This window comes from Sorex araneus, chromosome 4, assembly GCF_027595985.1.
Source record: "Sorex araneus isolate mSorAra2 chromosome 4, mSorAra2.pri, whole genome shotgun sequence".
NCBI classification, from domain to species: Eukaryota; Metazoa; Chordata; class Mammalia; order Eulipotyphla; family Soricidae; genus Sorex; species Sorex araneus.
The window spans coordinates 113225432-113513789 of record NC_073305.1 but is presented as its reverse complement, the minus strand read 5'-3'; the positions used below and the strand labels follow the sequence as shown (position 1 = coordinate 113513789).

Here is a 288358-nt window from a genome sequence, read left to right as displayed (position 1 = left end):
TCTTTGTCTCTTACTGTGTTTATCCAAACAAACTGCAAGTCTTGATAACTTATACAAGGAAAAGATAAAAGCAAATGCAGATGTCCCTGGGAAACAAGAGTGTATCCTGGAGTTAATCTCCTCAAGAGAATTTCCTCAGACAAATGTTTATCTATGTAAATGATCAATCACACCTATGTCTTTACCTCAAGCCCCCCTTCAGATGTTCTATAAGTATACTAGCAATTCTTCATCAAACAGGTCATTTTCTCCATCAGGCTGTGGTTCCCCCATCTCCCTGTCTCTCTGTTTCTCTATCTGCTGGGGAGAATTGGGGAAGTGGGGAGTCAGCTCTGGGCCACCAAATGCATGCAGTGTTCCCCTCCTCTCCCCCCCCCAGAGCGGCACATTATTTTGTGAATTCACATTTTCTACCTGGTCCCTTCTTTATCCTCACTGCCCTTCTTCCCCTGCACACTTGTGGCAAGCTTCCAACAGTAAAATGATTGAGAAGAACACTAAACAAATTAGAGAAGGAACTAAAATATAAATTATCTAGGGTCAAGATGAGCTATGATTTAAAATGTCATAGTATTATCTTCATATTTTGAAGTAGCACTGTAGTACTGTCGTCTCATCGTTCATCGATTTGCTTGAGCAGGCACCAGTGACGTCTCCATTGTGAGACTTGTTACTGTTTTTGGCATATCAAATATGCCATGGGTAGCTTGCCAGGCTCTGCCATGCAGGCGAGATACTCTCTGTAGCTTGCAGGGCTCTCCGAGAGGGATGGAGGAATCGAACTCTGGTCAACCACGTGCAAGGCAGATGTCCTACCCACTGTGCTAAATTACTCTTTACTAGAATTATTCCTAATTTTAATGAATTTTTAATATTTTATTTTACTATGGTAAAATAGAACAGAAAATTTATCATTTCAATGAGTTAGTTCATTGACAATATTTACACTCTTAATATAATGCAACCCTCAGTACTGTCTTAATTCCTAAATTTTTCATCACCCTAAAAGATAACCTCATACCTCTTTTCTCCTCCTAATATCCTAACCTCCCACAACTACTAATTGGTTATCTATAGATTTGCCCAATCTAGAAATGTCACCGCAGTAGAATCAGTATGGGGGTTGGGAGGCAGAAGGAGTTTGGATCCTATCTGGCAGAACTTATTCCTGGCTCTGTGCTCAGAGATCACTCCTTAGTTCTCGGGAATTGACCCAGATCAGATATGTGAAAGGAAAGCACCTTATCTCCTGTTCTACCTTTCCTGCCTCAAGAAGTGCTGGTTTAAATCTGGCTGTTTATACTGAATGTGTTTCAAAGTTTAGATATTTTTGTGGTGTGTGTTAGTACTCCATTCCTTTCTTGATTGAACAACATTCCATTTTATTATTTTGTATGGAGGCTTCCACAAAATGAATAAAGATGATGGGTATTATGGGTGTTTAGTGTGTTTTCCTTAAGTGTGAAACTTAAGGAATATACCTATACATGACAAGTGGTACAAGTGGTATTTCTTTTTAAAATTTCTAGACATTTGGAGCTGGAGCGATAGCACAGTGGGTAGGGTGTTTGCCTTGCATTTGGGTGACCCATGTTTAATTCCCAGCATCCCACATATGGTCTCCTGAGTACTGCCAGGTGTAAATCCTGAGTGCATAAGCCAGGAGTAACCACTGAGCATCGCTGGGTGTGAACCAAAAAGCAAAAAAAAAAAAAAAATTTTCTAGACATTTGATAAAATAGACTACAAAGACAATTCATGTGTACTCAACCATATTGTTCATAACTGAATAAATTTTCTGTACCTAAATAAATTTTATCTTTTAAGATTGACAAATTATTTGGAAAGATTTAAAGACTGAAAAAATTATAATGTTGAAGAGTCTAGCTTATCAAAGGAATTTATTTCACATGGAAAAATATACAAATAATATACAAATGAATTAGATTATTTCTTTTAAAAACACAAACTATACAATAAATTTTGTATTTTATTATACTGTTTTAGCCACTTGCACAGAAACATGTCAACATATTTGTCGAACTGAATTACCACTTAATCATCAAGTCTTTCACATATTTTATAAACAAGAAACTAGTTATAATAATATATTCAAATTTTAATCAAAATATGCCCGAATTTCAGTGAGTCTTCCCTTGTGGTCTTATATGTGTAAGATCTGTTATTTTGATTAGACTTTGAAACAATATGAGCACAGTGAAAAGCCATTTCTTTTTTGACTGTTTAGATAAATTCTTCCAACTGAACCAATTATCAATAGCCAGTTTGAAGATGTTCACTAGTTCACTAAGGCACCTGAAGGTGCTTGGGAATCCTTACAGTACTGGGGACAAAACTGGATTGGTTGCATGTAAGGCAAGCACCTGAACCTTTGTACTATCTTTGCAACTCTGTTTCTTCAACTTTTTGAAATAAAGATGCACTTTTTCAAATCCTGTATTAAGTGTGTATTGCAGATTATGCAATTACTTTTAATCACTGGTGTTTGCAAGACAGATTGCAAGGTCATAGAAGAAGTCAGGTTCTACTTGAAAGAGAATACTAAATTAATCATATTCAAAGTCACTGAACGGTGCTTAGCCTGACTAGCACGTCGATCACTAAGGCCTACAATCTAGTACACAGTAAGGTCATTTGTAGATTCAGTGGGTACATAAAGACTTATTAGAATGTATATCTCGTATCATTCTCTTGCCTTATTAGTGTCTGAGATTCACTTTTGCGTGTGTGTGTGTTTATATGTGTGTGATTTAGTTTCCTCTTGCTTTTGTTCTCCTGTAGCAAGGAGAAAGTAGTGTTTCTCTCAGAGCAAGCATAAGGATTAGACATAACATGTAATTGGAATTCATACTATATAGTAAGTGCTTAATGATTGTTTGCTAAAAGATGCTACAAATAGACTTGCATTGATTCAACTATATTTTGCATACTTATTTGTTATAGAAAAACTCTTTGAGTTGCATAACCATATCATTTCTAATATTAAGCAACCAACTGTCTCTAGTATTCAATTTCTTCAACAAAATGAGGAAACTGGGTATTGTGATCTCTGGCTTTTTCAGTTTTTGGAATCCTGTTAACATGTAATTAAGCTATAGGATAGTTTTTGGTCTCTTTGTTTTTTTGGACACACCCAGGGGTAATTCCTGGCTCTGTGCTCAGGGTTAATTTCTGGCACTGCACTCAGGGATCATTCCTGTCAAGTTTGATAGTGCATAGTAGGTGCTAGGGAATCAAAGTGGTCTCCCTCATGCAAGGCAAATGCCCTTCTTGCTGTACTATCTCTTTGGCTCCTATAGGATAGTTTTTATTCCAGAGCTATGACTTGTAATAAAGGCAGTCATCCTAACATACTTAAAACTGCAGTATTAATTTTCTTTCTTTGCTTGCTTACTTTGTAAGAATTGGATGATAATGAGACTATCTAGAAACTTTTTTCAGTTACAGACCCTTCCCCTTCTTCTTTGTCACTGTTGTGGCACATGTTGGAAATGGTTATTGAAATTAAAGAATTTCCCCAGCTAAATCCAATCTCCTGGTTTTCCTCACTGTGTAACTGTATAACTGATCTTCTGTATAACTTGTCCTAGTTGGAACAGTTGGCTTAACAGGTATTAGGAAATATAAAAGCATCACTGCATGTATAAGAACTGAAAATATAAGCCTACTTATATTGTTCAATACCCTTTGGACAATGTAGTAGCTACAACCACATATTAGTTATTCTCCCAGTCAAATTTATTATGAGTGTTACTGTTCTGAAAATGCTCATAAATCTGTGCAATTACATCTATCCAGTCCTTAGAATCAGTGTATAAAGTAGCATTTTATCATTGGAAATCTCTAAGAATAATGCTATAAGACAGAAGTGAAAGGATTTTAGTCCCACAAACTTCCTTTTATTTCATTTCAGCGAAATTTTATGTAATTTTTAAAAGACATTGTGTCTTTGAAATATGTTGCGTTTAAGTCTCAGTGAGGAATGTCAACACATGTAAGTTTCAAGCATAAAGTTTTTTAAAAATTTTTTATTCTGCCTCTTGTCTAGTTCCCTTCAATTCTTTCCATTTAGTTCCATGCCAAATGGATGAAAGAGGAGGCAGGAGTGCAATCAACATGTGGCACAGAAGGAGGGTTAAGTGTGACACCAAGTTGTGGGTCTTACAAATACAAGATAGGTATTGGCTCTCCTGAAAATGGGGATGGATTAGCTGGGTCAGTGGTGACAATCTTCTGGGTCATTTCCTGGCACTTGTTAGAATTTCTCTGAGGTCCTTGTGTGCTGCTCTTATAGTCAGAAGGTTTTCTCTAGCTGGAGCAATTTACCCTAGACAATCCAACCTAAAGATAAACATACAGTAGAAAACACTGTAGCCTAGTAAGCTTGTGTATTGTTGATCTTCTTCACCTTAGATTTCTCATATATAATCAATTTTCTAGTGTAAAATTTTCATTTCAGCAGCATCCTTACAACAAAACTTTTCAAATGGCTTCTAATCTATAGCTGTTACAGTTGGCTCCAATTTGCAATGTATTGGAATGGGAACACTTTCAAATTGAGGACTTGCTATTTTTATTTTATTTTACAGTTTATATTTAATTTTGCACATGTAACTAAAAATCTAATCACATAATTATCTCAACAAAGTTTCTGCTTGACTGATTCTGATATTAAGCATTTGAAAATTTAAAAAAATCACTGAACATTTGTAATAGTGAAAAATCAGTGTCTGTAAAACTGTGAATGAAAAACCAGACTATTTGCCCATTTCTTATTGTTAAAAAAAAACTCAGGAAATTTGCTCTTCTTAATTTTGTTTCTGAGACACACCTTGCAGTGTTCAGGGCTTGCTCCTGGATCTGTTCCCAGGCTCCTTGCTGTTCTCAGGGAATTGTACTGGGTATAGGGGATCAAACCCAGGTTGACGCATGGAAGGCAAGAACTGTACTATCTCTCAGGCCTTCAGGTAACTGACTTTTTTGTGAACTTAATAAAAGCACTTCAGAAAAGAACTAATTTAACTGTGTATTCATTAGAAAATTCTGAGACTGAGAAAGGTTTGTGTTTTGATTCAGGTTTAGAAGAATGAAATCTGAACAATTTTTAGCTACAAATACGACAATCTCAATTCCAAAAGGTTTTTTTCTGTGTGTGTGTGTGCGCACGTGTGTGTGTGTGTGTGTGTGTGTGTGTATTTGGCGGGAGGGGTGTTGGTGATGGGTAATGAGAGGGGATTGGGCAGAGGTACTCAAGGCAAAATCATGACTCCATGCTTCTAGGTCCATCCCAGAGGTTGTGGTGTACTGGAGATTCTTATGTGCCAAGAACCCAAGAGCCGTCCCCCCAAGAATGACAACTTGGTGATGCTAAGTGGTGCCAGGGGATCCAAGATGGGCACAACACCACTGAGCCAGATCCTTCCTCTCTGTTTCAGGTAATTTATCCCCTAAGAATTTTGAAAACTCTGGTCCATTTTTCTCATCATCTGATGTCTGTTTAAAGGGAACACTCATTACACAATGACTAGGGCTATATATTAACTTCTATTTGAATGTTTCATAAATTCCTGGCCTTATTTGTCTACTACCTAGTGGAGGCAGCAGCATTACAAGGTTTTATTTTCTGCTATGTGACATTGCTCCAGAAAAAGAGGACAAGAAGAAGAAATTCAAATTGATCAAAAACACTTTCTTCCCCCGGAAGTAAATCAGTCTTCCAGCATCTTTCCCGGCTGCCCTGAGAACAAAGGTCTGCTCTTCTCTCACTGTGCTTCCCTCCAGGTAGGGATTTTTCCCATGGGATTCCAGTCAGGCTGTTCGCGGAGTGAATCCATCCTGAAGTTGCTGGCTATTGTTTAGATGACATTTACCTCTCCAGGTTGAGGATCTGTGAGCACTACAGAATCTCCCAAATTCTGGGAACATCTTGGTTGGACTTGTCCACAGTATGAAATCATCATCTTCTTTCTGGTCTTACCATTCCTGGACCCAGAGGGTTCTATGACTTCTATACTATGCGTGCCATATGTCACTTTACCAAAAACCACATGCCTGTCATTTAACCACTCAGGTTTGGCTATGCAAATAAAAAACTAGAACCCATTTGTGTTGGAGCTAGCATTTGCCTTGCACAAGATGCCAGAACCCCGTGATTCAGGATGAAATTCTCAGTATCCAATTTCTCCCCATAGATAAATTTGGCATTATTACCCCTATGTAAAGTAAAGTTTCCATCCTGACATACACATCCTGGAATTATTCTGTGAAAGCATGAACTTTAATAACCCACTCTTTTCTTCCCAGTGCTCAAAGCATGGACATTTTTTGCTTTCTTTGAAACTTTGTCTGCAAAAATCTCAAAGGAGATATAGCCCAAAGGTGGAAGAATATTGCTGCAGACACAAGACATCAAGTGGTGTTGGCATCTGCAAGGCCAACAGAACAATTTTAAAGTAGCATCTCTGCACAATACCCTTAGACTGGTGGAAGAGCCTGACAGCATGTCCTGGAGAGAAACTTGTCTCAGTGATATTTATCCTAGGTTCAGCTATTTGGTTTGTCAAGTGTTAATCCATGCTGAACAAACCTTAGCAAGGGGAGTTTTGTTGCACCTCTTTTCATTTCTCTACCTTACTTGTGATAATTTGTTTTGAAGAATTTATTGCACCTGGATCAGAGAGTGCAGCCACCAACATACATTTATGCTAGTTTATTTGCTGTATGTCTACAGCTATGTGTCTACAAACATGTACATAGGCTTATATTTAAACTTGGTTTGGAAAAGGGTACATTGGTGATGCGCCATCTGACACACTGTCCCGAGATATAGGAGAGTGACATGACATCATGCAGTGACAGGGGAGCAAAGGCTTCCAGGACCATCTCTCTTTGGAAGTTTCAGGAAGGAGATGTGGGATGTGGCTGCTGGTCGATGATAAGTTTTGGGGTATAGGACTGCATGTAGGTGTGATGGACCACTTACAGAGGTAAATAATTTTGTTTAGAGACAATTCTCTCGGGGGGATTAACTCAAGGAGATGATCTGTCTCCCAGGGACATCACAAAGCTGTGCAGAGAAGTGATAAAGGAAGACCTCAAAGAGAGAAGAGCACCAGTTTTGTCTGATGTGGGAGAGGCCGGGAAAAGTCTTCGCAATGTTTGCCTGTCCTTTGCCAACTACAAGACCAAGATGACTGCTCTCCGACGTCCTGATGGATCTATCACATCTTCCAGAAAGGCAATGAAAAGGTTATCTATGACTTCTACTTGGATCTCTTTGATAGCCATGTCCACCTGCTCACATACCAAATTCTGCAGGATGGATATGTCGTTCCCAGCATTCTCCCTTCCGAAATTTGGCATGCCATTTCCTCAGTAAAGATGCACACAGCACCCGGTCCAGACAAGGTCAGACCCGAACACCTGAAGAATCTGCCGTCAGTACTCGTCAATACACTGGCTCGGCTCTTCACACACTACCTATCCGAATGCAAGGTTTTGTCGCAATGGAAAACCAGCAGGACCAGTCGTTGTACAAGAAGGGAGACATCCACGACATCAGCAACTATCGCCCAATCTGCCTGTTGCTCATCGTCTACAAGTTGTTCACTCGAGTCATCCTGAATAGAATAGGCAGAACACTAGATAAAGGACAACCATGCGAGAAAGCTGGATTCCAAAAAAGATTCAGCACGATCGACCATATCCACACAGTGACAAGGCCCATTGAAGTTTCATGAGAGTTCAAGATGCCACTCTGTCTAACATTCATCAACTTAAAGAAGGCCTTTGATTCTGTTAAAACTGAAGCGGTCATCAAAGCCCTTGCTAAATAGGATGTTCAAAGTCAGTACAAAGTCAAGATCCTCCGGGGGCTGTATTACAGAATGACCACCAGGCTCTCACCATTCTTCAAGGTAGTGATGATCGACGTAAAGAGAGGGGTTAGGTAGGATGATACCATTTCACCAATACTCTTCAGTGCCACCCTCAATAACATCATGAATGACTGGAATGGGAAGGAATGGAAGTGAAGATAGACAGTTGGCAATTCCACCTCCACTTCACTGATGATTGTTCTTTTTTTATTGAATTACCGAGAGAACAGTTACAAAGCTTTAATGTTTAAGTCTCAGTTATACAATAATAAAACACCCATCCCTTCAGCAGTGAATATGTTCCACCACCAAGAACCCCAGTATACCCCTCTCCCACCCCCGACCCTGACTGTGTGGCAGATGATTTTCACTTTACTCTCACTTTACTTTGTTCACACTCAATTTTTGACAGAAAACCCACTATTATTATTTGGAATATTCCCCCAACAATCAGACCTGCCAAAAATGCATCATTAAATCATTTGTCTCCTATTGCTGATAATGAAGAACATATGATGTTGGACGGCCACAACAGCAGCCACATGGTTTTGGAATTCTGGTATTTTGGTAATTAAGTCCAGAGGTATTTCTTCCAGTAGCCTCTGCATTCCGAGATTGGTTTGTGTGCGTGGGGGATCATGGCTGTTCAGGAGTGGAGGAGCCATTCGTGGGCAGCTATGCTGTTCAGGGTCCCGTTTGGGTGAGGAGCAGGACCAGTTCCACCCCTCCCCCTCCGCATTGCGAGATTCCCCGCATGCCCCATCACTGCAAGCTCCTATCTCTCTGTCCAATTGGCTCTGAAAGGTCATCATGCTTCTGCAAAGGGGAAAAGGCAAAGGAATAAAAATCCTTCCCTTCCCAGGGCTGCATGGGGCCATAGCTTAGTTCACAGTCCAGGAGCATTTCTGCCAGTAGCTGCATTCTGAGATTGGTTTGTGTGCCTCTGGGATCATGGTCATTCAGGGGAGAAGGAGCCACTCCTGAACATTTTTTGTATATCAGGAAAGGTCTTACGTGGCGGCGTGGTTTGGAGAAATAGTCCTGGCCCCCACATACTGGAGTCATGTTAATAGAAGCTCAGTGACTCCAGGATTCCATCTGGAGAAAGAGGGGAGACTGCACCTTCTCCATCTGGGGCACCCCAGTGTTATTGGCTGGTCTGGGGTCTGGAGCATTGTCCAGTGTGTGGTGTCCACTGGCCAGGATTCTTCAGTGCTGAGTGCAGCAAGATGGCGCCAGGGACGGGTTGAGGGTGTGACTTCTGGAGTCAGGAACAGGCTGGAAGCTGGAATGGAACTATCCAGTTCCAGTGCCCCCATGAGGTTTGGAGAAATAGTCCTGCTCCCCACATATTGATGACAATCGTTCTAATAACACCAAACATTAGCCAAGCAGCACAAATGCTGGCCGACTTTGACTGTGAGTGTGGAAAGGTCGGACTGCAGCTGAATCTCACCACGACAATATTCATGAAAATCGAACTAGTACCTGATGTTCCATTTGCTCTCAATGGAATGAACATCTTTGAATGCAACAGCTATGTGTACCTGGGTCAAGAACTCAATGTGAGAAATGACTTGGCACCAGAACTGCATAAGAGGAAGAGAGCAGTGATGAACTCCTTCAAGAGTGTTGAAGAAGTTGTTAAGAGGATGAATAACCTTTGGCTTCGGGCACATCTTTTCGACTCCACTGTTCTTTCTGCTCTAACATGTGCCTCAGACACCTCGGTCCTGCGAAAACCTGTTGAGAACATTATTCTGGTATCCCAAAGAGGAATCGCAAGAGCTATGCTTGGAATATCATGTTTCACTCAAGTCAGAGAAGGAATCTGGAGTTCCAAACTCCATCGACGATCAAGAATCAGGGACGCTGTCTCGTTTGCCAAGGCATTGAAAATCAGATGGGAGGGACATGTAACGCAATTTAGAGACGACCACTGGAGTAGAGCTGTTACCGATCAGATTCCACGGATGTCAAAACACTGCGTGGCTGCCCACTTACGAGATGGCCATACTTCTTCATCAAAATGCTGAATGAATGGTTTGAGGTTCTTTGTGTTCCCAGAGCGAGCAGATATCATTGGGCTACACAAGCACGCAACAGGGACAAATAAAGACGTTACTGGTGCCCACCTGAACAAATCGAAGATCAATAAGATGACAAGTAATACAAATGATACACAGAAGTAGATATATTTTAGAGTCAATCAACTCCCAAATATTAGGAGCATGGCATTACCAGTCTTTCTGTGTTTAAGCAAAGAATATTGGTCTGTAGTAAAATATGAAAAGGGCATAGGGAAATTAGAAAAGCAAATAAGTCACTTCAAATACAAAGTTGAGAATTACCAGAAGTTTTGGCTTATACAAAACCAACTGACTTTGGGAATATAACAATGAGAGGTAAGGCATAAAGGAAAGGTTTAAGATAAAGTTGGGATTAGGGGTGCTCACAAGAACACTGTAAGCTTTGGGATGAATCACTGATGAAGCCTAAAACACTAAGGGTTAATATCCAGCAAAAACCTAAGGAAATTCTGTTATTTTTCACACCAATTAAATACTGTGATTTTTCCTTACAGATAGTAAGCACAAGTGGAAATTGTTTAGTTGTTAATTGGTAATTGCTTTTTGGGTCCTAGTGATAATGTAGGGCTGGAGTGATAGCACAGAGTTTAGGGTGTTTGCCTTGTATGCGGCCAACCTGGGTTCGTTTCCTCCATCCCTCTCGGAGAGCCTCGCAAGCTACCAAGAGTATCCTGCCCACATGGCAGAGCCTGGCAAGCTACCTGTAGCGCATTCGATATGCCAAAAATAGTAACAGCAAGTCTCACAATGGACACATTACTGGTGCCCGCTTGAGAAAATCAGTGAACAATAGATGACAGTGCTATAGTGCTACATGAGTATTATTTAATGCTTACTCAGTTGGTAAGAGTTGGATTTCAGTGTAAAAGTGCAATTCTAGGTAGCAAAGAAAATATTGCTATTTTTAATGCCTGTCTTTTTATTTTTTTAATATTAAATCATCATGAGATAGACCATCACAAAGCTATTCATGATTGAATTTCAGTCATACAATGTTACAATACCCATTCCTCCACCAGTGTGCATTTCCCACTATCAATGTCCCCAATTTTCTTCCCACTACCCCTCATCTCCTGTCTAACTCTGTGGCAGGCACCATTCTTCTTGCACTCTCTCTCTCTCTCTCTCTCTCTCTCTCTGCATTATGGTTTGCGGCTGGCTGGCAGCTTTGGGTTGTGGACATGACTGCCAGGGCTTCTGAGAGTACTGGGAGGTGGGGGAAGGAGGTAACCTACCCCGAATCTTAGAAAGCCTGGAGATTTCAGTCACAAAACCCATATACTTGAATTTTCAGCAGATTACTATCTTGTTGAGGTCCATAAAGACGTGGTGGAGTGTGTAATTATCAAACGACTAAGAGTTTCGTGGCTTTCTCTCACTGCCTGCGTTCAGTGGTCTCGTGCTGCTTCCCCACCCGGGGCGGTCATGCCATAGGTGGATGAAGGAGGAAATGAGGGCCAGGCTGGTTGGTGATCAGTTGCCATTTATTCCATTCTCCCCATGCTCCTGTTCCAGTCTCACTAAGCTCCCCATTCCCCTCTCCTTCTGTCCCCCTTGCTAATTCTCTCGGGCTCTGACTTGACACCCCTTGTCTCTCCCTAGTTTCCCTCAAATTCCCTGCATTTGGGGTAGCAATCACTCACCCTTAGATATGGTCCCACAATCAAAATATCAAAGCCTTTCCTGATCACCTGCAGCTAGGAGATCAAGCTCAAGGGTGGAAATATCACCTAGAGGTTTTTCCTCCCTTCCTTACTCCAGTAACAATTAACCTTAATTCTATTTCTTAATATTAGTTATTTTGTATGGACACAGTAAGAAATACCTTAAGCTTCTAGGGTGGCCCTCCTGGGGACATCTCGCTATAGATCTCAGACTACAGTGCTCAGGCCAGATTAATCTTTCCTAACCCTAGCAGGGTTCTATCTAGTTTTTGCTTTTTGGATTATGACAGAATTTGTCCATAACCATGCTCTTAACTTATAGCTAAGTATATGGCGCTTTTGCCCATTTCAATGCTAGGGTAGCTCACAGCCTGCCCCGGGTCCATCCAGTCCCTTGTCTGGACCCTGCTTCTGGGATGCTAGGAAATAAGGCCAACTGAGGCTTAAGTTGAGAAAACAGATGCCCAAAAGTGAATATTATTTGGAGTCAATTAACTCCCAAGTTACAAAAGCATGGCATTACCTGTCTTCTTGCGCCCATACAAAAAGGACATTGTTCTTAATTAACTATGCAAAGAACTTAAGAAGAAGAGAAAAGCAATATTTGCAAGTTAACAGAGTCTGATTAGGAGATAAAGGATAAAGATGATTGACCAGTTGGGGAAGCAGACCACAAAGAAAGAGGTTACAAATAAACACAGAGGAATGGGAGCACTGTGATGGGAGTAACGCAATAAGCCTAAGCTTCGCATGGCAAGGCAGAAAGGACCAACCAATGTTAACCTACAATGTAGTTTGGCCGGGACATAGCAGTGATTTTAGATTGTGGGAGAAAGCAGCTGCCAGGGGCTCTGCTTGGGTGGGCACTGACATACCAGTCCCCCGCCAGTTCCCGTCTGTACAGCCTTGTGCAGATCTGAGAGTAACTGCAGCGACTGATATTTCGAGATTTATTTATGGGCCTCCTGAAGCCAGGCCAATAAATGAGCTTGTATGGTTGAGCTGGAGGTAGTTTGTGGGCATGGCTCCCACATACCTAACTTTTGGAGGAGGAATTTCTCAGGAAACTTGGTCCTGAATTACTGGAGTTGGGCTAGACCTACAGTGGCAATTTGGGTTTATTAGGAAGCCTGAGGGTACCTTCAGGCTGCTGATTCACCTAGGGGGCCCAGGTTGACTTGCCAGCAGCTTGGGGACTCTAGCTGGGCTGCAGCCACCAATCCAGCAGAATCTGACCGGGGGCACACGCCCCCAGCTTCAGCCTCCAGATAGTTGGTGCTCAGAGGATTTCCTCTAAGACAGGCTGTGGGTGGTGAGGGCTGATCTGGGAAGGAAACGGCTATGAGGCTGCTCTGCCAGTGGCTAATCGCAGCGGTCCCATGGTGAGGACCCGGAGCCTGCTCAGTTGGGCCTGTTAAAACTTTGCTGCTGCCAGCTGTGCTGAGCAGTGCGGGACCTCTGCCACCTGCCACCTTATGCTTTCCACTCCAGGCCAGTGCTCTGCAGCCGGTGACCAGCTGGTTTTGTTTAATGACGCTTTTCCTGAGCTAGAATATCCAAGGGGCATCCAGGTTCACTCACACAAAAATTTGTAGGTTGTTCAGAGTGCTGAGAGCTGCCTTCCCTCCAGCGCTTGCTGCTGCGCCAGTGCCATATTGACCGGAACCCTCTCATGTCTATTTCTACAGACTTTTTTCCCTTTATCTTTTAGGTAGGAAAAACTTGCATGCAACATATGAATTTCTTGACAGCTCTCAATTTGGAAGTTCAATAATCCAATCAATTTCAGAAGTGTTTTCCAAGGAATAGTCTAATTTTGCATTTTGATTCTCTCTCTTTTAAATTTTTTTTGTTTATTTGTTTGCTTGGGGCCACACACAAGTGTTGCTCAAGGCTTACTGTTGACTACGCTCAGGGATCATCCCGGCAATGCTTGGAGGACTGTACAGGGTGGTGGAGATTCAGCGTCAGCTGTGTGCAATTCTGATTCACAGTTCTTTGTCTTGGTCTAACCCTGGAAGAGTCTTCATATTCTAGTCCCTCACTTGATAAGTGAGTGATTTTGTTCAGTTTACTGTATTTTCAACAGAGGTAGAATATTGGAACCTAATTGCAAACACTTTGGGTTTTCTGCTCTCTTTGTGATACTTTGAACTGGACCCAAGTAAGAAGATTGGAAAGACTAATCTCTGGTAACTCTGTAGTTATTTGCATGTGCTAGAGTCACCACTAACTCTATGATCTCAGGTTAACTCTGGGATATTTTTTGCAGAGGGAACACCTGACTGGACTCAGAGGCTACTCCTGACCGTACTCAGGGGACCGTGCTAGGGTAGAATCTAGGCCTCCCACATGCAAAGAACATACTCAGTCTTTAGAGCTATAACACTGGATCCAGATTATAAAGTTCTATAGCTCATTAAATATTGAGATTTTTAGTTCTTCTGTTTGAAATGTCTCAGATTTAGCATATTCGTTGAAAGTAACAATAAGTGTGGCTCAATCTAAAGTAAAAAATTCTGCAGTCATTTTATCTATAATTTCCTTGCTTCTGATTATCAAGATAAAATATTAGGAATATGATAAAGAAAGTAAATGGGGAAAAATTGCATAACATGATAAAAAGAAAAAGCTTTAGTATTCCTGAATAGAAATGATTCCACAGTAGAAAAATGATATTTCTTTAGGTGATGTTGGTAGAATAAGCATCTCATTTCATGCAGCAAGGTGTAATAGCCTAACAGTATAAATTTGGCTCTCCAGATTGCTTTGGCAGAAGCACTTGATTTTGTGCCATTCATTTCTTACAGCCAATTGCTACAGGCGAAAGATCTTAAAACTATAATCTTATTGTTATTGGTCAGTCATTCTTGGCTACTTCTTGATACAATGAGATGTGATAATCCAAACTGAAGGATTAAAATCAATTTTCATGGTATTTACTACCAAAGGACAAGTAGCATCAGTTTAAATCACATTCATTTAGAAATGCATTTATTCCTCATATTATGCAATTATTTGAAAGTAACTGTCAAAGATTCCTTAACTGATATATTAAAAACACTGTACATATTTTTTCACTACCTAAACTACATTGAAAAATCAATTTTGATACTGCTTGCTGTGCTAAAAATACAAGATAACAATACAATTCTAAAGGTCTCGGCAGTATGTTTGTCTTGACAACAAAATACAATAAAGGTGAAGCCTATCTGGGGTTGCTTCCTGCCCTAATTAGGGGGCTTCCCTGAAAGCACATTCAGAAGAACCCTCTGGATTTTATTAGCAGAAGGCAAAGTGCACTACAACCTAAGAAATTGTATTTATGTAATCATGTATAAGGCAATGATTCAAGCTCTGAGCGAGTGTTCTGGATCTTTTATTATATAGTATTTTTAATACTGAGCAGGTGTGCACCTGTGTGCCTTGCCTAATTCTTGGATGACAATCAGAACCAAGTTGTCTACCCTTACTAAACCTATACTCCTACAACATCATTATCTCTTCGAGCAGCACACGTGTAACTGTTATACTGAATGAGCTAGTTGCAGGAGAGTGAAATTCTAAGCAATGTTTTTCTCTTGCCATTACTTTTAAAGTTGGTCTCTGGGAGAATCTCATCCATCCTCTTTAGAGAAAGATCAGTCATCTCCTCTTTGTCATGTAAATAACCTCTCTCCTCAGTCCTCTTCCAACTTGGGTTTGGTTTTTGTTGTTGTTTTTACCTTTCCTCTCTTCTGCAGAACTGGGATTTACATAATCATAGTCTCTCCCCTGTGGATACTGCTAGGTCGGTCTTTCCTTTGCTGGAATATTTTATACTATTTTGACTACTTATTAAGCCTAGAAAGAACCTGGATAAGTGGTGGGTTTCCCCCTTCTATGTATAATTTGGCAAGCCAGGTAAGAAAACCTTAATAGGTTTATATAACTTATTTCTAAAAGCTGAAGAAGATCGTGGATGTCTATGACCTGTTAAAGGCCGTTTACCCACAGGTAAGAGGTGTGACATTCAACAACTGACAAGAGGACTGACAAGGGGACTGGATATATACCCAGGACGTAAGAATAATATCCACTATCATCGCAATTGGAAGGAGTGAATGAGGATGCAATTGACCACCCACACTGACTTCAGACACCCTGTTGGATTCATGCAAGCTATGCCCACAAGACCTATATCATCATTCTCAAGACAACTAGCAGGTCATCTCCACAGGTAGCCATAATTGAGGACTTCTGGACCTAATTTCCAGGCCCCTGACTTTAAAGTTGGTCTCTGGATGACCATAAATTGAGGACTTAGAAACAGATGAACTATCTGAGCTGGTTTTAATTCCTATTTATGGAAGTATCTATTGGATCAACACTGGGAGGTGACTGGGTAAGTTCACTGTTGAGCTTCTAGTATGTGGGGCTCCTAAATATTTCCTCCTGAATCCCAAAACTGGACATAATAGATTCCAGGGTCAGTGAACAAATACAGGGTTACATACTATAAGCTAAGGAGTGGGATAGGGGTCTTACGGTTGAAGGAGAAAAGAGGGCACTTCTTGATGATGTCTCATATGATGACCAGATGCTCATCATATTAACTATTTGCCCTGCCTGACAGGTAGTTATCTCAGAGAGTGAGATTATTTCTGATAATAATCCTAATTTGAAGTAAACCCCCAAATTTCATTCTAGGATGTTCAGAAAATAGACTCTGGAAACTTGATTGGCTTCAGCTGGAAATAATTTCACACCCTGAAGTGACATATCTGGGAAGCATGTTCTGATCATCTCGAGTAAAGCTGACCTTCTAAAGCAAAAACTTTAACCTCCAAATATCTTTCCTGAGCATACGGATTCTTTTCTTAAAGGACATCTGAAGTCTGGGTAAAAAGTTGCCGTTTTGTAAGATACATTTAAATACACAATAAAAATTCCATTTTAATTGTAAGGATGTCTAATTTCTTTGCTAGGAAGACCTACCTCATCTCTTTAATTTTTTAATCTATAAAGAAGACAGCAGTTGAAATCATACCACTGTTTACTTCGTTTTTCCTGCTAACCTTCAGTTACTGACCTCCTCCCCACTCTATATTTTTTGCCTGCAGCTAATGTTATTTAAGAAGGTTACATAAGCCCATTTCTAATGTTACTAAGTTTTAATGTGTTTCTTCCACGTGGATAGACTGTATATGCATTACTGTTAAGCTTTCTTCCCACTCACCCTTGTCAGTCAGTTTTTATATTTATTTATTTATTTGATTATTTGTCAGCAAGAAGGACCAAGAGGGGAGGGCACCTTCATTCCTCCATGCATGTCTTTTCTTTTATAGGATAATAAAAATCTACCGAAGCATACATTACACCTTTTGCAAAAGGATTGAATGGAAAGTGTTCTGAAGGCTGGAGAGTTTGTGTGACCTCCTAAACCCAGTAAATGTAAGGCCTCCTGCTGTTTGTCTCTACTCTGTAGTGGCGTCCTTCTTCTTCTCTTCCCACTGTGCACTTCTCCAGAGTGAAGTTCTCTGGAGAGAACTTCACAAGTCACAGTGGAAGAGAAGCCCAACTTTCTAGACCTTCCTTATTACCTGCAATCCCTACACCCTGGGATTCCTTTTCTAAATGATCTTGGGCATGATTTGTAGTTCTTGCTCAGTTAACTTCCCCAGTTCTATCTTCTAGAGCAGTTTACACCAAGGAGTATCACTCCTAAGTAAACTCAACGGGTGATCAAAGGTAACATTTTGTTTGGGATGGTAGGTGGCAAAGCTTAGATTTAGATGTTAGAACGTGAACATAGACCCCCCCCTTCAACTGGAGAGAGAAGTCTGAGAAGAAACCTAGGTTAGAGATTTGGGTCTTGCACACCATCTCTCTCCCACACTGACCATGCTATTCTGTTTTGATAAGGAACTCAGAGGAAAATAAAAATTGCAAATTAGTGCTGACCAAGATGTGACTCAAGTCATACGGCATATGACTTTCCTCTATTGGGTGTGTGTCTCCAAAAATATTAATAAATAAAATAAAAATTGCCAGTCTAGAAATGAAGTGACAGTACAGTGGGTAAAGTGATTGCTCCACATACAACATACCTGGTTCAATCCCTGGAACCCCATATGGTCTCCTGGGTACTGCCAGGAGTAATCCCTGAGCACAGAACTAGGAATAAGCCATGAGAACTGACAGCTGTGGCCTCAATCAAAAAGTAAACAAAAAATTTCAGATCCACACTTAGTTTTCCATGTTGTTATGGAGTTTTATTTTATGTGTATGTTTATGTAATGTATATAATATAATAGATTTACTATGGAGTTTTATTACATGTATAATATTATATAAGTTAAGCTTTGGGTGTGGCCCCAAATAAACATATATCATTGTTTTTTAGGCCATGCCTGGCAGTGCTTGGTGCTTCCTCCTGACTATATGCTCAGAGATTATGCTTGGGGTGCAGAAGGATAATATGTGCTGCTGGAGATCAAACTCTGGTCAGCTAGGTGCGATGAAGGAGATCACTGTACTATCTTTCTGTTCCATGAAGGTGTATATTTAGGCAAAAAGATGCTATACATTTTTATTCAACATTTTTTTTTTGCTTCATGTACATTTTAAATGTTTAAATAATGGCAGGGAAGACCTCCATTGTATTCTTACTTGTTTGGGGCAGTGAATGACAGAATTTCTGTTGGGATTTATTCTCAACCTTCATTGAGAGACAAGCCTGAAGAGAACAAAAGTGGTCGACTTCTTTTAAGAAGAGGAGAATGCCAAAGGGCATTGTTTTGCAGTGGAAGGGCTATAGGGAAGGGATTTAGCCACCCTGAAATGCTGGTTTCTAGTATTTATAACACTTCAGAGCAAGAGGCACTGGCAATTGCCATGTAAGTTCAGGAAAAATATGTTTCTAGATCTTGCTGTAGATGAGAGCATGCTGAGATGGGAGCAGGAGGCAAGTCTGCGAGCACAGACTGACTACTGTAGTGCTAATACTAAAGTCCGGATTCCTAGAGGGAGCCCACGCTTGGCACAGCACTTGTACACGGAAGAAAAGATCCTAAAGGGAAATGGAAATGAAGATGAGATGGGGGAATAAGACAGGTTTCAGCAAGAATTTGTTCCCGGGGCTACCCCCACAGAACAATTTTCTCAATTTTGCAAGGTTACCAGATGGCTTAGTGTAAGTGCCATTCTCTGGAAGAGAAGGCACTTATGGGATTCCACCACACTTTTCTCCAGCATGGACAACACTCACAGGGTTGTTTCGCTCAATATCCTTACATAAGCATAGCCGACATATTCTTATGGAACAGAATATTCAGTAAGAGCAAGTCTATAGGGACCTGGCAACGTGGCCAAGCTACACAGCCTTCAGTATCAATTCGATTTATGATACACAGAAGTTTATAATATTTGTGCCTTTAATTAATTATTTTAAAATGTTACATAACTCACTGAAAGTTTGATAGTTACTGAGAAGCAGTGGGCTAGACATACAGTTCTTTTATATTTGGGGGTACAGATCACTGTATCACTGTCATCCTGTTGTTCGTCGATTGCTTGAGCAGGCGCCAGTAACATCTCCATTCATCCATGTCATGTGCTAGTGTAGCCCAATGGCATCTTCTCGATCCAGGAACATGAAGAGCACATTGTTGTTACTGTTTTTGGCATATTGAATACATCACGGGTAGCTTGCCAGGCTCTGCCGTATGGGTGGGATTCCTCAGTAGCTTGTCAGGCTCTTCAAGAAGGGTGGAGGCTTTGAGCTTATATAGCTGAGCTGAAGGTGGTTTGTGGGTGTGTCTCCCACATACCTAACTTTTGGCCATTTAATTTCTTGGCAAATTGGCTCCAAGTTGTTGGGATCTAGCCAAGGCACAGAAGCAATTTTGGGATATCTGGAAGTCTGAAGGCACCATCAGGCTACTGATGCACTCGCCCCACAGGTACAGGTTGACCTGCTGGTGGCACCATACCCCCGGGGAGTACAGATAATACATATTATTAATTAAATTCATAATATTATTCTTCAACATTCAGGAGAACGGAAAAGTTGGACTAAGATCCTTTTTGCAGGTTAGGAGATTATAAGAAGGATCTAATAGATCAATTACTAATAGAAGTGATGCCAGATAATTCACATATATACAATAGTACTTATGCTTTGCTAAAGCACAACAGCTATAATTTTTCAAAAATTTCATGATGAAGCAACAAAATTATTTTCCCTAGAACATAACTACAATAATTTTAGCGTTTTCTGAAAAGTCTACTCAGCTATAATTAAAAAAATCAGTAAACAGCTATGAAATACTAATCCCTAAATATCTAATTTCTTAGTCTTAATGATTTGACTTTCTCTTACATGGCTATAAGATAGAAATCTGTCAAGCTATGGATAACATCCACTATAAAATGAAGAAGCTAGCATTTGAATAGTTAATATATCACCAGTATTCTGAGCAGTAATGACATTGAGACATACTTTTCTACCATATTTTAATTTTTTAATAATGTAGGCATACTGCTATTTATTCAGCAATTGATTAAGCTGATTGAATTGGGTATGAACTCCACATTACTTTTTTTATTCTATTCCGAATGTTAATTTTATTTTATTATTTTATTATCATTCCCCCCCCTTTTTTGATTCACAGTGAGATACAGTTACAAAGCTTTCATGTTTGAGCTTCGGTCATATAATCATCAAACACCCATCCCTTCATCAGTGCACACCTTCTACCACCAAAATCCCCAGTATCCCCCTCCCCCCACACCCTGTTCCAACCCTTACCCTGCCTGTGTGGTAGACAATTTCCCCCATACTCTCTCTCTCTACTTTGGTTACATTTGACACCAGGCTCACCACCATTCAAACATGCTAAAAAGACAATGCTAGACAATTTGTTTTGTATTGCTTGTTATGGATAGAATATAATGTCCAGGAAATTCTGTGTTATTCTCTTCCAGGATCTTTAGTTTATAGTCTCTGGGTCTTGGCCATTGATGAGATTACATGGCCCAGGGGCAGTTTGTGGACGTGACTGCCATGCTACTGAGAAACTAGGAACCTGGGGGAAGGAGGCTCAGTCCCCATCCAAGCGGGCCTGGAGCTCTCAGTCACAGGTTCCTGCATATCTGGGTTTTGTGCTGGTCCGCTCTCTGGGAGGTGCATCCCATCTTGGGTGAGGCTAGTCTGAGCATGTGGAGAGAGGCCTTGTGCATGGCAGCAGTTGGGTTCTGGAGGTTTTCGGCTGCTGGGGTTCTGCTTGGGGCAGGGAGGGAAACTCAACTTGCTCCCCTCCAAGGTGCCCTGGTGAAGGTAGCCTGGTACGGGGTCAGAGCATTCTGTGGCACTATCTTCTGGGAGCGTTAGTTTGTAGTCTCTGGATTTTGGCCATTGATGAGATTGCATGGTGCCAGGGAAGTTTGTGGGTGTGACTGCCAAGCTACTGGAAAACTGGGGACCTGGGCAGGGGAGGAGGCCCAATCCTGATCCAAGCAAGCCTGGGGCTCTCAGTCATGGGTTCCTGCCTACCTCTGCACTACAGGTCCTAATTTCATCTTTTGATCTCTTTTGAGATTTATGGGTCTCTAAAATAAGCCAATAAATGAGCTTCTGTAGCTGAGCCGGAGGTGGTTTGTGGGTATGTCTTCCACATACTTAACTTTTGGCAGTTTAATTTCTTGATAAACTTGGCCCCAAGTTGTTGGGTTCTGGCCAAAGGCACAGCAGCAATTTTGGGGTATTTGGAAGTCTGAAGGCACCATCAGGCTGCTGATGCACTTTCTCCACAGGTACAGGTTGACCTGCTGGTGGCACTATACCTCAGTCAGTCACAGTCACAGTTATGCCATTGCTCATCAATTTGCTTGAGTGGGCACCAGTAACATTTCATTGTGAGACTTATTGTTACTGTTTTTGGCATATTGAATACACCACAGGTAGCTTGCCAGGCTCTACCATATGGGCGTGATACTCTTGGTACCTTGCTGAGCTCTCCGAGAGGGGCGGAGGAATTGAACACAGGTCGGCTGCATGCAAGGTGAACACCCTACCATCCTACCGCTGTGCTATCATTCCAGCCCACCATACCCCACCATATTTAAATTTCAACAGCTAATTGATAGCATTAATTCTGTCTTTCTCTAGTTTTTCTCATCAAATTTGTCTCTACTCAACAGCATTAACAAAATATAACAAAGCATTAACCATATAACAAAATATTAGGCATATTCTGATTCTCTATTTCTTCACCATTTTCATATGAGTTATTCACTTCAAAACATGTGGTAAATCCTTTAAATCAAGAAGGCTAAAGTCCTAAGGCTCCTTGAAAGTATTTTGTTTATGTTACATTAGTCAGAACTGTGGCAGCTACAGTGGTGGTTGAAAAAGTGAGGATCACTCTTTCTTTGTCTCTAGAGTGGAGGCACATGAGGAAAACTGAGAATAGATGTTCAAGCACAACTGAAAGTGTTGTTTACACAGAAGTCTATTCCATAATATGAAAGGCGGTATGAGAAGCAGATTTAATATTCTCTCGGGCCTAAATTTAGGTATTTGCATTTAGATAATTACCTAGCAGGTGGATGACTAATGGAGGTGAGGGAGATATGCAAGTTATACAAAATACAGGTTCTCCTGTATTTGGCAGAACAGGAGGGGTCAGGGAGATACTAGAGCTAGGAGTGATTCCTGAGTGCAAAGTCAGGAGTAAACTCTGAGCATCTCTTTGGTGTGGTTCCAACGCCCACCCCACCCTACTCCCCTTACAAAGGGCAAAGACAGGAGAAAATTTATGCCAAGAATTGTAACTTAGAAAGTTCTAACTTCTGTCTTTTAATAGCAAATAGCTATCACTTTTTGATATCAGACCAATCCCTATTTTTGAATAATTTATCTGGAAGCATATCTATGACCTATTTTTCTCTAAAAATTGAGAGAAAATGGTTCACTATGCTACCCTGCCTCTGAATGAGTCAGTCATTAGAAAGCATTTTGGGAAACAGAGAAATGGGTTAAGGAACTTGCCTTTCACCTAGCAGACCCAATTCAATCTCAGCACTGCATATGATCCCCCAAACACTGCCAAGAGTGATTCTTGAGCACAGAGCCAGGCATAAGTTCTGAAAACTGCTGGGTGTCCCATACCATTCCCACCATAAAAAGAAAATATTTTGGAAAGTAAAAACTCAAACCATTTCACACTAGTGAGAATGGCACATATAAAAAATAAGGAGAATAATCTGTGTCAGAGGGGAGGTGATGAAAAAGGAACTTTCATCCATGACTTGTGGGAATGTTGTTTGGTTTAACTCCTATGGAAAACAGTATGGAAGGTTCTGAGTAAACTTAAAATGGATCTACCATATAACCTAGCAATCTCGCTTTTGGGTATCTAACTCCAGGACAGAAGAAATACAAATACACACACAAAAAAAACATTCCAAAGGATGTATCACACCATTATTCATTGCAGCACTCAGTACAATAGCTATGATTTGGAATTAATCCAAGTGTCCAAGAACAGATAGTAGACCACAAAGATGTGGTATATATATATATATATATATATATATATATATATATATATATATATATATGCAATGGAATACCCTGAAACTGTAAGAAATGATGAAATCATGCAATTTTCTGCAACATGGATGGAACTGGAATATATCACATTAAATAAAATGAACAAGAAGAAGAAGGATAAACACAGGATGATATCACTTACATGTGGTATTTAGAGTAACTGAATACTGGATGAGGAAATACAATGTTTTAAATGAGGGATTTCAAAATCACCCTTGGTCCCAGAGTAGAGGGAGGAGAAGGAAAGAAATAGAGTGAAGGAGAAGGGGAGAAGAGATAGATGAGAAGTAAAGGGGGAGAGGGATTTGATAAAGAGAATGATAGAGCTAAATATGCAAACCACAGGGTTAACAACAATGAAACACAAGACCCAAACTTTAATAACCAAACTTAAAAAGTGACAGCTAAGATGGCAGACTGAGGCTGGGATCAGTGGTGGGTAGGAAGAAACCTGAAAGCACGAGTGGAAGGAATCTGACACCAGTGGTGGGATAAGTGATGGAACATTGCATGTCAAAAAAAAATCATTATTAATGACTTTGCAACTCACAATGCTTTAATGAAATAAAATTTGGGAAAAGAAAACACAATGAGATTATTGTGTAGTAGAATAGTTTGTGAGCTCGGACATTAGCTTGTGGTTGCCGGAGGCTCGTGCCTAACCACGTTGACAAATGAGCTCTAGAGTTTCCGAAGACAGGCATCTGTTTGTGGCTTTCTCACTCTCGGATGCTCATGGCCAAGTTCGTGTTAACAAGTCGCACAGTCATGGAGGTGCTGAACCAGTCGATCGTATTCCTCATTGATGTTGTCAAGGACGGCATCTTCCCACGTTACTGCAATAGTGCCAAAGAGCTCCCAGTTGGTGGTAATTCTGGGAGTTGCCTTCTTAGACTTAAATTTTGCAGACTTTTCTCTGGCTCTGTGAAGTAGAATTTCGCACGAAGAAGACGGTGGTCTGATCCCGTTTGGAATTTTGGGACAACAGCGACATCGGTCAGGCAAAACCTTCGATTGAATATGATGTGGTCAATTTCATTGTGGAACTGTCCACCCGGAGACTCCCATGTCCAGCGTTTAGATTCAGCCTTCTGGAACTGTGAGTTACCATGGATAGTCTTGGTCGACATGATGAATTCAGACAGTCTCTCACCCTGATTGTCCCATTCTAGGCCATGTGTCCCAATGTGGAGTTCTTCGGGTGACCTTCTCAGACCTATCCTGGAATTAAAATCACCAACAATGATTTTATAGAAGGTGTGGTCTTCTTTATAGAATGTCTCCAGTTCCATGTAGAACCTCTCAATTTCTTCTTCATCGTAGTGAGAAGTTGGTGCATAGACGACAAAGATAGAAACTGCAGGCAGTGAGCCACATCTATTCAAGCATAATCGTCCAATTTGGGTTGTTAGGCATTCGAATGAATTGATGCTCATGGCCAAGTTCGTGTTGACAAGGACACCAACGCCACCAATGCTTCTGTTGTCGCATGTTCTGAGGAACAATTCTTCTCCAGTGTCAAAAATGGCATGATGTGATTGATGTCTCCTTGTTTCGGTCAGACCAATGATGTTGTACTTGATCTTCTGCGCTTGCACCATCAGGTCCTCAATGGATGCTTCCAATGGCAGTGTCCGTGCATTGAAAGTACAGACAATCATTTTAGTCTTTCTTCATTTTGGCAGTCTAGTTCGTCCCTGAGATTTTTTCAGCCTCTCCTTGCTCATCTTTCTTAATGCTGCCATATTGGGGGCTCTTTCAGTGACAGGTGAATGAGGCCAATTGTTGTTACTGTTGTTGGCATATCGAATACACGACGGGTAGCTTGCTAGGCTCTGCCGTGTGGGCAGGATACTCTTCGTAGCTTGCTAGACTCTCCGAGAGGAATGAATACTTTTAGGGTGGCTTCCAATCACTCTTAGAGTTGTCACCACTGACCAAATTTAAACCTATCAAGTATGGTGCGGGAATAATGGGTATTAAGTGTCTTTTTTTTTTAATAGTTTATTTTTAATTAGTGAGTCAATGTGAGGGTACAGTTACAGATTTATACATTTTTGTGCTCGTTTCCCCCATACAAAGTTAGATAACCCATCCCTTCACCAGTGCCCATTCTCCACCACCAGTAAACCCAACATCCCTCCCACGCTCCCCAGTCCCGTCTCCCCCCACCCCACACTGCCACTATGGCAGGGTATTCCCTTTTGTTCTCTCTCTCTGATTAGGTGTTGTGGTTTGCAATAAAGGTGTAGAGTGGCCATTGTGTTCAGTCTCTAGTCTATATTTGGCCCCCATCACCCTTCCCCCACATGACCTCCGACCACATTTTACTTGGTGTTCACTTCTCTGAGTTGCCCAGAATGAGAGACCAGCCTCCAAGCCATGGAGACAGCCTCCTGGTACGTATTTCTACTGTTCTTGGGTGTTAGTCTTATAGTCTATTATTCTATATTCCACAGATGAGTGCAATCTTTCTATGTCTGTCTCTCTCATTTCACTCTCTCATTTCACTTAGCATGATTTCACTTAGCATGATACTTTCCATGCTGATCCACTTATATGCAAACGTCATGACCTCATTTTTTCTAGCAGCTGCATAGTTTTCCATTGTATAGATGTACCAGAGTTTCTTCAACCAGTCATCTGTTCTAAGGCACTCGGGTTTTCTCCAGATTCTGGCTATTGTAAACAGTGCTGCGATGAACATATAAGTGCAGATGTCATTTCGACTATACTTTTTGGCTTCTCTGGGATATATTCCCAACAGTGGTATTGCTGGGTTAAGTGTCTTATAATGTGTCGCAAGGCTGTAAAGTGGCCTCGCGGACCAGAGAGCGGCCTGGAGCATGGCGGTGGCTGGGTAGTGGATATAGTGGGGGTCGGCCAGTGAGGTATTTATCTGGCTTGGGTAGAGTGGGGCATCTGGGTTTGACGCCTCCCTCAGATGCAAGATCTTGTTTCCAGGTCTTGTTGAACCTAGAGTTCAAGGTCGCAAAGTTTTGATTACCTGATTTTTCGGGGCTTCACTCATTACTGTTGATGAGATGCAATAAAGGAAGACCTCAAAGAGAGAAGAGCAGCAGTGTTGGCCAGTGCAGCAGAAGCCGGGAAAAGTATTCGCAATGCTTGCCTGTCCTTCGCCAACTACAAGACCAAAATGACTGCCCTCCGACGTCTCGATGGATCTATCACATCTTCCAGAAAGGCAATGGAGAGGATTATTCACAACTTCTACTTGGATCTCTTTGACAGCCATGTCCACCTGCCCACATACCAAATTCCGCAGGATGAATATGTCGTTCCCAACGTTCTCCCTTCTGAAATCCGACACACCATTTCGTTGGTAAAGACGTGTACAGCACCTGGTCTGGACAAGGTCAGACCCGAACACCTGAAGAATCTGCCGCAAGTACTCATCAATACACTGGCTGGACTCTTCACACGCTACCTGTCTGAATGCAAGTTTCCGTCTCAGTGGAAAACCAGTAGGACCCTTCTGTTGTACAAGAAGGGAGACATCCACGACATCAGCAACTACCGCCCAATCTGCCTGCTGCCTATTGTCTACAAGTTGTTCACTTGTGTCATCCTGAATAGAATAGGCAGAACACTAGACAAAGGACAACCATGCGAGCAAACTGGGTTTGGAACGGGATTCAGCACGATAGACCATATCCACACAGTGACCAAAGTTATTGAAGTTTCACAAGAGTTCAGGATGCTGCTCTGTCTAATGTTCATTGACTTAAAGAAGGCCTTCAATTCTGTTGAGTCTGAGGTGGTCATCGAAGCCCTGGCCAAGCAGGGCGTTCAAACTCAGTATATCAAAATCCTCCATGAGCTGTATTGTGGATTCACCACCATGATCTCACCATTCTACAAGGAAGTGATCATTGATGTAAAGAGAGGGGTGTGGCAGGGTGATACCATTTCACCAAAACTCTTCAGTGCCACCCTTGACTGGAATGGGAAGGAATGGGAGTGAAGATAGACGGTTAGCAATTACACCACCTCTGCTTTGCTGATGACATCATTCTCATAACACCAAACATTAGCCAAGTGGCACAAATGCTGGCCAACTTCGACCACGAGTGTGGAAAGGTCGGACTGCAGCTGAATCTCAACAAAACGATGTTCATGAAAAATTAACTGGTCCCTGAAGCTCCATTTGCTCTCAATGGAATGAACATCTCCGAATGCAGCAGCTATGTGTACCTGGGTCAAGAAATCAACATGAGGAACAACTTGGTGCCAGAACTGTGCAGGAGGAAGAGAGCAGCGTGGAATGCCTTCAAGAGCATTGAAGAAGTGGTTAAGAGAACGAAGAACCTCTGACTCCAGGCACATCTTTTCAATCCCACCATTCTTTCTGTACTAACATATGCCTCAGAGACCTAGGCCCTACGCAAACAGGATAAGAATGCTTTTAGGGTATTCCAAAGAGGAATTGAGAGAGCTATGCTAAGAGTATCACATCTCACTCAAGGAGAGAAGGAATCCAGAGTTCTGACCTCCATCGATGGTCAAGAATCAGGGACACTGTCTCATTTGCCAAGGCATCAAAAATTAGATGGGCCGGACATGTAATGCGATTCAGAGACAACCTCTGGACTAGAACTGTTACTGACTGGATTCCACGGGAAGTCAGAAGACCTTGTGGCCACCCACCAACTAGCTGGTTTGATTTCTTTGTCAAATCTCTGAATGAACGATTTGAGGTTCTTCCTGTTCCTGGAGCAAGCAGATATCATTGGGCTGCTCTAGCACATGACAGGGTCAAATGGAGACGTTACTGGCGCCTGCTTGAGCAAACCGAAGATCAACGGGACAACAAGTGATACAAGTGATACATGAATATTTTATTTATTTTCAGTGATGCATATCTGAAACTTTATTGACATGGCAGTGCTACTTAAAAAGAAAATCCCAAAGAGTAAAATAAAATAACAAATTCCAGTTAACTGGTATCTGAGATCAGACGAGATCGGGCACATTCAGGGTGGTATGGCCAGCATCCCCCCCTTTTTTTTTGGAGCGATAGCACAGAGGGTAGGGTGTTTATCTTGCATTTGGCTGACCAAGGTTCAATTCCTCAGTCCCTTTCAGTGCCTGCCAAGTCTTATTAGATATGCCAAAAATAGTAACAACAAGTCTCACAATGGAGACATTACTGGTGCCCGCTCTAGCAAATTGATTAACAACAGGACGACAGTGCAGTGACTTAACTGATATATATATATATATATATATATATATATATATATATATATATCTCGATAAGTCAGGCTGCAGGAATTACTTCAAGTTATCTCTGACCCCTGGGTAAAGCTCTTAACTCTACCATTTTATGCACTAGTGCCTTATGTAAGCTGGCAGCAATATTATAACAGTTCCAATATCACTTACAAATTTTTATCATAGAAGAGCATATTTTCAAGACCTATGAGCATTCAAAATGTGATTGCCACCTGATTCCAGTGTAATCACCTGTAAACTTATTCCAAGTGAAATGAACAGCTCTGTGGGGCTCTGTGGTTTAATATACCGGCTGTGATTCTTACTGACCACTAGTGAGAATTACTGGCTCAGAGCAGTAATTCTAATCTTAGCATACATACATATTAGATGCTAGGCTTTACCCCAGAAATGCCCCCAAATCAGCAGAAAATGTGCATGAAAGAGATAAGTAAAAAAAAAATTAGGGAAGAGTTGGGCATTGGTATAAGAATTTCCTGTGCGAAGAACCCTTGGCTTTACCCTATTGTTTTCCCTGGGGTTGGAAAGTCCTGGTGAGACAGACTTACCTTGTGGAAAATCTAGATATCTGTATGATGTCTAGAACCATGATCTTGTTGTGGAGAAAGGTGGTACTTTGGGAAAGCCATCAAGAGCATCATTCTCATATGTTCCACAGCTATAATCCAGCAGAGATTTGAATTCATATTATTTCACAGTAAATGTTATAAAGTATTTTATATTGTTACATAGATTTATTTCATAATTATTGCCTTAGTGTCAACATAATGAATTGAATCATCTCAAAGCTGAAGCGTATGTAATTTTCAAAAACTTAAAAAATGTTCTTAAAGACTATGAAAAGCTAGCATTACATAAGCTTACTATTTCCATAGAAACAGACTCTGTGAAGCTGTGTTATCAGATGTGTGTGATGATATGTCAAACATGAGGAAAACACAGCTTTTGGGAGCTGTGCTCAAGTGTTTTTCAACCTTCCCCAATGACAGAACTGTGTGAAAATTATTCCAAGGGAAAAATTATGTCAAAAATTTTATCAGTCATGCTCTATAATTAGTAGAATACTCATTTTTTTCAGGTATGAGATGGAAATACTATGATTCATCCTGGATAGCTAAATATTTGGGAGCTTCAATGCCAGATATTTCTTAACTCTCCTAACTAGGATAATTTGAAATGGGAAGAAGACCAATTGACAAGATTAGAAAATGGCTACTTTAAGGTGTCTACGTAATAGTACACTAGGGACTGTCATCATCATCATCATCATCATCATCATCATCATCATCATCATCATCATCACCCCATTGATCATTGAATTTCTCGAGCGGTCTCAGTAATGTCTCCATTCATCCTAACCCTGAGATTTTAGAAGCCTCTCTTTACTCATCCTTTCCAATGGTGCCACATTGGAGGCTCTTTCAGGGTCAGGGGAATGAGACTCATCATTGTTACTGGTTTTGGCATATGAATACGCCATGGGGAGTTAGTGAGTCTCTCCCATGTGGGCAGGAAACTCTTGGTAGCTTTCCAGGCTCTCCCAGAGGAAAAAATAGGCTATAAAATGTTGGGAGCTTGGTTTTATAGTCTCTGGATGTCTTCTGTTGGTGGGATTACATGGCACCGGAGGCAGTCTCTGGGTGTGACCGCCTAACTACTGGAAAATGGGGAATCTGGGAGGAAGAGGCCCAGTCCCAATCCAAGCAGGCTTGGAGGTCTGAGCCATGTATATATATATGTATATACAAATATATATAAATATATATGTATATTTATTTATATAGGGACTATATAAATGGTGAAAGAAGTATAATATGTAACTTATGCTCTCACTGCATTGTTATTGCTGAGAATGACCCAGTGCACTTGAAAAGGTTTTAAGGAGCTGAACAAATAATGTATGAGATTGCATGTATCAAGTTGCTACTATCAACAATGAGATAAATAGATACATAGTGGAAGATTTAGGTCTGGAGCAATAGCACAGCAGATAGGGCATTTACCTTGCACACAGCCAACCCAGGTTTGATTCCTCCATCCCTCTCAGAGCAAAGCTACCGAGAGTATCCTGCCCGCAAGGCAGAGCCTGGCAAGCTACCCATGGCATATTCAATATGCCAAAAACAGTAACAAGTCTCACAATGAGGACGTTACTGGTGCCTGCTTGAGCAAATTGATGAACAATGGGAGGACAGTGTACAGTGCTACAGTGAAAGATTTTAGATTAGAGTGAGCCAGGGCATAACTATAGAGAGTAATTGCAGCAGGGTTCCAAAAGTTAGATACATTGAAATCTATACAGGGAGTACAATGGGGTTAGCACAGTACTTCTGGAATGGGATGTAGAGGAAGAGATGCTTTTTGAGGTGAAGATCACAGCCCAGCCTAGTTTGAAAAGTGAGATAAATTCCATCACTATCTCTGGATATACATAACATTAATTGTATCCTGCATAAATAAATGGTGGTTTTGCTTGCTCAATATGAGCTGGAGACTTATAAAATGGTGTTGGAGCTATATGGAGATTTATGGTTAGACTGTGGAGGTATTTGTGAGCCTTGTTATGATGTTAAGCTTGCCTGTGCCTCAGTTTTCTTTATCTATGAACCAGGGCTATTTAATATATACCTCAAAGTTTTTATGAGGACTGAATGAGTTCACCCAAGTGCATGATACAAAGTAATGGCTTAGTAACTTTTTTCCATTAAAGTACTATTTGTATTATTTTTTATTTGCAATTGGAAGCATTTAGAGAATAATAAAGAGAAGATTCAAAATAACCCATCTATGCAATAAAATAGTTTCATTGTCAACAGTGTTCAAAGTGGACTGATTATACAGGCAAAGACAGATGGGGTAGTGAAATTAGGAAGTTGTTCCAACAATTTGCATAAAACAGAAGTCCTGGATTAGCTGTAGAATTGCTTTGGATTGGTATCTGTAGCATTAGATTGGATATTTCTTTCATCTAGGAAAAGCTAGTAATCACTGAGCTCTTGTCATACATTAGGTATTATTTTCAGTCCAAAATTATAATGGTTTGTAGGAGAAGTAAGGTTCTTTTCTATTTGTAGATTCCTATACAGAAGATAAATAAAAGACTAGCCAACTAACAACTGAAAGACCTATGGATTGTTCAGAGAAGTGAACAAACAGCAAAAGAGTAAAACTTAGTTTCCCAGATGCATAAGGAGAGAGACACTATCAGATTAAGCTTCTTCTCTTAAAGCCCCGTACTGAAAAGAAGGGGGTTTTCATCTGTGGTCTAGGCCATGATTTTCCTACCAGACAAACCCATGGACAGGAAATACTAATTATTCTTCTTTAAATGCAATCTTGTATTGATATGACACCTGCTTTCTTTGATTAAAAATACAATGTAGATTGAATTTCCTTTTGCTTTCAAAAATCCTTGATTATTGAAGTTCAAGCATTTTTCATTTCAAGTTGTTTTAAATAGAAAAAAATTGTCAGATTATATCATCAACCTGACCACACTCTAATGGTTCATTGATTTATAAAATTTAACAAAAATATTTTAAAGTTACTAAATCTACACTATGGACTAAATTTGCACTATGGTTCTTGTAAAATTATGAGTAAAAAATCTCTAAATTTTATTTGGATTAAGGTCATTTGTTTTAGCTTGCATTTATGACTTGAAATTTTTTGAAGAAAATGAAGGGTTTTAAAACTACTGAGTTTAAATTTTGTGCTTGTATTTCTAGATAACATCCAAGTATTTTGGAAAAAAATTTATATATTTATTAGGCAATACATTATGTTAAGTACAGTATTAGTTTTTTAGAAGAAATTTAGCCACAATTATCATGCTATTTGTGTTTTTATCCAGTCACTAGAGAAAAGTTAGAAAGTCATTGAAAAGAAATATTCTTTACAGTTTAGGACACGTAGCTTTAAGACACTCTTCTGAATTTTTAGTAGTTTACAACAATCTATTAATTTATGTTCAAATTATAACTAATTGCTTGTCAAGTACAAGAAACTTCAATAAATATGTTGTGTAGATTAATATACTGCAACAATATTAAAGATTGCTTGTTAAAGAGTTATTGAGCTAAGATTTTTATCTGAGATAGAATTCGTGCACTTAACTATTTTTATCTTTAAGCATTTTGCCATTAATAAACCATAAATATGTAAGAAGTCAAAATGAGTCTTTTATCCTTCAGTTTGAATGAGACAAGCTTTCCCTGAAGGAAAAAGATAAAATACTCTTATACTTTATCTAAGTCCTAGTCGCAATTATGATTGGGCATGAAGTAAATCCCACTCTGCTTAGAGTATAAATTGAAGTTAAAGAATGAAGCAAAGTAAAAAACTTTGTAATATTTCACGAATAATTTAGTTAAAGTCTCTCAGCACAAATGAGGAGATTTTATCTCTTTTTCTCTATTTTTCTTTTTTAGTCTTTAAAATTGTAAACTTCATCTTTTAAATAAGTTTTAAGTTTTCAGCAAAATCAAGTGGAAAATATCAAGAGTTTTTGTTCACCTTCTGCCCCCTAATATAACCCATGATCATCATAATCACCTAAAGTTCATGGTTTTTTTTTTGTTGTTGTTGTTGTTTTGTTTTTTTAAATTGAATCACCATGAGATACCAGTTACAAACCTGTTCATCATCAGGTTTCAGTCTTACAATGATCCAACATCCATCCCTCGATCATTGTCCCTTTCCCACCACCAATGACCCCAGTTTGCCTCAAAGCAGCATGTCTCAAGGGGAGGTGCTTTCTTTCTTTCTCTCTTCTCTCTCTCTCTTTCTTTCTCTCTCAAAGTTCATAGTTTGTATCAGGGTTTTCTCATGCTGGTCACATTCTGTGAGTTTGAACAAATGAATACATCACTATCATATAGACTATTTTTGTTTCCTCAGTGTTATAGTTTCAAAGTTCTTTGGCTGTTAGCAAAATAGAAATGCACCAAGGAGAGAAGCTGTGTTTATTGCTTGTTAGCTTGTGCATAGGGAGGCAGTGAAGACTGGATTCTTGCCTGAATCTCTGTAGGAATAAAAGGCTGTAGCAACAGGCTCAGTGGACATAGCATGTTTTTTTATGGGTCCCAAGACTCATTAGCATGCTGAATCTCTACTCTTGGTCTGGTTACTTACATTCAGTTAAACAACCTCGCCCTGCATACCTGTGAGATATTCTGCTCAAGGACATGTAACATAGCATTTTATTTTTGACGTAAGAAGTAAAGCAATGGATTTCATGGTTGCAGGAGGGATAGGGTCTTAAACATAGTTTATATTTCTATCTTGCTATAAAACTATTTTCTTTTAGCAGGGAGGTTCACACCTGGAGATGCTCAGGGGTTACTACTGGCTCTGCACTCAGGAATTATTCCTGAAGGTGCTTGGGCGACTGTACGTGATGCCAAGGATCGAATTAGGATTGGCCATGTGCAAGACAAATACCCTACCCGCTGTACCATGGTTCTGCCCGCTAAAAAGCCTCTTTTCTTCCTTTATTCATTACTCCCTCCCCATTAATATCTAACAACTACTGCAGTTTGCTATTGTCTCATTTTGCCTTTTCAAAAATACATTATGGTTGAAATCATATAGTCTGTAGCTATTTCAGATTGTCTTCTTTCACTTACTAATATGAACTTAAGGTCCCTCTCTGCTTTTTTATTGCTTGATAACTTATTTATTTACAGCACTGAAAAACATTCCACTGTCTGCCTATAACATGACTGTCCTGTTCACTTACTAAAGGACATTTTGGTTGCCTCCATGTTTTTGCAATTAAGAATAAAGCAGACATAAATACTTCTGTGCAGTGTTTTTGTGTTGTTGTTTGTTTGTTTTGGTCTGGATATGTCTTTAATTCATTTTAGTAAGTACAAAGGAACACAATCAGAACAAGTGTAAAGATTATACAGTATAAATATGTTCAATTTTGTAATTTAGGAACTCATCCTAAGTACAACAGAGAAATGAAAGCTTTGACTTAAACAAAAAGCTAGCAGTAGTCCAGCTCCACTTTTTTTGTATGTGTTGGGGGAGGGCGGGGCACATCTAGCACCATTCAGGGTTTACTCCTGGCTCTGTGCTCAGGAATCATTTCTGGTGAGATATGGGGGTCTATATGGAGTACCAGGAACAAAGATAATCAGCCACATGCAAGGCAAATATCTTGTCTGCCGTATTATTGTCTCAGTTCTCATTTATGCTTTATAAGTTTTATTTCCTTTCTAAGTTTGACATATTCTCCTCCTCTGCTGCTCTCTGATAATTTTACCTGGTTTGTGGTACTAATGGATTGGAATGTTAGCACAGTGGGTAGGGCATTTGTATTGCACGATGCCGATCGGGGTTCGATTCCTCCATCCCTCTTGAAGAGCCTGGCAAGCTACCGAGAGTATCCCGCCCCCATGGCAGTGCCTGGCAAGCTACTTGTGGCGTATTGGATGTGCCCAAAACAGTAACAAGTCTCACAATGGAGACATTACTGGTGCCCGCTTGAGCAAATAGATGAATGACAGTGCTATAGTGCAGTGCTTATGGTTACTAATGCGTGGTACCAAATCAACACTAAACTATTCTGTCCAGTGTAGAGGATCCTCTGTGGAATTGTTCAAATTCAGGAATAGAAGAGTTTGACAAATTCAATCTTTGATGTTGATTAGTTTTCTCTGTCTTGGTGTCTGATGAGCTGGGGCCAAAGGGGAAGAATTAAGCCTTTAGTCCTGAGCTTCAAGAGAAACCGTGCAGATAATTGTGTGTGTGTAGTTAATTTCAAATCAGGAGATTTAAGTGAAAAGGCTAAGGGAGCTAGATTTGTACCATTACAGATAATTCATCTCATTTGCCTGCTTCTCTAGTCTGATTATTAATAATGATATTTCCTTTTAAATTAAAAATATGAAACTACTCTCATTTGGATAATAAATCATATTCTAAGCAAAAATCACTTAAAAGTTCTTATAAATTATGTTTATCAAATTCATGATAGGAGGTATTTAAACTTCTTCTATTTAAGGAGCTCCTGAAACTTCTCTGGAGGTGAATGAGAGTAAACTTCATAGAATCAGAAAAAAGCAATATTCTATTCATACAGAGCAGTAGAGGCCTTTTATTTGGAATGTTTTGTTTCATACTAAATAAATACAAGTTGTTTGGGAAAAAAACTTTAGAATTTTTTTGAAGTTGACTTTCTTTCATAGGTTCTTTACTCATTGCAAATAAATATAAAAGTAATATCCTATTAATTCAATTTAAGAAACTCCTTCATTTTCCCAATATTCGAGGAATAATTCATTAGTTACTTTATGACAGTAGATTATTTATTATATACATTTTATAATTTTCCCTAAAAGTTAATTAACATGCAAACAATTGGCTTTGTATCCATTTTACCAGAGCGCTAACTTTATTTTTTAAACTTTTTCCTTCTAGATTCTTCTATTTTAGCATCCTTTGGTGGATCCCAGATCTACCATTAACATATTTTGAGGATTCCTTCAAAATTACTTTAGTCTAAGTTTAGAAATCCTGAACAGAAGGGGAAGAGGGGCTTATTTTACAAACTATACTGGTTCTTGTCACAGAAAACCTGTCAAGAAATAACTAAAGAAATATGCCTAAGATGATAACTCTGCTATTTTCAAGGATAAATATTCTAATAGCATGAATCCTTTCTTGATATTCTTCTATGTTTCTTTTATTATGATCTTTAGATAAGTCATGGAGGATTATATGTAAAAAATGAAAAGAGCAAACCAGACCTTGATTATTAGACGTTTGAAAGAATGGTTGTTCAGTTTTAACTCTGCCAACTAGTATAATTTCAAAATACTCTTAGGAAAAAAATCTATAAAGACATCTCTGAGGATACAAGAATTGTAAACAGTAATTTTGACAATCTTCTTGACACCAGTCAAGTGATGAAAAGGATGAGAGTGTTCCAAAATGGAAGGATAAAGAAGTCAGGGAAAAGTGCTAGTTTCCAAGTGTGATGAACTCTACAGATAGAATCACTAATTTATCAAATACCATTATAACATCCAATTCAATATAATGGGGCTTTTTCCACAGTCTGGCCTATATAGCCTATGCCAGCATTGCTTTTCTATGTCAATACAAAGAAATCTGTTACACTAAATACTTGTATAATAGAAATAGATGTTGATTACAAATTTTTACTGCCCAGTCAGCAGACAACTATTGAATGGAAACATTGTTCTTTTGAAAAGGAATTTGGTACAGTAACTCCTGGAATATAATAGGAGACAATTTAGTCGCATTTTGACATTTTTGATAGATCATTCACATGCATTCTTCTGCCAGTGCTGTAAAGGCTGACATCCAAGACAGAGCTCGGTTTACAGACTCAGTTTCATGAAGGTTGATTGCACATATGTGTCTCAACATAGATCATACGTTGAAAATGGAAGAAAACGTACGTTTTAAATATATAAGACTAAAAGCTAGTAGTAGAGAAATACTTCCAAGTATCATAATTAATATATGAATACACATACACACAACCAAACCAGTATCAATAATACAAAATCTAATGGATGAGTTCCTAAATATGACAATGTTTCTAACACATTTATATGAATTTTCTGGTTATGAGCTGTGAAATGTAATGCATTTTAATATGAAATGCTATAGTTAATTATTTTTGGCTTTGGGTCATACCTGGTGGTGCTCAGAGGTTCCTTCTGACTTGGGGCTTGGGGGATGCTCCTGAGTTTCTAGGGAGACCATGCTGTGTTTGGGATCAAACCGTGTTTGGGACCAGGCCTCCTGCATGCAATGAATGTACTCCAGTCCATTGAGCTATCTCTTTGACATGGTATAATATTTTTTGAAGTACTAATAACTAAGGCATCTGAAGTCACAAATTGTAAAAATCATACTAGGTATGGGGGAAACAAATTAGGCTTATCAGAGTGCTACCTTTGAAATGGAACAAAATAAACCGTCAAGTGATATAGTATTCACATGGATTAAATGTACATGATTCATATCAAAGTTAAAATTTCAGAATATTATGGGTGAAATTCTTTCTTTCATTATCTTAGAATAAAATTTTATTAACTTTTAAATAAAGTTTTGTGCTCTGAAAACCACTTTGCTATAATAAAATTTTATTAACTTTTAAATAAAGTTTTGTGCTCTGAAAACCACTTTGCTATTCTACTATTGAACTTAATCTGTCACTGTGAGTCAATTGTCCCTTCACTCTGGCCAGCCAACTTTTTTCTCATTCCCCAAGATTGATATTGATCTCCCTGAAATGTACTTGTTCAAGTTAGTCTCAGTTTTCAATATGTCTGACTTTAATTTATTTCCATTTAGTCAAATTCTACCCTCTCCAAGTATACAGGTCAAGTCTTACTCTATAACCTCCCTAAATCTTTTATGACCTTCTAGTGAAGAGAGCAATAACCCTTAAATATGATTGCTTCAGCTTCTCAAAAGCATTTTGTGGCATTTTTTGTATTCTTGATTCAGATGGTATTTTGATTTTTTAAGTCTTCAGATGTCTTATTACTCCTATTGCATTCAAGTATTCATAGGGATCCTTATTACTTTTACTGTAATTGCTTGAGGATTTAGACCTATAAAAATTCAATTCAACAACTGCCTCATAAATGGCTAGTTTGAAATTGAAAATAAGAGTAGAAGCAAGTGAGATCAGTTTGTCAATGTACATGTGTATGTGTCTGGGACTTGGGGATGGGTCTATGCTAAATTTAGGCCAAAATATTTGTTTCATTTTGTTTTGATGAAAATGGGAGCAACTTAATATTCTTAATATTTATAAGTTTAAATTTAATTTTCTTGTTTCTTTATAGGTAGTTAAATTCACATTTCAGACCCATTTGCCATTGGTTTTCAACCTTTTCTTGTCAATTTCTTCTCCTTTTTCTTGGGAAAAAATGTTAAAATAACAAGTTTAGTGGATAGTGATGCACACAGCCTTTCATAAAATACACTCTACAATATTCTAGAAAATAGTTCTTCCATAGAGTTCTCTCCAATTCTAATTCATTTCTTTGCTCCTCAGTTAAAGTTTCTTATGAAGGACGTACTTTTCTATTCCTCCTTCCTGTTTTCTCCTTTTTGTACTCTAACTGAACTTTCATTACACATCTCTTATCAAAGTCACAGTTATTTCCATGCTGCCATTGTTAAGGGCATGTGTCATTTCTGGTCACACCTCATTTCACTTTTACAGATTGCATTTCAAATAGAACCTATTGTCAATGTATGTGGACACAGCCAAAATGACAATGAAGGCCATCATGTCATAATGCATTGACAACAGTCATGCATTATGCAAAAATATAAATGATGAACAAACAAGGATTTACAAGCAATTAAATACTCCAATGACTATCATGAGCTTTATCTGATACATGAGGCAGTGGTATGCTCAGAGGACGAATGTGGCTGAAATACTTTGTAGTACTACATATAAAAGTCTATTTTTTTCTCTCCATATAGGGGTTTATTTGTTTAAATCTATGTTCTTCTAATTGCATTGAAAAAATTGCCAAGAAATGGCAGTCTACTTTATGAATGTGGAAAAATTCATACTCCTTCAGCTTTATATGACTAAATTCAGAGATAATCATGGCCACTGCTACACTAGAGGTGGGGGTAGGAGGGCCTAATCTAGTTAATTTAAGCTTATCTTAAGGTTATTTTAAATCTTGCTAACATTAGAGGTAGCCACTCAGATAATGATAATGACTAAGGGGCAGGGTTAGTAGGACTTAAAGGAGGAGCACAGGACAGGCTCCTTGGCACTATGCTTACAGTGTCTCTTTGATTCCTCAGCTGTGCAGGGAGGCACAGTTCTCACCCATGTGGTTCAAGAACAAAAGACAAGAGACAAAGAAAATTTTATACTTATCTGAAGAAAATAGCATCTTTGCCTGAATTTTAATAAAACACTGATAAGTTGAGTGGTAAAAGAAGTCTAAGCAAAATCCTGTTTTTTAAATATTTTTTATTTTATAAAGTAGTTTACAATATTATATTAAATTTAATATTCAAACTCCAATACCACCACCATTACACCTTCCCACCATCGTATTTCAGGTATTTCTGTCCTGAATCCCAATCCCTGCACCCAAAGCAGAACTGAAATCAGTAAAACCTTGTTTCAGCAAAATCTAAGCAAATCTCGGCTTTGCTCAGACACATCTTCCCAAACACATCACAGGCTTTGGGTGAACCCAGCCCCAACTGAGTCTGGCTGTTAACACTTCATGGAGACCAACAGGGACAAACAGAAGGAGAGGTCTCAAGAGAGGAAAGAAGACTTTGGAGACTAAAGTGGAGAAAAACTGAGTCTGGAATAGTGAGGAGCTGAATATAATGATGGGAGCTGGAGCATATAATGAATATCAGAAAGTGGCCAATTTGGAGAGTTGAGAAGAGAGGGTGTGAATGGTTTTATCAGAGCTACTTCTACTTATGATCCACAATTCTGGATAGAGCAATTATGTAGAATTCCTGGGTCAAAGCTTTAGAAATATTCAGGTGGCTATAGTTTGAAAAATAGGACAACGAGAAAGAGGAGGCTAACATACCTGTCTTGCTAGCTATTAATTGAATTTCACCTGGGTGAAATTGCTTTACTGATGCTCAATGGTGAGGTCTGAGAAACAGATAAATGATTCATATAGAATTAAACAAAGGCATTAGTGTTGGGGCTTAATGACTGACTGAAGGACCATAATGTGCAACAGTGAAGAGGGATATAAACCTCTGTGGCACAATTTGTTAACTTTTGCTTCATGGTCCTTCCTTTTTCCATTGCTTTGATTTCATGGGAGACTATGAGAACAATTTTCAAGCAAGCATGAAATGATTCCATTTTATGTCAAAAATAAGAGAAATGCTACCCACGAGTGGGCAATACAAATACAATAAAATCCAAATTTCCTTTTGTGTGTCATTCTTGGCAGAAATTTGAAGTACATCTATTCATCTTCCTTCTTATATAAAGTAGGCCTCTTAAAAACAAATTCTAAAGGCTATGTTTTTCCATTGGACAATAAATTAGAAGCAGAGACATATTACAAGAACATTTTTATTTTGAACAAGGTAGCAATCAATTTTAAATTATTCTGCTCTTAGAATGACTTGTGTAAGAAATAAGGGATTTAAAACTAAAATCAAGTGAATGATTTTACTTTGTCTTCTTAATTTCTAGCCCAGAAGACATGTAATAGAACTTATCTCTAGAGGATCAAATATATGTTTGTGTGAATGTATGTATGTATTTTGTTGTTTTATTTGTATGATTGTATGACTATTTTTATTATATTATTTGACAAGAAATATAGTTTCTATTGTCCAAGGGGAAATGGCTTTCCCTGCTGAATTTTTATTATTTTCAAATGGTCTTTAGCCTGAGTCTCCGTTCAGTCAGTGCCCAATATAGTAACCTTAAAATATCAAGCCTTCTTATTAGCTATCTGTTTTTTTAAATTTAATTTTTATAAAGTAGTTTATAATATTTGATTACATTTAATATTAGAACACCAATCCTACCACCATTACACCTTTTCACTACCATATTTCAGATGTTTCTATCCCGAACCCCAACCCCTGCCCCAAAGCAGAGCCGAAATAATGTGTTTTTTTTAATTGAATCACTGTGAGATACAGTTACAAAGATTTCATGTTTGAGTTTCAGTCATACAATGATCAAACGCCCATTCCTCCACCAGTGCAGAACCGAAATAATTTATTTTATATTTTGAATAAACCGCTGAAAATGATTCAAGAAAGTTCCCTTAGAAAAAAGTGTGTGAAAATTGTTGTATTTCACCATGACAATTAAGTCCTTCTATAAGAGATTAATAACATGTCGTTAAAGGTTGAGCCTTGATTATATATATATATACACATATATATACATATATATAAAAATAGGGCTGGAACAATAGCACAGCAGGTAGGGCATTCTCCTTACACGCAGCCGACCCGGGTTCAATTCCTTCGTCCCTCTTGGAGAGCCCAGCAAGCTACCCATGGCATATTCGATATGCCAAAAACAGTAACAATGAGTCTCACAATGGAGCCATTACTGGTGCCCACTCGAGCAAAATGATGAGCAATGGGATGATAGTGACAGTGATGTAAAAACATATTTCCCTTTAATATTGGTTGCTTTCTACTTTAAATCCCATCAAATGTAGTACACTGCTCTTGGAATATTAATGGTGTGAGGCATGAGATGTCATGTGGCCTTGAATGCAACTGCATGGTCCAGGAATAGGTTCATTCATGGCTGAGACTCAGCCCAAGAATGTGGAGAGCGGCCATGAGCATGGTGGTGGTTGAGTTCTGGAGGTTTTCAGCGGCCAGGGATGGCTCCTTGGGATGGAAGGGGAACTCACCCACCCACCTCCTGTTGACCTGAATAAAAGAGCCTAGAGTGGGGTTCAGTGGCATGGCTATGGCATGTCTACTATCTGGTTATTCTTTATCATTCCCCCTGTGACATGATAAATTGTGACATCTTTTCTCTCCAAATCTTTGACTTTTAAAAAAAGGAAACTCAGGAAATCTTACTGATTGACAAAATCTATTGTAGCTGTTGGTTTGTTTTTTAAGTAATTGGATATTTCAGATACTATATTTGCTTCCACTGATGGTGGAAGGTACAAAGCTTTTGATGGTGGTTGTTCCATTCAAAGGAAAAGAAAGCTTTGCTGAATCTTGGATTCCATGGAGAGTAACTGCAGAAACTTTGGAGTCAGGTCTGACTGATAAAAATCAGTTTGTTAATAATTCAATCTCTTTTATGCTCCCCTTGGGAATTCATTCACAACTGAGATATAAGTGTTCTTCCATTTTGAGATTGGTCTTATCAATCAACAATCAATCTGATTTATACTCACCTATTTTTATAAATATGCCAAAACCAGTAACAATGATGGGTCTCATTCCCCTGACCCTGAAAGAGCCTCCAATGCAGCACTGTTGGAAGGGCGAGTAAAGAGAGGCTTCTAAAATCTCAGAGCTAGGACGAATGGAGACTTACTGAGACTGCATGAGAAAATCGATGATCAACGGGATGATGATGATGATGATGATGATGATGATGATGATGATGATGATGATGATGATTTTTATAGGTACCATGTGCTAACCGATTGCACAACTGGAGCTCCAGTACTCACCTGTTTTTGAAGGCTTATTTTTCCCAGTCAATACCTTTATCTGATTAAGGACTTAGTGCCTCAGGGCCCACTTGGCATTTCATCTTCTTGTTCATGATCCTGGAGAACCTTCCCTTGGCTGTCTCAGGGTGACTATCACATTGCTGCATGAATCCTTTGCACCTGCCTATCACCAGCAGCCTGTGTCAAGCTGCTTATAGCTAATATGGCAGGAAATGTTTTCTTTTGTTATAGTCTAGTTGCAGAGTGAGCTTTTCATTTTCTTTGCAAAGACATGTGGAGACTTTGGATGCAAAGATTTGTTTCTTATGATTTTTAAGAAACGTTATTCTCCATATCCCATGGTAGAATTAATCAGTGATAGAGACCCATCTGGAGCTATTGAGCTATAGAAAGATTATATTCCCAGAGGACATACATTGAAAGATGGCTGCATTAATTTAAATGGGAAAACTCTCAGCAAAATTATAAGCAGAACTAGGTGAAATTGAGTGGTAGCTTTTAATTATGAAGATGGAGCATTTCAATGAATAATTCCTACTGAATTCATTATAGATGTTCATGCTTTGGTTTTCTCCAGGTTTTTAAACATGCTATAAATGCACAATCAAAACGAAATGCCACAATGATCGAAAATTGTTATATAGTGAATTTCTTTATATAATAAAGAAGAGAGTAGCACACATAATTTTGTGGATAGATGAATTTCATAACAAGCTATACAAAGAAAGCATGGACACATGCTATTATAAAATTTAAGTTGTCTTATTTAAAGCTGTCATTATTTACGAGAATACTAGCTGATGCAGAATTTGGCTAACAGCCTTTCCACCACACCAAGACACAGCTAGAAGATAACTGGTTAAATAACACTGTAGCACTGTCATCCATAGTTCATCAATTTGCTCGAGCGGGCACCAGTAAGATAGTATTTACTCAAGCTCAAATGTCCCTAAAGACTGAAGGGCCTGGGAGTTCAAGAATATTAGAGGTTATACTTCTCTGATTCAACTGTATTTATGATAAATTAGCATACAGGGACAAAATATTTTTATGGGCTAGATAAAAAGTGGAAATAATATTAATAATTATTACCAAGTTATCATATTTAATTTTTATCATGACTCACTTCAATCTTGATGGTTAACTTGTCTCATAATTACTTCTCTCTATTGGGTCGAGGTGTTTGGGCTACATTGGGTGGCATTCAGGGCTTTCTCCTGACTCTTTGCTCAGGAATCATTCCTGGAGGTGCATCAGAACCGTGAATGGTACTTGGAATTGAGCTAGGGTCAACCTCATGCAAGGCAAATGCTTTAACCACTGTACTATCGCTCTGCCCTCTTACTTCTTGTATAGAAAAGTATCATTTTCTAAGCATAGGGGAATGAATATATGAACTTCTTTTTTAAAAATTTTATTTTATTGAATCACCGTGACAAAAGTTACAAAGCTTTAAGGTTTAAGTCTCAGTCATATAATGATCAAACCCTCATCCCTTCACCAGTGCCCCTGTTCCCCCACCAAGAACCCCAATGTACCCCCCTCCCACCCTCACCTCCTGCAACTGAGTGGCCAACGATCTTCACTTTATTCTCTCTATACTTTGGATATATTCAATATTTCAACAGAGAACTGACTATTATCATTCAGAATTTTCCCTCAACAATCAAACCTGCTAAAAAGGCATCATTTGATAGTTTGTTTTCCATGGCTGAGAATGAAGATTATAGGAGCTGTCGCAGACACTCAGTTTGGGATTTCTGTTGTTTTAGCTCAGTTTACAGTCTAGATGCATTTCTGTAAATCTCTGGGTGCCAAAATGGGTTAGTAGAACCTCCCGGATCAGAGTCGTTAAGGAGCAGAGGGGCTATGTCGTGCGCGGCTGCTCTGGATCTCATCTGGAAATATATGAACTTCTACAGCAAGAAAAACATCTTGCTGGACACTTGGTCAAGCACATAGTTTTAATAGTTATTTACACAAAATAGGAACTGAATATTTAAAAAAAATAAAATGAAATATTATGAAATGATAAATGAAAAAATTCATAAATGATTATTTATGAAAATAAAATTAACAGAAACACCTGCACTAAGTCATTATTTATGTCAGATTAGTACCATAGCTTTATCAGGTTGTATTTCCTAGTGTTTAGCACAGAGGGTAGGGTGTTCGCCTTGTATGTGGCCGATCCAGGTTTGATTCCTCTGTCCCTCTCAGAGAGCCTGGCAAGCTACCGAGAGTATCTCCCCGGCATGGAACAGCCTGGCAAGCTACGAATGGCGTATTCGATATGCCAAAACCAGTAACAATAGGTCTCATTCCCCTGACCCTGAAAGAGCCTCCAATCATTGGGAAAGATGAGTAAGGAGAGGCTTCTAAAATCTCAGGGCTGAGAGGAATAGAGACATTACTGTGCCCAGTCGAGTAAATTGATGAAAAACGGGATAACAGTGATACAGTGAAACTCATTGACTTATGGCCTTGATGATGTTAATTAGTTTCCTGAGCCTCAGCTCTATTTTCTATAAGTGAGAATTCCACTACTGTTCCTAATAGCTTCTGTAAGTCATAGTTGTGAGAATTAAATGAGATCATGTATGCCAAGTGCCTGGCACAACTCTTAGCATATGTCAGACACTCAATAAATGCTAATTTTATGTTCTACCTCCCTTCATATTTTCCTATTCATTTTGTTTTTTTTTTGCTTCCTGATCTAGCAGAAAATTATGAGCATATCTAGCTAATTGTGGAATTGTAAAATGTCATCTACTCTATTGAAATTGCTTTTGAGATTGAATTGCTAAGTCTAATGGACATATGTCAATTCTTATCTCATTTAACGTTAAGAATAAAAATTCCCATATGCCTAGGAAAAGTCTAATTCTTCTCTAGTCATGACAGCAACACCATTAGGTTTTAAACATTTTAGTGAATCAATGACTGTCCTATAACTCTGTAGGCAAGCAGACTGCAGAACTAATTTTAAGTATCTCTAATTGGTCAATGACAGCTCACTGCATTGACAATGCCTCTGAAAGCTAACCAGTCAATGGGAAAAGAACTCTTAGAAGTCATCCAATTGGCCTTGGACTTGTTCCAGGAACATTCTTCTAAGGGTGATGCTAATCCATTCTTAACTCTAGGACCTGTTGGGGGTCTTCCCCCGGACTCTGTTCAGCATGCTCCCTCGTCCAGCAAGGGACTGCCGCTCAGGGTCCTGAGGACAGACAGGGCCTTGCTTCCCTCCAGCTAAGGAGAGAGGTCCGAGGAAAAGAGCAAACCTTGCCACCGCCTTCTCCTAGACATAAGAAATAAGCACAGGAGCAGGGTGGGGATCGTGTAAAGAGATCCACTTTATTGAGAGACATCAAGTCTTTATATAGGTTGAGGAGGGTGTTGGGAGTGTGCAACTGGCCACATACACAGGGTGATCAGAACAAACATTTTCTACAGATAAGGTCACACCTTCACTGTGCATTTGCCAGAAACATCCTGTCCCCAGGTAACATTGAACTGCGATATGCATTGCAACAGGCTGCACTTCAAAGCAGACGAAAAGATGTTTCTCTCCCAACACATCTGCCCGCTGAGTCCAGGGATTAGTGCTATACTTCAAATAAAAGGGGCTTTTCCCCCAACAAGGACCAGCTTAAAAATCAAACTCATGTGGATAATGTTAGCACTCTGCTTTCCTCAATGGGACTACCTGACCAGTATAGGTCTCTTATTTAAGTGAGCAATAATTCAGGTTTTTTTTTTTCAGATTTAGCTCATATTTCTCTGTGTCTTATTTGTTTTATTATTTTGCACATAGCCCTAAGACTCAGCCAAGACTGATTCAGACATTCTACCTGCTTAGACCTACTGTTTCTCCGTCTTTACTTATTTCTTCCTTTACTCTGCCTTCATGCATCATATTTTCTTTATGCTTTTGTACTTGATCCCTTGAAGTCCTCACACTTTCTAAGTGACATATTCTACTTCTATAGTTTTAGCTGTTGTCTCACTGAATCCCTATTCTATATCATTAGACTGGAAGGGCTTCTTTCTAACTGTGTATGCCCACTGGATATTGCCACGCAATGTTGTATAGATAACTCAGATTTAGCCTTTCTCAAATTGAAATTCATTTTCACATTTGAATCTCTTCCTTTATATACTAAGGCAAAGTTTCCGAAGTCAAAATCTAAATTGCTTATGCCATATCTTTCTTATGACAAAGCTAAAGTTATTTTGCCTTCCACCTACTATGCTCCTGTGAAGCGAAACATGAATTAGTGTAACAGAAAACTGAACCTGGGCACTACAGCTTTTACAAGAGAAAACAGTTTTGCTGCATTTAAGATAGCAAGGCTATCTACCTGTTCTTTTGTTTCATAAAATATTTATGCAGCTATAAGGTGGGGCTTGAATCTTCTGTCTGGTTGATTTATTAAAGAACAGGAGGTGAAGTTCAAGGAAAATAGGATGGGACATTTTGAGGTAATACAGGAGATACGCTTGGAGAACTAAAGAACTAGAATATTGTGGTTATCAGGTCATCTGGCTTCCTGGAAGAAAGTGATGTGTTTTCTGTAATTTTTTTCCACAAAATGTAATTAGTACTAAGTCCTTGGTTCTTCTGACTATTTTGAAGTCAAATGGCAACTCAGACAGAGGACATGGTGTCTGAGTGAATTATTGCTTACATTAATTATTATTATTTTAATAATAATAATAATTTTATTAATAATAATTATTACAATTATTATTACATCTGTGAAAACAGATGTAACTCATTTACTGCTTCTACAGACCAGTTTCTTCAAAACTAAATGTGAATTAGTTACTATTTTTTGTCTAATTTTATCAATGTCCCATAGTTTCTTGTCTTTGGATTCTGTCAGCTAACCCTGCTCCTTTAAAGGCTATGGTGTCACCTGTTCTCTTTTCTGGTATCTTTGCATTATTCCATATTCAATACATAGTTCTCTCTGATTTCAGTCTTGCCTCTTTTAATTCCCTATTCTGGTTTAACTGAGTACATAACACTATACCTATTTTGAATGTTTTGCCTAACTAAAATTTAAAAAATCAATTCAGTGTAAATTTAAATAATACAGAATAAGTTTTATCTTATGAAGTTTGTCTGAAGGCATATCTCTAGGACTGATTTAGAAATTCTATGATACCATCCATGACCATGATTCAGTTCTTTATTCTGCTTAAATGTTATTCCCTGTTAGGTTCTTTTTCTCATGTTTGATGCCTCGTGGTTGTAAGACAGTTGTTACAATTTTATTCGGTACTTCAAAGCCTTCATATTTCAAAGAGTTATGAACCTCTGTTATTGTTTAAAGGATGACAAAGCTTTCACAGAATGTCCGTGACAGATTTCACCTTATGATGCATTGGTGAGAATTTGGTCACATAACTCTGTTAGTTTTCATAAAGGTTAGCAAGTGAGTGTCTCATTTTTTCCCAACATTGTGAGAGGTGGATAAGAAGGAGAGAAGTGGGAATAGGTGTTACATTGAGTAATATTAGTAGTAATGCCCACTTCTGACTTATAAACCAATCTTCTAATTAAAATTTCTGAATTACATTCCCATTGCTTATAGAACAATACCCACATTTCATTCCATGGCATGTATATGACCCCACTAATATTTTGGTTGGTATTTTTGTTTTGTTTTTATTTTTTTTGAGATCACCCCTGAATGTGATCAGGAGATATTCCTTGCTTTGTGCTCAGGAGTGATCCATGGCAGTGATCAAGGGACCATATGTGGTATTGAGGATTGAAATCAGCATCAGTGGTGTGAAAAGCAAGCTCCTTCATCTCTGTACTATCGTTCCAGTGCCAATATTTTATTTCCTGATAATTAACAAATTTCATTTATTTCTCTTTCAATTCTCTTCCACTTTTGTGGAACTGGGGGTGTAGGAGAATTTGATGCCTATTATTCTAGCTTAAGGAGTTGTATTTAAATTATTGCAACAAGGAGATTATAATATTCTTTTTATATTATATTTTTAGGCTTTTAACAATGTGCAAAGAAGATTAATATAGATGTACATTAAAAATGCATTACATCTTCTTTACATATCAAAATATATTGTGGCAATTTGCTATTCCATGGAAATAGCATAAGAAGACATTGGAAAACTTCAGATAATTATGAAACTTGTTTAACATAACTACTGTATCTTTGAAAATTTAACATCTCTAAGAAGAAATGTATTCCAAAGACAGAATTAGGAATTTAACACATTTGTTCATTTTAAGATCATACTTTATGTTTTAAGAACACTTAGCATAAGATAAAATCACTCAAATAAAAAATTAAACATAGAACTATTATATCTAGATGTAGTTGTATAGTTAATCTCTGGAGCATATTCATCTTGCTTAATTAAATCTTTGACTAGCAACTCAAAATTTACCTCTTTCCTCCAGTGCCTTAAACAGAAGGGGATCTGCTGCTTTCTCCTGATTCACCTCTGCCACCCAGGGATGACTGCAAAATATGACAGTGATAAAGTCTGCAATAAGACCCTACATGGCAGAAACTTGATGTCATACCAGCCCCACTAGGCAGCTATCAAGCTGCACAGGATTTCCACTTATTCTTGGTGGTACAGAAGTTAATCCCCATCGCTGGATTTTTCACGGCTCCCTGGACTCAGTCTGAAGTGAGAAATTGATCTTTGCAGGAAAAGTCAGTTCTAACTTTGAAAGAGGAAGCCTCAGTTTCCCCTTGCCAGTAAGAAAGTCACAGTTTCTTCTCTTCAGATGTTCTATCTCTCCTCCATCAATCTGACACACATTTCACCCCTAAGGTTCTGTCTCAGCTTCCCAGGAACATAAAACTCTGCCCTGGAGTCTAGGCTGACAGGGAAACTAAGGTAATGGGCAATCCTGAAGTCTAGGCTGATGGGGAAACTGAGATAATTGGCAAGTAGGCTTGGAAGATTTCTTTCCCTTTACCAGTAAAGAAGAAAGTCACCTTTTTTAAGGTAGCTTCCTCTTACCACCTTTTCCCCACTGACCTGACACATTTCACTCCCAAAGTCCTGCCCCATGGTCATAGAGATTTTCAAGACTATACAACTCTGTCCTAGAGTCCAGGTCAATAGGGAATCTAAGATATGGGGCAAAAATGCTCAGATAGACATCATTGTAATTTTCTGGCACCTTTTGTAAACATTTCTCAACCAACAAGGGACATCAGGAGTCCTTAAAACAGTCTTCACAAAACTCAAACTTTAGCTTAGTCCTATACTATGTTTCACACCACTTGGGGAGCTCCTTTTCTTTTCTCTTCTACTTTTCAATAAACTTTTCTACTTTCCATCTCTGGGCTGGAGCGATAGCACTGCAGTAGGGCTTTTGCCTTGCATGCGGCCGACCTGGGTTCAATTCCTCCATCCCTCTCGGAGTGCCCAGCAAGTTACCAAGAGTATCCAGCCTGCAAAGCAGAGCCTGGCAAGCTACCCGTGGTATATTTGATTTGTCAAAAACAGTAACAACAAGTCTCACAATGGAGACGTTACTGGTGCCCGCTCTAGCAAATTGATGAACAACAGGACGACAGTGCTATGACAGTGCTACTTTCCAGCTCTGAGTCTGAGCATCTTTATTGGGAATCATGAGCATATGCAGAGACCTGCCACCACTGCTTCTGCCTCACTGGCATCAACCAGGCCTTTTGGATCCTTCACCTTCCTCTGAGAAAAGAATTTCAGGCGGATGCAGCAGTGAAGTGAAAACAAAACTAATTTTATTTGGAAGTTTTGAGGTAAGGGAGGGAAATAGTTACATGCTCAAGAGAGAAAACAGACTTCTTCAAAGGTGGAAAGAGCCTTGAATGACCATTAAGACTGGTTTTTATATGGATATTCTTCAGGTTGTCTAGGACTGGAATTTTCCTCTGACATGGAAGTCGACCAGGCAAGTATTGTCAGAAAGTGCAAGCTTTGAAGTTTTCAGTGAATCTCCTTCTTGTCTTCATTGGAGTCTTTTGTCTCTACTGTAGTTTGTCCCTCCTTCGGGGGTTCTTGCCTTCCCAGGGTCTGTAGTTGTGCCAGGTGAAGGTCTTGTCAGGCCTTAATTCCTGTGCTCACAAGGTGGCTTGTGGCTACTGGTTTAATTATTTTCCAGGAATCCGTTGCTGTGGGGGTTAGGGAGGACGGAGGCCCTATCCAGCTGCCTGCCTCAGCAGAAACTTAAAAAAAAAAAAAAAGACTTCCTTTTCAAGCCCTTGCTCCCCCTTGAACACATTGCCTTGTCTCTATGTTTTCTTTATTTGCTTTCTGCCACTCTGGAGAAGCCCAGATTCTCTCTTGAGCACGTACATCCTCTTGCTCTTCCCTCACATCTTTCTAAGTAAGTTTCAATTCAATTAAATAAAATGGGGCTGGAGTGATAGCACAGAGGGCAGGGCATTTGCCTTGCATGCAGCCAACCCAGGTTTGATTCCCAGCATCCCATATGGTCCCCTGAGCATGGCCAGGAATAATTCCTGAGTGCATGAGCCAGGAATAACCCCTGTGCGTTGCCAGGTGTGACCCAAAAACCAAAAAAACCCGAAAACAAACAAACAAAAAAACTTGACAAAAGAAAGAAGTACTGATAAAAAGAATACCTTGTGGGTTGGTTCCAAGGTACATTCTATCTTATCAAGAAATCTAAAAGTAAAGGGTAAACTTAGAATAAGCTGTTCTTATGTTTAGACATTGGGTAAGGGTCAGTTCATCTTTGGCCTGGTTTCAATACCAGTTATATTGAAGTAGGGCACCCCCTAAGGACTGTATTAAATTTAATTAATTATTTATTGGGGGGCCACATCGGGTGGTGTTTGGGTTGGGTGGGGGAAGGATATGATGTAGGGATAGAACTAAAATAATTATTTAATTATAGGTCAAAAATCTAATCTACAAATACAATCATATTCTGATTTACTGAGAATTTGACTTTAAAAACTGTATATTTCTTTGTGGGGAGGAGAAGAGAATAAGGTCATAACAGACCACAAGTCAGGCTTAGCTTTTGCAACTCAGATTCTGTGAATGTTCCTTCCTACTACTTTTGATAACTGACAATAGTGGTGTATGACAACTCTGGGATACTAATGAGCATATTAGCTGGGGTGATTAGCAGAGCTAAAGTCTAACCCATCGTCATCACCCAGAGGAAAGAAACAAGAATGGTAATTGTGATATAAATTTCTCAAAAGTCCTATAATGAGCCTGGAGCAGGGGATGACAGTTTTAGTCATTTGTTTTCTGCTTTGTTTGTGAGCAGCTACTTACTTCGTTTTATAACATCAGTCAAAACCTTGACCGGGGACATCATCTATTATGTAAATTCCTGCAAATGTGCAAAGGACAACATCCCACATATTTCAAAATAGAAGACAGAATTACATTAATGATGGAGATTTTTTTCTTCTCCAGGAAACACATCTGATGACTGGGGCTGCCTCAGTCTGCTGCACTTCTTGGGAATGGTTAATGAGAAATCTGTGTCTGGGTTTGCTTTCACACTGGCATTCACAATGTGAGCAAAAAATCTCTGATTGAAAAACAACAGGCAATGTATATGGGAGAAAATGGATTAGCTCTGCGTTTTCTACTCTATCACTTTGTTATTCAAACCCAATTAAACATTAGGTTATTTTTAGATTCTGACATCAGCATATTAAGTGACAATAGAAATAATAACACAAAAATGAAACTAATAAGTATATTGTCTATTTTTGTGCCATTTATTATGTGCTTTTTATCTATTTGCTAAGTAGAGAATATAGTAAAATTGAAGTCTATCCCTCAGACTTAGCATGTGCATTTTATTGAGGATATAAGAAATTTAAATTTAAATTACAGTAATAATGATAAAATTTGATTTTTAAATTATAACAATCAAAACCATAGCAGATAATAAATTAATTTTTGCTAATGAGTGGAATGATGACTAAGTGGAGGAAATTTTGTAGATGAATGGTCTTCTGTTGAGTAGATGAAAGGGGATTTAGGAAAGAGAAAATTTTTTAGTTCAATTATGTTATTTTTTTAAAAAAAGAAAAAAAAAGAAAAATTTTTTTTAAAAAAGAAAAATTGATTTAAAGTTTGTTTTTCTTTTAAATTGGACCTGGGATAAGATCAGTGGTAGAGGACATGTCTTGTATGTATGTGGCCCTGAGTTTGATCCCAGGACTTAGATTTTAAAAAAGATTTTACTGATGTGTCAAATTTATTTTTCAGTTTGTATCTGTTGCAGGTAACTTATGTGAAATATAGAGAAGAGCAAAATGGCAGCCTCAAGATGTGAATCTACTGCTTCCTTTTCTGTCCACCTTGGTCACCTGGGAAGTAGCTGGGGAAATCTAAGACTAAGCTGATGAAAGTATGCAGCGAGCCACTGCATGGTACATACCTTATTTCTCACCAGCCTTATGAGGTAGCTGTCAAGTTGCACCTGACATCTTGTATTCTTTGTGGCATGGGAAATGATCCCTGTCACCTGATCATAGGGAGCTGTGGAATCAAGCTGGAATGAGGAATTGCTCTTTGCAGGAAAGAAAAGTTAATCATAGACCTTATCCAGGCTTTTTGGGTCTTCAGTTTTTCCTCACAGCAAAGAATTTTAGGAGACAAACAGTGAAGTGAAATAGCTTCATTTAGAGATTCTTAGGAGAGAAAGCAAGGGAGAGTCAAGCAAAGACAGAGACAGACAGTGATGTATTAAAGGGAGAATACAAACTTCCCCACTGGTAAAGAGAGATTTGAGTAGCTTTTAGAACTGGTTTATGTTTGGACATTCTTCGATTGCTTTGGCCTGAAGTTTTCTGTGGCTATAAGGGTTGATCAGGGTATTGTCATAACAGAAGAGCTTTGAACTTTTGTTGATCCTTCTTCATGTCCATATTAAAAGAATTCTGCTGTTAAGCATAGCTAAAAATCACTAATGGTCATGATTCAGAGACTCACAAATAGATCTCAGAAGAGAGTAGCAAGCTGCAGAGATGCCTCTGGACCCCAAAGTCACCATCCAGTGAAAAATTCAACTCTAGTTGTATCCCCCTACTAAAAATTTTAGAATTTCTGGAGTGTCATCTCATACTATATGCCACTAATGTATCAAGAGTAGCACACCACATTTGATGGCCTGTAAAGTAGAAGGCAACTTATCTTGATAAGAAAGAAAGGAAGGAAGAAAGACAGGAAGGAAGGAAGAAAGAAAGAAAGAAAGAAAGAAAGAAAGAAAGAAAGAAAGAAAGAAAGAAAGAAAGAAAGAAAGAAAGAAAGAAAGAAAGAAAGAAAAGAAAAGAAAAAAGAAAAAAATAGCACACGAGCCTCAAACTGTAACAAAAAGTTAGTAATCTAGCTTAATGGCTCCAGGGTGAGATACAACAATCTTCACGCACTTTTCTCCAAAGAAACTTTTTTGGATTATTTTTAGAGGGTTACTCATAGCAAACAATACAAAATAAATTATTTAAGACCTGCTTTGAGGGCAGGCTTCGGTGATGGTGGGAAAATTCAAAATAATGGTGGTGGGAAGGTGTAATGGTAGTGGGTTTGGTGTTGGAATATTGAATGTAATAAGTATTGTGAGCAACAAAAGAATAAAAAAAAGAAAAAGTTTGTGGTAGTTAATAGTCATAATCCTTAAGAAATAATTGGCTTCCACGTCAAAGCAATCTGATGAATTGATCATGACTAAAATAGGATTCAGGATATTTGAATAATAACTGAACCTCATTATTTTCTGTTTTCTTCTTTAATGGCTCTTGGTGATTACAAAATGGTTGCCAACATATCCAAACTTGTTGGATAAATATCTAATATAAATATCTAATTATCTTTTTAGTATAATCACAGAAAGAGAATTTCTTCTTTCCACTACTACCCTGGATATTGATCAAAACAGAGTCACATACCTATTTCTAAATAAGTCTATTTTACCAAATTTGTGTATTAATTGTCTCCCCCTGAACTAGGATTCATTCCAATCAAATCAGATAAAGTAGTAAAAGGGGGATGGTTTCACAGTTTCATAAATATTTGGATAAATTCTGGAGTGGAAAAGGTCCCAGGCATGCAAAAGTAATGGACACATACCTAAAAGATTATAATGGAAAAATAAATAAGTCCTTCATTTTGTTTTTACTTCTTCCACCATGCACAAATGAAGCATTGTTTCAATGATGGCTACAACAAAATCATTTGAAAAAATAAAATCAAAAATAAAGTTAGTTTATTGTACAGAAAAAAAAAGAATAACTATAAGAAGACTGGCTTATGGTTTGAAGGGTGTTGCAACCTTTATCTGGGTGTAGCTGCCTTCGTGCATTTTATTCATTTTAATTGGACCAAAGCAGAACCTTAAGAACACTTTTCCCCTGATAATGATAAAGAAGTTGATGAAATGAATGGAATACCAGGAGAAGCTGGGCCTGATGGCACAAGCTCCACACAAGATTAGACATTTGCACATTCTGCTCACCTTTGCTTTGACAGCAAGATTGGAGGAACAATGAGGAAAAAAGATACTACATGTAGGCTTAATATGATGATAAGTAATTACTCCTCAATTCCTAAGTGGGCATAAAAAGAATAAGGCAGCCCTTCTTACCAGATTTTTCCACTTTTGGATGCTTTTCCAAGACCAGATCTCTCTAATCCACAAAAATATAAAAAAATAAAATAACACATAAAGGTTTTGGCCACGCAATACACCATGAGACATTTAGTACCTATTTTCCATAATTTCTGCACCATATTTGATGGGGTTCTCCTGTAAAGGCAATTAGAGGCTGCCCTAAAAGCCTTCATCCCTCTGGAGAGCCTGGAAAGCTACTGAGAGTATCCCGCCCGCAGGGCAGAGCCTGGCAAGCTACCTATGGTGTGTTTGATATGACAAAAACAGTAACAACAATGGACCTCAACTGCCTGACACTGAAAAAGTCCCCAATATGGCAGTATTAAGAAAGATGAGCAAGGAGAGCCTGATAAAATCTGAGGGACAAACTAGAATGCCAAAACAAAGAAAAACTAAAATGACTGTCTGTACTTTCAACACACGTACGCTGCCATTGGAAGCATTCATCGAGGACCTGGTGGTGCAAGCCCAGAAGATAAGTACGACATCACTGGTCTGACCGAAACGAGGAGACATCGATCACATCATGCCATTATCGACACTGGAGAAGAACTGTTCCTTGGAACATGCGAAAACAGAGGCATCAGTGGCGTCGGTGTCCTTATCAACACAAAGTTGGCCATGATCATTGATTCATTCGAATGCCTAACAACCTGAATTGGATGATTATGCTTGAATAGATGTGGATCATTGCTGGCAGATTCTATCTTCATTGTCTACACACCAATTCCAAACTATAATGAAGAAGAAATTGAGAAGTTATACATGGAGCTGGAGAAGTTCTATAAAGAAGACCAGACCTTCTACAAGATCATTGTTGGTGATTTTAATGCCAAGATAGGACTGAGAAGGTCGCCCAAAGACCTCCACATCAGGATCCATATCCTAGAATGGAACAAACAGGGTAAGAGACTGTCTGAGTTCATCATGTCAACCAAGACCATCCATGGTAACACACAGTTCCAGAAGGCCGAATCTAAACATTGGACATGGGAGTCTCCCGGTGGACAGTTGCACAATAAAATTGACCACATCATAATTGAAGGTTTTGCCTGACCGATGTCACTGTTGTCCCAAAATTCCAAACAGGATCGGACCACTGTCTCCTTTGCAAAATTCTACTTCACAGATCAAGGAGAAAGATCTGCAAAGTTTAAGTTTAAGAAGAGAACTCCCAGAATGACCACCAACTGGGAGCTCTTTGGCACTATTGCAGCAACATGGGAAGATGCTGTCATTGACAACATCTAAGAGGAATACGATCGACTGGTTCAGCACCTCCACGACTGCGCGAAGAATGCCGAGAGTGGGAAAGCCACAAACAGACGCCTGCCTTCAGAAACTCGAGCTCATTTGAGCATTGTGAATACTTTTTTCACTTTTGCCACATTGGCCAACACTGCTGCTCTTCTCTCATTAAGGTCTTCCTTTATCACTTCTCTGCACAGCTTTATGAAGTAGGAAGTTAGCTTGTCATTGTCTGAGGCTAGTGCCAAACCACATTGGCAGTTCTGGCGCCAAGTTGTTCCTCATGTTGAGTTATCGACCCAGGTACACATAGCTGCTGCATTTGGAAATGTTGATTCCATTGAGAGCAAATGGAATGTCAGGGACTAGTTTGTTTTTCATGAACATTGTTTTGGTGAGATTCAGTTGCAGTCTGACCTTTCCACACTCTTGGTAGAAGTCGGCCAGCATTTGTACCACTTGGCTAATGTTTGGTGTTATTAGAACAATGTCATCAGTGAAGCGGAGGTGGTGTAGTTGCCAACCATCTGTCTTCACTCCCATTCCTTCCCATTCCAGTCGTTGCATGATGTTCTTGAGGTTGGCACCGAAGAGTTTTGGTGAAATGGTATCGCCCTGCTGAGCCCCTCTCTTTCCGTTGATGATCACTTCCTTGTAGAATGGTGAGATCCTGGTGCTGAATCCATGCTGCAGCTTGCAGAGGATCCTGATGTACTGAGTTTGAATGCCCTGTTTGGTGAGGGCTTCGATGACTGCCTCAGTCTCAACAGAATTAAAGGCCTTCTTTAAGTTGATGAACGTTAGACAGAGCGGTATCTTGAACTCTTGTGAAACTTCACTGAGGTTGGCCACCATGTGGATATGGTTGATCATGCTGAATCCTTTTCGGAACCCAGCTTTCTTGCATGGTTGTCCTTCATCTAGTGTTCTGCCTATTCTATTCAGGATGACTCGAGTAAACAACTTGTAGATGACAGAGAGCAGGCAGATTGGGCGATAGTTGTCGATGTCGTGGATGTCTTTCTTCTTATACAACAGAACTATCCTGTTGGTTTTCCACTGGGATGGAACCTTGCATTCTGACAGGTAACATGCGAAGAGGTGAGCCAGTGTATTTATGAGTACTGGTGGCAGATTCTTCAGGTGTTTGGGTCTGACCTTGTCTGGACCGGTGCTGTATGCCTCTTTACCGAGGAAATGGTATGCTGTATTTCAGAAGGGAGAACATTGGGGATGACATATCCATCCTGTGGAATTTGGTATGTGGGCAGGTTTACATGGCTGTCAAAGAGATCCGAGTAGAAGTTGTGAATTATCCTCTGCATTGTCCTTCTGGAAGATGTGATATGTCCATCAGAACATCAGAGGGCAGTCATCTTGGTCTTGTAGTTGGCGAAGGACAGGCAAGAATTGCAAATACTTTTCCCAGTTTCTGCTGCACTGGCCAACACTGCTGCTCTTCTCTCTTTGAGGTATTCCTTTGTCACTTCTCTGCACAGCTTTGTGAGTCGGACGTCAGCTTGTGGTTGCCTGAGGCTAGTGCCAAACCACATTGGTGAATGAGCTCAAGAGTTTCCGAAGGCAGGCGTCTGTGGCTTTCCCACTCTCGGCATTCCTTGAGTAGTCATGGATGTGCTGAACCAGTGTATCATATTCCTCATCAATGTTGTCGAGAATGGCATCTTCCCATGTTGCCTCAATAGTACCAAAGAGCTCCCCATTGGTGGTCATTCCATGACTTCTCTTCTTAAACTTAAACTTTGCGTCCTTTCTCCCTGCTCTGTGAAGTAGAATTTTCCATGAATGAGACGGTGTTCTGATCCTGTTTGGAATTTTGGGACAACAGCAACATCGATTAGGCAAAACCTTCAATTGAATATGATTTGGTCTATTTTGTTGTGTAACTGTCCACCGGGAGACTACCATGTCCATTGTTTAGATTCGGCCTTCTGGAACTGTGTGTTACCATGGATGGTCTTGGTCGATATGACAAACTCATGACACAACCAGATGTGTGCCAACATTGCAACCAAAGGGAGTGCATGTCGGTAAGCCCTGTAACCAAAAGCTGTGTGAGCACTGAGTCCTGAAGTATAAATATGGGAGATCATGTATGTGACCACTTCAGTGAGCACTAAAACTAGAATGTGCATGCACACCACAACTACGTACGTGTGATATTTAGAGAAAACATATGCAAGCATCTCAATTAAAATTACATGAGCCTTGGTAAGCACAGTAGGTGAATATGCAAGCACCACCACTTGATGTGTGTGCCCAGGACACACACAACCAAATGTGTAAGCACCACACTCCTGGCTTGGTATTTGGTGATTGGGGTCACTCTGGGTCTATGAGGTCCTGGGAATGGAACCTGGGTCTTCTGCGTGTGAAACATGTGCAACTATACTTTGGGCTGTCTCCCTGACCCCTGGGGAAATGCTTCTTGATTAGAAAGAACAAGTTTCAAATTAGACCTTTTTTCCCAATATTTTTACATTTTTCTGAATCAGGACTCTTTTAGAAATTGTAATTTACTTTGCTGCCATCACTCACTATGTTTATTCTTATTATCAGTGGCAACTCATTTTCTGTCTCAATGTCATTTCAGTGCCTAAAATTAGTGCATTTCCATCTAAGCTACTGGTACCCCTAGAATCTCCGCCAGTGGCTCTTTCTCTGACTCATTTTCCCCTAGACCTTTGTTCACGGCTTCCCCCTATCATTCAGTGGCACTTTGTCCCAAAGAACTTGTATTTTCTCAGGACAATCTCCTTTTCCATCAACTTGGATGACTTCCTTGTGCCTGCATTCTCTTTCTCAGTCTGATCCCAGGAGGGACTTTTGCTTTGAGGATTCAAAATGTGCTGTAGACTCTAGCACAGGATGCATATGATAATATAAGGCCTAAGAAGGTAAGCTGAATTTAGGGCCAAAGGGGAATATAACAGATCTCAATGAGAACACTGAAGTTGAAAAGAAGGGTCAACTCAGTGGTTACATAGACACAATTCTCTTAATTTGACTTATAATATCAATTTGAATGTAAACTATATGTGCTTACCAGACAACATAGTCTGTCTGGTTTGGGATTCAAAAAATTTGGGGCGTTGGATACAGGAAAGTCAGTGGTGTTCTGTATAACTTTTTCACTGTTCCTGTCCTTATATTCTGAGAACTTTTGTAACATCACAAAGCATTTACTAAATACACTGACATTGAAAGAGACATTGAAAGATCTTATGAATTGATTAATTTTTAAAAATAAATATTTAAAAATTGATTTATTTTTAAAATAACAATTTTAATTTCATAATAATAAAATTTACTCAAATTATTTAAAAATACTTACAATATTTTCTTTATAAAGTTTTAGTTTAATTCTCAAAAATTTAGTAACGGGACCCTCTGCTCCTAAAGACTATGATCTGAGAGGTCTTCTAGCCGATTTTGGCACCCAGAGCAGCTTCTTACAGAAATGCATCTAGACTGAGAGCTGTGCTACAACCCCAAGCCGCCAGGGGAGAGATTTTCCCTCTCCACCCTGTATTTCTACTCGGAAAATGGCGGCAGCAACAACATCCACGTGGCTAGAGCCACCTCCTAAGATTCCCACCTTCTAAGATGTTGCTTCTAGGCGATCATGGAAGGGGAGGCTTTACCGGCACGCCCTTTGCCTAGATAAGATCCAGAGCTGCCATGTGCCGAAACGGACCCTCTGCTCCTTAAAGACTATGATCCGAGAGGTCTTCTGACCCATTTTGGCACCCAGAGTGGCTTCGTACAGAAATGTATCTAGACTGTGAACTGAACTAAAATATCAGAAATTCAAAACCGAGCTCATAAAGTCTTCATTCTCAACAATGGAAAACAAATTATTAAGTGATGCCTTTTCAGCAGGCTTGATTGTTGGGGGAAAATTCCAAATAATAATAGTGAGTTCTCTATTGAAATATTGAATGTATTCAAAGTATAGAGAGAATAAAGTGAAGATCATTAGCCACTCACGTGGGCGGCGAGTGGGGGAGTATATTGGGGTTCTTGGTGGTGGAACATGTGCACTGGTGAAGGGATGGAGATTTAATCACTATATGACTGAAACTTAAACCTGAAAGCTTTGTATCTTTTTCACATTGATTCAATAAAATAAAAAAAAAATTTAAATAGGGGAAAGGGAGAGGCAGAGGAAGGACTAGAAATGATTCCATGAATCAAGGTTGGTTTCTGGGTCACACCCTGTGATGTTCAGGGCTTATTGCTGGGACCACTCAGCAACCACTCCTGTAGGCTCAGGGGATACAGGATACCTGAAATCAAACCCAGTTGGCCACATGCAAGGCAATGTCCTACCCACAGTCACTCCAACGAGAATAGTCAGTGTTTTTGTTAAGGAAAAAAGTGTATCAGTTCCATTTATAATAAATTATAACAAAATATCGTCAGTTATCACTTGGATTTGGAATAGCTTGGCAAGCTCCCTGTGGTGTATTCGATATGCCAAAAACAGTAACATTAACATGTCTCATTCCCTTGACCCTGAAAGAGTCATTGGGAAAGAGGAGTAAGGAGAAGCTGCTAAGATCTCAGGGCTGGGATGAATGGAGATGTCACTGGCACCCGCTTTAGTAAATCAATAAACAATGGGATGACAGTGATAGAGTGGCAGTGATATGAATTATGCTAAAATGTGGCAGCCATAAATTCTTCCCACATGGGAGGTTAACAATTGCAATACCATTCACCAAGCATGACTCTGGACCTCAGAAAGTGCTAATTGTCTAAAGAAAATACACTAATTTTTGATGGCCTGGAGAGGTAGTACAGAGGGTAGAGTGTTTTCCTTGCATGCAACTGAAACGGGTTTGTTCTCTGTACCCCATATGGACACCCAAGCACTGCTAGGAGTAGTTCTTGAGTGTAGAGCCAGGAACAATCCCTGAGCATTGCTGGGTGTGGCTCAAGAACAAAAATAAAGAGAAAGAAAAAACACTGAGTTTTGAATTCTTGGATGTAGACAAATACCACAGTTAAGAGTATGAACAAGGTGAACAATGGATAATGTTGATTTAAGATAAAAGAACAGAGTCCTAGGGAATAGTAAATTCTGAAGGTTTTGTTGGCAGGCAGTGAAATTAGAAGACTGAAAACAGCAAAGGAGAAGCAAAGGCTAGAGTTTGTACTTTACAAGTCAAGAGAGTTCTTGAAAAAAAATTTTGTAGCTTTTGGTTTCTGATGATCTTAGAAAAACTGCAGGGTTTTCCTTTGCCTTTTCCATTTTCTGGGTCCTCTTTGATCCTGACAGACACATGACAGGAATATTTACAAATTTTGTTTTTCTTCTATGCTTTTTTCTCTGGAATTTTTAAGCATTCAAGACTCAGCATAAATTCCTTAAAGTCTCTAAGCTTCACATTAACTAATTTTCTTCACTTTGGTTACCTTAGAAGTGTTAGAGCAGATCCAGACTAGCTCTGGTTTATTGTGGAAGGTACACGAGACTAACATGCAGGCCACCAGAGGTCTTCTGTGTTACAGAACACTGAACAACTCTTTATTTAACAACTCATCTGGGTAAATCTCTGCCAGCTGCAGTACTCATAGAAACAGAAATGTCTGCATCTGAAACAGCAACTCTGATTACTGTTCCTTTTCTTCTCCCTGTCACTCTGCTCACGGCTTGTGGTTTGCTGCATGCTGCTTATCTCTTCTGCTTCATTCACACACACTCATTATACAGTGGTCTGGGTTTAAATACACTTTGTGTGCTAACTCCATAGTTGTTTCTTCTGAGTGAGTACGCCCTGTGAGATTATCTGGTTGGATAGAGCAATTGGATTGTGTATACAAATGAGGGTTTCAAGTGATTGTGGATGATGACCAATCAGAATGTATATGGCATTATTAGAATTTGTAAGATGATCTCATATGTCCTTATGCAAATAAAGCTTGTAGGATAATCAGCTGGATCATACATGTCTTAAAAGGGTTGTGGAGTGATCTATTGGTGGTTTGACCCCTCCATCCTCACTCTTGACCCTCCCTCCTCATCTTCTCCATAACAGAAGTATTATGATATGAACATAGAACAAATATAGAATAAAAGCATAGTATGTGTTTTTATTTTCTTCATTATAAGAACATTATCTTAAGCATTTAATAAATCATGTAAATACATGCAAACACAAGTAGAATACAATTAAAAGCCAGGTGTGAAAGTTGGCATAATCTGGTTTCATAAAAAGAAACTTTCATTTATTAAACAGGAGAGCAATAAAAGTTTAGGACCAACATCAAAACCTAGTGGCAGAGTTGCTGAACCTCAAAAAAAGAATTTTCTTTTCCCAAGATTAGAGCTTTATTTGGGAAAACCAGGGACTCTGACAAGGAGAAAAAAGACAATGAGAAGATACTTGCAATACTTTGAATACCTTAGTTTTTCAGAAGTTTTGACCTGCCTGAGCCTATAGATGTGGATCATAGTTGGCCATTTAAGGAAGACACAATGCCAAGTAGGAACACAGTGAAAACAATGTTGTTGCCTCTCTCTTAAGAGACAGGTGTTATATCATGGCAAAATTCTGTGATTCCTATACTTTCTCTACAAGGAAAGCTCTAAGATATAGCAAAAAATTTCTGACAGGAGCCAGGAACAAATGTATGAGAAATAAGATGATATAAAGAAATTTGTCATTTTTTGCAAAGATGTTCTGAAGTTGATATAAATTAATTCTTTTTTATTTTTGGGTCACACCTGGTGGTTCTCATGGCATGTTCCTTGTTCTGAGCTAAGGGATCAATCCTGGCAGGGCTTAGCGGACCATATGTAGTACCAGGGATCAAATTTTTCCTAAGCTGAATGCAAGGTAAGTGCACTATTTGCTTTATTATCTCTCTGGCACCCATATAAACTAGTTCTTAGTATAGTTCAGTGGATAGGGCATTTGCCTTGCACGTGGATGACCTGGGTTTGATTCCTCTGCCTCTCTCAGAGACCCTGGCAAGCTACTGAGAGTATCTCGCCTGCATGGCAGAGCCTGGCAAGCTAACTGTGAAGTATTTGATATGCCAAAAATAGTAACAAGAAGTCTCACAATGGAGACGTTACTGGTGCCTGCTAAAGCAAATTGATGAACAATGGGATGACAGTGATGCAGTGATACAGTGATGAAACCTAAAAACATGAAAAAAATTTAAAAACAAAAACAAAACTACAGTTTTCCACTAAACAAAGTTGAAATGCTGACTTGCAGTAGAAGCTAACAAAGAAAGAGATTAAATGATGTCAGAATTTGGATGTGCTAGATGCAAAGTATGTGTTTAGAAGACCCACAAGATGTATTATTCATCCACAGGAGTGTCAGAGGCCAAGGACACTGCATCAGTGAAAGGTAAAAGTTTCAGTGCTAGCTTTTCTCTACTAGCCAAAGCTGACTTTAGGAGAAACTGTGCCTGAAAATGACATGATGCTAAAAATGGAGATGACAGAATCCTGAAATGATAAAGGCCAGGTGGTGACATACCTGCCAGAAACAGGGAGTTAAAATAATTTGAGTGCCTGGGAAGAATGAAACAAGCATGGAGATATAACCTGCGGAGAATTGTGATGTTCCAAAAGGATAGCTTTGTAGTAGTATGTAGTTGTGTGTTGTGTAGCTGTGTGTTGTGCAATTGTGTGTTGCGTGGTAGGGTAGTTTTGTGTTGTGCTGTTGTATATTGTGTAGTGTAATTGTGTTATGTTGTGTGTGGTTCTGTGTTGTATAGTTGTGTGATTGTGTGGTTGTGTTGCTATGGCACCCTCACTAGGGCAGCATTTCCCCTCTGGACGCCAGCATTCTGGGTTTAAAGGTCCCATAAACTGCCCATCATGTCTGTCTTCTTTATCTACTTTATCTATCTTTGTCCCCAATAGTTCTGTGTTGTGTTGTTGTGTACTGTATTACATTGTTGTGTTATATGTTGTTGTATGATGTATTTAGTGTTGTGTGTTGTACTGTGCCAATGTGCTATTGTATATTGTGCTTTAGTGTTGTGTATTGCAGATGAGTGTTATGTGTGTGTTGTGTGTTGAAGATTTTGTGTGTTGTCTTTTATAAAACGAGAGTATGCCAGATTTCACACCTGACTTTTAGCTATCCTATTTATTTGTGTATTTATATGATGTATTAATATTTGTCACTTGTATCACTTGTCATCCCATTGATCTTTGATTTGCTTGAGTGGGTGCCAGTAACGTCTCCATTTGTCTCTGTAGGGTGCTAGTGCAGCCCAATGATATCTGCTTGCTCCAGCCACATGAAGAGCCTAAAATCATTCATTCAGGGATTTGACAAAGAAATCTGACCATCTAGTTGGTGGGCAGCCACGAGGACTTCTGATGTCCGTGGAATCCAGTCGGTAACAGCTCTAGTCCAGTGGACGTCTCTGAATCACATTACATGACCGGCCCATCTGATATTTGATGCCTTCGCAAACGAGACAGCATCCCTGATTCTTGACTGTCGACAGAGGTCATAACTCCGGATTCCTTCTCTCACTTGCGAGAGACGTGATACTCCTAGCATAGCTCTTTCGATTCCTCTTTGGGATACCCTAAAAGCATTCTCATCTTGTTTGCATAGGGCCCAGGTCACTGAGGCATATGTTAGTACAGGAAGAATGGTGAAATCGAGAAGATGTGCCTGAAGTCGGAGGTTCTTCATTCTCTTAACCACTTCTTCGACACTTTTGAAGGCATTCAACGCTGCTCTTATCCTCCTGCATAGTTCTGGCACCAAGTCTTTCCTCATGTTGATTTCTCAACCCAGGTACACATAGCTGCTGCATTTGGAGATGTTCATTCCATTGAGAGAAAAGGGAGCTTCAGGGACCAGTTCATTTTTCATGAACATGGTCTTGTTGAGATTCAGCTGCAATCCGACCTTTCCACACTAGTGGTCAAAGTTGGCCAGCATTTGTGCTGCTTGGCTAATGTTTGGTGTTAATAGAACAATGTCATCAGCGAAGCGGAGGTGGTGTAATTGCCGACCTTCTATCTTCACTCCCATTCCTTCCCATTCTAGTAGTCTCATGATGTTCTCGAGGGCGACACTAAAGAGTTTCGGTGAAATGGTATCACCCTGCCGCACCCCTCTCTTTACAACAATGATCACTTCCTTGTAGAATGGTGAGATCCTGGTGGTGAATCCACAATACAGCTAGCGGAGGATTTTGATATACTGAGTTTAAATGCCCTGCTTGGCCAGGGCTTCAATGACTGCCTCAGACTCAACAGAATTGAAGGCCTTTTTTAAGTCGATGAACATTAGACAGGCATCTTGGACTCTCGCAAAACTTCCATGAATTTGGTCACTGTGTGGATATGGTCTATTGTGCTGAATCCCCTTCAGAACCCAGCTTGCTCAAAAGGTTGTCCTTCATCTAGAGTTCTGCCTATTCTATTCAAGATGACACGAGTGAACAACTTGTAGATGACAGAGAGCAGGCAGATTGGGCTATAGTTGCCGATGTCGTGGATGTTTCCCTTCTTGTACAACAGAATGGTCCTACTGGTTTTCCACTGAGATGGAACCTTGCATTCAGAGAGGTAGCGTGTGAAAAGTCGAACCAGTGTATTGATGAGTACTGGTGGCAGATTCTTCAGGTGTTTGTGTCTGACCTTGTCCAGACCAGGTGCTGTACCAACAAAATGGCATGTCGGATTTCAGAAGGGAGAACGTTGGGAACGACTTATCCATCCTGCGGAATTTCGTATGTGGGCTGGTGGACATGGCTGTCAAAGAGATCTGAGTAGAAGTCATGAATAATTTTCTCCTTCGCCTTTCTCGAGGATGTGATAGATCCATCAAGACATCGGAGGGCAGTCATCTTGGTCTTGTAGTTGGTGAAGGACAGGCGAGCCTTGCGAATACTTTTCCCGGCTTCTGCTGCACTGGCCAACACTGCTGCTCTTCTCTCTTTGAGGTCTTCCTTTATCACATCTCTGCACAGCTTTGTGAGCTCACACGTTAGCTTGTGGTTGCCTGAGGCTCGAGCCAAACCATGTTGACGAATCAGCTCGAGAGTTTCCAAAGACAGGCGTCTGTTTGTGGCTTTCTCACTCTCGGCATTCTTCGCACAGTCATGGAGGTGCTGAACCAGTTGATTGTATTTGTCGTGGATGGCATCTTCCCATGTTGCTGCAATAGTGCCAAAAAGCTCCAAGTTGGTAGTCATCCTGGGAGTTGCCTTCTTAGATTTTGCAGACTTTTCTCCTGCTCTGTGAAGTAGAATTTTGCACAAAGGAGACGATGGTCTCATCCCGTTTGGAATTTTGGGACAACAGCGACATCGGTCAGGCAAAACCTTTGATTGAATATGATGTAGTCAATTTCATTGTGGAACTGTCCACTGGGAAACTCCCATGTTCAGTGTTTAGATTTGACCTTCTGGAGCTGTGAGTTACCATGGATGGTCTTGGTCGAAATGATGAATTCAGACAGTCTCTCACCCTGATCGTTTCATTCTAGGCCATGTGTCCCAATGTGGAGTTCTTCAGGCTACCTTCTCAAACCTATCTTGGCATTAAAATCACCAATAATGATCTTGTAGATGTGGTCTTCTTTATAGAATGTCTCCAGTTCCATGTAGAACCTCTCAATTTCTTCTTCATCATAGTTGGAAGTTGGTGTGTAGATGATGAAGATAGAAACTGCACGCAGTGAGCCACATCTATTCAAGCATACTTGTGCAATTCGGGCATTCAATATGCCAACAACAGTAACAACAATTGGCCTCATTCACCTGCCACCAAAATAGCCCCCAATACTGCAGCGTTAAGAAAAATGAGCAAGGAGAGGCTGAAAAAAATCTCGGGGACGAACTAGACTTTCAAAATGAAGAAAGACTAAAATGATTGTCTGTACTTTCAATGCACGTACGCTGGCATTAGAAGCATCCATGGAGGACCTGATGGTGCAATCGCAGAAGATCAAGTATGATATCATTGGTCTGACCAAAACGAGTAGACATCAATCACATCACTCCATTTTTGACACTGGAGAAGAATTGTTCCTCAGAACATGTGACAACTGAGGCGTTGGTGGCGTTGGTGTCCTTGTCAACACGAACTTGGCCATGAACATCGATTCATTTGAATGCCTAACAGCCTGAATTGGACGATTATGCTTGAATAGTGTTAATATTTAAAGAATAAATATTTATTCTTTTGAAGAAAATAAAGCACATACTGTGTTTTATTCTATATTTGTTCCATATTAATATTGCCATACTTCTTTAATGGAGGTAATGAAAAGGGAGGGAACAAAATGAGGAAGGAGGGACCAGACTTCCAAAACATCACCTTACAACCCTTTTCAGGATGCATATAACCAACTGGTCATCTACAAGCCTTATTTTCATAAGAACATATGAGATTATCTTACAAATCCTAATAAGGGCATATGCAATCTGATTGGTACTTAGTTTGGCTAACCTATTCTTTGTGAAAAAAGAAATTGACATAATTTGAAAGAATGTGGACTCCTGGACAGTGGTAAATAGCTGACTGGGAATTAAAAGATTTGACGATTAAAAGAATTAAAAATTAAAATTAAAAGAAAATTAAATTAAAATTAAAAGAAATCTGGGTTAAAGAAATGAGAATGTCCTTTAGTTTTATCCATGTTGTTATAAATGGCATGATTTTGGTTTTTCTTAGTGCTTCATTGTATTCCATTTTGTGTATATACCACAACTTCCTGATCCATTTGTCTGTTGTTGCACATTTGGGTTGTTTTCATATCTATATTGAGTTTATGTATTCTCAAGTAGTTGGCAATTTTGTTAGAGCCCTATGACAGTCTTATTAACCATGGATTTTATTTATCATAATTCTTTGGTTGCTAACACTGATGTTATGGAATAAAATATTGGCGAGACAAATTTTTTCTTTGACTTTCATATATTCGATCTTTGCCATTACTCCTCATTTTAAAGAATTTGTATGAGATTGTCTTACTTGGTTCTGACTTATTCATGCTTGAAATCGCAAGAAGGAGTACTTTAATGATCTTGAAGGTTTGGTGTTCAGTGTGCAGACATTTGTGATGAGGTAATTGCAAAGTTGGGTTTCAGAGTCAACAAAAGTCATTCTGAAGTGAGGCCTCTTTTAACATTCTTCACAGTACTATTTTCATTTCAAAAAGTTCTATTGTTGGTGTGATAATTTTTGCTACATCTCACAGCTTCAAGATGACACCGAACAAATGCTATTTGAAAAAACTTTTATTTGGAAATGGTTTCACAGTCATAGAAACATTGAAATAACAAGAAGGTCACAAAGAACACCTATAAGCCTTTCGTTTAAGCTCATGTACTGACATTTTATTCCATTTGCTTCATGGCTATATTATATATCTGATCCCTTCCCCAAAGGTGTATTTACACATACCTACATATATATATGTACGTATATATATATATATATATATATATATTTGTCTTTCCAGCAACTTTAGGAAATTGAATATGCAAGGTATCTGCCTTACTACTAAGCCACAACCTTGGCCCCTTGGTCTCACTGTTATAATAAATATATACATATATGTATATATATACATATATATACCCAATAAAAATAGTTTAGGATTTGTTTTTGGTTATTCCCTTCTCCAGCACATTCCTCTTAGGATCATGAGAATATGGCACAATACAATATTCTTAAACTGCAGGAGGCCCTGACCAATTTTTTCCATTACCATTTTAGGTATGTGAGTCTCCTTAAGATATTGATAATTTTGTTGTTATTTTTGGGGTCACACCTGGCGGTGCTCAAGGCTTAGTCTTGGATGTGTACTCTGGGATCACTCCTGGTTGTGCTTGGGTACCATACGTAGTACCATGGATTGAACCCATGTCAGTTGATGCAAGGCAAATGTCATACCCACTGTACTCTCTCTCTCTGATCTCAGATATTTAGCAGTTAAGTTTATTTTCAACCTCAAGTATATTTTCCCTTTTCAATTTCTATTGATCTTATTTTTAAATGCAAGTAGAATTTTGTGCCCTGGGGAGTCGAAACTATACATGGCATTCTTCAAGATGTATTTTTCCCTCCTGTGTTTATTCTAACTCATTTCTTTTCTATTTCTATGTCACCAAGTTCATTATTGTAGGAAAGTGGTCTCCCAAGAAATAGCTATGTCCTAATCCTGCAAACAAACTGTGACCGTGTATATGGCCAAAAAAAGGGAGGAGAGGACTTCTCAGGTTTAAGAAAATTAAGGTTTTAAAGATGGCAAGATTTATTTTTGTGCTGGTTTAGGGTTCTTTATAACTAAAGTTTGAGTGGGCTGTTCCTTGGTTCTTTCTCACGATTCCAAGAAACCCTCAGCAATAACCATGAGGAAACCATCAAGAAACTTTGAGAATGAACAGGTTTCTTACTCATGGGTCCTGCAGGAATCTTTTACCTTTATGACTTAAAACAATTAGGTTGTTTTCAGAAAACATGGTGAGGGTTTTCATTATTTTAAAGAATTCCCCCATTTTTTCCCGCCCCCTGAATTCTCCCATTTTTAACCCTCTGCATATCTTGCTGTATAGAAGGAATGTATTAACTTTTGTGTTTATTTGTGTGTATGTCAGTATACCCGAGACCTTTCCTAGTGATTCATAGCCAAGTATTCTGAAAATTTTATTTGAGGACCCAAGAATGTGGTGTTGCTCGTGGCTCTGGTGTGGGAATTACTTGGGCCACTTCTGCAGTGTTTGGGAGCCTCCAGGGTCACACCCAGAAGCATCAGTGGCTCATGTGGTGCTCGAGATCAAAGCTGGGTCAACTGTCTTAACCTCTAAGCCATCGGTCTGGTCCCTGAGAACAATTTAAACTGTTTTGTGTGACTACAGAAACAATTTTTTGCTATTGAATCATCATTTGTGATCTAGTGAACCGAATGCAGTCACTGTGAACTCACTCCCCTCACTGGCGGCGGAGAGGAGAGAATGACTCTCAGAGGCACAGCTAGGATGAAGCAGAGCCTGTTACAGAGATAGAGAAAAACAAGTGAGATGAGCACATGCTGGGAATAAAGATTGAAAAGCAATGCCCATAGTGACGAAAAGCACTGAGTCTATTTATTTCCAAGAAAAATAGCAGTGTGGTGATGGCTGATTGATGAGACGGTTTAGTATTTATGATCTTTGAAAATATGATTTACCTCTCTGACTCTCAGTTTAGGGGAGTGGGAATCATCCTGAAATTCTAATTTTTGACTTCAGGGTGATGGCCAATTCCCTTTGAGAACTTGTGCCCACAGAAATAAGGAGTGAAAACACAGGAAAAGGGGGGAACCCCATGGTCACTGGGACAAATTGCTACCCTATAGCAACACCAATTTTTCTCAAGAAATGCAAACCTAGAATTATTTAAGAGAAAATACTTAAAGTAAAGCAGATTACAAAGGTGGGGGGAGAAAATGGAAGAATTTGTGTTTGTATTAATTTGATATTAATAAATGAGACCACAAATGCTTTTTGTTTGTTTATTTTTGATTGCCCCGACTCAGTGGTTGTCAGTGCTTAGTTCTGGCTCTGTGCTCAGGAATCATTCCTCTGTTGTTGTGTGCTGACAAGGGTTGCACAATTAGTTGCAGTGCTCACACACAGTTGGTTGCTGTGTACAAGAGAGCTCTTCACTTGGTTGAGGTGCCAGGGATCCCAGTAATAGTGTCAAGTACCTCACTCAGCATGGGTAGTGTGGTGTCAAGGATGGAATCCACGATCTCATGCCTACAAGATGACAGGTGTTCTGCACTATTTTTCCAGGACCTTCACTAAGTTTTGACACAGAAATGAGTTTTACTTCAACCAAGTCAATTGATTTCAAAATCAAAAGCCAGCACTTACCAAACAACTTTAATAGAAGTGAATACTTTAAATAACAATTGTTATTTAAATTGATGTCAGATTGCAATTTAAAAATTTTTGTCAAAAAAAACAAGAACACAGAATTACTGTAAAGACAATGATCCTCCTTTTTTTGAATGTCAATATCATCTTTGATTTAAAAAAATTGTTTTTATTGAATCACTATGAGATAGACCCTTACAAAGCTATTCATGATTAAGTTTCAGTCATGCAGAGGACACTGAGCTTTTTTTATATATAGTTCATTAAAAATTATTTTTTGATAATATGTTTTTGAAAGGTATACACATATACAATAAAATAAATGACTAAAATGTGGATAATTCTGTGTAATGGACATAGATAAAATATATATCTCTACCAAAGACCCTTTTATGATCACCTTAATTACTCATACTTTCTTATTTCCCAAAGTATCACAACTGTAACTTTTTAGGCCATGAATTAGTATTTTTAGTCTTACATTAATTGAAATACTATTTTTTTGGCCTCTGGTTGAGTCATGTATTTATTTATTTATTTATTTATTTATTTTAATGAATCATTGTGAGATACAGTTACAGAAGTATAAATTTTTGTGATTAAGTTCCAATCAAACTATGTTCAAGTACCCATCACTCCAACACCAATGCTCCCAGTGTCCCTCCGCCACACCCATCTCTTCTCACCCCCTGCCTCTGTGGCAGACACATTCCCTCTTATTCTGTCCCTCCTTTTAAGTGCTATGGTTTACAACACAGGCACTAAGCAGCCATCATGTTTGGCCCACAGCCTACTTTCAGCATGCATGTACCATCCCCAGTGATCCCTCCAACCATCATTTGCTTAGTGATCTCTTCTCCATCCCACCTGCCTTTTGCCCCAGCATATGATACCGGCTTCCAAGCTGTGGGGCCACCCTCCTGGCCTTTATCTCTACTATACTTAGGTGTTACTCTCCTATTATGTTACTTTATATTCCACAAATGGGTGCAGTCATTCTGTGTCTGGAGAAGACACTGATCTTGTGGTGGATAAGAAGAAATAATATACCTCAAGTGTATGACTAAACTATTAACCAGTCATACCTAAAAAGCAATGTAAATTTTAGGGAGCGGGCACTTGCCCTATATGCCATCAACATGGGCTTGATCCTTGGCACCCCGTGTGGTCCCTGAGTGCAAAGCCAGGAGTAAGCCTCAGAACTGCTGGTTGTATCCCTCCCCGCATGCCCCTCCAAAACAGTGAGAATTTTCAGTAACAAATGAATATGGGATAACAGCTTATAAAACATTTTATTAGAAGACTGTTCCAAGACATATTTGATTCAAATTTGTTATTTAAAGAAAAAAACATTGGTATGAAAAGAGACAATAGTGAAAGCTTTAGTAATCAACCTAAAGAGCAATGAATATACTGGCCAATTAAGATCAATACCAGTCTTTTCAGGATTTTCCTCATATCAACCTGGATGTACATACCTGGATAAAAGAGTGAACATCTGAGGTATAATGGGTTTTTCATTTCAAAAACTAAAGAAAATTAAAAGAGAAATAACTTCCAAAGGAAACAAATATTAAGTCTAATTTTGACATTAGACATTCAAAAAATGAATACCCTGAAATAAAATAGCCTGTCAACATGTCCCTTGGATGCACTTAATAATAAAGACATGTAACATGTACACATTCTGTTTTTTACATACACAAGTTGATGGTGGCCATTTAATACTAAAGAGTTGATGTATCAGATAATTCCAATGGAGGTATTTTATGTAATTAATTGCTCATAGTAGATGCAATTAATTATGCAATTAATTGCTCATAATAGATTTAGCATGTATCTTCATTTCTAAAAACAACATTTCCTCAATATTATTTAGTGATCATTCATTTGTGTAAAGACTGGAACTGGGGAAGTTAAAAAATGAATGCATTAGAAAGCATTCCAAAAACCTTGTTTTAGAGGCTGATTTCCCAAGATGCTACAGCTAGTATACAATGGAAGATATAACAACTTAGGTTTAATGAGTCTTTAAAAACAATAGCTTTGATATTCTTTATCAGTACCTCAGGGGTCCCTACTGTGAAGATAGCAGAACTATATTGGAATTCAAAATTCTAAATACTATCTGGAAAGAAAGGAACTCAACAGCCGGTAAAGGTTTTTATACAGTAGAGGAGAGCCATGCATTCTTTTAGCAACTGAAGCAGAATGGGAAATAGAGAACTTTATTTGCTGGCAGTCACTGAGTAACAGGTTGTACATTTCCAGTCACTCCAAGAAAGATGAGCCTTGCCAACATCATTAGGAGGACCACCAGATGCTAAGTAGCTCCCCAGGGAGGAATAAAATGTAGCAGAATAACCAATACTTCATTAATTGAAAGACACCTTTTAGCCACTCAATTCCAGTGGCAATGCTTAGAGTAGAAATAATGTCAGAAACCACTACTGATGCTTGTTTCAGTACCACTGACATTCTGACACAGAGAAAAAGGAGGAAAGAGTAGCCAGATTTTTTTTCAAGAATAATTTTCACAAATGTGCATTTGTCATTAATTTCTAACTTTATGAAGGAAATTCAGCTAATTTCCTATCTTAAAAAATCCTTAGCTTTTATAGACAAAAGAACATCCATGAAAGCTCACTCAATTGCAGTGCTTTTTTCTCTTGGTTGATGTCTGTACACAGATTGAAGTGGAAATATATTAAATGTAAGAGAGGAGAAAACATGATAAGAAATATGTTCAGTAGCATTCACAATTAGTATTGAAAATCCAAATTATTTTTGATGTACCATTAGATAAATTAGTGCTAAGTAATTAGTAATTAGTGCTAAGTAATTAGTACATTGCATGGGAATATTTATATAGGAGAGGATTTTATTAGACTTAGTCCTATTTTTTTCTCTTCTGTTTTCCAGTAAACATTTCTATTTTCTAAAAAAAGAAAAGAAAAAGAAGGAAAAGATGATTTAATTAAGAACAGTGATTATCTATACCATAAGTAAAAACAAAGGGAAAATTAAAAAAATCATTTTTTTCAATGAAGCTTTACCCCCAATTATTCAGAGAAGTGGAAATATGTTAAATGTAAGAGAGGAGAAACCATAGTAAGAAATATGTTCAGTAGCTTAGGAGTGCCTTCATCTAGTCTCCTATTGACCTTAGGGTTGTATTTATACTCTATCTTTGAAGCTGTTTCAAAAATATTTCAGCCATATTCAGTTATGCTTCATGTTCTTATCCTAATGTGATATTACATGTATTATTTCTCCTTTGTCTTGAGGAATTTGTTTCCAAACCTGCTAAACATTTCCACATCCTTCATTTCTTTTACTGTTGTTGTCTCTCCATTTGCCAAGAGGCATGAAAGACTGTTTATTAGCGTCTCCAGTATCAGGTCTGTGGACCTCAATATCAGCTAAGAAATATAAAACACTTTTGGGCAGTTCTAGTACCTCTCATCCATGACAAAGTCTACTAGACCTAGGAGGATCTCTTCCACCAACCTGGCAGGACACACACCTGTCATATACTAATACAAAACACTGATTTTCAAAGTACTTGTATTTACAGCCAATATAGAAGCTTCTAAATATGTAAAACAATAATATAGTAACTGAAGGGTGAAATAAAAAACAATGAAGTTATAGTAGCAGACCTCAACACCCTACTTTAAATATGTGTAGATTGTCAGGTATAAAAAAAGTAAATTTAACAGGATGAAGCAAACCAGTTTAATACTATAAAACAAATGAACTGAAGACATGCAACATTCTATCCACAGCACTAGAATACATATACTCCTCAATTGAATATAGTATATTTTCCAAGATAGATCAGAGCATCATAAAGCATGCTTTAAAAATAAAGGCAATTGAAATAATATGAACTATCTTTTTAGATTGCAGTTATTCAAGCTAGACATCAGTAACAAAAGGAAAACTGAAAAATTTACAAACATATGGTATTCATTCAACATAGTTCTAAACAAACAACTGATCAAAGAATAAATCAAATATGAATTTAGAAAGAAAGAAAACAATATATGAAAAATATGGGATGCAGAAAAATAAGTTCTAAGATGATCATTTATATCAATAAAGGCCCAAACTAAAAAGTTAGAAGAGGGCTTGGCATTAGTGGCTCAATGGGCGGCTCAATTGCCTTGTATCTGTGAGGTCCTCGGTTTCATTCCCAGCACTGTGTGTTCCCCTTAGCACCTCCAGAAGTAATTTCCAAGCAAAAAGATGGGAGTGATCCCTGAGCACTGCCTGGTTTATTCTCATAAAAACAAACAAAAATAAAAGTTAGAAAAACCTCAATGTTATTTCATCCCAACTTTACACTTCAAGGAATTAAAAAAGAAGGTACTATAGGATTAAACTTAGCACAAGGAAGGAAATGACAAAAATTAAAGTAGAGATTAATGAAATATACTGGGGAGACAATAGAAAAAAATAAGCAAAACTAAGATTTGGCCTTCTGATAATACTATTAACATACCTTTAGTTAGACTAAGAAAAAAAAGAGAGGAGTTAAAATTACAAATGAAAGAAAAGTTGTGACATCAGTATTGCACAAACATAAAGAATTATAATATTTATCATGAGTAGTTATATGCTAACACTGTAGCACTGTTGCACTGTTGTCCCATTGTTCATCGATTTGCTCTGGTGGGCACCAGTAACATCTCATTGTGAGACTTCTTGTTATTGTTTTTGGCATATCGAATTCGCCACTGATAACTTGCCAGGCTCTGCTGTGTGGGCGGGATTCTCTCAGTAGCTTACCAGGCCCTCCTAGAGGGAAGGAGGAATTAAACCTGGAGGCTCTCTGAGAGAGATGGAGGAATCAAACCCGAGTTGGCAGCGTGCAAGGCAAACACCCTACCTGCTGTGCTATCACTCCAGTCCATTATATGCTAACAAACTGAAAATATAGAAGTAATTTATACATTTCTGGAAATATGCAAGTTACCAAGACTGAATCAGCAATCAATAACTAATGATATTGGAGCAGTAATAATAATAATAATAATAATAATAATAATAATAATAAAAACAACCCTTTACAACAAAGAAAAATGCAAGATTATCAATACAAATTACTCAGTATACTGGTGAATTTTATTAAAAATTTTGTAGAAGAATTGGTTATTCTCAAATTCTTCAAAACACAAGAGAACATTTCTAAACTCATACTATGAGGCCAGCAGTATCTTGATAACAAAGCCTTGTAAAAACATTAAAGGAAAAGAAAATCCCAGACCAATATCTGTGGTAAATACAAGATGTAAAACTTTTCAATAAAAGACTACAAAATCAAATTTAAAAGTACACTAAAGGAGGAATTGTATACCATGACCAAGTGGAATTGATCCCTCAGGTGCAAAGACAGTTCAATATAGGCAAATCAATACATGTGATACACTACATCAACAGAATGAAGTATTGAAATCATTTCCCTTCCAATAGCTACGGAAAAAGCATTAAACAAAATTCAACACCATTTTATGTAAAAAATTTCAAATAATTTATCTATAAGAGCAACACATTTCCACATAATAAAGATGATTGAGGCAAGTTTAGAGCTAACACACATCTCAGTGATTAGAATTTGAAATATCACCCTTTATTTCTATTTTTCTTCTCAGTAACTTAAAGAGCTTTATTATTTCTCCAAATAAGTTAGAAATTAAGATTTAATCTACAGGGCTGGAGAGATAGCACAGCGGGTAGGGCGTTTGCCTTGCACTCGGCCGACCCGGGTTCAAATCCCAGCATCCCATATGGTCCCCTGAGCACGGCCAGGGGTAATTCCTGAGTGCAGAGCCAGGAGTAACCCCTGTGCATCGCCAGGTGTGACCCAAAAAGCAAAAAAAAAAAAAAAAAAGATTTAATCTACAAAATTGACCCAGGCTTAATTTAACTCTGAACATGAATTTCTTTTAAAATCAAAAAACAAGTCAGGGTTCCACTATCACTATTCTTGTTTAGCATAGTAATGACAACCTGTCACTGTCACTATCAACCTGTTGTTCATCGATTTGCTCGAGCGGGCACCAGTAATGTCTCCATCGTGAGACCTGTTGTTACTATTTTTGGCATATTGAATAGGCCACGGGTAGCTTGCCAGGCTCTGCTGTACAGGTGAGATTCTCTCTGTAGCTTGCCAGGCTCCCCAAGAGGGCCAGAGGAATCAAACCCGGGTCGGCCTCATGCAAGACGAACTCCCTATCCACTATGCTATTGCTCCAGCCCAGTGACAACCTAACTAAAGCAATAGGCAAGAAAATTAAAAACATCTAAACTGGAAAGGAAAAGTTAAATGGTCTCGGCAAGTGACATGGTCTTATGTACAGAAAACCATAGAATGCACAAAAAATTTGCTAGAACTAACAAACCAATTTAGCAAAGTTTTGGGATAAAAAACATCAGCATACATAAATCAGTTGTTTCTATATACTAGTAATAACATGCCTAAATGGGAAATAGGAAAATAATTTCATTTATAATAGCATCAAAATATAATACGAAATTTAGGAATAAATTTTACTAATGAGACAAAAGATTTATAAGCCAAAAGCTAGAAGAATCTGCTGAAATAGGGCGAGAGAGGTAGTAGAGGAGTTTAGGAACTTACCTTGCATGCAGCTGGCCCCACTTCAGGCCCTAGCATCACATATAGTCCTCTGAACACCACCAGGAGTTATCCCTGTCTCCAGAGCCAGAAGTAATCTTGAGACCTGCTAGGTAATGTCCCCAAACAGAACAAAACAAAATATTAAAAAAACAATTTTATAAGGAAATTGAGGAACATATACACAAATAGAAAAGAATTTGTGAATGAGAGTATTGTTAATACTGTTGCTGAATACCTGTACCACTAAAAAAACCTATTAATTTTTATTCCCATTTACCTGCTTGAGGAACCATTTGTTTACACATTATTATAAAATATATTATTTTTAAGTGTCTATATGAGTTTAAATTTATATTTCCAGTTAAACCTCACTATAATCAAATATGAAACACTTTCTCATCCTTTCTTTTGTTAAAATTCCCAGATCTGAGCCCCTGAGCAGATAGAACCACTGATCTGCTCTCTCTCTATAGAGTAAATTTATCTTTTATAAAATTTCATATAATGGAATTATGAGGTAGTGTTCTTTTGTGACTGATATCCTTTGCACCATATAATGCTCTGGGGATTCATCCTTTTTTGTGGCCTATATAAATGGTTCTTTCTTTTTGTTGCTGGTTGATAGGCCATTGTATAAACATAGTAGTTAGTTTTCCTGATAGGCCATTGTATAAACATAGTAGTTAGTTTTCCTGTTGATACTCATTTGCAATTTTTGAGGTCTTGTGAACAAGAGCTGGAAGGACTTATGATTTCCAAAGAAAAACCAATCACTTTTCTTTTTCTTTTTTTTTTTTTGCTTTTTGGGTCACACCCAGCGATGCTCAGGGGTTACTCCTGGCTTTGCACTCAGGAATTACTCCTGGCGGTGCTTGGGGGACCATATGGGATGCCGGGGATCGAACCCGGGTCGGCCGCGTGCAAGGCAAACACCCTACCCGCTGTGCTATCGATCCGGCCCCAAACCAATCACTTTTCTATACATAAACTATAAATAATACAAAAAAATTCTTATGCATTCTTATTTTTCCTTTTTTTGTTTTGTTTGATAGGGAGATTTTTGGGCTACACCTTGAGGTTTTCAGGGGCTATTGCTGATTGTGTGTTTAGAAGTGAACACTGGTGGGAATTGGAGCTGGGAATTGAACCGTGGTCAATTGTATGCATCTTTTTTTTTCTTTTTGGGTCACATTCAGCTATGCACAGGGGTTACTCCTGGCTCATACACTCAGGAATTACTCCTGGCAGTGCTTGGGTGACCATATGGGATGCTGGGAATCGAACCCGGGTCAGCTGCGTGCAAGGCAAACACCCTATCCACTGTGCTATCTCTCCAGCTCCAGCTGTATGCATCTTAACTGTATTTGGAGCTGGAAATTGAACCATGGTCAATTGTATGCAACACAAGCACTTTACTCCCTATATTATGTATTTTTGGTTAAAATTGGGGTAATTTAGTATGATTGTTAAGAGAATAAACATTTGACCTTGATAGGGATTGTAGTTTCTTCTGGTACACTGGTATACTTTAAGTCCTATAACCTAATAGGTGCTCATTATATATTAAATGACTTTGCAAGGTTACTTTAAGGAGTTTGGAATTGATTTTCCTATCTCAAGTTTACATTCTGTTTCTAAGTTAAATTAGTGAACGTTATAGTTTTTTTTTTTGGGGGAGGGGAGAGGATCCTCCCAAGTAGTGATACTCAGCCATTGTGGATGTTGGGCCAATGCTAGTAGTGCCCAGCAATACCTGTTGGGGTGGGGTGCACCCGGACAACCATGGCAGTTTGGATGGGTGTGGGCTGGGACAGCCTCCAAGGTAACATCCTGTAAGCAAAGTATGTGCCACTGAACCTTGAGAGCTATCTTCCTGTTTCATTTTAGTTTTTAAAGTAAAACATAAATGGGCAAAGGTTTAAAATTAAAATGTAATGAGAATAAGTACTCTACCTTAAGTGTATTTTTTTATAAGAGGGCCAACATGACAGTTTTTAAGTTCAATATTCTTAGGTTAAAACTTTTATGACTCATTAAATTTATAAATATAATTATATTAAAATCAATTTGTACACTAATTATTGTCAATGTGATCTCTTTCTGGGCCAGAATAATTTTTAAGTTCACATATATTTACCTTCTTAACACTCCATCTTTCTTTTGCTATTAAACATATTGTCAAACTAGGTAAATGTCAAAGATCTCAGCTATGGCAAACAGAGTTTCCAAAGGTATAATGATAAAAAACAGCAACAGAAAGAAAAGAAAGAAAAGGTAAGATTCATTGATTCATTAAATCTATCTTTATTTTTTGTTTTAATTTTTTAGGCTTTGCTTATTTTCTTGAAATGTGACTATGAAAAATGTATGCTTTCAGAAATGAATCTTTAAAAATTATTTATTTTTCATTGAATCAAAGTGAGATACAATTACAAAGTTGTTCATGATTGGGTTTCAGTCATATAATTTTCTAGCATCTGTCCATTCACAGGTGTAAATTTCCTTTCACAAAAAAAAAAATTTTCCTTTCACCAATATCCCCAGTTTCCCTCTTACCGGGCCGCCCCCACACCCATAAACACAGCGTGCCTCTATGGAGGCACTTTTCTTCTCTGTCTCTCTGTCTTTGTCTCTGTCTCTGTCTCTCTGTCTCTGTCTCACTCTAGTTCTCTCTCTCTTTACTTTTGGGCATTATGTTTTGTAATATAGATACTAAAAGGTTACCATGTATATCCCTTTATCTACTTTCAACACTCAGTTCTTATCCAGTAATCTATCTTTAAGCCATTGTTGGTTTTCTTCATATATTCTAAGCTTTGGATCTAGAGTTAGGTTTTAAATGCATACTCATATGAGATATAATTTTCACAATTAATATATATTGATTAGAAATGGAGTGCAATTCTTTTTTCTTCTTACTATGTGCTTGGGCTGGAGCGATAGCATAGCGGTTGGGCTTTTGCCTTTCACTCAGCCAACCCGTGTTTGATTCCTCCGCCCCTCTCGGAGAGCCCTGCAAGCTACTGAGAGTATGGAGCCCGCATGGCAGAGCCTGGCAAGCTACCCGTGCATACTGGATATGCCAAAAACAGTAACAATGAGTCTCTCAATGAGAGATGTTACTGGTGCCCGCTCGAACAAATCAATGAGCAACGGGATGACAGTGACAGTGAATATGTGCATGAATGGTGTGTGTGTGTGTGTGTGTGTGTGTGTGTGTGTGTGTGTGTGTGTGTGTGTGATAGTCTTAGAAAATGGAGAGGTTTTTCAATGAGATACTGGATAGGAGCAGTGAGAATGATAGCATTCCGTTTTAATGTTCTCAGGGAGAAAGAGTCCAATTTTGGCGCCATCTAGTAAGATGGATGCAAGGTTTTGTAGATTTTTCTTTATTAAGTTAAGGGATACCATGCATTCACTCAGTCTTAGTGTTCTAAAAGTCTTTGTGAAATCCTGAATGAGTAATGGATTTTACCATATGATTTTCTAAATCTAATGATGTGATTATACAATTTTGCTTCTTTAGATTCTTGTTGTAGGTGATTACATTAATGAATTAATTTTTTGAATATTGAAGCCAATTTTCTATATTTTGAATAAATAACACTTGATTTTGCTATGTAATTATTTTTTTTTGTTTTGGGTCCACAGCTGGTGGTGCTCAGGGGTTATTCCTGGCTCTACACACCAGAATCACTTCCAGTGAACATATGGGATGCTCGGGACCAAACCTGGGTCAGGCACATACAAGGCAATTGCCCTACACATTGCCCACCAAACTACTTCTTTGTTTCTGTAATACTAGATGTTTTAAACGTCATTAGATTTTATTAGGCACAATTCTCATAAGAATTTTCAATCTCTGTTCATGAGAGATATTGACCTATAGTTTTATTTGGAACACTTTACTATTAGTGCCAACTAGGTAATAATTAACATTAATATATAAAATAAATATATAATGATAATATATTTTGTTAAGGTTTAATATTAGTAAAATACTTCATGAACTGAGTTAGGACATATTTACACTACTATTTTCTAGAAGAGAATATGGGTAATTTGTATTTATTCTTTAATTATTTTGTAGAATTTACTATTATTAAGACTAATGTTATAGTTTTAAAAAGTGAGTGGTACATGTAAGGCAGTTTGCTTGCCTTCATAAGGAATCAACATTAAGAGATTTCAGAAGCATAATTTTTTTGTCAGTGGGCAGCTGGTGATCAATGGTCCTGGCATCCCACGGGAAAAATAAAGTGATTGTTAATTTAATTTTTATTAGATATTAGCCTACTTGAACTATTTCCCATTGCATAAATTTTTATACTTTGTATCTTTCAAGCAATTGGTTCATTTGATGTGAGTTATTGGGTCTCTGGTATAGAGATGTTTGTAGCTTTCTTTTATTGCCTTTTAACGTATTTTTAATAAATTTAGTAGTAATAAACTCTTTCCTATTTATGACATTGTAATTTTTTCCCTTTCTCTGTCATTTCTAAACATTGTAATAAGGTAAGCATACAGATTAAAAAGGAGAGGAAGTCCAGGACCAAAGACATGCTACAGGGATTATGTGGCTGATCCCAGGTAGATTGTGAGCACTGCATATGATCCATTAGCATATGATTCCTGAGCACCTCCAGGACTGACCTCTGAGCACAGAGCTAGGAGTAAGCTCTGAAAAGCAATGATGGTTAATAGTACATATTTATTTTATATATTAACTGTTAGCTAGTTTTCCACTAGCTAAAAACTATCTAAAAACTCAAAAGAAAATAGAGAAAAAAATGAACAAAGAGAAAGAGATGGAGAGAAAATACTTTCTATTTGCAGATGACATGAATGTTTGTATACAATACCCTAAGGACTACGTGATGTTTTTACAAGTAGTAATGAAGTCATTCATCAACATCATAATACTTTGGGGGCCAAAGATGTGGCTCAAACAGTAGGTCATATTCCTTGCACATGCAAGACCCTGTGTTGGATCCCTGACACCTCTTGGTGTCATCAACACCATTTAGTAAAGCCCATAAACCCCCAAGCACTACCAAGCCTAAGCATGATAGGGTGATGGGGCCATATGGCTCCTAGTCCAGAATCCAGACTTCCTGCCAGACAACACTGTGGTCAGCTCAGGACTAGAGGGGACTCCTCTTGTTCAGAAGAGGGAACAAAAGAGCAGGAATCCCCTGAGGTGTTTCCCTGTGTCCAGGAGCATCAAAGATCTCAGATTTGTACCTCACGCCTCACCCACTCTGGATGTTTGGACTAAATATCTATCTCATAATCTATATGGTAAGTGGTCTGTCCTATAATCCTGAATCTCTATTACTTCATAAATTTATGGTGAAGAAGATGAAATAAACTTTAAGTAAATGTCTAGACATGCACATTTTTAAAAAAGAAATATAACAAAATAATTTTAAAAGCCCAAGGTTTCTCAGCATTTAATGATTACATAAAGTCTCACTTTCAACTAGTCATTTCAGTCTATGTGGAAGTGAGAACAGGGTTGTCCTGACACTACAAGAAGATCCAGAAACCAGAGGCGGTGAGTCCTTCACTCCACCGATAAGGTGGAAGACCAGACCTTGAAGTTGGCACATCTACCTATGTGATGAATTTTAAGCACAAGTCAAAAGAGAAAGACCCATTTTACTTTAAATTTGCCTAAAGTATATTGCAAAGTCCTAAGGTTCAAAATTCCTTAAAAAGAAAATAAGATTTAAGTCTGTGGGACTGTACAGTGGGTAGGTTGCTTACCTTGTGCATGGCCGACCTGCGTTTAGCCTTTGGCGTCCCATGTGGTCCCCTGAGTACCACTAGGAGTGATTCCTGAGAGCCAAACCAGATTAAGCCCTGAGAGTTGCTGCGCATGGCCTAAAAACAAAAACAAAAGACAAACAAAAAGAAAGAAAAAAGAATTAAGTCTAATTTCCACAGGCAAATTCATCTCTACTACAAAATGGATAATTTGGATTTCCTCAGAACATTGCTTTGAGTTCACCTTGTGTTCTTTGGACTTGGAGTCCACAAACAACTTTCTGAGTAGATATAACTTCCTTTGTAGACTTTCCTTCAGGGAAGATCCCATGATAGTATGTTTCTCCCTGCAATTTAACAAATCGACTTTTTACTTCTATGCTTTGGTCTTAGAGAAATTGGATAGCGTTTAGTAGTCCCGGGAAGACTGTATTATAGAAAAGTTGACAGCTTCAGCTTACAATGCTGTAAGAGTGAAGCCCTAGGCCTGAAACAAACTAAATCTGTCAAGGTTGCAAATGCCAACCAGTAGAGCCTTCAGGGTCAGCATTTTGACTTTCTCAGCAAAAAAAAGGTACCAGCTCTGCATTGTCAAAGAGTTCAACTGTTCCATTCTGGCACTCATCTCTACACTGACCAGCTAGATTTGATGATGTTAACCTTGGTTCCTAACTACACGACCTGCAGTTGAATGTTTCCATGATATATGTGAAATGATAAAATGTATTGCCTGGAATGCTTCAGACACAGGGGGAGAAAATTGCTCCTGAGAATTTACCTGAAAATTTGCCAAAAAAATTTGCCTTTTCTTGGGCAGAAAGTGTTATCCATGAATAAAGGTCTGTGAATTTTGATCTTTATATCTGCTATTAACTAGTGGCATTATCTTGAAAAAATTACCCCATACATCATTACATTTTCCTCACTTCAGGAATTAAAGAGGTGAGGGTTTCAGGAATTATTCCTGGCAGTGCTCGGGGAACCAAATGGAATGCCAGGGATCAAACTCAGGTTGGCTGCATGAAAGGCAGATGCCTAACACTGAACTATCTCTCTGGCCCAAGGCTTTTCTAACTGTTGACTATCTCAATAGCTATTAAAACTAGCAATAAGAGAAAACATGAGGAACCATATACATGTTTATATAATAATCTAGGGGATTATTTATGATTTTGGCACAGTTCTGAGTTGAAGGGTAAGATCTGTTATACCTTATATTTAAAATTAATTGTTCTATACTATTCTATGGATCCTCTCCATCCTTACTATTGTTTACATGGATATGTATGGGGTGTAAGTCCTTTGATTTTGTTTTCAAAACTTAGAGTGTAAATGTACATTTTTCTCTCAAAATGCTAGCAGTTTGTAACCGTTGTATATGCAAACCTATTAAAGGTGTTATAGGAACTAGTTTCCTAAACTGAATACTATCAGTTTGACATTCCCATCAATTTCTTATCTTTAGGCACAAATGATTTCAATTAGGAGAAAGCAATTATATGCTTAAGTGAAACATCTCTCCAAGGAGAATAAAAAACCCAGTTGTCATAATTGTATTACAAGTATATAATTGATAATTAATGATTTATTATTAATTGAATATTGAGAATCTAAAGTTCTCATTGGAAAAAATATTACATTTCAATAAAATTACTTCTAAGCACATGGATTTGAATTAACATATTTAAAAAACAGGAATAAAAAAATAAATAGAAAGCAAAGGAACATAAGATGAAAGAAAGGAATTTTTTCAGTTGAGAAAATTGATTAGAAAGATAATTCTGTACCAATATATATCACAATTTTAATATTTACAAATTTCAGAGAAGCATGATCCTTATGAGCAAATTAAAGAAGTGCTAGAAATAAAACAATTACTTTATTCATAACTAAGTATATTTGGGAAGCAAGTATAAGATATTATTGCTAAGTTTATGTATTAGTGAATTTACTCTTCAAATCGTGTTCAGATAAGGCATAAAAATTTATAATAATAATTTTCGCAAAGGCAACATATTGCTAACATACTACTTTTATTAATAAAACAATTTCTAGTACCTGTAGTGTTAATTAAAATAACCTGAATTATAAAGGAGATTTAGAATACATCAAATAATTGTAGTAGCTACTTCTGATGTGGAACCTTTCATTAAATATTTGTTATCCATTCCTGGAAATCATATTCCTATCTAGCATAAATAAACGCAGCTCTGGGGCTGGAGCGATAGCACAGAGGGGAGGGCGTTTGCCTCGTATTCAGCTGACCCGGGTTCGATTCCCAGCACCCCATATGGTCCCCTGAGCACTGCCAGGAGTAATTCCTGAGTGCAGAGCCAGGAGTAACCCCTGTGCATGGCCAGGTGTGACCCAAAAAAAGGCAAAAAAAAAAAAACCTGCAGCTCTGATATAGATTAAAACCAATAGGAACATACAAGCCACACCCTCTAAACTGAAGATATTTTTTTAATACAGGCTACAATGTAAGCTTTATATTTTTACAAACTTCTCTGAAAATATTTTTCATCATATATGACCAAAATAATGTCAGTGCATTTAATAGAACTGGCAATAAGTTCTTTTTTTTTAAATTTTATTGAGTCATCATGAGATAGTTACAAGCTTTCATGTTTGGGTTACAATCACACAATGACCAAACACCCATCCTTCCACCAGTGCACATTCCCCACCACCAATATCCCGCCTTTTTCACCCTCCTCCTGCCTCCATGGCAGACAATATTCCCCATACTCTCTCTCTACTTTTGGGCATTATGGCTTTCAACACAGACACTGAATGGTCATCATATTTGGTCCATTATCTACTTTTGGCACATATCTCCCATTCTGGCTGAATCTTGGCAATAAGTTCTTAATACCATCAGTATCTATTCTATAATATTAGTCTTTCAGTTGTTCTTCCCAACATTTCCTTGAAGCTAGTTTTAAAAATAGTATTTAATCTTGGACCATATTTTATATTCGTTCTTTGTGTGTCTTAAATGCCTCCATTATTTTGCAGTATTTTTGTGTGATTTCTCTGGCTGTTGAAGGTTTATGTCTTTCATCTTATAGAATATCCTAACTTCCGGACTTATGTGATTACTTTTTTGTGACACTTTTTAGTTCATTTCTGCTTCCATTGTCATAAGTCAAATACAAAGATTTGTTTATGAATAAAAAAATTTAAGTGCATATATATAATTTGAATTTTTTTCACATTTTGGAATTATAAAGATTCTAGTCTTTATAGTTTTGTTTGTTTTTTTTTTTGGTTTTTGGGTCACACCTGGCGATGCACAGGGGTTACTCCTGGCTTTGCACTCAGGAATCACTCCTGGAGGTGCTCAGGGGACCATATGGGATGCTGGGATTTGAACCCGGGTCGGCCGCATGCAAGGCAAACGCCCTACCCGCTGTGCTATCACTCCAGCCCCTCTAGTCTTTATAGTTTAGATTCATTATATTTTATTCTTCCAAATAGGAGTCCCAAATTGTTTTGTTCAGTAGGAACTTGTCTCTTTTGACATATTCTCTTGATTTTTTTCCTTATTTAAAGACTGTGATTTACAAAGGTGTTCATAATATAGTTGTTACAGGCTTTTGATGTTTCGACACCAATCCCACTACCACCTGAGTCACTCTCCCTCCACTTTATCTTCATTTTCCCAACCACCCCCAAGCCTACCCCCTTAGCAGTCACACAATAATTTGTTTTATATTACTTGTTACACAGAGCCTGGCAAACTACCCATGGCATATTCAATATGCCAAAAACAGTAATAACAAGTCTCATAATGGAGATGTTACTGGTGCCTGCTCAAGCAAATCGATGAATAACTGGACGACAGTGCTACAGTGCTACTTGTTACAACCAAATTGCTAAAGGAATTATCAAAAAATTGTTATATCTTCGTGGAAATCATCTGGCACACAGGTAGGGGTAGGGTGTAGGGTGGTGGGGGGTTACTGGGAATTTTGGTGGTAGAAAATGTGCATTGGTGAAGAGTCAGGTGTTTAATCATTGTACGACCAAGACTTAAACTGAAAACTTTGTAACTGCTCTCCTGGTGTTTCAATAAATATGCTTTAAATTTTAAAAAAATGTTATATCTTAACCATTGGACAGTTTGAGAAAATAGAGGCCTTCCCAGAAGTGTTTGGAGAGCCCCAGGGCCCACTCTCTGTGAGGCTTGGGCATGTGGTAAAAACCTTAAAGACTAATCCTCTGGTTCATGACAAATTGCTTCTTGAGCTTGGCGGCATTGGGAACTATACTTGGCAGTTCCCTAGAGGCCATGCAGTGTCTGGGATAGAACTTGTAAGGCCTGTACTTCATCCCTTTGGGCTATCTTATTACTGATTACTTATTACTGATTTTTTTAAAAGGATTTATGTTTTCTAGAACAAAATTTATTTTAGACTTACCTTGTGCTTTCTTTGTATGGGGTGTCATTTATTTCTCTAGAGAGTCTTAATTTCTTTTCATGGAATATAGTATTAAATACAAAATTTATTTTGTATTTAGTATTGCTCCTATATCCCTTAATGAGAATAGCTTGTCTTAGTTTGGACTGTTGGAACAAAAATCCCATAGATTTATTATTTAAACAACAAATACTTTCACAGGTTTGGAAGGGGAAAAGTTCAACATCAAGACTTTGATAGATCGAGTGTCTGGTGAGAGCCTACTTCTTGATCTGGAAATAGCTACCTTCTCTTGCTGGTATCACAGAACTTAGAGAGGGGAATCAATGTTTCTCAGGTCTCTTGTAGGGGCTCCAGAATCATGGTCTAATTACCTCCCAAAAGATTCACTTCCAAATAAGAGTTCATTGTACATTTAGGCTTCAGCCTATGAATTTGAAAACTATACAAACATTCAGCTCAGTGCATAGGTATCTAAATATATTACATTTTTTAAAAACTTTGGATTATATGAAATATCTAATTAAGTATTAGCATTTTATTATTTTGACTTAATTTCTCTATACCTATTAGCTATTAGACTTCATTTTTCATATTCCAAACTCTTGCATCTAATAACATTAATCACTGTATCACTGTTATCCCATTGTTCATCGATTTACTCGAGCGGGCACCAGTAATATCTCTATTACAGTCAGCCCCGAGATTTTAGCAGTCTCTCCTTACTCGTCTTTCCCTCTGATTGGAGGCTCTTTCAGGGTCAGGGGAATGAGATCTATCGTTACTGGTTTTGACATATGAAATATGTCACGGGTAGCTTGCCAGGCTCTCCGAGAGGTATGTATATATCTTTTACTGTATTTGGGGTATGAATGCGCCATGGGGAGCTTGCAAGGCTCTCCCATGGGGGCAAGAAACTTTTGGTAGCTTCTCAGGTTCTCCAAGAAGGAGAACAAGACTTGATACATTTACCATTATATTATATAAATAATTATTTCCAAATAATTCACATTCAACTAAGTAATTTTTAAAAAGGCAAATCAATATTTCTAGTAACACTTGAAATAATTAACTCAGTTTAGAAATTTATTTTTATTATTAGAATGTATTATTTTTACTATAAGCAAAATAACACATTCTTTACTTCTTAAAATAATTGGTTAATAAGTGAAGTTGTATAAACATTGAATTTTTATTTAATAACTTTTATTTGTTTGATTGAAATCTTCCATTTTGCTTTAAATTCAAGGGTGTGACATGACAGTTCAATGTTCAAGAAGGGAGCAGAACTCAATGACCATGAAACTTTCCTTAGCAAAGATATTCAATATGGAAAGATTTTGGTTCAGTGTCAGTCTTGCCAGTCTACTTTGAGGAAGTCAAAACGTAATATTCAAAAGCTTTTCATAAAAGTTTTCCTTCACTATAATTTGGCTCTCCAAAGTTTATTTAATGCTTCGTTGTAAATGAAGATTTTATATGTACAAATTTTGCTAAGCAAAACTACTCTTTTAGTTTCACCATTTGTCATATCAGATATTGAACATTTTAATGAGTTAATCTTTATCTTATTTACTTATTTGGCAGGGGTATTGGGCCACATGTGGTCTTGCTCAGGGTTTTTTCCTGACTCTGTGCTTAGGGATCACTCCTGGCAGGGTTGGGGTACCATACAGAGTGCTGGAAGTTGCAAGGCAAATGACCTGCCCTCTGTACTATCACTATACCCTGAATGAACTAATCTTTAAGCATAATTACTAATGAGAACATTATAAATTCACTTACAGTAGTAATAAATAATTGAGATAGATGAAACAGTACAGAAAGATTTCCTTACAGTTTACTCTCTTTACTCCAATTGCAACATCTAAAAAGTTATATCAAAATTTTACAATCAAGATGTTAGCATTGAAGCAGTTAAGACACAGAACATTTTTGTCAACACAAAAATCCTTCAGTTATTTTCAAGTTCTACTTACTTCCCACCCCTACAACTACCTTCTTTAACCCATTACAGCTACTTATCTATTCAACATCTCTGCAATTTTGTTAATTAATGTTATGTAAGTGGAATGACAGCATGTCATCTTTTGGGGTTATTTTTTCACTCTGTATGTTGAGGAAAGCCAGGGAAAAACCATACACTCTTCAAGTTATGGAAACTCAGGTTGAATTATGCCAGCGACCCAATAGAATTTGTCCTTCAAAGACTGAGTCCCAAACAAAGACAAGAGTTCTGTTTTGTCTTTGAACATCTTTGAACATCAGTTCTGAACATCTGATGAGGGGATGGGATATTTGCAGGAAGCTGGGGGGAGATTACAGAAACAGAAATTCTCAAGCTGATGTAAAGCAAGGGTGAGACCATCTCAAGAGCATGAGTGCATGTGGAATACATTCCTTAGTTCCCAATGTTACAAAGTAAGACTATGACCATCTCAATGACATCCTGGTTGCATCCATGGTTATGTCATGTGGCCCAGACTCAGCTTCCCCTTGACAACTCCTGTTTTGTGTTGTTAATCTGTTTAAAATGTGGGCAGGGGTCTATTTTTCTCATCAAGCATAATTCTCCAGTTTGTGCTTATCAATTCGCTGGATTTTTTTTTTTTATATGGTAACATGGCCTTAGAAATCTCAGTTCAGGGGCTGGAGCAATAGCACAGTGGGTAGGGCATTTGCCTTGCACTCGGCCGACCCGGATTCGATTCCCAGCATCCCATATGGTCCCCTTAACACTGCTAGGGGTAATTCCTGAGTGGAGAGCCAGGAGTAACCCCTGTGCATTGCCAGGTGTGATACAAAAAGCAAATAAATAAATAAAAAAAAATAAATCTCAATTCAGCATTGTATAGTAAATGTAATCACCATCACAAGAGAAAACACTTACTGTCCTTCATAATTAATGTTAAATGGGTTTCTTCTTTTATATACTGTTAAAAAATCACATTTTCAACTTTTTTCTTAAAAGGGAGGCGTGGTGTCAGCAAAATGGCAATACATAAGGCTACTGGTTTCACTTCCAAGAGAAACAACTTAAATGTTGCCAGAAGGAAAGCTTATTATAAGAATCTGACAGCTTACTATAAGACTGAAATAGCTTCTGTCGTCAGAAACGAACAAATAGTGTGATGGGAAAGACCTGAGAAGATTTTATCATTGTTCAACAGTGGTAGAAAGAAACGTAAGAAGGCAGGGGTCTGCAGCTGGGTACGTGACTGGCTGCCAAATCAGTCGGGCTCAGGGGAGAAAGAATGGAGATGAGGTAGAAGAACATGCTGTTGGGACAGGTGAATCCTAGCAAAGAACCTGTGGGCCTGGCAAAGAAGGCAGTCTAGCTATATGACCACTCTCCTGCCCTCTGGACCTTTCACTGAGTGAAGTTTACTGACAGTAGACACACCCAGGCAAGCTCCCCGTGGCTTATTCGATATGCTAAATACAGTAACAAATTGAGGGTCTCATTCTCCTGACCCTCAAAGAGCCTCTAGTACGACATGTTTTGGAAGGACGTGTAAGGAGAGGTAGCTAAAATCTCAGGGCTGGGACAAATAGATACATTACTGGTGCCCACTCGAGCAAATCGATGAACAATGGGATGACAGTGATGACAATGATACAGTGACAGACACATCCAGAGACTCAGAATTAGGACCCCCTCAGAAAGAGGGTTATCAAGTGTTTTGTGAACACAAACCAGGCCCCTAATCTACCTCCCACCTCAGCTACTTTCTTAAAAAAAAAAAAAAAAAAAAAAAAAAAAAAGCCTCTCTCCACTATCTACCCCTTAATTTGCCTTTAAGGCAACTGATAATACTGGTCTAAGTACTTATCTGTGGAGGCTAGCAAGAAAGAAAAATATCAAATCAAATCAAACACAGCACCACTTTATGAAAAGAGTTAAAGATAAGCACTTCAAATATTTAAGTGACTGATCCAGAGATTAGACAAATAGAAAGAAATTTAAAGTAGTAGAATGGGAAGGCATCTGTGGCCACTTGAGACCAAAAGAAAACATGAGCGAACAAAGAGAGAATAATTCTTCAATATTCAGTCTTAAAGACATCTCCCTACCAGAGGGAGCATAAAATTAAAATGATAAAGAAATTTAAAGAGGTATTTAAAAAAGAATCAAAAAAGATGTAAGACAGTCATAAATAAAATCAGTGAGCAAAAAGTATAAATTCAAGCTGTACACAAAAAAATAGTAGAGGGTTGAATAGAGAGATAGTAGAGTGAGTTGCTTGCCTTGCATGTGACAAATCTGAATTGCTCCCTGGACTCTGAGCATTGCCAGGAGTGATTCCTTACCATAAAGCATAAAGTAGTAAATCCTGAACGTCACTGGATATGGCCATCCCCCAATTCCCAAAAGAAGAAAATAATAGAGATTCAGGATATTGAGGTATGAGATTAAAAGTGCTAGAGAAAGCTATGCACAAAGAATATACCAAACGGAGGATGAATTGTGAGCTTGATGATGATAATGTACAAAAGAATTTTCTACAAGTTTAAATCATATTTCACCTACATTCAAAGTCCTTATCTAATAATAATAAATTAAACCTTCCTGAATCCGAATCACAGCAACTTTATTTTCATCAGAACCTTCACTGCTGTTCTTTAGTGAGGTTAGAAATAGTCATTTCTGCACTGTATCTTTGTAATTAATTACTAACTTGTCCCAACCAGTTTTCTGGGTGCAGATATAACAAGTTTTAGCAAAATTGGGGCACTTCAAAATCACTTCAGAGAGTTCTCCTTTTCTCCTTCCTCAATGAGGCCATTTAATCAAGTCAAATGAAACTTCCTGATGAAACTCCTGTCCCAGTCATAGCAACATTTTTCTCTGATTTACTTCCTAGAATATATAGGCAAAGTCAAATACTAAAGAGAAACAAAAAAAAAAAAAAAAGAAGAAAAATCCCCTTTCAATTCAGGACATCTTGTTGCTCCTGCTGTTCTGGCTTTCACCATTGCAGCCACATACTCTGTTTTGAAATAGTCTCTGGAGTTCCTTTTCTCTACTTTCATACAACATATGCATTCAAATGAACAGAATGGCAAAACCATACGGTTTTATTATACCCAGGTTTTGTTTCCCTGAAAAAAAATCTATGATTTACATAAAAGTCTATGTAAGTTTCATGTTGCTTTCTGGACCAAATTTTATTTTGGAACTGAGTAAGTTTAGTTATTTATAATTATTTGGAATTTTTTTGAATAGTCACAAAGAGGACTCTTCCTTAAAACTTCCCTCTACCCTGGCTATGGACAATGGAATCAGATAAACAAAATCAAACAGAATTTCACAATGGATGAAGCAATCCTTATCATCTAAACTACAAAACCTGTCATTACACCACTGTAAGCTCCCTTTTAGGTGACTGAACCACAATTTGCAACAAAGGTTAATTTTTTAGAAAATCTTAGATTTTTCTATTTTTGTCAACAGTTTCAAGCATTGAAATTCATTGAATAGAATGGAATTAAGCTTCAAATGAAATCAAGCCTCAAATGAAATCAAACTTCAAATGCTATTCTGAGGAATAAGGAATTTCCTGTTTTATTCCTCTTTTACACCTTTGTTTACATAAAATTGAGCAATGCTGCCAAAATAACTAGCTAATTAATATGTTTTTTTCTAACAAAATTCTACTATGGAACATCTCGGAAAGTTTCTAAGAAGCTCATGGTAGACATTTAATAAATGTGTGTCATTGCTTAAAAATTTTAAACAACTAAATTTTCTACTTTTCATTTTTAAATTTAGAAGAGTCTCTTGATGTTGACATATCCATTTAAATAACAATGGATACCAAAACTGTTTCTGAAAAGCTATTTTGCTAGCAAAGAATATCACTTAAAATCTGAGACAGCAAATTTTTCTTCACTGAAAAAGTCATAATCTCTAGTCTAGTCTGTGTTGAATATTTTCCAATTTGGAGTTAGTAAAGTATGATTTTTTAAAAATTCATTTTATTCTCCCCTTTAATGAAGTTAAATGTTTTAACTTTTAAAACCCAGTGTGATTTAAAATGTCCCTTAGTGGGGGGCAGGGCCAGAGAAGTGTAACACAAGTCCAAATTTCTTATTTAAAGATTAAGCAGATTTTCATGACTACAGAACCTTTGAGAAAGCATAGAGGAGATATAACAGGGACAGGGTTTGAAATTCCCACCCTCCGTCTTACCCACAAAGCATCCCTCGTGCTTTTCAAATCAACAGGAACGGGGAAGCTGAGTGCACTTAAGCAGTGTATCTCACAGTACAGCAGAGGGAGGATGTTCAGTTGTCCAAAGAAACCAAACAAAACCAGTTTTGCCAAGATGGACCCCAGTGCCTACCATTCATTGACTTTCCCTCACTTTTAACATAGAAAAATGAAATCCAGGGAATTTAGCATGCTAATAAGACATACACCACATGTAGAAGCATGTTCAGTGCACTATGTTGCATGTCCAACTCCTTGTGCTTATATCTCCGCACTCCTGCAAGCTCCTGTTGCAGATAATATGTGAGAAGGGGAGAAGAGAGGCAGTAGCCTTGACAGGGGATTCTACCCTGGTCACTGTGGAGGTACCTGGGTGAGTCAGGCTGAGAAAGTCTGCCAGAGTCTCACTTGATCTACACAGCACAGAAATGTTCATTGCCACCGATTTCTCAGGGACCTGACAGACTGGAGTGTGGAATTGTTCTTTGGAGAAAAAGCAAAATAAGTCCTAATTTCTACCCAGATACTTTTCAGGTCTGTCACTTTCTCTCACTAGAAAGAATTTCAGGAGGAGACAAATAGTGACGTAAAACAGTGAAGTACAAATAGTGAAGTACAGGTTTTATTCAGGAAGGGAAAAGAGAAAGTAACACATACAAGAGGAAATGCAGACTTCTCCAGGAGAATAGAGAAGAGAAATCCCATAACCTAAATAAAAAACAATTTTTCCTCCCAGTTGAGATGTATATGATCTGCCCAGAATTAGGAAATGCCCTGCTTACCTTTGCAAAGTTTGTTCTATAGGTTTTCTGCACAACCTCCCTACAAATGGGGCTTTCTGTGTAGATTAGAGTCTGTTGCTATGGCATTTTGGTGGTCCACCTTCGTGTTCTTTTGTTTTATTTTGTTTTTGAATCACAGCTGGTGGTTTTTGGGTTTTATTCCTGGCTCTGTGCTCAGGAATCACTCCTGGTGGGGTTCTGAGGACCATATGGGGTGCTGGGGATTGGAATTAGGGTCATTGCATGCAAGGCAAGAGCCCTACCTCTGTCCTATCTAATTTGCCCTCCATCTTCATGTCCTTATTTTATAGATTTTTGTCCTGCTAGAGTTTCTCCTCCTCAGGGGGAATCTAGTTTCTCTGATTTGGTGCTAGTGCTAGTTAAAGTCACATAGCCTTAGTCCTTGCTTGGAGCTACTTTAGGACTAGTGACAAAATAATTTCTCCCCTGACCCTGAAAGAGCCTCCAGTGGGGCACGGTTGGGAAGGACGAGTAAAAGAGGCTTCTAAAATCTTAGGGCTAGGACGAATGGAGACGTTACTGAGACCGCTCAAGACATTGGATGATCAACGGGATGATGATGATGATATCTTTATTTTATTGCTTCCTAAAACTCGTTTTCAGTCAACCCCTCCCCCCATCTGCCTTAATCTGTTCACCTCTTCACTTATATGTCACTTCCCCACCTTAAAAGTTTTCTCAGCCTTAGGCCAGAGTGATTGAGAGTACAGCAGGTGGGGCATTTGTCCTGCACGAGGCTAATTAGGATTCTATCCTTGGCATCCGAAATGGCCCCCTAGCCACTGTCAGGAGTAATTCCTGAGTGCAGAATCAGAAGTAACCCCTGAGCATCACCAGGTGTGACATTCAAATCAATCAATCAATCAATAAAACGTTTCCACTCTTTGTTCAGAAAGTCAGCCAGGATACAAAATCCTGTTTGGTCTCCTTGTTTCTCAGGCCAAAGCTTTAATAAATGCAACCAGAATTCTTCATTGCCTGCTATCATTCTTTATGTCATGAATTTAAGAACCATGGAGTCTATAACATTAAAGTATGTTGTAAATCTCTGAAAGAAGGTTACGAGACTTTTATGTAATGTATTGGCCTGCAAACCTTTGTGTGGAGAACATTTACGGAAAGCTGTCCACTGTGTGCATGTTGATGATAGTTCCCTCCCTTTGGCTTAATTCTGAGATTGTATCCATTCAGAAACATATTTATTCTAAACTCATACTTGTTCATTGTTTTATTAGGTTTACTGTTTTATTAGCTAGAGTCTGACTGGATAGAGGAGGTGGAGTTTATTTTGAGGAGTACAAAGACCATCATAAGTGCAAATATGGGTGATTGAGAGAAGTACAGGGTGCCAGCAAGAGGCATGCAATTAAGTCAGCTCTCTCGGTGGGATATTAGTGTTATTTCCTCAGGGATGCTCCAGTAATCTAGGGATAGTTCAGAATTATCCCAGGGGAAGAGCAATGGAGCAGACCCATTTATATTCTCACACCAAGAGATTTGGTTAAGAATCCTGTAGGTGATGATTATTTGTTAGTTTGGGGTCAGCAAGCAGGAAATATGCATTGTGACAGCCCATGAAGAGTTTCCAACAAAATTACAAGATTTTATTTTTGGAATTTAGACTGACATGGGAAGAAATACAAAGGAGACTCAAGGGGATAAAAGCAACAACAGCAACCCCTTTTTTTGAAATTTGAATATTGTTTCAACACTATTGGATTTTCCATATTTATTGACAGACAACGTGAAAACAATCTCGTCTGTTCTTAGACCACATTGTCATTTTTAGTATTATTTCACTCCAGTTAACAGAATATTAGTAAAATAAATATTTATCTCTAGACATGTAATAAAATTTTTTGTTTGTTACTTTAGAATAAAAACTAGAGCTACTATGTGAAAACCATCCAGCATCTACTTAAAAGACAGAATGTGTCTATGTGACAGTTTTTAGTATGGTGGGGAGAAATCTCTTAACTACACCATACAATCTTCTTGGTAGGGATTAATTCTCAGAGGCCTGCAGATGTTTTCCAGGCTGTGCGTCTCACATTGTCTTCTGTACCCACAGCTGCCCAGATGTCTTAGAGATCCAGTGAGTCCTCAGATTCCTATCAGTTCTGAATGCTCAGTTTTAGCGAGAGCAATTGCAATGTTTACTTTTTCCCTCTTTTTCTCAACTGCTCTGTTCTACCAGTACAGTGAAAGTTTAATTCTTAACTTTTCAGGAGTGACATCGATTCACCCTGCTTTATAATAGTAGGTAGGCTACCCTGGGTTTCATTCCGAGCATTGTTGTCTGTTCATGGTACTGTGTGACTTGTTCCAGAATCTTCTCACTCTCTCTACCCTAGACTCTTATTTGTAAACTCCTGATAATAACACAATTAATTTCCTTGTTCAGCTTCATATCATAGAATTGAAATGTAACTAAATAATGTGTAAGCGCAAGGCACACTATCTATTATATAATATCAGGTTTAATGTTTAGAATTGCACTTTGGTGACATAAAATTGGGGTGAGGATCCCAAGTACTGTCCTTTGGAGCCAAACAAATCATATTTTAATGTTATTTGAAAAGAGAAAACTCTAGCACAGAAGCATTAAGTGGCTCAGGAGTACATTAACATGTTCAAAGTGCTTGAGAATCCTAAATTCAAAGTGCTTCATGAAAGACTGTCACTTCTTAGTGGCTTCTGTGTTTCATAAGCTGCCTGATATAGGAGAATAAAGACAGGCTCTGGGTTCCAGTGTCTAAACCTCATTGAATCTAGGCTGTCATTCTTAGACTCTATTACTTCAGATAATCCAGTTAACCTCCCTGAACTTTATTTCACTCTTCTGGAAAAAGGATATTATAATGACTTTATCAATCTTTATTTTGGAAATTAAATAAAATATATGTAAAGTATATGTCTAGCTCAATAACTAGCATAAATAAGAGTTCTATATTAATATGAACTCATGTGGCTTTGCTTTCATTTTTGTTTTGGGCTGGAGAAATGAATAGGAAAGAGGACATTTTCTCCCTCAGAAGGCAATTTCAAGTCAGACTTCTTCGCACATTTCACTGCCAACATTATTCCTACTACTTGGAACCCATCTCTAACTCTAACATGGTTACTTATACATTCTTTTGTAAAACCCCTGTAAATCATTTTTTTCTTTCAGGAAGCCTTCCTCAACCCCTCTGAAGAGATTTACACATCTTTTCTCTATGCCTATAATCACTGGACTCTCTATTTAGAAAAGCATATTTTCTATATGCCTTTCATATTTAGTTGAAACTGTCCTCCCATATTTCAGCTGACAACCTATAACAGACACATCATTATAGGTACTGTCAAGGCAACCATTAAAATTCTAATGTGAAAAGGGATTCTTCTCTCCAGGTTAGCCCCAAACTTAATTAATGTCAGACTGAAAAGAAATGTGCTATAATGAGTTAGATTATCTTACCTCATGAAACTGTAGTATAATTTGCTAATTAAATAATAAGAGTTTGAGAACTGAGGAAACTGTGAGAACTTGTTTGGAACAAGAAAGATTAAACCAGATGCAAAGGAAATACAAACAAATACAATTAGAAAGAAACTTCAATCTGTTAGAAATGATTAGACGGTGGAGATTTAGATTTATCAACTAAGAGATCTGGCATTAAGGTAAATTTGAGTTGAATCTTAGAATCTGCTTGTTCTCTACTTTCTCTTGTCCAAACTTGGATTCAAATTTCTTTTCAAAGCTCAGAAATTTGCCTGTTTTTTTTCTTTCAATTTTCTTATTTACAGAATTAGTTGTCAATAGATACTTCCATCATTTATCAATAAGAAGTAAAACCTTCCAACTAGAAAACAAATTTTCCATCTTTTATATAGACATCTATGTAATTTAAGATCTTGTGGCACGTTGGTATATCTGAACAATTTGAGACATAAAACATTAGTGGGTAGGACGTTTGCCTTGCATGTGGCTGACCCAGGTTTGATTATTCCGTCCCTCTCGGAGAGGCTGGCAAGCTACCAAGAGTATCCCGCCTGCAGGGCAGAGCCTGACAAGCTACCTGTGGTGTATTTGATATGCCAAAAACAGTAACAACAAGTCTCACAATGGAGAAGTTACTGATGCCTGCTAAGTAAATCAATGCAAAACAGGACAGTGCTATGACAGTGCTATAACCTAAATTAGTTGGTATAAAAAAGAAGTAAGGTAAGATTCTTAAAACAACAAATATAAACATAATCTTTGATGCTTTTTTTGTTAAAATGTCTGATTGTAGTTGCTTTGAATTAGAAAGTCTAAACTATGTATCTAGAGCAGTTTGTTGTAAAAACTGTTTCTCTTTAGAGTACTATAAAAGATAGCCTTTGGAAACATGTCTGCAGCTTATTTAATTTTTCATTTACTGAAGATTCAAAATGTCTAGTGCTATTAGAAATTTGAATACAAAACATAAAGTGTTCTATCATCTAAGAACATATGACTTCTCAAAGAGACAAACAAATGAAGGAACTGTTGGGTCAGTCCAGAAAAGGATTCTCTGAAACCTGCATGTGCAGTTCTGTCAATGCCCCAAGGACTTCTCAGCTCCAGAATCCCTGGAATCCATAACAAAAGACACCTACCTGCCCTGGTGCTAGCAAATCAACCCCTGCCCCAAGGCATCCTTTACTTCAATATAATCCCATTCTAAAACACAGGCTGGCAGGATCTTCACTAATCTCTCTAGGGACTTGTGAGATCCACCTGGGAGCACTATCTTTCCAATAAACCACTGTGAGCCTGATACTCCTCTTCAATTCTGTTTCTTCCCTTCCACACCCCATGCCCAGACCTTTCAGAAATCTCCTGGTGTGTGATGTGGTCTTTGCTCCAGCAGAGAGCAAAGCAGGGAAGACCACTGAGGTGGGAAACCTGTGTTTCTGCGGGATCTGATAAAAAACCAAGGAGATGATCATTAAAATGTTTTTAACTTCAATTTTAAGAGCATTTGACTAGTCAATCATTTGTTTATTTACTAATTTCACAGTCAGAGGGTGCCTACTATGATTTGGGCTAGTGTCTGTAGGCTGAAATGATCAAGGTATGTCCTACATGTCAGTAGGGTTTTTTTAGTTAAGGTTAGAAGACAAATAAATAATGGTCTCTAGGTTCTTAAATGGTGGGCCACGGCCCCATATGGCTCTAGTTGAATGCACGAGGAACAAAAAATAAAAAATTAAAAAACAACAGCAAAAGATTTCTGAATGTACAATAACCAAAAATTAACTCAGTACAAACCTGTGGGGAAAGGGAGACTTTTCAGGTGGGATCTCTAAGCTCAAGTGGCTCAGTCTAAAAGGAAGCTCTGGCATGAACCTGGTCAAGATGAATAAAAAGGGCTTTTCAGGCAAAAGAACTACTGTAATTTCAACGTCCCACAAGCAATGCAGAGAAGACTATATTTGGGGTGAGGGATATGCAGAGTGCACAGTAAAAAAACAGAATGATAGATGAGATTGGAAGAAAGGCCCTCCTTTATTCCAAAGGCAAGGACTGGCCAATTCAATCATGGCACACTCTTGCTGAAATCCTTCTATTGTTTCCAGGTTTCCAGTTGCTTTTGTCCATGTGTGTGTACGCCCGCGCGCACACACACACACACGTGCTCATGCACGCCGGCACGTGTGCATGCGGACACACACATGTAAGCATAAAGATGTATGTAGTAATCATAGTTTTATTTTTCTATTTGTTATCATGTGTTCACATTTTGACATTCTAGAGGACTGTATAAGAGGGATTGTCATGGTGAAGTAACTCTTACAGTTAGAAAACAAAAAGTATGCCCATGAAGTATAAATCCCTAAATTTGAAACCGGTACTTCACCTCTTTTATCTAACTCACATACCACACCAATTCTCTGTGCTGTTACTGAACCTAACACCATTAAAAGTACCAATCATGATCTTACATAGTGTATCCTGCCTCACTCATTATTTCCCATGGAATCCCCAACGGAGATTATATGCCATGTTTCCCCCTTACTCTATTTTGTCTTCAACCAAACCTTGATGCTTTCCAATAGGCCTTGCATGATATATCTTTGACCATTTTCTTGGTAACTAATAACACTTCTTTCTTTTTTTCTTTCAAAATTTGGGGCTGGAGCGAAAGCACAGCAGGTAGGGCATTTGCCTTGCACGCGGCCGACCTGGGTTCGATTCCCAGCATCCCATATGGTCCCCTGAGCACTGCCAGGGATAATTCCTGAGTGTAGAGCCAGGAGTGACCCCTGTGCATTATCGGGTGTGACCCAAAAGGCAAAAATTTAAAAAAAAGAAAAAAGAAATCAAAATTCTATGAAAATTGGAGTACCACACTCCATAAAGCATATGCTTTATCACATAAGCCATTTCTCTGGACCAACAAACTTTCTTTTCATTAGCAGTCATCTCCTCATCTGTTGACCTTTTGCATTTGCTTAAAATTAAGCCTAGGAAATCTTTCATATAGGTGGAAGACACAGAATGCTTGCATAAAAGTCACAATCAAAAGAATGAAACTTTATTGATTTATAACTATATCTACAAAATTCAAGAGAGTACAGCAAGTATGGAACTTGCCTTGCATGTGCCAGACCTGGGTTCAGTCCCCAGCACCCCTTATGGTCCTCTGAGCCCTGTCAGTAGTGATCCCAGAGCACAGAACCATGAGTAAGCTCGGAGCACAGCTGAGTGTGACCCTACAAAAAAATCTGAATTTAAGACCTGAAACAATAAAATGCATTGAAGAGAACAGTTAATATAGGTAAAATGTACCATTACATTAGTGTTATATAGGTAGTGTCCATAACTTCAATATTAACAAAATCCTTGGAGATTGGACCCCAATGGCAAGGAAAAGAAAGTAAAACTAAACAACTGAGACTAGATCTGTCACTGTCACTGTCATCCTGTTGTTCATCGATTTGCTCCAGCGGGCACCAGTAATGTCTCCATTGTGAGACTTGTTGCTACTGTTTTTGGCATATCGAATACGCCATGGGTAGTTTGCCAGGCTCTGCCATGCGGGCAGGATACTCTCAGTAGCTTGCCGGGCTCTCTGAGAGGGGCAGAGGAATTGAACCCAGGTAGGCCTCGTGCAAGGCGAACACCCTACTGCTGTGCTATCGCTCCAAATTAAAAAAAATTTATACACAAGAAGGAATCATTAAAAGAATAAAAAAACAGCATATTGAATAAGGGAAGCTGTCACATTTCATACATCTGATAAGAGTTTAGCACTCTGGCATATAAAGAATTTATTCAAATGTTTTATAGAAAAAATCCAATTTAAAATATAGAAGAGTTGAACAAACATTTCATCAAAGAGAACATATAGATTGCTAATAGTTAATGGAAATATGTCTATCATAACATTAGAAAAATAAAATCAACCATGAATCAAAGCTTCACACCTGTGAGAATATTAAAATGGATAATAGCAAGTGCTATTGAGTATGTAGGAAAATATCTCTGCTTGTTATTGGTGGAAATGTAAATCAGTGAAACTATTTTGGAAGTGTGGAATTTTCTCAGGAAGCTAAATACAGATCTACCATATGATTCATCAATCTCAGTTCTAGGTACCTATCCAAAGACTGAAAAAATAAATAAATTCAAAAAGTTATATTTGTCTTAATGTTTATTGCAGTATTATTTACAATTGTTAAAACACAAATAACTGAAGTGCAGATAAATAGATGAATGAATAAATAAAATATATTATCTATTCACAATAGAGTGCTATTCAGCTATAAAAAAAGAAAAAAGAAAGAAAAACACTGTTGTCCTGTTTTTCATCGATTTGCTCGAACAGGCACCAGTAATGTCTCCATTGTGAGACTTGTTGTTACTGTTTTTGGCATATCGAATATGCCAGGGTAGCTTGCCAGACTCTGCCATGTGGGCATGATACTCTCGGTAGCTTGCCGGGCTCTCTGAGAGGGATGAAGGAATTGAACCTGGGTTGGCTGATTGCAAGGCAAATACCTACTCACTGTGCTATTGCTCCAGTCCATAACAAAAAGACAATTTAATAAATCATGTAAGCAAGTGGAAGATACATGAGGGAATTTTGCAAAACAAAATAAGAAGAAAGATTAACACTGAATAATGTCACATGTTTGCAAAGAAAAGAAATAAAATTGATAAATAATCTATACAAGATGAAAAAAAAAGCTACTTTACAGACAAAAATTAAAATCACCAGAGGAAGGGCTGGGAAAGGCTGGTAGAGACTTAAGGAGGATGAGTAAGTGTTATTACTTAATATTTTTAAACTTAAATGGAAGAAGCTGAAGTGATTACTTACAATTGTACTAGCAATAGATTACTCTGTTATCTCTGTGCAGATAATGCTATGGTGATGTGTAAATGCAGAAGGAAAAAGAGCCTTCCCTTCCCCTACACTGAGTAAGGAGTAACCCCCAAACACTGGCCTGTGTGTCCCTCTCTCTGACAATGAGAGAGAGAGAGAGAGCAGGGTAGAGGCTGTGATCCCTGAACAGAAATAGTAGATGGAGGAGGAAAGAAATTCCTGAGAACAGCTTCTTCATAGAAAGTTAAGGAAAGAGACACAGTGATTGCTTAGGCATGACAGCAAGGGACTGGGAAGACGTGTAGGGCATTTCTTGCCTAGATAGATGTGGAACAAGCATCTTGTTCAATTAAAAACTCCAGAAAGATCGGGTTTTGGAGCAAGAAGTTGAAAGATGAGACCCTCCCCACTTTTAGAAATTCTAAGTTTAATTAAGCCATGGACCTGACCAAATGGGGAATAGAGTATGTTAAGTTGAAAGAAATTATATTGAGTTAAAATGGTTGGCAGCCCACTCCTGACTTTTGTAACCTCGCTTTGTTCTGCTTCTGTAACCATGATTATGCCCCCAAACTGTATATTACAATGTACTATGCCTGGATCCTGTCACTTACATCCTGACATCTGCCTGTCAGTTGGGTTGGAATTCACGTATGTGCCTAACAGATAGGGACCCGCTCACAGAAGGAGTTGCTGAAAACAAGGAGCCCAGATAGTGACTCTATTCCCCCGGCCCAGCAGATAGTGACTCCGGCCCAGCAGATGGTGTCTCCGGCCCAGCAGATAGTAACTCCGGACAAACCCCAGGTAGCAACTCCGCCCCTGACGCAGAGCCCAGATAGTGACTCTGGTCCCAGGCGTTACAGATAGTAACGCCTGACGCAGGGCAAGGAGATTGAAAGAATGTCTTTGGACACACGAATTCTAAGAAAGTGGCTCTGGACGAGGTTACGTGACAAACTTGACTGACCCAGAGGACTCAAGCCCTATAAAAAGGCTGCCCTAGCTAGCACAAATCGCTGCATCTACTAGGGGTGCAGCCCCAGCATGTTGGTCTGAATAAACTTTTGTCTTGCAAGACTGGCCCGTCTCTGCTTCTTGCGGCTCCGGACCCAACAAGTAAATGCGTCTGGAGTTCAGAGGAAAAGTGAGGTTGAATTAGAGCTTGATTATCATCAGTTTACAGAATTAAACTAAAGCTGTTAAATAAATGAGATCTTATAAAAAGATAAGAGGAAGAAAATAGCTGCACTTAAAGGAAGAAGCAGCCTCTGTTAGCAACTGGAAAGAAACAATGGAGGATGTGGGAGGCTACCCAGAAATGAATGGTACTGAGAAGGTAGGGCCAAAAGATATCTAAGGGCAAGGTAAGGGTCAGGTGATGATTAGAGAAGCCACTTGTGATCTGCTTTTATGGCACATTCATTATTTGCTGATCCCCAAATTCAGTATGGAGAGAGGAGCTGAGACAAGCACAAAGAAGATGGTCAAGTTTTCATAATGACACATTTATAACACCAATATAATACCAAATAAAAGGGAACAGTGTTTTAAGTCTTAAATTGTATTGATTTTATCTGTAAAATACATCAACTGCTGCTGCCATTAAGCAGGGAAACTGCTGATTTTCTTCCCCAGACTGCTTTTCCTGAAAAACTACGGAAATGCAGTGAGCCCAGAGAGGCAATAAAAACCAGGTCATAAATAGTGCAGTCACTGTCTAACCGATCTTAAATTGCTAAGCTAAGTGTAAACATCACCACTTCCCAACATAGGATCACAGCCTAATCCCTTCTCTTCTTAGTAACCAGCCTGGCAGAAGACAACGTGCAGTCCCTCCCCCTCTCCCTCCTTCCCTCCCACCTTCTTTTCCTTTCCTCTTTCCTTCCTCCTTCTTCCTCTCTCCTTCCCTTACTCCTTTCTTCCTCCCTTCTTTTCTTTTTTTGTTTCTATCTTTTTTCTTACAAGTAGACTGGACTTCTTAAGTTTGTTAAAATGCCTTAGATCAGAGTGCACTGTAAAACCGGGTTGTATAATTAGGATGGAATCATATTGCTTGGAATGTAAGTAAGACATGCATATGGAATGATTAAGTGAATGGACTAATAAATGCAACTTACTTGGCAAATTGAATGCATGCAGAAGGTGGCAACCTCATTATTGAATTTGCTACTTATTGATCCTCTTCCCTTTTCTTCTCTAATGCTCACTTTCTTGAAAATTTTAATAATGTTTTTCTACAACAGAAGTTTTGAAAGAGAGGTAGGTTCCAAAATTCAGTATTTCAAATGTCAGAAGTTTATCATTCTCCTTTAGAAAAAGAATGATAAATGATTCTTCATGGATAACTGGTTTTCTTTCTTCTTTTTTACTAAATCATTGTGAGATCAAAAAACAAAATTATATCAAATGATAGTAGTAGTGAAGTTGCCATAACAAGGCCCAAAAATATAAAGAATAAAGAGAAAGGAGTAAAAGAGACAGTTGAAGATCTTGGCAGAATACATTAGCACGACTGTAAAAACATAGAATAAATTTATCAGCCTAAATCTTTTAACAATAAACTAGAAGACAAGAATCCAGTGAAAGATAATTTCTCCATGTTATAAGTGGACAAGGTTGCATAGCATGGGGTTAAAGAGAATCTCAGCATACTATCTAAGGTTAATACGCCCACCAAAGAGAGAGAGAAGGAAGTAATAAAGACCCAGGACTAATAAATAATGTGTCCCTCAAATCTTGACTGGCCTCTAACTCTCCTAGATGTTCCATCCATCCTGAAACCCATGTATAGGTACTCCTTGGTCTGTTGTGTTAGACAACATCTAGTGACATGTATCACCATCATACAGTGATTTCAATTAGTTTATCTCACTAGTTAGACCAGATTCTTGGAGACCATCACCATCTTAGAACCAAACCAAGCTCACCACTGCAAGCTTACCTCTGGTGTAAACCAGAGAGATAGCACATCAGATAAGACTTGTCCATGTGCTTTGCAAACAGCCAACTTGAGTTCTATTCATGATCACCTAAACACCATCAGGAAAACAGAGCCAGGTTTAAGCCCTGAACACCACTGGATGTGGCTAGCCCCCAAGCCCTCAAAATGAATGCTGGTGAGCTCAAACCTAATAGGTCAATCTCTGATTCTAAAACCCTGTATTCCTGAGGCTGGAGCGATAGCACAGCGGGTAGGGTGTTTGCCTTGCACGTGGCCAACCTGGGTTCAATTCCCGGCATCCCACATGGTCCCCTGAGTACTGACAGGGGTAATTCCTGAGTGCAGAGCCAGGAGTGATCCCTGTGCATCGCCAGGTGTGACCCCCCAAAATAAAAATAAAATAAATAAAATAAAATAATAAAACCCTGTATTCTTAGCTCCCTCCTGGGTAAACACATAATAATTGTGGTGGCTTATTAGCACCCTTGCTGAGCTTCTGTAATACAGAAGCTGTGTTAGTAGTGTTATAAGATTTCAGAAACTCTGGTGCTTTGAGAAAAATACATAAATCCATTATATAACAATAACTTTTTTTGTTTTTTGTGAGTGTGATTTTATAAAAGACTGCCTACAAATAAACTATGAAGAAATCTGCTGAAAAGTTAAAAAATAAACCATTGTGAGTTATAAAAAACACCTGATATGAAGTTATGGGCTGATTTTTCAGTTTTGTAAAATGGATATTACAGTTCTTTGGGAGAAGCAAGAAGGCTGAATGTGTATTAAGTAGAATTTCAACAATGGAACTTTAATCAGTACAATTTTGCCTTGCTTATTTTTTGTAACACCAAGACTGGTTCTTAGAACCAGAAAGGAGAAATAAATATCACTTTATAAATAAACTCTTATGCAAAAAGAATAATAAGTGAAAAGTAACTCACTTCCACAGACACTTTACCATGCCTAAAAATAGACTAATATAAAGACAAAAAAATAGTCATTGACGTGTGCAAGCCTACAGTTGAGAATATAAAATATAAATAAAATAATTTTGCTTATTTCTACCAAAACACAAACAAAAGAACAATTTTACCCAATAGGCATGAAAAGAAAGTAAAATAAGATGTAGGTGACACTAAGTTTTTCTTGCAAAATAAGCTGTAGTTAATTTTATGACATTTTACATAAAAATAGCTACTCTATTTTACTTACCTTTGCAGGTCCAAACAGTATGCAAACATAAGAAACACATTCTTTAATAGAGCAAGAAAAGCAAGTTTGTCAATATATGTTTGTTGAGGTAATACTAGCTGTCACTACAATAAAGCCCAAAGATTTTGTGATTTCTCACTATGAATGTATTTCCTATTTGTATAAATGCCCAACACAAATACTCTTGGTTGATGGTCATTTTTTTCCATGTGACAATTCAGGGACCCATTTACATACCAGGCACTGATATTTATCTTTTTTGACCATAAATGAATCACAGCACTGTTGTCATATCCTAGGAAACAGAATTAGTCATGTTTATCTACCTAGAAATAAAGGTCATGGGAGTATGGAGGGAATTGGTGACTAGTAAATATAATCTTTGGTTGGCAGCCACTTCCAGGAAACCACACTAATGTGAAAATGTTCAACAAATTGTTGGCACACTGTTAAGTAACTCTGCCACAGAAATAATGAGAAATTCATGAGGCAAAGAGGTAGAAGGTAAGAATGGGAAAGTAGCTTGGGCTATGATGTTCTTATCTATATGAGCCTCCACAGAAGGATATAAAAAAATGCCAAAGTGATGTGAAATAATTTTTGGAAGGAATATTAGCTATAGCAAGTGTAAGGTATGGACAAGAAACTAAAAACAAGAGGCTTCTCAGATACCTTTTCTTCCCTCTGAGACAGTGCTCTTACGCCTTTAATGTTTATATAATCACACAACACATTTTTCCTTTCTCTCAAGTACCTTTTCTAAGTCATGAGGAGCTGAGGTATGATTCTAATATTGAGGCATGTTCCCTTCTCTGCTTCAGTAGGAATGCAACCTTATTGAAATCTACCTTGTTATATTCTAAAATTCTCCCTTTAAGTATAACAGAGTTAGAATTCGCATTATTGTTGCCAAGGATGCCAGTCAAAATCCCCCTCAACTTTCTTTCAAGGTATATACATTATTCAGGACTAAAACATATTATCTGACAAATGAAATGTTCACCTGCTATGCATTAGTATTCGAGAAAGAATTATAACTATTAGGTAGTGGGATCCAGGACTTATATTTAATATCATTTGATTAAAAACTGCATTATAAATTCAACTTTTTAAAAAATTCTCACTCACTTGGTAATATCTCCTTTATAATTCAGGATTTTTAAAAGTAAATATCTCAAGTTTGGGACTGGAGAGATAATACAGTGGAAAAGATGCTTGCCTTGACCCTAGGCTTAATGCCCAGGTTCAAATACCAAAAACAACAACAACAAAAAATATTTGATATTTCACATACTTTCATAGGCAGGGTCTGTGTCCTTTGTCATCATGAAAAAATTACAGATGAATATTCACTTATGTACCCACTGAAGATTTAAGGGGTAAAACCTCTAGGTGGGGGGAACTGTTGCAGGCAGACAGGGGGACTAGTAATAAGCTTTCAGGAAATAATTACATTTAAAAGAAAATAACTTAGCCCTGATGCAGTCAAAAGGTAAGAGGAATGCATAACTTTAAGATGTAAATATTGAACTCTTTGGAAATGGAGAAGCTGAGACATCCAGTTCTTTACCAAAATGACATATTTCCTGTCTCTTTCACAACTTTTTGGTTGTTGTCTTCTGCTTTTTAATGCAAAGTTTTCCTTTCTGTTTATCTTGTATCAATCCATATATTCCAAATACCATATATTCCAAAATTTTATTTTAGAACTACTCCCAGTCTTTTGGTAATCAATTTTATTTCTATGATCATTTGTTTGCAATATAAATTATGTTTATGGTACTTTCAGCCACATTTTAACAAGACAAATTTAATAAATTATCATTTAAGAAGCTATAATTCAGAATAGACCACAGGTGACATAATACAATATGGTAAATGCTTGTTTACCATAGAGAAAGGAGTAGTGTTTTGACTCTTTCTGAGTCTTAATGTTATTTTATTTTTTTTATTTAACTTTTTATTAAATCACCATGTGGAAAGTTACAAAGTTCTCAGGTTTATGTCTCAGTTATACAATATTCAAACACCCATCCCTTCACCAGTGCCCATATTCCACCACCAAAAACCCCACTATACCCCCCGCTCCCACCCCTACCCCCTACTGTTTTACTAATGAATTTCACTTCATTTTCTCTTTACCTTGATTACATTCCATATTTCACTATAAAACTCACTATAGTTGTTGGAGTTTCCACCCAAGAGAGACAGACCTACTACCAAGGAAGCATTTGATAATTAGTTTTACATTGCTGGAAATGAAGAAATATGTAGCCCCACTGCTACAAGTACATCACTCTTCTCTTTTTTTTTTCCCCTTTTCCCTTTCTTTTTTTTTTCATCATCCCCCTTCCAGCGCCTCATAGTATGGTGTACCCCACGCCGCGCCAGCCAGCGTGGGGCTTTTGCTTAGTTCACAGTCCAGAGAGGTGGCTGCTACATTAATAACCTTCAATATTTCAACAAAAACTTACTGTTATTATTTGGAGTTTCCCCCCCCCAAGCCAGACATGTTCAAAAGGAACCATTTCACATTGCTGACAATTATAAATGTTCAGTTGCGTGGGCGTGGTTTTGGATTTCTGTATAAAGTCCAGGGAAAATTCTGCCAGAAATCGCATAGCACAGCTCACAGTCCCAGTGCATTGCTGTTCTGGGGACATGGCTGGGAGCACTTGCTGGGTTCAGAAGTCATCCATCTGGCTCCGGATGTTGGGTATACAGCAGCAGAGCGGCCGTGCAAACGCATGGCCACCCGGTTCGAATCCCGGCAGAGCGCTGGCCGGAGCCAGTGCCAGCCCCAGCCCGCGACTTCCCAAGTGTCCCGCTGTTCAAGTTCAAAACACATTTTTTTTTTCCTTTCCGGGCCAAAAGTTCATACCTGATTAAACATCCATAAGATGGCGTACGCCGAGCCGCTTCTCCCAGAAGGGAGAGAACCAAGGGGAAGGATACTTCCCCCCTTAGCCGACGCGGGGCAAAAGCTTAGTTCACGGTCCGGGGACATGGCTGGGAGCACTTGCTGGGTTCAGAAGTCATCCATCTGGCTCCGGATGTTGGGTATACAGCAGCAGAGCGGCCGTGCAAACGCATGGCCACCCGGTTCGAATCCTGGCGGAGCGCGCCAGAATCGAAAGCTTTAAACTTTGAGCCATGGATGTAGCTGAGCATTACAGCACTTGCTTTGTATGCATCTCTTAATCTTATTTTTATGAAAATTTTTACAAGTTTTTTTTTAGACAATATTTATATCACCTTACAAAACCAATGATTTGTGTACTGCATTGTTTTAAAAGTTTTTATTTCCCCACTGTCTCAGCTTCTATTGTTTTTTTAAATTTTTTTATTAGTGAATCACCATGAGGTTCAGCTACAGACTTACAAACTTTTGCGCTTGCATTTCAGTAATACAATGGTCAAGTGCCCATCTCTCCACCAGTGTCCATTTTCCACCACCAATGGTCCCAGCATCCCTCCCACCACTTCGTCCTCCCCCCATCCCACCCCGCGTTGTGGTTTGCAGTAGAGATATTAAGTGGCCATCATGTTTGGTCTATAGTCTACTTTAAGCCCGAATCTCCCATCCTGGACGGGCCCTCCTAGCACCCTTTACTTGGTGATCCCTTCTTTATCTGAGCTGCTTTTCACCGCATCATGTGAGGCTGGCTTCTAAGCTATGGTACTTATTTCTACTGTTCTTGGGTGTTAGTCTCTCATTCTGTTACTTTATATTCCAAAAATGAATGCAATCTTTTATGTCTATCCCTCTCTTTTGACTCATTTCACTTAACATGATACTTCTCAGCTTCTATTTTTAAGAAAATAGGTATTTATCTGGAAAAATAATAATTTTAAGGTTATTTTGTTTTGTTTAAATTTTAAGGTTTTGTTATAAAATAATTCTTCATATTCATAAATGATATTAAAATAAGTATGTTTTATTGTATTTATTATAATTAATTTGAGAGAGGTCCTAAGGAGACTTAATGTAATTTATATTTGGAGAGAACTGACTCACAGCTAGAGCTTGTACTTAAGAGTTTAGAATACCGTAGTAAGATTCATTATTTCAAAGTGTTAGTTCTGGGCTGGAGCAATAGCACAGTGGGTAGGCGTTTGCCTTGCATCCGGCTGACCAGGGTTCGATTCCCAGCATCCCATATGGTCCCCCGAGTACCACCAGGAGTAATTCCTGAGTGCAGAGCCAGGAGTATCTCCTGAGCATCGCTGGGTGTGACCCAAAAGGCAAAAAACAAAAAAATAGTTAGTTCTTACATAGATGCATAGATGTAAAAAACCCTCTTGACCCTGGTATAAATTGACTTCTTCAGGGAGGAAATTGTAACATTTCATGTGTTAGAGGCCATATGCTAAAATTTAAAGAGCTACAAAATCTGACCACACATGCAAGTTTTAAAAATAAATTCTTCCCTTTTTTAATAGAGTGTCTTGGTAGAATTTTTTAAAGCGTGACTGACCCAAGATATGCCACCTCAATTCTGTTCCATAAGCAGAATAGTTAGCAAGAAGTCAGAACTGTTAACACTTCATCTTTCTTTAAATTAACTGCCCTGACCGGTGATAAATAAAGAAATAGGGAAATATTTGCCAAACAAAGGAGCAATGCAAAATTCCCTATTAACTGACCATTTCAAAGGGCCCACATTCACAGTTCCTGAACCTCTGGTTGCTACCACACCCTACCAGTCCTCTCTCTATCCAGCTAGATTATCATTTAGACTTGAAGAACACTACAGAGCTTCAGGGACAGGCAATTCATCCTTGCAAGAAGCATTAAAGGGAGCTTCTTTAATAGGGAAAACAAACTCTTCAGCACTTAACACTGAATATGGCATTCTCTCATTCTCTCATGCTGCTTATGATTGCCCTCTACTAGAATAAGAAAGGGGTGTTTATTCCTAGCTTGCTAAAAGATTTTATACATTTTCAATAACAAGTTATTGTGTTTTTTATATCGAAGATTCTATATCTAAACAATTTTTACACCCTCTTTGTATTATAATCTTTTACTTACTAATGATATCTGTATCTGTAACACATTTTCTAATATAAAGCCAATATTACCTTTTTAAGATAAAACACTTGGTAATCTTATAGGCCTTTTCAGATTCTTCTCTCTAAATTTTCTTTGGTTTTCTTTTTGTTTTGTTTTGGACACATTTGGTAGTGCTCAAGTGTTGCCTAGCAGTGTGCTCAGGGATCAGTCCTGGAGGGCAATCCATGTAGGGTCCTGGAGATCAAACCTTGGTCAGCTGTGTGCAAGGCAAGAGCCTTAACCACTGTTCTATCTTTCTGCCCCTTCCCTTTAAATTTTCTTAATTCTTTTCAATCTTACTAAATTTTACAATTGTAGGTTTTACCTATTTAATATAAACTTTAAAATACATTAGCACAGGACTTTAATTAATTAATGACAGGGGAGACATAATAGTTACCATAATGAGATCTAAGTACAAAAATTTAATGCAACATATTTTAGCTTCCAGAGTTGAAATCTTATTTATGTAAATCAGATTAGGAACTATAGTATATCGTTTAAATAGTTTCTATATGTGGTGTGTAGAATGTTAGATGTATAAAATGTTCCTTTTTCTGGGGCCGGAGAAATAGTACAGCGGGTAAGGCTCTTGCCTTGCACGCAGCTGACCTGGGTTTGATCCCCGGGGTCCCCTATGGTCCCCTGAGCCTGCCAAGAGTGATTCTTGAGTGCAGAGCCAGGAGTATGTCCTGAGCATCACCGGGTGTGACCGCAAAACAAAAATGTTACTTTTTCTTTTAAATACAGTCTCTTATTTAGCCTCCTTATCTTAAAGTCTCCTGTTTCTTTTGCTTTTGATAGTATTCTGTGATTTCTTTGCTAGTTCATTATTTGACCATAGTATTTTTAACCTCCATTCCTCACTGATTCCTTTTTTGTCATTTTGTGGCTCCATCTTTTTGAGTTTGAATTAGAATGAAGATATTAATTCTGCTTAATTATGCATTTGGAAAGTTCTTTTATTTATTTATTTTTTAAATTTTAAAATTTTAAGCAACCTGTTAGACAATACTTTTACTAGTAGGATTTTGTGGGCAGAAAATTCTTCCACTGTGCTCTAAAATCTTATCCATGACAAAACCTTTTTTTTTTTTTCAGTTTTTATTGTCCTGGCGCCATGTAATCCCATCAACGGCCATGGCACAAGGGCAGTTTTCTGGGTGTGACAGCCTAGCTACTGGATACTGGAAAATGGGGGATCTGGACAGAAGAGGCTCCATCCCGATCTGAGCAAGCTTAGAGATCTCAGCCCTGGGTCCCGCACACCTGGGTTCCTGTGCCAACATCTTATAGCCTAGTTTTCCCTTTTGGAGAACCTGGCAAGCTACTGAGAGTTTTCCTGCCTGCACAGGAGAGCCTGGCAAGTTCCCTGTGGCGTATTCATGTGCCAAATACAGTAACAATGATGGGTCTCATTCTCCTGACCATGAAAGAGCCTCTAATTCAGCACCATTGGGAAGGATGAGTAAAGAGAGGCTGCTAAAATCTCAGGGCTAGGATGAATGGAGACGTTACTGGGCCCTCTTGAGCAAATTGATGATCTATGGGATGATAGTGATAGTGATTTAATGGTTTACATTTCTTTATTTACATAGGTTAAAATCATATAAGAATCAATCATCACGAATTTTCTTTTCTTCTTTTGGGTGAGTCATGTGTGGTGGTATTCAGGGCTTGCTCCTGGCTTAGCACTCGGGATCACTGCTGGTGATGCTCAGGGGACCATATATGGTACTGGGGATTGAACTCAGGTAGACCACATGTAAACTCAACCTCCCTACCCAATGAATTATTGCTTCAGCCCCAACACAAATTGACTTTTATTTACTTATTTTCTAAAAATTCTATTTGCCGATCATTTGAGTTTTGTTAGGGCATGCAATATAAAAATAAATTTTTGTGCTTATCAAGGGGTCAAGTCGGAGCATGGGAGGGGACCTGGGGTCACTGTGGAGGAAAGGTCACACTAGTGGTGGGATTGTGTTGGAATATTGTATGCCTGAAACAACTCTATTATGAAAAATTTGCTAATCATGATGGCATAAAAAATAAAAATTTTAAAAGCTATATGCATTAACTCTAAATTGGGATTGTTATATGTCTTTCATAAAAACAATTCACACCTGATTAGATTCAAACACAAGAATGAAATTGTAAAGCTTAAAGAAGGAAAAAAATAGATATTGTTAATACTGGTCTTAGAAATGACTTTTCAAATTTCACACCAAATTCAAAACCAATAAAAACAAAAATAAACAAATGCAACTAAATCAATCTGAAAATCTCTCTGAGAATGCTGGCTCAAGGAGCAAGAGGGGGACCTTTTTTCACTAAGATGATCAACTAATATTAACCAGAATGACCTGGAACTTAAGAGAATCCCAGGCTTTAGGTGAAACTGAGGCACTTTCCCTCCACCTCAGAGACCAGTAGAGACTGCAAAAGAGTTCCACTCCACTGGACAGAAGGTATGCGGAGAGAACGAAGTGGAATTTACAGTTCACAGCAGGCTAGTGGGGAGCAGGGCATCAGGCAGGTGAGGATCCAGGGGAAGGGAAGCATAGATTATATGGAGCTATCTGCCCTTTCTAAGTGAAGCTCATATAGATGAGCTGTGTATGCCATATATTCTGACCCCAGCAAAGAAAGCAAAAGAAAAAGCATTCTAGATAACTTCTTTTCCCCACTTGAGATAGGTAGCAATCTTTGAAGTGTATCAACAAGCAGACAGACTGCTGCAATTCAGATCTGGCTTCTCAGAAGAGTGGAATCTATGGTGATACAAACATCAGATTCTTTCACAACCTGGCACTAGACTCAAAAAAAAAGGAGAAAAAAAAGAAATCTAAGCACCTTCATAAGTTTTCTCACAAAATAAAATAAAATTTAAGGACTCATTTGCTGGAAAACTAGAAAGTAGTTTAATTCTTTAAATCACAGATACAGAGAGATTTTTAAAAATTCATTAAGAATAAAAACAATAAGGGAATTTAAAGTAGCAAAATGAATAGACCCCCAAAAGAACACAAGGCTCATAGACCTCAAAGGAATATGACATCACATGGAGAGAGCAACTCCTAATTCCAAGCCAAAAAGCTCAAAATTCTTATAACAATGAAATTCAAAAAGGAAGGAGGAAAAGATTTGGATGGTACAAAAGAACTAAGAAAATCCAATCAAAAAGATAAAACATAACAATTATATGTAGAATAATTGACTAAAAACAAGAAAGAAAATTTGGAAATTAAGGTTTAAAAATAATAAATATTTAAGATATAGAGTTGAATAAATGAGAACAGATGAATGGATAAAGAAATTGTGTTCTATAATGGAATACTACTAGGCTATTAGAAAAGATGAAATATTAGATTTTGCTACAACTTGGATAGAATTAGTGACAGTCATGTTGAGTGAAATAAATTAGAGAGAGGTCAAATTTTAGATCTCACTTATATCACTGTATCACTGTCATCATTGATTCATTGATTTGCTTGAGCAGGCACCAGTAATGTCTCCATTGTGAGACTTGTTACTGTTTTTGGCATATCGAATATGCCATGGGTAGCTTGCCAGGCTCTGCCGTGCAGGCAAGATGCTCTTGGTAGGTTGCTGGGCTCTCCAAGAGGGATGGAGAAATCGAACCTGGGTCAGCCGTGTGCAAGGCAAATGCCCTACCCTCTATCGCTCCAGTCCATCTCTAATATATGTAACAATAACAAAAAAGAAAAAATAGGGGGCCAGAAAGATAATATAGCAGGTAAGGTGCTTGCCTTGCACATGCTCAAACCATGTTCAATACCCAGCACCCCATATGGTCCCTGAGCACTGTCAGGAGTAATTTACTAAGTGCAGAACTAGGAATAACTCCTGAGCACTACTGGGTGTGCCCCTCCCCCTAAAATTTGGGGCCACATCCAGTAGTGCTCAGGAATATTTCCTGGTGGTGCTCTGGGGGCCATGTGGTGCTAAGGATCAAAAGGTCTGATCACAGCCAGGTGTGACACAAAAAAATAAAAAAAGAAAAGAAAAGAAAAGAAAAGAAAAGAAAAGAAAAGAAAAGAAAAGAAAAGAAAAGAAAAGAAAAGAAAAGAGACTGTGTCAAATGACGACAACCCCCTGGACTTTGACAGCAAAAGTGAACTTATTAAGTGTGAGGGGAAGCATTGGGTGAAAGGAAATGAAGTGGTAGATTTTAAGTGACATAATCAGTGGTGGAGGATCTTTGGCACTTTGGTAGTATAGAGTAGCTTTATGCAGCAATGCACACCAGATGCGCTAACATTAACTACTATAACCATGTTACCTAAATGATGATATGTTATTTTTTTTAAAGCTTAAGATAAATCTAATGAGTTTTTAGTCCTTAGGTCTAGATATATGCAGACAGGAATATAATCAGCTTTCTACAATTGACATGAAGTTGTGGAGCTCTCTCATTCAATATCTGGTCCCGCTGCTGACTGAAAAGCTTACCAAATGCCCATGTCAGCCATAAAACAAAAAAAAAAGGTGGTACACAGGCAATAAAGTGTTATGCAAGGGTTTATAAATGATTTATGAAGTACTCAGTGACCACCTCTCTAGCCACCTTCCACCCAAGATAGTGTGGAATAATGTACAAACCATCAACAGGAACTACATAGCTATCAAACTCAGAAAACAATTCCTATAAACTTCCAACTACAGAATCCATCCCAGGCAAAAATTACTTCAAACACTATATTTCATGAGAGAGAACACTATAATTACTGACAAAAGACCCGTTTAATCAAGAAGTTGTTGAACATCATTGCTGCTATTACTATAATAAAAAGTTTAAACATTAAGCACTGTAGCACTGTCGTCTCGTTGTTCATCAATTTGCTCGAGCGGGCTCCAGTAACATCTCCATTGTGAGACTTGTTATTGTTTTTGGCATATTTAATACGCCACAGATAGCTTGCCAGGCCCTGCTGTGCAGGTGGGTTACTCTCTACTCTTGGTAACTTGTCGGGCTCTCTGAGAGGGGCAGAGGAATCCAACCTGGGTCGGCTGCATGCAAGGCAAATGCCCTACCCGCTGTGCTATGGCTCCAGCCCTGTACACATTAAGAAAAAAAGAAAAAGGAAGTCTAGCTGGGTGGCAGGGAGATATTTCTTTTTCTCTTTTTTTACTCTATGTGAGGCAGGTTTCCCAGCCTGTTTTCTGTGGAAGAGCAGCATTCCTCCTCAATTGTAATAATGGCTGACTACAGTTGGAGAGTAGGTATGATAATTCTTAGGATTCAGCTTGTGAAAGTGAGAAGTGATAAAAGTGACCTTATCAGTATACTATTTGTTAGTTTTTTGTTTGTTTGTTTGTTTGCCTTTTGGGTCACACCTGGCGATGCACAGGGGTCACTCCTGGCTCTGCACTCAGGAATTACCCCTGGCAGTGCTCAGGGGACCATATGGGATGCTGGGAATCAAATCCGGGTCAGCCGCGTGCAAGACAAACGCCCTACCTGCTGTGCTATCGCTCCAGCCCCAGTATTCTATTTGTTGATAGAATAGGAACATATGTTTTGTGTTCCTCCTATTGTAATATGTACAACATAATATAACTGCCATAACAGTGCTTTTATTTTTTGTCTTTAATTGCTTTTAATTTTTAACATTCTTGTTTGTTCTCTCTTAGTTAAAAGTTGTTTGTGAGCCTACGTCACTCTTTAAAACCATGATGTACAGCATAATGAACCATTTGTCAACATCTGAGATTTATTTTTAAAATGTCAAAGAAAAGGGCAATTTTGAATAAGCGTGAGGTTTGCTATTTAAATCTCACTGATAATCCGCTTCATTCAGTGTTTTACTGAATTATTATGCTTGTTAAGTTCTAGGTGATTTAATTAAAAAGATTTAAAACTGCTATAATAAAGGACAAGGTATCATTCTCAAGAATTGCTGTGGATACTAATGTGACTTCTGTGAACAGAACCATTCCTCACAAAATAGTAAAGGTGCAGAGTAAGGGACTGAAGGTCCCTGATAAGTTATTCCTTCTTCTGAAAAGTTCAAGGATATCCCCAACAGAATATGCTTCCAATGAGCTAGCAAGGCAGAGATCAGGATGCCTTTTAACCCTAATTAACTACTTAATTCTGTCTTTGAGAATCAGTTTATTTTTCTCTCTAGAAATTTATCATCAATCTGCACTCTATAGAATTTCAGGTTTTTAGCTTAACAACTCTATTTGGTGTGATTGCTACCATTTGTACTACCAAAAATTCAGTGCCACTTTACCACAAAAAATACCTCTATACCCTTCCTCCCAAATAGTATCTCATTTCTCTTTAATTATCACAAAATTTCTCATCATCCTAAACATTTGATTCTGTTGTTTGCCAGTTCATTTACTTGAGTTATTTACAATTCCCATAAGAGAGAAACCATCTACCAATTGCTTTTCACTTCCTTAGTTATTTCATATAGCATAATCATCTTAAATCTCATCCATTTGGTTCCAGAAGGCTCTATCTCATATTTTACCAGAAAGAGTTGTACTTCACTGGTTATATATACCACAACTTCTCTATCTAGTTACCTGTCAATGGGTATTTAAGTTGACTACATATTTCAGGTGTGGTGAATAGAGATGCTATAAATTTCAAATTAAGCGACTTCAAATTAAGTGATTTAATATTCTTCAGATAAATGCCTAAGACTAGTACTTTGTGTCATAGTTTTCCCCAAAATTTTATTTTCATTTTTGAGCCACACCCAACTGTGCTCAGGACTTTTCCTTAGCTCTGCACTCAGGGCTCATGAAACCATATGTGGTGCCAGAGATCAGTCCAGGTAATCATCTGCAAGGCAAGTTATAGAACCCACTGTACTATAACTCCAGTGCAGAGTTTAAAAGGAATCTCAATATTCTCTTGTAAAGTCTGCACTAATTTACGTTCTCAGAGTGTTCCCTTTCTTTCTAATCCCTTCGAATATTTGTTGTTTGCAATTGTTTTGACATAGCCTGTTATCGCAAGTGTGAAGTTAAATCTGTTATGATTTTGATTTGCATTTCCCTAATATTGGTGGTGTTGAACACTTTCCATGTATCTCTGAGACATCTGTATGTCTTCTTTAGAGATGTGTCCATTCAGTTATTTTGTACATTATTTTATTAAGTTGTTTGCTTTTAAGTTGTTGAGCAATTCGTTATGTAATTGGAAGATAAGCACCTTAAAGTAAGAGGTACAAATATCTCCTTCAAATTGCTAGCTTAGTTTGCATGTATAGTTAATTTTTATGTATAAGCAATTTTCAACTTGACATAGTTTCAGTGGTTTATTCTTGTTTTTGTTTTTTGCCAATGGAATTGATTTTCCAACAACTCTGATATTAATGTCTTAGAGTGTGTCACCTATATTTTATCATATGAATTTTATGAATTTTAACCTAACATCCAAGACTTTAATAAATTTTGAGTTAATATTTGTGTACACTTAAATAGTAGCATTTAACGCCTTGGTCCTGTAACATGCGTTCATAAGTTGTAATGGGAAAAAAAGACTCATTGAATGTGTTATATATATTTTGCATCAACTATCACATTTGATTCTCGGAAGAAAACTAAGGATAGGGTACAACCATGATTCCTATGCAAATATCATGAAATTGAAGTGTATAAAAAATTAAAAAATTTGTAACCTGCCCAAGATCATGCAGAGAGAAAACTATGGAAGATCTTATTCACTCTATTCACTGTTTTTTTTTTCTTTTCTTGCTTTTTGGGTCACACCTGGCAATGCACAGGGATTACTCCTGGCTCTGCACTCAAAAATTACTCCTGGAAGTGCTCAGGGGACCATATGGAATCCTGAGAATTGAACCCAGGTTGACCGCATGCAAGGCAAACGCCCTACCTACTGTACTATCGCTCCAGTGCCTCACTATTGTTTCTTGAGGCGCACTGGAGGTGTTCCAGGTTTCGTGAAGTGCTGTCTGAGGAAGCCTATTTCTCTCAGCTGAGTAATGGAAAAGAGATACTAAAGTTAATATAGCTCACATTTTCCTTCGATTTAGTTCGAGTTTTAAGATTCATGTGACTTTTGTTCATTAAGAAGCATATCACCCTAGTTTAATTAGACATGAAAATTTATTATTCAAAATTGTGTCTGTGAGGTATGGCCACAGAACCTGAATTCAGGGGGATCATTTTCATCGGTGTATCTCTCTTTCTTCAGGCCAGCTCCTTTCTAGGTGTTGATGACCCCTTCTTTATTACTATAAATACCTTCCAAGTGAGTTGGAAATACAGTGACAACATCTGTGTCATTTATTTATTTATATATTTTTGTTTATTTTTATATCCTAGAGATACATGGCTTTCTCTCCTAGCAGCAGTAGGAATATCTGAAGAAAAGTCTGAACTCTTTTGCGTGTCTGTAAGAAGTTGTATGGATGCTCTGATTAGATGCAGTTTCTCTGTCAGAAAGCACAGATATGATATAATGACATAATGATAATAGCAACCCAGGAAATCTCATTCCGCAATGAAAAAGAGTGAGACTGTTGTCAAACAACGGGGAAAATAATGCTAGGCAGATACAAGGAGAAAATGTCAATCAAGATATGTTAATAACATAGCTTATCCTCCAATTTATTATGTAGCATTTGGCTCAATAAAATAAGATGGTTTGTGGTTAATCCTAACATAAGAAGTTTTGTAAGTTGTACTATAACAAGATTGTTTACCTGAATTCACCTGAAAGTCAGTTTCTGGGAACTTGGAACAAATTACTCTAGAGAGATAATATACTTGTCTGTCAGTGTGTCATGCTGGCCCTCAAACAAATGTATATATATATATATATGTATGTATTTATACTATTATTAAAAACACACCTAATAAAGTATCCCATAATATCACTTAAAATAATGAACATGAGGAACTGGAGAGATAGTACAATGGGTAAAGCATGCATGAAGCTGACCTGGAATCTATTATGTACTTGCAGAAAAAACAATTGTGCAAAATAGGGTCCTGTGAAAAAATAAGCACAAGTTCCTGAAAGCTTAACCAAAGGTGTGGAGTGGTTGGATAGAGAAGGCTTGACAAGATTTCTACTCAGCACTAGTGGCAATGATTATCTGGGAAAAAGTTGCAAGTCAAGTTAAACATAGCATGGATTTTATAAAGTGTCGAGATCCAAAAGGAAATTTCCTCTCTCTAGTTGGGAGTCATTGCCTGGAAACCAAACTACACCTGAGATAGTAACTATTAGAGGCAAAAAGACCAATCCAAATAGAAAAGATAAAGTAGTGAGTCAAAGAAGAAGCCAGATTGGGCAACATATGCAAAGGAATATAGGAGTGGGAAAGAGTAGGAGGTCAGTTGTTTCTGGATAATATTTTTGGGTTGTAAAGATTTAAGTTATACTAACAGAGCTGCCACTGCATTCCAGAAAATCTGCTTCCCCTGACTGAATCTTGGGTTGATTCTGGAAGAGAAGGATCTGGGAAGAGGCAGATAGCCTCTTCCCAGATCCTTCTGGTAAGAGAGAAGATAGCAGTAGGGAAAATTGGCAGCTGCTTCTAAAGCAAACCACATTTCACTTCTTGACACCCTTTTGATGATCTTTTCTTGCCAAGGATAGATCATCTCAACTGAAAGCCTGTATTTCATTTTCATTTTATTGTTGAGTAGTTTTCCTACTCTTTCATCTGTTTACAATTTCTTTTATTAAAGTATACGATACTCAGAGTCTGAACACAATGGCCAATCAATACCTCTATTGCAAACCACAACACCCAATTGGAGAGAGAGAACAAAAGGGAATGCCCTGCCACACAGGCAGGGTGGAGGGGTGGGGAGATGGGATTGGGGGATGGGAGGGATAGAATGGGCACTGGTGGAGGGATGTGTTTTTGAACATTGTATGAGGGAAAAACAAGCTCGAAAATGTGTGAATCTGTATCTGTACCCTCGTGGTGATTCACTAATTAAAGAACAAAATAAATTAAAAAAAAAAAAGAATACCATACTCAAATGTTCATTCCCGTCTTCTGTGTTAGAAACATAATTCTTTTGAAATTTCTAAAATTTTGTTATTTGTATAGGTAGAGTAATAATGTATAGTATAGAATATTACTCTTAATGATATTCTTAATGATACTAACCCCTGCGTGGCCCTGGAATAATCAGGGCTTTCATAGGTAGAAACCAAGATGTAACTGGAGGCATGTTTTGCTTTGCCCCAAAGAACTTTTTTTTTATGAAAAAGAGGGAGATAGTTCAAATAAGTTTGGAAGCCTATCTCCTAAGCTTTATTTTTATATTCACCATCTTTCCCTATACTTTTCATAAATAAACCAAAAACTTCATTCATATGTCAGTGGTCTTCATATATAAATAACTAAAAGGAGATTTTTCTTCAATTTGTTTTAGAGACAATCCAGGAGACATACATAAGCATTTTCTCCCAAGTCAAGGCAGTCTTGATGGTTCAGGAGAGATAAACAGGCTAGGTGAAGGCATCAAATTCTACTAAAGAAAATGAGAATTAAGGCAAGAAAATTCTATAACATTGTTAACAAAACCAACGCCTTTGGTGCAGGCATAAGATAATATAATGTATATTCTTTGTACAAATGATTTTTCTCACTCAGTCTGCTCACATTTATAACAAAGCAGGCAGTATTACAAAAAAAAAGCACATTTCAAAGAACATCTATCTAAAATTGAAGTCACACTCTGGAGAAAAGTAGAAGACATAGGCCTGACAAGATGCTCTGTGAATATACACTAGGTTTCAGTGGAACATAAATTAGTTGTGTCTCATGGGAAGAAATCAGCCATTATTAAAGCACAATTATTTTGAAGAACCAACTGGCCCATTAATATGAATCGAGTTTAATTTTAAGCCATCTGATGAGAGACGACTTATCTTTTCCCCAGGTGTATTTGAATTCCTTAGAATATTTAAATAATTGGATATAACATTAAGCAGAAGAAAGTTTCATTTTAATAACTAAAATTTAATACTATCATTACTCTTTGGTACTTTAAAATTAAATACCCTCTAGAAAATATTATTCTCAATGTGACTGACCAAGCATATTCTTATAAATCCCTCCATTGTGATTTCTTTAAGCAGCAACCAGCTTACAATATTGTAAAAACACTCTTATTTTTCCTGGGCCCTAAACTCCTATGTTTCACAAGAGTTTACCAAATTTCTAATACTATTTTATATTCTTGTTCAATTTAGTCATTTCCTTTTTGTATCTGCCTATCATCTAATAGCTTAGATGATAATGTCATAAAATTTTTTCATGACCCAGCAATACCACTGCTGGGAATATATCCCAGAGAGGCAAAAAAGTACAATCGAAACAACATCTGCACATGTATGTTCATCGCAGCACTGTTTACAATAGCTAGAATCTGGAAAAAACCCGAATGCCCCAGAACGGATGACTGGTTGAGGAAACTTTGGTACATCTATACAATGGAATACTATGCAGCTGTTAGAAAAAAGGAGGTCAAGAATTTTGTAGTTAAGTGGATGGGCATGAAAAGTTTCATGCTGAGTGAAATGAGTCAGAAAGAGAGAGACAGACATAGAAAGATTGCACTCATCTATGGTATATAGAATAACAGAGTGGGAGACTAACACCCAAGAACTGTAGAAATAAGTACCAGGAGGTTGACTCCATGGCTTCGAGGCTGGCCTCACGTTCCGGGGAAAGGTCAACTCAGAGAAGCGATCACCAACTACATTGTAGTCGAAGGCCATGTGGGGGAAGAGAGTTGCGGGCTGAATGAGGGCTAGAGACTGAGCACAGCGGCCACTCAACACCTTTATTGCAAACCACAACAGCTAATTAGAGAGAGAACACAGAAGGGAATGCCTTGCCACAGTGGCAGGGTGGCTGGGGGGAGATGGGATTGGGGAGGGTGGGAGGGACACTGGGTTTACGGGTGGTGGAGAATGGGCACTGGTGAAGGGATGGGTTCCTGAACTTTGTATGAGGGAAGTATAAGCACAAAAGTGTATAAATCTGTAACTGTACCCTCACGGTGATTCTCTAATTAAAAATAAATAAATTAAAAAAAAAAAGTAAAAAAAAAAAAATTTTTTTCATGAGGTAGTATATTCTTTAAGGCCAGACTCAAAATTTTGTTATGACAAAGAATATAACATCATCATCAGTGCGCTTTAAGCAATATTTTACTTGACAGTGTGGTTCAAAGACTTATTTAAAAGTGATGCTTTGATTTAAGACAGCCAAGACCATTCCGGCAGCACCGCAGGCTGGAGAACGCTCCGGACCCCAGACCAGGCCAACAACACCGGGGTGCCAGACGGAGAAGGTACAGCCAGCACGCCTTCTCCAGATGGAGCCCCGGCGACACTGAGCTTCTACTAACATGGCTCCGGTCTGCGGGACTGGGACATCTCCAAACTCCATCGTTCCTGATATATAAAATATATGCTCTGAAATGGCTCCGTCACTCCTGAGCATCCATTATCCCAGAGGCACAGAAACCAATCTCAGAATGCAGCGACTGCTGGCAGATATACTCCTAGGCTCTGAACTAAGCTATGGCCACATGCAGCCCTGGGAGGGGAAGGGTTTCTGTCCCTTGGCCTTTTCCCCACTGCGACAGCATGGCGACCGCCACCGTTCAGAATAAGTTGGACAGAAAGGTAGGAGTTTGCAGTGATGGGACGGGATGCATGGGGAATCTTGCAATGAGGGAGGCAGAACCGGCTCTGCCTCCTGCCCAAATGAGACCCCGAGCAGTCGCCCATGGACAGCTCCTCCGCTCCTGAACAGCCATGATCCCAGCGCCACAGAAATCAATCTTGGAATGCAGCGGCTGCTGGCAGAAATACCTCTGGACTTAATACCAGAATTCCAAGTCTGGGCGTCCGCTTCTCGACCGTGCAACATCATATGCTCTTTGTTACCAACAATAGAAAACATACAATCTAATGAGGTCATTCCGACAGGTCTGACTGTTGGGGGTAAAACACCAAATAGTGATAGTGAGTTTCCTGTTGAAAATTGAATGTAATCAAAGTAAGGAAAGAGTAAAGTGCTAATCATCTGCCACACAGGCAGAGGGGGAGTAGGAGGGGAGGTATTCTGGGGTTATTGGTGATGGAACATGTGCACTGGTGAAGGGATGGATGTTTGAGCATAGTATGACTGAGACTTGATCCTAAAAGCCCTGTAACTGTTCTCATGGTAACTCAATTAAAAAGTAAATTAAAAATAAAAAAAAATGCAAACTCAAAAAAAAGACAGCCAAGAAAATTGATTCCGTCATTCTGAACACAGTAAAGATTATTTTGATCTTAACAATCAGAGTATTTATTTTCATAGACTACTGAAGGTGGTTATTTCAACATTTTAGCAAAATACTAAGAAATATTTCCTTCAAACTTTATATTATCACATGAAAATTATGATTTTACTCTTCAATTATATTTATTGTAAGAAGAATTTTTTAATTTAAAAATTCTAGTAAAATTCAGGTGGACAAAGAAGCCACATCTCTGTGATTGCTGTGAGAGGAGAAAGATTCTAGCTATTCCACCCAACACAGGAACATAACCTAGTCACAAAAGAAAATCATTTAAAAGAGAATTGCAGACTTATTTTCACCTCATCCATCTTTTTCAGGAGAATCTCAAGACAGAATGACACTTAAATCGTGTATCTTTCTTTCTCTTTCAGAAAACTATATAGAGAAACAAAGATCATAAACCAATGTACACATCTAAGAAAGCACAAATCCAGTGAAAGAAAAACCACAAATCAACAAGGCATGTCTATGTAAACCAAATTACCTGAGACCAGCAGAACTAAATGGATGGCAATAGGTATATCAGTTGCCTTTCATTTTTCTCTTTTATACCTTGCTTTATGGAAGAAATTTGTTATGTATAGTCCACACTTAAGACACAGGGAGAGATGCTTCATTTCCTTCAATGTAAGCAATGACATAAATTATTTATGATTCTGGGGCTGGAGCGATAGCATAGCGGGGAGGGCGTTTGCCTTGCACGTGGCCGACCCGGGTTCAAATCCCAGCATCCCATATGGTCCCCTGAGCACCGCCAGGAGTAATTCCTGAGTGCATGAGCCAGGAGTAACCCCTGTGCATTGCCAGGTGTGACCCAAAAACCAAAAAAAAAAATTATTTATGATTCTTCTGCTTGGAATATTTATCTACTGTGCCCACTTATTTACAGATGAATTAAGTAAGTTATTGATTGATATGCATATGAACTCAAAAATAGTTATTTTAGTGCTGGGGAGATAGTTCAAAGGCTCTATATTCAGGAGGTTCAATCCCTGTCACTGTCAAGAGCAGTTTCCAAGCACAGAACTGGGAGTAGCCTCTGAGTATTCTGGTGTAGCTTGAATTATAATTCAAAATTGTCACTGTGTTTCAGATTTGGCCATTGAAAGCTCTTTCACTTTCAAGTCCCTGTTGGTTGATCCTTCTCCTAGAAACCCATAACTTCAGACTAACTAGGAGAATTTGATTATTCTAAACTGGGGGACAAGCTACTGAGTACCATGACAGCACTCCTCATAAATGTCGCGATCATTAAAGACAAGAAAATTCCAGGAAATTACTAAGGTCCAGAAAAGCCTAAGGCTATATCTTAACTGAAAGCAGTGTGGTGTTCTGGCTGGAACAGAAAAGTGGTTTGAGGTGAAAATAAAGCAAAATTTAATGAAATGTAGACTGTAGGAAGTAGTGATATATTTATATTTTCTTATGGGGTGATAAATCTATCACACTAAAGTAAGATGCTACTAGTAATGAAGACTTGGAAACTATATTGTATTTACAACTTTTTTATAAATCTAAAAGTATTTTAAAATAATGTTATTGCATAAGAAAAAATATTATAACTAAGACAAATTTGTAAAAAAAAGAAAGAATAGAGCTGAGGTCATAGTACAGGGCTCAGGAGAATGCCCTCAAAGCTTTGAACCCTGGTTAAATCCCAGTGAGTTTGAGTACTGCCTGGAAGCTCCACAGAACTGACAATAATATCATATTCTCAGCACCTAGCATTGAATTATGTGGCCATGCAGACAGAATATTGCTGGAAATACCCCTACCTTCCACTGAGAGTATATTAGAGGGCCCTCCTTCCATATAAACAAATAAAGAAATTAGGAATGAAGAGAAATTTTGAATTTACTTAGAATAAAAAAATAAGAGAAAATAGGATGCTAATAATTCAGTCTAAGAAATTTGAAAAAACAAGAAAATTTAAGAAAATAAAAGGTACATACTTATTTTAAGCCAAAGGACACATCTTACAAAGACAAAATATGTTTTCATAAACATTTCCATAAAATAGAACTGAAATTTTGGAAAATTACGTCAATAAAGAATAGACACAACCCAAATATTAAATAATAGACATGAGAAAAGGAACATAACACACAAATACAGAGTAGATTAGAAACTACAAGAATATTTAGTATTCTTAAATAAGCTGAATAATTATGAAATAAAAATAATCAGTGAGGACATAACGATTAAGATCAAAGGAAAACAAAATTATCTCTTCAAAGTCTTGAGATAAAATAATTTCCAATTTAGAACATTATACTTAATTAAATTAGAATTCTAGAATGAGGGTAGGGGCTTGCCTTACTCATAGCAAGATCATATGAGAGTAAAGTGCTGGCTTTGTACATGTCTAACCCCAGGTCAATCCATAACATTGAGTATGTGGTACTACAAATATACTACCAGAAGTGATTCCTGAGCATAGAGGCAGGAGTATATCTTGCACACCTCTGTGAGATGCTCAACACTCCCATCTCCCCCCCAAAAAAAGAATGAGGGTGACATCAAATTTCAGGAAACAAAAAGAAAATTAAAATAAAAATGTGTATTATATAATATTATAATTTAACATATACATTGGGCTGGAGTGATAGCACAGAGGGTAGGAAGTTTGCCTTGCACGCGACTGACCTGGGTTTGATTCTTCTGTCCCTCTCAGAGAGCCCGGCAAGCTACCGAGAGTATCCTGCCTGCACGGCAGAGCCTGGCAAGCTCCCCATGGCATATTCGATATGCCAAAAACAGTAACAACAGGTCTCACAATGGAGACGTTACTGGTGCCACTCGAGCAGATTGAAGAGCAACGAGATGACAGTGATACAGTGATACAAGAAACATATGCATTTGCTACATTAATCTAATAAAAAGCCTAGCCACCTGAGAAGATAGCTGATATTATTTTTATCTTTTATATTTTATGAAGACAAATTGTGTGTTCTGGCATGTGGTCTATCTAAAAACATGCCCAATGTGCACTCGAGAAGATTGTGTATCCAGATTTTGGAGGGATAAAGAGCCCAATATATACCTGTTAGGCTCATCTCTGCCCATATCTTCTAATTCTTCCTTTTTTGGGGGGATAGCACCCAAGAATTGCTCAGAAGATCTATAGGCCATACCAGACATTCTCATCCAACCTTGACCATTGCTTCATGGCAAGGACCTGAAGATATGATGATGCTAAGGCCCTGCAGATTCTAAGGATATTCTGGCCACCCTGGCAGTGCTGGGGGCCTCTTGGGCCACATCTGGCAGTGCTCAAGGGCCTCAGGACTACACCTGGCAGTATTCGGTAGATCAGGTGGTAATAAGAATAGAACCTAGGTCATGCATAAGCTATACATGCATCCAATCCCCCAACTTGACCCCATTTCCTCCTTTAAGGTCAATGGCCCCTAACTGAGTATCTAGTTGGCCTATTCAGCAATGACTGTGAAAATCTCCTATTATGGATTGATCTGGAGAGCAAATTGCTGAGTGTAACTATATGAGGTAAAAACACAAAATGATCTCTGTTTTGTGGTATCTAAGAAAACATAGTAGGGGAATCACAAATGGCCCCAGGCAACAAAATCTGAGAAGTGGACCACAAAACAGCCTATCCTGGTAGGGAGATGGGGCGGGGGAAGACAGAAAGGGCAATGGAAAAGGTGTGGGTTGAGGAGACTGGAGGGTGTGATATTGGAACATGGTATGCATGAAATCCTAGCATCAATAGTATTGTAAATCATAGTGCCTAAGATTTGAAATAAAGCTCCCTAAAGAGAGCAACATAGAACATCCTAGCCCCATGCCAGGCTGTCTTCAGAGGGCAAGTGGAAGGGGGGTGGTTTGAGTTTATCTTCCTGCCCCAGCAGAACCCCAGCAGCCAAAAACCTTCAGAACCCAACCATGTATCTATGCTCAAAACCATTCTCCACAGGCTTGTATAAGCCTCACCAATGAGGGAACCTGCAAAAAAACCCAGGTATGTAGGACCTGTGACTAAGATCTCCAAGTTCCCTTGGAATGGGACTGGGCTTCCTCCCCCCAGCTCCCCAGTTTTCCAGTAGCTTGGCAGTCACACCCACAAACTTCCTCCAGCACCATATAATCTCATCAGCAGCCAAGATCCAGAGACTATGAAATAAAGCTCCTGGAAAAGAGTGACATAGAATGTCCCAGAGCATGCGACCTCTTATACTCTAGACCACTGATATACCCAAAGTAGCACATATTTGTTTGAGTTTAACATACATGCTTGTAGTCTCTTATACAAGGGCTTAAATGGCTCTAGGATGAAATACAACAATCTTCACACTTTCCTCTTATGGTGTTGGAAAGGTGCACAGTGGTGGGATTGGTGTTTGAATCACTGTATTACTGTCATCCATTGTTCATTGATTTGCTCGAGTGAGCACCAGTAACATCTCCATTTGTCCTATCCCTGAGATTTGCAAAGCCTCTTTTTTACTCATCCTTCTCAACGGTGCCACATTGGAGGTCCTTTCAGGGTTAGGGGAATGAGACCCATCATTGTTACTGTGTTTGGCATATCAAATACGCCACGGAGAGCATGCCAGGCTCTGCCGTGAGTGCAGGATACTCCCGGTAGCTTGCCGGGTTCTCCAAGAGGGAGAATTACACAATAAGAGGTCGCAGCCCCGAATGCATCCTCGAGCATCCAGGAGCTTTGTTTTATAGTCTCTGGATCTTGGCCATTGATGGGGTTACAGAGTGCCGGGGGCAGTTTGTGGGTATGACTGCCCAGCTACTGGAAAATGAGGGATCTGGGTGGAGGAGGCCCAGTCTTGAAGCAAGCAAGCTTGGAGATCTCAGCCCCGGGTCCCTCACACCTGGGTTCCTCTGCCGGTCCCTTCATGCGTGAGGTTCGTCCGAGTGTGTGGAGAGTGGCCTTGAGCATGGCTGTGGGATTCTGGAGGTCTTCAGCTGTTGGGGCTCTGCTTGGGGCGGGGAGGGAAATTCAATCCGCCCCCTCCTAAGGGGTCCCAGTGAAGACAGCCAGGCACAGGGGCAGGAGACTCTGTAGTTCTTTTCCAGGAGCTTTGTTTTATAGTCTCTGGATCTTGGCCATTGATGGGATTACACAGCATCAGGGGGAATTTGTGGGTGTGATTCCCTAGCTACTGGGAAAAATAGCTGGAAAAAGTACTGGAAAAAAGTAGGTTTTTTTCCAGGAGTTGGTGTTTGAATATTAACTGTAATGAGCCATTGTTAGCAACTTTCTAAAAATAAAACAAAATGTAAAAATAATAATTGAAATATTAAAAATTCATATTAAAAATTAAAATTTTCTTTTTCTATGAATTTAGTTATTCTTTTAAAATTCAGTGATCAATAGAAACTTTTTGGTAAAATATTGGATGGAAATTTAGGTATGTGTTAGTAGCTCTGATTCTACTAGTGGTCTCCAGTGTCCTTTCTGACATCAAGATTTATTGGAGTCTACAGAATAGCAGAAGGTGCTTGGGAATAGAGGTGAGGAGATGCTTCTGAGAAATTCTGTCAGTCTGTGTCAGCCAACCTGGAATCATGATCTATGTATCATTCCTATGAATACTGCAAACCTGCCAAATGAGCCTGAGAACCTTGGTCATGGGTCAGTGATCCAATGTACAATTTGGTAACATCTTCCTCTAAAATGAAAGTAAACGCCCAATTGACAGTAATTTAAGTTATTGAGCTATTGTACCAAGCTCTTCTTAGTTAAGTAATGATTAATTATGCTAATAAGAAAAAATTAGAGGTCATGGGAATTGCGGAAAATAAAAGAATCTTGTATTTATTTGATACAATGTAGTTAAGTTTTTCAGTATGATTGAATCATGAGTGTTTTTGCTGATCTCTTAATTTATAATAAGTGGTTAAAAGAATTACCTGGATGTGTTATCTTTGTACATAACACAAAGACGTTCACATCACACTGCAGTTATGCATAGGCTAGTCCCTTCTTATTTATAGCTACACTTTACATTATCTATTAATGAAGTGGTTTAGTGAAAAATCCTCAATCAAACAAGATCTGAGTTCTAGACCTTGGTCTTTCATTGATATACTATATGACTTTTAACTAATCACTTACTATTTTTTGGTCTTATCTTGCTTATCCAACAGTCACAATGAAGTGGATAAAAGGGTCAGGGCCTTGGGTATACTGGTAATGTGGGGGTGGGGTATAGATATATATCCAAAGCACATACTAGACTGTAGGATAACATAGCCTCAGGTAGTTTAGATTTATTGGGTTACTCCCATTCTGATGCTCCCATTCCTCTGTGTTTATTTGTAACTTCTTTCTTAGTGTTCTGTTGACTTGTAAATATTGTTTTTCTCTTCTCCTTGAGTCCTTTGCATAGTTTATTCAGAGCAATGTCCTTTTTGTATGGACATAGCAAGAGATACATTGAGGCTTTCAAGGCAGCTCTCCTGGGAACATCTTGAAAGACTCAACTACAGCACTCAGGCCAGATTAATCATTTCTCACCATAGCAGGATTCAAATCTAGTTATCACTGTTTGGATCATGACAACATTTGTCCATGATCAAACTCTTAACTTATAGTTAAGCATTAGGCACTTTGGCCAGGCCCATCTTGATGCCAGGGTAGCACACAACTCACCGCTTGCCCTGGGTTCGTCTCATCCCTCATCAGAACCCTGATTTTGGAGGTGCTGGGAAGTAAGGGCAGCTGAGGCTTAGGTCGAGAGAACAGATGTCCAGGAGGGAAATATCATGTAGAGTCAAATGACTCCCAGGTAGCATTTGCTAAGTCTTCCTGTGTCCATACAAAAAGGACATTGCTCTGAATAAACTATGCAAAGGATTCAAGGAGAAGAGAAGAACAATATTTACAAGTCAACAGAACACTAAGAAAGAAGTTACAAATAAACACAGAGGAATGGGAGCACCATAATGGGAGTAACCCAATAAATCTAAACTACCTGAGGCTATGTTATCCTATACTAGACAACAGTTAAAACATGAGATTCAAACCACAACTACCAAACTTTAAAACGTGTTTATCAAAAATGTGCCTGTCGAAGTGGCAGGCTGAGGGGGGCAGGGATGGGAGGGAACATGAGGACACTGGAGGAGGGAAGTTGACACTGGTGATGGGACTGAAACATAACTGAAAAAATTATATGCCTAATACTTCACTTTCGTTAACTTTGTAGATCATGGTTTGTTAATTACATTTTTAAAAATGTTTTAAAGAGAAAAAAACCCAAACAAATAAATGAGTAAAACATGTAGTGGCTATAAATAAAACAAAACTGAAAATGAGTAAAATAAAGAATTAATATTAATGCATAGCATAGTTATTAATAGTATAGTTGATATTCAGAACTGACAAAAAAGTGCACAATGCAAAATGACCCATATACTGTTGTAAGAAAAAAAGTCAGTCTTCCAAAGGATAGTGACAATAAAAGATCACACAGTTCAAATGATAAAGTCATGCTTGAAGGGACTAAGACTCAGATGGGATTAAGGTCCTTGCCATGCCTACAAGAAGAAAAAAAGAGAGAAAGAGAGAGAGAAAGAAAGAGAGAGAGAGAGAAAGAAAGAGAGAAAGAAAGAAAGAGAGAGAAAGGAAGAAAGAAAGAGAGAGATAAAGGAAGGAAGGAAGGAAGGAAGGAAGGAAGGAAGAAAGAAAGAAAGAAAGAAAGAAAGAAAGAAAGAAAGAAAGAAAGAAAGAAAGAAAGAAAGAAAGAAAGAAAGAAAGAATGGAGAGAAGAAAGAAAAACGGAGGGAAGAAAGAAAAACGGAGGGAAGGAAGGAAGGAAGGAAGAAAGGAAGGAAGGAAGGAAGGAAGGAAGGAAGGAAGGAAGGAAGGGAGGAGGGAAGGAAGGGAGGAGGGAAGAAGGAAGGAAGGAAGGGAAGAAGGAAGGAAGGGAAGAAGAAGGGAGGGAAGGAAGGGGGACGGAAGGAGGAGGGAGGGAGGATAGGAAAGAAAGAGGAAAAGAGAGGGAGAGAAAGAAAAAAGAAGGGAAAATAAAAACAGCCCGAAGGTAGATAGGAGTTGAATGGTGATATGACTATTTTAATAGGAAAAAAAGACTTCAATATAAATTTGGGCTCCATTCCAAGTAAAACAGAGACAAAGGAAGATTAATAGCCCAAAAGAAAGGGAATTTGGTAAATGGAAATGTACTGAGAGGAGATAACAACCTGAGAAAAATTGTCACTGAATAAACCTGAGGATTCCTGCAGAAAGAATGTCAGAGTGAACAGAAATGGAAAAGAGAGAATGAGTAACTGGGAACAGACATCAAGGGTGATCAGGTATCAAAGACTGGAAAGTCCTGCTTGCTAGACTGCATTAGCAGGTCTTGCCAAAATCCTGAATTTTACACGAAAGGACTTGTGTAGGTTAATTAAGAGAAGGTTTCAGGAACTTGACTAAAGTTTGGAGAATGAGGAATTCTTTACCAGAACACAGGGTGACTATAATAAATCTTAGACCAGGACCTGTATCCTGACATTTAGTACTCTGCTATTTAGTCCTCTGATGGAGGAAGGACATTACAAGGCGAATAAGAAGTAGAGTATGAACAGAGGGAGAATGTAGAGATATATGTAAAATAATGCCTTTTGCATGGCTTAAGGATTTTTGTCTATTAACAACAGTATAAGACAACAGGAACATTATGAAATTTCTATTTGAGAAGACGACTTTGGGTAGAAATCTAAGAATTGAAGTTTTCAAGTTAAATTTCCTGTTTAGCACTGTAGCACTGTGCTCCCATTGTTCATCGATTTGCTAGAGCAGGCACCAGTCTCCATTGTGAGACTTGTTGTTAACTATTTTTGGCATATTGACAGGCTCTGCCGTGTGGGCGAGATACTCTTGGTAGCTTGCGTGGCTCTCCGAGAGAGATGGAGGAATTGAACCTGGGTTGGCTGTGTGCAAGGTAAACACCCTACCCTCTGTGCTATTGTTCCTATCCAAATTTCATGTTTATCTCCAAAATTGACAAATATAATTTTTCAAATATGATAAACATTTGAAAAAGCATTAAGAAAAACTTTCTTCTGCCCAATGAATAGAAAATACTTTCCTTTATATGTGTTTTGCTCTTCTATACTAAGAATGTTTTCTCATTCCCTTTTCTGTTCTATACACAAAATGTAGGTATTATTTTGGCTTCCTAATTTCATCATCTTTATCTAAAAAAAGAAAAAACAAGTGTCTCTCTATAATTACTTCTATTTTAAACATCTCAATTTTATTTTTTGATCAGAATAAAGTAAAAACAGACTAACTTAATTTTGACCAATAGAAAAGCTAAGAAAATTTAGTGAGTAGGGAACATGACATCTTTATATTTCCTGAAGGCATCTTTTCTTTCAGCCTTTCCTACTTCCTAATCTGAATGTGACTCATTTGCTGAAGTCCTGGTTCCTTCTCATTTGTAGCAACTTTTTTTTGTGGTGGGGGCGGGTGGGTGCTGGAGAGGGACATTGTGGAGATTGGGAAGGGGAAGTATTGGGCCACATCTGACTGTGTCTAGGGCTGACTCTTGGCTCTGTACCCAGGGATCACTACTGGTGTTGCTTACCCAGGTTCCATCCCTGGCACACTGGCACATGTGATAGCAGGGATTGAACCTGGGTTGGCTGCACATAAGACAAAATCCTTACCCACTGCGCTGTCTTTCCAGCCTGTGTGTAGCATCTTAATTGCATAATCCTGTCTTGTTGGCTTATCTAATTGCCTTCTGAAGAGTGTTTACCCAAAGAATTACTTAAATTAAGAAGTGAATTCACCTGTAATGTCAGGGCTACTAGTGAAAACATAGAGTCAGGGTGAAGGTATTTGAAAAAAATCATACTAAACCAAGTCAGATAATGTCTATTTTGTATTCAAGCAAGAGAGACAGTAGAGTATTATGTGTAAAGTCATTGCTCAGTGTCTAGTTGATGGTAGTTTAAACTCAGCTGTTCTATTATCCTCTGGGAATCACATGTGGTAAGCTTTTATTTTTACCATGTCTTATCTTTACAGATATATTTTTATTCTTTGGCTTCAGTGGTGCCCTTCATGAAGATGTGTGAAGACACAAATACTCCCATTTGGGAACACACAGTGCTACATCCTTCTTGGTAGTGTTTTTAGTAAAAATAGTCTCTCTTGATAAACATTATGGATAAAAATGTAAAAGCCTAACAGCCGGTGGCCCCCTTAACAAATAAACATAACAAGTTTTCCATGCTGAAAGACAAATGTGAATCATAAAAGTGGAGAAGCTGTGAGCAGGTGAGTTTGAAGATCAGTCTCTATTGAAGGTCAAGGGCTGGCAGAAGGCAAATGTTAATTGGAGGTCTTTCACTGTCACTGTCCTGTCATCCTGTCATCCTGTTGTTCATAATTTGCTCAAGTGAGCACCAGTAGCATCTCCATTGTGAGACTTATTATGACTGCTTTTGGTGTATCAAATACGCCACGGGTAGCTTGCCAGGCTCCATGCAGCCAAGATACTCTTGGTAGCTTGCCGGGCTTTCCAAGAGGGGTGGAGGAATCGAACACAAGCCAGCAGCGTGTAAGGCAAACACGCTACCCTACCTAACGTTCCAGCCCAAAGGAGGTTTTTCACTAGAAAAAAACTATATATAGCTAATTAGGTTTGCTAAATCAGCTGTTTTTCTTACAAAATATAGAGGAAATTCTTTCAATTTACCTCAAGCAATGAGAACATTTAATGGTTGGAGAGAGAGCAGAGGTTAAAAGAGATTTACCAGAACTAATATTAGTCCTTAGCAGAACTAGAATTCTAAGTCCCAGATACTCCTGGGACCCCAGGAACAGAAGTTAGACTAGACTCCATAATTAATGTTTACTTCTGCATCTCTCATCACTCTAAGAAACCTTAACTTTTTTCTTTTTTCATAATAAATGCTTATAGTTTCTCTTAAACATGCACCATCAAGACTTTTCTAAACTCTCTTTTATTTTGTTTCAAATGACAGATTCCTCATCAGCAACCCAACTTTTCTACTAAAATTTCCCAAAGGAAGAATCAAATTGGTCTGGCTTATCATATCTGGGGATCCATACGAAAGTTTGTGGGCCATTTATAAGTTGGCAGACCTTAGGCAACAACTAAACTCAGTTAAAAGGGCTATGATCACAGAAAGAATCATACCCATCACAAAATGCAAAAATCACAATGGCCTGAGGAGTTTGAGGCAGAGAATAATACCCTTAGAAAGATAGTATTATCTACACTATCACGAGAGCCATGTCTAGCACAGAGATATTTGGGAGACTAAACTGGGCTCTGCTTATCTGCCTCTTGAAATTAAGAAGGGAAAAAGATCTCTACTAGTACTTAAGTCCTTGAACAATATTATTTGGACTGTACAGATCCACTTATCTGTGAATTCTCTTGTAAGTAGATAATGAAAACTTAATGTTATCCATATATGCTGTACTTGTATTTTCTCTTATGATTTTCTTAACATTCTCATTTCTTCATCATGCTTTTTTTTATAAGAATACAGTATACGATACATAAACATTAACTGTTGACAGGTAGTTCTGTTTTAGAGTTAACTGATCCTAGCCTCCACTTTGTCCAAGGGTGAACTGTGAAATAAATAGTAACTGCTGAAAAGAGATAAATTGAAACAAAGGAGTAAACAGAAAAACAAGTTTCAACTGACTAGAAGTTTCTAGAAATTGAGCTTCCATACTCTCTCTCTACTTTGGTTACATTCGATATTTTGACACCAGTCCCACCACCACTCAAACCTGCTGAAAAGGCAATGCTAGATGATTTGCTTTGTTATGGATAGAATATAATGTCCAGGAAATTCTGTGCCATTCTCTTCCAGTAACTTTTGTTTATAGTCTCTGGGTCTTGGCCATTGATGAGATTACATGGCAGGGGCAGTTTGTGGGTGTGACTGTCAAGCTTCTGGAAAACTGGGTACCTGGAGGGAGGAGGCCCAGTTCCTAAGCAAGCAGGCTTGGAGATCACCATTTACTTGGGCTTTCCTGCCAGTCAGCTTTTGGGTGAGGTTCACCCCGTCTTGGGTAAGGCTCGTCCTCTCTTGGGTGAGGCTTGTCCATTCGTGTGGAAAGTGGCCTTGCGCATGGTGGCGGTTGGGTTCTGGAGGTTTTCAGCTGCTGGAGTTCTGTTTGAGGTGGGAAGAGAGACTCAACCTGCCCCCCTCCAACGTGCCCTGGTGAAGACAGCCTGGTGCGGTGTCAAGACATTATGTGGCACTATCTTCCAGGAGATTTAGTTTATAATCTCTGGATCTTGACCACTGATAAGATTACATGGTGCTGGGGGGCAGTTTGTGTGTGTGACTGCCAAGCTACTGGAAAACTGGGGACCTGGGGGGAGACATCCCAGTCCCGATCCAAGTGAGCCTGGAGCTCTCAGTCCTACCTACCTCCTTGCTATAGGCCCTAACTGCATCTTTTGATCTCTTTTGAGATTTATGGGTCTCTAAAATAAGGCTACAAGATGAGTTTATATAAGCTGAGCCAAAGGTGGTTTGTGGGTGTGTCTCCCACATACTTAACTTTTGATTTCTTGGTAAAGTTGGCCCCAAGTTGTTGGGGTCTGGCCAAAGGCACAGCAGCAATTTTGGGGTATCTGAAGTCTGAAGTCACCATCAGGCTGCTGATGCACTCACTCCGTAGGTACAGGTTGACCTGCTGGTGGCACCATACCCCCGAGAGTAAAATAGTTTTTTTTATTTATTCTTTTATTGAATCACCATGTGGAAGGTTACAAAGCTTTCAGGTTTAAGTCTCAGTTATACAATGCTTGAACACCCATCCCTTCACCAGTGCACATATTCCACCACCAAGAATCACAGTATACTTCCCCCCCCCACCTCCCCAGCCCCCCACCCTGCATGTGTAACTGGTAAATTTCACTTTACTGTCACTCCGAAAGTAAAATAGTTTTAAAGTGAGTATTGACTTTTTATGACCATTAATTACTAGGATGTTTTAAAAAATAGATGCTTAAAAATTATAACTTGATGCTATTTTTAAAATTAGACATAACATTGCATTGTAATAGTAGTAAATTTCGTGGGTGGGGGGCCTGAAAAAGAGTACATCTGTCAGGTCAGTTACTTTACACCCTGCAGACCCAGGTTCAATTCTCAGCACTGCATATACTCCCCTGAGTCCCACCAGGAGTGATCTCTGACAACAGAGTGAGGTGTAAACCCTTAACACATCTGTGTGTGGCCCAAAAACCAAAGTAAAAAGGGCCAAGAAGAAAAAGTAAATAAACCTGTATCCCTTTTTTGACCCAATTTACACCCATAACCAATTTTCCTTTCAATTCTGGTAACAACTAATAGACATTCACTTGTCATTCTGTTGATTTTTGAATTGCTCAAGTGGAAGTAATGTCTCCGTTTGTCCTTGACATGTGCTAGTGTAGCACAATAGTATCTGCTCACTCTAGGAACACGAAGAGACACAAACCATTCGTTCAGGGATTTGACAAATCTCATAGTCTGACCATCTCATAGGAGAGTGGCCACGTGGTCTTTTGACACCCCGTGGAATCTTGTTGGTAACAGCGGTAGTCCAGTGGTCGTTTCTAAATCTTATTACGTGTCCAGCCCATCTGATTTTGGCAAATGAGACAATTTCCCTGTTTCTTGATCGTCAATGGAGTTCAGAACTCCAGATTCCTTCTCTCACTTGAGTGAAATGTGATATTCCAAGCATGGCTCTTCTGATTCCTCTTTGGGATACCCAAATAGCGTTCTTGTCCTGTTTTCGCAGGGCCCAGGTCTCTGAGGCGTATTTTAGTGCAGGAAGAATGGTGGAGTCGAAAAGATGTGCCCGGAACCAGAGGTTTTTTATTTTCTTAACAACTTTTCGATGCTCTTGAAGGCATTCTACGCTGCTCTCTTCCTTCTGCGCAGTTCTTATTCTTCATGTTGAGTTCTCGACCCAGGTACACATAGCTGCTGCATTCGGAGATGTTCATTCCGTTGAGAGCAAATGGAATGTCAGGGACGAGTAATTTGTTTTTCATGAACACTGTCTTCGTGAGATTCAGCTGGAGTCCGACCTTTCCACACTTGTGGTCAAAGTCAGCCAGCATTTGTGCTGCTTGGCTAAAGTTTGGTGTTATTAGAATGATATCATCAGTGAAGCAAGGTGGTATAGCTGCCGACTGTCTATCTCCACTCCCGTTCCTTCCGATTCCAGTCATCGCATGACATTCTCGAGGGTGGCACTGAAGAGTTTTGGTGAAATGGTATCACCCTGCCATATCCCCTCTGTTTACGTCGATGATTACATCCTTGTAGGATGGTGAGATCCTGGTGGTGAATCCATGAATCAATGCTCATGGCCAAGTTTGTGTTTACATATAGTTTAAACAATAGACATATAGTTTAAAAAATTGTTTTAGTTTATTTTATTGGTTGGTTTATTGGTTTTACTCTGTATTCCATATATGAGTGAAATTTTATACCATTAGTCTTTCTTAATCTGATATATTCCAGTTAGATAATACCACTAAGAACTTTTTATGTTGTTGCAAATTGCCAGTGTTTGTCTTTATAGCTAAATAGTATCTGTGTGCGTGCGTTCATGTGTGTGTTTGTGTGTGAGAGAGAGATATCTTTATTTACTATATTTGATGAATCACTTAGCTATTGTAAATGATACAATTAATATGGAATGCATTTAACTCTTCAAATTGGTGCATTTGTATTTTTTTTCAAGTAAATACTCAGAAATGGAATACATGGATCAGGTAGAAATTTTTGTTGAAATTTCTGAGGACCAATCATGCTGCCTCTACACATAGAGCCTGCATTCCCACCAACACTGTGTAGAAAAGATTCCCTCTATCCATCACTGTATCACTGTATCACTGTCATTCTGTTGTTCATCGATTTGCTCAAGTGGGCACCAGTAACATCTCCATTTGTACCTGCCACGTGCTAGTGTAGCCCGATGGTGTACTGGGGACTCTTTCAAGGTCAGGGGAATGAGGACCATCGTTGTCACTGTTTTTGGCATATCGAGTACGCCACAGGTAGCTTGCCAGGCTCTGCCGTGAGGGTGGGATACTCTTGGTAGCTTGCCGGACTCTCTGAGAGGAACGGAGGTTTTTTGGGGTGGCCTCTAATCACCTTTACAGGTGTTCCTATTCTACCGAATATAAGTTTTTGGTTGACTGGCGTGTTGCAATGATCTGCACACTGACAAACACTCATCTGCCTGTGTTTCTGGGCAGCACCGGGACAGCTGAGGCCTCAGGTTGCTCTCCTTGAGGTTGATGGAGTGCTCCCAGAGGTTGTTGAGCAGCTGGCAGAGCAGAACCCTATGGCAGAGGGTCTATGCCAGGTCAAACACCTGCGCTGAGTCCCACGTCACCTACTGGTTGGCTGACAGCACCCCACAGTGGATGAGCCTCTGCGCACACTGCCACAGCGGCCCCATGTCTGACAGTGCTGCAACCAGGTGCGGCAGGGGTATGTGGCGACGCTGTAGCTGCTGCCGCAGTTTCTTTGTGCCCCACAGACACCATTCTGTCTGAATCTTGCAAAACAGCCGGTGATGTCCATCAGGAATTATACGTAGAGTTCCAGCAGGGATCACATGTAGAGTTCCATGCCTAGCATGCTAAGCCTCATGTTGTCTAAGGAGAGATGGCATTCTAATACCTGTTTCTTATCTTTCAGACAATGATAACATTCACAAATGTGAGGTAACATCTCCTTGTTTTGACTTGCATTTTCTTAACAATAAGAAATCATTAACATCTCTTGGTGTGCCTATTGGCCATCTGTGGATCTTCTTTGTAGAAGTGTCTATTCATATCTCCCTCTCATGCAAATTTTAATCAGATTTTTTTATTGTTGACTTTTATGCGTCATTTGAATATTTTAGATATTAACTCCTTATTGAACATCCTCAATTTGATCTACCCTTATCTGCTTTATTGAGATGGCAACAACCTGAAGAATCTGCTATATTTTTATTTAAAATTTTAATTTCTACTGTCTGCTCACTGATTTTATTTCTAAGCTCTTTAATTTGTTGTTGTTGGTTTTTAATTTTTGGTTCTGCTATAGATCTTTTATTGGCTTCTCTTGAGTTCCCTTACATATCTTTGAACTCCATTCCTGGGGTTTAGACTACCTCTTTAACTTTCTTTATTATAACAATTTTAAATTCATTATCTAACAGAAAGACAAAATAGCCCACATCTCTGAGGTGGGATTCTAGAGAGCATTTTCTCCTCACAATGCCAGATTCCATGAGATCTCAGATTTCTATGTATTCTATTTTCAGTCTATTTTGTAAAATTTAAGTTTTGCTTTTATTTTTTTCTCTCTGGATAAATGACTTAGACATTTAAATTGATTTTCCTTTCCAGCACATAGTACTGTGCTTGATTTGACGTTGATTTTGCTCTCGGTCTTTGCTAACTTCTGTAGGCATTGTGTCATATATCTGTTAGCCAGAGGAGTAGTCATAGCTCTTTTCTGAGGAATTAGTATAATATTCCAAATAAGTAAGTTGTTGCAGATGCTGAAGGCACAATAAAACCTCAGTATTGTATAGATTTTTTTTTTCAAACTAGATATACATTGGATGCCCCATACACCCTGACATGGCTGCCCATACATGGCTGCCCAGTTTTGCCCCAGCCTCTCCTAAGACAATGCTTATTTTAACCATATGAATGGGGGAGGGACATAAAGGAACCAAAAATATTTAACTTTCTGGGGCAGGAAAGTATTTTGAGGGTCATCATGTAAGAAGTTCTATAGATGCTGAAAAATCTTAGAGAAGGAAGCCCCCACTTTCTGACTTTCCCACACCTGATTTCTTTATGTCTACAACTCCCTTTGGATTGTTTTGGATTATCTTCTCTGAGTCTCACTGTGCCCTCGGGCAACATGCTCACTTCTCAACCTCAAGGGACTCTCCCAAATCATACTTTCCTTTTTTCAGAGTTGTAGTCATTTTCTTCCCCTGACATTTGCTATGTCAGGAAAGATAGCAAGATGTTAACTGCTAGTGATTATTTCACAACATATACAAATATTGAATCAATGTCATACATCTTAAAGGTTAAACATCAATTATATTTTCATTAAAAAATTAAAATGGAGGGGCCTGGGTAATAGCTCACCTGCTGGGCTAAGCAGTGCCCTCAGTTCACTTCCAGAACCACAATACGTTTGGGAATTGAGAAGATATTGCTGTGAAGATATTGCTGTCAACTGTGCTGGTAATAAAGTTCTTTGTCTCCAACCATGAGTCTTCTGACTTCTACCAGCATCCATAAAAATGTGTTAGATTAATTTACTCACATGAAAGATGAAGTTAAAGAACTTTTATGGCTCTTGAAAATTCATTAAATTGTACATTTGTGTATCACAATTTCCTCTACATATTGTCTTTTATAATATAAAGGTTTAAAATTCTAATAAATGGCAAATATAGCTAGTACAATTGTACAACTTTAACTGTATTTTTATTGTATATAATCCATGCTCAGATTTCTTTTAGAAGATAAATTTGGGTTTGAGTAGTTACCTTTAAAATCTTTAAGACAGGCCCTTCCGGACCCAGCCTGCTCCGCGGCCCTGAGCACCCCGGGCTTCCCTCCCCTCCGGACTGCCGGCTGAGTGGCCGGCACGCCGACCCCAAGCGCCGCCGCCGTCCTGTCTTCCCGCAAAGGTCTGTGGAAAAGGGACGTGGCCTAACCACCAGGGGGCGTGGCCTAAGAAAAGTGGGCGTGGCCTCATTGCCAGCAGCCAAAGCTCACGCGGCGGCAAGTAGTTTTCTCAACATCTTATCCAAGACTAACATCCTAGCTATTCGCAAGCAGTAGGACAATAAAACACAAGACTTCACATAAGAACATCTCAGTAGGAGACCAGGTTCTACAACCAACAAGTAAAAAGCCAACCACTATTAACTGAGCCTATCCACAATTCTTTTTCGCAACAAAAGGAAACAGGGACACTCAGCATCAAGAGCCCTCTTTCATATCACCACAAACAACATGAAGAAACAGCGAAAATCCCCATTGCAACCAGAGGACGATCAAAGGAGTCCGGAAACCTCAATGGGCGCATCCTACAAACTTGACCTCTCTGAGAAAGAATTCAGACTTGAAATCCTCAACATGTTCAATCAACTCAATGCAAAGATGGACAACTTCAAGGAAGACCTGGCAGAAACAATACAACAGACAGCCGACAAAATACGGGAAGAAATGAGAGCAGAAATAAAAAACTTTCAAAAAGAAATGAAGGATTCCGTACATGAAATCAAAAACTCTCTGACTGCCCTCAACAATAGGATGACTGCAGCCGAAGACAGAATCAGTATGCTTGAAGATGAGCTGCAAGAGGCCTATAGGCAACATCAAACCATGGCAAGAGACCTTAAAATAGCTCTAGCCAGAATCAGAGTCCTAGGGGATGAATTCAAGAGGAACAACATTAGAATCATTGGACTACCAGAACCACAGGGAACCAACCCCAACGAAAAAGACACAGTCAAACAAATCTTTGCCGAAAACTTCCCACAGCTGGACAATGCAGGCATCCAGATTCAAGGCGCCCGAAGAGTGCCAGCTAAAAGAGATCCTAACAGAAAAACCCCAAGACATATCATAGTTACAATGATGGACATCTTCTAGAGAGACACAATACTCCAAGCAGCAAGGCCCAAGAAGGAAATCACATACAAAGGAACACCCCTTAGGCTCACAGCAGATCTACCAGAGGAAACCCTCCAAGCTCGAAGGCAATGGTGGGATATAGTGAAAAAACTCAATGAAATCAACGCTTCACCAAGAATACTTTATCCGGCTAAACTCTCATTCAAACTAGAAGGAATCATACACTACTTTGGGGATAAACAACAGCTCAGGAACTTCATAGACTCAAAACCAAACCTAAAAGAAGCACTAAAGGGGCTATTGTAAGACAAGAACAACCTCTACAAGCACAACAAACCCTTGCACAAAGACGGCACAAAATCCCATAACAATAATCTCCCTTAATGTCAATGGTCTGAATTCACCAATTAAGAGACACAGACTGGCAAAATGGATTCAGAGAATCAACCCAACATTCTGTTGCGTGCATGAAACACATCTGAATAGCCAGAACAAACACAGACTCAAAGTCAAAGGATGGAAAACAATCCTGCAAGCAAACAACTCCCTCAAGAAAGCCGGGGTGGCTTTACTAGTATTGGACAACATAGACTTCAGGTTGAAAAAGATTAGAAGGGATAGTGAAGGCCACTTTTTATTAATCAAGGGATGTGTACATCAGGAAGAAATCACACTCCTAAATGTCTACGCACCCAATGAGGGACCAGCTAAATACCTACAACAGCTGCTAAGAGACCTCGAGAAGGACATCTCGAGCAACACAATAGTAGTTGGAGACTTCAACACCGCACTGTCTCCTCTGGACAGATCTAGAAGATTAAAACTCACCAATGAAATACTGGCTTTGAAGGAAGAAATAGAAGAGAGAGGGCTAATAGATCTATACAGGGCTTTATATCCCCAAAAAAAGGAATACACATTCTTTTCCAGTGCACATGGAACATTCTCCAGAATAGACCATGCTCTGGGCCACACAACATACCTCAACAGAATCAACAAGATAGACATTGTACCAGCTATCTTTTCAGACCATGATGCACTGAAGATAAAACTTAACTGTGGACAGATGCAGAAAACCAAATCAAACACCTGGAAATTAAATAGCTCGATATTGAACAATGAGTGGGTCAGGAAGGAAATCAAAGAAGAAATCAAAAGGTACCTAGAAACAAATGAGAATGAAGACACGAGCTACCAGAACCTGTGGGACGCAGCTAAAGCCGTTTTAAGGGGAAAATTTATAGCTCTGCAAGCATATCTCAGGAAGGAAGAAAGGGCCCACATAAATAACTTGACTTCACAGCTCAAGACCTTCGAAAAGGACCAACAAAAGGAGCCAAAACCAGGCAGAAGGAAAGAGATAATAAAACGTAGAGCAGAAATTAATGACATGGAAACCCAAAAGACAATCCGGAAGAACAATGAAACCAAGAGCTGGTTCTTCGAGAAAATAAACAAGATTGATAAACCACTAGCAAGACTCACAAAGAAAGAGAGAGAGAGAACCCTTATAAGCCGAATCAGAAATGAAAAGGGGGACATCACAACAGAAACCAATGAAATTCAAAAGATCATCAGAGACTACTTTGAAAATCTTTATGCCACGAAACAAGAGAATCTAGAAGAAATGGATAAATTCCTCGACTCCTATAATCTCCCAAGGCTGAACCAAGAAGACCTGGAGTACCTGAATAGTCCAATTAACATCAAGGAAATTGAAATGGTAATCAAAAGTCTCCCCAAAAACAAAAGCCCAGGTCCAGACGGATTCACTAGTGAGTTCTTCCAAACATTTAAAGAGGACCTTTTGCCAGTCCTTCTCAAGCTCTTCCAGGAAATTGAAGAAACAGAAACCCTCCCTAACAGTTTCTATGAGGCTCATATCTCCCTAATACCAAAAGCAAACAAAGACACCACAAAAAAAGAAAACTATAGGCCAATATCCCTGATGAACACAGATGCAAAAATTCTCAACAAAATATTAGCAAATAGAATTCAACAACTCATCAAAAAGATCATACACCACGACCAAGTGGAATTCATCCCGGGGATGCAAGGATGGTTTAACATCTGGAAATCAATCAACATAATCCACCATATCAACAAAAGATAAAAATCATATAATCATATCAATAGATGCAGAGAAAGCATTTGACAAGATCCAGCATCCGTTTATGATGAAAACACTAGCCAAAATAGGTATAGAAGGGACCTTCCTCAATATAGTCAAAGCCATTTATCACAAGCCTATGGCAAGCATTGTCCTCAATGGGGAAAAACTAAGAGCCTTCCCTCTGAGAACAGGGATGAGACAAGGATGCCCACTCTCTCCACTTCTGTTCAGTATAGTACTGGAAGTACTTGCAATAGCGATTAGGCAAGAAAAAGACATTAAGGGCATTCAGGTAGGAAAGGAAGAAATCAAGCTCTCACTATTCGCAGATGATATGATACTATACTTAGAGAACCCTAAAACCTCTACCAAGAAACTCCTAGAAACAATAGACTCGTACAGTAAAGTTGCAGGCTATAGAATCAATACCCAAAAGTCCATGGCTTTCCTATATGCAAATAATGAGAGAGAAGAAAGTGACCTGAGAAAAGCAATCCCATTCACAATTGCGCCTCAAAAAATCAAATACCTCGGAATCAGCTTAACAAAAGAGGTAAAGGACTTGTATAATGAAAACTATAAAACACTACTTCAGGAAATAAAAGAGGACACGAGGAAATGGAAAGACATCCCCTGCTCATGGATTGGAAGAATTAATATTGTCAAAATGGCAATTCTCCCCAAAGCATTGTACAAATTCAATGCGATCCCTATAGGGATACCCTTGACATTCTTCAAAGAAATGGAGCAAGCGCTCCTGAAATTCATATGGAACAATAAGCCCCCACGAATAGCTAAAGCAATCCTTGGGAAAAAGAAAATGGGAGGAATCAACCTCCCCAACTTCCAACTCTACTACAAAGCGGTAGTCATTAAAACAGCATGGTACTGGAACAAAGGCAGAACTGCAGACCAATGGAACAGGGTTGAATACTCTGACATACACCCCCAAATATATGATCATCTAATCTTTGATAAGGGAGCAATAAATGTGAAGTGGAGCAAGGAAAGCATGTTTAACAAATTGTGCTGGCAAAACTGGACGGCTACATGCAAAAAAATGGGCTTAGACCTCCATCTATCACCATGTACAAAAATCAGATCAAACTGGATTAAAGACCTCAACATCAGACCAGAATCCCTAAGGTACATTGAAGATAAGGTCGGCAAAACCCTCCACGACATTGAAGCCAAAGGTATCTTCAAAGCTGACACACCACTGGCTAAGCTAGTGAAAACAAAGATAAATAAATGGGACTATCTCAAACTAAGAAGCTTCTGCAACTCAAAAGAAACAGTGACCAAAATACAAAGACAGTCTACAGAATGGGAAAGGATATTTATGCAGTACCCATCCGATAAAGGGTTGATAACAAGGATATACAATGCACTGGTTGAACTCCACAAGAAGAAAACTGCCAACCCGATCAAAAAATGGGCTGATGAAATGAACAGAAACTTTTCCAAAGAAGAAATCCGAATGGCTAAGAGGCACATGAGAAAATGTTCAACATCACTAATCATCAGGGAAATGCAGATCAAAACAAAAATGAGATATCATCTCACACCACAGAGACTGGCCCACATCCCCAAAAACAAAAGCAACCGGTGTTGGCGTGGATGTGGGGAGAAAGGGACTCTCCTTCACTGCTGGTGGGAATGTCGACTGGTTCAGCCCTTTTGGAAAACAATATGGACGATTCTCAAAAAGTTAGAAATTGAGCTCCCATTTGACCCAGCAATACCACTCCTGGGAATATATCCCGGAGAGGCAAAAAGGTATAGTAGAGATGACATCTGCATTTCCATGTTCATTGCCGCTCTGTTCACAATAGCCACAATATGGAAAAAACCAGAGTGCCCGAAAACAGATGATTGGCTAAAGAAACTCTGGTATATTTACACAATGGAATACTATGTAGCTGTCAGGAAACATGAAGTCATGAAATTTGCATACAAGTGGATCAACATGGAAAGTATCATGTTGAGTGAAATGAGTCAGAAAGAAAGAGACAGACATAGAAAGATTGCACTCATATGTGGAATATAATGGAACTGAAAAGTACAAGTTGGCAACGATGCAACTTCTGGCAGATATCTCTCTGGACTTAGTTACTAAAATACTAAATTACAGAAACCCAAAACTGAGAGGCCGCTAAGTGTGGTCACTCGACCTCACACTTCTTCATCCTCAGCAATGGAAAACAAATTATCTAATGCTTCCTTTTCAGCAGGTCTGACTTTAGGGGAGAGACTCTCCAAACAATAATAGTGAGTTTTGTTGAAATATTGTATGCAATCAAAGTGAAAGTAAAGTGAAATTTATTAGTTACACAGGCGCGGGGGGGGGCTTAGGGTGGGGGGGCTAGGGGCGTGGGGGGGTTTGGGGTGTGAGGGGGCGGGGTGGAGCTATACTGGGATTCTTGGTGATGGAATATGAGCACTGGTGAAGGGATGGGTATTCGAGCATTGTATAACTGAGATTTAAACCTGAAAACTTTGTAACTTTGTAACTTTCCACAATAAAAAATTTAAAAATAAAAAAAATTAAAATAAATAAATAAATAAATAAATAAATAAAATAAAATCTTTAAGACAGGGGCTGGAGCAATAGCACAGGGGGTAGGGTGTTTGCCTTGCATGCAGCCTACCCGAGTTCAATTCCCAGCATCCCATATGGTCCCTGAGCACCGCCAGGGGTGATTCCTGAGTGCAGGGCCAGGAGTAACCCCTGTGCATCGCCAGGTATGACCCAAAAAGCAAAAAAAAAATAAAATCTTTAAGATAAAAGTAAAATTTTTGTAGCTGCTAGCTAAAAGATGAGTCCTCCTGCTTTTTTTCCTTGACCTTCTCACTAACTAATACAAAGGGAATTTTAATGTCAGAAGGAATTATTCAAATGAAAGAGAATGCCTCAGTTTCACCCTTACCCTCTGTTGCTTGCACTTCTGTTTTTGCCTAAGTAAGTCTACAGGAATTTTAAATATTCCTGCTAATTTCTGGACCTTCTTTGAGACTGGGTAGTTTACACTTCCCCCAAACTATAAATTCTGTGCCAGCTCTTTGCTTCACGGGAGACCAAGGAGATGATTGAATAAATAACTTAATGGACCATGGAGATGATTGGATAAATAATTTAAAACCCCCTAAATTCATAGAGGGTGTTAGCGTTATTTTAACAACAGAGATGGGTCGAAACTAACATGACATCTCTGGGAAACAAATGGAAATCTTATTATACTTTGATAAGTAACACAAAGACCCAGTTTTTCTATAAAAAAAAAAACAACAACACAAAGAGCAAGCCATATTTAACTCGGTGCTAAGTTCCTTTCCTACGGGGACTTAATTGCTCTATTTATTTTCCAGTAAGCTTTTCTATTTTATAATTCTGGATCTAAGAATCTTTATCTTCATGCTTGAAGATATTGAAGAACCTGGGAACCATGGACTGACAAAGAGACCCGCTGTCACCATTTCTGCATCACTAAAGAGGTTTGTGAATCATAATTAATGAAGCAAGAATTACTCAATAGGTGGCCTACTGCACAGAAGGAAATTTTGTATTAAAAGAGATATGAAAATAATATAGACCTAAAAATAACTTGTATGGAGTCCCCGCAGACTTTTTCAAGATCCTGGTCTGTTATGAAGGAATCAGTAAAATCTGGAATCAGTCTGACAAGAACAGTATTATGAAATGAGAGAAATTGAGAGATAAAAACATAGTTTCATAAACTCTGTGAACATCTACTGGCAAAATACCAAGATAAAATGTGTTCCATGGATGGAAATAGTCTGAAATAAATGGTATGTGGAGAAGAGACTCAAGAAAGCTCTTGAAGAGCTAAAATTAGAGAACTAATTTAAAAGATAAATTAGCCAGAATAAACTTTTCATAAAGCCACCAAGAAATCTTTTCACCAGAAGCTACAAATTCAATTAGAGCAGTATTTCTGAAAGGTTTCTCTAAGTCTTCTCCTGAGAACTCTGGACTCAATGACCAGGAGGGAAAACATGTAAGTGAAAATGTAAAGATGTAATGTGTGGAATTATTTCTAAAATTAGTTGATCTTCTTTCACTAAAAAAGGTATTTTACATTGTTTAACTTCAACTAGAATTTAGCAAGGAGACTATTCAAAATGCCCCACTTGAAATAGTGATTCCAAGATTCTGATAAGTCGGGATCTGGGGCAAGAACTAGGCACAATTTCCTTTACTCTGGTTCCACTTTTAAGTTTCGTGGAGAATTTTAAATCATAAACACCTAAGAGCCAAGTGAAATAAAACTGAGTTACAGTTTGCCTCATTAGTTTAGTCATCAAATCCGATACTGAAATTACTTCTTAATTCCTCTGTCATAATAGAGGTTCCTCTAAGGCTTTTCCTGAGAAGCCACATTATTACAAAGTCTGAACACTTTCTCACATGACATCATCTATCTTACCAAATGTTTATTCACCACATGTCTAAGCTCCAGTACCAAACCTGGCATTTAGGTACACTGTAATTATTTGCTTGAAGAACACAGAACCTTTCACCCCTACTCCCACCTTGTATCTCCCAAGAAAGATTTCATAGAAGGAAGGGGCTAAATCCTCAAGGCAAATATTTATTTGGGAAAATATTGGAAACAGTCCCCTGCTGTGACTGAAGTGGAGTTTTAAGGGTCAGGTAAAGAAGCAAAGGCACTTCCATAAGCAAAGGAAGTTGGACTCTGAGGGAGAATCCACAGCGGTTTCTTTCACCTCTTTTTATGGTTTAAGACTTCTCACCTTTCACACCCATTCACTTTCCCAAATGAGTGGGGGCTCCTTGGGTGTGAGGCTTTGACAGTATAATCCCTTTCATGGGTTACCTGCTAACTATAAAACAACTGTAAGAAGGAAGGTCCTGGTGCCCTTGAGCATTATTTAGATATGTTTAAGAATTGCAATAATTGTATAATTATTGTATAATGCAATAACTGTATAATGAGTTGCAGTTCACTGCTGTTGATCTGAGACTCCCTTGGTTGTAGCAAAAGGAGACATATGGCAAACTGTCATCAAAATTTTGGTAATTTTTTTTACTACCATAAATTTGGACTGCTACCTGGTTAGAGGGCAGTCTATTAGCATGGCTGACCCCTCCGGGTCCTTCTAGCCCATGCTCTCATGACCTCAGATATACCCTTTACTGTCTACTCTTTACTTTACTCATGGCAGAGCCTGGTAAGCTACCATGGTGTATTTGATATGCCAAAACCAGTAACAACAGGTCTCACAATGGAGACGTTACTGGTGCTCGCTTGAGCAAATTGATGAACAACGGGATGACTGTGACAGTGACTCTCGACTTCCCTAACATTCTTATGTGTGTGTTGTTAAGCCACACAAACCAGGATTTTATATTTTTATGCATATTTTCAAGTTCTCCATAATGATTCTATGTACTTCCCCACCCTGATGTAAAGCTGGAGGCATACTCATCTATATACAAGGACACATAAATTATTAATGATTTGTGATTTTTATTTTATTAATGACCTAAGCTTTATTAATGACATAAGCTTTAATTCTGACCTTTAACTTAAAAGGTGACTGTATCAAAAGTATAACAAAGGTTTGTGAGTAGTAGCAAATGTGCCAGCAGAATAATATAGTACATAGTACATAGGGAGAGTTTCATTATTTATCTCAGCTGAAATGTTCCCTTCCTAACTGTAGAAATAATATTGTACTACTCACAGAATATAGTTTTGTTCTAAATAAATTATTTTTTCTGAAAATTGAATATTTAATGATATAATCCCTTTATAAATAATATATAAAGAATAGCTTTCCAAGAAATAAATATATAAAAATAGAACATATAGCCCTTTGGACCCTGCTGTGGAGCGAGCATGATGGAAGAGCCCAAGGAAGCGCCCTTGGACTCCAAACAGCCCACTGAACTAATTCCGGCATGGGACCAGAGACCCCACGGTGCGCTGAAACAGTGGGAACCGGGCATCCCCCAATTCTTTTAACCTCTCTCTCTCTCCACTCCTCCCTCCTGAGCACAGCGCAGGATTCGCGGTTTTCCTGAGCGCAAAATGGAGACGCCGAGCCTCTCTCTAGGCTTCTCCATCTTATGAGCACCATAAAAGGGTAAAAGTTTGTAGTGATGTTATTTCTGGTTGTACTTTCCCTGGACTTTATACAGAAACCCAAAATGGCCGTGCGACCTAATGTCATCTTAGCATCAGCAATATGTAATATGTCCCTTTTTAATGGGTCGGACTTTTGTGGGAGATCCTAACAAGAATAGTAAGTCTGTTGCTGAAATATTGAAGGCAATCAAAGTGGTAGCCATCTCTCTAGACTGAACTAAGCTATATCCCCACGCTGGCTGAGAAGAAATTTTCTTCTTTCTCGGGAAGAAACGCGGCGTGTCGTCAACTACAGTGTGATGTCCATTAAGCAAACAGACCTGGTGGCGTGGGAATGGGATATAAGGGGAAAAATTATGTACATGGAACAGTGGGACGCTGGTGGAATCTCGAGCCGGAGCCGATACCAGCGCAAGCCCTTCGGTTGCAGAAACTGCTTGCAGACACTCTACTAGTCTATCAACTAAGCCAGAGCCCCACGCCTGCCGATGACGGGAAATAACCATCCTTTTCAGTTTTTTTTTTCCCTTGTCAGGCAGCGTGGCGATTACTAAACAGGCGTGAACTCGGTGGCGCGGGGCAAGGGGGAAAAAGAAAAGTTATGTAACAAACAGCGGGACTTAATATCTTTATATTCTTAGCAGTGGAGAACTATCAAATGCCTCCTTGGCAATAGGACTGCTTTCCTTTTTTGGGGGAAACCCCAACAAAGGTAGTGAGTTGTGTGTTGAAACATGGAATGTAATCGAGATAAGGCATAAACGAAGTGAAACTTATCATGTACAAGGGTGGGGACTGGGGAGGTGGGAGGGGGCGGCAGGTATACTGGGGGGGTTGGTGATGGGAGATGGGCACTGGTGAAGGGAAGGGTGTTTGAGAATTGTATAACTGACATAATCCTGAGAACTATGTAACCCTCCACATGGTGATTCAATAAAATTAAAAAAAAAATAGAACATATATACATATATATGTATACATACACACATGCATGTGAGTTCAAATTTTAACAGTGAAAGAGTATACAAGGACATGAAGAAAGAAAACCCATATAGAGACTCAGCCAGAAAGCCTTCCTGAGGAAATGAATTTGAGCGGGTTTCAAAGGAGGACAAGGTGACTAACAGGTGCTGAGAAGAAAGGGAAATTCTAGGCAAGGGGAAAAATATGTGTAAAATTTGCTACTTTGGTGCTTTCTCCAGAGGTAAAGTCACAAAGCCATCTGACGTGTGAGGAAGATGATTCGAGCAGTGAGGACAAAGGATAGAGAGGGACAATGTGTCCGAGTTCAGCCTCTAAGGCTCATGCCTTCTTTGGTTCTATCAGCCAAGTGCCTGCTTCTGCTCAACAGAACCCTGGCACTGAATGATGCTTCAACCTTGTGAGGGGCCTAGCTTATTTGTCCCACGGGGCAGATGAAAAGATCAGTCTAACAGATGAGAACAGGTCGAAGGTTTTAGAGATGAAAAGGAATATGCATGCACTACGGTAGAGAAGGAAGTATCATCGGCAGAAAGACAACTTCAAAAATATTAGAGTTCTTAAACATAATCGCTTGAATAAAGTATTAAGTATCTTTCTTGTCATGTCAGAAAAGGAGGATAAAGCGTGATAGACTCTGTCTTCTCCTTTGAAGACTGTTCCTTCTTTACCGAAGTTCCTTAAAGGAAATCAAAATAGGTGTTATATCTACTCCTGCCCCAGAAGTAACTCAGTTAATTATCTATTCCCTCTGCCAGTGGTACCCATAATGAGGTAGGTGTTATGTAGAATATACAACACATTCCTTAGCCACTAGAACAAAAATTAGCAGTTAACTAAGATGTTTACAAACCTCAGAAGCACTTAACACAACTCTCACAACAGTTTTACTCCCAACTTGCAGATTCTAATAATAACTAGTAGTTAAAATAATTTCTAACACTCCATTGCAATAATCTCATGATTTTGCTCCCATGCCATAAGGAGTGGTAATCAAAGATAACAAGCGGCAGTATATTCTTTTAAAGATAAGATAGAAAACAATATGGACATTTCTCAAAAACCTAGGAATTTGACTTTCAAATGACCCAACAATTCCTGGGTATTTACTTCAGAGGCCCAAAAAGCCTGCTTTAGAAAAGACATCTGCCACTCTGAATTTTATTGTAGCACTATTCACAGTAGCCAAAATCTGGAAATAACCTAAGTGTCCAAGGTGTCCAGATGACTGGATAAAGAAACTACAGTACATGTACACAGTGGAATACTACTCAGCTGTAAGAAAAAAAAAATGAAATCATGAAATTGCTGTAGTGCAGATGGCACTTAAGAGTATCGTGCTGATTAACCAAGGAAGTAAAAGACCTTTACAAAGAAAACTACAAAACGCTACTCCATGAAATCAAAGAGGACATGAGGAAATGGAAACATATACCCTGCTCGTGGATAGGGAGAATCAATGTTGTCAAAATGGCAATACTCCCTAAAGCATTATACAGATTCAATGCGATCCCTATAAGTATACCCATGACATTCTTCAAAGAAATGGATCAAGCAATCCTAAATTTCATATGGAATAACAAACGTCCAAGGATAGCTAAAACAATTCTTGGGAAAAAGATGATGGGAGGCATCACCCTCCCCAACCTCAATCTTTACTACAAAGCAGTAACAATTAAAACAGCATGGTACTGGAACAAAGGCAGAGCCGTAGACCAATGGAACAGGGTGGAATATCCCTACACACAACCCCAAATGTATGATCATCTAATCTTTGATAAGGGAGCAAGAGATGTGAAGTGGAGCAAAGAAAGCCTCTTTAACAAATGGTGCTGGCAAAACTGGACAACCACATGCAAAAAAATGGGTTTAGACCTTGACCTGACACCATGCACAAAAGTCAGATCAAAATGGATTAAAGACCTCAACATTAGACCACAAACCATAAGGTACATTGAAGACAAGGTCGGCAAAACCCTCCACGATATTGAAGATAAAGGTATCTTCAAAGGTGACACGGAACTAAGCAATCTAGTAAAAACAGAGATCAACAAATGGGACTACATTAAACTAAAAAGCTTCTGCACCGCAAGAGATACAGTGACCAGAATCCAAAGACTATCCACAGAATGGGAAAGGATATTTACACAATACCCATCAGATAAGGGGTTGATATCAATGGTATATAAAGCACTGGTTGAACTCTACAAGAAGAAAACATCCAACCCCATCAAAAAATGGGGCGAAGAAATGAACAGAAACTTTACCAAGGAAGAAATACGAATGGCCAAAAGGCACATGAAAAAGTGCTCTGCATCACTAATCATCAGAGAGATGCAGATCAAAACAACCATGAGATACCACCTCACACCACAGAGATTAGCACACATCCAAAAGAACAAAAGCAACCGCTGTTGGAGAGGATGTGGGGAGAAAGGGACCCTTCTTCACTGCTGGTGGGAATGCCGACTGGTTCAGCCCTTCTGGAAAACAATTTGGACGATTCTCAAAAATTTAGATATTGAATTCCCATTTGACCCAGCAATACCACTGCTGGGAATATATCCTAGAGAGGCAAAAAAGTACAATCGAAACAACATCTGCACATGTATTTTCATTGCAGCACTGTTTACAATAGCCAGAATCTGGAAAAAACCCGAATGCCCCAAAACGGATGACTGGTTGAGGAAACTTTGGTACATCTATACAATGGAATACTATGCAGCTGTTAGAAAAAAGGAAGTCAAGAATTTTGTAGTTAAGTGGATGGGCATGAAAAGTTTCATGCTGACTGAAATGAGTCAGAAAGAGAGAGACAGACATAGAAAGACTGCACTCATCTATGGTATATAGAATATCAGAGTGGGAGACTAATACCCAAGAACTGTAGAAATAAGTACCAGGAGGTTGACCCCATGGCTTCGAGGCTGGCCTCACGTTCCGGGGAAAGGGCAACTCAGAGAAGCGATCACCAACTACATTGTAGTCAAAGGCCATGTGGGGGAAGGGAGTTGCGGGCTGAATGAGGGCTAGAGACTGAGCACAGCGGCCACTCAACACCTTTATTGCAAACCACAACAGCTAATTAGAGAGAGAGAACAGAAGGGAATGCCCTGCCGCAGTGGCAGGGTGGGTTGGGGGGGAGATGGGATTGGGGAGGGTGGGAGGGACGCTGGGTTTACGGGTGGTGGAGAATGGGCACTGGTGAAGGAATGGGTTTCCGAACTTTGTATGAGGGAAGTATAAGCACAAAAGTGTATAAATCTGTAACTGTACCCTCACGGTGATTCTCTAATTAAAAATAAATAAATTATAAAAAAAAAGAGTATCGTGCTGAATGAAGTTAGAAGGAGAGGGGCAGACAGAGAATGATATCTCTTGTGAGTGTGATATAAAGAATCAGCCTGGTGGAGTAGCAAATGCCCAAAGACAACAAACTGAGACCCTATCTTTAGTAGGTAGCTCACTACAAAGAGTGGATGTGGGGGAAAGGAACTAGGACAATGGTGGAGGGAAGTGGACTCCTGGGTGGAGGGGGTGTGGTGCTGGAATAGTTCATGTATAAAATCCTACTAGTAACAGTTTGCAAACCATGGTGCCTAAGATAAATGCAATTAAAAATGTATAGATAAATGACAACGCATTGAAGATCCTATGAAAGGAAAGTTTGACGTTTTAACAATCCCAAACATGAAGTACTGTACAACTAAGTGAATGTTGAATTGTACAGTAAATACTTCTTGATTTATTTTCAGCGGAGTTGAAGAAATCCTTTGTTCAATTGAGAATTACTTATATACGGTGTTAGGTTTTTCTAAAAAAATTTTTTATTGAATCAATGTGAGATACACATTTCAATGTTGTACATGATCAGGCTTCAGTTATACAATATTTCAACACCTGTCCCTTCACCAGTGTACATTTCCCACCATCAATGTCCCCAGTTTCCCTTCTGCCACCATCCTGCCCCCATGTGCATCTATAGCAGACAGTTTTCTTCTTTTTCTCTGTGTCTCTGTCTCTGTCTTTCTCTGTCTCTGTCTCTCTTTACCTTTGGACATTATGGTCTGCTATAGAAGTACTGACAGCACAGCAGGTAGGGCGTTTGCCTTACACACAGCCGACCTGGGTTTGATTCCTCTTTCCCTCTCGGAGAGCCCGACAAGCTACCGAGAGTAGAGAGTACCCCACCTGCACTGCAGGGCCTGGCAAGCTACCTGTTGCGTATTTGATATGCCAAAAACAGTAACGTCTCACAATGGAAACGTTACTAGTGCCCACTTGAGCAAATCGATGAACAACGGGATGACAGTGCTACAGTGCTACATACTTCCCCACACCCAGGTGTGAAGTTATCTATGTCTTCATTTGTCCCTAATAAGAAAATTTTCACATTAAGTTCTGTCATGGAGATATATTTCTGGGGTCTGCTTTTATCCCTTTATTTAGAGATAATGGACATTTTTATCTGTTTTTAATCATTTTTTAATGAATGGCCTATTTATTAAAATAAATGGAGGGGATGGGCTCCAGCTTCCCTCACTGCCCCGAGCAGCGCTCCCAATGGCCGAAGACCTCCGGAACCTAGCCACAGCCATGCTCAAGGCCCCTCTCCACATGTTTGGACGAGCCTCACGCATGAAGTACCAGCAGAAGAACCCAGGTGTATGGGACCCGGGGCTGAGACCTCCAAGCCTGCTCGGATTGGGACTGGGCCTCTTCCTCCCAGATTTCCCATTTCCCAGTAGCTAGGCAGTCACACCCAGGAACTGCCCCCAATGCCTTGGAATCCCATCAATGGTCAGCATCCAGAGACTTAAAAGCAAGCTCCCGGAAGCGTGCGGCCTCTTAGATATCTTATAGCCTACTTCTCTCTCTGGGAGAACCTGGCAAACTACCGGGAGTTTCCTGCCCACATGGGAGAGCCTCGCAAGGTCCCCATGGTATATTAATATGCCAAAACCAGTAACAAGCTGAGTCTCATTCCCCTGACCCTGAAAGAGCTTCCAATGTGGCATCGTTGGGAAGGCCGTGTAGAGAGAAGCTTCTAAAATCTCAGGGTTTGGATGAATGGAGACGTTCCTGAGACCGCTTAAGAAATTTGACGATTAACGGGATGATGATGATGATGATGATAGCCTATTTATAGATCTGCTTCCTTTACTCTGAGTCATTTGTTTATTTTCATTCTTATATCACTTGTCATCCTGTTGATCTTCAATTTGCTTGAGCGGGCGCTAGTAACATTTGTCCCTGTCACGTGCGAGTATAGCCCAATGATATCTGCTTGCTCCAGGAAGAGGAAGAGCCTCAAATCATTCATTCAGGGTTTTGACGAAGAAGTCTGACCATCTCATTGGTGGGCGGCCATGCGGTCTTTTGATGTCCCGTGAAATCCAGTCAGTAACACCTCTAGTCCAGAGGTCCAGCAGTTGTCTCTGAATTGCATTACGTGTCTGGCCCATCTGATTTTCGACGCCTTGGCAAATGAGACAGCGTCCCTGATTCTTTATCCGAGAAATAGTGTATGGTTCCTTCGAGTTTGAGTGACAGTTTAGCCGGGTAAAGTATTCTTGGTGAGGCATTCATTTCATTGAGTTTTTTCACTATGTCCCACCATTGTCTTCGGGCTTGGAGGGTTTTCTCTGATAGATCTGCTATAAATCTAAGGGTTGCTCCTTTGTACGTGATTTCCTTCTTTGACCTTGCTGCTTGCAGTATTGTGTCTCTATCCACAGCATCCATCATTCTATGATGTGCCTTGGAGTCTTTTTATTTGGGTCTCTTTTTGCTGATACTCTTCAGGCTCCTTGGATTGGATGCCTGCCTTCTCCAGCTCTGGGAATTTCTTAGCAATGATGTCTTTAACTGTGTTCTTTTCATTGGGGTTACTCCCCTGTGCTTCTGGGCACAATGATTCTTATGTTGTTCCTCTTGAGGTCATCCCTTTGGACTCTGATTAGCTCTAGAGCCATTTTGAGGTCTTTTGCCATTATTTGTTGCTGTCTGTAAGCTTTGTGCAGCTCATCTTCAAGCTCACTGATTCTGTCTTCGGCTGTAGCCATTCTACTGGTGAGGGATCCTACTGAGATTTTTTATTCATCTACCGATTCCTTTATTTGTGTGACTTCTGTTCATAGCTTTGAAATTTCTGCTCTCATTTCTTCCTGCATTTTCTTGGAGGGCTGTTCGAATGCTTCATTTATATCCTGCCTTAATTTATTGGATGTCTGTTTCATGGTTGCTTGGAGTACATCGACTCTCCTCAAGATTTCCTCTCTGAATTCTTTATCTCAGAGGTCGTATGTGTGAGTAGCCCCTGTTGAGGTTTCTGGAATATTTTCTTCATCCTCTCTTCATGGAGGGGATTTTCGCTGTTTCTTCATATTGTTATGGAAGTATAGAGTTGGAAACTTCTAGTTGTCTATCCTTATTCCTTCTTGCTGCGGGGTGGTGGGGGGGCGCCAATCTGGTTGTGCTAAATTGATGTTGGTAGCCTTGTTCCTATTCTAGAGTTCTTCCTTATTCTCAGGTGCTCTCCCTGATTTATGTGGGGCCTCTAGTGAAGGCTTAAGGCTATGTTCTCTTTACTAAGGTTTTGTGCAGCTTCTATTGTTCATTGATAGCTTTTGTGAAGTTAGAATAAGTTAATGGGCTATTTGACCTAGAGTGATTGAGATGGCCAGGGTATTTTTCAAAGAAACAGACTGTACATATTTTTTTTATTGAATCGCCATGTGGAAAGTTACAGAGCTTTCAGTCTTAAGTCTCCGTTATGCAATGCTCAACACCCATCCCATAACCAGTGCACATTTTCCACCACCAGGAGCCCCAGTATACCTCCCTCCCACCCCCCATCACTGCCTGTGTAGCTGATAGATTTCACTTTACTTTGATTACCATCAATATTTCAAAAAAAAAACCTCACTATTATTGTTTGGACTTTCCCCCCAAAGTCAGACCTGTTGAAAAGGAACCATATGATAATGTTTTCCATTGTTGACAAGAGATATGAGATATGAGGTTTTGGATTTCTGTATTTTATTAACAAAGTCCAGAGAAATTTCTGCCAGAAATTGCCAAGCTTTTACTTCCCTTTTGTGGTGCTCATAAAATGGAAAAACCGAGAGACAAAAACCCTTCCTTCCTGGCGCTGCATGGGGCAGTGGCTCAGTTCACAGCTCAGAGACATTTCTGCAAGCTGCTGGTGCCCAAAGCAGTCTAGTTGGCCCCTGGGATCATGGTCGTGCAGCAGCAGAAAGGCAGACTGTACATATTATGCTAAAGCAAAAAGTAATAACTTGAACTCTACAAGAAGAAAACATCCAACCCCATCAGAAAATGGGGCAATGAAATGAACAGAAACTTTCCCAAAGAAGAGATACGAATGGCCAAAAGGCACATGAAAAAATGTTCTTCATCACTAATCATCAGGGAGATGCAGATCAAAACAACTATGAGATACCACCTCACACCACAGAGAATGGCACACATCCAAAAGAACAAAAGCAACCGGTGTTGGCGTGGATGTGGGGAGAAAGGGGCCCTTCTACACTGTTAGTGGGGATACCGACTTGTTCAGCCCTTCTGGAAAACAATATGGATGCTCCCTAAATATTAGAAATTGAGCTCCCAATTGATCCAGCAATACCACTGCTGGGAATATATCCCAGAGAAGCAAAAAAGTATAGTCAAAATGACGTTTGCACTTATATGTTCATCGCAGCACTATTTACAATAGCCAGAACTTGGGAAAAAAAAAAAACCGAGTGCCCAAGAACAGATGACTGGTTAAAGAAACTTTGGTACATTTATACAATGGAATACTATGCAGTTTTTAGAAAAGATGAAGTCATGAATTTTGAACATAAGTGGATCAACATGGAAAGTATCATGCTAAGTGAAATGAGTCAGAAAGAGAGAGACAGACATAGAAAGATTGCGCTCATCTGTGGAATATAAAATAACAGAGTTGGAGACTAGCACCCAAGAATAGTAGAAATAAGTACCAGGAGGTTTGCTCCATAGCTTGGAAGCTGGCCTCACATGCTGGGAGAAAAAGCAATTCAAATAGAGAAGGGAACATCAAGTAAGCTGTGGTTGGAGGATCTGCTTGGGAGGGGAGATGCGTGCTGAAAGTAGACTATAGATTGAACACGATGGCCACTCAATACCCCTATTAAAGACCACAACACCCAAAAGGAGAGAGAGAGAGAGAGAGAGAGAGAGAGAGAGAGAGAGAGAGAGAGAGAGAGAGAGAGAGAGGACAAAAGGGAATGCCCTATGGGGGGGGATGGGATGGGGGAGGGATACTGGGTTCACTGGTGGTAGAGAATGGACACTGGTGGGGGGAGGGGTGCTCGAACATTATATGAGGGAAACGCAAGTACGAAAGTGTGTAAATCTGTTACTGTACCCTCATGGTGACTCACTAATTAAAAAAAAATTTTTTAACTGCCCCCCACCCCATCCCCTCTGCAAGAGGCCACGCCCGTTTTGAGACCACACCCCCTGAAATACAGTCCGAGCTCCCAGTAACCTCTTGGGACCCTGGGATGTCCCAGTCTGGGAGAGCTGTCTGGGGCCCAGGAGGCGGGGCTCGAGGTGGGCCAATTACCTGAAGACAGGGTCGGAGTTAGGGAGCGTGCGGAGAGGAGCGTGGTGACAGGATGCAGGAGGTAGATGGGTCCTGGGAAAGCAGGAGCAGTAGAGTTTCCGTGTGGGAGCCATCTGGGCCGCGGCGCGAGGGAGGTCGGAACTCCGGCCATTTGTTTATTTTTTACTACTAAAGTTTTTTCACGCTAAAGTAGCTCTTTAATTCTGTCAAATTAGTTGCAAATGTTTTTCATACATCTGACTTTTGCAACATGATTACTTTTGATTCCTATGATTACTTTTGATATAATACTTAAAATATATATGTTGGGGCTGAAGAGACAGTACTGGTATAAGGTGTTTGACTTGCATGAACTGACCCCAGTTTGATGCTGGAAGTGATTCCTAGTACCACATATGGCCCTCTCAGCTCATCAGTGGTTATCCCTGAACACAGAACCAGAAATAAGCTCTAAGCACCATGGGGTGTGGTTCCAAAATCGCTCAGCTCACATTAAAAAAATGTGTATGTCATCAGTTTTTCCATGCCTCTTTCACATTTTATGACTCAAATTTCCTTGTCACGCAAGAATTTTTTTTTTACCTCCCAAGCAGTTCCCGGAGGCCCAGGAAAAGATCAGCATTCAGTTACCTATTTAAAAGATCAGCTGCCAACAGTAGATTTTTATTAACCAGATGTGCCATTAATCTTTAACTAAATTGAAAAACTATTCTGCTGCAAGACTGGCAAGTCTATTTGTGTGATTTTAGGCAAAATTCTTTTCCTCTCTAGTTTCAATTTTCCCTTTTCCCACATAAGAAGATATTAGATTATGATCTCTGAAAACTTCCCAGAAATAATTATCTCTTATGTTTTTTTATTTTTTCACTGACTTATGAATTGGTTTACAGTATTTTGAAATTTCAGGGTCTTTACAGGTGTGTGTAAATAATTGTTACCACTCCACCACCCAAGTTCCAGTGTGATTCCATTGCCAGAAAGGGCCCTCTCCTCATTTTATACTTATATAATATCTTTTAGTTCTGATTATGTACAAATACTACAGAAAATCTACTGCTGGATAGCTTGCTAACATCTGAAGTTTATACCAATCTCATCAACTATGTTCCTCATTTCAAAAGTTTTTTCTGTTGTTGTTCCCTTTCCTGGCTTATTCATACACTCATTTTCCTTGCCTTTTCTTCCTTTGGATTGATAACTAAAAACAATTCTGGTACAGCAATTTTTGCTTATAGTTTTACTGAAATAGAAAATTCCACTCAAAAACTGTCATTCATTACATTATGCTCAATTTCTTTTGCATAAAACTTTTACTTCCTGACATATTATGTATCTACATACTGTTGTGTCCCCAAGTTATATTAAAATCTTAATCCCAATACTTTGAGAAACAAGAAAAGTCACATGAAATGCAGATATTTAATAAAATGCAATGACTTTATTGATAAAAATAGTAATCTAATCTGTCAAAAGTTATAATGACTGTGACTTTTTAATTATCTCTAAGGCTTAGAAAAAATAGATTTATTAGATACTATTTGGCTAGATGAAAAAACAAACTACCAATCTTCTCCAGCTCTATTTTCACTGCTAGGTAAAACTGCCCTTGACCTTTTTTCAGCTCAGCAGACACAGGTTTTTATAAGAGAAGAAATAGACTGAATAATCTTTCAAGGTTCTTGTAGCCAGTGATATAATGAAAAATTTTACCACAGTTTGTCATAAGACTCCTGTTTTATCGGGTTTTTAAAACCCATGTTTCTCACCAGTTTCTGCATCAATATTGATATGCTTCACTTTTCACTATGGAACTACTTTGATACTTTAGACCTGTGGATCATTGCTTCTTTTTGTTCTACCACCACTGCTACTTGGTAAAAACAGATGGTTATGCTAGAAGGCAAGTGGAAAGAACGCTTGGTCTTCTCTTTCTCTCTGTGAGAGAGAAAAACCTTTGTATCCGGAAGGGACCAACATGAAATTTGTAAAATATATAAATAATAATTATGCTGTCCTTTTCCTAAGCCATCAAGCAGATATATCGGTAGTGGGCAAGAAATTTTCTGGAGTTATAGACTGGTTAAAACTTGTGCATCACCATGAGTTACAGCTACAAACTGTGAACTTTCATGTTTGCATTTTGTTTATATCCCTCCACCAGTGCCCAGTCCTCTACACCAATGTTCCCAGTATCCCTCCCACCCTCCCACCCCACCTCTGTGGCAGGGCATTCCCTCTTGTTCTCTCTCTCTCCTTTTGGGTATTGTGGTTTGCAACAGAGGCACTACGTGTGGCTATCGTGTTTGGTCTATGCTATTTTCAGAGTGCAGTTCCTCAAACCACACTTTACCTAGTGTTTCCTTCTCTATGCGAGCTGCCTCTTCCTCCAGCATGTGGGGCCAGTTTCCAAGCCTTGGAGCCAACCTCCTGGTACTTATCTCTACTATTCTTGGCTGTTAGTTTGAAATTATACCTAACTTTGACTGAAATTATAGTACTATAATTATATACTAAATAATAAATTATATATTATAAGTATATACTAAAAATTATAAAATTATTGATGGCTTTCTGAGTCAAGCATATGTGCACTCTGGTCCTTTCTCTGGTCCTTTCCTTTGTAAATTCTTTCTTGAAACAATCACAGTTTCGTCACTGGTATATGTAACATGTGGATTCTTTGACATGATATTTCTTTCAGTAACTAGTTGACTTCGAAGGATTAGGAAAACATGTCTGTATCCATTAAAACCTTGCATTTGAAAAGATGGTGCAATTGATTAAGAACATGGAGAGAATTATGCCGAGTGAAACAAGTCAGAAATATAGAGACACAGAATGATTGCACTCGTTTGTGGGATATAAAAACAACATAAATATAGTATGCACTAATTCCCAAGAACAATAGAAACAAGGGCCTGGAGGATCGGTCTACAGTTGGGATGTAGCCTACCTCAAGTCCTGGGGGAGAAGCAGTTGGGATAGAGAAGGGATTACCATGACAATGATAGTTGGAAATGTTCTCTCTCTATAAGAACTGTTTACTGAAAGTAGGCAAAGAAACAAACAGGGTGCCCTCTCAGTACCTGTACTGCAAGTCATATGGCCTCAACAAAGAGCGAAATAGAGAGACAGAGACAGCGACAGAGATACAGAGAAAAATAACAAAACTGCATGCCATAGAGGCAGATTGAGAGATATGGATGGCGGCAGGAAAACTGGGTAGGAAATGTGCACTGGTGGAGGGATGGGTGTTAAAACATTGCATTACTAAAACCCAATCATAAACAGTTTTGTAACTGTGTATCTTGTGTATCTTGTGATGATTCAATAAAAGAAAGATTATTTTAAAGATAAAAAAATTTAAGTGCATGCTTTAGCTGCTGATTTTGGATTTGTTAGTCTCTCAAGCCTAAATTTTAACATCTATAAGCTTACATAAATGAAAGTCCCATACATGTGGGTCCATGGGATTTTCCTTGAGGAAAATTTTAAAACAATGCTTTAAAACATTTAGCATACTATTGGCTTACAATAAATACTTAATAAGTGGCATCTGTTATTTTCCAGAGTACTTGGATATATAATGACTCATATTCATTCACGTGGCCTCTCAGTTCACTGATGATGAAAAATAAAACACACAATAAGATTCTCCATTTCATGCATGCAGGTTTGTGACACATATTTTTCCTGACTCACTCAGGAAATAATATGTTCTTTGGACACAAATAGTGCAGCAGAATGGAAGTGTCAAAAGTGTAGAAATAGGACTGGAGAAACAGCTCAAAGGGCTGTGTCTGGGTATCTAGAGGGCTTTGAGTTCTGTCTTTAGCATTGCATAGCCCCAGCAAACACCACAAGGTGCCCTCGTGATCCAGACCTAAGCAGTACTAAGTGGCAGATCGGAATCCTGTACTGCTCAGCCAAGTATCAAGAGAGTGGCCCCAGAATGCCTAATCTGAGACGGAGAGAGATCACCCCCACTCAAGCACGCCCCCCACCAAATGCAGACATAGGCAAAGCAAATATCACTGAATGGTAATTACTAAATGCCAATTGTGTATGCACCAAAATAGACAGTTGGAAAACTGGGAGTTCTTTATCCACAGCAAGAAATTTAGGATACATTGTAATAAGTCGATTATATAATAAGAAATCACTGACTATTCACTCTTCACGGTGTTTGGTTGCAATATTATCATTTTCTTAAGTGCTAAGTGATTAATTGGTGGTTAACTCACGTCAACTTGAGGAAGCAATTTAATCTCTACTTTTAATTTCCAGAGTCATTTTAAAAAATTACCCATGTGACTTACAAAAAGTCAAATTTTGTCTTCTTGGGAAATTATCAAGGCTAATCTCCATCCTGATTCCTTAAAAGAAAGAGAACTAAAACATTTACCCACTTCTTATTCATCTGTGTGTGTATGTGTTATGTATGTGAAGTTGCTATTTTCTCCTCTCTTCTGAGGTTATGCTCCAGAGTAGACCCACTGGAACATTGATTTCTGGGGTTATTAAAACTTTTCTAGGAGAAAGGATCTGTGATTAAATTAGTTTAATGATGAATTTAAAAGGTTAAATAGTTTTTATTCTGCAGAGCCATTAGTATGCTCATGTTCATCTTGAATCTCCAAGAGGAAAATGCAGAATGCAGCATTTCCCATTTTTCTTTGCCCAGAAAATCCTTACCCCACAAGGAAAACCCATTTTTATAGGCATTCTGTGAAAATATTCTTAGGGAAGCGTAAAATGAAAGCCAACATAACATAAGTGCAGAAAAAAATAAACTTAGAAGGTAAACTTTTGGCTGAATATACTAAAGACATTCAAAATATTAAAGAAGGAAATAAAAACTTTATCAACTCCTGGGAAAATTGTATTACTGAGGACATTTTGTCAAGTGGCATGATGAGACTGAATGGAACCAAAGAATGTGAACTTCTTCCCAGAGGCATCAACATCAGACTATGTCATCTTGTTCCCAATGGCAAAGAATGTTTTATTCTACATCTGTATCTTTCATATTCTGGGTGATAATTATTGTTCATACTTTAAGTCCAGTTGCTTATCTAATTACCTAATTATTCTCTTTTCCTATCCTTCAAATCCTTTTAACTTCTGGCGTTTTGCCCTCATAATCAAATTAGTTCAGTGCTCAGATATTTTAGAAACCAGACTTTACTCAGAGTTCTAGATCCGGTATCACTAATGATTTAATGGAATTCCCCAAGGACACACTTGCTGACTGATGAAGCATGGGCCTCTATACAGAGCAATAAAGTTGCTAAAGATTTAATTCTTTTCCTAATTCCAGTTTCTTTGATACAATGTTCTCGTGTCATCTATGAAAAAAAAGTAGTTATGTGCCAAAGATAAAATTATGAAGCCTCTTGGTATTTTTATGTCTATCCCCAGCTAAACCTATTTACATTGTTGATATTAAATTATTTTTATTCTATTAACATCAAGCTTAGTAGCCAGAAAAAAATATTATTATTCCCATCTGACATTGAATTTTAGAGAAATAGAGATAGTTCCACAATGATTGCATCGTCAGTCTCTCTTATGAGTTCATGAGAAAGCTACTGCTTACTAATGGTTGTTTATTTCAGAATTTACCTATTTTTAAAGTACTATAGTATTACAAAACCCTAAGATAACTGATTATGAATGTCAAAATACCATTTGCCAAGTAAGTATAGTGAATCTGCAAAGCATTTGCAAGCAGGATATTTTTAGTGGGTCCCAAACAGAAGTGGTTAGCTGATACCCAAATTATATCTCCAGCCAAGAATTGACCTCAAATTTCATATCAATTTATCCACAGTCTGCTGGATATTTTCATCCAGATGTCTTAACATCTCCCCAAGCATATATCAAATGTTTCTTTTAAATTTTAATTAGTTTAAAATTATAGTTGAGGTAGTAGAGTTATAATAGATGCACATGTCTAATATTTGACTCCCTCTCTGTCACTCCTTTTATAGCTTTCATTTTAGTATCCACCTTGAAGTTTCAACTTTTCCCCCTTTTCTAGTCCAATATTAAATCAATCATCAATTTCCATTGCTTTTCTTCTTACAGTTTGCACTAGTAACCTCTTGTCCATTCCATTGGCCACTGTCTTCATTATACTTGTCAGCCTTAACCATAGGTAGAGGCGGATCTTCATTCCTGTCCCTTTCAAACTTTTACACATCAAATTGCTAGAAGAGTATTCAAAAATCCAAACAGCTCATTTGTCAATCTGTTTGAAAATCTTCATTGACTCACCATGGTTTATGAGATCCTCTACACAAGGTTTGACCTGACTCATTCCTCCTCCTCCACTCCCTGTTCCATACTTATTATTTCAGCAACCCAGAAGTACTCATTTATCACAAATGTCACAGTTCTTATGACTATGCTATTCTTTGCTTATGGTATTCTTTATGCTTGTAACATAAGTCTGTTCTCATCTTTTTTTATTTAATTTTCTTTCTCTTCAGGACCCTATCATTTTAAAGATCTGTTCAAGCATCATAAGCTTTAGAAAACCTTCCCTAACCTTCCTTCTTCAAAAATGCACCCATGCCAGATTTGGATTGTGAAAATCGCAATCACAGTGCTTGCCGCATTGAATAGTGACCTAAGGTGTGTAATTTTTCTCAGGTTTATTAGGAATTGTAATTCAGAAGGGAGACTTATTTATTTTTGATTCCCATCACTTACCACAGTACTTGACAGAAAGTAATAGACCATGGATATTTGCTGAATCGAATAATTATTCAAAGACATTGGTTGCTTTCAAAAATGTCTCTGAAATCCATATGCAAATCATTTATTGGCAGCACTACTTACAAAAAATAACATCCAAATGGAACACAGATGATATGTGGGAATATTTGGGAAGGAATATAACAATTTATATGATACTGCCAAAGCTCCAGGTTTATTTAATTTATTTCCCCCTATAAGAAACTGTATAATAATATCTCCATCCATGAATAGGAAGTTTCTGAGCCCTGGTAAGATGCAACTGGTTAGTCTGTACATCTGGAAACACAAAGGTGTAAAAATCTTTAAAAATTCATTTGTTTTAAACAGTTGGGCATCATGTAATGAAGGTAAAAATAATAACCTACTGTTTTTCACTTTTCCCTCAATTTTCTCTTACCTTTTCTAAACAACATTTGGGGGTGGGGCAGTGGGACAATAATTCACATTTCTCCTACAGGTTCAAGGCATTAAATGTTCTTAGCCATTGAATATCCTAGTTATATGTAAGTGACAGTTTGGGGACGTTTTTCTCGCATGTAGAATAAGACCCCTTTCACGGAAATGTTACTTATGCTGTAAAGTGCCATACTGTCTAATCATAAATTTCTTTTTTATGTCTGTGTAGTTTGTTTTTTCCCTTTTGTGTAAGTGAAGCCCTGTGGAGGAGGTTAAAGAAATGCAAGGTTCCAGCTCTGTCCTCACAACACAAACAAAGCCTGTTGACCAAGCATGCTGACTTAATGGCATGTAGGAGCTCCCCTTGAATTGTTCATTCGAACTGTAAACTTCTTTTTCATTTTGTTAAGATCTTAAACCTCTAATGTTGACCCAAATGTTTCAAAGCCTCAAAAGAGTGAGGACAAATTGCTTCTGTTTATTTCTAAGATAATAAGCATAGAAAATGTAACCTGTGCTCCCCCCCTCCATTTGTCTGTACTAAACTATGGCTGCAATTTTCAACAATAAGTAGCTGAGCCACAGCTCCACCCTGGAGATGCAGCAAATATTAATTTTTCTGAAACTTCTCAGTTAATGTTTAAAATTCCCATCACCTTTGTCAAATGCTGCATCATTCAATTTATTTACTGGGCCACACCCTGGAAGAAAATAGGATTCGAGATGAAGAGGAAGAATTTGACTGTCTCAGAATGGATGGTACTCTCTACACACCTGCAGTATTGCTACTTCAATGATGACCTTACAGAGCTATAGGAAAGGACATATGTAATTCATGTAGAATCAAGACCTATTTCCTGTTTCTGTGCCCTGTAGAAAAGGTATGGGAATGAAGGTGAGGTGCTCCTAGATTCTCACCTTCATTACATTCTGAGAACTGGCCTTTGGATGGGAATGCCAGAGTTCCAAAGGTCCTATTCCCCAAATCCTTTATAATGGCTCTGAGAAAATCAGGGATAATACTAGTAGAGCATTAATTTTTAGAAATGAGGACCAGAGAATTTGGACCAGGTTATGGCACTTGTCTTGCATACAGCCATTTAGGATTTAATCTCTGGTACTGCAATATGGTTCCTCCCCCTCCTATCTGCCCCCAGAACCACTGAGTGATCTCTGAACACAGAATGAGAGAGTAAGCGCTGAACACCACTGGTTGTGGCCCCCAAATAACAATTTTATTTAAGGATGGTATAAAAATTTTTTCAGGATCAATCCTTGGATTAGGGAGATACAGAGGACAGAGTAAGATATAGGGAGATAGTGAAAACTCAGGCAAAACTTACATGGTTATGAAAACCTTTTTTTTTGGATAGTGGTGGAAATGGAATGATTGCAGGAAGATAAGATTTAAAAATTGTAATAGAAAGCATCTTTTACTACATAAAACTGCCATTCCTTAATGAATGTATTTTGGCAGCTGATATCCAAGGGGAAGACTGCTATGTGTTAAAATAGCTGTCAGATGGATAGCATTATTGCTATTTTGCAGTTAAGACTTTTGAAGCTTAGCACAAAGGCACTCCAGTTAGTAACCAGAATATAAACTCATTTGTCCATGTTCTTTTTCAATATAAAGAGAATATCTCAATGTCTAAACTAATGCTAGCATTTGTAACAACTACTTCTCTGAACAAGTGTGTTTAGGCAGTTAAATACACAATTGAAACCTTGGGCTCACTGGGTTTTCAGATAGCACAGACAGTGGGGCATTTGCCTTGCATGTGGCCAACCTGGGTTCGATTTTTTCGTTCCTCTCGGAGAGCCTGGCAAGGTACTGAGAGTATCCTGCCCGCATGGCAGAGCCTGGCAAACTACCTGTGGCATGTTTGATATGCCAAAAACAGTAACAATAAGCCTCACAATGGAGATGTTACTGGTGCCCACTTGAGCAAATTGATGAACAATGGGACGACAGTGCTACAGTGCTACTGGGCCACACCCAATGCTCAGAGTTTACTCCTGGCTCTATTCTCAGGATTCAGTCCTGGCAGTGCATGGGGGACAATATGCAGTACTGGGGACTTAATTGTGGCTGATCAAATGCAGATGATTTCTTATTTACTTTATAAGAAAAAAAATACATGAAATTCGTGCCTCCTGGGGAGGGACTTTCCCTCTCTGCCCTGTTTTTCTGAGCGGAAAATGGTGATGGCAGCAGCATCCACGTGGCGACAGCCACCCTCTAAGACCCCTAACCCAGAGGTAGGACTTTTTAGTGACATAGCCTGTAGGTGGTCTGGCGAGGGGGGTTATACCGGCACGCCTTCCACCCAGATAAGAAGATCCAGAGCTGCAGCGCGAGAAACGGACCCTCTACTCCTAAAGACTATGATCAAGAGGTCTTCTAACCCACTTTGGCACCCAGAGCGGCTTCTTGCAGAAATGCATCTAGACGGTGAACTGAGCTAAAATGTCAGAAACCCAAAACCACGCAGCCCCAACAGAACTCAGTCTCCACTCTCAACAATGAAAAGAAATTATTAAATGATGCTTTTTCAGCAGGCCTGATTGTTGGGGAGAAATTCCAAACAATAATAGTGAGTTCTCAATTGAAATATTGAATGTATTCAAGTATAGAGAGAATAAAGTCAAGATCATTAGCTACTTGGGGGGGATGGGTGGGAGGGGGGTATATTGGGGTTCTTGGTGGTGGTACCTGTGCACTGGTGAAGGGATGGGAGTTTAGTCAGTATATGACTGAGACTTAAACCTGAAAGCTTTGTAATTTTTTTACAGTGATTCAATAAAATAAAAAGTTAAAAAAAGAAAAGAGCATGAGTTAAAAGAGATCCCCTCCTCCCAGAACCTGCAGATAGAGGATGGCTCAACCAATCATTTGATTTTTGAACTTGTATTCTCCTAAATCAGGAGAACCTAAATTACTACTGGTTTTCAGTCACCAGTTTGTCATATTTTTATGAAGTATTAAAAACTTTCCCTAATTTGGAAAAGATTCATTGATTATCCTTCCCTGTCCAAAGCATGTTTCTTCAAGGATGAAGTCAAATATCATTTGAGTGGCTCACTTCAAAAAAATTTATTGGCAGAAGGAGCTGGAGTGATAGCACAGTGGGTAGGGCATTTGCCTTGCATGTGGCAGACCTGGGTTCAATTCCCAGAATCCCATATGGTCCCCTGAGCACCACCAGGAGTAATTCCTGAGTGCAGAGCCAGGAGGTAACCCTTGAGCATCACCAGGTGTGACCCAAAAAACAAAAAAAATTATTGGCTGAAAAACAAAGAAGTTTTTCAAATATATATGTTTCTTGCGTTTTGTATTGTGTTATTGTCTAATCATAATAAAAGAGAACCTGGCATTCATAAAGTTCAAAAAAATACATGAGATTACATAGTCTGCTATAAATATAAACTTAAACTTTTTAGTATTACTTTAAAATAGCAGCAATCATGGTATTGGAATAAAGACAGACCTGCAGACCAATTGAATAGAGTTCAGTATACTGGCACAGACCCTAAAATATACGATAACCTAATCTTTGATAAGGGAGCAAGAAATATGGAGCAAGGAAAGCCTCTTTTACAAATAGTGCTGGGAAAACCTGATAGTCATATGTAAAAAAATAAACTCTTTATTTCTACCTTATGACATGCCCAAAAGTCATATCAAAATGGATTAATGGCCTCAACATTAGATGTGGATCCAAAAGTTACATGGAAGAAAATATAGACAAAACCCTCCGTGATACTGAAACTCAAGGCATATTCAAAGATGAAACACCACTGACCAAGCAACAGGAAGCAAAGATTAACAAATGGGACTACATTAAATCAAGAAACTTCTGCACCTCAAAAGAAACAGTGACCAAGATACAAAGACAGCCCATGGAATTGGAAAAACTATTCACCCAATACGTATCTGATAAGTGGTTAATATTAAAGATATTACATCAATATCTTATTAAAGATACTGCATCAATATCTTAGATATTACATCAAGATCCTCCGTGAGCTGTATTATGGATTCACCACCAGGATCTCACCATTCTATAAGGAAGTGATCATCAATGTAAAGAAGGGTTTGGCCAGGAGACACCATTTCACTGAAACTCTCAGTGCCATCCTCAAGAATGTCATGCAACGATTGGATTGGGAAGGAATGGTTGTGAAGGTAGACGGTCAGCAACTACACCACCTCCGCTTTTCTGATGACATCGTTTTAATAACACCAAATATCAGCCAAGTAGCACAAATGCTGGCTGATTTCAACCGTGAATGTGGAAAGGTCAGACTACAGCTGAATCTCACAAAGACAATGTTCGTGAGAAACAGACTAGTTCCTGATGTTCCATTTGCTCTCAATGGAATGAACATCTCTGAATGCAGCAGTTATGTGTACCTAGGTCGAGAACTCAACATGACAAATGACCTGGCATCTGAGCTGCGCAGGAGGAAGAGAGTGATGTGGAACACAGCGTTGAAGAAGTTGTTAAGAGAATGAAGAACCTCCGGCTTTGGACACATCTTTTCGACTCCACCATTCTTTCTGCACTAACTATGCCTCAGAGACCTGGGCCCTATGAAAACAGGCTAAGAATGCTATTCGGGTATCCCAAAGAGGAATCGAAAGAGCTATGCTTGGAATATCACGTTTTGCTCAAGTGAGAGAAGGAATCCAGAGTTCCAACCTTCATCAATGATCGAGAATCAGGGACACTGTCTCACTTTCCAAGGCATCAAAAATCAGATGGGCCAGACACAAAATGCAATTTGGAGATGGACCAGAGCTGTTACCGACTGGATTCCACAGATCATCAAAATAATGCATGGCCGTCTACCTCCAGATGTTCAGACTTCTTCGTCAAGACCCTGAATGAACGGTTTGAGGCTCTTCATATTCCTGGAGCGAGCAGATACCATTGGGCTGCAGGGATGAATGGAGACGTTGTTGGCACCTACTCAAGCAAATTGATGAGCACCGGGATGACAAGTGACACAAGTGATTAAAGATATACAACACACTGGTAGAACTTCATAAGAAAAAATACCCAACCCCATCAAAAAATGGGAACAAGAAATGAACAGAAACTTCCTGAAAGAAGAAATTGAAATGGGCAAAAGGTACATGAAAAAATGCTCTACATCACTAATGATCAGGGATATGCAAATCAAAATAACAATGAGATATCATCTCACACCACAGAGACTGGCACACATACAAATGGACAAGAACAACCAGTGCTGGTCCAACCTTTTTGGAAAACATTTGGACATTCCTCAAAAAACTAGAAATTGAGCTCCCATTTGACCCTGCAATATCACTTCTAGGAATATACCCTGGGGGCCCCAAAATACACAGCATCAGAAATACCATCTGCACTTCTATGTTTATTGCAGCATTATTCACAATAGCCAGAATCTGGAAACAACCTGAGTGCTGAGAACAGACGTATGAACAAAGAAATGATGGTATATCTGCACAATGGAATATTATATAGCTGACAGGAAAAATGAGGTCATGAAATTTGCCTATAAATGAATAGAATTGGAGAGTATCATACTGAGTGAAATGAGTCAGAAGGAGGGAGACAGATATAGAACAACTGCATTCATTTGTGGGTAATAAAATAAATATGAAACCAATATCCAAGACCAGGAAAAATGGTCCAGGAGTACTGGTCAATGGTTGGTCAATGGTGTAGAAGATGGAGGGCAGTTAAGATAGAGGAAGGTCCATCATGGCAGTTCTACTTGGAAATGGGATATAGATGAATCGATGATAACCTTTAAGTCTCTGTATCGCAAACCATAATGCCTAAAATGAGAGAAAGTGAAAGAAGGAGGGAGAGAAGGAGAGAGAGAGAGAGAGAGAGAGAGAGAGAGAGAGAGAGAGAGAGAGAGGGGAGAGGTGACTACCATAGAGGAAGGGGTGAGAGGTGGCTTGAAGGTGTGGGAGGGAAACTGGGAACACTGGTGCTGGGAAATTATACTGGTAGAGTGATAGGTGTTGAAACATTTTATGACTAAAATGCAGTCATGAACAATTTTGTAATGCTACATCTCACAGTGATTCAATAAAAAAGTTTTGTAATAAAGAATTTTAAAAATTAAAAAATAAATACTTGTTGTTACTGTTTTTGGCATATCAAATACACCACGAATAGCTTGCCAAGCTCTGCCATGCAGGCGAGATACTCTCAGTAGCTTGCCGGGCTCTTCAAGAGGAACGGAGGAATCAAACTCACAATGGAGATGTTACTGGCGCCGCTTGAGCAAATCGATGAGCAAGGGGGTTGACAGTGATACCGTGAATAAATAAATAAAAATAAAATAAAATAGTAGCAATTTTATTAGTATCTTTATGGGAGTTGGAGAAAAGCAATAGATCTGAGAGATCTTTGGGATAGAGAATTGGCAGAATTTAGTCATGGCAGAGAAAAATGTGAAAAATGGGAAGACTCGTGCTTTGCATGTGGCTGAACCTGGTTTTGTCCCTAGAATCACCTAGCCCTTTTGATGTGGCTCTGTAAGCCCTTGAGCAAGATCCATGTAATCTCTGGCACCGCAGGACCCAAGCAGCATCTCATCCTCAAGCCCTCATGCTGAACCTCAGGCCTGGTAAACCAAGAATTCCTGAGAGAGAACTCCTAATCCTCTTTTAGCACTGTTTGGGATGCCTCAGCCCACAAAAAAAATCTTATCATCATATATTATTGTGACTATGTAACCACTGATTTCTTCATTTGGTAGAGGGCTAAGAAATGAAGAAAAAGGAATAATATTTCCTTGGGGCTGGAGAGATAGTAGAGTGAGGAAGGTGCTTGGCTTATGTGGAGCCGACCCAGGCTCAGTCCTGTGTACCACATATGTCCCCCAATCCCAAGCAGGAATGATCCCTAAGCATAGAGCTAGGCATATGTCCTGAGCACCACTGGGTATGGCCCACATACCAAAAAAATCCCAAACATTTTCTATGAGGGAATAGTAAAGGGCAACTTCCTGTTGATGATATTGTTGAATATCAACATGTTTAAAGATATATTCATATAGCACAAAAGTACATTTAAAGAAATAAAAAGTCAAGACAGAGAAGTGGTGTTTGAAACACCTTTGTCTCAGAGAAAAATGAGACCAATATGCATCTAATGAGCACACTGGCAAAGGGGCAGATCTGCATGAACTCATCCTCTAGGCTGAAATTTGATGCAGTCCTCAACAATACTAGGTTTGGTGACAGATGTTCTAGGGTTATTGATTTTTATATCAATACTGATGAGCATTCCAGGACAGAGAAACAGAAAAATGCCTAAAAGAAATCCTGGTGAAAATTTGGTTAATTTGGGCTTCACAGAATGTTTTCATCCTGAAGACAGAAGATAAATAATCTACACTATCCAAAGAGACACTTTTGTGAGAACTTCCAAGATTATGAGCTAAGGTAAGTGCTGAAGCAAACAACAAATAAAAGTGCGAGAATGATATAGATAAAAACTTGTTTCCTGCATTAATCATAGGATTTTGAATTGAGCTAAAATTAATAGGTGAAAGTAATTTAATTTGGAACATTGCCAAAGTTTTATTAATTCTTGTCAAAGTACATATTTGTCTTTGGAATAAAAAATATAAAAAACACTCACTTGTACTTGTTGAAAGATGAACATGTTCAAAACAAAAAATATGTATAATTAAAAATCTTAAAAGTTCCTAGTAAATTTAGGATCATCCCACTTAAGACATTTCCCATGTAGCATGATGTTAACCTAGCAAAAGAGCTCTCTGGGAGAAGCTGGAGTCACTGAAATGTGATCCGTTTTTGTTTGCTTGTTTTTTTTTAATTGAATCACCCTGAAATATAAAGTTATAAAGCTGTTCTTGGTCAGATTTCAGTCATACAGTATTCCAACACCCATCCCTCCACCAGTGTACATTTCCCACCACCAATGTCCCAAATTTCCCTCCCCCCATGCTCCCCCCACTTGTGTCTGTGGCAATCACTGTCCTCCCCCTCCCTCTCTCTCTGTAGCTCTCTCTCCCATCTCTCTATGTCTCCCCCATCTCTCTCTTTTGGGGCATTGTCATTTGCAGTACTGAACTGTGATTTCTATAGATAATATATCTGTCAATTACTCACTTCCCTGGGCTTCAGTTTCTTTGTCTATAGTCTGAAAAGTTTGGATTGAGCAATCTCTCAGCTCTCCTCAAGCTTCAAAATTCTGAGGTTAGGATATATGGAAATAATTGACTTTTCAAAACTGTGGACATCATGATTTATAATGCTGTTAATGATGAGGGTTCACACTTACTCTGCTCCAGCACCATGCCCTCTACCAGCATCCACTTCCCCCCACCACTGTCTCAGACTTGTCTCTCTAAATTCTTCCTGCCTTCTTTTATTTCCCTACCCACCCCCAGTCCTTGCCTCGTGCGCTCGTGCGCGCGCGCACACACACACACACACGCACACACACGCACACACACACACACACACACACACACACACACACACACACACCATGGTAAACTCAGTTCTGTAGGCCAGATCTCAGGGTCTGTTTCCTTTTTGCATGATGTTCACACATGTGAGTCTATGAGATATGTGTGAACATAGAGTCAAATAGACCCAAATCCTGGTTCTGCCAAGTATTAACTGGGTGAACCTGAACCTGGGCAAGGTATTTAGTCTCTTTTTTACTTCTGTGGTTTTCTTTTAAAAACATACATAGTGGTGGGTTTTTGTTTTGTTTGTGGTTTTTTTTGTTTGCTTGGGGGCCACACTCTGCAATTCTCGTGGGTTACTGCTCATTTTGCACCTATTATTACTCCTGGCGGTGCTCTGAGGACCATAAAGAATGCTGGGGATCAAATCCAGGTGGGCCACATGCAAGGCAAGCACCCTACCCACCGTACCATCTCTCCAGCCCCAAGACATAGTGTTTCCATAGATTGTTAATAAATATTAAATGATAGTGTTTGAAAATCTAGCATTTTAAAACAAACATTTGCCAACTCTAAATGGCAGTTCTTATTATATATAAAGATGGTATGGCAGAAAAGGCAGAAGGCAGAGGATGGATTTCCAAAACTAAAACCTGCCAATGATTTCTTAGCAATCTGATGTGTTAAACCATCTGGAGTTTTGGTAATTGGGATTTGTGGTAAAGTAGGAGGTTGTGGGAGGAGATGGGGATTTGCAATGAAATGCATCAAATCAAAACCAAGATGTGTTCTGAAAAAGGAGTTCCTGTTGCCAGCTCCCAATGCCAGAGTAAGGATACCAGCTTGAAGCCTAAGGCCAGGATCCAACAGTGACCCATCAGCCTAGCAAGGGATATTCCATAGTTCTTTATTGACAGGGCACAAGTTGTGTATAGGTCAGTTTGGGGAAGAAAAAAACCCTTTGAACAAGCTCTGCAGAAGTAACCAGGTAGGGGCTGGAGCTATAGCACAGTAGGCCGTTTGCCTTGCACGTGGCCGACCCGGGTTCGATTCCCAGCATCCCTATATGGTCCCCTGAGCACCACCAGGAGAAATTCCTGGGTCCAGGACTAACCCCTGAGCATCACCAGGTGTGATCCAAAAAAGAAAAAAAAAACACAAAAGTAACCAGGTAGCTATGCACCTTTCTAGTCTGGGTACCTTTCTTCATCTTGGGAGTCCCATACACCTTTCTATTTTGGTTGTGCAGATCTTCCTTTAACTTAATGGGGCACATTATGTTTAAGTAATCCATATTCCAGCTTGGGGTAATTTCTTCATTTTGTGGGGTTCAGTCTACTCTCTGTAGAAGGCTGTGTTTTTTCTCAAATGTTTCCTTTACTCTTTTTCATGTCCTTTACAAGTCTACTGAAATTCTGTCCTCTAATAAAAAAAAAACAACAGACCGGGGAACCCGGAGGAAACTCAGGACTCAATACACCTATAGGAGTTTCTACAGGCTTTTGAGTTCTGACCTCCCCAGACACTGCTCTGGTGAGGTCGTGGGCCAGGCAGGAGGGCAACCACCAGGAGGGCAGCCACCTCCCTCCCCTCTGGCTTCCCTCTCACCCACGGTGGTAACAGTGCTGTCTTTTCTACTCTCTGGGCTTGATGTTTTAGCTCTAAAACCCCAGTACTCTGGGCTGAGTGCCATAGAAAATCACAGAGGTTGGATTTGTCTTTTTCCTACCTTTACAATGATATATCTGGGAATTTTCTTTCCATGATTTCAGCTGTAATGTTGAGAAAGATGAGAGTTCTTATTTATTTTAGATTTCTCTCATCTGCAAGGGTTTTGCTTTGAAAAAAGTAGCTTCTAAAACAGGTGAAACAAGGGATCATACGGACTTGTTCAAATCCTCTTGAAGGCAGCTTCCAGAGCCTCTGCTTGGTCAATCACTGAGGCATGAAGATTGAGTTTTCCTTTAGCCAATTTCCTTGGGTTTTCTTGTAAGGAGAGGCTACTGGGAGTTGAAGAGGATCTCTCTGGAGATATGGAAGGTGCCTTCTCTGCATGCACACATACTGCTGCTGCTGCTACAGGTGAATCTCAGCTAAATGGAAAATAAGCAGTTCCTTTCCTTCTTCTCCCAGTGAGACATTTATGCAAAGATCACCATAAACCAGGGAAAAGAAATACACACATGGTGCTTTGCCGCATGAGCAAACTTCTCTAGAAACTTCTCTTATGGCAGCTTTCTGTGTTACTTGCCCCAAACATCTCTTTCAGCCTGACTTGCATATGCAACATTGTTTCACAGTGTATTGAAACTATGCATTTTCTCATATTCTGCATTTAATGCAAAATGGATCTGTAGGAGATTGAATCCTTTAGCACAGAACTGTGATTATTTTGTGATTAATATATTTTCTCAACAAAGAAATTACATACAAAGGGAATTATTGGACTTTCATAAAAGCAGAAATATTATAGGAGTATATTGTCTTTAGCAAAATATATATATATATATTACAGGAAATTAGATGTGATGACCAAATTATGGAAGCTATTAGGATACCAATTCACTGCACTGATTATATTGTCATTTTAGAAAATAAGACTTTTCTTTGGAAGGAAATGCTATGATTTAAACCTAGAGATATCAATATAGTCTATAGAGTATAAATAAATTGTAATTAAAATTTTGAACTAAATATTTTGTTGTAAGTTTTATAATGAAACATCTACAAATCTGCCTTCTAATATCAAAATAATCATTTAAAAAATTTTTAACTTGTTGATTATGTATTTGTTAAAACTTTATTGTTTGAGGGATCATACCTGACTGCATTCAGGGCTTATTCTTGACTCTGTGCTAGAGACTCAAACTAGCACTAGATAGCCTGGGTTCCATACCTAGAGAGCTGTTGCATTGAGCCAATTCTCTGGCCCACTATATATATATATTTTAACTTAAACCATTTAACACAAAATGTAAACACTTTTAAATAAATTCCAGATTTACTGTTCAAAATATTAGATGGACACAGGAATTGTGCTCCTAATTCACTTCCCTACAGAATACTATTGAAATGAATGTAGATATATTTCTAAAATAATGTATCTGTAATAACATTGTAAAACAAAAAGGGTTTTATCAGTGAACTAGGTATCGTGACACATTTCAGCTGGTACTGGATTGATGAAGAAATAAGACCAAGAAGAAAAAAGCATAGATGTGCATGAGTTAACTGTAAATTCCAGAAAGATATAAGGGGGGAAAAAAGGGGGGGAAGTGTAAATAAGCAAAGCAATCCAAGTATAAAATAATTAAACCCTTCACTTCTAGAATTAAATCCCTGTTTCTTTGGCAATTGTGAAGATTCCTGTTTGTATTCCCTTTGCTCATTATTAACCAAAGAAGCCTGATATCAAAATGCCCTATTCTATTAGACAAAATCTATTGTAAGTCCCCAGAGTTCAAAGCTCTGGAAAATGCATTTACCAGTTTCTGAGAAAGCCCTTTTCAGTTATTTGTACTAAGCAACATAGTTACTAATTCAGTATAATTTAACCATCACAGATCTCCAGATAGGTAAAAGAAGATAACATGAAAAGGAAATTTAAAACAAGAGCAAGGAACACCAATGTGAACAACACAAACTACTGGCTAAAGAAAATTGAGCAAAATCTAAGAAATGCTTAAGTTAGAAATTTTACTCCTATAGTTTTATAAAAAAAACTATTAAAACACATTTTCACACAAGTAAGAATTTAGGCATTAAATTGCCAGGAGGAGAGCACAATGAAGCAAAAGAAGAATCTCATGAAGAGGATATTGTGGAGTTCTTATATTCATTTCTTGACAAAAAAAATATTGATATCTGCATGAACCAGAATAGAAAAGAAAAAGATAACAATTAACTTACAGGTGATTCATTAGTCTTGATTCTTTTTTTTAATTTATTTATTTTTACTTTAGTGAATCACCGTGAGGGTACAGTTACAGATTTATACATTTTTGTGCTCATGTTTCCCTCATACGAAGTTCGAGAACCCATCCCTTCACCAGTGCCCATTCTCCACCACCAGTAAACCCAGTATCCCTCCTACCCTCCCCAATCCCATCTACCCCCACCGCACCCTGCCACTGTGGAAGGGTATTCCCTTTTGTTCTCTCTCTCTAATTAGGTGTTGTGGTTTGCAATAAAGGTGTTGAGTGGCCACTGTGTTCAGTCTCTAGTTTACATTCAGCCCGCATCACCCTTCCCCCACATGGCCTCCGACAGCACTATACTTGGTGATCCCTTCTCTGAGTTGCCCTCTCCCCAGAATGTGAGGCCAGCCTCCAAACCATGGAGTCAACTTCCTGGTAGTTAGTTCTACTATTCTTCTATTCTTTTTTTTTTTTGCTTTTTGGGTCACACCTGGTGATGCACAGGGGTTAGTCCTGGCTCTGCACTCAGGAATTACCCCGGCCATGCTCAGGGGACCATATGGGATGCTGGGATTTGAACCCGGGTCGGCCACGTGCAAGGCAAACGCCCTACCTGCTGTGCTATCTCTCCAGCCCCTATTCTTCTATTCTTGGGTGTTAGTCTCCTACTCTGTTATTCTATATTCCACAGATGAGAGCAATCTTTCTATGTCTGTCTCTCTCTTTCTGACTCATTTCACGTAGCATGATACTTTCCATGCCCATCCACTTATATGCAAACTTCATGACCTCCTTTTTTCTAACAGCTGCATAGTATTCCATTGTATAGATGTACCAAAGTTTCTTCAACCAGTCATCTGTTGTAGGGCACTTAGGTTTTTTCCAGATTCTGGCTATTGTAAACAGTGCTGCGATGAACATACATGTGCAGATGTCATTTCGACTATACTTTTTTGCTTCTCTGGGATATATTCCCAGCAGTGGTATTGCTGGGTCAAATGGGAGCTCAATTTCTAATTTTTTGAGAAGTGTCCATATTGTTTTCCAAAAGGGCTGAACCAGTCGGCATTCTCACCAGCAGTGTAGAAGGGTTCCTTACTCCCCACATCCTCTCCAACAGCGATGCTTTTGTTCTTTTGGATGTGTGCTAGTCTCTGTGGTGTGAGGTGGTATCTCATAGTTGTTTTGATCTGCATCTCCCTGATGATTAGTGATGTAGAGCACTTTTTCATGTGCCTTTTGTCCATTCGTATCTCTTCCTTGGGAAAGTTTCTGTTCATTTCTTCGCCCCATTTTCTGATGGGGTTGGATGTTTTCTTCTTGTAGAGTTCAACCAGTGCTTTATATACCATTCGTATCAACCCCTTATCTGATGGGTATTGTGTAAATATCCTTTCCCATTCTGTAGATAGTCTTTGTATTCTGGTCACTGTATCTTTTGTGGTGCAGAAGCTTTTTAGTTTAATGTAGTCCCATTTATTTATCTCTGTTTCCACTTGGTTGGCCAGTTGCATGTCATCTTTGAAGATACCTTTATCTTCAATATTGTGGAGGGTTTTGCAGACCTTGTCTTCGATGTACCTTATGGTTTGTGGTCTGATATTGAGGTCTTTAATCCATTTTGATCTGACTTTTGTGCATGGTGTCATGTCGAGGTCTAAGCCCAATCTTTTGCATGTGGTTGTCCAGTTGTGCCAGCACCATTTATTAAAGACGCTTTCCTTGCTCCACTTCACATCTCTTGCTCCCTTATCAAAGATTAGATGACATACATTTGGGGTTGTGTGTAGGATATTCCACCCTGTTCCATTGGTCTGCGGCTCTGCCTTTGTTCCAGTACCATGCTGTTTTAATTGTTCCTGCTTTGTAATAAAGTTTGAGGTTGGGGAGGGTGATGCCTCCCATCATCTTTTTCCCAAGAATTGTTATAGCTATCCGTGGGCGTTTGTTACATATGAATTTTAGGATTGCTTGATCCGTTTCTTTGAAGAATGTCATGGGTATCCTTATAGGGATCGCGTTGAATCTGTATAATGCTTTGGGGAGTGTTGCCATTTTGACAACATTGATTCTCCCTATCCAAGAGCAGGGTATATGGTTCCATTTCCTCATGTCCTCTTTTATTTCATGGAGTAGCATTTTATAGTTTTCTTTGTAAAGGAGTTTTACTTCCTTGGTTAAGCTGATTCCGAGGTACTTGATTTTCTGGGGCACGATTGTGAATGGAATTGCTTTTTTTCATGTTCCTTTCCTCTGCCTCATTGTTTGTATATAGGAAGGCCATGGATTTTTGGGTATTGACTTTGTAGCCTGCAACTTTACTGTATAAGTCTATTGTTTCTAAGAGTTTCTTAATAGAGGCTTTAGGCTTCTCTAGATATAGTATCATATCATCTGCAAATAGTGAGAGTTTGATCTCATCCGTTCCTATCTGGATGCCCTTAATCTCTTTTTCTTGTCTAATAGCTATCGCAAGTACTTTCAGTACTATATTGAAGAGAAGTGGTGAGAGTGGGCATCCTTGTCATGTGCCTGATCTTAGAGGAAAGGCCCTTAGTTTTTCCCCGTTGAGGATAATGCTTGCCATAGGCTTGTGGTAGATGGCTTCGACTATCTTGAGGAAAGTTCCTCCAAACCCTATTTTGGTGAGGGTTTTCATCATGAAAGGATGTTGGTCTTGTCAAATGCTTTCTCTGCATCTATTGATATGATCATATGGTTTTTATCTTTACTTTTGTTGATATGATGGATTATGTTGATTGATTTCCGAATGTTAAACCATCCTAGCATCCCCGGGATGAATCCTACTTGGTCGGTCATGATGTATGATATTTTTGATGAGTTGTTGGATCCTATTTGCTAATATTTGGTTGAGGGTCTTCGCATCGGTGTTCATCAGGGCTATTGGTCTATAATTTTCTTTCTTAGTGGTGTCTTTGTTTGCTTTTGGTATTAGAGAGATGTATGCTTCATAGAAACTGTTTGGGAGAGTTCCTATTTTTTTAATTTCCTAGAAAAGACTGTCTCCATGAAAGGCTCAGTTATGTTGACATAGAATTTGCACTTATAACTTCTACGTATATGGGGGTGGGTGTAGGTGTTTTCTAGGAGCTGTCACAAGAAGACAGTAGAAGGAAGAGTCTTGTTTTACATTTCTCTCTACTGAGTGACATGGTCTATTACTGTGACCATAAATTTTCTTTGTGATTAAATTTATGAAAACAAAGTAAAACTTACAAAATATGAAATTGCAATTGATCTGTCTCTTAACTGAGAAGAGAGTTTGCAGGCTTTTAACTGCAGAGAGTCTCTGGCCGGTGCGCCTGGCTGTCTTCCCCTGGGCTCCTTGGAGGGGATGGACTTCAGCTTCCCTCCCCACCCAGAGCAGAGCACCTGAGTCCAAAGACCTCGGAGACTTAGATACAGCCATGCTCAAGGCCCTTCTCCACACATTTGGACAAGCCTCACACATGAAAGTACCAGCAGAGGAACCCATGTGTGTGGAAACTAGGGCTGAGATCTCCAAGTCTGCTCAGGTCAGGACTGGGCCTCTTCTGCCCAGATTTCCCATTTTCCAGTAGCTAGGCGGTCACACCCAGGGACTCCCCCCCCCCCCCCCGTCCCCCGTGCCCTGTAATCCCATCAACAGCCAAAAACCAGAGATTTAAAACCAAGCTCCCAGAACTTCTCAGCCTTGAAGTCTCTCAGAGACTCTTATAGCCTACTTCTCCCTCTGGGAGAACCAGCAGGCTACCAAGAGTTTCCTGCCCACATGGAGAGTCTCGCAAACTCCCTGTGGCATATTCATATGCCAAAACCAGTAATAATACTGGGTCTCATTCCCCTGACCCTGAAAGAGCCTCCAATGTGGCATCTTGGGAAGAACGAGTAAGGAGAGGCTTCTAAAATCTCAGGGCTAGGACGAATGGAGATGTTACTGAGACTGCTCGAGAAATTCGACGGTCAACGGGATGATGATGATAATGATTTAACTGAGGAGTTCAACTAATCATCTGTGTTTGTTTTTCAATGCATTCAAATTATAAAAGAGCATTTAAAATACTTCAGCTATTCACATAAGATCTATTAGATTTTACCTTAAATTTTATGTTTAGTTATATAGTTATATATTTTTAATTCATCAACAATATATGACAGAACAGATTATTCCTTTATTATTAAACTCTATTAAAAAATAAAATGATTCAATTAAATTCATAAACATTATTGGGTTACTGCTGCTCATTTACTTTGTATGAAGTATTGTATACAAAGTCTAGATCAAAAATGTTTTCTCATAAGTACATGAATTTGTGGAAACTACCATATAAGCCTGGTTATGATTTGATATAATATACTCTAGTAAAATAATACTAATATTGACCTTTCCCTAACTCCTCAGGTCCCGTGAATAAATTATTGTTATTACCAATAAGAGGTCTAAGAGAAATATTTTTGTTCTACTTAAGACATATTTGCTAGCATCTTGAAATAGCATATTTGAAAAAGGATAGATCAGCAATTTTCCTGAAAAAATGAACTTTCAAAAAGGAAAAAAAGATGTATCAGGATAAATATGTAAAAATGTGGTTCCTTGTAGGATGACATTACTTTGTCCTTTCCCTCCTTGCCACAAGTAGCTTGTCCCGGTTTTACCCAGAGTTTAGGCTTACCCCAGTCACACCCATCAAGGTGTTCCCGAATCTCTCCCATCCCTTTGTTTAGCTATAATCACTTCTCCATGCTCTCTTCCCCAAAAGAGTTAATCCTCGGCTTTCCCTTAATCCGACTCTGCTAATTTACAAGGTCAGACCTTCCTAGGATACTGAATTTATATTATATAAGTTAATATTGCCTTTCTCCTCTTCTTGTGCCTTTTGAATTATTTACTTTAAAGCTATGACTGTTTTGTATAGACACAAGAAGACAATATTATGTTTTTATAACTTGGGAATTAATTGGCCTCGAATATTATTCCCTCCCGGGCCTCTGCTTTCTCCACTTAAGCCTCAGTTGTCCTCAGTTCCTAGCACCCCAAAGTAGGGTCCCCGACGTGGGACAGGATTGATCCAGGGCAAGCGGTGAGTTATGTGCTACCCTGGCATCGAGATGGGCCTGGCCAAAGTGCCTAATTCTTAACTATAAGTTAAGAGCTTGATCATAGACAAATGCTGTCATGATCCAATAGTAATTATGAGACTGGGACCCTGCCAGGGATAGGAAAGACTGATCTGGCCTGAGCACTGTAGTCTGAGATTGAGATGGCCCCAGGAGAGCAATTCTATAAGCTTTAATGCATCTCTTATTGTGTCCATACAAAATGATTAATATTATGAATTCTTATATGTTTGCTGGCTGAGGAGAAGAGAAACACATTCATGGGACTCCGCCCTTGGGTGGATCCTTCTGCTGAAAGAGAATTAAGTCCTAGGAGAAGCATCCCCTAAGGGAAAGGACCTTACCCTATTGATGGTGACCACACCTATGTGTACGCCCCAACCCCCTGATGCTGTGGAGATTTAACTAGGCTGTAAGAGTGGGTCGGGGGGCCAGATCCACGGGCCAGATCCACGGGGCAGATCCACGGGGAGAGATCCAGGAGAGCGGGAGAGAAGCGGAGAGAGAGAATGAAATAAACGGATCGAGCAACCAGTTTGGCCTTCTTCCTTCTTCCTTCCGTCGCCTGCCCTCGACCGACGGCACACACAGCGGTTCTGGGGCACCGGACGCGGGCGGTGAGACAGAGCCGCCCGGAGAGCCCGAGAGTGCTCGCGCCCCTCGGCGAGCTTTAGTTTTTTACAGTTCCTGATTCATATTTTACAAACATTTCCATTATCAATGAAAGTATTTCATCATTCTAATTGCATAAGAGGATAAAAGAGATTTTGTCCTGTGAGAAAGAAATTAAAGAGTACCAATTATAAGAGAAAGCTTTCAGTTAAAAAAATAATTGATGACAAGAAAACAGAAATAATTATTCAAATCCAGAAAAAATAAATTCTTTCTTAAAATTTATTGAATCACCATGAGATACAGTTACAAAGCTGTCATGTTTTAGGTTCAGCCCTACGATGAACAAACACCCATCCCTCCATCAGTGCATATTTTCCAGCACCCAGTATTCCCCTCCCCCATCCCAGTCCTCACTATGACTCTATGGCAGACAATTTTCCCAATACTTTCTCTCTACTTTTGGGCATTATAGTTTGTTCAAATTTTCCCACCACCATTCAAGCCTGCCTGCCAGGGGCAGATGCTAGATAATTTATTTTCCATTGCTCACTTCGAATATCATGAGAGGCTTTTGGAATTCTAAGATTGTAAATAGTTGGGATCCAGAGACATCTCTGAATTGGGATTCAATTGGGATTCTCTGGACCAAGGCTGGAGACTTAGTCCTGGCAGTACTGGAGGGACCATTGGGTTGCTGGACATTGAAACCTGATCAGCTGTGTGCAAGGCAAGCACCTACCAAACTACCAGCTGTACTATATCTCCAGTCCCTAGTGAGAAAAAGTATTGAACTATTCCATGATAAGAATTTTTTAGTACTGTCTTTTATGTTTTAGTATTCATTTACCAATTGAATTACCATATACTAGACAGTTTAATAGGTGCTGATGGAATTGATTTTTATTTAAAGTTGTGATGAAAATATAGTTGATACGTATTTTTGTCAATGTTACCTATCAGTTGACAACTGATCAGTTTATTAATACAGAAGTCTCTATATAGAAAACAACACAATTGAGTTAGTGTTTGAGATTTGGATAGCATATCCTAGAGAAAGTTTTCTTTAGTTGAAAATGACGGACATCAGAATAACTTATGATAACATCCTTCTTCTGGTGTAAGAATTGCCAGAATCTCAAACACTAGGCCCTTAGTATACCATTAACCTGCTTGTTAAGGAGATTGACTTGCAAAGTTAAACGAATAAGTAAAGGTGAGCAACTTTAGAAGACAGTTGTTAAAGAAGGAATGTAGTATTTTTAAAAACATAGACCTTTACCTACTTTCAAGCACTCAAATCTTATCTAGAGTGATAATTTCCATTATCATTGTCATAGTGTTCCCTTCTCTATCCTAACTGCCCTCTCCCGCTCAACTTATGGAAAGCTTTCAACCATGGGGCAGTCCTCCCGGCCCTTGTTTTCTAGGGTAATAATCTCATACTATGTTTTTTTTTTTTTTTTTTAATTTATTTATTTTTAATTAGAGAATCACCGTGAGGGTACAGTTACAGATTTATACACTTTTGTGCTTATACTTCCCTCATACAAAGTTTGGAACCCATCCCTTCACCAGTGCCCGTTCTCCACCACCCGTAAACCCAGTGTCCCTCCCACCCTCCCCAATCCCATCTCCCCCCCACCCCACCCTGCCACTGTGGCAAGGCATTCCCTTCTGTTTTCTCTCTCTAATTAGCTGTTGTGGTTTGCAATAAAGGTGTTGAGTGGCCGCTGTGCTCAGTCTCTAGCCCTCATTCAGCCCACAACTCCCTTCCCCCACATGGCCTTCGACTACAATGTAGTTGGTGATCGCTTCTCTGGGTTGACCTTTCCCCGGAACGTGAGGCCAGCCTCGAAGCCATGGAGTCAACCTCCTGGTACTTATTTCTACAGTTCTTGGGTGTTAGTCTCCCACTCTGTTATTCTATATACCATAGATGAGTGCAATCTTTCTATGTCTGTCTCTCTCCTTCTGACTCATTTCACTCAGCATGAAACTTTTCATGCCCATCCACTTGACTACAAAATTCTTGACCTCCTTTTTTCTAACAGCTGCATAGTATTCCATTGTATAGATGTACCAAAGTTTCCTCAACCAGTCATCCGTTCTGGGGCATTCGGGTTTTTTCCAGATTCTGGCTATTGTAAACAGTGCTGCGATGAACATACATGTGCAGATGCCATTTCGATTGTACTTTTTTGCCTCTCTGGGATATATTCCCAGCAGTGGTATTGCTGGGTCAAATGGGAATTCAATATCTAATTTTTTGAGAGTCGTCCATATTGTTTTCCAGAAGGGCTGAACCAGTCGGCATTCCCACCAGCAGTGAAGAAGGGTCCCTTTCTCCCCACATCCTCTCCAACAGCGGTTGCTTTTGTTCTTTTGGATGTGTGCTAGTCTCTGTGGTGTGAGGTGGTATCTCAAAGTTGTTTTGATCTGCATCTCTCTGATGATTAGTGATGCAGAGCACTTTTTCATGTGCCTTTTGGCCATTCGTATTTCTTCCTTGGTAAAGTTTCTGTTCATTTCTTCGCCCCATTTTTTGATGGGGTTGGATGTTTTCTTCTTGTAGAGTTCAACCAGTGCTTTATATACCATTGATATCAACCCCTTATCTGATGGGTATTGTGTAAATATCCTTTCCCATTCTGTGGATAGTCTTTGTATTCTGGTCACTGTATCTCTTGCGGTGCAGAAGCTTTTAAGTTTAATGTAGTCCCATTTGTTGATCTCTGTTTTTACTAGATTGCTTAGTTCCGTGTCACGTTTGAAGATACCTTTATCTTCAATATCGTGGAGGGTTTCGCCGACCTTGTCTTCAATGTACCTTATGGTTTGTGGTCTAATGTTGAGGTCTTTAATCCATTTTGATCTGACTTTTGTGCATGGTGTCAGGTCAAGGTCTAAACCCATTTTTTTGCATGTGGTTGTCCAGTTGTGCCAGCACCATTTGTTAAAGAGGCTTTCCTTGCTCCACTTCACATCTCTTGCTCCCTTATCAAAGATTAGATGGTCATACATTTGGGGTTGTGTGTAGGGATATTCCACCCTGTTCCATTGGTCTACGGCTCTGCCTTTGTTCCAGTACCATGCTGTTTTAATTGTTACTGCTTTGTAGTAAAGTTTGAGGTTGGGGATGGTGATGCCTCCCATCATCTTTTTCCCAAGAATTGTTTTAGCTATCCTTGGACGTTTGTTATTCCATATGAATTTTAGGATTGCTTGATCCATTTCTTTGAAGAATGTCATGGGTATACTTATAGGGATCGCATTGAATCTGTATAATGCTTTAGGGAGTATTGCCATTTTGACAACATTGATTCTCCCTATCCACGAGCAGGGTATATGTTTCCATTTCCTCATGTCCTCTTTGATTTCATGGAGTAGCGTTATGTAGTTTTCTTTGTAAAGGTCTTTTACTTCCTTGGTTAAGCTGATTCCGAGGTACCTGATTTTCTGGGGCACGATTGTGAATGGGATTGCTTTTTTCATGTCCCTTTCCTCTGCCTCATTGTTTGCATATATGAAGGCCATGGATTTTTGGGTATTGATTTTGTAGCCTGCAACTTTACTGTATAAGTCTATTGTTTCTAAGAGTTTCTTAGTAGAGGTTTTAGGCTTCTCTAGATATAGTATCATGTCGTCTGCAAATAGTGAGAGTTTGATTTCTTCCCTTCCTATCTGGATGCCCTTAATCTCTTTTTCTTGTCTAATAGCTATCGCAAGTACTTCCAGTACTATATTGAAGAGGAGTGGTGAGAGTGGGCATCCTTGTCTTGTGCCCTCATACTATGTTTTTTATATTCCACAAATGAGTCCTATCATTCTGTCTGTCCTCTCCTGATGCATGATACTCTCCATGTCCATCCATTTATATTTATATTATATTATATTTATATTTATAAGAAAATTTCATAACTTCGTAATCTGTCAGTACTTCCACTGAAAGTCAGAATGCCCAAAAGGAAAAATAGAAATAGAAACAGAGAGAAGAGGAAAGTTCCTGCTGTGGAGGCAGACTGGGAGTGGGGAGTGGAAAGAGGGAAACTGGGGACATTGTTGGTAGAAAATGTAAACTGGTGAAGGGACAGGTGTTGGAACATTGTGTGACTGAAACCCAATCATTAACAACTTTGTAACTGTGTATCTCACAGTGATTTAATAAAAATAAAAGGTTTTTTCTACTTAATAAAAAAATAGACCTCCAACATAAAACTTTAGCACTAGAGAGTACTAGGTTAGAACCTAATCTCTCTGTTCCTCAGGATTTTTGTTTTATTTTATAATTAACACTGTCATCCCGTTGTTCATCGATTTGCTTGAGTGGTCACCAGTAACATCTCTATTGTGAGACTTATTGCTACTGTTTTTGGCATATCAAATACACCACAAGCAATTTGCCAGGCTCTGCTGTGTGGATGGGATACTCTGGTAGCTTGCCGGGCTCTCCAAGAGCAATGAAGGAATCAACCCAGGTCGGCTGCGTGCAAAGCAAACATCTGACAGTGTTCAGGGTTTACTCCTGGCTCTCTACTCAGGAATCACTCCTGGTGAGCTTATTTTATAATACAAACTGGAATAGTAAAATGTTCCATTTCCTTGGGAAACTGTGGGCATTAGTAAGTTTAAATTATCAGTGCTCACTACATAACATTCATTATAGTAGATATATAATGAGATAGGTGGAAATATGCAAATTCTAAAATTTAAAGATATGAAAGGATATGGGCAATGACACTGGAAAAACATCAGTAAAGATGAGACTTTAAAGAGTGGCATATTGTTACACAATACCTCTGATGGGTAAGGACTGAAGGAGGAATAGAAATAATATACATTGGGGACAGCTGAGGATCAGTCTCATCACATTCCACAACCTACCGGTGCACAGCAGTAGGGCGTTTGCCTTTCACAAGGTGACCTGTGTTCGATTCCTCCGCCCCTCTCAGAGAGCCCAGCAAGCTACCGAGAGTATCGTGCTTGCACGGCAGAGCCTTGCAAGCTACCCGTGGTGTATTGGATATGCCAAAAACAGTAACAATAAGTCTCTCAATGAGATATTACCGGTGCCCGCTCGAACAAATCAATGAGCAATGGGATGACAGTGACAGTGATATGACTAAAATAGGTCAGAAGGCAACATAGATTGTAGCACTTTTTCTTCATTCTTTTTTTATTCCACTCCCAGTTCATAATGCTAGCAAGCAGCCTTTTGGTATGTCAGAAAAAAATACCGGAAAATAACTAATAATAAAAGAAACTTCCACAGTGTGTCTTGTAAAATGAGATATAGTCATCCGATGAAAAATAACCAACTCTGGATCTTTAAGAGGCATTCATTTAGTCCTTCCTGCTTCTTGGCCAATTATCATTAGAGTATTTTTGAAAATTAAGAGAAGGGGAATAGAATACTCACCTCTTTACCTAGATACCTAAAATCCTCTAGTGTCTCATTAGAATGAAAACTCGAGCTATAACATTCTTAGAGAATCACCAGGCTTATAAAAAATACTGAGTAATAGGGGCTGAAGCAATAGCACAGCGGGTAGGGTGTTTGTCTTGCACACAGTCCACCTGGGTTCAATTCCCAGCATCCCATAAGGTCCCCCGAGCACCACCAGGAGTAATTCCTGAGTGCATGAGCCAGGAGTAACCCCTGTGCATCACTGGGTGTGACCAAAAAGAAAAAAAAAATGTACTGAGTAAGATAAGTGATGAAGGAAAATGAAAATTGTATTTAGTGCCCTATAGAGACTGAAAAATAAGTGCAGAATCTCTCTATTAATTCCATTCCTATTTGGTATGAGTGATACAAGGTATTTTCCCACTAAACCACATGTGTAGTAAAATATGCTTTCTACTGTCTACACAGGTGGTGGCTTCAAAGTCGTGTAATAACCATTAGTGCTGTAATAAGTTATTTTGTGGAGTTACTGAGGCATGATCTATGTCTTCAACTTCACAGAGATGGAAGCTGTAAGGAAAATAAAGACAAGTCTGTGCACATTCTTTCTGAAGAATGACAAGTTTAGATGAAGGCAAGTTCTAATCATCTCCCCCCAAAAGTGAGGATCTAGGACACAAGAAAACATTGGATAATATGAAGGTCATCATTCATGAAAGAATTCATCAGTTTAACATATCCCAGATTTGTTACTGGGTACTATGCTAGTCCATTTGACATCAACATACCATGGACAAATCTTTCTCATTTTCAGCAGCCCATGGGTAAGATTATATGCTATGAAATGTTATTAACAATTTTTAATGCTGTCAGGAATTACTCCTGGCAGTGCTTGGGGAGCCATATGGGACTCCGGGGATCAAACCCAGGTAGGCCTCGTCCCTACCCCCTATACTATCGCTCTGGCTCAAGAAACATACTTTTAAACAAATTTGGGTGTGTGTTGAGCCACACTCAACAGTACTCAAGGCTGACTCCTGGTGGTGGCTCAGAGGCCTTATGTGGTGCTGAGGACTGGGTGAGGGTGGGTCACATGCAAAGCAAGGGCCTTAACTCCTGCTCCATCTCTCTGGTCCCTTAACACAAAATGTGTTGCCCCTTATCACAAAATGCTAACCTGTTTTGGTAAACCCCATATTAAGGTCTGAGCCACTTGCCACCCCTGCCCCCTATATGGGGTCACAGTCCACAGCAAGCTGGGCTGCAAAGCATTTTGGTTTTTGACTTGTTTTGGGCCCTCACCTAGTGCTATTCAGGGAATCTTTAGGTGCTGGGAGTCGAACCTTGGTATTTTTATGATAATTATTATTTTTGTTTTGTTTTGGAGGCACACTGGTGATGCTCAGGGGTTACTCCTGGCACTGTACTTGGTGATTCTCAGAAATCACTCCTGGTGGTGCTTGGGGGACCATATGGGAGACCCAGGATCAAACCCTCCTTGGCTGAGTGCAAGGCTGTACTATTCTGACCTGCATCTTGGTCGCTTGCAAGCAGAGCTGGTTCTTAGCCCATTGAGCTATCTCTGTGTCCTTAATTTCTGACCTTTTTTGTGGGGGGATAAACATTGAGGTCTTAGGAAACTTATGAACTCATTTGTGAAAGAGAGTTACCTACTGGACACAGCGGAGATCTTTTTCAAAGGAGATTGGGGTGAAAATATTTTCATAGATTTTTGTTTTGGTTTGGTTTTTTTGGTCACACTCTGCAGTGCTTTGGAGCTACTTTTGGCTCCTGGTTGCACTGGGGATAGAGCTGGGGTTTCTTTAAATCCTATACTTTCTCCAGCCCCTAGTTCATAGACTTTTTTGGCAGGGGGAGTCAAACCCAGTGGTGCTTGAGGTATTTTCTGTCTGTGCTGAGAATCCATGCAGTGCTGGGGATTAAACCTGGGGCTCCTGTTGAAAAGTCTGCTCCAGCCCTTTCAACTGTGTCCCTAGGCCCTCGCAGACTTTCTTCTCCTAGATAGACAGGACTGGAGCAATAGCACAGCGGTTAGGGTGTTTGCCTTGCACATGGGCAACTCAGATTCGATTCCTCCGTTCCTCTCGGAGAGCCTGGCAAGCTGCCAAGAGTATTTAACCGCATGGCAGAGCCTAGCAAGCTACCCGTGGCGTATTTGATATGCCAAATACAGTAACAATGATTCTCACAATGGAGACATTACTGGTGCCCACTTGAGCAAATCGATGAACAACCAGACGACAATGCTACAGTACAGTAGGAAAAGTCACGTAATAGCATTTCCTCAGACTGCTCAATGGAGTCCTTTGTAACTTAAGTCTTTCCATCTACCCAAATCCCCATGGCTAGAGCATCTTAATGACTATATGTAAAGACTTTAAAAAATTTCTCTGGAGAATAATTCTCCCTGTACATGTCCATTAGTAGTGACCGAGAACTCTGGGTTCAATGGTACCGGGAACAGAGATCCCCTAGTGTATCCCCCTGTCTTCAGCAACTCAGCAGTCATGCCCATAAACCACCTCTAACTGGTGCCAGATAATCTCATCATCAGCCACCATCCAGATCACACGAACTTCTCTCCCAAAAGTGAGCTTAACATGACGCTCACCATAAGCATGCTGCTGGACCCTGCACCAGGTTGTTTCTCTCGGGGTCCCTGGAGGAGGGCAGGTGAGACCCCTCCCCAACCCAAGGGAGCCAGCCCCAGCAACCGAAAACCTCCAGAACCCAACTGCCACCACAATCACGGCAGGGCTGAGCCTCACCCATGAGTGAACCTATTCCTGGACCACTGGACCATGAGGCCACGAATTTGACATTTCATAGGACACACCCTATTCATACTCCAAGAGTACTGCACCATATTTGATGGGGTTCAAAGTAGGAGGCAACCAATCTTAGAGGGAAATATTTTATATATATACACACATATCTAAAATGCATATATATGTATATATATATATGTATATATATATATAAGCACACAAGGCTCAACCTTTAACAACATGTTAGTGATCTCTTATAGAAGGGCTTGATGGTCCCTAGGTGGAATACAATAGTCTTCACACTTCTTCCTCTAAGGACACTTTTTTGTAATATTTTCAATGCTTTTTCATAACAAACAATACAAAATATATTATTTTGATTCTGCTTTGGGACAGAATTGGGGTTTGGGATGGAAACATTGGAAATAGGGTAGAGGGAAGGTGTAATGGTGCTGGGATTGGTGTTTGAATATTAAATGTAATCAAATATTGTGAACTACTTTATAAAAAAATTTTAAAAGGCATTTATTAGGTCACTACAGTAGAAGGCACTGGTTCGTTTTCACAGAAAAACAGGTCTGTACCACATGCAAATGTCATTTTAAAAAATCACACCTATTCAGATATCAAAATATTTTAATCAAAAATGTTTCCTGATTTATAATGTAAGAAATGTGGTATTCTGAGGCCAGAGCTATAGTACAGCGGGTAAGGCATTTGCCTTGCACATGGCCCACCAGGGTTCTATCCCCTGTATCCCATATGGTCCCCCAAGCAATGCCAGGAGTAATTCCTGAGTGCAGAACCAGAAGTAACTCCTGAGAATCACCATGTATGATCCCAAAAGCAAAGAAAAAAGTGGTATGCTATAAAAACTTGTTAAAGTTTTGAATACAGAGTCAGGGATGTGGATCAGTACTAGATGATCTGCATTATGGTTGTGAGATTGTCAGTGTGATCGAGTTCAGCATTGGACCACATTATTGGGTATGATCATCAGCACCACTACCATTGTGATCCTAGTATCATAATAAGGGTGACCCTTGGTACACCCCCAATCAAAGTGCAAATAACTGTGCAATCCCAACAAACACCATAGCCAAGTACGCAGCACTTCAATGACAATGACACTGCAAGAATGACTTCACAGTGTCCCAGCCGCCGGAAGTCACGCCCTCGACCCACCCTCGGCGCCATCTTGCCACAATCAACAGAGAAGCAGCAGGCATTCTGGTGAGCAACGCGGGCCGGAAAATGCTCCGGACCCAAATTGGGGCCAACAACACCAGGGAGCCAGAAGGAGGAGGTGCAGCCAGCACACCTTCTCCAGATGGAGCCCTGGCGACACTGAGCAGCAACTAACACAGCTCCAGGACTCGGGACTGGGACACATCCGAGCCGCGTGGCCGCGTGATCTTTTCTAAAACCTGAAAACATACAATCTTTTAATGGAAAACTAATTATCAAATGCTTCCTTAATAGGGTAATCTTGTTTGGGGGTATAACTCCCACAACAATAGTGAGTTTTGTGTTGAAATATGGAACGTAATCAAGGTGAAGAGAAAATGAAGTGAAATTCATCAGTTATACAGTTGGGGTGCGGGGCGGGGGGTATACCGGGGATTTTGGTGGTGAATATGGGCACTGGTGAAGGGATGGTGTTTGAATACGGTATAGCTGAGACATAAACCTGAGCACTCTGTAACTTCCACATGGTGATAAAATTAAAAAAATAAAATTATAAAAAAAAGAATGACTCCACAGCAGCACTTCAATGACAGTGACACTGCAAGAATGACTCCACAACAGCAGCAACAAGAGATATGAAGGGAAAATAGGGAAATATATTAATGTAAACAATTATTAACTAGATTGCTGTGCTATCTTGATGTACTCTGTAAATTTTTATGTAATTTGGTTAATGTTCATGTCAGTAAACATCATCATTACTTTTTATTAGTCTGATTGCATCTACGTAGTTATTTTAATAGCACTAATTAATTTGCCATGAATTTATTTCTGGTTGGATCTTAAGTCAAGTGCAGCAGATTGAAACATTGAACAAGAATACAGATAAACTGGTATAGTAATTTTTAAATGTAATTTAGACTTAGTTGTTATACAAATAGAAATAATTTGTCCTTATGCATTTCCTGTGCCTTAAAAATGTGCAACATAAAGGCCCCAGAGCAGCAAAGTATCATTTGATATTTCTTTTTCCCTTATTTTTATTGAGGCATAATTATTGAGGTGATTTACAATACTGCTAAGAATAGTTTCATGTATACATTGTTCAAATGACATCCATCACCAGAGCGCCCACTTCCCTTTACCAATATACACTGTTTCTCCCCCCCACCCCCATTCAAGGTAATCTCAGTACTATAGACTAATTCTCCAGTTGTAGCCTTAGGTCATTCATTATGCCATTACCATGATTCTCTATATCTCAAACATGAGAAATATCAGTCAGTATCTGTCCATCTCATTCTGACTTTATTCAGCATGATTTTCTCTAATTCCATCCATATAGTGACAGATTGCATACTATTACCTTTTTTTACAGTTGCATAGTGTCCCATGGCACATATGTACCATAATTTTCAGATCCATTTATCCTTAGTTGTACGTCATTTAGGTTGTTTCCATAACCTAGATATTGTATTATACATCCTTTCAAATTAATGCTTTGGTATTTTGGGTATAGAAGCCAAAAGATGGAATTTCTAAGAAGAGAATTTTCTGACTATAGAAAGGATTTTAGAGATCTTTTACAAATTGTTTCCTTTGTCTTTGTTTATTTTTTTATACCTAGACTCACTTTTGGACTGTTTCTTCATGCTATACCAATTGGGCATAAGACCTGGCAACTCTGAATGCTTTATTTCAAAATTCCTTTGATTACACAAGATAAGACTAGAAATCTTAAAATCCCCTCATACCCTTCCACTTCCTACCTCCCTCATGGATAGCAATCAGTTGTGTAAGGCTGGCACCGGTGGTGGAAGTCAAATCTCTCTTCCCACAGACTCAAAGAGTAATAATGAACAGAGTCTTCACAACTCATGCCTCTTCCCCCCACCTTACAATACAGCACTTTAAAGAGATGTTATTTTCATACAGTCTCATCTCTAGGATTATATGTCTCTCATGAAAGTTGCATAGGACAAAGCTCACAGATTTCCCTTCCACCATGCATGCATAAGTTCACTGATATGTCCCTACCCAATTAGATTTTAACATTTCAGTCTTTATGCAGACATCTCTGCACAAAGTTTGTGACTGCAACTCACCATTTTATGAGTTTAGACACATATTTATTCCACAGTTTAGCAGCTGTTCACAGACAGATCCAGAACAAAATTGAAATAAATATAAAATTTAATGTGTTATGCAGGTACCATGTTATACAGGACTGGAGTGGTAGCACAGCAGATAAGGCATTTGCCTTGCACACGGCCATCCCAGATTCGATTCCTCCGTCCCTCTCGGAGAGCCCAGCAAGCTACCGAGAGTCTCATGCTCGCTCACATGGCAGAGCCTGGCAAACTATCCGTAGCATATACAATATGCCAAAAATAGTAACAACAAGTCTCAAAACGGAGAGGTTACTGGTGCCCGCTCAAGCAAATCGATGAACAATGGGATGACAGTGCTACAGTGCTATACAGGTACCAATTCAAATGAGGGAGAAAGTGTGGTATACTCAATGAAGTTTCAAATAACTGACTTCATTTGGGAGAGAACTAAGCTGTATTCAAATATAAAAAATATAAGAAAATTCCAGATAGTGTAATTTCAAAACAAAAGCACCAAACATAAAGTAATAACTAAATCTGGATTCTTTTTTCTCCTCTAGACTTGGAGAAGTTAATACACAGAAGTCAGACCCATACAAAAGATGTTTCATGGAAACGACTGTAAGTATATTCAAAGTATTTGGATGACAAATGGTGCTATAAATAAACCTGGAAAAAGACTAATGCAGTGAGAAAAATTTAAAAACGTATAAGCCAAATATATTTTAAATAATAATATAAACAAATATATAAATAATATTAAATATATAATATAAAATACAGAAATGGATAAAAATTTATGAAATAAATTAACTGAAGAGAAAAACAACTAATACAAAATCCACTTCATTGCTAGAAATTTGATGATGAGTTAAGTGAGTCTTGTATGCTCACAGAAGTGTAAAACTATAGCTCTGAAATTCAGTTTAACTGTTAACCAATAACAAATCAATAGCACTGCACTGTAGCACTCTCATCCTATTGTTCATTGATTAGCTTGAGTGGGCATCAGTAACATCTCCATTGTGAGACTTGTTACTGTTTTTGGTATATCGAATATGCCATGGGTAGTTTGCCAAGTTCTGCCATGCGGGCAAGATACTCTTGGTAGCTTGCCAGGCTCTCCGGGAGGGATGGAGGAATTGAACCTGAGCCGGCCACGTGTGAAGCAAATACTCTACCCACTGTGCTATCACTTCAGTCCAACCAATCAAGAAAAATAAAAATCTTCAAGTCAAGATGCTGAGCGGCTGCCAATGAACGGTTCCTCCTCTCTGAACAGCCATGATCCCAGAGGCACAGAAACCTGAATGGCCATGATCTTGGAGGCACACGAACCAATCTCATAACCCAGAGACTTCTTGCAGAAATGCCTCTAGACTGTGAACTCAGCTATGGTCTGTGCTGCCCCGGCAGGGGAAAAGTTTTTGTCCTTCGGCCTTTCCTTTTGGTGGCAGTGGCATGACTACTGACATCTTTTAGAGCCACTAAACAGAAGTACGAGCTTGCAGTGAGGGGTGCGCAGGAAATCTTGGGATTGGGGGTCAATACCGGTGCTGCTCCCTGCCCAGTCAAGACCCCACCCGAGCAGCCACCAATGAATGGCTCCTCGGTTCCTAAATGGCCATGAGCCCGGAGGCACACAAACCAATTTCGTAACCCAGCAGCTTCTGGCACAAATTTCTCTGTACATAATTACTAAAATACCAGAAATCCAAAACCACGCGGCCGCTCTTGCGGCCGTGCAACCTCATATACCCTTCAATATCAGCAATAGAAAACAAATTATCAAATGATGCCTTTTCGGCATGTCTGATTGTTTGGGGGAAATTCCAAATAATAATAGTGAGTTTTCTGTTGAAAGATCGAATGCAATCAAAGTAAAGAGAAAGTAAAGTGAAATTCATCAGCCACACAGGCAGGGTGGGAGGTGCGTTGGGGAGGTATACTGGGGTTCTTGGTGGTGGAACATTTGCACTGGTGAAGGGATGTTTGATCATTGTATGACTGAGACTTAAACCTGAAAGCTGTGTAACTATTCTCACAGTGATTCAATAATAAAAAATAAATTTAAAAAATTGTAATAAAAATTTTTAATTAAAACAAAAGTGAGATATTTTGTGCCTACATATTGGCTATAATGTATTGAAAGTAGCTGCCCATGGTATCTGAAAATATAGAGAAAAGGAACTTTTAGTAGATTTCATGTTTTTAGAAGCAAGAATTAACTCAGAAAGAAATTTGGTGGTATTTAATCATTTTGTTAAGTATTTTAGAAAGCATATAATTATATAGAAATATCATCTGTTGAAATATCCAACATGTGCAAATGCATGGGTACAAATATGTTCACAATAAAATTATTTGCAATGAAGCAAATGAGAATCAACCCAAATTTGATTGGGTTGTATCACTGTATCACTGTCATCCCATTGCTCATCAATTTGCTCGAGTGGGCACCAGTAACGTCTCCATTGTGAGTCTTGTTGTTACTATTTTTGGCATTTCGAATACACCACAGGTAGCTTGCCAGGCTCTGTTGTGCGGGTGAGATATTCTCAGTAGCTTACCGGGCTATCTGAGAGGGACGAAGGTATCAAACCTGGGTCAGCCATGTGCAAGGCAAATGCTCTACCTGCTGTGCTGTCACTCCAGCCATAAAATGTATATATATGTAAATATATATTTAAAATCTTATATATAATATTATGAAATAAAGTCATCACATGTATGTGTATATATATTTATACCTAATGACATAACATGAGATCACTGCATACATAAGTTTTTATAACTCATATTTAGACAATCTGGAAAAACTTTAATAATAGCTACCTCTACAGAGTTAGACTTTTAACCTCCTTAAAGAGTAATTATACAATACCCAAAAAGAAAAAAAAACTGTTAGAATCAAAGTGTCAGATTTTAATTTGGAGGTAAAAGAATATTAAGAGATAATTTAATCTATAACAGTATGTGGCAGAATTCTTGAGAAGTATGACAACTTTCCCATAATCATACATCAAGGTCATGGCAGAAATAGGATTGGAACTGAAGTTGTGCTGTTAAGCATTGCTGTACATAGTGAAATAACCCTGGTCAAGTGAACAGCTTTGGAACTGTTAGTCATTTTCCCATTTTATGAGAACACAAGAAAAACTTTGACAAAAACAATAATCGTGACCAAAATTTTTAACAAATTCTAACCATCTGTCAGGAATTGGGTTAGGCATTTTTCCAGTATTGAGGTAGGTTGCTACTATTTTGCAGCAAAAAAAAATAATCTTTATTTCTTTATCTTCCAGGCAGTTTGAACATCACTCACAAACCATGATGCCTTTGTCTCACTTTGAATCTAGACTCAAACCACAACAACTGCTTCTCATTTAGCCTACCTGACTCCTTCCTCACCTCTAAATGTCTTCCTGTCTCATTTATGTCACATTGAATTTTACCTTCAGTTTGTGATCTCCTTAAAAGTTGCTTCTTCTTCTTATCTTTATCTGTTTAGCACAGAGCTTAACACAATGTTTTTCACAATAGGTCTTACAAATATCATCATCATCCAGGTTGGGTTTGTGAGAATAGAATCATATGATTTAAGTAAAATATATTAAGTATACATCATTTAAACTCAAAAAAAGACTAGTCTCTATTTGTATTAAATAGACAGATGCTCAGAAATTAATGAACTGGGAAAACCATAATATCTGGTTTACAAATACTATCTGACTGTAGCTACAAGATATATGTAAGTGAAAAAGCCCAATTTCACTGCTTTATTGGTTCTACAAAATGAGAATTAAGAAAATTGGAGATTAGATTAATGAAAAGAGATCCTCTGGGGATAAACTTGACTTAAGCACCAGATACATGACTTGGGAGAATCAGTATAAAGTGAAACAGCAGGGTTCTTTGTACAATAATATAGACCATTTCAAGGCAGTGATAGCAAAGCACTAAATATAGTATAGAGTCCTTTTAAGCACGAGGTCCTATTTAACCATGATCACTCCTACAACCCTGACAAGGATTTCAGTTTCTATACTATCTCTGTTAGCACAGCAGATATGGTGTTTGCCTTGCACGTGGCCAACCGGGGTTCGATTCCTTCCTTCCTCTTGGAGAGCCTGACAAGCTACTGAGAGTATCCTGCCTGCACGGAAGAGCCTGGCAAGCTGTCCATGGCATATTTGATATGCCAAAAAAAGTACCAATAAGTCTCACAATGGAGATGTTACTGGTGCCCGCTCAAGCAAATCTATGCACACCGGGAGGACAGTGCTACAGTGATACTATCTCTGTGCTACACCAGGAGATTACATATTATTTTAAAAACTGGCCCATGTTTCTTTCCTCTTTTCTCTTCCTCTTTCAAAATCTCATACTATTCATCACTTTTATTTCCCAATCTGGTTTAAACTCAGAATTTAGAAGTCTACTTTACTCCAATATCAAATGATTTCAATGTTAAGACAACTTCCTAATAAAGTATCCTTTCCTTCATTTTGTTGATTGCTACTTGTGCAATTAGCTTTGAGTAAAGTGGGTTTTTTCTAAGGCATGGGAAATAGTCTTTGACATACTCATATTTTTCTTACACAAGTAAATATTAAAAAGACAATCCCTGAATCATGTATAATTAGTTAAAACCTTATATGAACTAGCGCTGAGAACTTTTTCTTTTTGATTTTTTTTATAAATATATTCTTTGTGAAAGTAAAAATCTTTTTTTTCAGAAAGAGTTGAAATGTGAAAATTTCTAAGACTGGAGACATTCTTGTTACAAAAAAAGCAAACACAAAAACACTTTATAAACTTCTTCCCCCAAAGATACAAGTACAGTCTAATAATGAGAAAATACCACGCAGACCCACATTGAGGAAGGTTCTCAAAAACACTTGATTCTACCAGTACTTTTCAAACCTTGCTACAAAAGAAGCAAGGGAAATATAAGAAATTGCCATAGATCAGAGGACACTAGGCAGACATTCTAAGATGTCTTTCAACAATATTCCTTGATATTCTAATAAGAATTTAATTGAATCTTTGCAGAGAGTAGGCAACTTTCTTTTAATCAGACTCTGTCACTTTAGTGACAAAATTACATGAAGTTTCCCACTAGTTCAGTTGTGACTGGATGAAAGGGAATTCTCAACCGTATAATGTGAGGAACAGGAGAAATAAATGTCTCTAGAAATATTTGGGTTTAGATTTAACAAAACCAAATCCTTACTTGGGAAGAGGAAGTTATAAGAGAAATATTTTAAGAGGAAAAACTGATAAATAAACTTTATATAACTAATAGATAAGAATATAATTATTGTGAAATGGCTTTTGGTTAATTTAAATTTTTTGACTGAGTTGTATTTGCTCATTATTGGAACAAGTAGTGGCGTAGTGAGTCCTTGGGCAATACATTTCAGATAAATTTAAAGAAATCAGAACTAACTCAATCCTATCCAATATCCATTAAAGACCCATTAAGGAACATATCAGCAAGTCCTTCTCTGATAATTTCCACCTAGTAGTGGGCCCAAGGTGTGCAATTTGAACAAACCCTAGAAGAGCAGCTTTGAAGAAACAGGGGTGAATGTTCCCTGTTGCCTGGGAATTGCCCACCCCAGATTTCTCACTATGTGCAACTATTTCCTTTATGTCACACATTCCATTTGGAAAACTTCCAAGAGGTGCCCATAACCACTTCTCTATGTATGTCTTTTTGCTCCCTAAATATCATGGGACGCTCTTCATTCCTGGGAGTGATATTCATTCCAAATTGGGCTATGTCATTCCTTTACTTTACAACACTCTCTCCTATCTCTGCTCTCTGTCTCCCTCTCCCTTTCTCCCTTTCCGTCTCCCTCTCTTTCTCTCCCTCTCTCTCTCCCTTTTCTTCTCCCTCTCCCTCTCCCTCCATCTCTCTTTCTCTGTCTCTCTCTCTCTGGAGAAAGAAATGTGCAGGAGTTCTTGTGGACTTTGTGAGTCCTGACTTCCCTACTTCTCTTTCGACTTGCTTGGTTGCTCAGGCGGGTCAAGCAAGAGAGTGGTAGTAGCACACACTCACTGGTGGCTGCCTTATTCCTCCATGGCTCCCCACACAATCATCCACAACATTGTGTCTGCCTCCCATTTCTTTTTATTTTTTTTTAAATTTTATTATTTTTTTATTTTTGCCTTTAAATACTTGAAGTATTTTATTATTCTTTTTCATTATTAAAAATCAGTTATAATTTTAAAAAATTTTATTGATTCACCGTGAGATATAGTTACAAGCTTTCATATCTGAGTTACAGTCACACAATGATCAAACACCCACCCCTCCATCAGTGCACATTCCTCACCACCGGTACGCCCAATATACTACCACTTCTCACACCCTCCCCCTGCTTCCAAGACAGACAATATTACCCATACTCTCTCTCTCTACTTTTGGGCATTATGGTTTGCAATGCAGATACTGAGAGGTTATCATGTTTGGTCCTTTATCTACTTTCAGTACACATCTCCCATCCCAACCGATTCCTCCAACCATCATTTTCTTAGTGATCCCTTCTCTATTACAGCTGTCCTCTCCCCGCCTGCTCATGAGGCAGGCTTCCAACTATGGAGCAATCTTCCTGACCCTTCTATCTACTGTCATTGGGTGTCAGTCTTGTGTTACATTATTTTATACTCCACAAATGAGTGTAGTCCTTCTATATCTGTCCCTCTCTTTAGAAACTTTGGTACGTTTACACAGTGGAATACTATGCAGCTGTTAGGAGAGATGAAGTCATGAAATTTACTTATAAGTGGATATACATGGAGAGTATTGTGCTATTTTTTATTTATAAATGAATCACCATGAGGTACCATTACAAACTTATAAACATTTGTGTTTATGTTTCAGTCATACAATGATCGAATACCCATCCTTCCACCAGTGCCCATTCTTCACCACCAATGATCCCAGTATCCCTCCCACCACCCTCACCCACCCCCTCACCCCACCGTGCCTTTATGGCAGGGCATTCCCTTTTGCTTTCTATTTCCTTTTGGGTGTTGTGGTTTTCAATATAGGTATTGAGTGGCCATCATGTTTGGCTTATACTCTACTTTCAGCTCCCATCTCACATCCCGAGAAGGCCCTCCAAACACCCTTTACTTGGTCTTCCTTTCTCTATCTGAGCTGCCTTTTCCCCCCAACCTGTGAGGCCGGCTTTCAAGCTGCAGAGCAATCCTTCTAGTACTCATCTCTATTATTCTTGGGTGTTAGTCTCCCATTCTGTTACTTTATATTCCACAAATGAGTGCAATCTTTCTATGCTGTTCCTCTCTTTCTGACTCATTTCACTTAACATGATACTTTTCATGTTGATCCACTTATATATAACTTCATGACTTCATCTTTTCTAACAGCAACATAGTATTCCATTGTGTAGATGTATCAAAGTTTCTTTAACCAGACATCTGTTCTTGGGCACTGGGTTTTTTTCCAGATTCTGGCTATTGTAAACAGTGCTGTTACAATAAACATACAAGTGTAGATGGCGTTTCCACTATACTTTTTGGCATCGCCGGGATATATTTCCAGAAGTGATATTACTGGGTCAAATGGGAGCTAAATTTCTAATTATTTTGAGAAGCATACATACTGTTTTCCAAAAGGGATGGACTAGTCGGCATTTCTACTAGCAGTGAAGGAGAGTCCCTTTTTCTTTTTAGTTTTTGGGTCACATGCAGTGATGCTCAGGGGTTAATCCTGGCTCTGCATTCAGGAATTACTCCTGGTGGGGCTCATGGGACCATATGGGATGCCTGGGATAGAATTCAGGTTAGGCACACACAAGCAAGAGCCCAACCCACTGAACCACGGTTCTGGTTTCTATAGCACTGTAGCACTGTCATCTCATTGTTCATCAATTTGCTTGAGCAGGCATCAGTAACATATTCATTGTGAGACTTGTTGTTACTGTATTTAGAATATTAAATATGCCATGGGTAGCTTGCCAGGCTCTGCCACGGGGGCGGGATACTCTCAGTAGCTTGCAGGGCTCTCCAAGAGGGATGGAGGAATTAGAACTGGGTCAGCCGCATGCAAGGCAAATGCCCTACCTGCTGTGCTATCACTCCAGTTCTGGTCCCTATAGCTGCCAATTTTTAAAGATCTATAAAATATTAATACAATTGAGTTGAAACCCACCAGAATTCCTAGCAGATCTCCTAATCTGAAGAATCATATTCACAATGGGGGAAATGTGAGCTATATCAGCAACAGGATATTTGAAGGAAGTTATTTAAATTAGATGTTGGTTGGTGTTTCAGGAGAGGATCTAAGGAAGCAGAAGCTTACTCTAGATTGGGTGCTATCAGAAATTAGGCAGAAATAAATAAGGGTAGAATTGTAATTGTGATGTTGAAGAGATAGTACAGAAAGTAAAGCACATACCTTACATGTAGCTGACTCAAGTTTAATCCCTAGAAATAAATACATGATCTACTAAGTATCACCAGTGGTCTTGGAGAATACTGAGCACCACTGGGTGTGGCTCTTGAGGCCCCTGAGTACCCTACAGTGGCCCAAGTAATCTCTAACACCACAGACTGAGCAGCACATTTCCTTGCACTGAACAGGAATTGGACCAAGAATTGCTAGCAGGGGCCCCAGGCCACCTGAAAACTGCTAATGAGACCTTTCCTGCCACCAAATCCATGCCCTGCCTCCTACAAAATAAAAATAAATAAAAAATAAATCTGTACTTGGTAGAGAAACAGTACAAAGTTGTTTGATATTTTGTAGGTTGTATCGTGATTTTGCTTTGACACACTTAAGTCATGGTGTCAAAGTGACCTTGTCTGATGTTCTGCAAGTATAGCATGGTCTGGTTGTATGTGTCAAATCACTTCCCAGCAATTGCTTTAAGCCTTCTCAGAAACAAATGAAGAAAAGCAACTCCTCTCATTGTATTCTCTGCTTTTGTAGTCTGTGACAGTGAAAGTGCTCTCTTGTACAACACTTTTTATTGTTTCTGCCAAAAACAATAGCCATGGTGGTAAACACCACTCACCAGTTGCTCTTCTTAGAACTCTGTTCTCCTGGCTTTGTTAAAAACATTGTCCTCCGATTTCCCGTTTTGGCTTTTAGTTCCAGTTCTCTCTTTGTCAGTCTCTCTTCGTCTCTTTGTCTCTCTCTTTCTCTGTCTCTCTGCCTCTGTCTTTGTCTATCTGTCTCTGTCTCTCTTTCCTCTCTCTCTCCTCCCCTCTCTTCCTCTCATCCAATTTACTAATGTCTTTGACATCTCAATAAAGTCCCATGACCCAGCAAAATTTTCTAGCTTGCAACCTAGGAGTCTGATTCGATTCCTATGTGGCATCACTCTTAATTTCTCATCCATTTACACACCATGTTGCTTCTGCTGCAAAATGAATCTGATAGGTCTCTTCTTTCCGCTCTCTCCCCGTCCTGCTCTTGTTCCATTTTGCTTCATCTTCATTTATTTCAGGAGCTTCATTATTAGTTTCTCAACTTCCATTTTGGATCTTTTTCTAATCTTCTCTCCAACAGCCAAAGCTATATTTGATAAAGCATTAGTATGATCAAATCAATCTCTCCTTAGTTTAATATTCTTCAACAACTTCCCAGTATACTTTAAAACAACTCTTTCTCATGATCTGTGACCTAAAGTATTTAACACTTAGCCTAACTCTCAGATTCACTTCATCTTAGCCTCTCTCTTTGACACTCAGACTCGTCATGTGAACTTCTAAATCATTATCCAAGTTACCAAGTTCTCACACATCTCAGAATTGCAGTTTACTCTGTCTGCAAAAGTAGCCCTGACCCACCCACAGATGTACTTTCTGTGGGTACTTTTCTCTGCCTACACTTGCTCCTTTCATGTGGCAGGTTTCTGCCCATCTTTAAGTCTACAATTCAATGTTCCTTCCAGAGGAAAATCTGTCCCTGACCTCCACTAATTGTAATCTGTCACCAAACCCTGTTCCTTTTTCTTTGCACTTACTAGGATTCATAATTATCTCTGTGTTAGATATTTGATATTTATCTCTCCCACAACACTAAAAGTTCCAAAAAGGCAAATGCAGTATCTTTTTATCTTTCTACTCTAGGTCTGCACTGAGCTCATAAGCATGTTTAGTAACTGTCTGTTGAATGGGTGGACATTTTAATCAATTGTCAGTTTCTGTGACCTTCAATAAATTAGTTCTATTCTCCCCAGCTTCAGAAAACATGACTAAAGAAGAGTAGCTTAACAATGAAGAAAATGTCAAAAAACATCAAAAAGAATTCTTTTATTTTTGGTAGGTAGAGTATGAATACAGAGTGAGGGATTCAACCATGCCAAAGAAGAATATCACTGTATTTTGGACTCAGCATACTGAAGGTTTGAGTCAGGTATGGAGGGTTAAATAACTTGCTTTAAGTTTTCATGTGGGCTAAAAAAGTACCACTTAAATATGCCAACTTTCAAATCCCAGGGTTCTGTGAACTTGTTCTTTTAAAGTGGCAAATTAGACTCCGAAGATTATGCTAAATTAAGGATTTTGAAATAATCCTAGATTATCCAGATGCGGGTAATCACCAAATTTTTAAAATAGGGAAGCAAAGGGGTCAGAATAGAAGGTAAGGGTGTGATAATAGAAACAGAACAATGCAGGGATCTAAGCTGCAGAAGAATCCTCCAGAAACTGGACAAAGCAAGGAAACAGATTTTGTTCTATCACATTTAGGAGGAACACATCTCTGCAATCCCATTTTTAGATTTGTAACCTCTACAACCGTAAGAAAATTAATGAATTGCCTTAAGCCAGTAAATTTATTGAATCAATGAGCAAAATGAACACAAATTCCTGTCAATTAGCTCCTGTGACTGATACTTAACATTTCAACCTGAATAATAAAACCTGGTAATTGGAAGATTTTTTTTTGTTTGATTTTGCTTTTCTTTGCTTGGATTTATTTTAAGGGGTGAAAACTCAAGATCTTGCCAATGTCATTGTCACTGTCATCTTGTTGCTCATCGATTTGCCTTCTTAGCGCAGTAGGCAGTGTGTCAGTCTCATTTGCCAATGATATTCAGGAAATTTAGATGTATACAAAATTACTACATATTTCACCAGGAGAGATTATAAAGACTATTCTTGTTAAACCTTATAGATCTAAATCATCATTGCAATCCTCTTATCATTTGATTTAAAAAATCACTAAGTGTGCAATTAAATTTCTTTTCATGCTTAGAGAAAACATTCCAGTGTTCTATAAATTAAGCAGTTAACTAAATGGGCAATTTTTGTTACTTATATGGAGATCTCTATCAATTTTAGACACAGAAACTATATATATATATCTTCTAAGTATAATCTTATAATCACTATCACTGTCATCCCATTGTTCATCAATTTGCTCGAGTAGGCACCAGCAACGTCTCCATTGTGAGACTTGTTGTTACTGTTTTTGGCATATTGAATATGCCATGGGTAGCTTGCCAGGCTCTGCCGTGTGGGTGGGATACTCTCAATTGCTTGCTGTGCTCTGCGAGAGGGACTGAGGAATCAAACCCGGGTCGGCCATGTGCAAGGCAAAAACCCATATATATAATATATATATCTTCTAAGTATGTCTTTCTAATTCTGGAATCAACTGAGTCCAAATTATATATAGTTCTACAAAATTACAGGATTCTTAGATACATTTAAAAAATTAGGCTGGTGCAATTGGTGCTCCCCCAAATGTATATGCAAAAATCCTAGATTCAAATTATTATTAGAAGGTGGGTCCTTTACAAGTGATTAGGTCATGAGGATGAATCTTTGTGAGTGGGATTATATAATTATAAATGAGGTCACAGAGAGATCCCTTTCTCCCTTTGCCAAGTGAAGCCACAGGGGAAAACTGAAGGGAGGAAGGAAGTTCATTAATGATCTAGAAAGTACAATTCCAATAGATGCCTTGCTAGTTTATACTTGAATTTTTTAGCCTCCTGAAAACTGAGGAATAAATGTTTGTAAGCCACCCTGTCTCTGGTATTTTATTTAATAGTTAAAACAGACTCTGCAAGCTGTCTATTCTATGCTATATTTCTTTGTTCTAGAAAACCCAAATAGGAGAATTAAACTACAAACTTAATATAGTGGAACAAATTCATGAATTTTTTGGCGTGTTCCCTTTGATATAAAACAAAAAATTCGGATTTGTATAGTTCTGTGTCTAATTTTGAGACAGCAAATGAACTTAAGCCTGTACTGATTTTTCACAAATTATATTATACTATTTTTCCATCATCCATAAAGTTGAGCATGTTCAACAACACTCCCTCATAAAATAAAAGTAATTTAGACTAAATTATTCTTGAGTTGTCCCAGAAGCTCAAGTTTTGGGAAAACTAATAAAAAAGCATTTGCTTTTACTATGTTTCAACATTTCATTGATCTAATTCTATGGCTTCATAAGAATTTCTTATGATATAAGGAAGTAAGAAATGATCTTTCAGAACTAATAGCTCTCCTAAATATAAATTTGCTTTATCTTCTACTGCTGTTTGCTTTCTCACTAAAAACATGCAACAAATTTCTGAACATTTTAAATACTCTTATAATATTTCTCACATACACAGTGTCTTGGATCAAGAAATTCCTTTTTAAGTAAAAGTAATAAGTAACAATCCTAGTATTTACAGGGCAGTGTAGCTTTAAAGAAATAAAAAAATAATAATTGAGGACTCAGACAATAGATTTAAAACATCTGGGTCGGACAAGGGAAGATACTCTCAGAAATTAGCTGGATGTCAGGGCAAATGAAGTCATGAAATTTTGGGATGGACATAAATGGATGGACATGGAGAGTATCATGTTGAGTTAAATGAATCAGAAGAAAAGGGACAGATGTAGAATAACTGCATTCATTTGTGTTATATAAAAATATATGTAGTAGAAGAATAATATCCATGGCCAGGGAAAACTGGGGTTAGAAGGACTGGTCAATGGTTAGAACTAACCACTAGTGTTGAGGTGCTGAGGGTAGGTAGGATAGAGAAGAAACCACTAAGACAATAATAGCTGGGAATGATCATGCTGGACAATATCTGAGGGTTAAAAGTAGGTAAGGGATATTCTTGATAACCTTTCAATATTGCAAACCACAATGAACAGAAGAAGAGAGAGAGAGTAAAGCCATCTGCCATAGAGGTAGGCAGGGGGTCATGGCAGAGGGAAGATGGGAGGGAAACTGGGAACACTGGTGCTGGGAAATGTACACTGGTGGAGGTATGGGTGTTGGAATACCGTAGGACTGAAATCAAATAATGAACAGCTTTGTAATGGTCTATCTCACAGTAATTCAATAAAAGGTTTAAAAAAATCAATTACAGCAGCTTGCAAAAGCCAATCTTAAGTGTTCAGAAATATTACTAGTCAGTTGTTTAATCCAAATATTACCAAAAAGTAAATTATGTTAGTTCAAAGTTAAAGAAGCTATGTTAAACACAAAAATAAAAAATTCACAAAATCCATTACTTCCTTCTTAATTCTCTCAGTTTTGATGTTAGCTCTGTTCGTTGTATCTCTACCCCACTGGGTGCCTTCTTAGAGGATTGTCTTTACTCTGAATTGGTAAAAATTTAAGACACTGAAATTACTGGCATTTTTGGGGGGTCACACCCAGCGATGCTCAAGGATTACTTCTGGCTCTGCACTCAGGAATTGCTCCTAACAGTGCTTGGGGGACCATATGGGATGCTGGGGATCAAATACAGATGTACTATCGCTTGGGCCCAATTACTGGCATTTTTTACTGTAGACAAATGTATGGCATTCAGAAACCTAAGATAGAAATGATAATGGTGCTACACTACTCACTGTCACACCTAAAAACCTACTCACTTTGGTTTTTCGTCTTCACTTTCCTACAACCTGAGCCTATGCTTGGTTAGTTATTTTAACATTCAAGTGTGAATGTCTCCACCAGGTTGGTACTAACAGTTATTTTCATTTTCAAACTTTAAATATGCTGGAAAAACAACTCAACGGGAAGTTAGTAGATGTGAAATAAGGATCTTGATGATGGGGGGAACAATATTTTTCCTTGAATATTAATTGGGTTGGGGAGGTCATAGGACATGAGCTTAGCTCAGTCATATTCTAATATTTGCATGCCTAGTGGCAATGTTTAAGAGAGACTACAATAAAATCATACAGAAAAAAAAAATACCAACAGGCACAGATTTCTGTAAGGAAAAGTTGCTCACTCATATGAAGAAAAAGGTTGGGGCAGATTCGATTGAATTTTTTAAAAGTTATGAATATCACACAGAATATCATGATCAACTGTAGAAAAAAAGGCCTAATTATCCTTTACTATTCTATTATTCAAATAGTGATACAATTTTTTTAATCTCCTGTTCTACTTTTTCTTTTGTTTGTTTTTCAGCTGAACTCAGCTGTGTTCAGAGGTAACTTCTGGCTTTGCACCCAAGGATCATTCCTGGCTGGGCTTATGGTACCCTATGGGGTGCCAGATATTGAAGCTAGGTCAGCCACATGCAAGGTGAGCACCCTATCCATTCTACTATCTCTCCAGTTCCTCCTATGCTGCTCTAATTTAGCCGTTAGACTATAGAAATCATAAATGAAAAGAGAAATAAACAAAACTGAATAAAATTTTAGTCTCCCCTTTTGGGGAAAGAATAAAAGCACTTTTCTTTCTAAGTGAAATCATTGCTTCATTTAATGATATCATGTTTTAATTGCTACTTTATTTTTTGAAGCTAAGCAATACAAATTTGAGAATAATGTTGAGTACCAAAAGATATTATGGTTGCCTCACTGAATATTGATTTAACTCTTGCTCTTCATTTTCTAGGTGAAAATGGTAGAAAGTGAAAGAACAGGGAGGAGTATGGGAGGGAAAGGAGGAGGGAAAGGAGAGAGATGAGTTGGAGAGAAAGAACCGTATCAACTTAAAGGTAGGTAATATAACTTTGCTCTTGCTAAATAATTACAGCTCTACAAGATTCAGAAGGGTAGTTTCTAGTATGAAGAAGAGGTTAAGTACATGACTATCTTGCAAGCTTATTTGTAAAGGAGTTTGGCCCTTGAAAGTAAACCGCCCAGGTTCTATATCAAATATGTTTTTTTGTGGGTCGGGCAACATAGCACATCAGGTACAGTGCTTGCCTTGCATCATGGCCTACCTTAGTTTTATCCCTCAGAACTGCATATAATCGGCCTTCCCTCGCCCCCTGCCGGCGGTCTGGGGCTCATTCAGAAGCCCCCCACCAGCCCCGCCTGGCACCTCTGAGCCACCTTGCCAAGCGGCCCTAACCCCTCCCTCTTCTCCAGGTTAGGGGCAAGTCCTCACGCCAGAGGCGTGGTCTCAAAAGTGGGCGTGACCTCTTTCTGGAGGCAGCCTGGCTGCAGTTATTTCTCCCATTCCATGCATGGTGCTTTGGTAACAATTGATATAACCTATTTCTCTGGAGAATACCCGGGTCATCTTAGTCACTATATGGTAATAGTCAATTAGCCTATCCCATCCGAATTTCAAAACCACTATCAGTGAACACATCAAGCAGCGCAAAAAGTCCTTTATAAAGAGATCAAAGCCCCCAGTCTTCAATTGAGGCCCCTCACAAGCTAAGGTGGAGCGCCTGACAGTAAAGCCCACAACAATATGAAGAAGCAGCGAAAATCCCCACCACCAGGAGATATGGAAGAGAGGATCTCAGAAACCCCAACAGGGACTTCCCAGAAATACAATCTCCTCTCAGATAGAGAATCCAGAGAGGAAATCGTGAAGATGGTTCACGAACTCAAAGCAAGTATGGAATGGACATCCAATAAATTAAAGGAAGATGTGGATGCAACATTGCAACAGTCCACCAAGATAATCCAGGAAGAAATGAGAGCAGATATTTCAAAGCTGCGAACAGAAGTGACACAATTAAAAGAATCGGTAGATGAAATAAAAAACTCGGTAGGAACCCTCAATAATAGAATGGCTACAGCCGAGGACAGAATCAGTGAGCTTGAAGATGACTTGCAGAAAGCATATAGGCAACAATAAATAATGGCAAAAGATCTCAAAATGGCTCTTGAGAGAATTAGAGTCCTAAGGGATGACCACAAGAGAAGCAACATAGGGGCCGGAGCGATAGCACATAGGGTAGGGCGTTTGCCTTGCACACGGCCGACCCGGGTTCAATCCCCGGCATCCCATATGGTCCCCCAAGCACCACCAGGAGTAATTCCTGAGTGCAGAGCCAGGAGTAACCCCTGAGCATCGCTGGGTGTGACCCAAAAAAAGAAAAAAAAAGAGAAGCAACATAAGAATTATTGGAGTACCAGAACCACAGGGAACCAATCCCAATGAAACAAACACAATCAAAGACATCATTGCTAAGAAATTCCCAGAGCTAGAGAATGCGGGTATCCAGATCCAAGGAGTCCAAAGGGTGCCAGCTAAAAGGGACCCAAACAAAAAATCCCCAAGGCATATCATAGTCAGAATGATGGATATTGTGGATAGAGACACAATACTGCAAGCAGCAAGATCAAAGAAGGAAATCATATACAAAGGAGCACCCCTTAGATTCACAGCAGACCTATCAGAAGAAACCTTCCAAGCCCGAAGACAACGGTGGGATATAGTGAAAAAACTTCATGAAATGAATGCCTCACCAAGAATACTCTACCCGGCTAAACTCTCAGTTAAACTTGAAGGAACCATACACTATTTCAAGGAGAAACAACAGCTCAGGAACTTCATAGACTCAAGACCAAACTTAAAGGAAGGACTAAAAGGGCTACTATAAGACAAGAAAAAACCCTACAAGAACAACAAACCCTACAGAAAGATGGCACAAAATCCCATGACAATAATTTCTCTCAATGTTAACTGTCTAAATGTACCAATCAAGTGGCACAGAGTGGCAAAATGGATTTGGAAACTAAACCCAACTTTCTGCTGCCTACAAGAAATACAGCTGAACAGTAAGAGCAAACACAGACTCAAAGTCAAAGGATGGAAAACAATCCTGCAAGAAAATAACTCCCTCAAAAAAGCTAGGGTGGCCATACTAGTATCCAACAACATAGATTTCAGGCTGAAAAAGATCAGAAGGGACAGCGAAGGTCATTTTCTACTCATCAAGGGATATGTACAACAGGAAGAAATCACACTCTTAAACATATATGCTCCTAATGAACGACCAGCTAAATACTTAAAAGAACTCCTAACAGAATTTAAGGGGGACATAACTAGCACCACGATAGTAGTTGCAGAATTCAACACTGCCCTATCACCTCTGGATAGATCGACAAGAACAATACTCATCAAGGAAACAATGGCTCTGAAGGAAGAAATGGAGGAGACAGGGCTAATAGACCTATACAGGGCTATACACCCCAAAAAGAAAGAATACACATTCTTTTCTAGTGCACATGCACATTTTCCAAAATAGACCACGCTCTGGGTCACAAACTATACCTTAATAGAATTGGGAAGATAGAAACTGTATCAACTATCTTTTCAGACCATGATGCGCTGAAGATGGAAGTTAATCACACACACAGACGTGGAGAACCAAATCAAACACCTGGAAATTAAACAACTTACTGTTGAACAATGAGTGGGTCATGAAGGAAATCAAGAAGGAAATCAAAACAAACATTGAAACAAATGAGAATGAAGACACAAGCTACCAGAACCTATGGGATGCAGCTAAAGCTGTGTTAAGGGGAAAATTTATAGCTCTGCAAGATTTCCTCAGGAACGAAGAAAGGGCCTAATAGATAGCTTGACTTTGCAGCTCAAGATCTTAGAAGAGGACCAGCAAAAGGAACCCAAACCAGATCAAAGGAAATAAATAATAAAAATTAGAGCAGAAATTAATGATATAGAAACCCGAAATACAATCCAAAAGATCAATGAAACCAAGAGCTGGTTCTTCGAGAAAATAAATAAGATTGATAAACCGCTAGCAAGACTGACAAAGAAAGAAAGAGAACCCTAATAAACCGAATCAGAAATGAAAAGGGGGACATCACAACAGAAACCAAGGAGATTCAAAAGATCATCAGAGACTACTTTGAAAGGCTGCATGCCACAAAACAAGAGAACCTAAAAGAAATGGACGAATTCCTTGATTCCTACAATCTCCCAAAACTGAACCAAGAAGACTTGGAATATCTGAATAGGCCAATAAATATCAAGGAAATTGAAACTGCAATCAAAAGTCTCCCCAAAAACAAAAGCCCAGATCCAGATGGTTTCACTGGCGAATTCTTCCAAACATTTAAAGAAGACTTGTTGCCAGTTCTCTTCAACCTTTTCCAGGAAATTGAAAAGACAGGAACCCTCCCGAACAGTTTCTATGAGGCACATATGTCCCTAATACCAAAAGCAAACAAAGACACCACTAACAAAGAAAACTATAGACCAATATCTCTGATGAACACCGATGCGAAGATGCTCAACAAAATACTAGCAATAGGATCCAACAACTCATCAAAAAGATCATACACCATGACCAAGTGGGATTCATCCCGGGGATGCAAGGATGGTTTAACATTCGTAAATCAATCAACATAATCCATCATATCAACAAAAGTAAAGATAAAAACCATATGATCATATCAATAGATGCAGAGAAAGCATTTGACAAGATCCAATACCCGTTCGTGATGAAAACTCTTGCTAAAATTGGTATAGAAGGGACTTTCCTCAAGATAGTCAAAGCCATCTACCACGAACCTACAGCAAGCATTATCATCAATGGGGAAAAACTGAGGGCCTTTCCTCTAAGATCGGGGACAAGACAAGGATGCCCACTCTCACCACTTCTCTTCAATATAGTACTGGAAGTACTAGCAATAGCCATTAGGCAAGAAAAATATATTAAGGGGATTCAGATCGGAAAGGAAGAATCAAGCTCTCACTATTTGCAGATGATATGATACTATACCTAGAGAAGCCTAAAAGCTCTACTAAGAAACTCTTAGAAGCAATTTAAGATCTTACTGTATAGTAAGATCTCAGGCTATAAAATCAATACCCAAAAAACAATAGCCTTTCTATATGCAAACAATGAAACAGAGGAAAGAGACGTAAAATAGCAGTCTTGTTCACAATTGTGCCCAAGAAAATCAAATACCTCGGAATCAGCTTAACCAAGGAAGTAAAGGACCTCTACAAAGAAAACTATAAAACGCTACTCCATGAAATAAAAGAGGACATGAGGAAATGGAAACATATCCCCTGCTCATAGATAGGGAGAATCAATATTGTCAAAATGGCAATACTCCCCAAAGCATTATACAGATTCAACGCGATCCCTATAAGGATACCCATGACATTCTTCAAAGAAATGGAACAAGCAATCTTGAAATTTATATGGTACAATAAACGCCCAAGGATAGCTAAAACAATTCCAGGGAAAAAGATGATGGGAGTCATCACCCTCCCCAACCTTAAACTTTACTACAGAGTGGTAGCAATTAAAACAGTATGGTACTGGAACAAAGGCAGAGCCGCAGACCAATGGAACAGAGTGGAATATCCCAACACACAACCCCAAATGTATGATCATCTAATCTTTGATAAGGGGGCAAGAAATGTGAAGTGGAGCAAGGAAAGCCTCTTCAACAAATGGTGCTGGCATAACTGGAAAACCACATGCAAAAGAATGGTCTTAGACCTTGACCTAACACCATGTACAAAAATCAGATCAAAATGGATTAAAGACCTCAACATCAGACCACAATCTATAAGGTACATTGAAGACAAGGTCAGCAAAACCCTTCACGATATTGAAGCTAAAGTTATCTTCAAAGATGACACGGAACTAAGCAATCAAGTAAAAACATAGATAAACAAATGGGACTACATTAAACTGAGAAGTTTCTGCACCGCAAAAGACACAGGGATCAAAATACAAAGGCAATCTACAGAGTGGGAAAGGATATTCACCCAATAACTATCGATAAAGGATTGATATCAAGGGTATACAAAGCACTAGTTGAACTCTACAAGAAGAAAACATTCAATCCCATCAGAAAATGGGCCGAAGAAATGAACAGAAACTTTTCCAAGAAAGAGATACGAATGGCCAAAAGGTACATGAAAAAACGCTCTGCATCACTAATCATCAGGGTGATGCAGATCAAAACAATCATGAGATACCACCTCACACCACAGAGAATGGCACACATCTAAAAGAACAAAAGCAACCGCTGTTGGAGAGGATGTGGAGAGAAAGGGACCCTTCTACACTGCTAGTGGGAATGCTGACTGGTCCAGCCCCTTTGGAAAACAATATGGACACTTTTCAAAAAATTAGAAATTGAGCTTCCATTTGATCCAGCAATACCACTTCTGGGAATATATCCTGGAGAAACAAAAAAGTATAGTCGAAATGACATCTGCACTTATATGTTCATTGCGGCACTGTTTACAATAGCCAGAATCTGGATACAACCCGAGTGCCCGAGAACAGATGACTGGTTAAAGAAACTCTGGTACATCTATACAATGGAATACTATGCAGCTGTTAGAAAAGATGAAGTCATGAAATTTGCCTATAAGTGGATCAATCAACATGAAAAGTATCATGCTAAGTGAAAAAGCCTGAAAGAGAGGGACAGACAGAAATATTGCACTCATCTGTGAAATATAAAATGGCAGAGTAGGAGACTAATACCCAAGAATAGTAGTATACAATACCAGGAGGTTGGCTCCAAGGCTGGAAGCTAGCCTCACACGCTGGGGGAAAGTCATCCCAGATAGAGAAGGGAGCACCAAGTAAAATGTGATTGGAAATCCCGAGCGGGGAGGGAGATGCACACTGAAAGTAGACTAGAGACTGAACACCATGGTCACTCAATACCCCTATTGAAAACCACAACACCTTGGGAATGCCGGCTAGTTCAGCCCTTTTGGAAAACAGTATGGACGATTCTCAAAAAACTAGAGGTTGAGCTCCCATTTGACCCAGCAATACCACTGCTGGGAATATATCCCAGAAAAGCCAAAAAGTATAGTCGAAGTGACATATGCACGTATATGTTCACCGCAGCACTGTTTACAATAGCCAGAATCTGGAAAAAACCCGAGTGCCCTAGAACAGATGATTGGTTGAAGAAACTCTGGTACATCTATACAATGGAATACTATGCAGCTGTTAGAAAAAATGAGGTCATGACGTTTGCATATAAGTGGATCAACATGGAAAGTATCATGCTAAGTGAAATGAGTCAGAAAGAGAGAGACAGACATAGAAAGATTGCACTCATCTGTAGAATATAGAATAATAGACTATAAGACTAACGCCCAAGAATAGTAGAAATAAGTACCAGGAGAATGTTTCCATGGCTTGGAGGCTGGTCTCTCATTCTGGGTAACTCAGGGAAGGGACCACCAAGTAAAATGTGGTTGGAGGTCATGTGGGGGAAGGGTGAGGCGGGTGGAATACAGACTAGAGACTGAACACAATGGCCACTCAACACCTCTATTGCAAACCACAACACCTAATCAGAGAGAGAAAACAAAAGGGAATTCCCTGCCATAGTGGCAGGGTGGGGTGGGGGGAGACGGGTCTGGGGAGGGGGGGAGGGATGTTGGGTTTACGGGTGGTGGAGAATGGGCACTGGTGAAGGGATGGGTTATTGAACTTTGTATGGGGGAAGCATGAGCACAAAAATGTATGGATCTGTAACTGTACCCTCACGATGACTCTCTAATTAAAAATAAACTAATAAAAAAATTAAAAAAAAAAAGAAAGAAAACCACAACACCCAAAAGGAGAGAGAGAGAACAAATTGGAATGCTCGGCCACAGAGGCAGAGTGGGGTGCGGGGCATGGGATAGGGGAGTAGGAGGGATACTGGGTTCATAAGTGGTGGAGAATGGACACTGGTGGAGGGATGGGCTCTCAAACATTGCATGAGGGAAAAACAAGCACAAAAATGTGTGAATCTGTAACTGTACCCCCACTGTGACTCACCAATTAAAAAATAAATAAATTATTAAATAAATAAATAAATAAAAAATAAAAAACTAACATGGCAAATAAAATAAAATAAAATAAAATAAAATAAAATAAAAAGAACTGCATATAATCACCCACGCACAGGAAGGAGTTATCCCTACGTACAGAACCATGATTTAGCCTTGAGCACAGCTGGATGTGGCCAAAAACACAAAAACCAAAGGTATTTATCCTAATCATGAACTATATGTGTTAATATTGGTGGGGTTTCTATAAGAAGAGATTTTTGTTATGTTTAGGCATTTATCTTTGATACCCTTTTTCCTGATATGTAACTAAAAACCTTTTTCTGGTCCTCAAGAAAATTTTCTCAACTATCCATAATTTTTTTTTGCTTTTTGGGTCACACCCGGCAATGCACAGGGGTTACTTCTGGCTCATGCGCTCAAGAATTATTCCTGTAGGTGCTCTGGGACCATTTGGGATGCTGGGAATTGAACCTTGGTCAGCAGCATGCTAGGCAAACGCCCTACCTGCTGTGCTATTGCTCCAGCCCTGCAACTATCCATAATTTTTAATAAATCCTTTCCTGTTTAAAATAAGTGGGTGGATTCTATCCTTTACTGTGAAGAGTCTTAACCAACATATTTTTCTTTTTTTTCTTTTTTTTAAGTTTTTATTTTATTGAATCACTGTAAAGAAAAAAATACAAAGCTTTCAGGTTTATGTCTCAGTCATATAATGATTGAACCCCCAACCCTTCATCAGTGTACATGTCCCACCACCAGAAACCCCAAAATACCCCCTCCCACCCAGCCCCCACCTAAGTAGCTGATGATCTTCACTTTATTCTCTCTATACTTTGAATACATTCAATATTTTAATAGAGAACTCACTATTATTGTTTGGAATTTACCCCCAACAATCAGGCCTGCTGAAAAGGCATCATTTAATAATTTCTTTTCATTGCTGAGAATGAAGTCTTTATAAACTCGCACACCCGCAACAGATCTTATCTGGGCCGAGGGCGTGCCGGTAATGCCCACTTCCCATGATTGCCTATGAGCCACAAAACTGCAAAAACCGTACCTCTGGGTTAGGAGTCTTAGAAGGTTGCTCTCGCCATGTGGATATTGCTGCCGCCGCCATTTTCCATGCAGAAAAACAGGGTGGAGAGGAAAAATCCATCCCCGGGCAGCTCTAAGTTGTAACCCAGTTCACAGTCCCAATGCATTGCTATAAGAAGCCGCTCTAGGTGCCAAAATGGGTTAGAAGATCTCTGGAATCGAAGTCTTTAGGAGCAGAGGGTCCCCATATTTTTCTGATATATCATATCTACCAGAAACCCATATCACTTGCCTATTGTTACTGTTTTATGAAGGTTCAAGAATAGCAGAATTAAAGTTACATTTTTTTAAGATTTTTATTAAGAAAAAGCCACTAATGACTATTTTAGTAGCATGATTAATGAGTAATATCATTCCACACTATTTAGCACAAATAATGTAATTAAATTTAGAGAAAAAGTATCACCCTTTCCACATTGTCTCACAACCAATTGCCTCGCTGGTCTTAACCTGAAATCTGATTGATTGTTCAATGAAAAAATACAAATCAGACTTATTTCAAAGGTACTAAATTCAGGAAATTCACATTTTGCAATTAAAAACTACTACTATAATTCAAAATAAATAAATAATTTGGGAGGCTCAAGTGTTTCATCTGCAGAAATGGAATCACATCTACCTCTTAAAAACACCGTTAATACTAATACCAACTATAAGCCAAAGTTCCAAGCTAATTATTACATATATGTTTGTATGTGTTAGATCATTTAGGTAGTTTCCAAACTACCTTAATAAAGTATCTGTATGTATAAATTTTATAAGATTATTCAGATAAATAAAGTGACTCAAAATCTCATGTTCTCTCTCTCACACACACACAAATACATACATGCATGAGATCTTAAAATTTGAATTCAGTCCGTCTAATCTCAGAGCCTGTATTTTTCATAACTCTGCTGTAAGTAATGTAAAACATATACACAGTGAAAGAGGTGAAAGAAGCATTGAGAGGAATAGGAAAATATAGCCTCTGATGGAAATTATAAAAATGGCATTGATAATTCTGAATAGATGTTATGGTATAAGTAATATTTCTCCCTTTAAGGTATATGTATAGTTAGGAAATCTAATATTTGTTGACTACTAATGTATATATAGATAGGTTCATACCTATACACTACATATTCAAAACTAAATCTCTTTAGGTTTAGTTTTGAATATAATTGATCTATTAATATTATATATGAATATTGAGCGATAGCATAGAGGGTAGGGAGTTTGTCTTGCACACAGGTGACCTGGGTTCGATTCCTCCATCCCTCTCGGAGAGCATGGCAAGCTATCAAGAGTATTCTGCCCACATGGCAGAGCCTGGCAAGCTATCCACGACGTATTCAATATACCAAAACAGTAACAAGTCTCACAATGGAGACATTACTAGTGCCCACTCGAGAAAATCGATGAACAATGGGACAACAGTGCTACAGCTATTATTTATTTCTTTAAAAGAATTTACATCAAGAGAGGTAAATATCTACATCTGAGACATAGCAAGCTCCTTGAGGATAGGAATCACAGCTTCTTTTCCCCTGAAGAAAATGTCCATGTTTTGATTCATGGTGTTTGGAATCTAATAAATAACAATACTAGCTGGATAACTGTGAAAAATATACACGTGTGAGCAGAAGGGTAATGTGTGTTCACAGGCTCTCCAAGCAGCTCTCTCTCTCTCTCTCTCTCTCTCTCTCCACCCATATTTGGTGCTCACAAGCCACTGTGTATGGACTGGATCGGGACAACCATCTCACACACTCTTCTTTCCTAGCCCCTCATTCCTAGATCCCAGGATTCTGACTCTGACTCTTCTTGCTCCAGTGGCTCCCTGACTCTCTTTTTCTGCCTCCTCTTCACTCTTAAAGTCTTAGTTTATATCGCAATCACGTAGAGTGGTGATACAAAGCTGGGGTTGAACATTAACAAATCAATAAAGAGAGGTAAGGTCACTCCTCCAGGAGATTAACTCAAGGACAAAAATTTCATCTAAGGATATTACTCCAGAATACTAGGAGATCTGCTTAAAGGCATGATCCTATCCAGGGTATGTCGCTTTCTTCTTTCCTCAGCTAGTAATCCACTTAAACAGTTGTAGTAAATTTAATTCTAATATTTCTAGCAATGTCATTCTGCATGAGCACAATAAGAGATATAGCTAAGCTTAAAGTTTGGTTCTTCCTGAGGACATCTCACTATATATTCCAGACCACAGTCCTCAAGTCAGGTTAGTCTTCCTAACCCCAGCAGGGCCCTAATCTCGTTACTTTTGGATCATGACAGCATTTGTCCATGACCTTGCTTTCAACTTATAGTTGAGTATTGTGGTGCTTTGGCCTGGCCCATTTTGATGCTAGGGTAGCTCACAGCTTGCCCTGGGTCCATTTAGTCCCTCATCGGGACCCTGCTTTTGAAGTGCTACAAAGGACAACTGAGTCGAGAAAGCAGATGCCTGAGAGTAAATATTATCCAGAGTCAATCAACTCCCAAGTTACAAAAGCATAATATTAACTGTCTTACTGTGTTCATACAGAAAGAACATTGCTTTAAGGTAATCTGTGTAAAGGAAATAACTTACAATACAAGTTCAGTGTCCTTAGAAGGATTTGATCTTACAAGCTAACAGAATCTGATTAGGGGAAAGGTGATTAACTGGTTGGGGAGGAGGGCACAGAGAAGAATTTACAGATAAAGAAAGGAATGCAAGTGATTTGGGAACACTGTGATGGGTGTAACCCAATAAACCTAAGTTCCCTGTGGAAAAGCTGAAAGAACAAACCCAATATTATCCTACAGATAACATCAGTGACCTTATCATAAAATGTTATAAAAATTTATGGATATAAAAATTCAACAATACCTAGAATAACAATGGTTTCAGGAAATTTGGCTAAGTTTTAGATAAGGGGAAGAAAGAAGAGGTCTCAAGCAAAGAAGCAAAAGAAGTAAAATTGTGTAACTGAAATGAGTAATGCAACCCTATACATAGTTATTGTGGCTTCTTATCAGATCATTTATTTGTCTTATCTAAATAGGAATATAGATACCTAGAAGACTCTATCTTAGGTTATTAGGATGGGCACACCATGGATTTGGTGTGTTCTTGTTTGGTGGGGGATTTAACCTTCTCTGCTCAGAAACCAGAGACAACTCCCAGCATCACTAAGCCTGACTATGTGAGCCTGATGGTTCAGTCCTTAAGAGAGATGAAATGGTACTTCTCAGGTCCTGTGGGGCTCAGGCACCACCAGAGTAAATCTGGGTAAGGATACAGTGTTTTAAGTGTTCTCTGAAAAATTTCTAGCCAAGTTAAAGAAGTAACATTCAAGCCCAATTAATTTTTAGTGGTGAATTTTAGGCATTCATTATCCATGAAACAGGGAAAATTGCATGAAGAATTACTATTGAAGCATTGTCAAGAAAACCATTATTTACTGTATTGTATTTATTTTCTGAGAAAAGAGGCTATCTGGAATGTGCTAATAAAAAACATAATTGCCCTGTACTTATGTTCCCTCAGAAGCTCCATAGCTGCCAGTGAACTAAATTACTTCAAATATCTTGGTGATGGAGCAGCAAGAGAAAATGGCTAAGGCAGCAGGCTGATTTTAATGCCTGACTAATCAAATATGGATCATTTGCATCAGTCACATCTAAAACAGTAGACTAATTTCAGATATAATTATCAATTGTCTTCTCAAAACTTTCTCTTCAAATAATCTTACTAATAGGCCACACTATTTCCACAAATATTTGTGATTCCTTTGCATGACTTAACATATAATGCTTTGAATTAAATTTCGAGATTGATTGGGCCAATCTTAAGAAAGAGACTGTTAAATGACATGAATCTCACCCCCATCATACTGCATGGGCCCCTGAGCCTGCAGGAAATACTCCACCTTCTCCCAGAAGCAATCAGCATTGTATTTCTGCAGTCTTACCATATGTGCCATTCTTTCTTCCTTCTGATCTGCTCTCCTCCCTATCTTGCAAGGGACTATATTTCATAAGTTTGTTTAAAACACCTATGATACTATATACTATGAGGAGTGACTCAAAGGCACTCTGGAGTCTTAAAGATTCGTTGTCCAGTATTCCAACACTTTTACTCTAAAGATACATCCTTACTTTTTCCATTCCTCTGAGTTCTGATATGAGAGCCAACTTCTCTGTAATTTTCCTCATCCCTGTTCCACCAAATTTTAACCAATTATCTTGATAGTAAATAAAGTCATATGTTTTAAGAAAACAATAGTAATACAACCATAAACAGAACATTGTCTAAATTAGACACACTAATACCTTTTTCCCTTTTAGGAAAGTGAAGTCCTTTCATTTTGTTTGATTATTCACATTTGCATGCAAATGTGTCTCTCTATATAAAACAGGTTATCTGTTATTCTTTAACAATTTCTTTATCTCTGATAATATTGCTTGGCTAGGTATTAATTCACAGGTTAATAGGGAGTGGCAGAATGTATTACTTTTTACAAAGGAACTCAGTGAAGTTATTACCCATTAAAAGAAAACTTTCTAAAGTTACACAGAGCTTGACATAAAAGATAATCAGTTGTCTAAAAGGTAATCAGTTGTCCAATATAAAGTAAAAGACATGACAATTTAAAGCAAATTCATCTTGATTATGCTTCAGAAATAAATTTTCAGCAGTGAGGGTAGCTTGATATCATCTGTGGAATATCTTTAAGAAAAAGACATATGCTTTCATAGTTTGACTATAATCTTCCATAAAGATCAATTGATTAGTAAATATTTTATGTCAGTACACACACATACAAATGAAGGAGGTTTTTAAGGGACTGCACAATAGATTTTTAAAAAAGAAAATGTATACTATAATAAATTATTAAAGCTCACATTGTGATATAAAAATGATTCTTATACTAAAAGTGAAAATAAGTTAATTTGTTTGATTACTTCCTTCAATAGCAAGGAAATAAAATTAGACTATTTCTCACACATAGACTTAGGACTATTTCTACTGAATCTCAAAGTGTGTAAAGCAATCATACTTATGGTTATTATTACACAAAATAAATCATGAGAGTCATGATTTATTACTGGATAAAACTTAAGGATACTGTTAAAATAATTATTTCCTTTAAATGTGGTTTCTAAGGAGATCTGGCAAGGCTGGGAGACCTGATAGGCAAGGATTTAGAAGATGATCAATATTTGCATGTACAAACCATATTTTAAATTAAACATACATTTCACACTTAATCTTACAGAAACCCCAGTGAACCTCTATTGGTTGTTGAGGTACCATGATGCCAATTGTCTTGATCCCAACAGTAACTAAACTCTTGCCTCAGTGTATTCACCCAATATGTCAGTCAAATGCAACCTTAACTAAATCTAACTACATGGGTTTCATTGGCAAACAACTGAAGATTAAGTGTACTGGACCAATGAATGAGAAGCTGGAGAACTGAATTGGATAATGAACCACAAAAGGGGAGACCAAGGAAGCTGGGTATCAGAGATGTGAGCAGCACCTAGCAGTATACTGATCTGGCTCTGTCAATGTCTTTGTGATGAATGTGATATCTACTTCTCTCTGTCACTTGCTTAGGAATTTGAAGCCTGGAAAGAACCTTCTGATTCTAAAAACTAGACTGTAAATTCACACCAACTGTGCTTTCTCCTGAATTGAATGACGTAATCCCTTTTACCAAACAAGAAAAATGTCATGTCTGACATCTACCTTTCTCTCAACTCACACTGAATAAATCAAAGTATAGATCTAAAGCAGATCAAAGTGTGGTCATCAGAGGTCAGTACTGTCTGGCAATCCATAAGCAAAAGAACAAGAACTTTTTAAACATATGTGCAGTGAGTCCAGAATCGGGGCCATGCTCCTTCTGGCATTCTGTTCTCAGACTTAAAAGAGGCAGTAGTAGCAGGAATCTTAGAATTGATAATCTCCCACATGTTTTTCTCTTAGTCATTCTACTTCAGGCTAATTCTCCACATCAGGTACTCAGAAATCACCATTTGCATGTTTTTTCTTTTAATGTCTGAATTGAGATGTGTAATTTTGAGATTTTGAATATATACAAATTTTCTTTGAACGTATTATATATTTTATTGAATCACTGTGAGATACAGTTATAGACTTACAAATTTTCATGATTGCATTGTAGTCATGCAATGATCGAGTACCTATCCATCCATCAGTGCCCATTGTCCACCACCAATGTTCCCAGTATCCCTCCTGCCACCCCCACGCCACGTCCCTCCCCGCCTCTGTGGGCAGGCACATTCCGTTTCACTCTTGCTCTCCTTTTGGGTGTTATGGTTTGCAATACAGGTAGTAAGTGGCCATCATGTTTGGTCTATAGTCTACTTTCAGCATGCATCTCCCATCCTGAGCGAGCCCTCCAAGCATCATTCACTTAGTGGTCCTTTCTCTATTCCCCTAGCATGTGAGGCTGGCTTCCAAGCTATGAAGAGATCCTCTTGGCCATTATCTCTATTATCCTTAATGTTAGTCTCTCATTCTGTTACTTTATATTCCATAAATGAGTGCAGTCATTCTATTGTGTCCCTCTCTCTCTGACTCATTTCACTTAGCATGATACTCTCCATGTTGATCCACTTATATACAAATTTCATAATTTCATCTTTTCTAACAGCTTCATAGTATTCCATTATGTATGAGTACCAAAGTTTCTATTTTACTTCTCTTTTTTTTAAGATTTATTAGATCACCATGAGATACAGTTACAAACTTTCATGATTGCATTTCAGTCAAACAATGCTCGAGCACCCTTCCCTCCACCAATGCACATTTCCGCCGTTATTGTTCCCAGTGTCCCACCTGCCACCCCCACCCCGCCCCACCCCACTCCCTGCCTCTGTGGAAGGTAAAATACTTTTTACTTTCTCCCTAATTTTGGGCATTATGACTTGATTTTGCAATACAGATACTAAGAGGTCATTGTCTTTGACCCTTGGCCTACTTTCAGCACACATTTCCTATCCTGAGCTATATCACTTTCTTAGTGGTTCCTTCTCTGTCCCAACTGCCTTGTCCTCCAGGATATGGAACCAGCTTCCAAACCATGATGTGATTGATCCTCCTGGCCCTTATCTCTACTGTCCTTAGAGTTAGTCTCATATTATCATCTGTTCTTGGGCATTCGGGTTTTTTCCAGATTCTGGCTATTGTAAATCGTGCTGCAATAAACATAGAAGTGCAGATGTCATTGCTACTGTTTTTTTTTTTTTCATCTCCGGGATATATTCCCAGAGGTGATATTGCTGGGTCAGAGTAGAGCTCAATTTCTACTTTTTTTGAGAAATGTCCATATTGTTTTCCAAAAAGGATGAAACAGTCGGCATTCCCACCAGCAGTGAAGGAGAGTCCCATTCTCCCCACATCCACACCAACACCGATTGTTTTCGTTCTTTTGGATGTGTGCCAGTCTCTGTGGTGTGAGATGATATCTCATTGTTGTTTTGATCTGCATCTCCCTGACGATTAGTGATGAAGAGCATTTTTCATGTGCCTTTTGGCCATTTGGATTTCTTCTTTGAGAAAGTTTTTGCTCATTTTATCGCTCCATTTTCTGATGGAATTGGATGTTTTCTTGTAGAGTTCAACCAGTGACTTGTGTATCCTTGATATTAACCCATTATCAGAAGGATTTTGAGTGATTGTCCTTTCCCATTCTGTAAACTGTTTTTGTATTCTGGTCAGTGTTTCTTTTGAGGTGCAGAAGCTTCTTAGTTTAAGATAGTCCCATTTGTTTATCTCTGTTTCTACTAACTTGGGCAGTGGCATTTCATCTTTGAACATACCTTTAGCTTCAACATTGCAGAGGGTTTTGTTAACCTTGTCTTCAATGTACCTTATGGATTCTGGTTGGGGTCTTTAATCCATTTTGATCCGACTTTTGTGCATGGTGTTAGGTAGAGGTCTGAGCCCATTTTTTGCATATAACTGTCCAATTTTGCCAGCACCATTTGTTTAAAGAGGCTTTCCTTGCTCCACTTTATATTTCCTACTCCCTTATCAAAGACTAAATGACCAGATATTTGAGGGTGTGTTTAAAGATATTCAACCCTGCTCCATTGGTTTGTGGGGCTGTCTTTGTTCCAATACCATGCTGTTTTAATTATTACTCCTTTGTAGTACAGTTTGAGGCTGGGAAAGTTAATACCTTTCATCTTTATTTTCCCAAGAATTGCTTTAGCTATTCGTGGGCACTTGTTTTTCCATATGAATTTCAGGAGTGTTTGATCAATTTTTTTTGAAGAATGTCATGGGTACTCTTATAGGGATCACATTGAATTTGTATAATGTTTTGGGGAATATTGCCATTTTGACAATGTTAATTCTCCCAATCCATGATCAGGGGATGTGTTTCCATTTCCTCGTGTCCTCTTTTATGTCTTTTTGGGTTTTTTTTTTGCTTTTTTGTTCACACCCAGCATTGCTCAGGGGTTACTCCTAGCTCTGCACTCAGGAATGACTCCTGGCGGTGCTTGGGGGACTATATGGGATGCTGGGGATTGAACCCAGGTCAGCCATGTGCAAGGCAAATGCCCTACCCACTGTACTATCACTTCGGCCCACTCTTCTATTTTTCAAAGTAACATTTTGCAGTTTTCTTTGTACAGGTTCTTTACCTCTTTAGTTAAGCTGATTCCAAGATACTTGATTTTCCTTTTTTTTTTATTTATTCTAGTGTTCATTTTTTTAATTTATTTATTTTATTGAATCACCCTGTGGAAAGTTGCAAAGTTTTCAGGCTATGTCTTAGTTATACAATGCTTGAACACCCGTCCCTTCACCAGTGCACATATTCCACCACCAAAAACCCCAGTATACTTCCCACCTCCCCACCCCCCACCCCACCTGCATAGCTGATAAGTTTCACTTCACTTTCTCTTTACCTTGATTACATTTCATATTTCAACACAAAACTCACTATTGTTGTTGGAGTTTTCCCCAAAAAACACAGCCCTGCTGAAAAGGAAGCATTTGACAGTTTTCCATTGCTGAGAATGAAGAGATATGAAGTTTGGGATTTCTGTATTTTAGCATTTTAGTAACTAAGTCCAGGGAGATTTATGTTAGAAATTGCATCTTTCCCTTCCTGAGGCAGCATGGGGATATGGCTAGTTCACAGTCTAGAGACATTTCTGCAAGCAGCTGCTGGTACCAAAAGTAGTCTAGCTGGCCTCTGGATCATGGTCAACAGCCGCAGAGCCACCTGGGTCACATCTCAGCAGAGAGCGCGCCAGTATCGCCCCTGTCTCGAGACCACGCACGCATCCTGCTGTTGCAAGTTCATACCTCTTTTTTCTTTTTTTTTTTCCCTTTCCACGTCTCCAAGTTCATACCTCCTTAATGGTCCTTATAAAATGGTGGACGCCATGCCCTCTTTTCTGGAAAAGGGAAAAAAAGCCAAGAAAGGAAGAAAAGGTACTTGATTTTCTGAGGCATGATTGTGAATGGGATTACTTCTTTTTTTATATCACTTTCTTCTCTCTCATTATTTGTGTATAGGAAAGCCATGGACTTTTGCGTATTGATTTTATAGCCTGTGACATTACTATACGAGTCTATTGTTTTTACAAGTTTCTTGGTAGAGGCTTTAGGGTTCTCTAAATACAATATCACGTCATGTGTTGGAACAATAGCACAACAGGTAGGGCATTTGCCTTGCACGTGGCCAATCCAAGTTCAATTCTTCCGCCCATCTCGGAGAGCCAGGCAAGCTACCAAGAGTATCTTGCACGCATGGCAGAGCCAGTGGCATATTCGATATGCCAAAAGCAGTAACAACAAGTCTCACAATGGAGATGTTACTGGTGTCCGCTTGAGCAATTCGATGAGCAATGGTATGACAATGACAGTGACAGTCATTTGCAAATATTGGGAGCTTGATTTCTTCCTTTCCTATCTGGATATCTTAGTATCTTTTCCTTGCCTAACTGTTATGGGAAGTACTTCAAGTACTATATTGAATAGAAGTGGTGAGAGTGGGCAACCTTATCTTGTCCCTGATCTTAGGAGAAAGCCTTTTATTTTTTTCCCATTGAGGATAGTGCTTGCCATAGGCTTGTGGTAGATGGCTTTGACTATATTGAGGAAAGTTCCTTCAATTCCCATTTTGGCGAGAGTTTTCATCATAAATGGTCACTGGATCTTGTCAAATGCTTTCTCTGCATCTATTGATATTATCATATGGTTTTTATCTTATCCTTTATTGACACGGTAGATTATATTGATTGACTTGTGAATGTTAAACCATCCTAGCATCCATGGACCGAATCCAAGGTGGTCGTGGTGTATGATCTTTTTGATGATTTGTTGGATTCTATTTGCTAATATTTTGTTGAGGAGCCTTACATTCATGTTCATCAGGAATATCAGCCTGTAATTTTCTTTTTATTGTGGTGTCTCTGTTTGTTTTTGGTAGTAGGGTGATATGTGCCTCATAGAAATTGTTTGACAGTGTTTCTGTTTCTTCAATTTTTGGAAAAGCTTGAAAAGAACTGGCAGTAGTTCCTCTTTAAATGTTTGGAAGAATTCACTAGTGGATCCATCTGGACATGGGCTTTTGTTTTTTGGAAAACTTTTGATTACTATTTTAATTTCTTTGATAGTAATGGGTCTGTTCAGGTATTCCAAATCTTCTTGGCTCAGCCTTTGGAGGTTATAGGAATCCAGAAATTAATCCATTTCTCCTAGGCTCACTTGTCTAATGGTATACATTTTCAAAGTAATCTCTGTTGATCTTTTGAATTTCTTTGGTATCTGTTGTGATGTTCCCCTTTTCATTTCTGATTCGGTTTATTAGGTGAACCTATTATTTGATTGCTAATTTTGCAAAAAATAGAGGTTAGGCTTGAAAATTAATTTTTATGGGAATGTCAGAGGCAGTGTATAACTTCATTCTTTCTTTTTAGCATTGCTATTCAGAAATCCAAACTGGATGCTGCCAGATCCCTTTAACTGTGGAGCTGGATAGGACCAGAGTTCATACAGTATTGTGCTGAAAGGCATAAGATCATCTCCCAGTGTAACTATTTCTTACAAATTGCTGCCATGCTTTTGTGCATCATTACGATCTGACAGAGAGTTCCCCAGGAGAATTTTAGCAAAGTGGAAAAAATTCAAGTCAAGTTTCTGAATGACTGCACATAGCATGGCAGCAGCAGCCGGAAGAGGATGCATGCAGTTTGTGGTCAGTCAGGAAGCTGATAGTTCTATGCACCCATACATGGTTTCCCCCACCGCATGTTTCCTGGAGTTTGTTCATAAACTTTCTCTCTGATGTCTTGAAGATAATCCAGTAACTGTATTTATCTTCTCCTGATAATCCTTCTTCTAATATTGGTGTAATTAGCTATTCCATACACAGTTATATCAGTGTTTTGTTTTGGTTTTTTTTGTTTTTGCTTTTTTTGGGAGGGGGTCACACCCGGCGGTGCTCAGGGATTACTCCTGGCTCTGCATTCAGAAATCACCCCTGGCGGTGCTCAAGGGACCATATGGGATGCTGGGAATTGAACCCGGGTCGGCTGCATGCAAGGCAAACGCCCTACCCGCTGTGCTATGGCTCCAGCCCCAGTTATATCAGTGTTTTTGACTGATTTTTTTACTAACATATCTCTTATAGATGAATACGATTGTAAAATTTAAGAAGGACAAAATAGTAATTTACCTATAAATTCAGAGTAGTGTTGTTTAGAATCTTTAAACTCAGGTAAACCTAATGTCTAATCTTCAATAGCTCACAGATGATTAAGTGAGAGTCTCATAAAGCCCCTTATATAAATTAAAGCCAACTTATTCATTTCTACAGAATTCTTCCAGAGCAGAGTCTAGAATAGTGCTTGACTGAGTAATTGTGTGAAAGAGCATATATAATACAAAATAAGTAATGTCACCCTGTTATTCCAATGTCCTAGTACAATATCAGGTGCAGTTTCTCAGTTGAAAAGAGACTCAGTTAAAAAGAGCTCTTAGATTATAATTTAACCTAGCCAAGTTGACACACTTAAAATATCATAATATACCATTTAATCTAAGTGATTTATTGCACAATTAAAAATTAAAATTCTATTAATTATTTTCCTTATGACAATAAAATTAAATCATATGTAATCTTCAGCTGAATTATTAGAACTATCAATAATCAATTGAGTGTAACTTTGAGTTCTAGCATATTGCTGCTGGGACAATTCAAAACAGTCTTAACACTAATGTGTCACAATATTTTGCCATTCTCTGAGTGTGATAACAGCTCACTCTTTGAACCCCCTAGTGGAAGCAAAAACTTTCACTGAAAGTGAAAAATGAAGAAAATTCTTTTTTACCAGTACAAATGGCAAAAGGGACTTTGATCCCCAGGATTGCTTATGTTCCCCCATCCATACACTGCCACTGGACTCAGAGGCAGAAATAAGCCCTGAGAATATATTAATAGCTGCATGTGGTCCCAACTCTTATCCAGCTCCCTGCCTCAGCACCACCACCACAAACAACAACTTAGATGTTGTAGAAAGTCCTTCAAATAAAATACCATCTTTAGTGGTCAGAGAAATAGTACACCAAGTAAGCCTGACACAGGTTCCATTCACAGCATCCTCCAAGTTCCATCAGGTCCTCCAAGTTCCATCAGGAGTGATCTGTGAGCACAGAATCAGAAGTAAGCCCTGAGCATAGTACCCAATGCCCGCCCCTCAATAAATAAATAAATAAATAAATAAATAAATAAATAAATAAATAACACAGCACTCCAAAAATCACCTTTCAAGTTTTTTCCCACATCATTGATTAAATTGCAAAGATTTTTCTGAAGGGAGTTATCCCAGGCCTATGGAACACACAATTTCTGTGGGCAAAGGCTGATTCAGAAATCACCCCTGGCGGTGCTCAAGGGACCATATGGGATGCTGGGAATTGAACCATATTCCCAGCATATGTGAGAAGGTGAACTCACAATTTGAAACTTTCTTTCCAAGGAAAACAGAAGAAAACCCAATGTGGTAAGGAATTTTCACCATGATAAGAAATTTGATCTTTAGATCTCCAAGGACTACGGGTAAATTCATCTGACAGTCACTAAAAAATAAATGAGCTAAATATTTGTAGTCATGAGACTCGTTATATTTGTGAAGACTGTCAGAAGAGAGCCCCAAGCAGTGTCAGAAGCACCATCAGGTAAGACCCAAAACCAACCAAACCTAAAAGCATATCCAAAATAATAGTATATTTTTATCAGATGAGGCTGACACCCAAGAACAGTAGATACAAGGGCCAGGAGGATTGCCCCATAGCTGGAAGACTGCTTCATGAGCAGAGGAGAGAAGGCAGATGGAATAGAGAAGGGATCACTAAGAAAATGATGACTGGAGGAATATGTCAGGATGGGAGATGCATGCCGAAAGTAGATAATGGGCCAAATGATGACCTCTCAATGTCTGTGTTCAAGCTATAATGCCCAAAAGTAGAGTGAGTATATGGGGAATATTGTCTGCCATGGAGACAGGGGGAGGGTAGGAAAGAGGGGTATACCAGGGATATTGGTCGTGAGGAATGTGCACTGGTGGAAGGATGGGTGTTTGATCATTGTGTGATTATAACTCGGACATGAAAGCTTGTAACTATATCTCACGGTGAATCAATAAAAAATTTTTAAAAAGTACATTTTTATCCACTCAAATATAAGTACCAGGAATATAAAAGGAGAGAAAAACTTCAAATTCCTAATATTAATAGCTCAATTACGATTACTATTTGATCATTTGACTTGGGGGCCACCCCCACCTGTGCTCAGGGCTTACTCCTGGCTCTGTACTCAGGGAGCACTCCTGTTGGAGCTTGAAAGACTATATGCGGCACAGGGATTTAACCCTGGTTAGTCATGTGAAAGGCAAATACCTGGCCTGTCAGCACTCAACAATTAATTTTTACTTAAGCCCACAGTTATAATTTTCCTAGCATCTGATGTGGCCTCACTACTTATCCATGAACCCATACATCAACCATGATATCCTGTTGTTGAAGATTGCTGTCATTCAGGAAGGAAGCTGAAATTGTGTCATTTATGATACTCTAATTCTCAACAGTCACATATCTTAGAACTGTATTATATCTACTTAAATATTTTAAAATATTATATTCAATTTTCTGCTTAAATATTTTTAAATATTATCTTCAAACCCACACAGAGTATTAAAAATCGTTTACTAATATGAAAGTATTTCAACAACATGATGCTGAATATAAAAAGCAGATGGCATATCAGCATGTATAATGTAAACCTTCCAGTAGAAAACGATCTCTCTATGAATCCAGAAAGGCATATGGTAGTTCTCAAAGAGATCTGGAAAATATCCATCAAATTTTTTTATAGCCATCATTCCTTGTGTGAGATTCTCAGAGAATTGTCTTTATTTTTATGCCTATTGAATGAGTTTGAATTTTTATAAAGAGAAAAATTAAATGAAGAACTAAATGAAGTCCTAACTTAAGATTTATTTTTAACTATCATATTTGGAATTGGGCCATCTCTTAAAACAGAGTACTTAGTTTAAGAGATCATAGTTTATCATATAGCACTTAATATTTTTCAAGAAGATTTAAGGTCTTAGTGGAAGTTGGACTACCTGGTGTTCTTGAGTTTCAGAGATATTCTAAAACTTCCAGTACTTACGTGTTGGGGCTGGACTGAGCTACCAGGGCGAGCCCATGTATACTGTACCGTGCTACGGACAGGAACATAGGGACCCATGAAAATGGGCGAGACTTCTCGTGTGTCCTGACTGGTTTGGATGAAGCTGAACATTTTCCCCCTTCAAGCTGCCTTCAGAAAAATAATTTCAGAATACTGAAAAGAGCAGTTTTTCCTTCTCTCACAGAAGCCTGGCTGGTCTTTGACATGCAGATGGCGTTAGCCAGGCCTGACCTTTGAGATTGTAAATTGTAGATTTCAGGTGCAGGCCCAGCTTTGTCTTTGGGATGTAAATCCAGGTGCCTGTAGAAGGTTTCAGTTTCGGTTTGTATCTTTCCCTTCTCAGTTCTGTATTCTTTTCCCGAGGCTATAGGCCTACCCATACAAGGAAACAATATGTTTCCATTGTCTCAATGTTCTCCCTGTAACATTTTTTTATGCCTTTGGTGACGTCACTATATTGCGCCCTTTAGAGGTACCATGATCAATAAAAGGAGGTCCACGAGGCCCTCTGCCTTTGCTAAGAGCCAGAGCGAGCCTTAGTCCTCCAATCAGTGATTATTTCTTCCGCGTTCCTATCTCAGCGCCTCCGATTGCAGAACGTTCACGCAACACTTACGCTTCTATTTATGCCTGTCTCTGGGAAAGAGATGAAGCAGAAACTACAAATGAACTAAATTTAAAGAAGTAAAGAGAAGATGGGGTCCCCCAAACCTGGAGGATTCAGAAGTATTTGAGTCTTATCTCCAAGCTAATACAAGAACACAGTTCTCCACAACCAAACTTCTTAGCAATATTTCTGCTAGTATATAATTCAGTCTTTGATTAAAATATAAAATTTTCCATCCATTTTCAATAGTAAGTTCTATATACATAATTTAGTTTATAAAGACTGTTCAGTAACAATTAGAGTAAGGCTCTACCCTTGTTTGTCTCTAACAGTAAATCAGACTAAAATCCAGCATTTCTGTAGAAATGACATCATATGACTTATTATTTATATTGATCATGTCAAAATATTAGAACAAACTATATTACTTATATTTCTCCTAATATTATAAAGACAGTATATTTAGACAGATTCTAACCTTTCATTTACTTAGTACCTTCTGTTGGAACTAGACATCAGGATTTCTGTATTTTAGTAATTAAGTCCAGGGAGATTTAAGTTGGAAATTGAATCATTTCCCTTCCTGGGGCAGCATGGAGCAAAAGCTTAATTCACAGTTTGGAGACCTGGCTGCAAGCACTCGCTGGAACCCCAAGTCATATAGCTGGCTCTGGATCCTGCTTGTTCAGCAGCAAAGCGGCTGTGCAAAGGCATGGCCACCCGGGTCGAATCTCGGTGGAGCTCAAGCCGGCACCGGCCCCGGCCGGAGACTCTGTGTTACTCTTTTAAATGTCAGAACTTCCTACCTTCAGAAGCTTCTTTCTACCTTCTCACAACTTCTTCCTCTTGCTCAACCAGATCCTAGTGACCAATCATGTCTGTTATCACCATCCCACTTTAGTTTGCCATCTCTGTAGCTTGCTGGGCTCTCCAAGAAGGGCGAGAAGGGCGGAAGAATCAAATCCAGGTTGGCTGCATGCAAGGCAAATGCCCTACCACTGTGCTATTGCTCCAGCTCAAGACTTAAAGTATTACATATATTTATCATTTCATTGCCTTATCTATAAAAGGAAATGTATTACTATTTTCTGTTACTTATTTCAACCTTCAATAGTAACCTTCTTTTATTCTCTGAGTTTTTATTTTCTGGAATTTTCCTCAGGACTTATGGGAAGATCATCACCATATGATCTAAAATAGCTCTTTTCTTTTTTTCTTTTTAGTTTTGTTGAGGGAGGAGAAGGGTATCTCTGGCATTATTTAGAATTTACTTCTGGCTTTGCACTCAGGAATCCTGGCAGGTTCAGGGGACTATAATAGATTCGGGGATTAAATCCAAGTCAGTTTCATGCAAAGCAAGTGCCCTGCCTGCTTTACTATCTCTCCTGTTCCTAAAATTAGCTATTTTCTTACCCTTTTTTGAAGCTCAGTTTATTTTCCTAATAGAGAAAAGAGCTTGAGAGCCACTGTGTTGAAGTGACATCTGTATCTTTATTTCAACAATAAAAATTTGTCCTATTGTGACCAAGCCAAAGAAAAATAATAGACATTTGTCTATACTATTTCCTTATTTAAAACATATCCTTCTCATTAGTGTGTCACATGTGTATTTTATAGAACACTGATACATACAAAATATATGTACAATGAAAAAACAAAACTCATCCATCTTTTTATATCTCAGATAACTATTTTCATTACATTTGATATAACTTTTATCACTTGTACTCCCGTTGATCTTCGATTTGCTCGAGCGGGCACCAGTAACGTCTCCATTTGTTCCTGTCACGTGCTAATGCAGCCCAATGATATCTGCTTGCTCCAGGAACAGGAAGAGCCTCAAATAGTTCATTCAGGGATTTGACGAAGAAATCTGACCATCTAGTTGGTGGGAGGCCACAAGGTCTTCTGACATCCTGTGGAATCTAGTCGGTAACAGCTCTAGTCCAGCGGTTGTCTCTGAATCACATTATATGACCGGCCCATCTGATTTTTGATGCCTTGGCAAACGAGACAGCATCCCTGATTTTTGACCATCAACAGAGGTCAGAACTCCGGATTCCTTTTCTCACTTGAGTGAGACATGATATTCCCAGCATAGCTCTTTAGATTCCTCTTTGGGATACCCTAATAGCATTCTCATCCTGTTTGCATAGGGCCCAGGTCTTTGAGGCATATGATAGTGCAGGAAGAACGGTGGAATCGAAAAGATGTGCCTGGAGTCGGAGGTTCTTTATTCTCTTAACCACTTCTTCGACGCACTTGAATGCATTCCACACTGCTCACTTCTTCCTACACAGTTCTGGCACCAAGTCATTCCTCATGTTGATTTCTCGACCCAGGTACACATAGCTGCTGCATTCGGAGATGTTCGTTCCATTGAGAGCAAATGGAGCTTCAGGGACCAGTTCATTTTTCATGAACATAGTCTTGTTGAGATTCAACTGCAATCTGACTTTCCCGCACTTGTGGTCGAAGTTGGCCAGCATTTGTACCACTTGGCTAATGTTTGGTGTTATTAGAACGATGTCATCAGCAAAGTGGAGGTGGTGCAATTGCCGACCGCCTATCTCCACTCCCATTCCTTCCCATTCCAGTCATCCCATGATCTTCTCGAGGGCGGCACTGAAGAGTTTTGGTGAAATGGTATCACCATGCTGCACCCCTCTCTTTACATCAATGATCACTTCCTCGTAGAATGGTGAGATTCTGGTGGTGAATCCACAACACAGCTAGTGGAGGATTTTGATATACTGAGTTTGAATGCCCTGTTTGGCCAGGGCTTCAATGACCACCTCAGTCTCAACAGAATCGAAGGCCTTTAAGTCAATGAACATCAGACAGAGCGGCATCTTGAACTCTCGCAAAACTTCAATGAGTTTGGTCACTGTGTGGATAAGGTCTATCATGCTGAATCCCCTTCAGAACCCAGCTTGCTTGCATGGTTGTCCTTCATCTAGTGTTCTGCCTATTCTATTCAGGATGACATGAGTGAACAACTTGTAGATGACAGGCAGAGACAGCAGGCAGATTGGGCAATAGTTGCCGATGTCGTGGATGTCTCCCTTTCTTGTACAACAAAACAGTCCTACTGGTTTTCCACTGAGACAGAACCTTGCATTCAGACAGGTAATATGTGAAGATTCGAGCCAGTGTATTGATGAGTACTGGCGGCAGATTCTTCAGGTGTTCGGGTCTGACCTTGTCCCGACCAGGTGCTGTATGCGTCTTTACCAGTGAAATGTCGTGTCAGATTTCAGAAGGGAGAATGTTGGGAACAACATATTCATCCTGCGGAATTTGGTATGTGGGTAGGTGGACATGGCTGTCAAAGAGATCCGAGTAGAAGTCGGGAATAATCCTCTTCATTGCCTTTCTGGAAGATGTGGTTAAATCCACTGGGACGTCGGAGGGCAGTCATCTTGGTATTGTAGTTGGCAAAGGACAGGCGAGCATTGTGAATACTTTTCCTGGCTTCTGCTGCACTGGCCAACACTGCTGCTCTTCTCTCTTTGAGGGCTTCCTTTATCGCATCTCTGCACAGCTTTGTGAGCTCAGACGTTAGCTTGTGGTTGCCTGAGGCTCACGCCAAACTACGTTGACAAATGAGCTCGAGAGTTTCCGAAGACAGGCGTCTGTTTGTGGCTTTCTCACTCTCTGCATTCTTCGCACAGACATGGAGGTGCTGAACCAGTTGATCATATTCCTCGTCGATGTTGTCAAGGATGGCATCTTCCCACATTGCTGCAATAGTGCCAAAGAGCTCCCAGTTTTCATTACATTTGATATACTTAAAATTATTCTTTAAATAAAATTTTTACTTTAATTTTTAAAAAAATCAATATTATATGTTAACAGTGACATGAAATAATGGATAATCTTTGGATTATCTGGATGCTCTTAAACTTAAGGAAGTCTAATTGGAATGTCCTTACCAAACTTTAGGCACAATATCTACGTGCTTACATTGTTGGCTTTATAAGGAAAGAGTTTAGAAGGAAATTCTCAAGAGAAATGACTCTCAAATTTTTGTGTGTACTTGACATGTCTTATATTCAATTGAAGTGCATAATCTATTCAGTGGGTCTGGGGAAAACTGAGAAATCTGCTTTTCTAATAAGCTCATGACCATGCTAAGTAAAGTCACTCATCACATAGAGAAAGATTTCTGTGCATATTGTTTGGGAATCAGACTGAATTCATTGGTTTTTCAATCTTCTTTACATTTGAACCTTCTAAAAATAACAATCAAAGTTCTCTTTGTTTGTTTGTTTGTTTTTTAAATCTTAACCCATACATTCTAATGCATAGAAAAGGTTACAGACTACATCTCTAGACCTAAATACAAAACACAATGATAAATGTGAATGATAAATAATTTACCTTGCCTTTATTCTAATTTAAATGAAAAAAGAAAGCAATAACAGCAAGAACTACAAACCACAAAAGAAAACAAAACAAAAAATTGACAAAAAATAAATGCTGAGCATTCTGTTGGAAGACTGATACCACAGCTGAGAAATTACAAACCAAGCTTCGGTTTTGAAGCACACAGGGATTTGAACTAAATTGAGCCACCTGAACCCAAAATTGGTTTGGAAATCTCATTAGCATGATTTACCCTGTATGATTTCTAAAGCCTCATTTTAAGTTCCTCAATAATCAACTAAGACAAATTTTAGAGTTGACACATATCCCAGCCTGAGTATTGTCACACTGGCTCCCAAGGGTGATTAGTCAGAAAAGAAAAAAGTGTGTATATAGTCTTTGGAAGCATAAGAATTGAGAAAGTAATCACCAGTTTTTCTTAGCATTAGCTTCATTGCTTCAGAGCAGGACAGTTTGCACCCAATTTTAGCTGAAAGGCTATGAACAATCAAAAGCTGAAAGTGTAGGTGATGACATCGCCCTTACTTTAAAATGCCATCAATAACTTCAATTATGTGTTTTTCTCCCACTGTCTGGGCAGTAAATTGGTTAGCTACTGCCTTCATTTCATGAACAACAGAAAATGCACCGAAACTGGTGAAAGGGGATTGTTTTTGTCATGATGTCATGATATATACAAACAGGCATTGGGTGTTTTTCCATACATGGGCCTCTACTTTTGCTGCTTTCTTGTGTGTGATTGTCTCCCACTATGGTGATAACACATGAGAGTTCCATTGAGGAGTTCTCTGCTGTGTTTCATCTTTGTCTCTGTGGGTTATGCTTTCTGATGGGGGTCAACAGGCCAGGCAGGCTCCTTATAAGTATATAAAACCAAATATCATGCTTATATCATTGAATCTAGAGATTTGTGTCTAGACCCTCATCTACTGCCTGACTTGAGAATGCTAATATTTCTTAATATCCCTCAGATGCCTCACCTGTAAGGTGAACTAGTTAGGTAATTAAACAGTTCTGTTTTGAGGATCCATTATGGACCTATGTTATTATGATTTCTAATAATAAATAGTTATTTATGTTATCATTATAACTAATGATAGTTATAACTAGAATTTATTAGATACTATCTGTCAGAAATTATTGTCAGTACCTATGTGTATTGATTCTAATAATTTTTAGTAGACACTTCTTATCCTAATTTTAAAATTTAACATAAGGGTTCTCTGAACCCTTATGTTCAGAGAGGCTGACTTATTCAAAATCACACAATTCATAAGAAGAGATATGATCTTAATCTAGAAACAGACCTCAGAACTTAAACTCTTAACTGCTGCACTCAATTTCTTCAAGTTGATAGTTACATTTATCATTCTCTGACCATTTTATAGGACTGTGAAAAAAGTTTCAGTTATATTAAAAAAAATATCCTAACCATAATTATTAGATAATATCAGTCAAGTTGAGCAAGAAAAGAGGGAGGATTCAGCAAGGTCTTCAATAAAGTTCCTTGATAAACTTGCTCTTGTTTATCAACTCTCTGCTTTTTCACTTAAATTCTCCTATTCCAGTTGCTTTTGACCTCATGAAAACTCTCCTTTTGCACCCCTATCATGCTCTTCTTTTAAAATAAAAGGTTTTCCGCTTTTCCGGTTCTAGCACCGCGCGGTGAGGAGCTCTCGTCTACACTCGCTGCCGTCTAAGGGGCCGCTGCAGTCCGTGCAGGTCTTCGGACGCAAGAAGACAGCCACGGCCGTGGCGCACTGCAAACGGGGCAATGGCCTCATCAAAGTGAACGGGCGTCCCTTGGAAATGATCGAGCCGCGCACGCTGCAGTACAAGCTTCTGGAGCCTGTTCTGCTGCTGGGCAAGGAGCGGTTCGCCGGTGTGGACATCCGAGTCCGGGTGAAGGGTGGTGGTCATGTGGCTCAGATTTACGCTATCCGCCAGTCCATCTCCAAAGCGCTGGTTGCCTACTATCAGAAATATGTGGATGAGGCCTCCAAAAAGGAGATCAAAGACATCCTCATCCTGTATGACTGGACCCTGCTGGTAGCTGATCCCCGGCGCTGCGAATCCAAGAAGTTTGGTGGCCCTGGAGCCCGTGCTCGCTACCAGAAATCCTACCGATGAGCCTGTCATGTGCATTGGGTTCATCTTTATAATAAACGATTGTGGGACTGGAAAAAAATAAAATAAAAGGTTTTCAGACTGTAGCCTTAATATACCAGTAGGCATCCCATATGGTCCCCTGAGAACTGCCAGGACTAAATCCTGAATGCAGAGCCAGGAATAACCCCTGAGAATCACTGGGAGTCACCCAAAAACAAAAATAAAATTAAGTTAAAATAAAATAGTTTTCTAACTCCATTTACTCCCCTTCCTTTATAGCACTTATGCTATGTCACATAAATTTCCTCATCAATTCCTTTGCTCCATTTTCTTTGACTAGACTAGGAGCAAAAAATAAAAATACCTTTGATGAATTCATAACAGGTTGTTGAAGAAAAATTATATATTCTTCCAGATGAGCTTCACTCTTAAATGACAAACTTTTATTTGATCTGAGCCCTTAGTAACAATGGCAAAACTTTTAATCAACTATTCTTCCATTCACTTAAGGGATTATTTAATTTTATTTCTATTTTCTTTTTATTGAATCACTGTGAGATAGCCAGTCATAGAATGTTTCAACATCCATCCCTCTACTAGTATACATCACCAGTGTCAGTGTCCCCAGTTACCTCCTCCCATCCCCCCATTGCCCCCCTCTAGCCTCCCTCCTCTATGGATGGTAGGCATGGCATGCCCCCTCTTCTCTCTGTCTCTCTGTCTCTCTGTCTCTGTCTCTCTGTCTTTCTCTCTCTCTCTCTCTCTCTCTCTCTCTCTCTCTCTCTCTCTCTCTCTCTCTCTCTCTCTCTCTCTCTCCTTTTGGGCATTATGGTTTGCAATACAGATACTTTTGGCACATATCTCCTATCCAGAGTGATCCCCCTTCAAACCATCACTGTCATAATGGTCCCTTCTGTATCCCAACTGCTTTCTCCCCAGCCCCTGAGACAGGCTTTCAACCATGGACCAATCCTCCTGACCCTTGTTTCTACTGTCCTTGGGTGTTAGTCTCACACTATGGTTTTTTATATCCCACAAATGAGTACAGCCATTCTGTGTCTGTCCCTCTCCTTCTGACTTATTTCACTCAGCATGATACTTTCCATGTCCATCCATTTATAAGCAAATTTTACGACTTCATTTTTTTTCTAACAGCTATATAAATGTGCCATGGTTTCTTTAACCAGTTGTCTGTTCTTAGGCACTTGAGTTGTTTACAAATTCTAGCTATTGTGAACAGTGCTACAATGAACATACAAGTTCAGATGTCATTTCTGGTGTGTGTTTTTGCACCTTGGGGGCATATTCTAAGAAGTGGTATTGCTGAGTCATATGGAAGTTCAATTTCTAGCTTTCAGAGGAATTCCCATATTGTTTTCCAAAAAGGCTGGCTCAGTTGGCATTCCCCCAACATGGATGACTCCCTTTCTCCCCACATCCACCCAGGCACTGGTAGTTTTTATTCTTTTTGATGTGTGCCAGTCTCTAAGGTGTAAAGTGATGTCTCATTGTTGTTTTAATTTGCATATCCCTGATGATTAGTGATGCAGAGCATTTTTTCATGTGCCCTTTGATCATTTGTATTTCTTCTTTGAGGAAGTTTCTGTTCATTTCCTTTCCTCATTTCCTGATGGGGTTGAGAGTTTTTTTTATAAAGTTCTACTAGTGCCTTATATATCTTGAATATTAATCCCTTAACTGATGAGTATTGGGTAAATAATTTTTCTCATTCTGTAGGCTGTCTCTACATATTGGACACCATTTCTTTTGAAGTGCAGAAGTTTCTCAGTTTAGTGTAGTCCCATTTGATTAAGCAATCATTTGTATCCACCAGTTCATTTATTTTGCAAACTGTTTACCCCAGTTCAGGGTCATAAGTGGCTGAAGTCTATGCCAGCAGTTCTGGGAGAAACTCTAAAATCTAGTATTTAGACTAGCACAGGCTAATTCACCTAATCTGAACACCTTTGTGCTCTGAGAAAAAATAGGAGTACCAAGAAAATCCACAATGACCAGAAGAGTGTAAAGTTCACACAGTCAACCTGTCAAGGAACAACTTTTTTTTCTTGTGAACATTATAATGAAAAATGCTGAACAAAATGGCATTAGAAGTACAAAGAAGTAATTCTGTTGAGTCTTTTAACTCAATCTCAGGCTTCCTCATGTCTCTTGTCCCTCGGAACAGAACCAAATACATACACACGGAGGTCATTCTGTCAGCTATAGCCCATACTATAAACCAGATTATCCAGTTTCTTGAATATTGGGAGAGGATATGGACTTTTACAAAATTAAACTGTTCACAATTGAAGCTATACTCTTTCCATTGACATCAACTATCACCAATTATTCAGCAGAGTTTGAATAGACCTGCATTCGATTGTTATGTACAATAGATCACAAGTAATAGTCAGAAGTTTGTTTGGCCTTGCCTATGATGAAGACTTCTATTTGCAATGCCAAACAAATTAGACTATTTATTACACAGTGCTTTGATATTTTTCAAAACACAATGATAAATTGATTCAATTTCTTATAAATGGTAGTTAAAAGATAATTATAGACACTTTTAATTTAATAACTCCTTTATGTTCCATCAATATCTCCAAATCCCAGGAATAAAACAAGGGAAAAAATACCACAGCTACTTACCAGAAATAAAATCTAAAGGATTTTGAAAACTAACTGTACTAAATATCTAGTGTTTAGAGAACAAAAATTTAAAGCTATTTTAGATTAATGACAAGGCTCCCTCATTTCAACCATAGCAGAAGGAGCGAAATGAAGAAATGAAAGCGGGGAGGGAGAAAAGGAGAAAAAAATTAAACTTTCTTTGGATTTATAGAACAGCAGGATTCCACCTTTCTTGTATATTATGTCAACCATTGTAAAAAAGAAGAGTTTTTAATTTGTAAGTTCTCATATAATTAAATCGTCCGTATGACATGCAAAACATTGATTAGATATGCCTCTGATCAGTAGAAAGAAACACTGTGGGCAGATGTTTTCAAAATGCAAATAAGGGTAAGCTGAGTGTTGAAGATATTTTCATGATTGCTGCCTTTGTTATATTGCTTCATTGTCCCTCACCCTGGTTGATCTAAAAATACAAAATACCATGAGTGAAAATCAGTTTTCATGGCCAGTTATTTTTTTTAAAAAGTCATCAGAAAAAAAGAGAAAATAAAGCATAGAATTTCTAGACGTTTCACTTCTCCACCTAAGCCATTACACTTGCCTTCCAACATGTATTCCTTTTTTTTTTTTTTTTTTTTTTTTTTTTTTTTTTTTGCTTTTTGGGTCACACCTGGCGATGCACAGGGGTTACTCCTGGCTCTGCACTCAGGAATTACCCCTGGCAGTGCTCAGGGGACCATATGGGATGCTGGGATTCGAACCCGGGTTGGCCGCGTGCAAGGCAAACGCCCTACCCGCTGTGCTATCACTCCAGCCCCAACATGTATTCCTGTCTCTACCCAACTTGTCCCACAGACAGACCAAAGGTGATGGAATTCAAAGACCAAGAAATAATGTTTTGAAAAGAAAATAAGGCAGTGTAGAGTAAAACAACCTGCTTTTTTTGAACATTGAAAAGTGTTTTTCCTATTACAAAATAGTTTCTCCATGTACCTTTTTTCCAATGGATGATAAATAACTTTGGAGAAAATTAATGTAAAGACTCCCTCAGGTTATAAAAGGGATGGAGAGAATGCTTTGCCATCTGAAATGCATCAAAATAGGTTATCAATATTACTTGTCTTTATGAGATGACATTTAAATAAAAGTACTGATTCACTTTTTATTGATCCCTGTACATTAAAAGGCATTTCAAAGAGATATGTTGTGGGAATAACTGCACTGTACAGATAAAGAGCCTCACATATTCAGTATATGGCTATCTAAGAAATTTGCATCAGGAGGCTTTACATCACAATATTTATCTCATGAAATTCCACATGTGTAGATAGGTCTGTACTCCGTCAAAAGCACATTTCTGAAAATTGGATACATCTAGAGAGGGGGAGGGATTACAGAGAGAAAAAGAGAGAAAAGTTGTGCATTTACCTTGATTATCTAAAGACTGAACTTTGGAGAAAAAATATGGATGTGGGTAAGGAGTAAAACGCAAAGCACTGAAGAAAAAGGGAACGTTTGATATTAAGCTATCTAATGTTCACATTTAGGATTTTATTTTCTAGATGCTTGGATGAATCCACTTTTTTTCGCCATGTTTCATTATATATTGTCCTGTTAGGACATATAGATTCCACAGAATTAAAACCAGAGTTTACTCACAAACTGAGGGACACAAATGACAATTTATGCCTCTTAAAGCTACTCAAAATGAAATTTTAAACTCTTATAGGGAGTTTCCACTCCTCCGATATAGTAAATACTCTTTTGTATTTAAAATCTTACCTTATTCACCTGAAAAATGTGAATCTGTTTATCTAACTATGCTTTATTTTCTTATTCTACCTTATTAATCTTACTTAAATTTCTTTATATATACTTTCCTTAAATTTTCAGTTTTTCACACCAGTAATTTTTTAAAATACAAGTAGAATGTTGCAACAGAAAATTACACTTGCAAGAAGTAAGCTAATGCATTTTAACTTTCTTTGTAAATTGTATTGTTCCATTGCCTTCTTTGTTCTTGGGCCAAGCTTCAAGTTTGATTCCAGGAAAAACCAATACATTTGATGACAAAACAGAGTTTTTTTCTAAACTTCCAAGCTCTAATGTCTATAAGAATTTAACTATGTCTCTAAGGACAACCCATTTCTCAGTGTAGGATATACCCAGGGTTCTATGGGAAAATGATGACATCAAGGAGGAAACAGCGAAGAGAAGCCTGTCAGTCTCAAAGTATGGTAGGAAGAAGGAAGACAAAAGTAGCAATGGTGGAAGAAAAGAAGAGGGAATAGAGGCGATGGAAGTAAGCATCACTCATGGGTGTTCCACTCACCTTCCTCAAATATCTGCCTAGTGTAAATGAAAAAATTTAACTACATCGGAAAAAATATAAAACTAAAGTATTTTGTCCTTGTTCATGTTTGAGTCATAGAACACCTTCTTATTTATGCCGATTCCATTCCTCCCTCACTCCTTAATGGGGACATAGGAGAATTGCCCTTGAGAAACACCACTTTAGAATTTCAGCAGGCTAAGAGAAAGACTAGATCACAAGTCATGTCTGCTGTACACTTTAGCCACAAAGGCTAGGAAGATGAACGTGACCAAGCAGACAAGGGATGTCTCCAGGGAGAAAGATAACAGAGATGCATATCATCCCAGTCACCAGGAGATCCCAGGCACCAGATGATACAAGCCACATACTGGCCACATTCCCATATTGTTAGAGTGAAGATGGTGACCAAGATGGCCCTCGAACTAACTAAAGCTTAGCTGGCCTCGTCCTGATTCTAGACCCTTGACAACCATTACTTTACAACATTTACTTAAAAAACTTACATTTGTAAAGTTGTGTGGAGTTTGGAGTATATGAAAAACATCTAAAAATTCTACTTGACACTTTTACAATATAGAATGTCTTTTCTGGGGACTTATTTAGGAGCCATCTCTGAAATGTAAAAATCAGCTAGAAAGCATTTTTGTCTCCCACTTTCTGTAAGCCTAGCTGCTTCAAGCACTTTGTTCCAAGTCATAGAACTATCTCTATTACATGAAAAAGTTTCCTTTATCTGTGGGGTGAAGTCTATTTTTCAGGTATAAATAGTCGATGTTCTGTGTTTTCTCCCTCTAACCCTGATGCTTTGAAATTCTCCTACTCTGTGTTTCAGGAAACTAAGTTTATGCTGAGTCTTGGCCTCCCAAGTGCAAGAGCCTTAAGCAAAGTTTTTCTTGACTATTTATCCTTGTCTACAAAAGTTTTTGTTTAACTGTAGAATGAGAAAAAGAAAGATAAAATCACCAAGAAACTATTATTTCTTAAATGTATTGAGCCTAGCCCAAAGGAACTATAAAACTTGATCATATCAAATGACTAATACTATATTGGAATAAAGGTTTGTATTCTGAGTTTTGCTCAATTTGCTTTCACCAAGCAAGCATCTGGTGAAACCTGTGAGGATGAAAATTAAAAAATTGCATTAAGTAGTTAACATAAAACTTTAGAGTGAAAGTTTAGGAAATAATAATATAGGCTAATGATGACTGAAAAGAAAAGAAAATGCATACTTATATGAGATCAAATGGGATTCAAACTGAATAAAGCAATGAATGTGGCTGGAGAGATAATACAGCATATAAGGCACTTGACTTGCATGCAGCCAACCTTGATTCAATCTTTGGCACTGCATATGGTCCACTTACCACTTCCAAAAATTATTTGTAAGCACAACCAGGAGTCATCCCTGAACACTGCTATTTATGGCCCAAAGTACAAACAAATAGGAAAAAGAAGGTTAAAAATAGGACATGAAAGGCTATTACATACAGGTTAAAGGTTCAATTACACATGGGAGTAAATTCTCACCAACATAAATGTACCAGGGCAGCAAAGGTTTTAAAGCTGCTGTAAATAGATCTGAGAAGATATATATCAATGATAACACAGTAATAAGAGAAGACTCTAATCCCACTCTTGTTATTGGACAGACTGACTAAACAGAGTATCCATAAAGGAAAAAGCCCTAAATGAGGAACTGGAATAATATAGATTAATTAGAAATTACAGGGCCCTCAAGGAAGGCAAGTACACATTCTTGTCCATTGCACATGACAAAGCTGGCTGCATGAGGTGAAACAAGAAAAGCCTCTTTAGGGATTTAGTATAGTGGGTAGGGCACTTGCCTTGAACATGGCAGACTCAGGCTTGATCTCTAGCACCCCACATGGTCCCCTAAGCCTCATCAGGCCTGAGAGAACCAGGAATAACCCTGTTCCAGTACCATGTTGTTTTAATTACTACCACTTTGTAGTAGAGTTTGAAGTTGGGGAGGTTGATTCCTCCCATTTTTTCCCCCAAGAATTGCTTTAGCTATTCGTGGAGGCTTATTGCTTTATGTGAATTTCAGGAGCTCTTGCTCCATTTCTTTGAAGAATGTCAAGGGTATCCCTATAAGGATCACATTGAATTGTACAACACTTTGGTGAGTATTGCCATTTTGATAATATTAATTCTTCCAATCCATGAGCAGGGGATATCTTTCCATTTCCTTGTGTCTTCTTTTATTTCCTGAAGTAGCATTTTGTAGTTTTCATTATACAAGTCCCTTACCTCCTTAGTTACATTGATTCCAAGGTATTTGATTGTTTGAGGAACAATTGTGAACGGGATTGCTTTTATCATGTCACTTTCTTCTCTCTCATTATTTGTGTATAGGAAAGCCACGGACTTTTGGGTGTTGATTTTATAGCCTGCAACCTTACTATACAAGTCAATTGTTTCTAAGAGTTTCTTGGTAGAGGTTTTAGGGTTCTCTAAGTATAGTATCATATCATCTGCAAACAGTGAGAGTTTGATTTCTTCCTTTCCTACCTGAATGCCTTTAATACCTTTTTCCTGCCTGACCGCTATTGCAAGTAATTCTAGTACTATATTGAACAGGAGAGGAGAGAGTGTGCATCCTTGTCTCATCCCTGTTCTCAGAGGGAAGGCTCTTAGTTTTTCTCTATTGAGGATGATGTTTGCTATAGGCTTGTGATAAACGGCTTTGACTATATTGAGGAAAGTCCCTTATATACCCATTTTGGCGAGAGTTTTCATCATAAATGGATGCTGAATCTTGTCAAATGCTTTCTCTGCATATATTGATATGATCTTATGGTTCTTATCTTTTCTTTGATGATATGATGGATTATGTTGATTGATTTCCGAATGTTAAACCATCCTTGCATCCCCGGGATGAATCCCACTTGGTCATGGTGTATGATCTTTTTGATGAGATGTTGAATTCTGTTTGCTAATATTTTGTTGAGAATCTTTGCATCCATGTTTATCAGGGATATTGGCCTATAGTTTTCTTTTTTTGTGGTGTGTTTTTTTGCTTTTGGTATTAGAGAGATATGAGCCTCATAGAAACTGTTTGGGAAGGTTTCTTTTTTTCAATTTTCTGGAAAAGCTTGAGAAGAACTGGCAACAGGTCCTCTTTAAATGTTTGGAAGAATTCTCTAGTGAATTCATCTGGACCTGGGCTTTTGTTTTTGGGAAGACTTTTTATTACAGTTTCAATTTCCTTGATATTAATAGGACTACTCAGGTATTCCTGGTCTTCTTGATTCAGCCTTGGGAGATTGTAGGAATCCAGGAGTTTATCCATTTCTTTTAGGTTCTCTTGTTTTGTGGCGTACAGCTTTTCAGAGTAGTCTCTGATAATCTTTTGAATTTCTTTGGTTTCTGTTGTGATGTCCCCCTTTTCATTTCTGATTCTGCTTACAAGGGTTCTCTCTCTCTTTGTGAGTCTTGCTAATGGTTTATCAATCTTGTTTACTTTCTTGAAGAACCAGCTCTTTGTTTCATTGATCTTTCGGATTGTCTTTTGGTTTTCCATGTCATTGATTTCTGCCCTAAGTTTTATTATCTCTTTTCTTCTGCCTGGTGTGGGCTCCTTTTGTTGGTCCTTTTCTAAAATCTTAAGCTGTGAAGTCATGTTATTTATGTGGGCCCTTTCTTCCTTCCTGAGGAATGCTTGGAGAGCTATAAATTTTCCCCTTAACACGGCTTTAGCTGCGTCCCACAGGTTCTGGTAGCTTGTGTCTTCATTCTCATTTGTTTCCAGGTACCTTTTGATTTCTTCCTTGATTTCCTTCCTGACCCATTCATTGTTCAACATCGAATTGTTTAATTTCCAAGTGTTTGATTTGGTTTTCTGCATCTGTATGTGATTAATTTCTATCTTCAGTGCATCATGGTCTGAAAAGATAGCTGATACAATGTCTGTCTTCCTGATTCTGTTGAGGTATGTTGTGTGGCCCAGCACATGGTCTATTCTGGAAAATGTTCCAGGTGCACTGGAAAAGAATGTGTATCCCCATTTTTTGAGATATAAAGCCCTGTGTAAATCTATTAGCCCTATCTCTTCTATTTCTTCCTTCAAAGCCAGTATTTCCTTGGTGGGTTTTAATCTTCTTGACCTATCCAGGGGTGACAGGGCAATGTTGAAGTCTCCAATTACTATCGTGTTGCTTGAGATGTCCTTCTTAAGGTCTGTTAGCAGTTGTAGGAATTTGGCTGGTCCCTCATTGGGTGCGTACATGTTTAGGAGTGTGATTTCTTCCTGCTGTACATATCCCTTGATTAATAAAAAATGGCCTTCCCTATCCTTTCTAATATTTTTCAACCTGAAATCTATGTTGTCCGATACTAGTAAGGCCAGCCCAGCTTTTTTGAGAGAGGTTTGCTTGCAGGATTGTTTTCCATCCTTTGACTTTGAGTCTGTGTTTGTTCTGGTTATTCAGATGCGTTTCTTGCAGGCAGCAAAACGTTGGGTTCAGTCTCTGAATCCATTTTGCCACTCTGTGTCTCTTAATTGGTGAATTTAGACCATTGACATTAAGAGAGATTATTGTTATGGGATTTTGCGCCATCTTTGTGTAAGGGTTTGTTGTGCTTGTACAGGTTCTTCTTGTCTTCTTGTCTAAAGGGCTAGCCCCTTTAGCCCTTCTTTCAGGTTTGGTTTTGAGTCTATGAAGTTCCTGAGCTGTTGTTTATCCACAAAAATAGTGTATCATTCCTTTGAGTTTTAATGAGAGTTTAGCCGGATAAAGTTATTCTTGGTGAAGCATTCATTTCATTGAGTTTTTTCACTATATCCCACCACTGCCTTCAGGCTTGGAGGGTTTGCTCTGATGGGTCTGCTGTGAATTTAAGGGGTGCCCCTTTGTATGCAATTTCCTTCTTCAACCTTGCTGCTTGCAGTATTGTGTCTCTATCCATAATGTCCATCACTGTAACTATGATATGTCTTGGGGTTTTTCTGTTAGGGTCTCTTTTGGCTAGCACCCTTCGGGAGCCTTAAATCTGGATGCCTGCATTCTCCAGCTCTGGTAACTTTTCAGCAATGATTTGTTTGACAGTTGCTTTTTCATTAAGGTTGGTTCCCTGTCCTTCTGTTACTCCAATGATTCTAATGTTGTTCCTCTTGAAATATCTTCTAGGGCTCTGAGTCACCCTGGAGCTATTTTGAGGTTTCTTCCCATTGTTTGTTGTTGCCTGTAGGCTTCTTGTAGCTCATCTTCAAGCACACTGATTCTGTCTTCTGCTGCAATCATTCTATTGTTGAGGGCAGCCACAGAGTTTTTGATTGAAGTTTTTTAATTCTTCATATTTTTTGTAGGATTTTTATTTATTTTTTTTTAATTAGTTTATTTTTAATTAGAGAGTCATTGTGAGGGTACAGTTACAGATCCATACATCTTTGTGCTCATGCTTCCCCCATACAAAGTTCAATAACCCATCCCTTCACCAGTGCCCATTCTCCACCACCCGTAAACCTAACATCCCTCCCCCCCTCCCCAGACCCGTCCCCCCCACCCCACCCTGCCACTATGGCAGGGAATTCCCTTTTGTTCTCTCTCTCTGATTAGGTGTTGTGGTTTGCAATAGAGGTGTTGAGTGGCCATTGTGTTCAGTTTCTAGTCTGTATTCCACCCGCCTCACCCTTCCCCCACATGACCTCCAACCACATTTTACTTGGTGGTCCCTTCCCTGAGTTACCCAGAATGAGAGACCAGCCTCCAAGCCATGGAAACATTCTCCTGGTACTTATTTCTACTATTGTTGGGCGTTAGTCTTATAGTCTATTATTCTATATTCCACAGATGAGTGCAATCTTTCTATGTCTGTCTCTCTCTTTCTGACTCATTTCACTTAGCATGATACTTTCCATGCTGATCCACTTATATGCAAACGTCATGACCTCATTTTTTCTAACAGCTGCATAGTATTCCATTGTATAGATGTACCAGAGTTTCTTCAACCAGTCATCTGTTCTAGGGCACTCGGGTTTTTTCCAGATTCTGGCTATTGTAAACAGTGCAGCGGTGAACATATAAGTGCATATGTCACTTCGACTATACTTTTTGGCTTTTCTGGGATATATTCCCAGCAGTGGTATTGCTGGGTCAAATGGGAGCTCAACCTCTAGTTTTTTGAGAATCGTCCATACTGTTTTCCAAAAGGGCTGAACTAGCCGGCATTCCTACCAGCAGTGTAGAAGGGTCCCTTTCTCCCCACATCCTCTCCAACAGCGGTTGCTTTTGTTCTTTTGGATGTGTGCTAATCTCTGTGGTGTGAGGTGGTATCCCATAAGGTACATTGAAGACAAGGTCGGCAAAACCCTCTACGATATTGAAGATAAAGGTATCTTCAAAGATGACACGGAACTAAGCAATCTAGTAAAAACAGAGATCAACAAATGGGACTACATTAAACTAAAAAGCTTCTGCACCGCAAAAGATACAGTGACCAGAATACAAAGACTATCTACAGAATGGGAAAGGATATTTACACAATACCCATCAGATAAGGGGTTGATATCAAGGGTATATAAAGCACTGGTTGAACTCTACAAGAAGAAAACATCCAACCCCATCAAAAAATGGGGCGAAGAAATGAACAGAAACTTTACCAAGGAAGAGATACGAATGGCCAAAAGGCACATGAAAAAGTGCTCTACATCACTAGTCGTCAAAGAGATGCAGATCAAAACAACCATGAGGATTTTTATTTTTGCTCTCATTTCTTCCTGTATTTTCTCAGTTGTCTCATGTACTGTTTCTGTCAGGTCCTCCTTTAAGTTGTCAATCTTTCCATTGAGTTCATTGAACATCTTGAGGATTTCAACTCTGAATTCTTTATCAGAGAGCTCAAGTTTGCAGGAAACGCCTATTGAGGTTTTTGGATTCCTTTCATCATCCTCTACTTGTGGTGGGGATTTGCGCTGTTTCTTCATGTTGTTGTGGTAGTATGAAGAGGGACCTTCAAGATCAGTATCCTTGTTCTCTCTTGTTGCAAAAAAAGATTCTGGATGGCTCACTCAATGGTGTTTCCCTTTTTATTTTCCCCTTCTAGAATACGGCCTCCCACTCAGATGTTCTTTTAATCCTCATGTGAAGTCTTGCGTTTTACTGTCCTACTGTTTACAGATAGCTAGGATTTCACTTTTGGACATGACAAAGGTAATGAAGGTTGAGATGAAACAACATATTGATGGGTTTTAGGAGAATACCTGCGGCTGAAAAGAGGCCACGCCCAATTTGCCTAGGCCACACCCCTGGTGATTAGGCCATGCCTCTTTCCCCACAATAGCACACACCTGTGCAGGAAGAGAGAATGGCTGTGGTGCTTGGGGGCGGCATGCCGGCCACTAGGGCGACAGCTGGAGGGTGGGGTGCTCAGGGTCCGAGGAGCAGGCTGGGATGCAGGGCTGGAATAATTCTTTTTTTAATTTGAAGCAATATTTTATTTAAAATATATGTAAGATAAGGTAAAATTAGATTGAGGTGGTCTATAGATAGGATATTTTGGAATCAAAGAAACAAACTAGAACAAGAGGATATATGTAAGTTAATTTGTTCCTTTTGTATTGGGTTATAATTTGCTATTTGGTAAATTAGAATCTAAGGATTATACTTTAACGTCTCTATATACCATACCCACCACCAGAATTTCAAGGTCTTCCCATCACCAAAAAGACACACCTTCCTCTTTCTTTTATCCCTCTTTCTCTTTTTTTTCCATTAAATACAGGTGTTTCACAAAAAATTGTACTTAAATAACTTTAATAAATATCTAAATACCTGGGTTCATAACCTCATCTGACAACAGTGAAGGCTGAGTGTGTCATCATCATCACCATCCCGTTGATCGTCGAATTTTTTAAGCGGTCTCAGTAACGTCTCTCTTTACACATCCTTTCCAATGGTGCCGCATTAGAGGCTCGTTCAGGGTCAGGGGAAACAAAAAATCTACCACAACAAAGTTTGTCTTTGGCAAAACATTAATTTTATGGGAGGGACTCTAACTGTAGGACAGAAGTCTGGAGGTTGGCTTTGAAAAAAATACCTATACTTAGAACTTTCTCTGTAAGAGAGTCTTCCCACTCTACAGAGAAAAAAATAATCTCTTATCTTTTTAATGATACAGGCAGAACTTAAATCTGGCATGTCTTAATTTATTTCCTTGATAACCTCACTAAGTCTATCTTTTTTTTTCACTTTGCTCAGGTTAAACTGTTTATTTAAGTGTAGTCTTTTGAGCCAGATAGGTAAAATTCTCAGATTTGCTAGATCTCTCCTATACATATGAGAGTTATCATATTATTAATAAATTTCCAAATTTTTTATCAGTTTGATTTATGCTTATCTGATTAATTCAGACAAGATGGTTTCCTTTGTGTCCTGACTGCGGCCTTTGTCTTTTCACACAGGGCACAAGTTCCCTGGGGGCTCCACCTTTTCCTTGTCTTTTGTTCTTTGTATGCTTGCCTGTCTCATTCATTTACAGCTCCTGTCTGGATCTGTAGGCATTGTACTTCACAAATCCAGTCTCAAGGGATTCCTTCAATTAATTGCTTTTTGAGAATGGTGTGTACATTTTTACTCCGCTTTTTTTACTTTGCCCAGATGCCCCAAGTGCAAAGACCATCTTCTATTTCTGACCCAGAATGACCTGCTACTGTGTCAACTTCATGAAGTGGGTCCAGGTGCTTCTATTGATTCTTCTTGGTCTTTCTCCAATTTATATACTTCTCATCTCAAAAAGCCAAATTCAAGATTTTATACCTTCTGGGTGGGTTTTTTTGTAACAATAACAACAACACAATACAAGGTAGAAACAAAGCCGTAGCCATTAGGTTTAGAAATAACATACTGTTTATATGCTAATTTGAAATCCACCTTGAAGCACAGTACACAATTTCCAATTATCTTCTCAAACACCTCTGACCTACCTCCTCTTATCAAATTTTCCATTAAATAATTGAATCAGTGAACTGAGGTTGGTTGGGTTGGAGTTAACTACCTATGATGACCTCTGAGGAATGGGACCTATCCAGTTTACTGATAGTGTTGAGATTAACACTTTAGATAAAACTTTTTCTATCCCTCTAATTCTGCATTCGAGGAGAGAAAGCTTGTCCTTGGGATTTACAACATAGTATAATGAATTGTCAGTGGAAGGATGTGATTTAAAAATGGTAATTCATTTCAAGATTAGGGAATGTTTCTAGCAGTTTAAATAGAAGTTATCATCCTTTCAAGAAACTAAAGACAAAAGCAATCAGAATGACAAACGAAATCTTTTCACTGGTAAAAATGAGTGAATTCTTCAGATGAAACAAGGATCTTTGCTCTTATAGCAACGTTATAAACAACAACTGAAAGTGAGATAGGATAATTCTTTGATACTGCAAAAGCAAGATGCAGAATCTGAGAGAGGTCCAATATCTGGGAGTGGAGAGTGTGTATTTGCTTGTCTTTTGTCAAACAGGGCAGGTAAGAGGCCTATTCTCAGGTTGCATAAATTTTCTTCCTGACTTTTATGTAGTTATCCTGTCCTGAAAATCTCTTGAGCAATTTCAAGTCCTATTTACTAGCATCAGTCTATTGACTCACAGAAACAAACAAGCAAACAAAAATCAAATCATAGCAATAATAAGAAGTAAACATAGGACTAATTCTATTCCCTTCCCTGAATTCCTGCCTATATTCCTAAAATAGGAACTTTCAACACTTCCACTCTTTACTATTACTACTATGAACATACCTAATAGACTATTCTCTGTCTTTAAGAGGAAAGCGACAGACCAGTAACTGGCTCCTAAGGAAGCCAGTTACTGGTTAATCTTAGTGGATTGGCTTTTTTTTCTGACAAGCAGGCATTAGCAATCACTCTTCACAGGTAGCTCTGTCTTTTATGATCCATAGCATGCTTCTTTTTGTCTTGTGGGTCAGCAAAGTCACAACTCTCTAATGCCTCACATTACCCATGAAATAACCAGAACTCTGTCTCCACAACTGGAGTCTAAACTTAACTTCTTCTTGATTGCATACACACCATTAACAGAACAGGTAAATTTTTGGCCCTATTTAGTTTCTTGCTTCTGTGGCCCACAATTCAGAATCCCAAAGAGGTATATTATTGACTAGACTCCCAATCTTCAATATGTAGAACTAAATCTCCACTTCCTTCTTCTAGTAAATAACTGAGAATTTTCTCCCCTTTGTAGTGCCTTTTTTCCATTATTCTTATCCCTCCTACCTATTCTGCATATATTAAGCCAGATAAGCTCAATCTATTTTTACTGGGATTCAAAGATGAACTGCAAGAGTCACAAATCTTTGAAATTAAGCAGCATGTGTAATTTTTTTCTAGAATGTGTAACAAAATTATCACTGACTCCCAAATAGCTCTATAACATAAAAATATTCCAATGAGATACTCAGATGAGCAAATAACCAACAGTTTCAGAATTTTCTTGGATGTAGCCTGGCAAGCTACCAAGAATATCCCACCCGCACGGCAGAGCCTGGCAAACTACCCATGACGTATTTGATATGCCAAAAACAGTAACAACAAATCTCACAATGGAGACATTACTGGTGCCCACTCGAGCAAATCAATGAACAGAGGGATGACAGTGCTACAGCGCTACAGTGTCTCATTAATATTTTCATGTTCCTCTGTCAAATTAAATACATAATGGTTCAGTTCTTATGTAGATAAGTCCAAATTATTTAATACAATAGCCCCTACAAAATCCAGCCACTTTGTTTCCCTCAGAATTTCAAAATATACCAAAGTACTCCCTTTGAATTTGCTGGTGCATCTCAGGGCATCTTGGGGTACTTTTCAGTGCACAGAAACTATGAAAAAAAACCCTTAATGATGAGAGGAAAGACCTGAGCTTTTAAAACACTAGTATAAAAACCTTGGAAGTCTGTAAAGTCCAAGGTAAGAATAGAGAGATGATCACGACTTAAGGTGAAATTGGGCTTGGAAGATAATTCTGTGAATAGGTGATGTACATGTGCATGGACCTGTAGTGCTGTAGTGTATGAAGTTCTACGTCTGTCTGTTGTCATCTGCTTGCCTCTAGCATATTATGACCCAGCCTTTCCCCTACACAGTTCTCTTCCCAGAAGCCCTAGTCTGAAATAAGCAGTTGGAATTGTCACCTGTGTCCCCTTGACGGGGATTGCTTGTCTATAACTTGTTTCAGGACCTTTCTAGGACTTTACCCCAGTAGCTCCCTGTCCCCTCAACTTTCTTGAGCCTCAGACCACAGCCACTGTGCCTGGGTGAGATCCCTGCTGTCCTGCCATCTCTCTGGGCAATACCCTCTTTGAGTGGCCATTGCCTGGCCGGTGGCTTCCTTTTCTCTATTTCTATCAACTATCCCCAATCATCTCATTACCTGGATACATTTTGACTGAATGCATTTTCTGTGGGCAATATTTTAAATGGCAAAAAAAGTTATCTAGTTCACCAGAAACCCCACCCTTCCACTCTCCTGTATCAGACAAACACTGACTCTTTGGTCCTTTGGTGATGCCTGAGGTGTCAGAACATTGTATGCTTAAAATTCTATCATTAACAGTATTGTAAAATACAATGTTTCAATAAAAACTGGAAAAATGCAAAACAAAGTAAAAACAGCTGAGATGAGTGCAGTTCAAAATATTAGAGAATCTGCACTTTAGTAAAACGTGTGGGGGTACTGTAGCACATCTCATTAAAAACTCAGATTCTGTAATATTAATAAATTTATATATGGTTAGTAGATACGTCAAATTTTAAAATCACCTTCATACCAAGGTAAGTGTTAATAATATTCACAACTGGCAATAAGAATCTGGAAGCCACCTTTGGAAAACTATATGGACACTTCTCAAAAAATTAGAAATTGAGCTTCCATTTGATCCAACAATACCACTTCTGGGAATATATCCCGGAGAAACAAAAAAGTATAGTTGAAATGACATCTGCACTTATATGTTCATCGCGGCACTGTTTACAATAGCCAGAATCTGGAAAAAACCGAGTGCCCGAGAACAGATGACTGGTTAAAGAAACTTTGATACATCTATACAATGGAATATTATGCAGCTGTTATAAAAGATGAAGTCATGAACTTTGCATATAAGTGGATCAACATGGAAAGTATCATGCTAAGTGAAATGAGCCAGAAAGAGGGGGACAGACATAGAAAGATTGCACTCATCTGTGGAATATAAAATAACAGAGAAGGAGACTAATACCCAAGAATAGTAATATATTATACCAGGAGGTTGGCTCCATAGCTTGAAAGCTGGCCTCATACGCTGGGGGAAAGTCATCCCAAATAGAGAAGGGAACACCAAATAAAATGTGATTGGAGATCCCTCTCAGAAAGGGAGATGTGTGCTGAAAGTGGACTAGTGACTGAACATGAGGGCCACTAAATACCCCTATTGCAGACCACAACACCCAAAAGGAGAGAGAGAGAACAAATTGGAATGCCCTGCCACAGAGGCAAGATGGGGTGGGGGGATGGGATTGGGGGGTGAGAGGGATACTGGGTTCATTGGTGGTGGAGAATTAACACTGGTGGAGGGATGGGCTCTCGAATATTGCATGAGGGAAAAACAAGCACGAAAATATGTGAATCTGTAACTGTACCTTCACTGTGACTCACTAATTAAAAAATTTAAAAAATTTTAAAAATTAATAATAAAAAAATCCTAGTGTCACTGACAAGGATTTGACTATAATGGGCCAATTAAACAGCACAAAACTCATACTGACAAAAAAACTCTGGAAGCCAAAGATGGCATATTATGTGTGGCATCTGGGTATAATTCATGATCCAGGCAGGTGCCCTTTGTATCATGGAATTATTCCCCTCCCAAGAGGCACCAGAGCTACTGCAGCAGACCTGAGCTATTCACTGACATTTAGTTCCTATGATTCTATAGGACTTCATGTCTTCCCCAGTTTACTCCAGAAGCAGAAAGTGTAACAACTTAGATTGTGGATTTAACCTAGATAACACAAGTAAATAGGTTCAGGCATCTGTTTTTTTTATAGGTAGCCTGTCCTTTCTTCTGTCCCTACTCCCTGCTATTGAACTGAGACTTCCCGTAGTTAGTCTAATTCCTCCTCATTACAACCTCCCACCCCATTTCACAATGAAGAACTTAAGGGGTGCAAAATGCCTATGGGGAAAATGTCACCTTTATAACAGAGCCTAGCTATCAGGACACAGCAACTTACTCTTTTAAGTGTCTACTTAGTACTAAATCTGCATAAAAAACTATTGGTACAAAGAATAAAAATAGACCAAAACCATTTTCTTTTCAATATTTTATTTCTGTTTTGTATATCCTTCCTTAAAGAACCTTTTCTTTTGAAAGAATAAAGTTAGTACTCATGTTAAGTGCTAGAAGAACTTTGTTCCACCTACTCTGCTGCTGGGCTAATGAAGGGTAATTGCTGACACCCGTGGACCTGTGGCTTTAGTACCAGCAAGTCATCAGGCTGATGCTTCTCCCAGCAGGATAACTTCCTTCTATCAAGAGTTTCCCCAGGGAATCTATAGTGGCACTTGAAAAGCAAATAATTAAGAGCAATAAATAGCAAAAACTCCTAGAGAAATATAAATTATTCATAATAATAACTGTTCAGGTTTGCTGGAAAGGGGTTTCCATTTTTTGTGTGCAAAATTTTTCTAGATTGGCTCATATATGTTCTAAATCATTGAGTTAAAATACTTATTTCTTTCAACCATGGAATCTCACTTCAAAGAATTCTTAAAAGACACAAACATCAAATTTAGCAATTATTTGATCATAACCTCTTTTTCAAAATGATACATTTAAAATATTGGCACCTTACTGCATTACCAAAAGCTAATCATATGAATGGCCATTCTTCAGACTCAGCAATACATTTAAGGAGCAACAGTAGTGTGGCTCAGAGGAATGAAATAAATGGCAAAACCCGAAGATATGAATGATACCTTACTTATATGTTCAATGGCCTTTATCAAGTATCAATTAGCTGAGTTTCATCACTTATTAATATGGAATTTACCCATCTTATTTCATAAGGCACCATTGGATTTGGATAGAAGAATGTGTGTAAAAGTAGTTTAAAGGTGGGGTTAGATAGATAGTACAAAGATTAAGGCACTTGGCTTGCATGTTTCAGACGTTGGTTTGATCCCTGACACTGCACATGAGTTTGTAGTAGTAAGCACTCAGCACTGCTATAAGTGGCCCATAATAGTAGCAACAACAAAAAAACATATTTTAAAATAATAAAACAATAAATGATTTTTATAATTATTTATCCGTATAGCCATGATGGTCTTCAAATATGCCACCAAATCACTCTGGTAACTTGACCTTTCTCATTATTTATTTATGGTTAACGACTTGTAATGCTAGGAGAAAATACTTTCAGTTAATTTTTCTGATAGTTGATCTACTCTTTAGGTCTCCTCAGTGATTCCCAGAAGTCTACAACTCTGAAGAATTCTTCTATAGCTAGCAAGCCTTCTTGATGAGATAATAGCCTGAATCCGATGTACCAAGTAACCTTGGGAGACCTGAGAGGATAATCAGGAAAAAAGGTAGGAATGTTTATACTATAGAATTTCCTCAGTATAAGCAGGGGTTTGGGTTCTTTGTATAATTATTCTAGTCTGTGCTTCAAAAGTCACTCTATTTCTCTGTTATTTTGCTTGGATTTTATGTTAACTTCTCTAATCTATTGACTATATATAAAACAGTTTCTTTAAGAGTAGATCAACTTGGATATGTCTTATTTTTACTCTTTTCATATGTCTGAATTTTAAGCTTTCAAAAACTCATTTTTCCTTCAAACTTGTCCAAATGATTTTTTTAAGACAGTGTGATTTACGATGTTGTTCATAATTGAGTTGTTTCAAGCATAAAATGTTACAACACCAGTCACACCACCAATGTACCCAGGTTCCCTCCAACCCAACCCCCAAGCCTGCCCTTATGCAGGCATATAACACATTTATTTCATATTACTTGCCCCAATAAAATTTTTAAAGTATCAATAGAAATATTAGAAAATAAATCTAAAAAAGCCAATTTGTAGTGATTGATTGGTATATGTTTTTAACCTTTCTTAATCTAGTAGAGGAAATCCATACTCAATACCACATGCTGGGAAGTTTATCATGTCCTTTGAAGGAGCTCCTTTAATGTCTCTTGCAAAACTGGTTTCAAGGCTCTGAATTCTTATACCTGTTTCCTGTCCATGATGCTCTATATAGTTCCTTCAAACCTGAGTGATAATCTAATTAGATAGAATACACTTACTGAAGTGATCATTTCACTGAGCCTTTGTAATATGGCATAGGTCAGGTGTAAAGGTTCCCAGGATCTACCTGGTAGGGAGGGTCCCTACCTCTAGTTCCAGAATAGGCCCTGTGATATCAACTAGAGGTAGGTCTCACTTGTGATGGCAGAGCAGCAAGTAGAAGGTTCTGTCTAGCTGATCTGTCAATATATGTATCTCACTAAAGATTTTCTTGTATTGCTCTACCAGGCTTAAAAGTTGTTAGTTTACTTCATATCTTCTATTGCTTTTGTTATATTAGTAGATGAATAGGAATTTTTCTAATTGGAAAATAAATGTCTTCAGATTATTTTAGTTTCTTTTGAGCCAAGTCTCATCATTAAAAATAGAAAATGGCTGCAAAAAGCCTTTCCCTTTTAAATATTATTTTATTAATAAAACCTACCATACTTTTGGGCTGAAGCAATAGTACAGCAATAGTAGGGCATTTGCCTTGCATGCAGCTGACCCAGATTTGATTCCTCCATCCCTCTCAGAGAGCCTTCTGAGAGTATCCCGCCCACAAGGCAGAGCCTGGCAAGCTGTCCATGGCATATTGGATATGCCAAAAACAGTAACAACAAGTCTCACAATGGTTACTGGTGCCTGTTCGAGCAAATAGATCAACATTTGACAATTACAACGACAGTGACCATACTTTCATCTGATATTGAAACCAGTTTTTAGCCCTGGAAAGACCAAATGCAGTAACAGAGATTCTGGCATTAAGAAATTCAAAGCCAATTTGAAATAACTTGACATAAAATATAAAAAGCCATATTAATAAAAACTTTATTTTCTCAGTCTCCTCTTGGTATAGGATTCAAAACAGAATTAGCACTAGAACCTAGTCCATCTCTGTCAAATGGCACCTCACCAAGAAATTAAAATCTCAAACCTATTAGTGCTCTGTAAGTTGTGCAGAATTTGTGTTCCTTGACATTCAAAGTTTCTACCAATTGACCTAGTTTAAAAAAAAACACAAGGGCTGGAGCTGTAGCACAGCAGGTAAGGCATTTGCCTTGTACCCAGGTGACCCAGGTTCGATTCCCAGTATCCCATATGGTCTCCTGAGTACTGCCAGGAGTAATTCCTGAGTGCAGAGCCAGGAGTAACCCCTGTACATTGCTGGGTGTGACCCAAAAAGCAAAAAACAAAACAGAACAATTTTGCAGTAAATATTGTTTAATATTTACTGAATAAAAAAACCCCTCAACCTATACCTGAGTCTCTATGTGATATCATACCAGCATTCTAATAGCAGCAGACACTTAAAGCAGTTAATGGTTTAAACTTAAATTCACTTGCCCTGACTACATGAGCTAAAAGTCTATTATAACTCCCAACCATGCTCACAATCATTAAAAAAAATCATTACACTAGCATAACACAATATAAACTCCTATAGCTACACACACACACACACACACACACACACTTACACACACCAAAATTTGTGATCTGAACTGTTCCAACCTCAATCTCAAGCATAACATTTTTCCCCTGATCTCACTCCTTATTGTAACTTTTCAAGATTTTTTAATTTTGCACCAGACGTTAAAATCTGGAAAAAGGTTATTCAAGATGCCTCTGTTCCTATTCTCTACAAAGATGAAGCCTACTTCAGAAATTTAGAATGCTTTCAGGAACAAAGCAGAGTGGGTATTCTCTGCCATTGGACACATGACAGCTAGAAATTGAAAAAGGAAAAACTGAGCCTGGGACTGCTCTCAGATTCTGTCCTCCAATTCCCTACTCAAAAAAGTAAATTCTTTCATGCTGGTTTGGGCTGAGTAAAGGATGTTAAGAAAAATATCTCTTTTCTTGGAAACAAGAAGTGCATAGTAAGTACTCCTCCAACTTTGATCATGAATTAACTTAATACTCAACCTGAACTCTTCAGAGATTTTTCTTCAGTTACAAAGGATGCAGAAAATTGGTATCATAACATTCCTATGGGGTCTTAACATTCCTAGGAACCATAGATCTAGAGAGTTTGGTTTTAGCTGCTGCATTTTGGGAATAATATCTATGAAATACATAGATATATTCCCAAAATGATATTATACCCAATATGTTATACCCAATATATATAAAAAGATATTATACCCAAAATAAAAATTGGGTCTTAACATTCCTAAGAACCATAGATCTAGAGAGTTTGGTTTTAGCTGCTGCATTTTGGGTATAATGTCTATGAAATACAAATTTTAAAAAGCAATTGATGGTTTCCATTATCAATATAAAAATGGTTGATGATTCTGTAACATAATAAAAATGAAGGTGATTTCAACAGCAAATCTCTGAAAATAGGGCTATGCTAAATGAATATTCATTTATGATTATAGTCATTATTTTCTAACATTTGAAATAACACACTGAATCATTACAATGTAATATAAGAATTTCAAGATAGAGGCTAGAGCAATAATATAAAGGATAGGGCATTTGCCTTGTATACTACCAACCTAGGTTCAATTCTGGCATCCTATGTGGTTCTCCAAGACTGAGTGCAGAGCCAGGAGTAAGCTCTGAGCACTGTTGGGTATGTCCCTCCTCAGAAAAAATAATGCAAAGATAATTTTTATGATCTTCATTTTTTACATTTCACACGTTATGTATAAATATATAATATGCGAAATGTAGAAACAGATTAGAGTGATGTAGGTCTCTATACATGACAAAATACATTATAAAAATTAATGCCAAAGAATTTAAACACGATTGTGATTCAAAGGACATTTCCTTATTGGCTTTTATTAGTTACCAAATAATCTGAGAACTATAAAACATTATTTGACAAGAACTCTGACCAGAACAATACCAGTTTTTGAACCTTAAGAGATTCAATCAAATTAGATGTAGAAACATCAACATTAAGAAAGATCTTCATGGATTAGAAAGGCAAAACAGTAGGTAGGGCACTTGCCTTGCATACAGCTGACTTGAGTTTTATTCTAGCAGCACATATGGTCCTGGAAATGACCAGGAGTGGCCCCTGAGTGCAGAGCCAATAGTAAATCCTGAGCACTGCCAGTTGTGGTCCAAAAACCAATTTTAAAAAATCTTCAAGTTACTCTTGAGTTCGGTGAGAGCAGACCCACAGTGCAATCTATCAAAATCTCAGGTGTCTCTTATTCTCTTCCTACTAAGGTTTGGTCCCTTAGGTACCTAGCCAGTGTCAAACTAAAACCAGTCTGCAGTTGGTGATGTAACTCTGTGATAATAGTATTAAAAATATAAAATTCTAGATTGTTAAATATTTTTAACTTGGTGATATATTCTTGACAGGTAACTGAGTTATCAAAAGGTTTTGAGCTATACCTCTAGAATACTTAAAGCAATAAAAGAAAATATGATTTGCTTCCGATCTGGATACCATATTTTCCCAAGTGTAGGCTTTCTTGCCATAATGGAATAGAAACATTTTTATAATTAAGAAGCTTTGAGAAGGCTATTTGTGTCAGTAATGATAAAGGAAGAGCTACATAGAATAGAGGCATAAGAACTCGGTTTTTGGAATATTAATTCTGTAATTGTGTTACACTGGTTTAGGTATGGGCTGAAATACACCCAGTTCTCATCTGAAGACCATCCATGAGTTATAGTTTTAAATGCAAATAAACACTTAGATCAGGGGTCCTACATATACTGGCAGTAATCTGAGCCTATATTAGATATACTCTATATCTATGGAAGAGGCCTTAGATAAATTAGGAAGGAACCTAAGTCAAGTAAAATATTTGCGATCACGTTGTTATCTATTTATATTAAAACATACTAGAGAAACCTAGAGATGAGCAGAGAAACTTTGAAATCCTCATTACCAATTCAGTAAATGCTAAGTAAAACAGCTTGAATATCACTATATCTTCACTTAATCTCCCCGTTTTCCTATAAACAAGAATAAAATACTTTTATAAATTAGGAGGAAATACTGTAGTGTAGACCTGGTATGCATAAACCTTTGGTCAATGTCTACATCATAGAGAATTAACTTCCTTATACTTAAAGCATGCGACACCAAACACTTTCATTTCATGTCTTCTCACAAAGTTAGTTCCCACTCTGACATGTGAAATACTGTTAAGTATGAGATTGGAGGTGACCATATTCATAAACCCATAATAGGTGTCAAAGAGTTTGTCTATTTATGCTAGTAAAAATATTACTTCTAGAGGAGTAATTTCAATTCAAGCCACCAGCAAATTAAACATGGGGAAAAAAATCATTCCTAATCCTACATATTCTGCACCAGTCAAATTCATAGGTCAAATAGGAATGTGATGGCAATTTCCACTCTACCACTTCATCCTTCCATATTTTTGTTGTTTTCGTATAGCATAAAAGGGAGGGGGGCTTTAGAAAATTCCATTTTACACTTGCAACATAAAAGTTAGCAAACATTTCATGAAGTAAATGTAGAAGGGTTAAAAATTAGAGCATATAAGGCACAATATAGAAAGGTTTAAAACACAATGGCTTTGTAGCACTGTCGTCCCGTTGTTCATCAATTTGCTTGAGTGGGTACCAGTAACGTCTCCATTGTGAGACTTGTTGTTACTGTTTTTGGCATATAAAATACACCATGGCTAGCTTGCCTGGCTCTGCCATGTGGACGGGATACTATTGGTAGCTTGCCGGACTCTCTGAGAGGGACGGAGGAATAGAACTCGGGTTGGCCGCATGCAAGACAAATGCCCTACCCACTGTGCTACCACTCCAGTAAGTTAAAAAAAGATAATTTTTATGGTATGCCCAGAAATTAGGGGGAAATACCCATAGTTTAAAGGATTCATTCAGTATACTATAGTACATTATTTTACAGATGAGAAAGTGTTATCTAAATAGAAATGACTAATAGCAATCAGGATTATAACACGTTATTGCCTCCCAAAAAACTATGCCAAAGTAATTTCTGTAATGTGAGATAGTTATTTCTTTAGAATTCTGATATGCTTATGACTGTTTCAACATCTTTGCCTTGTACCTAAGAAATAAGTTCTCTCCACAGCTATAGAATTCTCCTATCATTTTTTTATGTACTTGAAAAACAGCATTGTCACTAAAGTCACCTGTGACTTGTTTATACTGCATTGCGTTAGCACTTCTGACATTAATACATTCTCTTTTTTTACTCCTCCACTCTAACACATAGTCATTCCAGTCATCACAAGGGCAATTGAATGTGAGCTGCCTTTCACTATGCTCTTAGAACAAGTAATACATCAGTAAGCTTCAGAAATCTTGAGTCTGATGGTGCGTGTCAAAGCTTAAATTAAACCTATTTCTAGAACCGAATGTCATTTTAAGCTTGTGAAAAGACACCGTATTCTATTTTTTATTTTGTGTTCTTTAAGCATTTTACAAAGCCTTTTTCTTTCCTGTTATCAACCAAAATCATCTTCACAACATCAAGAAAATATTTACCCTTTGATTTCTAGATCCACACCATTTTCTATCCAATAAATTTACACTTAACAAAAATGGATGGGGATCTGAAAAGGCAAGAATTTCAACCATCAAGGTCCATATACAGAACAAAAGACAGCTCCTGGGCCATTGACTTAGCCCAGCACTTTAGATCTAGCTGCCTGGTTCTCAACCAAACCCCAGAAATCTGAGAACAGGAATTTCTTCTGTGAGTCGCCTCTCTGACTAGTACTCAAAGGATTTATTTGAATCTTTATTAAAGCCATGCTCACTTGTATCCTAGTACTAACAAGTTCATGAAGATGCCAAAGAGTTAAGAGCAATTTTGTATTTTTTCTGTTTATTTTTTTGTATCTTAATAGACCCCAAACAGTTTTATTCCTTTATGTTCTTTCAAGTATTTTTAAGAATCACAGTAAAGGATATCATAAAGGATGATAGTAGAAATATGAAGGGTAAGAAAATATAAGTGTCAAGATTATATTTTAATTATTCTCACAAGTACAACTTCAGGACAAAAAGATGGGCCGAAGCATCCTTGCCTTGCATAAGGCGAAGCCAGGTTCAATTCCCAGCACCCCATATGGTCCACTGAACACCTCCAAGAGTGATTCTTGAGTGCAGAGCCAAGAGTAACCCCTGAGCATTGTGAGTTGTGGCCCCAAAACAAAACAAGAAAAGAGAAGAAATTTTTTCTTGCTCCACCATCTAACAGTTTGGTATAGGTGGGATAAAGGCATATCACTCTACTACTTGACTCTATATTAGATGAAATTATTTGCATGGTATATTTAATCTCTGTAGGTTTTTAGCATAGGTGATGAAACATAACAGTCAAATAAAGATGTCAGGTACAATTGGACTAAATAGTGTTTTTGTTTGTTTGTCTGTACAAAAACACATCCCTCTTTCTTAAGGCTGATGTGTCAGCCTTAATAAAAGAAAAAGGGTAGGTCTTGGTATTTCTATCAACCTCCATGGGGACATTTTCAAAGTCAGAAACTGAAGGTGGGATATAAATTTGAGGGTGGTGGGTGTGTTCTGTTTGTGGAAGCCTATGAATCTTACTCGATTTGCCAGATGTGGGCAGAGAGAACTGTGAAGTTTAGAAATATTCAGTGATAATTCGTGCCAACTGTTATCCATATGGGACTCAGCTCCACTCTCCAGTAACATCTTTATTTTACTGCTCTTTGCACACATATGCTGCAAGGTTGGCATAGAGTAAGTATTTATTATCTTTCAGTGCTTAGACATCTAATGCAAAGGGGTTTTTTTCCTCTGGGATACATGAACACCTGAAAACATGATTTGACTAACCTCAAGAGCTTAGAACTCAAGCACAGCAGTAAAGTATGAGACATTGAAAGGACGTCAGCAAATACCTCAGTTCAGAAAATATATCTCATAATAGTCTAGGAAGATAATCTGTGAAGAAAAAACTGATATAAATCTATTGTGTGCAATCAACATTGTAAATCAAGTGGTAAAGTCAGTTCCAGCTCTGTCACCAAAGTTCTAAATAGTTTGTGCTCTTGGAGTCTTGATTTTCTTATCCAAAAATGGGATCAGTCATCTAACAGTATTATTTTGAGTTCAGTATAAAACCCACAGCCCGATGACTTTAAAAACTCTTAGCAAACTCCCTAATGCTATAATTAATTTGATAATATTATTATAATAAATATATTAATTTTGAAGCTAAAATAATTGTAACATTATATAAAAACATAATTGGCTACCACTAAAAAATACAAAGGCTAGGAAATTAGAAAATTAATTCCTCTAATATTGCTTATTTTGCTTGCTCATAATTTTCATGTCTAAAGAGAAAGAGAGGAAAAGATGTGGGTACTGAGGAAGAATGACAGCTAGATGATGTCACATATAGCACTGTAGCACTGTCGTTCCATTGTTCATTGACTTGCTTGAGTGGGTACCAGTAACATCTCTATTGTGAGACTTGTTGTTACTGTTTTCCAATTTCAAATATAATTTCCAAGTATATCCAATATGCTACGGGTAGCTTGCCAGGCTCTGCCGTGGGGACATGATACTCTCAGTAGCTTGCTGGGCTCTCAGAGAGGGACAGAAGAATCAAACCCAGGTCAGAGGAATCAAACCCTAGTCGGCTGCATGCAAGGCAAATGCCCTATCCACTGTGCTATTGCTCCACCTAATGTCACATATACACATTTTATTTCAATTTGGTTCATTATGAGCCTGTCTTCTCTGCTTAATGCTAAGTTTCAAAACAGAAAATTTGTCAAGTTGTATCCTGAATGGTTAGTACAGCTCTGGCATGTAATATATGTTCACAAGATGAAAAGATGAATTAGTAGAGCCAAATGAAATTTAACAAATGGGGGGAAATATTTGCAATTTGATTATAGCAAAGAAATATTTTTTCTTGATATGATATCTATAAAACAATATGTAAATATAAAAGTAATACAAAAGTAAAGAATACATAGACAATGTAAAAGTAAATGACACCTAAGAACTTGAAAAGATGCCTAAAGCTACTCACAACAATGGTAGCACTGCACTGTAGCACTGTTGACCCGTCCAGTTGTTCATCGATTTGCTCGAGTGGGCACCAATAAAGTCTCCATCATGAGACATCTTGTTACTATTTTTGGCATATCGAATAATACACCACAGGTAGCTTGCCAGGCTCTGCCGTGGGGATGGGATACTCTCGATTGCTTGCTGGGCTCTCTGAGAGGGATGGAGGAATTGAACCCAGGTTGGCGAGTGCAAGGGAAATGCACCACCCACTGTGCTATCGCTCCAGTCCTATGAAAATAAAAATTAAATGTTATGGCATTTTAGTCAAAATGCCATTACATCATCAGAGAGGTAAGGAGAAATAGGACTTTGTCTTACACATTGTTAGTAAAATTGATTCCATGCAAGATAAGAACATTTGGCAGTATTTTTTAAATTTAAATTAATGTTTCCCAAAGTAAGTGAAACTGGCTGGTCTGAAGGTAGTGGGTTATCAGAACTTATTAACATTAGTATCAAAATAGGTGAAATTGCTGGGGACAGGGGTATGATAGAATAATCCAGGAGAGTGATTCCTCTGGTGCAATTGGGAATCACTTTCTGTTTGTTTGCTTAAAGAAGGTGAAGATTAAATTTTTTTTTCTCAAAAGAGGGTAGTAAGCCAACTAATTTTGAGAATTTCTTTATAAACTATGTATACCCTTTTGTTTATTAATTTCACCTCTAGCTATTAATCCCCAAATATACTCTCATATGTGTGCAAGGATTCACTAATTCATTCAACAAGTGAGAATTTGCTCTACTTCATGCATTTCTTCAAGGATGAAGGTATTTACCACATAGCACGTATTTATATGATTGCAGAAGATAAATATTCTAAGCATGCACAAATAAAGGTCTGGTAAATTCAATTATTGCACATATGTAAAATATTAGATAATGAAGCTACCACAAGGAAAGAATAGCAAGTGATAGCACAGCGGGTAGGGCATTTGCTTTGCACACGGCCAACCCGGGTTCGATTCCCAGCATCCCATATGGTCTCCTGAGTGTAAAGCCAGGAGTAACCCCTGTGCATCGCCGGGGGTGACCCAAAAAGCAAAAAAATAAATAAATAAATAAATAAATAAAGGTTAAAAAAGAAAAAGAAATACAGTCTTCCTGAGGGTATGAAATTTTGTCTTACTTGCTACTGTATCTTTAACGGATACTACAATGCATAGACTGTATTGGGTATGCAGAAATAATTAATAAAATAACAGTGATAAAAATTAAAGTGATAAAAAGCACAGAATTATGTAAGAAATGTCTGTGGGATAAATATGAATGTCTACTCATACACATTTTTAAATGAGTAGATGGGTCCAGTGAGGTGGTAGAGGGGTTAAGCTTCTTGCTTTACATGCAATCAACCCCAGTTTGATCCTAGCACTCTGTATGGTCTCCCACCACTAGAAGTGACCACCAGGACAAAGCTAGGAGTAAGCCCTGAATGTCTCCATTACTCAAATACAATAAGTAAATAAATAACATTCAAAGGTGATCTTAGAGTCCATAAGATACTGGCAATATGAATTGCCTTAAAGGAGAATCTTAAGGGTATTGAAGTTCGTGAGGATTTTGACTTCCTTCATACTCTATCTCTTGAACATTTTGACAATAATGCCAGTTGTGTTGACAACCTCTTCAAAAGAGAAGTACCTTAATTATCACATCTGCATCTCTTCACTTTTTTTTTACTTTTATACAGGTTCTTGCTCAAGTAGAATTAGTATTCCTTGGTAATTTGTGAGACATCTTCAGCAAAATGTTATACATTTTCTATAAATGTATTCCTCTTGTTATCATGTAATAGTGGCATGTCTGTTACCTCAGCACCTACTCAGACAATTCTGTTAAGATATAAGTGAAGTGACTCATTCAGACAGAAAGATATGTATGAGCTTACCAGGGTTTGTGAGAAAACAATAACCTTCCTGACTACTCATCAACTTCAGCCGATATAACTTTTAGGTGAGATCAGCTTAGAACCTCTCCTGACACCCCATTACACTTCACACAGTCTGGAACAGATTTCCAGAGCTGTGTTTTAAAATTTTCTTGTAATTATATCTTTTAAAGCTTTAACTTGAGATGTTGTACTTCTAGCCTCCACACTAGACTAGTTATCAAGTCCTTGAGGCAGGAAATTGTTTCTGTGTTGCTATGGTTCAGACATCTGCCATGGTCTGAAAAAATATTTGGAGAAATGAAATGATAGTTCCAAATTTTTTGCAAATCTTCATCTTCAAAGGTAACGCTTCAGTGCCATATTGGAGGCTTCTACTGACTCAAAGTTTGCCCAAGTAGAGAAAGAACCCAATACAATGGGTGGAAATAAACTATCTATTGAGAAGAACAAAGGAATTTGTACTGACTCCAGTAGATAAGAAAGTCAGAATCTATTTAAAAGTGAAAGGGTGAGGTTCCATAGGAAATGCAGAGTGAAAAACAGAATTAATTCAAACTCTTATAAAAATTGATCTTAAATGTAACTAGAAAACTTGGGTCTGAGTAACTATAGTGGACCAGAAGTTTAAGAAAGGGCAGAATGGCTGAAATACACATGGCTGGGCTGGGTGAAGATCTAGTTATAACTTTCATAAGGGATCTTTCCTATTATATGTCAAGAATTATTTCCAACAAACATAAACAAATAGGGCTACATCAAACTAAGAAGCTTCTGCACTTCAAAAGAAAACAGTGACCAAAACACAGAGAGAGCCCACAGAATAGGAAAGAATATTTACCCAATACCCATATGATAAGAGATTAATATCCAGGATATACAAGACACTAGTAGAATTATATAAGAAAAAAACCTCCAACACCATCAAAAAATGCAAAAAAGAAATGAATAGAAGATTCCTCAAAAAAGAAATACAAATGGCCAAAAGCACATGAAAAATGTTCCACATAGCTAATCTTCAGGGAGAGAAGATTAGCTATGCAAATCAAAAACACAATGAGATATCATCTCACACCGAAGAGACTGATACACATTCAAAAAACCAAAAGCAACCAGTGCTGGTGTGGATGTGGGGTAAAAGGGATGCTCTTTCACTGTTGGTGAGAATGCCCACTGGTCCAACCTTTTTTGAAAAACAATATGAACAGTCCTTCAAAAACTAGAAATTGAGCTCCCATATGACCCTGTAATACCATTTCTGGGAATATATCCCAAGGATGCAAAAAAGCTTACCTATACCTATATGTAGCTATATGTTCATTGCAGCACTGTTCACAATAGCCAAAATCTGGAAACAACCCAAGTGCCCAAAAATAGACGACTGGTTAAAGAAACTTCGGTACACCTACACAATGGAACACTATGTAGCTGTTAGGAGAGATAAAGCCATGAAATTTGCTTATAAGTGGATAGACATGAGGAGTATCATGCTATGTGAAATGAGTCAGAAAGAGAGAGACAGATAGAGAAGGACTGCACTCATTTGTGGAATATAAAATAATGTAACACAAGACCGACACCCAACGACAGTAGATAGAAGGGTCAGGAAGATTGCTCCATAGTTGGAAGCCTGCCTCATGAGCGGGTGGGAAGAGGACAGCTGAAATAGAGAAGGGATCACTAAGAAAATGATGGCTGGAGGAATTGGTCGGTATGGGAGATGTGTGCCAAAAGTAGATAAAGGACCAAACATGATAACCTCTCAGTATCTGCATTGCAAACCATAATGCCCAAAAGTAGAGAGAGAGTATTTGGAATATTGTTTGTCCTGGAGGCAGTGCGAGGGTGGGAAAGGGGGGTATACTGGGGATAATGGTGGTGGAGAATGTGCACTGGTGGAGGGATGGGTGTTTGATCATTGTGTGATTGTAACTCAGACATGAAAGCTTGTAACTATATCTTATGGTGAATCAATAATTTTTTTTAAAAAAGAATTTTTTTCACACAGGTCATCCTAACATTATTAGAGACTGCTGGAAAATACCCATTTTGCTTATGGATTAAATTCACTTACAAGTGTGATGATAGGAGTATCCTGATTTCATCTGTCAAACTGCAAGTCAATACTATTTCCTGCTGTATTTAATTGTTCCTAATTATTTTGTGGGTGTTAGTTGTAACTGCCAGCCACATTTAAAACTCGTCATGAGCAGCACCACTTCTTGGCATCCTTCACCAGCCTTCCATGGAACTGGGAACATACAGTGCTTGGAAGTCACTTGCTGATTTATTAATTGAAATATGCATCCCGTGCAGAAGCAGGACTCAAAATAGTGCACAGCTTTCTTGTTCAGACAATGACCCTGCTTGAACTCCATCATTTGCAACTTCTATCACTCTGTGGTGAAATGTATTATGGTAGATTAGTGTACATAAGTATCCAAAGAAACATTAGGTTACCTCTTTTAAAAATTAATTTTTAGTAATTGTAATACTATTTTACAAATATTTATGCATTTTATATTTAGTAAGATATTTTACTAATATCTTGCTACTTTTATTATTAGTACCTTTGTTATTTCCAAATTGTACTTATGGAATCTCTCACAAGGAAGAACTTTATTTTGGGTTTATGCATGTTAGGGTCAGCTGGAAATATTCAACTAAATATGAGGCGGAAGATCCTGGTCCAGCCTCATTTCTCCTGCCTACTAAACATGGGAAGAATTTATGTAGCTTCTTCATTCAACCCTACCTTATACATATACCAGCCTCAGCATCTCTGACTCTAAATGAGTACTGCCTAAGGCCCTTCTAACATGGGGTTTCTGTAAGGTTAGGATATAATGACTTTAGCTATGACTTCCTTCTTCAGGTAAAGAGTACACTGAAGGTCAGAAGGAAAGTGAAATAGTTCCCATTTTAACATTTTATTTTTGATCTCAGGAATAACTCCATTTTAGATGCTGGTAAAGCAAACTGAGGTTTTTTTCTTTTATATTATGCCTGGGCTGGAGCGATAGCACAGCGGTAGGGCATTTGCCTTTCACACAGCCGACCAGTGTTGGATTCCTCCGCCCCTCTCGAAGAGCCTGGCAAGCTACTGAGAGTATTGTGCCTGCACGGCAGAGCCTGGCAAGCTACCTGTGCGTATTGGATATGCCAAAAACAGTAACAATAAGTCTCACAATGAGAGACGTTACTGGTGCCCGCCCGAACAAATCGATGTGCAATGGGATGACAGTGACAGTGATATTATGCCTGGAAATGGCATTATTATGCAGGTGGCCTAAGACCATTACTAATAATCATTTCCTTTACATACATAAATATGGGGGATAGGCATCAATGATGGAGAAAAATGATGACTATACTAGCACCTTGAAACTATTTTTAAAAATTGAGTACAGATAGGTATATCTCTTTTCAAGTGTTTTGATAATTTTCAAATCATTATGACATAAATTCTGTTCTTACACTAGAAAAACTTACTGTAAGTGTGGTATGAGCAAATGAAGACCTCTCTGAGGGTGTTATCTGCAGGTGTCAGGGGTGATGATGTGATCAAAACACAATCCTAAAAAATCACACAATTGTCATGTGTGTACAGTCCTTTCCATTTGGAGCATGCCTATGTGTCAAACTTACCCTGAAAATGTGAGATGAGTCTCCTGTCCAAATTCTGTTCCATCTTCAAGAGTCCTGTGGATTGAAATTAAAGAGCACTAAACAGTAATTATTGTAGCTTTAAAACCTATATGAAGAAGTTTTTAGACAGCAGCTTAAGAAGAGGGAGAGAATATATATAAACAATACATGTGATAAGGGGTTAACATCCAAGATGTCTAAAGATAATTCAAAGACTAGATTCATGCATGTATGCCTATGTTTAGAGTGGAAATGGTGATGGTACTAAGGAGACCATTTTCAAGTTGTTTAAATACCTAATTTTAACTCTGTCACCAGAGTCTGAAAGCATCTCGAGTACTGCCTTTTCCATCTTGCAAGGCTTTCCTCAGAGAGGAAAACTATTTTCCAAAAAGTCCCAAGAGTAGAGGTGAGTCCTCATTAGCATCCACTTTTTGAAGGTCTGAAATTGATGTCAGTGGACCCCTCTGGTGAGTTATGTGAAGCAGAAAGGAGAAAGACAGTCACTTTCTCCCCATTCTTCCCTCAAAGAAAAGAATTTCAGGAGTAGACAAACAGTGAAGTAAATAGATTTTATTTGGAGATTTTGAAGGAACAGAAAGTGAGTAATGTGCTCAAGAGAGAACTTGGGCTTCTCCAAGGATGGAGAGAGCCCCTACACACATCCCAGCATTAGACATGAAAGCATGAAAGTGCACACCTCAAGAGGGGAGATGTGAGAGACATCTATGCTCAAGCAACGCAAGTGTTCAGCCACATGGGCGCAAGCAGCAGGGGGGCTCGGGCAGCAACATGCGCGCCCTTCCTTTCTTCAAGGTGGCCTTTACAGGGCTTCTCCAACCTGCCCCCATGTGGGACTTCTACCTAGGTAAAAGTCTGTAGCTAAGAAGGTTACTAGAGGGGTTGGGAGTGATGGTCTTTGAAATTCCTTTCCTGGCCTTTCCTTTCTGCAGGAGTTTCTCTGGGTCTGTTGATATAAATAGGTGAGGGTCTTATCAGGCCTTAGTTTCTGTTTTTTCTTGTTTTCTGCAAGGTCGGCTTTTGCCATTGCCTTGGGAGAGGACCTTCCCTACCACCTGCCTGCATACATCAAAGTGACAGGCATGTGAGGTGTTTGCCTTGCATGCAGGGACCTGGGGTTCAATCCCTAGCACCCCATATGGTCCCCAAGTACCACCTGGAGTGATCCCTGAGCATTGCTGGGTGTGCCCCCTCAAACAAACAAACAAAACCACTTGAGGGGAGAAGTGGCTCAATGGTATAACTCTGTGTGTGTGTGTGTGTGTGTGTGTGTGTGTGTGTGTGTGTGTGTGTGTGTGTGTGTGTGTGGTTCTGAACCCTGGCACTGAAATTTTTTTTTCTTAAAGTTGTCCTTTAAAAGAGATGTTCCACATTTGGTTTCTACCTAAGAAATCTAACTTGTACCATCCAAATTCATACTAATAATCTGTCCTGGGATTGGTTCAGAGCCCTCTTGAGTCTTTCCTAGCATAAATTACTATTTAAAAATAAAAGGATAGGCAGCTGCTAAGCAACTAAAATTGGGTTAAAGTTTTTCCTGAATAAGCACATAGACTGCAACAACTAACTATTCAAATGAATTTCCAAAAGTTTAGACTTTAACTGCTTCTCAATATCCTGCCCCAAAGAACAACTTTAGGAATAAGAAAATAATAGTACAATGAAGCACTTTGCCCTCACCATTTTTAATCCTGCTTGTCTAAAAGCTTTATGTCCTGTATCCAATTACTAGCAATGACATATGACATTTTAAAAATTAATGAAGTGAAAGATTGATATTAAAGGAAATTTATATTTCCAGAGCTTACCTGCCAAAGTACATTTTCAATTTCTCCTCACTTCAACTCACTTCTCCAGGTCTACACTATTATTATTGTGACTGATAATTCCCTTATGTATTGAATCAACATAACTGAAGTTTGTAATTGAAAGGACACTAAATAAAGATGCCCTCAGTAAATATTTGAAAAAGGTAAATTCGCCCAGTCATACTGTTGCATGCAGGAAAGTTTTGGGGCCCTGGAAATGTATGCTGAGGAAAGCATTGTTTGAAATTTAAACCAGTCAATATAAATAAATAACTCATCCCAGAAGCCCAGAAAGCCATTGAAACTCAGAATTCCACACGAGGTTCAGGGATGGCTCTGAGAGAAGTGAGGCAGCTGGAACTCCTGGGGGCACAAGCTCCACTACCTTTGGAATAAAGGTCATGCTATGAATATCAAAAAGGACCATTGTAAAAAATACAAATGCGCGCATGCACTGTGGAGGGGAGAGTGATGTGTGTGATGTGTGTTGTGTGTTGTTTGAGGACTCTCAGGGAAGCGCTCTCTCTTTCTCTCTCTTTCTCTCTCTCTCTCTCTCTCTCTCTCTCTCTCTCTCTCTCTCTCTCTCTCTCTCTCTCTCTCTCTCTCTCCCCCCACTCATATTTGGTGCTCTTGAGCCACTGTGTATGGACAGGATTGGGATGACTCCTCCTTGTGCTCTGCTACTGTGTGTGCTGCTATGCTCTCTTCTGTCTGTCTCTCTATCTCTGTCTCTGTAGTCTCTCCTCTGATCTCTTCCGACCTCTCTCTGTCTCTGTGTCTTCTCTCCTGCTTCTGTGTCTTCTCTCTTGCTTCTGTGTCTTCTCTCTCACTTATGTATCTTCTCTCTGCTTCTGTGTCTTCTCTCTCTACCTCTATGTCTTTCCTCTTCTTCTGTGTCTTCTCCTTGTTTCTGTGTCTTCTCCCGTGTCTTCCTTCCTCTTCTGTGCTCTTCTTCTGTGTCTTCTTGCGTCTGTGTCTTCTCTTTGCTTCTGTGTCTTCTCTGTTGCTTCTGTCTCTTCCCCCACAGTCTTCGTTTATATAACAATCACATAGGGTGGTGACACAAAGGTGGGTTGAACATTAACAAATCAACAAAGAGGGGTAAGACTACTCCTTCAGGAGATGAACAAAATCTCACCTAAAGAGATTGCTCCAGGTTACTAGGAGATCGGCTCAAGGGTGGGATCCAAACAAGGGTGTGTCTCTGTCTTCTTTCCTCAGCTAGTCCTCCACTTAAATAGCTATAGTAAATCTACTTCTAATATTTCTACAACGTCATTCTATATAACCACAGTAAGAGATATATTAAACTTAAAGTTTGGTTCTTCCTGAGGACATCTCCTATATATTCCAGACCACAGTCCTCAGGTCAGGTTAGTCTTCCTAACTCCAGCAGGGTCCTAGTTTCGTCGTTATTTTTGGATCATGACAACATTTGACTATGACCATGCTCTCAACTTATAGTTGATTATTGTGGGGCTTTGGCCTGGCACATTTCAATGCCAGGGTAGCTCACAGCTTGCCCTGGGTCCATTCCATCCCTCGTTGGGACTCTGCTTTTGGGGTACTAGGAACGAAGGGCAACTGAGTTGAGAAAGTAGATCCCAGGAGTAAATATTATTGGAGTCAATCAACTTCCAAGTTGCAAAGTAGAATATTAACTGTCTTCCTGTGTCCATACAGAAAGGACATTGTTTTAAGGGAAACTAAATTCCCTGTGGCAAGGCTAAATGGACAAACCCAATGTTATCCTACAGACCATCAGCAGCTCCAAGCTCTATTCTTTAGCTTCCACTCTAGTAATGACTTGTGGCAAGGGGCGGGGCACAGGGCAGTTTAGGAAAACTATATAACTGTATAAACCAATTTGGCAACAGAAAAGGGGTCTCTTTGGTCCCATAGCTTGAGATATGGACTTTCTTAGCCTAAAGCATACCTCCGTGGGGCTGGAGTGATAGTACAGCAGGTAAGGTGTTTGCCTTGCACAAGGTCGACCCTGGTTTGATTCCTAGCATCCCATATGGTCCCCTGAGCATGACCAGGAGTAATTCCTGAGTGCATGAGCCAGGAGTAACCTTTGTGCATCGCTGGTGTGACACCCCCCCTCCTCAAAAAAAAAAGCATATCTCCGCCCTCACATTCATGTTTGATGTCTGTACTTTGTTTTTTTCCACTCTGGAGAAAGAAGCCTGCGTTCTCTTAATCTATCTGTCTCCACCCTCCCTTTCATTTCCTGAATAAGCTTTTTTTGCTTCAATAATTTTGTCCTACTGAATTTCTTCTCTATAAAAGAAAGGAGGCAGGACTGTAAAAGCCTGGTTATGATTTAGGACTGTCTTTCCTTTTCTGCAAAGAGCAATTCCTCACTCAGGCCTGAGTCGACAGCTCCTGAGAAATCTGGTGGAAGAGATCCAATTTACTTGAGTAACAACATAAGAAGTTGACACTTGAGCTTCTAAAAATAAAATTCTGGAGATTACTATAAAACTTTTAAGGTCCAGAGAGATAGTACAGAAAGGTTCTAACCCTGGTACCACATATGGTTGCCTTGCCACAACACTTTCACCACCTTAAATTCCCACCACCCCTCTCCCAAGGAAAAACACCTGAGCTAAGAGATAGGAGTTAGCTCTGGACACAGATGAGTGGGCTTCAAAACTAAACAACAACAACAAACTTCTAAAGAATTGCTTTTAAAGTTAGTACTAAATGTGACCGTAATATGAATATGAAAATTTTCAATCAATAAAAAAATTGACGCATACCCTTTCTTTTTTCTTTTTCTTTCTTTCTTTCTTTCTTTCTTTCTTTCTTTCTTTCTTTCTTTCTTTCTTTCTTTCTTTCTTTCTTTCTTTCTTTCTTTCTTTCTTTCTTTCTTTCTTTCTTCCTTTCTTTCTCCCTCCATTCCTTCCTTTCCTTCTTTCCTTCTTTCTTTTTTTCTTTCTCCCTCCCTTCCTTCTTTCTTTCTTTCTTTCTTTCTTTCTTCCTTTCTTTCTTCCTTTCTTTCTTCCTTTCTTTCTTTCTTTCTTTCTTTTTCTCTCTTTCTTTCCTTTCTTCCTTTCTTTCTTTTATTCTTTCTCCCTCCCTCCCTCACTCACTCCCTCCCTCCCTTCCTTCCTTCTTTTCCTTCTTTCTTTCTTCCTTTCTTTCTTGCTTTTTCTCTCTTTCTTTCCTTTCTTTCTTTTTTCGTTCTCCCTCCCTCCCTCACTCCCTCCCTCCCTTCCTTCCTTCTTTTCCTTCTTTCTTTCTTTCTTTCTTTCTTCCTTTCTTTCCTTTCTTCCTTTCTTTCTTTTTTTCTTTCTCCCTCCCTCCCTTCCTTCCTTCTTTTCCTTCCTTCTTTCTTTCTTTCTTTCTTTCTTTCTTTCTTTCTTTCTTTCTTTCTTTCTTTCTTTCTTTTTCTCTCTCTCTTTCTTTCTTCCTTCCTTCCTTCCTTCCTTCCTTCCTTCCTTCCTTCCTTCCTTCCTTCCTTCCTTCCTTCCTTCCTTCCTTTTTTTTTGTGGAGCTAGCAGGGCAAACCCAACAGTGTTCAGGGCTTCTTTCTGGATCTGAGCTCAATATACTCCTGGCAGGCTCAGGGGACCATATGGCACATCTAGTATTTAACCAGAGTCAGCTATGTGCAAGTCAAGAGCCCTACCTCCCATGCTATATCTCAGGCACCAATCAGTGAAAAATTTGGATAATTAATTGTTAATATGAGCAAATGAAAAAATATATAATTGAATAGTCACCTCCCTTTTTCTGCTTTACTTCCAAATAGTCACTTCCCTTTTTCCTGCCTTACTTTCAAGTTGAACAGGGAACTAGGTAGTTTTCCCTCTAGTTCCCTATTGTGTACAGAAGAGATCTTTTGCATGCTTTCCCCTCAGCTTCTTGAATTTCACCCAATCCTTCTGCTCAGTCACTCATCAATCAAAATTTTCATTGTCAGAATAATCATTCCAAAATAAAAACCAATTCTGAGTAAGAACAGACATAATGATAAATAAGTCAATTCCAGGGCATGCAAGGCAACTGGGCAAAAATTCCACTACTGCTTGAGCACCCACCTGGTTCAGGGTATGCACTAGATAGAGAGGGAGAACGGAAAATCTGATCTCAGAACGAGACTTTCTCAACTGGGACTCTGAAGAGCAGAGCAGACAAGAAAGGCATGCCAGGTATGTAATTTTACAATCTGTTACTAAATACTTTTGCATATGTAACCAGAGTGAAACTGAAAAGATATGTGAACAATGCAGTGACAGATATAGAAAATTATTCTTTATTTTTTCCTCCCAAATTTCCTAATATGACAAGAATGAGAGTTCTTGTCCACTTACATAAGATTTGAATGAAAGCAAGCATTCAAATTTTACCAGCCACCTCGCTTCATTTAGTATTCAGTCCAATTATTACAAAACACTGATTCTTGTTATTACTCTTTTAAAATTATTTCAATGAATTAACATTCTATAAGAAAATGATTTAAAGGCAGTTGTGAGCTAAAAGTTCACTTCTACCATCATTTCCTGTCTCTTTGTAAAGATAGTTTTAAAGAAGTCTTATTCTCACTTTTTGGACCCCCGGGATCATGCTCATAAGAGTATCTATTGTTTTGTTCTGGGGGGCATATATAGTGGTGCTCAGACCTTATTCCTGGCTTTGTGCTCAGATATCATTCCTGATCGAAATCAGAGTACCATATGTGGTGCTGGAGTTGTAACTCAGTTTGGGTTTAAGCAAGGCAAGCACCTAACTTGCTGTACTAACCATCTAGTCACGATGGGAATGTCTTAGCCCCTTCTCAACTTACTATGGTATGGGATATCACTTAAAAATAATAAAGGGCATACATCAAAAAAATACTGTAGCAAAAAATACAAACTCTAAATATATACGTACTTTCCTTCCTTTTGTATACAATAGAAATTTAAATATTCATATCTCAGTGATAAAATAGTTTTTATAGTTAGAATAAGTTTATAAGATAATTTGACTTCAGGAAATGCAATAATAAAAGAGATATAGTTTGATAATGGAAAATATGTGATTGTACCTACCATTTTGTCAACACCAGCAATCTTATGTTTGTCCTTTCCCCATTATGAACACAGAAAATCTTCATGACTGTTCAGCATACTTTCATTACTGCATATCCAATTCCTGTGTATATAATTACCTTTCTATAATCAGTTTTTTTAAAACTTATAGCTTTATTTAAGTCCATATGATATATTCCTTTCTTTTTTTTTATTAGTTTATTTTCAATTAGAGAGTCATCGTGAGGGTACAGTTACAGATCCATACATCTTTGTGCTCATGTTTCCCCCATACAAAGTTCGATAACCCATCCCTTCACCAGTGCCCATTCTCCACCACCAGTAAACCCAACATCCCTCCCCTCCTCCCCAGTCCCTTCTCCCCCCACCCCACCCTGCCACTATGGCAGGGAATTCCCTTTTGTTCTCTCTTTCTGATTAGGTGTTGTGGTTTGCAATAAAGGTGTTGAGTGGCCATTGTGTTCAGTCTCTAGTCTGTATTCCACCCGCCTCACCCTTCCCCCACATGACCTCCAACCACATTTTACTTGGTGGTCCCTTCCCTGAGTTACCCAGAATGAGAGACCAGCCTCCAAGGCATGGAGACAATCTTCTGGTACTTATTTCTACTATTCTTGGACGTTAGTCTTATAGTCTATTATTCTATATTCCACAGATGAGTGCAATCTTTCTATGTCTGTCTCTCTCTTTCTGACTCATTTCACTTAGCATGATACTTTCCATGTTGATCCACTTACATGCAAATGTCATGACCTCATTTTTTCTAACAGCTGCATAGTATTCCATTGTATAGATGTACCAGAGTTTCTTCAACCAGTCATCTGTTCTAGGGCACTCGGGTTTTTTCCAGATTCTGGCTATTGTAAACAGTGCTGCGGTGAACATATAAGTGCATATGTCACTTCGGCTATACTTTTTGGCTTTTCTGGGATATATTCCCAGCAGTGGTATTGATGGGTCAAATTAAGTGAGATATTTTTAAGCATAAATACAAATACACTTGAAGTATTAGACCTGAAAAGAAAGCTTTCAAATCAGTATTAGCAAAAAAAAAAAAATATGGTTAGCAATGGGACTCTCAGTATGAACCCTTTTTGGCATTTATTCAAAAGAATCAAAATCAAGGACTTAAGTGTTAGAGCACATACTTGGTATGTGTGCGATCCTATGTTTTACTATTGGCACTGTGTAGCTCCTATGCACCGTCATCATCAGCAATAATAGCAACAGAATAAAAATCAGGATCTTGAAGAGATAATAGTATCACAATGTTCACTGTAGCATTAATCATATTCTTTTTTTTCCCATGTTTTGGGTCACATCCGGTGATGCACAGGAGTCACTCCTGGCTCATGCACTCAGGAATTACTCCTGGTGAAGCTTGGGGGACCGTATAGGATGCGAGGAAACAAACCCATGTCGGCCTTGTGCAAGGCAAACAACCTACCCACTGTGCTATCGCTCCAGCCCCTAATGATATTCTTCAAGATTGGAAAAACACTAATTCCCTGCTGATTAATAAACAGACAAAGAAAATATGTTGTATGCTTCCAATTTTAAAAATGGAAGAAAATTCTTCAATATATGTCAACATGCACATGCATGGAGAGCATTTTCCAAAATAAAACAAGTCAGTTACAGAAAGACAAATACTTCATGTTTCCACTTTCATAAGTATCTAAAAGGTATCTTAAAGCAGTAAAATTACAGAATCAAAGAATGGAACAACTGGCCACCAAGGACTAAGGTGGATGAGAAAATAATAAGTGGGTAGTTAACAGGCACAAAGTTTCAGTGAAATAAGGAGAATAAACTCTAGGTATGTGCTGTATTAAAATAGCACAATGCCAATGGATAGTAATATTTATTTAATTTTAGGAGGCTTATACTCATTACTGTTGGATAACACTGGGTTGTCTTTGCTGCTCCCACAGGGAGCTAAGCTTATTGAGCCACTCCTACAACAGAGCAACTGAGGCACAACTAATAATTCTGTATTGCTTTCCTCTTTCCTTTATGTCATTTGTATGGTTTATTTAGCAATGTCCTTTTTGTTTAGACACAGGAAGACAATTAATGGTATGCTATGTAACATGCGAAATATAATATTTACTCCTGGGCATCCGTGTTTACTTGACTTAAGCCTTAGTTGCCCTTATTTCCTAGCACTCCAAGAGCAGGGTCCCGACACGGGACTGATGGACCCAGGGCAACCTGTGAGCTACTCTGGCATCAAAATGGGCCAGGCCAAGTGCCATAATACTTAGCTATAAGTTAAGAGCATGGTCATGGACAAAATCTGTCATGATCCAAAAGAGGTAACTGAATAAGGACCATGCTGGGGTTAGCAAGACTAACTTGGTCTGCGGACTGTGGTCTGGAATACACAGTGAGATGTCTTCAGGAAGAACCAAACTTTAAGCTTGATGTATCTCTTACTGCACTCATACAAAATGACATTGCTAGAAATAATGTAAGAAGTAAATTTACTACAACTATTTAAGTGTATTACTAGCTGAGGGAAGACGAAAGCGACATATCCCAAATGGAATCCAGCCCTTGAGTGGATCTCCTTGTAATCTGGAGTAATCTCCTTAGATGAGATTTTGTCTTTGAGTTGATATCCAGAAAGAGTGGTCTTACCTCTCTTTGTTGATTTGTTAATGTTCAACACCACTTTATATCCCCACCCTGCATGATTTTCTATATAAACTATGCTGTAAGGGGCTGGGAGGTCAGAAGGTAGTCACACAGGTCAGTTGCCGAAGTAAAATCAGAAGGTTGTCGTCAGAAGTTACATGGTCACAGAGTTAGAAGAGGTCGAAAGAAGAAAGGAGAAGACAACGGCAGCAGATGAGAGACCATGAGACAAAGAGAAAGAGACAGAGACTGAAGGAGAAGTCAGAAGATTACAAGGTCCGCACAGACAGAAGACAGAAACAGAAAAGAGCACAATGGCACACACAGAAGCAGAGCACAAAGGAATAAGCTAGAAAGAGAGCAAAGCAATGAAGAGAAGACTACAAGAAGATGGGGAGGAAAACTGAGACTTTGGAGACTTTGAGGTCTGTGAGGAAACTAGGATGATGGAACTCTCATAACTGAGACTACAGCCGTAATGACAACTACAACTTCACCATAAAGGGAGAGATCAGAGGACAGGGGGGGTCCTCCCGTCACCCATCCTCCTCCTGTTGTCCCAGAAGAGCC

General features: G+C 38.7%; 1 protein-coding gene and 1 pseudogene across 1 annotated transcript; both read left to right on the top strand.

The window, feature by feature from the left end:
- The first annotated feature begins 82249 nt into the window (after nucleotides 1–82249).
- On the top strand, nucleotides 82250–82371 carry LOC129404710 (U11 spliceosomal RNA; annotated as a pseudogene).
- Nucleotides 82372–125520: 43149 nt separating this feature from the next.
- On the top strand, nucleotides 125521–244499 carry LOC101541859 (40S ribosomal protein S16-like). Its single transcript, XM_055136711.1, has 2 exons — nucleotides 125521–125559; nucleotides 243965–244499. Exons 1-2 carry the CDS (start codon nucleotides 125521–125523, stop codon nucleotides 244436–244438), a joined length of 513 nt encoding a protein of 170 aa, XP_054992686.1. The 3' UTR covers nucleotides 244439–244499.
- Nucleotides 244500–288358: the final 43859 nt, after the last annotated feature.

Coding starts and splice junctions, on each gene's coding strand:
- LOC101541859 (XM_055136711.1), top strand. CDS start 125,521: ATGGCGACCGCCACCGTTCAGAATAAGTTGGACAGAAAG. Junction 125,560..243,964: donor AGAATAAGTTGGACAGAAAG/GTAGGAGTTTGC, acceptor TTCCGGTTCTAG/CACCGCGCGGTGAGGAGCTC.